This window comes from Scyliorhinus torazame, chromosome 4 (genome assembly GCF_047496885.1).
Source record: "Scyliorhinus torazame isolate Kashiwa2021f chromosome 4, sScyTor2.1, whole genome shotgun sequence".
Taxonomy (NCBI): domain Eukaryota; kingdom Metazoa; phylum Chordata; class Chondrichthyes; order Carcharhiniformes; family Scyliorhinidae; genus Scyliorhinus; species Scyliorhinus torazame.
The window spans coordinates 166,463,010-166,733,403 of record NC_092710.1 but is presented as its reverse complement, the minus strand read 5'-3'; the positions used below and the strand labels follow the sequence as shown (position 1 = coordinate 166,733,403).

Sequence of the window (270,394 nt, the reverse complement as noted above, 5' to 3'; positions counted from 1 at the left end):
TTTATTCTAGCATGCTCCATCTCAGTGAGGTGGCCATTTTCTGTAGGGTGAACCGGATAGGTGCAGTTCCGGGGCCTGTAACACATGTGCAGCAGCAGAGGAGAGTCCTCTTCTTCTGGGTCGTCCATGCATTAATGTCCGGCCTCTCGGGGTGGTGGGGGGGGGAATGGCGACTGGTCTATTCTAGGGAATGTCTTCCCCACGTGATCTCCAAGAGCCTCGCTCCAAGTCGGGGTGGAACATTAGGTCAGGGGAAACTCACGGTCGCTCCGGGGTGAGTCGCAGCGATGGCTGTGGAACCTGCGGTAGGTTCCTCCTTACAAAACCCCAGCTGATACCCGATAGTGAGGATCACTAGGCCCTGGAGTTTCTGGAGGCCGCTCATGGCACTCCCCCTGGAGAGTGCAATGTCTACTGCTCTCTGGAGGTCAGAGGAGTCTCCATCAGTAATTTGCATTGCTTCTGTAGATCCCATAGCCCACAGACAAAACGGCCCCCACAGGGATTCGGCCAAGGCGTCCCCAAATTTGCAGGGGGGCAGCGAGCGTCCACTGGCACGCCAAAATCGCCCCGTTGGATTTGTTCGTAGCCTGCGAGGCCATGTGGAAATGTTACCTTCGGACCATGATTAAGGTTGTGGGTTTAAGTGTCTTTTAACTAAGTCAACCAGCATTGCAAATGGCAGGGCATCCAGCCTGTCCGGGTTGGCGAGGCTTTTCATTAAAGCATAGGTTGGAGTGCCGATGGTGGTTAGCAGTGTGACGGTCTGCCTTTCATCACCTGCGATGAAATGAAAAATGAAGTGAAGTGAAATGAAATGGTACCCGCTCGACATGTTGGGCCCAATCGTCGGTGGTCAACGTCAAATGGTTCCAGCTTACCAAAGAGCACTATCGTTTTGCTCAGGGCAGTGCCTGTCCAAGCTTGGTGGGGCTGGTCAGTGGCGAAACGTCCGGTGGCTACGGCAGTTCCACATTATCTTCCGTCGCCAGTGTGATAGCCGAAGGTAAGACTTCATACGACACCAGGTGGGCAGGATAACAACTAGGTTTATTTACACTACTCACAATACTACAATTACACGACTCCTCACCCCGCAGGGTCACCCTCCCAGGTCGAGTTTTATATCCTGTGAGGTTCCCCCCCCCCCCCCCCCCCCCCCCCCCCCCCCCCCCCCCCCCCCCCCCCCCCCCCCCCCCCCCCCCCCCCCCCGCCACCCCCCACCGCAATCATCTGGGGAGTTCATACTCCAAGGTGTCAGAGGGGAACTATATAATATAGGGTTTGATCCCTGAGGGGGTCGCAACAATGAGCAATCATTACAAGCAGCTTCAGGGAAAATGCACAGCTTGGTGTGCAGGATGTCCTACGGTTAATGCCTCTGGGTGTGCGGGCTCTATATTGGGATTCAGAGGGTGTGGTGGTGATATGCAGCCTGTGGACAGGGAACACAGACTGCAGGGGAGGATATGTGAAGCTCTCATAGCTCGCTCATTCACACCATTGTACTCAGCACCCTTTATCCAATCTGATCATCAATATTTTGTTTCTGAGAGTACAAACGGATCCAGTGGTCAGGGAATATTTCTACAAATCTTCATTTGAGGCAGGAAACAAAGAAGGGAAAGGGATTCGTGCGCAGGAGGCACTGCGTGTAGGACAAGGCTGGGGGTACATGAGCATCAACAGGAGCTGAGGAGTAGAGACTCGACTGCGGAGATGGGTCTATTGTCCACAAGTCACCTTTCTACGAATGAGAGCGAGGCATTGCAGAGCAAGCTTGCAATTGTCCAGAAATCTGGTCTGCCATATATGCAGCTTACGTCATGAAGATCTAACACCACATGAATTTGGAGGTTTCACCCTGCCAATGGCCCTGAAGGTGATGGCAACACTCAAGTTCTTCACCTCTGGGTCTTTCCACGGAGCAATTGGGGACCTGCAAAGCATTTCACAGACAGCAACACATCGGTGCATTCGGGAGGTGACCAATGGCCATTACAAGAGGGAACATCTATATGCAAACTTTGTCGTGGACAGTGACAGCCAGGCTCAAAGATTCCGGAGTTTCTGAGCTATCTCCGGGTTCCCGAGGGTGCAGGGAGGAACCTATGGGCATACAGGCTCCCTGGTGGCAGCACCGGAGGGTCGTCAACTGCAAGGGCTTCCATTCTGTCAAAGTGAAGTTGGTGTGTGACCATCAAAAGCATATTTGTGGGAGTTGCCATCACTCCAACATCCTCAGTCACTCCCATGTGCCTAGCATCTTTGATGGTTCAGAGGGTCTCCAGGGTTGGATACTGGGGATAAGGGCTCCCCACTTAAATAGCGGCTCATGGTTTTGGTACGTCGCCCTCAGACTCCAGTCGTGGAAAGATACAATGCTGCTTATATCACCACACACTCCCTCATAGAGCAGACCACAGGGCTGCTGAAGATGCGATTCAGATGCTTGGACCGCTCATGTGGCTCTCTGCAATACACACCATGAGAGTTTGGTGCATCACTGCAGTTTGCTATGCCCGTCACAATCTGGCTATTAAGAGAGGTGAGGCCCTGCCAGAGGGTGAATCTGAGGGGGAGGAGCCCTCCTCAGAAGATGAAGAGGAGCAGGAAGCCCTGCAGTATGCTGAGGGACATCATATGCACCATGGTGTAATTGGAGGGAGACGCAAGAGGCGTGTCCATGATACCCTCACAGCTGAAAGGTTTCACCCTCACAGCTGAAAAGTTTCAAGAGGAGTAAACCTTTCAGCCCGGTCATCAGGAGACATCTCCTTCAGGCCATTTTGTGACTTCTGAAGAAATGCTGAACAATTGCTGAGAGGATGGATCCTGCCATTCATACTTGGGCCATAAATGCTCATGGCTCACGAGGGTCAGATGTTAGCTGTGGGCATCAGTGTCATGGCAATGTGCTCACTCTGTCAACTTAAAGTCCAGCAAGAAGGAACAGCAATATGTATTGAGGTTGGACGTTTCCCATGCCATGTAAGGATGTAAGGATACAAACACTACAGCAAACAAAGTGTGGACCAAGGTCAAGCTCTCATCCTAAACTGTTTATCATGGCTTGGGACACTATCAGTTAGGAAAAGCAGATGCTCTGAATCACACCTGATAAACCATCATCAGCCATTGCTATCCCTTGATGACTAATGATTAAGAATTCATCCACCATACACTCGGAATAAGGAATTACACACCATCTTCCAGACAACATACAAGCATACGGTACTAAGTGGCACTGAGTGTGACATTACTTAATGTTAATCTTAAAACGGGACACTGAGTGTGAGAAAGGTTGAACCTTAGAATGGGATTACAAAGATCCAAGTTAAAATGCTTTCATCTGACCATTACATTCACATAACCATCGAATAATTTATAAAAAGTGCAATTTATGCGCAGTGTTAGAGCACCTGTGATCCTGAGGTGGCATCGAAATGTTTTAAACTTTCCTAAGCCTACCACTACGTCTTGGTACAGCCCTGACATCAACAGCAGGGGCAGAGGTAGCCTGTTGACTGCTACATCCTGATGCCTGTTATAGACTTGGCAGATGTCCTCTGGTGGCTCGAGCCCTGGAGGGGCCCAGCCTCATAAGGATCGTCTGCTCAGGGGCAGAAGCATGCTCAGTGGCTTGTGCGGTTGGAGTTGATGCGGACACAGGCACAGGGTGCTGAGAGCAGCTGCACTTGGGATGTCCTCAGTGGAGGCCCCCGGGTTGTCTGTCCGACGCTCATCCTCCCTGTGGGTGTCAAGACGCCCCGGTATTTGGGGTGCTTGGGAAAGAGGTCAAAGTGCCTGGGTCCCATGTGGCCTGCATCCCGATAATGCCCACCAGGGTGTGTGGCCATAAAGTGCATGGTTGAGCACAAATCCAGCAGGACCTGCGGGACCAAAGGCTCAATGGTGGTTATCAACCTTTCCATGGTGACCTCTCAAGGTGATCACATGTAACAGCCACAACATCAGACAGAACACAGGGAATCCTTCATCGTGTGTATTTGGCATTTAATATTTATAGTAGAAATCTATCACCAGGGACCATATAGCTTTTTGTAACTTAGTAAGATTTTAATATTTATTTTCAATTAATTAATTAGCGGCGAGGTCTGCAGGAGTTTAGGGAGTTAGGTAGAAAGTTAAAAAACAGGACCTCTAGAATTGTAATCTCAGGAATACACCCTGTGCCACGTGTCAGTGAGACTAGGAATAAGAAGATAGATAGTAGAGCTAAACATGTGGCTACACAGCTGGTATAGGAGGAAAGGTTTCAGATATCTAGATCATTGGGATCTCTTCCAGGACAGATGGGGCCTGTACAAGGAGGACGGGGGGCACCTAAACTAGAGGCGCACCAATATCCTGGCCGGAGGTTTTGCGAGTGTCACATGGGAGGATTTAAATCAGTGAGTCAGGAGGGTGGGAGCCAGAACTGTAGGTCAATAGGTGAAGTAACTGAGGGGGAACAAGAGAATAAGGTCAGTAAGATTAAGAGGAAGAGCAGGCAGGGAGATGTTGCTGAACACAGCGGAACTGGTGGTCTGAAGTGCATTTGTTTCGATGCGAGAAGTATATCAGGTCAGACAGATGATCTTGGAGCTTGGATTAGTACTTGGAACTATGATGTTGTTGCTATTACAGAGACTTGGTTGAGGGAGGGACAGGATTGGCAGCTAAACGTTCCAGGATTTGATGCTTCAGGAGGGATAGAGGGGGATGCAAAAGGGGTGGGGGGGTTGTACTACTAGTTAAGGAGATTATCACAGCTGTACCAAGGGAGGTCACCTCAGAGGGCTCATGCAGCGAGGCAATATGGGTAGAGCTCAGGATTAGGAACGGTGCAGTCAGAATGTTGGGTGCAGTCACATTACAGGCCCCCCAACAGCCCGTGGGAGATAGAGGAGCAGATATGCAGACAGATTTTAGAAAGATGTAAAAGCAACAGGGCTGTTGTTGTGGATGATTTCAACTTCCCATATATTGACTGGGACTCACTTAGTGCTAGGGGCTCGGATAGGGCAGCATTTGTAAGGAGCATCCAGGAGGGTTTCTTGAAACAATATGTAAATAGTGCAACTGGGGAAGGGGCCGTACTGGACCTGGTATTGGAGAACGAGCTCAGCCAAGTGATCCAAGTTTCAGTAGGCGAGCACTTCGGCAACAATGACCAAAATTCCGTAAGTTTTAAGGTACTCGTGAATAAGGGTAGTTCTCGGGTGAAGGTGCTCAATTGGGGAAAGGCTAATTATAACAATATTTGGCAGGAACCGAAGAATCTAGATTGAGGGTGGATGTTTGAGGGTAAATTAACATCTGACATGTGGGAGTCTTTCAAATGTCAGTTGATTAGATTCAGGACCAGCATGTTCCTGTGAAGATGAAAGATACACATGCCAAGTTTTGGGAACCTTGAATAACGAGGGATATTGTACGTCTAGTCAAAAAGAAAAAGGAAGCATTTGTAAGGTCTAGAAGGCTGAGAACAGGCAAAGCCTTTGAAGAATATAAAGAAAGTAGGAAGGAATTTAAGCAAGGAGTTAGGAGGGCTAAAAGGGGTCATGAAAAGTTCTTGGCAAACAGGATTAAGGAGAATCCTAAGGCATTTTATACGTGTTGAAAGAGAAAGAGGGTAGCCAGGGAAAGGGTTGGCCCACTCAAGGACAGAGGAAGGAATCTATGCAGGGAGCCAGAGGAAATGGGCGAGGTACTAAATTAGTGTTCTGCATCAGTATTTGCCAAAGGACTTGGTAGATGATGAGTCCAGAGAAGGGTGTGTAGATAGTCTGGAGCATGTTGATATCGAAAAGGTGGTGGTGGGCGTCTTAAAAAGCATTAAGATAGATGAGTTCCCAGGGCCTGATAAGATCTATCCCAGAATACGGAGGGAGGCAAAGAAGGAAATTTCTGGGGGCCTGACGGAAATGTTTGCATTCTCATTGGCTACAACAATGAGTCATATTCCAGGAGGGAGATAGAGGACCTAGTGGAGTGGCGTAACAACAACAATATCTCCATCAATGTCAGCAAAACTAAAGAGCTGGTCATTGACTTCAGGAAGCAAAGTATCGCGCACAACGCTGTCTGCATCAATGGTGCTGAGGTGGAGATGGTTGACAGCTTCAAATTCCTAAATGTGCATATGACCAAATATCTGTCCTGGTCCACCCACATCGACGCTACAGCCAAGAAAACACAACAACGCCAATACATTCTCAGGCAACTAAGGAAATTTGGCATGTCCACACTGACTCTTACCAACTTTAACTGATGCACCATAGAAAGCATCCTATCTGGCCGCATCACAGCCTGGCAACTGCTCGGCCCAGGACCGCAAGAAACTACAGAGAGTCGTGAACACAGCGCAGCCCATCACACAAACCTGCCTCCCATCCATTGACTCCATCTACACCTCCCACTGCCTGGGGAAAGTGGGCAGCATATTCACCCTTCCCTATTCCAACTTTTTCCATTGGGCAGGAGATACAAAATTGAGTAAATGCAATAACAGATTCAAAACAGCTTCTTCCCCGCTGTTTCCGGACTCCTGAATAACCCTCTTATGGACTGATCTGATCTCTTCACACATCTTCACTACTGAGTAGTACTACACTCCTGTATGCTTCACCCAATGCTGGTGTCTAGGTATTTACATTGTGTACCTTGTGTTGCCCCATTTGTATTTTCTTTTCTTTTACTAAATGATCTGATTGAGCTGCACACAGAAAAATACGTTTCACTGTATCTTGCTACACGTGACAATAAACAAATCTAAATCTACGGAATGATCTGGACTGGATGCAGAACAATACTTTTCACTGTACCTCGGTACACGTGATAATAAACAAATCCAATACAATACGGGTGAGGTCCCAGAGGACTGGAGAATTGACAATGTTGTTCCTTTGTTGAAGAAGGGTAGCAGGGATAATCCAGGAAATTATAGACCAGTAAGCCTTACATCAGTGGTAGGGAAATTATTGGAGAAGATTCTTAGGGACAGGAGTAACGCACATTTAGAAACAAATGGACTTATTAGCGATAGGCAGCATGATTTTGTGAAGGGGAGGTTGTCTCAATGACTTGATCAAGTTTTTTGAGAAAGTGATGAAGAGGATTGATGAAGGAAGGGCAGTTGGGGAGGGTTTAAACTAATGTGGCAGAGGGATGGGAACCGATGCAGTAAGTCAGAGGGAAGTAAAATGGGGCCAGAAACAAAAAGCAGCAAGGGGGAAAGTGTAAGGCAGAGAAGCCACAGTCAGAAATCAAAAAGGGCCACAGTATAGGGTACAGTGACTGAGGAGAGTGTGAAAAGGGAGGTGGTCAATGCAGGATTGAGGGTGTTGTACCTAAATGCGCGCAGTATACAGAACAAGGTAAATGAGCTTGTTGCGCACATTGAAATTGGCCGGTACGATGTTGTGGAGACGTGGCTGCAAGGGGATCAGGGCTGGGATCTAAATATCCAAGGATATGTGTCCTATCGAAAGGACAGGCAGATGGGCAAAGGGGGTGGGGTGCATTGTTAGTAAGGAATGAAGTTAAATCAATAGCAAGGAGAGAGATAGGATCAGAAGGCATAGAATCTCTGTGGATAGAGTTGAGGAATCACAAAGGTAAAAAGTCCCTAATAGGAGTTATGTACAGGCCCCCGAGCAGTAGTCAGGAGGTGGGGCAGAAAATAAATCAGGAGATAGAAAAGGCATGTAAAAAAGGCAATTTTACAATAATCATGGGGGATTTCAATATGCAGGTGGACTGGGAAAATCAGGTTGATAGTGGATCCCAAGAAAAGGAATTTGTGGAATGTCTAAGAGATGTTCTTTTGGAGCAGCTTGTGACAGAGCCCACTAGGGAACAGGCAATTCTGGATTTGGTGATGTGTAATGAGGCAGACTTAATTCGGGAACTTAAGGTGAAGGAACCCTTAGGGAGCAGTGGCCACAATATGATAGAATTTAACCTGCAGTTTGAGAGGGAGAAGCTGCAATCAGATGTAACGGTATTACAATTAAATAAGGGTAACTACAAAGACATGAGGGAGGAGCTGGCCAGAGTTGATTGGAAAAGGAGCCTAGCAGGGAAGACAGTGGAACAGCAATGGCAGCCATTTTTGGGGAGGCACAACAGAAATTCATCCCAAGGAGAAGGAAACATGCTAAGGGGAGGACAAGGCATCCATGGCTGATGAGGGATGTCAAGGACAGCATAAGCTAAAGAAAAAGCATACAAAGTGGCGAGGGTTAGTGGGAAGTCAGAGGATTGGGAAGCCTTTAAAAGTGAGCAGAGGACAACTAAAAAAACAATAAGGGGAGAGAAGATGAAATATGAGTGCAAGCTAGCTAGTAATATAAAAGAAGATAGGAAGAGTTTCTTTCAATATATAAAAGGTAAGAGAGAAGCAAAAATAGATATTGGACCACTGGAAAATGTGGCTGGAGAAGTAATAATAGGAAAAAAAGAAATGGCAGACGAACTGAATAGTTACGTTGCATCAGTCTTCACGGTGGAAGACACCAGTGGGATACCATAGCTCCGGGAGAACCAGGGGGCAGAGATGAGTGCAGTAACCATTACTAAGGAGAAAGTTCTGGGGAAACTGAACGGTCTGAAGATGGATAAGTCACCTGGACCAGATGGACTACACCCCAGGGTCCTAAAAGAGATAGCTGAGGAAATTGTGGAGGCATTGGTGGTGATCTTTCAGGAGTCACTGGAGGCAGGAAGGGTCCCAGAGGACTGGAAAGTGGCAAATGTAACACACTGTATAGGAAGGCAGAAGATGGGAAATTATAGGCCGGTTAGCCTGACTTTGGTCATTGGTAAGATTTTAGAGTCTGTTATTAAAGATGAGATCACAAAGTACTTGGAAGTGCATGCTAAAATAGGACTGAGTCAGCACGGCTTTGTCAAAGGGAGGTCGTGTCTGACAAATCTGGTAGAGTTCTTAGAGGAGGTAACAAGGAAGTTAGACAACGGAGAACCAGTGGATGTGATTTATTTAGTTTTCCAGAAGGCCTTTGACAAGGTGCCGCATGGGAGACTGTTAAATAAGTTAAAAGCCCATGGGGTTAAGGGTAAGATCCTGGCATGGATAGAGGATTGGCTGACTGGCAGAGAGTGGGGATAAAGGGGTCTTTTTCAGGATGGCAGCCGGTGACTAGTGGTGTGCCTCAGGGGTCTGTGCTGCGACCACAACCTTTCACAATGTACATTAATGATCTGGAAGAAGGTACTGAAGGCACTGTTGCCAAGTTTGCAGATGATACAAAGATCTGTAGAGGAACGGGTAGTATTGAGGAAGCAAGGGGGCTGCAGAAGGATTTGGACAAGCCAGGAGAGTGGGCAATGAAGTGGCAAATGAAATGCAATGTGGAAAAGTATGAGGTTATGCACTTTGAAAGGAGGAAATTAGGCATAGACTATTTTCTAAATGGGGAAATGCTTCAGAAAGCAGAAGCACAAAGGGACTTGGGAATCCTTGATCACAAATCTCTTAAGGTTAATGTGCAGGTTCAGTCGGCAGTTCAGAAGGCAAATGCAATTTTAGCATTCATATCAAGAGGGCTAGAATACAAGACCAGGAGTGTACTTCTGAGGCTGTATAAGGCTCTGGTCAGACCCCATTTGGAGTATTGAGAGCAGTTTTGGGCCCCGTATCTGTGCTGGCCTTGGAAAGGGTCCACAGGAGGTTCACAAGAATGATCCCTGGCATGAAGAACTTGACGTATGAGAAATGGTTGAGAACTCTGGGTCTGTACTCATTGGAGTTTAGAAGGATGAGGGGGATCTTATTGAAACTTACAGGATACTGCGAGGCGTGGATAGAGTCGACGTGGAGAGGGTGTTTCCACTTGTAGGAAAAACTAGAACCAGAGGACATCATCTCAGACTAACGGGACAATCTTTTAAAACAGAGATGAGGAGGAATTTCTTCAGCAAGAGGGTGTGAATCTGTGGAACCTTTTGCCGCAGAAGGCTGTGGAGGTCAAATCATTAAGTGTCTTTAAGACAGAGATAGATAGGTTCTTGATGAATAAGGGGATCGGGGTTATGGGTTGAAGGCAGGAGAATGGGGATGAGAAAATATCAGCCAGGATTGATACATAGATACATAGAATTTACAGTGCAGAAGGAGGCCATTCGGCCCATCGAGTCTGCACCAGCTCTTGGAAAGAGCACCCTACCCAAGGTCAACACCTCCACCCTATCCCCATAACCCAGTAACCCCACCCAACACGAAGGGCAATTTTGGACACTAAGGGCAATCTATCATGGCCAATCCACCTAACCTGCACATCTTTGGTCTGTGGGAGGAAACCGGAGCACCCGGAGGAAACCCACGCACACACGGGGAGGATGTGCAGACTCCGCACACACAGTGACCCAAGCCGGAATCGAACCTGGGACCCTGGGGCTGTGAAGCAATTGTGCTATCCACAATGCTACCGTGCTGCCCCAAATGAATGGCGGAGCAGACTCGATGGGTGGCCTAATTCTGCTCCTATGTCTTATGGATGTTGCCCACATGGACTTCAGTAAAGCCTTTGACAAGGTCCCTCATGGCAGATTGATACAAAAGGTGAAGTCACATGGGATCAGTGCTGAGCTGACAAGATGGATACAGAATTGGCTTGGTCATAGAAGACAGAGGGTGGCAGTGGAAGGGTGCTTTTCTGAATGAAAGGCTGTGACTAGTGGTGTTCTGCAGGGATCAGTGCTGGGACCTTTGTTGCTCAAAGTGTATATAAATGATTTGGGAGAAAAATGTAAGCTGGTCTGATTAGTAAGTTTGCAGACGATGCAAAGATTGGTGAAGTTGCAGACAGCGAAGAGGATTGTCAGAGGACACAGCAGGGTATAGATTGGTTGGAGGCTTGGGCGGAGAAATGGCAGATGGAGTTTAATCAGGACAAAAGTGAGGTAATGCATTTTGGTAGGTCTAATACAGGTGGGTAGTCTACAATAAATGGCAGAACCCTTAGGAGTGTTGTCAAGCAGAGAGATCTGGGCATCGAGGACCACAGATCACCGAAAGTGGCAACGCAGGTGGATAAGGTAGTAAAGAAGGCATACGGCATGCTTGCCTTTATCAGCCGGCGCATTGAGTATAAAAATTGCCAAGTCATGCTGCAGCTGTATAGAACCTTAGTTAGGCCATACTTGTATAGTGTTCAATTCTGGTCGCCACACTACCAGAAGGATGTGGATGCTTTGGAGAGGTTACAGAAGAGGTTTACCAGGATGTTGCCTGGTATAGAGGGCATTAGCAATGAGGACAGGTTGGAGAAATTTGGGTTGTTTTCACTGTGATGATAGGGGTTGAGGGGCGGCCTGATAGAGGTTTACAACATTATGGGTGGCATGGACAGACTGGATAGTCGGAAGCTTTTTCCCAGGGTGGAAAAATCAGTTACTTGGGGACATGGGTTTAAGGTGCACGGGGGAAAGTTTAGAGGAGATGTGTGAGGCAAAGTTTTTACACAGTGTGGTGAGTGCCTGGAAGACGCTGCTGTGTGGTGGAAGCAGATAAGATAGCGATGTTTAAGTGGCATCTTGACAAATACTTGAATAAGATGGGAATAGAGGGATACGGATCCCGGAAGTGTAAAATGTTTTAGCTTAGACAGGCACCATGATCAGCATAGGCTTAGAGGACCAAAGGACCTGTTCCTGTGCTGTACTGTTCTTTGTCTGCTCTACTCTGAAAAGTGACTGCTGAAACTCTGCCCAATGTTCCACTGCCTTCCTCTGCACCTCCGCCAGTAAGCTGGAAGTGCTTCCAGAGGCTCATCATCTGCCTGGGACTGAACAGGTCTCCAGCAGCCCTCCGAGTGGCAGGAACCTGGGCTATCCCAATGTTCTGCTTGGATGTGTCTGTGAGGTGTTCTCCAGAAAATGACCGCGAATCTAACCTTGAACTACACCCCACCAAGGCGTGTATCTCTGCGCTGGTCGAGGGTGCTGCTAGGAGTTCTTCTTGAGCCCCTCATCCTCAGACATGCTTCAGGGGCTCAAAGAGGTGCTGGGCTGGCTAGTTCACTATGGTCTAGTGGTACCTGCAAAAGACAAAAAGGACAATGAAGCTAATTCAGTGTATATTGCACACACTTTGAATTGCAAGATTGGGTGAAGTGAGGTAATTGATCCATACGAGGTTGCTGCGAGAGGCTAAGCTCTGCATCACCACAGGAGAGATCCTGGTCCTCGCCAGCGAGCTCTGCAGTAGCCTCCTTGAACGCGGTGAGGCCAATGATCTCTGCCAACCCTCTGCCAGTCTGGTTTCACTGTCAGTTCTTATGCACAAGCTTGGCTTATATATGGACAAAAAGAGATGAGGATGGAGCAGAGGTTGCATGTTGGATGAAATACACGAGCCTTGTGTGGTGTGGTCTACCCATAAAGGACAGGGATTGGAATTGGAGCAACAAGACAGATGGGATGGTGGTGTTGTGAAGGTCCTGTTGAGAGTGAGTGTTAATATGTGAGAGATCCATGAAGAGTGTAGCTATTTGAATACATGATGTCATGCTGAGAGTTTGATAGTGGAGGGAGCTGAGAGAAGACTTACCCTGGTGGAGTGGATGGGATCAGTCATCCGCTTCCTACACTGGATTGCGCATCATGGGCGGGTGACAGCCAAGCTGATCTCCTGGGCAACAGCCTCCTAGGTTGGAGACATGAGGTTATTGTGCTTCTTTGAGCCATCCCTAGGGTAGAGATAGACCAATGGGCCTGTACTCCCCGAATAAGGGCCTTAAGGGCCCTAGCACTGAAAGCTCCCTTCTTCTTGACACTGCTAGCCTTTTGCCTTTGGGTTCCGGACATGTTGGACTCCAGAATGATGTCAATGGTTTGGTTACGTGGACAAAGAAGTGGAAAATGGAATTCAACACGGAAAGTGTGAGGTCATGCATTTGGGAGGGCAAACAAAGTAACGGAATACTCAATAAATGGGAACATATTGAGATGGTTTGAGAGGAAGTGACTGACCTTGGAGTGCATATCCACAGATACTTGAAGGTAGGTTAGGTGAGATGCTTTCCTTTATTGGGCAAGGCATTGAATACAAAAGCAGGGATGTAATTATGAACTATATAGAACGCTGGTTAAGCCACAGCTGGAGTCTTGTGTACGGTGCAAAATGAGCAACTAGTTTCTTTGTTGGCTGGCACAGACATGATGGGCTGAATGGCCTCTTTCTACACTGTAAATTTTCTGCAGTTCTGTGGAGGGTCTGGTGAAGACAGGAGGGCTGGAGAGGGTATGCTGGACTGGTATTTAAATATGGCCCAGGAGCTTTGAACCTTTTTGCTGAGGGCAGGCAGAATCGACTGCACAGCCCACCAGGAGAGTCAAACTTGCCTGTGCATAATTAGTGAAGTTTCAAGTGCTGAATCTGGTGTGGGATCCCACCATTCTGGCCAGGAGGTCAGGCACCGCTGCAGCTGCCCACAACACTTACTCAAAATGGCAGAATTATGCCCTTCGTTTCTCACAACACAGCATTCCTGTAAAATATCTCCAACTGCTTTGACTGCCCATTGTCTCACTAACAGAAGTTCAAACTGAAGCATTTATACTGTGGTTGACAATAAAATTATCGGATGCTACAGAACAACCGCAAAGCCTAAAAATTAGTAGAATTATCAAAATCTTACAAGTTCCACGTCTTAAATAGTCTTAGCTTTTAAGGCAAAGTGCCCTAAAGCGAAACAGTCACTTTCTTTCAAAGTATGTTACAGGCCCATAGGCCAAGCACTTCGCGTTCTGTGATCAACTTTGCAATTCTTGTGACTTTATTCCTTCTGAATACATTTCACGCTGTACCTTGTCTGCATATCTTCTTACCCCAGTTTTAACACACTGGTTGTTTCTGCACAGACCTTTATACAATACCTGGTATAGACTTCATACTGAAGTAGCTTTGTAATTGAGGCAGCATATCTCTTGTACTCTTCTGTCATTGTTAATTAATGTGATCCATGATGTGTTGGGTACTCTGGATCTGTGGAGACAGTGTTTACCTTAGCAGTAACATAGACAGGCTACGAACACTTGTAATAGTACAACTCTATTTTATGAAACTAAGAGCTGTTAAACATACTTGCACTGTGGGTCAACACTATGTTAGACTGACTGAAGACCTATGCCTAACCTGACCAGCCTATACTGCTAGCACATGGTGGATGTTTGTGCTGCTGACTGCGGGCTCTGTCTGTCTCAGAGGCTGCATCCCAATGAGCGGGAAAACTAGTGCCCTCTGTCTTTATAGTGACCGTGCCCTAACTGGTGATTGGCTGCTGTGTTGTGTGTCAGTCAGTGCGTGTCTCTGCACCATCATGATGCGTATATTATGACAATCCAGGCATCAGCAGTCACTAGGAGGTCACATAGGTATTTGAACTCTCCAGAACACCTAGATCTATCACTTAAATGTTTGGGATATGGAGGCCTAAACATTAGTCATTAGGGCATGACAGTACACATCCTCTGTTCTTAAATTACATTACGGTACCTCTTTATCTCAGTGGAAAGCTCCAAACAGGAAAAGCTGTAATGAGAAAGACTCACCCACAACTGATATCTGAAGGAACCAGTCAGGAATTCACAGGAAGTGGTGACCATCACCCTCAAGAGACCAATCAGACACTAATCATGCACCACTTTACCAATTAGGGACTGATTATGCATTGCCTGGGCCAGAGCTCAGGGAAATTATTAACTCAGTTCATAGCTAATGAGACTTTTGTTCTCCAGATCATGGAATAATATTGACCATGCACAGTGATGTGCAATCAATTGCACAAAGATGCAGATTGGGTACAACTGTGGCTTTATTACAGTCAGATGCGTGGCCTCCTGCTGCAGCTGGCGAAATGGCAGGGCACTGGAGGTCATGCATATTTATACAGTTCTCCGTGGGCAGAGCCAGCCGGCAGGAGCTACCGGCGAACCTGTAGTGCAGGTCCTACCTTACATCCCATAATACAGTGGTTCACCACATTCACCCCCTGTTAAAAATGAATCTGGCGGGGGTGATGTGAAACTATATACAAATAGTGCAATTATGTACAGTGTTAAGAAGAAAAAAAAGAAAAAGTCCATGTTGACGGTCCGGAGTCCTTCAAAGGTTCACCCGGTCCGGTGCTTTGGAGCCTTTGTTGGGAGCTGCATAACGGTGGAGGCGAAGTCGGTGCTGGCGGTGGTGGAGGTGGCACCGATGGCAGTGCCGATGGTGGCCAGTCATCGGGGAACTCCGGGAGCGTGCCGAAGTCCTCTTCGTCCTCTTGTACGGAAAGGGGAGCGGTGGCCTTGTGGAGTCGGACGTGCCTATGGAGAAGGACCGGACCTGGAGCTGCGATCCAAGTCGGGAGCAACACCCCGGATGCGGACTTCCTGGGGAAGTTAAAAACACGTTCATGGGGTGTGTTATTAGTGGCGGTGCACAATAGTGACCGGATGGAGTGTAGAGCGTCAGGGAGGAGCTCCTGCCAGCGAGAGGCTGGGAGGTTCCTGGACTGTAGGGCTAGCTGAACGGCCCTCCAAACCGTCCCATTTTCCGGTTCTACTTGCCCGTTTCCCCGGGGGTTGTAGCTGGTCGTCCTGCTGGAGGCTATACCCGTGCTGAGCAGGAACTGACGCAGCTCATCGCTCATGAATGAGGATCCCCTGTCACTGTGGATGTAAGCGGGGAAACCGAACAGAGCGAAGATGGTGTTGAGGGCCTTGATGACGGTGGCAGACATCATATCGGGGCATGGGATGGCGAAGGGGAATCTGGAGTACTCATCGACCACACTGAGAATGTACGTGTTACGGTCGGTGGAGGGGTGGGGCCCTTTGAAATCCACGCTGAGGCGTTCAAACGGGCGGGAAGCCTTCACCAGGCGCGCACGGTCTGGCCGGTAGAAGCGCGGCTTGCGCGCCGCACAGACCTGGCAGTCCCTGGTGACTGTCCTTGCTTCCTCGACGGAGTAGGGCAGATTGCGAGCTTTGACCAGATGGTACAATCGAGTGACCCCCGGGTGACAAAGGCTTTCGTGTAGGCCCGGAGTTGGTCCACTTGTGCGCTGGCACATGTACCTCGGGAGAGGGTGTCTGGGGGTTCGTTGAGTTTACCGGGGCGATACAAAATCTAGTAATTATAGGTGGAGAGCTCGATTCTCCACCGCAAGATTTTATCCCCCACTGTTGGTCAGTGAGGAGAGTGAATCTCTTACCGGCCAGGTAATGCCTCCAATGCCGCACAGCTTCAACGATAGCTTGAGCCTCCTTTTCGACGGATGAGTGTCGAATTTCAGAGGCATGAAGGGTACGGGAAAAGAATGCCACGGGTCTGCCTGCCTGGTTTAGGGTGGCGGCAAGGGCGACGTCTGAAGCGTCACTTTCTACTTGAAAAGACAGTGACTCGTCCACTGCGCGCATCCCGGACTTGGCGATGTCTGCTCTGATGCGGGTGAAAGCGTGTTGTGCCTCGGCCGCGAGGGGGAATTGGGTGGACTGAATGAGCGGGCGGGCCTTGTCCACATAGTTTGGGACCCACTGGGCGTAGTAGGAAAAGAACCCCAGGCAGTGTTTGAGGGCCTTGGGGCAGTGGGGGAGGGGAAGCTCCATGCGGTCGGGGTCGGGCCCGAGAAATCCGTTTTGGACTAGATAGCCGAGAATGGCTAACCGGGTCGTGCTGAACACACACTTCTCTTTGTTATAGGTCAGGTTGAGAAGAGTGGCAGTGCGGAGTAATTTATCGAGGTTGGCATCGTGGTCCTGCTGGTCATGGCCGCAGATGGTGACATTATCTAAGTACGGAAAGGTGGTCCGCAAAGCGTACTGGTCGACCATTCGGTCCATCTCCCTTTGGAAGACCGAGACCCCATTTGTGGCGCCGAATGGGACCCTCAGGAAGTTGTAGAGGCGACCGTCCGCCTCGAAGGCCATGTATGGATGGTCCGACTTCCGTATGGGGAGCTGGTGGTAGGCGGATTTCAGATCAATTGTTGAGACGACCCGGTACTGCGCAATCTGATTGACCGTATCAGATATGCGTGGGAGGGGGTACGCGTCGAGCTGCGTGTACCGATTGATGGTCTGGCTGTCGTCTACGACCATCCTGTGTTTCTCCCCAGTTTTAACCACTACCACTTGGGCTCTCCAGGGGCTGTTCCGGGCCTCGATAATACCCTCTTTAAGCAGTCGCTGGACTTCGGACCTGATGAAGGTCTTGTCCTGGGTGCTGTACCGTCTGTTCCTGGTGGCAACGGGCTTGCAATTTGCAGTTAGATTGGCAAAAAGGGAGGGGGGATCGACCTTGAGGGTCGCGAGGCCGCAAACGGTAAGGGGGGGTAAGGGCCCGCCGAATTTGAGGGTGAGGCTCTGGAGATTGCACTGGAAGTCCAGGCCCAACAGGAGTGCAGTGCAGAGATTAGGAAGGACATAGAGGCGGAAGTTACTAAATTCTACGCCCTGGACAGTGAGGGTGACTGTACAGAGGCTTCGGATCGGGACGGAGTGGGATCCGGAGGCTAGGGAGATCCTTTGATTGGCAGGGTGGACCGCGAGTGAGCAGCGCCTTATCGTATCTGGGTGTACAAAGCTTTCGCTGCTCCCAGAGTCCAGCAGGCACGAGGTCACGTGGTCGTTGATTTTCACCGTCGTCGACGCAGTGGCCAGCTTTGGCGGGCGAGATTGGTCCAGCGTCATCGAAGCGAGCTGCGGGTTGTTGTCGGATGCTTCGGGTGGCGAGCGTGTGCGGTTCCGATCTCGGGATGTCCGGAGACCCTGTGGGGGACAAGATGGCGGCGGCCATGGTGCGCACATTGCGGGGTCGGGACAAGATGGCGGTGCCCATGGTGCGCACATTGCGGGGTCGGGACAAGATGGCGGCGCCCATTGGGCGCACATGGCCCCGGGAGGAGAAGATGGCGGCTCCCATTGTGCGTTTGGCATGGGGGAGGGGGCGATAGCGGGCGCGATTGCAGCGACTGCGCGGGCCTGGCACACAGCCGCGAAGTGGCCCTTTTTACTGCAGGATTTACAAACGGCAGTGCGGGCTGGGCAGTTTTGGCAGGGCTGCTTCTGCTGACCGCAGAAGTAGCAGCGGGGACACCCAGGGTGCGCGGATCGGCGTGCAGCACAGGCGTATTGGGAAGGCAGGGCCCCAGCTGAGAAGGTCGTCGGCGGGGTCCAGGAGGGGTAGGAAGGAGTAGAAGGGTGGGCAGCGCGGCGGGAGGAGTAAGATTGTACATTACGGGATGCGACCGTCATGGAGAGCGCCAAGATTTTCGTCTCCGCCAGTTCGAGCGTGGCCCCTTCCAGTAATCATTCTCGGATGTGGTCCGGCGCAATTCCCGTCACGAAAACATCGCGCACGATGTTCTCGTATTCAGCGGCCGTAACGGCCTGACAGTCACAGTCCCGGACGAGTGGAATTAGGGCCCGCCAGAAGTCTTCGATGGACTCACCAGGTAGTTGCGAGCGGGTGGCGAGTACATGCCTGGCGAAGAGCATGTTCGCCTTCTGAGCATAGTATTCTTTAATGTGTTCCATTGCTTTTGTGTAATTCATGGCGTCTTGGATCAACGGGAATATGCTGGAGCTCAGTCTGGAGTACAGGACGCTTATCTTCTGAGCCTCCATTGGTGCGGGGTCCGCAGCGTTGATGTAGGCCTCAAAACATGCTAGCCAGTGAGTAAAGTCTTTTCTGGCGTCGGGCGAGTGAGGATCCAGCTGCAGGCGATCAGGTTTGATTCTGATATCCATTCTGCGGAAAAATCGGACTGTAATAAATTGATGCGCAATCAATTGCACAAAGACACAGATTGGGTACAACTGTGGCTTTATTACAGTCAGATGCGTGGCCTCCTGCTGCAGCTGGCGAAATGGCAGGGCACTGGAGGTCATGCATATTTATCCAGTTCTTAGTGGGTGGAGCCAGCCGGCAGGGGCTACCGGTGAACCTGTAGTGCAGGTCCTACCTTACATCCCCTAATACAGTGGTTCACCACACACAGAGAGTTAATAAGCAGCAACTTTTAGCAGCCAAGCACGCAACAAGAAAAGAAATATGATCGACTTCGATCAACAGAGCAAGAGACAGCGCCACAGTGGACCAGAGGTCATGAGCCGGTGTTCCAGAGTGAAGTGACTGCTTCCACTGCCTTGACTAACTGTTGCATGTTTGTTCTTATTGTAATTAACTTAATAAAGTCTGTGACGCTTGCGGTAGTACACTTGTACTCTGCAGCTTGTCAGAACTGCAAGTCCCTTTTAGATCAGCTCTCCCAACTTAATCCTAACAATTGTAATTGACTTAAGTCTTTCAATTAAAGTTAGAGTGAACCCCAGATCGTTACACCTGTCAGACTGCAAATGTTATTTCAGCACAAACAAAACCACATATGTAGCCATCTGGGATGGCCACTTGCAACTAGGGACAGAGAAACTCGCAAAGCCTGGCGGGTAAAATGGACAAGCCAAGACTCAGGCAGGCTCAGAGCCTGAAAATGTATATTTGCAAGCAAGAAGTCCAGACAGTATCGAAACTCCGTCCAATTAGCATTTTGATGGGCTGATTGAGATTTGATGGCCCATCTTCACCAGAACAAAGGACTGGTACTTGAGTGACCGGTACAGTCCCAGACATTTTGGCGCCACTCCCTGTTCCAGGGGACGCGTAAACGGGGTCAGTGACCGCTTAGGATACGCCCAGCCATCCAGATCCCCGCCCACTTATTGGTTAGGAATCGAACGGAGTGATCAGGATCACCCAATTAGTGGGGTCTGAACTGAAGGACTGCCCAAAAGAGCGCGAAAACCCATAAGTATAAGAAGAAGAGTTTGCCATATGTCCGTCCTCTCTTGGACCTGGTACCCCGGTCATGACCATCTCCAATTGCAGCAACACCAGAAGCAAGTCCAAGTTCACCGCTCGCTATCAGATGGATGAGCCCCGCTGAGCAACAGTTACTCCTTCGAACCCGATAGATCCAGAATCGAACAGCGGCCACTGTTTCTCTGACCTAAGCCGGGTGCCCGAAGTTAAGTACAGGTTGTCTTAGTCAATAGATGTAGTTAACTAGTAGTATTTATGTTGCATGACTAATTGTGTGTAAATAAAGTACCCTTGACCTTGAACTAACTAACTGGTGTTTGGCTTTGATCGATAGCCAGTTGAATCTTGTGGTGGTATCATTTGATACCTGGCGACTCTGAGCATTAGAACATAGATATCAAAAGAAAGGAGGGCAAACTCACTGATTGCCATAATTGGAACAGAGCCAGAGGAAAAGACAGAGAAAAAGAAACGCGCAACACACATCATGTTAATGTCCTTAAAGAGATGATGCCATATACAAAAAAAAGTCAAAGCTGCACCAAGTTTCTCAATGGACTTACCAATAGATTAAAATGACACTTTGCAACCATTATCTTCAGACATTTATAAATAATAATTTGGGCCAGCACCCTGGTGCAGTGGTTAGCATAGCTGCCTCATGGCGCCGAGGTCCCAGGTTCGATTCCAGCTCCGGGTCACTGTCCGAGTGGAATTAGTATATTCTCCCAGAGTCTGCGTGGATTTCACCCGCACAACCCAAAGATGTGCAAGGTAGTTGGATTGGCCATGCTAAATTGCCCCTTAATTGGAAAAAATGAATTGGGCACTCTAAATTTAAAAAACATAATAATTGATGGGATGTGGGTGGCAAGGCCGACATTTATTTCCCAAGCCTCAAGCCACTGGCCTGGATGGGGTATCCAGATGAGCACTCGGGTCTTGCGCGGAGCAGCTGGCGGAGGTATTCGCAGGAATCTTCAACCTCTCTTTACAACAATTTGAGGTCCCTATCTGCTTCAAGAAGACGACCATCATCTCTGTACCAAAGAAAAGCCAATCAGTGTGTCTTAATGACTATCGTCCAGTGGCTCTGACATCCATCATTATGAAATGCTTCAAGGGGTTAGTCATGGCACAAATCAACTCCAGCCTCCCAGATTGCCTTGATCTACTACAGTTCGCCTACCGCTGCAACAGATGCACAGCAGACACCATCTCCCTGGCCCTGCACTCAATACTGGAAAACCTAGATAACAAAGACACCTATGTCAGACTCCTATTTATTGACTATAGCTCAGCCTTGAACACCTTTATTCCTATGAAGCTCATCTCCAAACTCCGTGGCCTGGGCCTTGGCTCCTCCCTCTGCAACTGGATCCTGAACTTCCTAACCCACAGACCACAATCAGTAAGGATAGGCAACCCCTCCTCCATGATCATCCTCAACACTGGTGCCCCACAAGGCTGTGACCTCAGCCCCCTACTATACTTTTTACACATCTATGACTGTGTGGCTAAATTCCCCACCAACTCGATTTTCAAATTTGCTGATGACACCACCGTAGTGGGTCGGATTTCAAACAATGACGATACAGAGTACAGAAATGAGACAGAGAATCTGGTGAACTGGTGCGACGACAATAATCTCTCCCTCGATGTCAACGAAACAAAGGAGATTGACATTGACTTCAGGAAGCTCAGAGGAGAACATGCCCCTGTCTACATCAATGGGAAGGAAGGAGAAAGGATCGAGAGCTTCATGTTTTTAGGTGTCCAGATTACCAACAACCTGTCCTGGTCCTTCCCTTGCTGACACTATAGTTAAGAAAGCCCACAACGACTCTACTTTCTCAGAAGACTAATTTGGCATGTCAGCTACGACTCTCACCAACTTTTACAGATGCACCATAGAAAGCATTCTTTCTTGTTGTACCACAGCATGGTATGGTTCCTGCTCTGCCCAAGACCGCAGGAAACTACAAAAGGTTATGAATGTAGTCTAGTCCATCATGCAAACCAGCCTCCCATCTATTGACCGTCTACAATTCCCGCTGCCTCGGAAAGGTAACCAGCGTAATTAAGGGCCCTACGCACCCCGGACATATTCTCTTCCACCTTCTTCCGTCAGGAAAGATACAAAAGTTTGAAGTCACGTACCAACCGACTCAAGAACAGCTTCTTCCCTGCTGCCATAAAACTTTTGAATGGACCCACCTCGTATTAAGTTGATCTTTTCTCCACACCCTAGCTATGACTCACCAACATTGAGGGCATTTAAAAGTTTATTGGATAAACATATGGATGATAATGGCATAGTGTAGGTTAGATGGCTTTTGTTTCGGTGCAACATCGTGGGCCGAAGGGCCTGTACTGCGCTGTATTGTTCTATGTTCTATGACTGTAACATTACATTCTGTAGTCTCTCATTCCTTCCCTACGTACGGTATGTGTTGTCTGTATAGCATGCAAGAAACAATACTTTTCACTGTATACTAATACATGTGACAATAATAAATCAAATCAAATCAATTATCCTCAAAGTGATGATCGCTTTCTTGAATCACTGCATGGGGTAAAGGCAATTCTACAGTGCTGTTGGGGAAGGAATCTAGGATTTCCAGCAGCGATGAACAAATTTAGGTATATTTGACCTATTCAGATCATAGAATTTACAGTGCAGGAGGCCATTCGGCCCATCGAGTCTGCACTGGACCTTGGAAAGGGCACCCTACTCAACCCCACACCTCCACCCTATCCCCGTAACCCAACTTAACCTTTTTGGACACTAAGGGCAATTTAGCATGGCCAATCCATCTAACCGGCAGAGCACCCGGAAGAAACCCACGCAGACACGGGGGGAACGTGCAGACTCCGCACAGACAGTGACCCAAGCCGGGAATCGAACCTGGGACCCTGGAGCGGTGAAGCAACTGTGCTAACCACTGTGAGATCAGAGGCATGTTTGGAGCAATTCTATTGATGCCAATGACAAAGTGAAATCTCTTTTGATCTCTACTGAAGACTTGTTTCTGGACTTCCCTCAAAGCGCTCTGACAGCAGCAGAGGATATCAGGGAAATCACATATATCAAAAAGGCCAAAGGTTTCAAAAGAAAAAGATCATACTTCAATATAAATTTCCACATTCAATCACAACTTGCAGCTGAGCTAGAATGCAACTATTAGAACTTTCTTTTAACACAGATCCTTGAGAAACAGATTTTTCAGGTTCGGGCTAGGTACATCCCAACAAAATGGAAAGTTAGAAACCAAATCCAGTGTTCTTTGCTTGACGAGCAAGATAGTGAATATGATGAATGATGCATGTCGGATGAAGTGGGAACTAGATAGAAAAAGAGGCAAAGTGGAGAGGAAAAGAACACTGGCAAAGAGAAAATATTAGAATAGAATAGCAGTTAGCATAAAAGATAACCCAAAACATTCCACAGGCATATAAATAGTAAGCAGGTAGTAAAAGGCAGGTTGGGGTCTATTCAGGACAAAGAATAGTTGATACATGCTTAGATGTGCGGGGGAAGGCTTGAGTATTTAATGAGCACATTATATCAGTGTTAGATTTTTTTTATTCCTTTACCAGAATTACAAAGCCAAAGCTTAGAGTGGACAGGGCAAACCCCCAATCCAGCTCCCTGCCACTCCAAAAACAAACCCAAATTGAATCCAATTCATGGTCCCCACAAGAGAGACAAACAGATCCTGACATTACATCTGACCTCGCGCTCAATCTTCGCCAAAAGGTCAAGAAGCGATTATATCAGTGTTTACCAAAGGGGAGGATGCTGTAGAGGTAATGAACATTGATAGCTTGCTTATTCTTTCACAGAATGTGGGCATCACTGGCCATTCCAGCATTTGCCCACTTTCCTTCGAGGAGATAGTGAGCTGCCTTTTTTAGCTTTTGCAGTCCATGTGTTGTAGGCACATGCACAGTTGTTCGGGAGTTCCAAGATTTTGATTCAATGACAGCGAAGAAATGGTTATATAGTTCCAACCAAGTAAGGACAGCATGGGCTTTGAGGGGAACCTGCAGGTGGTAGTCTTCTGCTAGTTGATGGAGGTCTTGGGTTTGGAAGATTCTGTTGAGGAGCTTTGACCAATGTTAGGGCACTCCAACTAACTACAGACCAGATAGTTTAATATCAGTGGTGGTTAATGTTTTAGAAACAATAACCAAAGAAAAAAATTAACTGGCATTGAGATAATCTTGAGTTAATTACGGAGAGCCTGCACAGATTCATAAAAGGCAGATCATGTTTGATTATTCTAACTAAATCTTTTGAACAAGTAACAAAGGTCAATGAAGGGAATGCAATGGATGTTAAGAAAGCATTTGAAAGTACAATGTATGGTGGTGGGTAACAAAATTGAGACTCATGAAATAGAAAGGCCAGAGCTTTGTTGGATGAAAAATTGTCTGAAGGGCAGGAAGCAGCAAATCAAGACCAACTGTTGATTTTCAGAATGGAGGATGGCAAACAGTGGTGTTCCCTAATGGGTCAGTGCTCGGAGCACTGCTTCTATCGATAGAAATGACTTGAATATTGGAAAGCAGGATAACATTTTAAAATTTGTCAACTATTTGATGTGAATAATCTTATTATTCATATAAGATTAGATGAACTGACCATGATCAATGCGTGGGGTTACGGGATAGGGCAGTGGACTGGGACTAGATAGAGTGCTCTTTCGGAGGGTCGGTGCAGACTTGATGGCTTCCTTCTGCACAGTAGGGATTCTATGGAACAATACCACACTGGAGGTGTAGCAAACATGAGGATGATACCAATTAGATGCAACAAGATCTAGATAGGCTGGCAGAATGGGCAGACAAATGGTAAATGGAATTAATACCGAGAAGAGTGAACTGATGTATTTTGGCAGAAAAGATAGGGACAGCCTATATGGAGTTAATGGCACAGTTCTGAAGAGTGTGCATGGACCAAGGAATCTGGGAAAGCATGTGCACACATCTTTGAAGGTGGCAGCACACATTGAGAGTGTATTCAACAAAGCAAATGGGATCCTGGGCTTCATAAGAGATATTAGGCCTGAACCTCTGCACAGTGGTAATGAGAACTTCCGGGTGCTCCGGTTTCCTCCCACAAGTCCCGAAAGGCGTGCTGTTAGGTAATTTTGGACATTCTGAATTCTCCCTCTGTGGACCCAAACAGGCACCGGAATGTGGCAACTAGGGGCTTTTCACAGTAACTTCATTGCAGTGTGTTAATGTAACCCTACTTGTGACAATAAAGATTATTAAAGAGCCAGATTTCCACCCCGCTCCTACTTTTCTACCTTGAAATCTTTCTGATCCTTTCGCACCCAACGTTCGGAATCAGACTGGGCGAAAACAGTGCAGGTTAGTGCACTCTCGGGGCCATCTGTCAAGGGCTTCAGAGTAGGACGCAAGGAGGCCACGCTACATTTTATTTTTTATAAACTTTTTCAATAAACTTTATTTGTAACACATTTGTGGTAATACCTGTAAACCACGGTTACAATTCAGTTTAGCGGCACTGGTGTGACACATGCTTAAGGCACTTTTATAAAAATATGAGTGCGTGCGTGTCTGTTGCGGACTCGACCAGTTTCTATAGCAACCCTGACAGGAAGAAATAAATGGAGCAACTTCTCTTTGTGAAACTTAAATGTTGCAGCATAGAGGAAAATGAGACACCTTTTACTCTCTTAGCCCAATACTTCGGTGTTGTGCGTGTAAAACACATTGAACCAAGGTCCCAAACAATTCAGTGAATATGGGAACATGCATGTGGAATATCCTGATGCACCCAGTGCGCACTGCATCCCCTGCCAAACATGGCCGCGGAACTTAAAACTGTGCAGTTTACATTTTAGAACATTTTCCAGTTTTAATTTTTATTTAAATTGGAGACCAGTGCTCAGAAAAAAGGTCATAATTGGCCAGAGCAAATGGTTAATTATACGTATATATATATTTATATATATAAAAATGAGAAACCATTAACAAATTTTTCTTGATTATATTTTTCCTGTTTTAAATATATATTTGGTCCTTAAAAGAATCACAGGAAATTAAGTCATTTTACAAATCCAGTAAAGCCAACAGATTATCAAAAACCGTTTCCAATACAACCATGAAGCAATACTCATTTGGATAAAAATGAATATATATCTATGCATTTCCTTTCAACAGTCTTCTTGGACGTCATTGCACATTGAAAACATTTTCAGAGAAATCTTGGAAATGGCCAGGTTTGTTTTTTGTCTGCAGTGTTAGACGAGCATGTATCTCCTCTCCCAGTGTCGGTACTGTGGCCCTGTACAGTACCCACGCTACATTTTCTTACGGAACCAGACAGGCTTTCAAGTTGGGGAGAAAGTAGGTTTATCAGATAAGTAGGTAGAATTTTGGGGTGGACTGTTGGGCACTCATAGGGGTGTTGGGAGTTCCCCAGTCCATCTTTGGGGTTGTCCAGGAGCTCGGAGATAAAAGAGCACAAAAGCAGTGAAGCTCTGCTGAACTCTTATAAAGCCTTGATAAGGACACAAATCGAGTATTGTGTTTAGTTCTGGTCATCACACTTTAGGAAGAATGTGAAGGTTCTTGGGAAAGTACAGGGGCGATTTACCAGAATAGTTCCAGGAATTAGACAATTTTGATATAGGTTAGGTTGGAGAATATGGGGCTGTTCTCCTTTGAAGCAAAAGATTTTGAGGGCAAATTAAAGTGTATAAGACTTAAAATGGTAAAAAAAAGAGCACGGACTTGGGGGACACAATGTTTTGAGAAGAAATACAGAGAGTGCAAGGAAGAACTTTTTAAAAAAATGTACACAATGGGTGGAAATTAATGGAAACCCTGCCTACACGGGAAGCGGAGATGATCAATGATTTGAAAAGGCAATTAGATAATAATTTGAATGAAATAAACTTGCAGGGCTCCAGTGGGGGAATGGAAACAACTGGATTGCTCTACAGGGAGCTGGCATAGATACAATGAACCAAATTGCCTCCACCTGTGCCCTAATGACTCCACAACTTCTGTCTTGCATTGAGAGCAAAATGTTGCTTTCCATAAATCATGGAAAATCTTTGAGTCTATGGAAAAGCCAAAAACAAAGAATCTACAACTTATGAGGGAATGTTAAACATAAGAATATTGCTGTCATCCTAACAGTTCAGCCAAAGTATTAAGTTCAATACTTAATTGTTTGTTAACCTGCTTAACTTAATCATTCAAAATAGTGTTAGCCTTCAAGCGACTCTTGACTTAATTTCTGAAAGAGGCTGTTAGAGAACCAAGAAGATATTTCCCACTGTAATGTTAGCGTAAAGGTAATTTTTTCACAAAGACAATGAAGTTTCCTCAGAAATATAGCTAGGTGTTTCAAGTTTAAACCATATTTGAATCAAGTCAGGAAAAGGTATTCCTTATTTTGTCACTTTAGTATGTAACTTTGGTAACCAGAAATTTTAAGACCAGATAGAACATATCACTTGCGATATTATAGAACAGGTTAGTAATCATAGAAATTTATCTAATAACTACTCTAGTCCAAAGAGGCACTTTAGTGATCGATTTGCACAAATCATGCAAATAAAAGGAGCTTTTACTTTGCATAACAATTTAGAAGATGAAGTGAAACAAGGAAATACATTCCCATATTTAAATTAATGCATGTTGTTATTAATGTACAAATCAGTCACTAACTTTCAGCAAGATAAAAGATAAACATTGAATTGCGAATCGCCTCAAGATACTGGCTGATTTGTGACACTCCAACATTAACTTTATGAAAACAGCATCAGATCCTCAAACTCCATGATTTTCATGACATTGCTGCATGTTCATATTGAGCACCAAACTCACTACAGAAAGTCTATTAATCATTCACACAGGTACCCTTTTAATCACATCTTCATATCGTAAAGCCTTTCTACATTAATTGATTCAAAGCAGGAACAACAATACTCTTGCTTCTCACTTTTATTCAAGTATTTCACAGCAGTTGGCTTACAAATTACAGTAAAAGTATTCCAAATTCCAAAGTTTGAAAACAAAACATTTAAATAACTTATTATCTCACACTAACGTGAAATTCAAAAAATGGAAAGTCATTTTAATACAATGCTCAATAACTATAGAATTCAATATATAGCATAGTTAATGTTGCAAAGCTAAGCAATCAAACAAAAATAGACACACCTTTATATGAAACCAAAACAAGACACCAATGACTAGGAAAATAAATGTACAAATACAACAGCCAATGCTGCTTTTCAAAGGAATTCAAGCTTATATTATGACGAATCCCATGTTCATCTACATGACCTGGCATTCCCATATTCAGTGGAGGTGGGATTATGAAACACATGACATAAAACAAATGTGAAAGACAAAATACATCCTCTGTTGAAAGGAATCTGGATAAAACAAGTTGGCATGGGAGTTATCAGGTAAGGGAGGAGATTTAAGAGATTATTAAATTTGGTACAACACACGTAAAAATATTTGTAGGTTTTGTTTAATGCTACCAATGCTGCTACTGGCACAGGACGTTAAATTGCAAATGGAATAGAGAACAAACAATTCATTTCAAAAACAGTAAGGATGCAGCAGTTCCTGAGACCTATTTAACCCTTTTTAATCAGAAACTTGCTACAAAATTCAGCTATGTTTTTCAACAAATGTACAGTTTGTAATAACAATTTCCCAAATTTGCTCCATAAAAAATGCTGTTAGTTTAGTGTAGTTTAGATTGTAAAATACCCTCTTGCAGTTATACTTCTTCAATAAATAGGTAAGGAAAACATCACTGTGAAAACGTATGTCAATGAAATTCATGTGAGTTCCTATTAGTCTTATTAAATTTCTATAAATTTTTATTTCTCTACATTTTAAATAGATAGTCCCAAGCAGTCATTTTACTGAAATTTGTTCAAGTTGGGAGTTCAAGGTTCAGATGGGAACTCTGAAGAGCACTTTGGATTACTGCAGTTTCTTGAAGCCAAACATTTGCAAGTTATATGAGGAACTGCAAAAATGTCTTATAATCAAGTACCTTAGCTTTAGAAAGTAAACTGTAGCACGCACACACTACTTACAGTATTCAGTAAACACTGATGGTAACTGGTAAACTGTGTGACTGAAAAAGCTGAGGTAGCTCAACATATAGCTGCAGTAGTCCAAGATCACTGTTCTTTTGTAAGTGAGTACGTTTGCATATTTTGTTATAATGCACCTTATCTTGTGAAGAGGCTGTAGTGGATGTTTGGATAGTGGGCTTTGTAACACTGGACCTGCAATTGTGTTAATTCTCATATTGTGTGCTTTGAAAGAAAGAAAACAAAACACCAGCTTCAGGAATAAAGCCTACACTATGACAGCGGTCAGTGGCTTTAAAATTACTCAAAATTGCATCCAGTTACTCCAGCTATTATCATGACTCAAGCATCGACGGTTTAATCCACTACAAAATGAACATTCAAAACTCCAAAATCCATCAATATAAAAGCGAATCTTAAGCTAAATATCATCAAAAATTAATAAAATAGGCTGAATCACTCTATCCAGTTTCTTAAATTATGAAGTTCTGCTCCATTGCATTCAATGATGGCAAGTTAAGGTTGGGGAGAAAACCAATGAGAACCACCTTTATGTTTTATAGCACCAGACTGTGCAACAGTGATGGCAAGTGGTTTTGAGTGTGTAATCTCAATCATGTCCAGTTTGGTTCTGTAGGCTGGTCTGTTCCAGGTACCTGAGACAATAGCACCAATTCATGAAGAGAGATTAAGACCACGGCTCTGAATGTTGCTGAATGGCTCAGAAGGCTGCTTCCCTGCAAGCAGTTTATGTGATGAACCTGCTCCTCTTCAAAGGTTCACAGGAATGTCTGAAAGGTCTTTAATAGATTCTCCATTTCCTACATCAATCAAAATCGTAAAAATACATTAATAAGAAGCTTTCAAATTGCACCACACTATGCTCTAACAAAGAGATTGGCAGTGAAGTAAACACTGAAATGAAATCTAAATAATGAAGGTCAAGAGCATTATTTTAAATGAGTCCATTTTCAGTATTTAACTTTAAAAAAATTTTCATTCATATAAATTCACAATCATTCTAGCTGCAGAAAATTCAAAGATTAAACTAATTAACTGCTTCAGAGAAAAATAGACATGTGGTCAAATTATTAGTTTCAAACACAAGCTGGGAACCCATTTAGAAAATGGTTTAATGGTGTCAAAGATATTTTAAAGTTCAGAGGGTCAGCGTTCAAGGTAAGGTAGGTTTCATGGATTAGCAGACTGTAGATGATGATTGGGCAAAACTGGCACCAAAATTAAATTGTGGTCATCATTCTTATAACCAGAATTTTTTTTTTCAAGGTCTTTATATTACTCATAATAGGTATTCTATTGTTAACAGCTTCATAAATTAATGACCGGAATATAACCAATTGTTCTAACTTTCAATAGCTTAACAAATAACTAATTGCACAACAAAGTTGTAAAGTCAAAAGCAAAATACTGTGGACCCTGGGAATCTGATGCAAAAACACAAAATAATTGCAATGCTCAACAGGTCAGGCAGCATCCGAAGAAATGAAAGGGCTCTGCGCCGTACCCAAATCAGTGCCAGAGCCCGCAATGTGGAAGTCCCATACCCGTATCCAGCCCCATCATTTTCAGTGGCGGGGGAACCCAGCGTGATGTATTTCACACATCCACAGTTCATGGAGGCAACGGCACATCTTAAGTGGCACAGAAGCAATTTTTATCTCCCAGGTTTCTGAAACACAACTTGTGGGCTTTACAAATTTGAGGAAAAGGTCTAAACTTACTGGAGTTCTTTGGAGAGGTCAAGTACCCTTTTTGCGAGCCAAGTACTTTTGTGGGATTGTTAAGAGTATACATTAATATGCCCAAAAGATGGATAAAGAGCTAGGAAGTTGCAGGGTTATTCAAATCGCCTGCTTTTTAAATTTTGAAAAAAGAACAGCCTGCTGTATCTCAGTTGAAAAAGCAATGATGTTTGCAATTTCAAAGTTATTTGTTGACATAAGCCGGAGGGCTATCCTTATAGTATCAGTATTGTTTGAATGCTTTCCCATTCTATGATTATCACAGTATGCTGGCTGTAAATTGAAAGTTTGATTTGCAGCTCCATGTGGTTATAAAGAGATTAGCTAACTTTGTTGTCGGGCTGGGTTTTATAAGGAATTAAGTACTTAAAGGAATTTAAATGTATTGAGCACGCTTTTATCAATGAGAGTTTTCGCTTTTCCATAATGAAGTCTGTAATAAATACTTAGAACTTAATTTTATTTTATCACAGCACTGTTCCTGAGGTATGCCCATGATGGATACTAGGTGAGCCAATATGGATGCAGTAAGCACATAGTATAGTGGAACTGGGCGGGTGGGTTCATGAGCTAGCATAAGTTGACAATGGGACTATAAGTGATCGTGGGGTGACTGGGACTCATGGGTTGACACTAAATTTGCATCGGGCTAAAAGGGCCAAAGGTTGGCATGGAGGGTATGAGGGCCATAGACGGTAGGTAGTAGGCCTAAGGTAGTGTGATGTGGTATGGACTGTATGTGTGTGTGTGTGTGTGTGTGTGTGTGGGGGGGGGGGGGGGGGGGGGGGTGCAGTTGTGTCCCCCACACGTCTGGCCATAATATTTTGTTAGCACAACTGTAAATAGCTCCTATAGAGTGGACATCAAGCTGAACTTAAACTACTGCTTACCTCAAGCAAATGGGATTTGTCATATTCTTTGCGATGACGATAGATACATTGACTAAACAAAGAATAAAGCTTTTCGAGTTGATCAACCGTAAAATTATTGCTCTTCTTAATGGCCAACTGGAGAACGTGCTATAAAAGAAAATGTACGTAATCTCATTAGGCTATCTTGACCTGTTGTAAACTGCAGATGACTTCAGTACAGGAGTCATGATCCTCTAGAGTATTAGATCATCAATGGTTACACCTTTGACTTCAAAACCTTTCCGATAGATATTTATCAAACATCTAACAGAATTAAAATTTTAAAAAGCAAGTTAAATAAATGGTAAATATTGAAAAACTGATGCTCAGACCAAACAAATTATACAACCTGAATTCAGGTTGCATCTTGCAACATCAGTATAAAATATAAACATTTCTCATGGATAGCAGCTACTAGAAAGGGCCTAAACAGAGACATCTAACGGAAATGAAACAGAGTCCCGTGTCGAGCACGTTTTGCTGGGTGTTTACCAGCTATCTAACAGGACTCTTGTTTCAGAGCCTCAACGGTGAAAGCCCCACTAACACTGCACTTCGTCTCATTTCCAGGAAGGGAAAATTGGCACCTCGATCTCAAGACCACCCTCTCCCCCCTCCCCCAAACACGGCCCAACCCGGACCCCTCAGCTCACCTATAATGGGGTCATCAAGCACCCCACACCCGATCTGATAAGGGCAGGGCAACCCGGGCCGGATCCCCGGCGTGGGCAAAATGCCACTTGGGCACCTTAGCACTGGCAGTGCCAGGGTGCCTCGCTGTCATCGCAGGTTCCAGAGTACCACCCTTCCCAGAGACCAGCCACCCAGGGACCCTCGATCCCTTGGGGGACCTCACTGGTGACATTCCGCCTGGTTCCCATTTGTCGAGACTAGTGCTAAACAGCGCTCACTTGGGGTCTCCGAGAAGAAGGGATTAGGTCCAATGCTTTGGTAGATCCAGCGAGCGCATAAGAAAGTGAGACTAGTTGCTCACTTTAATATGCAAATTTGACAAATTCAAATCCGGATCATGACATCTCACAAGATCCCATTAGATTTTACGAGACGCGGTGAACCGGGTAAAGCTCGCTTTACCAGGCGCGGCATGGCCGTTAGTTCGCACATAGTTCTTGAAACAGTAAGTCATTAACCAATTTGAATGCAGCTAACATAAAGGCACAAATTAAATTTGAGGGATGTCATGCATCATTGTCAATAGCTTAAAATATTATAGTCACTTCCGGGTTGCGGCGATGCGGAGCTAAGCCGCGCGATTCGGCAGCTCCCGCGAAGACGGACTTTTGGGCCCGCTAACGGAGCCCCAACGGCACTTTTTTAAATAACCAACCCGTGGGGAAGGAAGGAGAAAGGTCCCCATCTAACCTGCATGGATCGGACCCGCAGCGAAACGGCGAAAAAAGCGGCCCTGGAGCAGCGGGAGAAGAAAGGAAAAAAAAAGCAAAATGGCGGTGCCCACGTACAAAGAGGAGATGCAAGAGTTCATCAAGTGCTGCTTCGAGGAGCTTCGCAAGGAGATGGTGGCGCCTATGCTGGCAATGATTGAAAGACTTGGGGCAACCCAGAAAGCCCAAGAGGTGAAGATCCAGGAGATCCAGGAAAAAGTGAGTGAGAACGACGACGAGCTCGTGGGCCTGGCGGAGAGAGTGGAGCGGCACGAGACGCTGCACAAGACGTGGGCGGGAAGACTCGAACACCTGGAGAACAGGTCAAGGAGAAACAATTTGAGGATCCTGGGTCTCCCAGAAGGAGTGGAGGGGGCCGATGCCACGGCATATGCGGGCACAATGATCGGGACGCTGATGGGTGCGGAGGCCCCCCCCGGGATTGCTGGAGCTGGAAGGGGCGCACCGGGTGCTGGCGAGGAAGCCCAAGGCAAATGAGCCGCCAAGGGCGATGGTGGTGAGATTTCACCGGTTTACGGACAGAGAGAGGGTCCTGAAATGGGCCAAGAAGGAACGGAGAAGCAAGTGGGACAATGCGGAGATCAGAATATACCCGGACTGGAGCACGGAGGTCGCTAAGCGGAGAGCGGGTTTCAACCGGGCCAAAGCGGTGCTGCATCGGAAAGGAGTGAAATTTGGAATGTTGCAGCCAGCGCGACTGTGGGTTACACATAATGGCCAACACCACTACTTCGAAACGCCCGAAGAGGCGTGGACCTTTATACTCGCAGAAAAATTGGACTCTAATTGAGGGTTTGTGTGGGAGGGGGGGTGTTTGAGGGTTGAAGTATGATGGTTGTTGTACATAGGGGGTCAACCACGCGCAGGAAATGCTATATGGGCTGGGGGAGAGGGACAAGGCCACGACAGGAGCTGCGCCATGGGGGGCGGAGCAGGCTTTGGAAAGCGCGGGGTTTTCTTACCCGCGCGCGGCAAGAAAGACAGGAAGGGGAACGAAGGAATGTACATTGATTGGGAGATTCCCACACGGGGGGGGTCAAAGAGATGGCAGGGGAAGCCGGGGTCAGCAGGTGTCAGCTGACTTACGGGTGGGATATGGGGGGAGCACAAAAGCTAGACGGGGAGCTAGGGGGGGTTGCTGCTGCACTGGCCGAAAGAGAACGGGACACAGAAGAGGTGGCTGGGACGGGGGTCCCCCGACTGGGGGACTGGAGAGTGAGGGAGACGCGGACAAGGGACTGACCCAGAAAAGGAGATGGCTAGTCGGCGGGGGAGGGGGTTAGAGTCCCTCCAATCCGGCTGATAACGTGGAACGGGAGGGGCCTGAATGGGCCGGTGAAGCGGGCTCGAGTGTTCGCGCACTTGAAGGGACTGAAGGCAGACGTGGCAATGCTCCAAGAGACACACCTGAAGGTGGCAGACCAGGTCAGGTTAAGAAAGGGATGGGTAGGACAGGTATTTCACTCTGGATTGGACGCGAAAAATAGAGGGGTGGCAATTCTGGTGGGAAAGCATGTGTCATTTGAGGCCAAGACTATCGTAGCGGATAATGGAGGGAGATATGTGATGGTGAGTGGTAGGTTGCAAGGGACGTGGGTGGTGTTGGTAAACGCATATGCCCCGAACTGGGATGATGCTGGATTTATGAAGCTCATGTTGGGGCGCATTCCGGACCTGGTGGTAGGAGGACTGATAATGGGAGGGGACTTCAATACGGTGCTGGACCCAGCACTGGACCGCTCCAGATCAAGGACGGGAGGAAGGCCGGCGGCGGCCAAGGTGCTCAGGGGCTTTATGGATCAGATGGGGGGAGTGGACCCATGGAAGTTTGCAAGACCGCAGGCCAGGGAATTTTCTTTTTTCTCCCATGTACATAAGGCTTAATCCCGAATAGATTTCTTTGTTCTGGGCAAGGCGCTCATCCCGAGAGTGGAGGGGACGGAGTATTCGGCCATAGCCGTTTCGGACCATGCCCCGCACTGGGTGGAACTGGAGCTGGGAGAGGAGAGGGACCAACGCCCGCTGTGGCGGCTGGATGTGGGACTGCTGGCTGATGAGGTGGTGTGTGGGAAGGTGAGGGGGTGTATTGAAAGGTACTTGGAGGCCAACGACAACGGGGAGGTGCGAGTGGGGGTGGTATGGGAGGCGTTGAAGGCGGTGATCAGGGGAGAGCTGATCTCCATCAGGGCTCATAGGGAGAAGACAGAAGGAATGGAAAGGGAGAGGTTAGTGGGGGAGATCTTGTGAGTGGACAGGAGATACGCAGAGGCCCCGGAGGAAAGATTACTTGGGGAAAGGCGACGGCTCCAGACGGAGTTTGACCTGCTGACCACGGGCAAGGTGGAGGCATAGTGGAGGAAGGCGCAGGGGTCGACCTACGAGTACGGGGAAAAGGCTAGTCGGATGCTGGCGCACCAGCTCCGTAAGAGGGCGGCAGCGAGGGAAATAGGGGGAATCAAAGATGGAAGGGGAGCCACGGTTCGAAGTGCAACGAAAATAAATAAGGTATTCAAGGCCTTCAATGAAGAGCTGTACAGATCCCAGCCCCCAGGGGGGGGGGGGGGGGGGGGGGGGGGGGAGGGGGGATGAGGCGATTCCTGGACCAGCTGGGGTTCCCGAGGGTTGAGGAGCAGGAGGCGGTTGGTTTGGGGGCACCAATTGGGTTGGAGGAGTTGAGTAAGGGGAGCATGCAGGCGGGGAAGCCCCGGGGCCGGACGGGTTCCTGGTGGAGTTCGATAGAAAATATGTGGACCTGCTGGCCCCGCTACTAGTGAGGACCTTTAACGAGGCAAGAGAGGAGGGAACCCTGCCCCAGACAATGTCGGAGGCGACAATCTCCTTGATTCTAAAGCGAGACAAGGATCCACTGCAGTGTGGATCGTACAGGCCGATTTCGCTCCTCAATGTGGATGCTAAGCTATTGGCGAAAGTACTGGCCACTAGGATTGAGGACTGTGTCCCGGGGGTGATTCACAAGGACCAAACGGGATTCGTAAAGGGCAGGCAGTTAAATACAATGTGCGGCGGCTCTTAAACATGATAATGATGACATCGGAGGAGGGAGAGGCGGAGATAGTGGCAGCTATGGACGCGGAAAAAGCCTTTGACCGAGTAGAGTGGGAGTACCTCTGGGAGGTATTGCGCAGGTTTGGGTTCGGGGGAGGGTTTATTGGATGGGTTAAGCTCCTTTACAGCGCCCCGGTGGCGAGTGTAGTGACGGACCGGCGGAGGTCGGAGTACTTTCAGCTGTACCGAGGGACGAGGCAGGGGTGCCCCCTGTCCCCCCTGTTGTTTGCATTGGCGATCGAACCCTTGGCCATATCACTCAGGGAGTCTAAGAAATGGAGGGCGATAGTCCGCGGGGGAGAGGAGCATCGGGTATCGCTATATGCTGATGACCTGCTGCTATACGTGGTGGACCCAATGGAGGGGATGGTGGAGGTCATGCAGACTTTGAAGGAGTTTGGAGAGTTCTCGGGCTACAAACTTAATGTAGGGAGGAGTGAGCTTTTTGTATTACAGGCAGGGGACCAAGAAAGAGGGATAGGGGACCTACCGCTGAGGAGGGCGGAGAGGAGTTCTCGGTATCTGGGGATCCAGATAGCCAGAAGTTGGGGGGCCCTACATAAACTGAATTTGACGAGGGTGGTGGAGCAAATGGAGGAGGATTTTAAAAGATGGGACATGCTCCCGCTCTCGCTGGCGGGTATGGTGCAGTCGGTCAAAATGGTGGTCCTTCCGAGGTTTTTGTTCGTGTTTCAGTGCCTCCCCATCGTGATCACCAAGGGCTTTTTCAAGAGAGTAGGTAGGAGTATTATGGGGTATGTGTGGGCAAATAAGACACCGAGGGTTAGGAGAGGGTTCTTGGAACGCAATAGGGACCGAGGAGGGTTGGCTTTGCCAAACCTAGGGAGTTACTACTGGGCAGCAAACGTGACGATAAGCCGCAAGTGGGTCATGGAGGGAGAGGGGGCGGCATGGAAGAGGATGGAGATGGCGTCCTGTAAAGGATCGAGCCTGGGGGCGTTGGTAACGGCACCGCTGCTGCTCTCGCTGACAAAATACACCACAAGCCCGGTGGTGGCGGCAACACTAAGGATCTGGGGCCAGTGGAGAAGGCACAGGGGTGCAATGGGAGCATCGGTGTGGTCCCCGATCAGGGGTAACCACCGGTTTGTCCCGGGGAAGATGGACGGGGGGTTCCAAGGCTGGCATCGGGCGGGGATAAGAAGAATGGGGGAGCTGTTCATTGACGGGACATTTGCGAGCCTAGGGGCACTGGAGGAGAAATCTGAGTTACCCCCGGGAAATGCATTTAGATATATGCAGGTGAGGGCTTTTGTGAGGCGACAGGTGAGGGAATTTCCGTTGCTCCCGGCACAAGAAGTTCAAGATAGGGTGATCACGGGGGTATGGGTCGGGGAGGGCAAGGTGTCGGAAATATACCAAGAGATGAAAGAAGAGGGGGAAGCGCTAGTAGAAGAATTGAAAGGTAAATGGGAGGAGGAGCTGGGGGAGGAGATTGGGGAAGGGCAATGGGCTGATGCCCTGGGTAGGGTTAATACCTCCTCCTCGTGTGCCAGGCTCAGTCTGATACAATTTATGGTGGTTCACAGAGCGCATTTGACGAGGGCGAGGCTGAGTAGGTTCTTTGGGGTAGAGGATAGATGTGAAAGATGTTCAGGGAGCCCGGCGAACCATGTCCATATGTTTTGGTCATGCTCAGCATTGGAGGGGTTCTGGAGAGGTGTGGCGGGAGTAATATCCCAGGTGGTGAAGGTCCGGGTCAAGCCAAGCTGGGGACTAGCAATATTTGGAGTAGTGGATGAGCCGGGAGTGCAGGAGGCGAAAGAGGCCGGAATTATTTTTTTTTTATTAAATATTTTATTGAAAATTTTTGGTCAACCAAAACAGTACATTGTGCATCCTTTACACAATATTATAACAACACAAATAACAATGACCTATTTTATAAACAAAAAATGAATAATAAATAACAAAAATGGAAACGAGCCCTAATTGGCAACTGCCTTGTCACAAGTAACACTCTCCAAAAATATAATTTAACAGTCCAATATATAATTATCTGTAGCAACGACCTATACATACTATACAGTATATATTAACAATCCTGAGAGTCCTTCTGGTTCCTCCTCCCCCACCCCTGGCCCTCCCCCCCACCCCTCCCCCTCCCCCCCTACCCCTCCCCCCCCCTCCCCACCCCCTCCCCCCCCCCACCCCCTCTCCCCCCCCCCCCCCTCCCCCCCTCCCTCCCCCCCCGATCCTGGGCTGCTGCTGCTGCCTTCTTTTTCCCATTCCGTCTATCTTTCTGCGAGGTATTCGACGAACGGTTGCCACCGCCTCGTGAACCCTTGAGCCGACCCCCTTAGGACGAACTTAATCCGCTCTAGCTTTATAAACCCCGCCATGTCATTTATCCAGGTCTCCACCCCTGGGGGCTTGGCTTCTTTCCACATTAGCAATATCCTGCGCCGGGCTACTAGGGACGCAAAGGCCAAAACATCGGCCTCTCTCGCCTCCTGCACTCCCGGCTCTTGTGCAACCCCAAATATAGCCAACCCCCAGCTTGGTTCGACCCGGACTCCTACTACTTTTGAAAGCACCTTTGTCACCCCCATCCAAAACCCCTGTAATGCCGGGCATGACCAAAACATATGGGTATGATTCGCTGGGCTTCTCGAGCACCTCGCACACCTATCCTCCACCCCAAAAAATTTACTGAGCCGTGCTCCAGTCATATGTGCCCTGTGTAATACCTTAAACTGAATCAGGCTTAGCCTGGCACACGAGGACGACGAGTTTACCCTGCTTAGGGCATCTGCCCACAGCCCCTCCTCGATCTACTCCCCCAGCTCTTCTTCCCATTTCCCTTTTAGTTCATCTACCATAGTCTCCCCTTCGTCCCTCATTTCCCTATATATATCTGACACCTTACCATCCCCCACCCATGTCTTTGAGATCACTCTGTCCTGCACCTCTTGTGTCGGGAGCTGCGGGAATTCCCTCACCTGTTGCCTCGCAAAAGCCCTCAGTTGCATATACCTGAATGCATTCCCTTGGGGCAACCCATATTTCTCGGTCAGCGCTCCCAGACTCGCGAACTTCCCATCCACAAACAGATCTTTCAGTTGCGTTATTCCTGCTCTTTGCCACATTCCATATCCCCCATCCATTCCCCCCGGGGCAAACCTATGGTTGTTTCTTATCGGGGACCCCCCCAAGGCTCCAGTCTTTCCCCTATGCCGTCTCCACTGTCCCCAAATCTTCAGTGTAGCCACCACCACCGGGCTTGTGGTGTAGTTCCTCGGTGAGAACGGCAATGGGGCTGTCACCATAGCCTGTAGGCTAGTCCCCCTACAGGACGCCCTCTCTAATCTCTTCCACGCCGCTCCCTCCTCCTCTCCCATCCACTTACTCACCATTGAAATATTAGCGGCCCAATAATACTCACTTAGGCTCGGTAGTGCCAGCGCCCCCCTATCCCTGCTACGCTGTAAGAATCCCTTCCTCACTCTCGGGGTCTTCCCGGCCCACACAAAACCCATGATGCTCTTTTCAATCCTTTTTAAAAAAGCCTTCGTGATCACCACCGGGAGGCACTGAAACACAAAGAGGAATCTCGGGAGGACCACCATCTTAACCGCCTGCACCCTCCCTGCCAGTGACAGGGATACCATATCCCATCTCTTGAAATCCTCCTCCATCTGTTCCACCAACCGCGGTAAATTTAACCTATGCAATGTGCCCCAATTCTTAGCTATCTGGATCCCCAGGTAACGAAAGTCCCTTGTTACCTTCCTCAACGGTAGGTCCTCTATTTCTCTACTCTGCTCCCCTGGATGCACCACAAACAACTCACTTTTCCCCATGTTCAATTTATACCCTGAAAAATCCCCAAACTCCCCAAGTATCCGCATTATTTCTGGCATCCCCTCCGCCGAGTCCACCACGTATAGTAGCAAATCGTCCGCATACAAAGATACCCGGTGTTCTTCTCCTCCCCTAAGTACTCCCCTCCACTTCTTGGAACCCCTCAACGCTATCGCCAGGGGCTCAATCGCCAGTGCAAACAATAATGGGGACAGAGGGCATCCCTGCCTTGTCCCTCTATGGAGCCGAAAATATGCAGATCCCCGTCCATTCGTGACCACGCTCGCCACTGGGGCCCTATACAACAGCTGCACCCAACTAACATACCCCTCTCCAAAACCAAATCTCCTCAACACCTCCCACAAATAATCCCACTCCACTCTATCAAATGCTTTCTCGGCATCCATCGCCACTATCTCCGTTTCTCCCTCTGGTGGGGCCATCATCATTACCCCTAACAGCCTCCGTATATTCGTATTCAGCTGTCTCCCCTTCACAAACCCAGTTTGGTCCTCGTGGACCACCCCCGGGACACATTCCTCTATTCTCATTGCCATTACCTTGGCCAGGACCTTGGCATCTACATTTAGGAGGGAAATAGGTCTATAGGACCCGCATTGTAGCGGGTCCTTTTCCTTCTTTAAGAGAAGCGATATTGTTGCTTCAGACATAGTCGGGGGCAGTTGTCCCCTTTCCTTTGCCTCATTAAAGGTCCTCGTCAGTACCGGGGCGAGCAAGTCCACATATTTTCTATAGAATTCGACTGGGAATCCATCCGGTCCCGGGGCCTTTCCCGCCTGCATGCTCCTAATTCCTTTCACCACTTCTTCTACCTCGATCTGTGCTCCCAGTCCCACCCTTTCCTGCTCTTCCACCTTGGGAAATTCCAGCCGATCCAAGAAGCCCATCATTCTCTCCCTCCCATCCAGGGGTTGAGCTTCATATAATTTTTTATAAAATGTCTTGAACACTCCATTCACTCTCTCCGCTCCCCGCTCCATCTCTCCTTCCTCATCCCTCACTCCCCCTATTTCCCTCGCTTCCTCTTTTCCTCAATTGGTGTGCCAGCAACCTGCTCGCCTTCTCCCCATATTCGTACTGTACACCCTGTGCCTTCCTCCATTGTGCCTCTGCAGTGCCTGTAGTCAGCAAGTCAAATTCTACATGTAGCCTTTGCCTTTCCCTGTACAGTCCCTCCTCCGGTACTTCCGCATATTGTCTGTCCACCCTCAAAAGTTCTTGCAGCAACCGCTCCCGTTCCTTACTCTCCTGCTTCCCTTTATGTGCCCTTATTGATATCAGCTCCCCTCTAACCACCACCTTCAACGCCTCCCAGACCACTCCCACCTGGACCTCCCCATTATCATTGAGTTCCAAGTACTTTACAATGTACCCCCTCACCCTTAGACACACCCCCTCATCTGCCATTAGTCCCATGTCCATTCTCCAGGGTGGGCGCCCTCCTGTTTCCTCCCCTATCTCCAAGTCCACCCAGTGTGGAGCGTGATCCGAAATGGCTATAGCCGTATACTCCGTTCCCCTCACCTTCGGGATCAATGCCCTACCCAGCACAAAAAAGTCTATTCGCGAGTAGACTTTATGGACATAGGAGAAAAACGAGAACTCCTTACTCCTAGGTCTGCTAAATCTCCACGGGTCTACACCTCCCATCTGCTCCATAAAATCTTTAAGTACCTTGGCTGCTGCCGGCCTCCTTCCAGTCCTGGACTTCGACCTATCCAGCCCTGGTTCCAACACCGTATTAAAATCTCCCCCCATTATCAGCTTTCCCATCTCTAGGTCCGGAATGCGTCCTAGCATCCGCCTCATAAAATTGGCATCATCCCAGTTCGGGGCATATACGTTTACCAAAACCACCGTCTCCCCCTGTAGTTTGCCACTCACCATCACGTATCTGCCCCCGTTATCCGCCACTATAGTCTTTGCCTCGAACATTACCCGCTTCCCCACTAATATAGCCACCCCCCTGTTTTTCGCATCTAGCCCCGAATGGAACACCTGCCCCACCCATCCTTTGCGTAGCCTAACCTGGTCTATCAGTTTCAGGTGCGTTTCCTGTAACATAACCACATCTGCCGTAAGTTTCTTAAGGTGTGCGAGTACCCGTGCCCTCTTTATCGGCCCGTTCAGCCCTCTCACGTTCCACGTGATGAGCCGAGTTGGGGGGCTTCCTACCCCCCCCCCCTTGTCGATTAGCCATCACCTTTTTCCAGCTCCTCACCCGGTTCCCACGCAGCTGTATCTCCCCCAGGCGGTGCCCCCCCGCCCATCCTCTCCCATACCAGCTCCCCCCTCTCCCCAGCAGCAGCAACCCAGTAATTCCCCCCTCCCACCCCCCCTACTAGATCCCCCGCTAGCGTAATTACTCCCCCCATGTTGCTCCCAGAAGTCAGCAAACTCTGGCCGACCTCGGCTTCCCCCCGTGACCTCGGCTCGCACCGTGCGACGCCCCCTCCTTCCTGCTTTTCTATTCCCGCCATGATTATCATAGCGCGGGAACCAAGCCCGTGCTTCTCCCTTGGCCCCGCCCCCAATGGCCAACGCCCCATCTCCTCCACCTCCCCTCCTCCCCCCATCACCACCTGTGGGAGAGAGAAAAGTTACCACATCGCAGGATTAGTACATAAAACCCCTCTTTGCCCCCCAGTCGCCCCACCACTTTGTTTGAACGTTCTTTTTAATAACCCGCTCATTCCAGTTTTTCTTCCACAATAAAAGTCCACGCTTCATCCGCCGTCTCAAAGTAGTGGTGCCTCCCTCGATATGTGACCCACAGTCTTGCCGGTTGCAGCATTCCAAATTTTATCTTCTTTTTATGAAGCACCGCCTTGGCCCGATTAAAGCTCGCCCTCCTTCTCGCCACGTCCGCACTCCAGTCTTGATAAACGCGGATCACCGCGTTCTCCCATTTACTGCTCCGAGTTTTCTTCGCCCATCTAAGGACCATTTCTCTATCCTTAAAACGGAGGAATCTCACCACTATGGCTCTGGGAATTTCTCCTGCTCTCGGTCCTCGCGCCATCACTCGGTATGCTCCCTCCACCTCCAACGGACCCGCCGGGGCCTCCGCTCCCATTAACGAGTGCAGCATCGTGCTCACATATGCCCCGACGTCCGCTCCCTCCACACCTTCAGGAAGACCAAGAATCCTCAGGTTGTTCCTCCTTGCGTTGTTTTCCAGTGCCTCCAACCTTTCCACACATCGTTTCTGATGTGCGTCCTGTGTCTCCGTCTTCACCACCAGGCCCTGTATGTCGTCCTCATTCTCGGCTGCCTTTGCCTTCACGACCCGAAGCTCCCGCTCCTGGGTCTTTTGTTCCTCCTTTAGCCCTTCGATCGCCTGTAGTATCGGGGCCAACAGCTCTTTCTTCATTTCCTTTTTGATCTCTTTCACACAGCATTTCAAGAACTCTTGTTGTTCAGGGCCCCATGTTAAACTGCCACCTTCCGACGCCATCTTGGTTTTTGCTTGCCTTCCTTGCCGCTGTTCTAAAGGATCCACTGCAATCTGGCCACTTTCTCCTCCTTTTTCCATCCGTATCCAGGGGGGATTCCCTTCTGGTTTACCGCACAGTGTTTTTAGCTGTCAAAATTGCCGTTGGGGCTCCTATCAAGAGCCCAAAAGTCAGTTTCACAGGGAGCTGCCGAAACGTGCGACTCAGCTGGTCATCGCCGCACCCGGAAGTCCAGAGGCCGGAATTCTGGCCTTTGTGTCCCTAGTAGCCCGGCGAAGGGTCTTGCTATTGTGGTAGGAGGCGAAGCTACCTCGCCTGGAGGCCTGGATTAACGCATAAAATTGGAGAGAATTAAGTTTGCTTTGAGAGGGTCTGCACAGGGGTTTTACAGGCGGTGGCAACCGTTCCTAGAATATCTCGCGGAGCGGTAGAAGAAGGTCAGTCAGCAGCAGCAGCAACCCTGGGGGGGGGGGGGGGGGGACGGACGAGAGATTGTTTGAGGGGATGGACGAGCGGGAGATGGCATGGAGGGTGGGGAGAAACGGTACGTGCGGCCAAGAGCCAGTGTATAAAGCTATGTAAATATACCATCTTGCCATGTATATATCTTGCTCAGGGAGATTTTGTGTTATTTTGTTATTGGGGGGGGGGGCTATTGTTTGTAAAGGGAAAAAATTGTGTTGTTAAAAAACCTTAATAAAAAATATTTATTTAAAAAAAAAAAAATTATAGTCAACAAAGCTTTGAAAATAGATTATTTGCAACATCTTCAGGCAGAAGTGCTTGTTGGATGATTTATCTCAGCCTCCTCCCGAGGTCGCCAACATCACAGATGTCAGTCTTCAGACGATTCAATTCACTCCACGCGACATCAAGAAATGGCTGAAGGCACTGGACATTACCCCCGATAACATTCCCGCAATACTGCTGAAGACTTGTGCTCCAGAACTAACTAGGCTCATAGCCAAGCTGACCCAGTACAACTGCAACAATGACTGTTACAAACCCGGAGGGCGGGGGTTAATTTAAACACAACTATTTTCTCCTCTCACCTCCGGTTTTGATTTGTTTCCCTTTTGATAAGCAGTGGCATTTTCCCCAGCCCATCAGTTTTCATGCAATCTAATTTTCTATTCATAAACCCACAGCAAACGTGAAATAGGATTAACTTAAAGGGTTAGTTTATTTGCACACACTCAATGTGAAAGGCGGTTCAGACGTTCCCCTTGCATTCAGATAGTAAAGAGGGATAAAGAAATATTTACAGTACAAACCACAAAGAAAAGAAATATTGCTTCACATGGGTTCCAGAGTCCAGAATCCAGTGAAGTATTCCTTCATGGAGATCGACGGGCTGAAAACTAATGTTGTAAAATTCATTTTTTCTGGTGGTGTGCACTTCACAAGATGAGATGAGCACTCACAGATGAATCACTCTTGTCGGCAACGATACGGAGCTTCCAGCAGAAGCAGAAAAAATGGGGTCAGGTGTTCAACCTGGGCAGTGGTGTGACCTGCTAGTCAGATGTTAAACAGCAGACCAAGCTATGCAGCTCAGCAAGGCATTAACTTGTTCATCAAGCCAGCAGCTTAGGTCGTGTGACATTACCTCACCATAGGCCTTCAACAAAGGACGTCCAGGATCTGGTCTTCAGTATTGCCATTATGGGGTAAAAGGAATATTTGAGAGGCTATTGTCTCAGACGTTCGACTGCATGCCTGGGTTATCAAATACAAAAAAGCCTTTGATATAGCTCCCTTTGATGTTGGGCTGTACAGTTCGCAGAGATAACGAGGTGCGAGATTTCCAAAAGTACGAAGTGACTTCTTTTGTTCTGGGGTCACAGACAGACATAGATTCAGCCATTTTAAGGATCTTTGTTCAGTTTTCAAAATTTTAGAAATAGCCATGAGGATATCAGATATATTTTAAGAAAATAAAGTATGAGGTCTTAATCCCTCACACTAACAATGTGGAAAATGATCCAAGGTATGTCCTGTCCACAAAAAAACCCAGCTAATTAGAGTCCCACCATGATACTCTCGATTATCAACAAACCGATGGAAGGTGGTGTTGACAGTGTGACCGAGCGGCAGTTACACCTCAATAACCTGCTGACTTACACTCAATAACCTGCTGATTGACAATCAGTTTTGGTTCCACCAGGGCCACTCAGCTCCTGACCTTGTTCCAGCTCTGATCCAAACATGGACAAAAGAGCTGAACTCAGGTTGCAGTGACGTAGTGGTATTGTCGCTGGACTAGTAATCCAGAGACCCAGGGTAATTCTCTGGGGACCCAAGTTCAAATCCCATGATGGCAGATGGTGAAATTTGAATTAATCAAAAATCTGGAATTAAAAGTCTAATGAGGACCAAAAAACAATTTTCAATTATTATATATACCTATCTGGTTCACTAAAGTGCTTTAGGGAAGGAAATCTACCATCTTTACCTGGTCTGACGTACATGTGACTCCAGATCCACAACAATGTGGATTAAATGCCCTCAGGGATGGGCAATAAATGCTGGCCCAGTTACTGATGACCACAACCCATGAACACATTTTTAAAAAGGTGAGCTGAGAGTGACTGTCCTTGACATCAAGGCAGCATTTGACCAAGTGTGGTATCAAGGAGTGTCAGCAAAAATGGAGTCAATTGAAATCGGGGGGCAAACCCCTCCACTGTTTGGAGTCATACCTAGATCAAAGGACCTGGTCGTGGTTGTTGGAGATCAATCATCTCAGTCCCAGGACATTTCTGCAGATGTTCTTCAGGGTGGGGAAGGGATGGTGTCATGGTATTGTCACTGGACTAGTAATTCTGAGACCCAGGGTAGTGTTCTGGGGATTGGGTTCAAATCCCATCATGGCAGATGTTGGAATTTGAATTCAATTATAAATCTAGAATTCAATTAAAAGTCTAATAATGACAATAAAACCATTGTCACTCAGTTCAAGGGCAATTAGGGATGGGCAACAAAGGCTGCTTCATTAATGACCTTCCCTCCATCATAAGGTCAGAAATGGCATGTTTGCTAATGAATGTACCATCTTTAACACCATTCATAATCCTTCAGATACAGAAGAAGTCCATGTCCACAAAGAGCAAGACCTGTCAATATCCAGGCTAAGTGGGAAGTACCATTCGCACCACGCATGTGGCAGGCAATGATCATCTCCCCATGACACTCAACAGTATTACCCATTGTTCAATCCCCCCATCAACATCCTGAGTATTACCATTGACCAGAAACTGAACAAGACCAGCTATATAGTGTAGCTAAGAGGTCAGAGGCTGAGCATTCTGCAGCAGGTAACTCACCAGCTGACTCCTGTCCACGATCTACTATGCAAAAGTTGGAAGTATGATGGAATACTTGTCTGGATGAGCCCAGCTCCAACAAGTCAAAAAGCTGTACACCATCCAAGACAAAGCAGCCCACTTGACTGATACTCCATCCACCACCTTAATCATTCACTCCCTCCACCACTGATGCCCAATGGCAGCAGCATGCTGAGGCATAAAGTTTAAGAGCAGGATGGTTGGGCAAAACATTGGTTAGGCCACAGCTAGAGTATTGTGTGCAGTTCTAGAATCCACATTATAGGAGGGATGTGATAGCACTCGAAACGGTGCAGAGGAGATTTACCAGGATGTTGGCTGGCTGGAGAGTTTTAGCCAAGAAGAGAGAATGGATAGACTTGGGTTGTTTTCCTAGGTGCAGAGGAGACTGAGGGGGTACATGATTGAGATGTATAAAATTATGAGGGGCATGGATAGAGAAAACAGGAAGAAACCTTTCACCTTGGTGGAGAGATCAATGACCAGGTGGCATTAATTTAAACTAAGGGACAGGAGGTTTAGCGGGGATGTAAAGAAATCTTTTTTCACCCATTGTGATGGGAATCTGGAACTCACTGCCTGAAAGGGTGGTGGAGGCAGAGACCCTCATAACATTTAAGGAGTATTTAGACGCGCACTTGTGATGCCAAGGCATTCCAAGTGCTGGAAAATGGGATTAGAAAAGTTTTGTGGTTGTTTTTGACTGGCACAAGCGCGATGGGCCTTTTCAGTGCTGTGGAACTCTATGACTCTGACCATCCACAAGATGCACTGCAACAACTTCCTTTGACAGTTCCTTCTAATCCATCTACCACCTAAAAGGACAAGAGCAGCAGATACCACCGATTGCTAGGTATCCTGACTTGGAAATATATCACCACTTCTTCATTGACGCTGGGTCAAAATCCTGGAACTTCCTTCAAAACAGCACTGTACCTAAACCACATAGCCGTCAACACTTCAAGGAGGCAGCTCACAACCAGCCTAGCCAGTTATGCACATGCCCCCATGAAAGAATAAAAAGTGTGCTGCAGTATTTATGCCAAATATAGTTTGAAGACCATTTGCCTTCATTTTCCCAAACACAAAATTAGCTCAGCAAATTTGTTACCGAACCACAGTCTTCTCCTATGTCAGACTGGCCTTACTCAGTAAAATACGGAAGTAGCCAAAAAGTTAAAACCTTCAGTCAAATGCATCGACCAAATTACAACGGTTCTTTCCTCTTCTCTCCTTGCGAGAGAGGAACTGACCAAATCTGGGTGGATGCAAAATTGCAAACTAGTCTCCCTTCTTGCTTAACAGGTGATATACAGATTGTAAACATTTCTATAGCATGTAAACAGAAAAAAATTAGTGAAAGTAATCATGGGCTCATTAGACGCAGAGACTGCTCAAATTATAATGCAGGATAAGAAGTGACAGATATTTAAATGAATCTGTCCACAAGGTCTGGAAATAATGGGGAACCACAGGTCCCGCAAGAATGAGGAGCTTAAAGAGTTCAGTATAAGTAAAGAAATAGTACTGGAGGAATTAATGGGATGAAGTGACAACAAATTCTTGGATCCAAAACCTGCATTTGCGGGTTTTAGAGGTAACTTCAGGGATGGCAGATGCATTAGTTTCGATCTACCAAAATTCTTTAGGTTCTAAAACAGTCCCCAAAAATTGGAAGGTAGCAAGCACAATCCCATTTAGTAAGAAAGGAAGAAAGAGAAAACAGGGAGCCAAAGACCAGCTAGCCTAATATCAGTAGTTGGTAAAATGCTAGAATCTATTTAAGGACACTTCAAAAAACATAACATGATTAAGCGGGGCTAACACTGATATATGAAAAGGTTTGACAAAACGGTTAGTTTTTTGCGGATGTAACAAGTAGGATATACTGGGGGTGGGGAGCAGGAAACCAGTGGATGTCATACACTTGGATTTTCAAAAAGCATGTGATAAGGTGTCTCACATGAGGTTATTACACAAAGTTGGGCTCATGAGATTGGAGATGTATTAACGACTGGTTAACATACAAAAATCGCAGTAGGAATAAAAAAGACAATTTCAGAGTGGCAGGCTGTAACTAACGAGAATCAGTAGTAAGGCCTGTTATTTACAATCTATCTTAATAAATTAGAAGCAGAAAGGAGTGTAAATTATCCAAGTTTGCAGACGATACAAAGTTAGATGGGAATGTAATGGTGAGAAGGGTACAAAGAAACTGCAGAGGTGTCCTAGATGTCAAGAAATACTGCCAGCTGCAGAAACTTGAGTTCCAGGTTTCAGAGCTTGAGCGGCAACTGGAGTCACAATGGACTTCCGTGAAGCTGAGAACCAAGTGGATAGCCAGAGTGGAGGTCACACCGTAGCTTAAAGGACTGGAGGCAGAGAGGGAGTGGGTGACTACCAGGCAGTCCGAGAGAACTAGGTTGGCAGTGCAGCAGTCTCACTCAGAAATTGATTTTGTTTTTGAAGCTGGCTCCTCAAGAGTTCAGTCAGAGCCAGGTTTGTGGCACCACAAGCACTGGACTGGAGGAGAGAAAAGCAGTCGTAATAGATTATTCATTAGTTAGGGGAACAGACAGATTTTTGTGGCTGTACACATGACTCAAGTTGATATGTTGCCTCCCTGGTGTCAGGATTAAGGATGTTACAGAGCTGCTCAAGACATTCTTCTGGGGGAGGGCGAACAGACAGAGGTTGTGGACCACACTGGTATCAATGACATAGGCAGGAAGGAGGATGGGTTCCTGCAATCATAATTTAGGGAGTTAGGTAGAAAATTAGCAAGCAGGATATCAAATGAAGTAGTCTTCGGATTACTCCGAATGTCACATGCAGGTAAGTATGGAAATAGGAGGATAAGCCAGATGAATGTGTGGCTGGAAAAATGGTACAGGAGGGAGGGCTTTAGATTCCTGGGACACTGGGACTAGCTCAGGGGATGACGGCATCTCTACAAGTCGGATGGATTGCACTTGAACAGAGCTGGGACTGAGTTCCTTGCGGTGCATTTTGCTAGTACATTTGGGAGGACTTAAAACTAACACAGCACGCGTGTGGGAACCAGGACGAAATATTAGCAAGGAATATTAGGATGCATAAAATGCTGGGAGAGACAGATAGCACAAGCATGGAGAATAGTAAGGTAATAGGTGAAGTTGGAGTATTGGAAAAAGCAAATAAGTCTAAATTAGGGTTACTTTGCATGCATGTGAATGCACGGAGTATAGTAAATAAGATGGGGAGTTGCAGTCACAGATTGGGTGTGATGATAACAGAAGAGCAGGACTGGGTGTTAAATATTCATGGGTACAAAGTGTTCAGGAAAGGAGGAAGGATGGCAGTATTAGTTAGCAAGAGCATTGCAGAGCTGGAGAAAAAGGGAGTCCCAGAGGGTTCAACGACAGAATCAATTAGGCTACAGCTAAGGAACAAAAAAGGGTGCAATTACATTGCTCGGTGTAGTCTATAGACTACCAACCAGTGAGAAGGATGAAGAAGAACAAATCTGCAGGGAAATTACATAGAGATGCAAGTATTAGAGTGGTTATAATGGGGGACTTTATTTACCCAAATGTAGACTGAGACAGTGGAGGGTGGAGAGGGGCAAATGTTCCTATAATAATAATATTTTATTGTCACAAGTAGGCTTAGCTTAACACTGCAATAAAGTTACTGTGAAAAGCCCCTAGTCGCCACATTCCGGCGCCTGTTTGGATACACGAAGGGTGAATTCGGAATGTCCAAATGAACTAACAGTGCGTCTTTTGGGACTTTTGGGAGGAAACCGGAGCACCCAGGGGAAACCCACGCAGACAAGGGGAGAATGTGCAGACTCCGCAGACTCTCAATTATGTTCAGGTAAATTTTAGCAGCAGTATGCGTCTAGTTCACCAAGAAAGGACAGTAAGAAGTCTTACAGCACCAGGTTAAAGTCCGACAGGTTTGTTTCAAATCACTAGCTTTTGGAGCGCTGCTCCTTCCTCAGCTAACTGGTTCACTTGAGGGAGGAGTTGTGCGCCGAAAGCTAGTGATTTGAAACAAACCTGTTGGGCTTTAACCTGGTGTTGTAAGACTTTTTACTGTGCTCACCCCAGTCCAACGCCGGCATCTCCACATCATGACCAAGAAAGGATGCAGTGTTGGACCTGGTTCTTGGAAATGAGGTGGGCCAAGCTGATCAACTGTTAGTGGGAGAACATTTAGGAGGCAATGATCATTATAGGAAGGAACTTAAGCAAGAGTCAGGAGGGCTAAAAGGGGTAACGAAAAATAATTGGCAAACAGGATTAAGGAAAATCCCAAGACTTTTTACATGTTATATAAAGAGCAAGAGGGTAGCCACGGAAAGGTTTGGCCCACTCAAGGACAGGGGAGGGAATCTATGTGTGGAACCAAAGGCGATATACTGAATGAGTGCTTTGCATCAGTATTCACCAAAGAGAAGGCCTTGGTAGATAATGGGCGGGTTTATACGGTCACCGACGCCGTAATCTCATTCGGCAAACGGCCGGAGAATCCAGTTTGCGCCGAAATCGGAGGCAGTGCCGCTTTTGCAGTGCTCCGCCCCCTCGAAAACGGTGTATGCCACACGCCGTCAGGGCGGCCTCAGGACGTCACCTGAAGCCCTCCCCCGATGCTCTGCCCGATGAGCTGAGTTCCCAACGGTATGGAACACTTGTCCTTTTTAATTTTGTGAACCCGGCGTGGCGGCTGCAGACTGAGTTTAGCGCCGCCACAAATGGGGGGAGTCGTTCCGCAGGCAAGGGGCACTTTGGCGGAGGCTGCGGGCACTGGTGGTGGGTGTTCCAGGGCTGATCATAGGAGGCAGTTTCTGGCAGGCCGGGTCCCCGCACAGCCAGCGCCATGTTGCACAGCCTGCCGCCATGCACATACACGACCACGGACCCAGCAATTCTACGGCCATATCGCAGGTAAAGCCGCGGCTTTACGCTGTGTGCCTGCTAGCCCCCCCCCCCCCCACCAGATGGAGGATCGGTGCAGTTTTTAAGCTGTTTTTTCAGGCATAAAATACCACTATTCCCATGTGTTAGCACTTGGTCTTCAAATCGGAGAATCAAGCCCAATAAGTCTTGGGACGGTTGTGTAGATAGTCTGGGTCACAGTGAGATCAAAAAGGAGGAGGTGTTGGTGTCTTGAAAAACATTACGATAGATAAGTCCCCAGGGCTTGATGGGATCTACCCCAGAAAATGGAGTGAGGCAAGGGAGGAAATTGCTGGGACCTTGACAGAAATCTTTGTATCCTCACTGGCTGCAGGTGAGGTCCCAGGACTAGAAAATAGCTTGTGTTGTTCCTTTGTTTAAGGGTAGCAAAGATAATCCAGAAAATTACATGCCGGTGGGCCTTATTGGAGAAGAGTCTTCAAGACAGGATTTACTGCGAGAGGCAGCATGGTTTGACAATGGGAGGTCATGTCTCACTACCTTGATTGAGATTTTTGAGGAGGTGACGAAGGTGATCGAGGAAGATAAGGCAGTGGATGTTGTCTGCATGTACTTCAGTAAGGCTTTTGACAAGGCCACTCATGGCAAACTGGTACAGGAGGTGAAGTCACACGGGATCAGGGTGAGCTGGCAATATGGATACAGAAGACAGAGGGTAGCAGTGGAAGGGTGCTTTTCTGAATGGAGGGCTGTAACTAGTAGGATCAGTGTTGGGACCTTTTCTGTTTGTACTACATATAAATGATTTGGAGTAAAATGTAATTGGTCTGATTAGTAGGTTTGCGAACAACACAAAGGTTGGTGGAACTGCGGATAGTGATGAAGAATGTTAGAGGATAAGCAGAATATAGTTGGAGACCTGGGCGGAGAGATGGTAGATGGAGTTTAATCCAGACAAATATGAAGTAATGCATTTTGGAATGTCTGAGGTGGGAAATATACAGTAAATGGCAGAACCCTTCAGGGTATGGGCAGGCAGAGGGACCTGGGTGTACAGGTTAGCAGGTCACTGAAAGTTGCAACGCAAGTGAAGAAGGTAGTCAAGAAGGCATATGGCATCGGCTGGGACATTGAGTACATAGAACATAGAACATAGAACAATACAGCGCAGTACAGGCCCTTCGGCCCACGATGTTGCACCGAAACAAAAGCCATCTAACCTACACTATGCCATTATCATCCATATGTTTATCCAATAAACTTTTAAATGCCCTCAATGTTGGCGAGTTCACTACTGTAGCAGGTAGGGCATTCCACGGCCTCACTACTCAGTACAAAAACTTGCAAGTCATGCTGCAACTTAGTTAGGCCATACTTGGAATATAGTGTTCAATTCTGGTCGCCACACCACCAGACGGATGTGGAGGCTTTGGAGAAGGTACAGAGGAGGTTTACCAGGATATTGCCTGGTATGGAGGGCATTATCTATGAGGAGAGGTTGGATAAACTCGGTTGGTTCTCACAGGAATGAAGGAGTTTAAGGGGCGACCTGATAGAAGTCTACAAAATTATGAGGGGCATGGCAAAGTGGATAGTCAGAAGGTTTTTCCATGGTGGAAGAGTGAATTACATGGGGACATAGGTTTAAGGTGCGAGATGCAAAGTTTAAAGGAGATGTGCGAGGGAAGTATTTTTTTACACATAGAGTAGTGGGTGCCTGGAACCCGCTGCCGGAGGTGGTGGTGGAAGCAGGTACGATCATGACGTTGAAGAAGCGTCTTGACAAATATATGAATAGGACACGGTGGCACAGTGGTTAGCACTGCTGCCTCACAGCGTCAGGCACCCAGGTTCAATTTCCACCTTGGCTGACTGTGTGGAGTTTGCACTTTCTCCCCGTGTCTGCATGGGTTTCCTCCGGGTACTCCGGTTTCCACCAGTCAAAAGATGTGCAGGTTAGGTGGATTGGACATGCCAAATTGCTCATAGAGTGAGGTTACAGGGCAGGGGATAGGGTATAGGTAGGGTGGTCTTTCAAAGGGTCGGTGCAGACTCGATTGGCCGAATCGCTCCTTTCTGTGCTGTAGGGATTCTATGAGGATGGGAATAGAGGGTTACGGACCCCGGAAGTGTAGAAGGTTTTACGTTAATTGGCAGCATGGTCGATGCAGGCTTGTAGGGCCGAAGGGCCTGTTCTTGTGCTGTACTTTTCTTTGTTCTTTATATCGTAAGGTTAGGATGAAGCTAGAAAAGAATAAAGGGCAACCTAGAGTAAAAATAATTAACTGGGGGAGTGCTGGCTTCAATGGGGCAAGAACAGAGCTGGGTCAGTTGGAATGGAATGAAAGGTTGGCGGGGAAAAACTTCAGTTGAAGAGTTTTAAAAAAATATTTTCATTAAGGTATTTGCAAAAAAACAATAACATTGACATGGTAAAATAAACATTTCCCCACCCGACCCAATCTTCATACACCTCTAACACCTATCCGCCCGCCCCCACCCCCTTCACAATGCTGCTTCTGCTGACATTATAATTTTCCCCGAGAAAGTCGACGAACGGCTGCCTCCTCCGAGAGAACCCCAACATTGACCCTCTTAAGGCAAACTTTATTTTCTCAAGACTGAGAAACCCAGTCATGTCACTAACCCAGGTCTCGACACTCGGGGGCTTCGAGTCCCTCCACATAGGATCCGTCTCCGGGCTACTAGGGAGGCAAAGGCCAGGACATCGGCCTCTTTCACACCTTGAACTCCCAGATCTTCTGACACTCCAAAGATCACTACCTCCGGACTCGGCACCACCCGAGTTCCTAGCACCGTGAACATTGCCTTCGCAAACCCTTGCCAAAACCCCTCTGAGCTTCGGGCATGCACAGAATATGTGGACATGGTTTGCTGGGGTTCCCGCGCACCTCACACATCTTTTTTCTTAATAAACGTTTCATTGAGTTATTTTCTTTGGCATTTTAACAGCAACAAAATCAACAATATAAATAACAAGAGAAATATATACATAGTGCAAATTCCGCCACCCTCTCCGCAGGTCCTGCCATTACTTACCCCCCTAACCTACACTAACCTAGCCCCCCACCCCACTCCCTTCTGCTGACGTTTAATTCTCTGCGAGGAAGTCGACGAATGGTTGCCACCTCCGGGCGAACCCTAACAGAGACCCTCTCATGGCGAACTTAATTTTTTCCAGGCAGAGGAAGCCTGCCATATCTGAAAGCCTTTGTCTCCTATTTCGGAGGCTTTGAATCCCTCCATGCCAGCAATATATGCCTCTGGGCTACCAGGGAAGCAAAGGCCAGAACATCCGCCTCTTTCTCCTCCTGGATTCCCGGGTCCTGCGATACCCCCAAAATCGCCACCTCTGGACTCATTGCCACCCTCGTATTCAACACCGTGGACATGGTGCCGGCAAATCTCTGCCAAAATCCCCTCAGTTTAGGACATGCCCAGACCATGTGGACATGGTTCGCTGCCCCCCCCCACACACTTCGCACACCTGTCCTCCACCCCAAAGAATCTGCTCATCCGGGCCACTGTCATGTGAGCCCGGTGAACGACCTTAAATTGGATCAGGCTGAGCTTGGCACATGTTGCAGTGGCACCTGCCCAAAGGCCCTCCCTCCATCTCTCCCCCCAGCTCCTCCTCCCACTTACGCTTCAGCTCCTCGGTCTGCGTCTCCTCTGAACCCATAAGCTCTTTATATATGTCCGTGACGCTCCTATCCCCTATCCATCCTCGAGAAATCACCCTGTTGTGAAACCCCCTTAACGGCAGGAGTGGGAAGGTTGGCACCTGCCTCCACAAAAAGTCCCGCACCTGTAAATATCGGAGATCATTCCCTCCAGCCAGCGCAAACTTCTCCTCCAGCACCCTCATACTCGTGAAACAACCTTCCAGGAACAAGTCCCCCATCCTCTCTCTCCCCGCTCTCCGCCAAATACGGAACCCCACATCCATCCTCCCCGGGGCAAACCTATGATTATCGCAGATTGGGGACCACACCGATGCCCCCAATGCCCCCACGTCTCCTCCACTGCCCCCAGACTCTCAGGGCCGCCACCACCACCGGACTGGTGGAGTAACGCGCCGGCGGGAACGGCAGGGGCGCCGTCACCAGTGCCCCTAAACTTGTGTCCTTACACGAGGCCACCTCCATGCGCACCCACGCCGGCTCCTCCCACCACCAGCCACCGCCTCACCATGGCTATGTTGGCTGCCCAGTAGTAATTATTGAAATTCGGCATCGTCAGTCCACCATCTCCCCGGTTCCATTCCAGCATTGCCCTCTTCACCCACGGGGTCTTCCTCCCCCCCACCCCCCCACGCACAAAGCCCACAATAATCTTATTAATACGCTTAAAAAAGGATCGCGGGATGAAGATGGGGAGGCACTGGAAAACAAAGAGAAACCTCGGGAGGACCGTCATTTTTACCGACTGCACCCTACCTGCCAGAGACAGCGGGAGCGAGTCCCATCTCCGGAAATCCTCCTTCATCTGGTCCACCAAACGGGTCAGATTCAATTTATGTAGCCTGTCCCAATCCCTCGCCACCTGAATACCCAAGTACCTAAAACTGTCCTCCACCACTCTGAACGGTAGTTCCTCTAGTTGCCTCTCCTGACCTCTCGCCTGCACCACAAACAACTCGCTCTTCCCCATATTGAGCTTGTAACCCGAAAACCGGCTGAATTTCCCTAGGAGTCCCATAATTTCCCCCATCCCCTCCATTGGGTCTCAGACATACAGCAGCAAGTCACACATGTATCTTCTACCCCGAAAAACTTGCTCATCCTCGCCGCCGTCATGTGTGCCCGGTGGACGACATTAAATTGTATTAGGCTAAGCCTGGCACATGAAGGAGGAGGAATTGACCCTGCTTAGGGCATCCGCCCATAGACCTGTCTCTAACTCTCCACCTAGCTCGTCCTCCCACTTGCCCTTTAGCTCCTCCACTGGAGTTTCCTCTGCCTCCAACAGCTCCTGGTCGATATCCGACTTTCCCCTCCCCCATCCAGGTACCGGACACTACTCTATCCTGTATCCCCTGTGGCGGCAGCAGCGAAAAGACCGGTATCTGCTTTCTCAGGAAGTCTCGCACTTGCAAATATCTAAAACTATTCCCTGGCGGCAGTTTAAATTTGTCCTCCAGTGCCTTCAAGCTGGGAAAGCTCCCGTCTATAAACAGATCCTCCATCCGTCTAATTCCTGCCCTCTGCCAGCTCTGGAACCCGCCATCCAGCCTGCCTGGTGCAAACCAGTGGTTGTTACAAATCAGGGTCCAGACCGACGCACCCTCCACCTTCTTGTACCTCCTCCATTGCCCCCAGATCCTCAGTGCCGCCACTAGTACCGGACTTGTGGAGTATCGGGCTGGCGAGAACGGCAGAGATGCCGTTACCAATGCTCCCAGACTGGTGCCTTTACATGACGCCGCCTCCAACCGCTCCCATGCCGACCCCTCCCCATTACCCACTTCCTAATCATGGCAATGTTAGCCGCCCAGTAGTATTTGCAGAAGTTCGGCAGCGCCAACCCACCCTCCCCCAGACTACACTCCATCCACATTTTCTTGCGGGGTTTTATTCGCCCATACAAAGCCAGAGATGATCTTGTTCACCCGCTTGGAAAAGGCCTTAGGGATGAAGATGGGGAGGCACTGAAAGACAAACAGAAATCTGGGGAGGACCGTCATTTTCACGGTCTGCACCCTCCCCGCCAGTGACAACGGGAGCATGTCCCATCTCTTAAAGTCCCCTTCCATTTGCTCTACCAACCGGGATAGATTAAGCTTATGCAGTGCCTCCCATTTCCGAGCCACCTGGATTCCCAGATAGCGAAAGCTCTTCCCTACCATTCTAAGCGGCAGCTCTCCCAGTCTCTCCTCCTGCCCTCTAGCCTGAATCACGAACATCTCACTCCTCCCCATGTTCAATTTATACCCTGAAAAACTGCCAAATTCCCCCAAGATCCGCATAACCTTCCCCAACCCCTCCAAAGAGTCCGAAATGTACAAAAGTAAATCGTCTGCGAAGAGCGAGACCTGGAGCTCCACCACCCCCCCCCCGAACCAGCCCCTGCCAGTTCCTCGAAGCTCTTAGCGCCATGGCCAGTGGCTCTATAGCTAGAGCAAACAATACCAGGGAGAGGGGGCACCCTTGCCTCGTCCCCTGATGTAATTTAAAATACCCCGACCCCAGCCGGTTCGTATGCACGCTCGCTACAGGTGCCTTGTAGAGCAACCGCACCCAGCCAATAAAGCCCTCACCAAACCCAAATCTTCACAGCGCCTCCCACAGGTACTCCCAACTTCACCTGATCAAAAGCCTTCTCCGCATCCATCGCTACCACTACCTCCGCCTCTCCTTTTTCTGAGGGCATCATAATAACATTTAAAACCCTCCGAACGTTGGCCTGGAGTTGCTTGCCCTTAACGAATCCCGTCTGGTCTTCCACTATCACCTCCGGAACACAGTCTTCTATCCTTGCGGCCAATATCTTAGCCAACAACTTGGCATCCACATTCAAAAGCGAGATTGGCCTATATGACCCACACTGCTCAGAATCTTCTCCCGTTTAAGAATAAGTGAAATCGAGGCCTGCTACATTGTCGGGGGGAGGATTCCCTTCTCTCTAGCCTTGTTAAATGTCCTCACCAGCAGTGGGATCAATATCTCTGAGAACTTCTTACAAAATTCCAACGGGTAGCCGTCCGGCCCCGGAGCTTTGCCCGACTGCATGCCCTCCAGTCCCTTGATAATTTCCTCAATCTCAATTGGGGCTCCCAGTCCCTCCACCAGGTCCTTTTCCATCCTCAGAAACCTCAAATGATCCAGAAATTGTTTCATCCCCTCCACTCCAGCCGGGGGTTCCGACTCATATAACTTACTGTAGAATTCTTTAAAAACTTTGTTCACCCCCCCTGTGTCCAAGACCATGTTACCATCCCTATTCTTCACTTGCCAATCTCCCTGGCCGCCTCTCTCTTCCTAAGCTGTTGCGCCAACACCCTACTCGCCTTTTCCCCGTACTCATAAACTGTCCACTTTACCTTCCTCAACTGTTCCACTGCTTTCCCTATGGTCAACAACTCAAACTCCACCTGCAACGTCCGCCGCACCCTCAGGAGCCCCGCATCTGGGGCCTCAGTGTATCTTCTGTCCACCCGGAATATCTCCTCCGCTAATCTCTCCCTCTCCGCCCATTCCCCCTTTTCCCTGTGGGACCGAATCGAAATTAGCTCCCCTCTAAAACCGCCTTCAGAGCTTCCCACACCGTCACTGCAGATACCTCTCCCGTGTCATTTGTTTCCAAGTAGTTCTGGATGGACTTATTCACCCGCCCGCAGACCGCTTCATCCGGTAGCAACCTCACATCCAATCTCCATAACGGACGTTGTCCTCTCTCCTCGCTAACCTGCAAATCCACCCAATGCGGGGCATGATCCGACACTGCAATTGCCGAGTATTCCGTCCCCACCACCTTCGGTATTAGCGCCCTGCTCAGAACAAAAAAGTCAATACAAGAGTAAACCTTATGGACGTGAGAAAAAAAGAACACCTTCGCCCTCGGCCGTGTAAACCTCCATGGGTCTACACCCCCCATCTGTACCATAAAGCCCATCAATTCCGTCGTCCCAGTTCGGAGCATATATGTTCACGAGCACCACTTGTACACCCTCCAACCTTCCACTCACCATTATGTACCTACCCCCCTTATCTGACACGATTCTCCTAGCCTCAAATGCCACTCGCTTACTGATCAAAATTGCTACCCCCCCTGGTCTTTGAGTCCAGCCCGGAGTGGAACACCTGGCTAACCCATCCCTTCCTCAATCTCGTCTGGTCTATGACCTCAAGATGTGTCTCTTGTAGCATTGCCACGTCTGCCTTCAGTTCCCTAAGATGCGCGAACATGCGAGCCCTCTTGACCAGCCCATTCAGTCCTCTCACGTTCCATGTAATCAGCCTGGACCCCCCCCCCCCCACCCACCCACCCTCTCCAGCCGACTAGCCATTACCCTTTTAGGCCAGCCCCGGGCCCGTGCCCCCACTTCTCCGAGTACCCCCATGAGCAGCAGCCGTTCCCGACCTCCCATTTATTCCCCGACAATAGATCCTCCACTGTCAGCAAAGCAGCCTCCCCCCCCTCCCCAACAGCACCAGAAACCTCATCCCCCAGGTCAAGTACCAGTTTAACACTTGCTCACCCCCACTGCGCTTCCGAGAGTCAGCTGAACCATGCTGACCCCGATAACCCCCGCCCCTGGCGCCAAACAGTCTGTCTCCATATTGTTCGAACCTCTTCCCCCCCACATGAATAAACCTTTTAACAGCATCACATTCCGCTGTAAGTACACAGCAGCAAAAAAAAACCCAAAAGACAAAATTAACATAAACCAGTGAAGAGAAAGTCACTTAAAACAAAACCCAGTCTCCCGAAGAATAGCTCTAACTTCAAGACCCCTTCCCCCCCCCACATCAAATCCCTCAAAGGCAAAGCACCCTACAACCATCACCGTAGCCCATAATTTCACCCAGAATGACATAAAATCTCTTTTCTTTTAAAAAACCAGTACAGTATTACGAACCACCGCTACAAAATTTCTCCGCAGCTTAAGTGTCCTTTAAATCATCTCCAGCTTCTGTTCGTTAATGAATGTCCATACATCGTCTGGCGGCTCAAAATAAAAGTCCCGTTCCTCGTGCATAACCCACCGCCGCGCTGGGTACAGCATCCCGAACTTCACCCCCTTCTTGAAGAGGGTCACATTTGCCTGATGAACCCAGCCCGTCTCTTGGCCAACTCCGCTCCCATGTCCTGATAAATACGCAACTCACAGTTCTCCCACTTGCTGCTTCGTTCTTTCTTGGCCCACCGCAAGACGTGTTCTTTATCCATAAAACAGTGAGAACGTACCACCATGGCCCTCGGCGGGTCATTCGCCCTGGGCTTCCTCGCAAGGGCTCTGTGCACTCTATACACCTCAAGGGCTGAGGAAACACCCCAGCATCCATCAACTTTTCCAGCATGTCCGTTACATATGCCCTTGCACCCGATCCCTCACTGCCTTCAGGGAGGCCAACGATTCTGAGGTTCTGCCTCCTGGACCTATTCTCTAGGTTCTCCAGCTTATCCTGCATCCTCTTCTGGCGGTCGTCCAACACCTCCACCTTGTTCTCCAGCACGGTTATATAGTCCTCCTGGTCAGATAACTTTTGTTCGATCTCCTGTATGGCTTTCACCTGGGTCTCCTGATTCAAGACTACTTGATCAATCAAAGCCTTGATCGGGTTCAGCGTATCCTTATAAGCTTGGCGAAGCAATCCTCAAAAAACTTCACCAGCTGCTCCATCGACCACTGTGCCATCTCCCCGCGGCCCTTACCCTCCGCCATGCTGTCCCACGGTACCAGCTCCACTTGCTTCTCACTACCAGGACTGAGTCGTTTCACACGGCCACTTCTGGTCCAATTCTCCATACACCAGAGAGGGAATCCTCCTTACTGTAGCAGTTCACCGATTTATCCCATAAAATCCGAGAAAAGTCGGGGGAAAAAGGTCCGAAAGTCCGTTACAGGCGGGAGCTATCAAATGTGCGACCTATTCCTCCATGGCCGCCAATGGAAGTCCCTTCAGTTGAACAGTTGACTACCTCTAAAACAAAGGTCCGGACACTGTATGGGTTTATTCCCTCAATAGGGAAAGGTAGTGCAAACAAACCCAGAGCTTTCCAGATGAAAAAGGAGATCAATGTGGATACAGAATTGCTGAAATAGGAAGCTAGGAATAATGGTCAATGGATTGGGACTCTTGCTTTGCCTGATAAATATTAATGATCTAGATCTTTGTGTGCAGGGGATAGTTTCAAAGTTTGTGGATGATACAACACTTGGAAGTATTGTAACTCAAGAGGACAGTGTAGAACTTCAAAAGGATATAGACAAGCTGGTGGAAGACAGGAAAATGTTTGCATTTGGAGCTACTAGGGTGTCTTTGTATATGAATCAGCAGGTTAACACAAAGATACAGCAATCAGGAAGACAAATAATATGTTAGCTTTTGTTACAAAGGGATTGGGGTACAAGAATAAAGCAAATTAGATTCATGTGCTAATGTGGAGTCACGGTGGTAGTGGCCTCCAGTGTTCGCCATGTTTCCTCACAGTACCAACGACCCATGTTCAATTTTGGTCTTGGGCGACTGTCTGTGTGGAGTTTGCACTTTCGTCTGAGTCGGTTTCTTCCAGGTACTCCAGCAGTCTAAAGATGTGCAAGTCAGGTGGACTGGCTATGCTAAATTGTCCCTTAGTGTCCAAAGAAGATGTGTAGGTTAGGGTAAGGGGGTATTGGGATAGGGTGGGAGAAGGCTTGGGCGGAGTACTCTTTCAGAAGGTTGGTGCAGACCCGATGGGACGAATGGCCTTCTTTTGCACGGCAAGGATTCTATGAATACTTCCTACAATTATACATGACATTGGTGAGGCCACACCTGGAGTAGTGTGTGCAGTTTTGGTCTCCTTCCCTAAGGAAGGACATTTGATTGAGCAGACTAGACCTCAAAAGAATGAGAGATGATCCAATTTAAACATATAAAATTCTTAAGTGGCTTTTCAGGTTAGATGCTGCAAATATGTTTCCGCTAGCTGAAGAAACAAGAACACAGGATCAGTCTTAGATTAAGATACACACCTTTTCAAATGGAGATGAGGAAAAATAAGGGCGGCAAGATGGTGCAGTGGTTAGCACTGTTGCCTCACGGAGCCGAGGACCCGGGTTCAATCATGGTCCCGGGTCACTATCCATATGGAGTTTGCACATTCTCCCCATGTCTGCATGGGTCTTACCCCCACAACCCAAAGATGTGCAGGATAGGTGGGTTGGCCACGCTTAATTGCCCCTTAATTGGAAAAAAATAATTGGGTACTCTAAATTTATTAACAAAAAAAAATTAGGAAAAATGTCTTCACTCAAAAGGCAGTGAATCTTTGGAATTATCTATCCCAAAGAGAAGTGAATACTCAGTTGTTGAGAATTTTCAAGACAGGTTGGTTTCATAAGTACTAAGGAAATTAAGCAATATATGAATAGTGCAGGAAGGTGGAATAGAAGTTGAAAATCAGTCAAGATCTTGCTGAATAGTGGAGCGAAATGACCTATTCCAGCTTCTATTTTTTATATTCTTATACAACCATTTTAACAGCTAAAGGATAGGTTATTATGTGATAAGGGGAGGAAGCATGCAAAGGCAGAAAATATAAACACAGAAACTTGGATGACAATGTAAATACATTTGTATTAAAAATATTGTAGACAGGTATTGATCCTATGGCTCTATTCATTTGATGTCTAGGGTCCCTCCGGAATGCATGGAAAATAAAAATCTTGATTAACATTGCCTCTCCAATTGTATTCTTAAGAATTCATGAAAGTTTAACAAAACATGAGACCTAGAATACTTTTGCAAACTGACAATACCTCCAGAGATTTTTTTAGATGTCAATCAACTACTCGTTACCTTTAGTCGCACATGGTCCAAAATGATCGGGGGTGTAGGTTCTGAAGAGTCTTCCAACACCTGTTCCATGTGCACTGTCTTCTGTTCTCCATGTACTGAACGATCTGGTTTCATCCTGCCCAAAACTAAAGTATGTTTTTAGTAAATACATTGAAATTCTTTTAATCTCAAGTGCCAGAGATAACATATTAAGTAACCATTAAGTTTAATGTACTCAAAGAAAATCCTCTCTTTCAAGGAACATGTCGGCAATAGACCAAACTATTTTAACTTTTCAATAGATACTACAAAGGTCATTGCAAAATCTTGATCTTTTAAACTCTGGCCAAACTCAGTCTTAGGAGACTGTGTCTGAGCCTGAAGCTCCATGTTCCAGTTCTACCCCAGAACATCAAGGCTGAGGAAAGTAGATTCCCGAGGGTGGAGGAGCAAGAGGTGGCTGGTTTGGGGGCACCAATTGGGTTGGAGGAGCTGAGCAAGGGTTTGGGGAGCATGCAGGCGGGGAAGGCCCCAGGACCGGACGGATTCCCGGTGGAGTTCTACAGGAAGTACGCAGACCTGTTGGCCCCGCTACTGGTGAGGACCTTTAATGAGGCAAGAGAGGAGGGGACCCTGCCCCCGACAATGTCGGAAGCGACAATTTCTTTGATCCTAAAGCGGGACAAGGACCCACTGCAATGTGGATCGTACAGGCCGATCTTGCTCCTCAATGTGGATGCAAAGTTGCTGGCAAAAGTGCTGGCCACGAGGATCGAGGACTGTGTCCCGGGGGTAATCCACGAGGACCAGACGGGATTTTCAAAGGGCAGGCAACTAAACACCAATGTGCGGCGGCTCTTAAACGTGATAATGATGCCATCGGAGGAGGGAGAGGCGGAGATAGTGGCAGCTATGGACGCGGAGAAGGCCTTCGACCGAGTAGAGTGGGAGTACCTCTGGGAGGTGCTGCGTAGGTTTGGGTTCGGGGTAGGGTTTATCAATTGGGTTAAGCTCCTTTACAGAACCCCGATGGCGAGTGTAGTGACGAACCAGCGGAGGTCAGAGTACTTTCAACTGTACCGAGGGACGAGGCAGGGGTGCCCCCTGTCCCCCCTGTTGTTCGCATTGGCGATCAAACCATTGGCCATGTCATTGAGGGAGTCTAATAAATGGAGGGGGGTGGTCCGAGGGGGAGCAGAGCATCGAGTGTCGCTATATGCGGATGACCTGTTGCTGTACGTGGCGGATCCAATGGAGGGGATGGCGGAGGTCATGCAGACTCTAAGGGAGTTTGGGGAGTTTTCGGGCTATAAGCTCAATGTAGGGAAGAGTGAGCTCTTTGTATTACAGGCGGGGGACCAAGAAAGAGGGATAGGGGACCTACCGCTGAGGAGGGCGGAGGGGAGCATTCGGTATCTGGGGATCCAGATAGCCAGGAGTTGGGGGACCCTACATAAACTGAATCTGACGAGGTTGGTGGAGCAAATGGAGGAGGATTTCAAAAGATGGGACATGTTACCGCTCTCGCTGGCGGGTAGAGTGCAGTCGGTCAAAATGGTGGTCCTTCCGAGGTTTCTGTTTTGTGTTTCAGAGCCTTCCCATCGTGATCACCAAGACCTTTTTAAAGAGAGTAGGCAGGAGTATTATGGGGTTTGTGTGGGCGAATAAGACCCCGAGAGTAAGGAGAGGGTTCCTGGAACGCAGTAGGGACCGAGGAGGGTTGGCGCTGCCAAACCTGGGGAGCTACTACTGGGCAGCAAATGTGGCGATGATCCGCAAGTGGGTTATGGAGGGAGAGGGGGCGGCATGGAAGAGGATGGAGATGGCGTCCTGTAAAGGAACGAGCCTGGGGGCGTTGGTGACGGCACCGCTGCCGCTCTCGCCGACAAAGAATACCACGAGCCCGGTGGTGGCGGCAACGCTAAGGATCTGGGGCCAGTGGAGACGGCACAGGGGTGCAATGGGAGCATCGGTGTGGTCCCCGATCAGGGGTAACCACCGGTTTGTCCCGGGGAAGATGGACGGGGGGTTCCAGAGCTGGCATCGGGCCGGGATTGGAAGAATGCGGACCTGTTCATCGACGGGACGTTTGCGAGCCTAGGGGCACTGGAGGAGAAGTTCGAGTTACCCCCAGGAAATGCCTTTAGATATATGCAGGTGAGGGCTTTTGTGAGGCGACAGGTGAGGGAATTCCCGTTGCTCCCAGCACAAGAAGTTCAAGATAGGGTGATCTTGGGTGTATGGGTTGGGGAGGGCAAGGTGTCGGAAATACACCAGGAGTTGAAAGAAGAGGGGGAAGCGCTGGTAGAAGAGTTGAAGGGTAAATGGGAGGAGGAGCTGGGGGAGGAGATCGAGGAAGGTCTGTGGGCTGATGCCCTAGGTAGGGTTAATTCCGCCTCCTCGTGTGCCAGGCTCAGCCTGATACAATTTAAGGTGGTCCACAGAGCGCACTTGACGGGGGCGAGGTTGAGTAGGTTCTTTGGGGTGGAGGACAGATGTGGAAGGTGCTCAGGGAGCCCGGCGAACCATGTCCATATGTTTTGGTCATGCCCGGCACTGGAGGGGTTCTGGAGAGGAGTGGCGGGAGCAATATCTCAGGTGGTGAAAGTCCGGGTCAAGCCAGGCTGGGGGCTAGCAATATTTGGAATAGTGGACGAACCGGGAGTGCAGGAGGCGAAAGAGGCTGGCATTCTGGCCTTTGCGTCCCTAGTAGCCCGGCGAAGGATCTTGCTAATGTGGAAGGAGGCGAAGCCCCCCAGCCTGGATAAATGATATGGCTGGGTTCATAAAGTTGGAGAGGTTCGCCTTGAGAGGGTCTGCGCAGGGGTTCTACAGGCGGTGGCAACCGTTCCTAGACTATCTCGCGGAGCGTTCAAGGAAGGTCGGTCAGCAGCAACCTTGGGGGGGGGGGGATGGTGGGGACTGCCTGGGAGGGTGGATGAGCAAGAAATAACATGAAGGGTTGAGGAAACTGGCACGTACGGGTGAGGGCCAGTGTACAAAGCTGTGTAAATATATCATTTTGCCATGTATATATCTTGCTCTGCGCGATTTCTCGTTTTTTTTTGGTATGAGGGGGGCGGGGGGTTATTGTTTGTAAGGGAGAAAAGTTGTGTTAAAAAACTTTAATAAATATATATATTTTTTTAAAAAGGCTGAGGAAAGTGCATTCATAATGCAGCCAAACAGGTTGAGTTTCAACCTGCAAAATCCTTTCAACATGCCAATGGCAGGTAGTTAGAGCAGGAGAGACTCCAACCATGCTGGATTGCAGAGCGAGACCTCCAGTGACCTCTTCCGGGAAAATCCTCGGGATGGGAACAGACAAAAGTCTGCCTTGTGCACCATTAGGAGCCGGAAGAAAAACAACTCAGAATCAGCCTGTGGATTCAAAATACTACAATGAGCCCTCAATTCATTATGATCCCCATAGAGACCAATAACTTGTTTTTAAAAAAAAATCAAACTTCCACTTAATAGCTGAACGGACGACAGGACAATATTTCTCATTTTAAGAGGCTTACTGTAACAGACTAAAGTGCTATTAACTAAACAGTATTTTTGTCGGCAACTTATAGTTTAAACTACAGTTTCTTATAGTTTAAAGAACTTTTTAACAACTGAGAAAAGTACTCTCAGGTATATGTTACAATGTCCTTTAAGTAGACATTCAATTATCCCAAAATCAGTCTAAAATGATTCTTATCTCCAGAAAATCTACTTCTATTCTTTTTATTTCTCAGCTTGGTAACTTTTAACCCCAAAACAATGCTTCATGGTGACAGTATTACAGGAAATCCTTCCTCTAGTGCAAGCTGGGGGAATGTTCCAGCCTGGTTTTAACTCCTCATGAATTTGGCCTTTTCGATCCATGTGCACATTCCATTCTGATGAACCATGGAGACTTTTGGCCTCCAGCTGTTCTCTCTCTCTCCTGGATCTGGGCAGACTAATCTGTCTGTGATATTCAGTGATATTTTCAGAAAGCTTGTAACCCGATATGACAATGTTTCCTCTGTACCTTTTCCATCATCTCAAAGTTCATCACCATGGCAAACGTGAATCACATGGGCCTTAGAGTCAGATAGATATGCTAATTAGTTATCATTGCAAGCCCAACTCTCTTTCATGTTGGAACTAAATAGACAGTTTAAAGCACAACTATTTACAACCCAACATTTTCATCATTTTTCTGAGACTTTGGAGACTCGAATTCTACCACTGTTAGCACGCAAGCTACTTCCATCATTTTTAAACTGAAACACTATGTATCTTCTTCTCAGTAAAATGGGCCTCCTTTAGGCTCCAACACACAAACAGTATTTAAAACAGATCACATGATCCCCCTTCATTTTACTTTAAAGACAAATCTTAAAAGACAATCTAATAAAACTCATGACTATAAAACTTTAAGAATGATGAAATATTTCCTTAACTATATGCCATGGCTTATCTACCATTTTACGTTTAAGTTTATTTTCCTTTATTTAAGTTTAAGACAATAATTTCAGACCCAGGTTTCTCACCCTCCAGTTTAATGTGAAATTCTATATTTTATGAGCATTCTTTATGAGAGGATCCTTGACAAAGAGATCAGTAGTTAATCCTGTCTCATTACTATTACCAGATTTAAATAGCCTGTTTCTTGTTTGGTTTCATAACGTATTGCCCCAATTCAAGGCTACCTTAATCAACTTGATTTGTTTAAACGATATGAGATTTAACCCATGATTATTACAGTACCTTTCTTAGAGGCTCTCATTATTTCTTGATTTATGCTCGGTCCTACAGTGTAGCTACTCTCATTGACTTATTTTCCTCATTATATCTTATCTTTACCCAAGCGGATACTACATCTTTGTCTTCTGAAGCTAGATCATTTCTCACTACCACTCTCATTCTTTATTAACAGAGCTACTCCGATTTAGAATCCAGAGACTTATTTTCCTTTCTACCCATCTTTCCAAAACATCTTGGGTGGAATTCTGCGGGAATCGGCGGGGCGGGCAACTCCAGCGCGAAGGAGTGGCGTGAACCACTCCGGCGTCGGGCCGCCCCGAAGGTGTGGAATCCTCCGCACCTTCAGGGGCTAGGCTGGCACTGGAGTGGTTTGCGCTGTGCCGGCCGGCGCGGAAGGGGCTTGGCGCCACGACAACCGGTGCCGAAGGGCCACCGCCGGCAGGCGCGAGTTGGCGCATGCGCGGGAGCGCCAGCGTGTACTGGTGTCATCCCAGCGCATGCGCAGGGGGGGTTCATCTCACCGTCGACCATCGTGGAGGTCCACAGCAGCCGACGCGGAGGAATAGAGTGCCCCCACGGCACAGGCCCGCCTGCGGATCGGTGGGCCCCGATTGCGGACCAGGCCACCGTGGGGGCACCTCCCGGGGCCAGATCCCCCCCCCCCCCCCCCCGAGGCCGCCCGCGCAGCCAGATCCCGCCGGTAAGTACCTGTTGTAATTTACACCGTTGAGACCAGCCTAAAACGGGCGACCACTCGGCCCGGCGGGGGTCTGAGAATCCCGCCCCAGGTACTTCTGAATGTTCAGCTCCCAGCCTTGGTCACCTTGCAATGTCTATCAGATCATACCCATTTATTTTATGCCATCAAATCGTATATCTTGTTCGAATGCTGTGTGCATTCAAATAATGAGCCCTTAATGACATAGACTAACTGATGCAACAGTGACAGATTAAATTTAATACAGAGAAGTGTGAAGTGATGCATTTTGGAAGGAACAATAAGGAAAGTCAATAAAAAATAAATAATACTTCAGGTGCACAAATTGTTGTAGGTGACAGTGCAGGTTGAGAAAGCAGTTAATAGACACACAGGCTCCTGGGCTTTATAATTAGACATTGAGAATTAAAAAATACATTATGGTCAAACATTTAGAAAACAGTGACTAGACCTCAGTTGTTATTACACCCTGTTCTGAACACCACAATTTTTTTGTGAGGCATGAACAATTTGGAGCAAGTGAGAGACATCCGTCACTTGGAGAGACTGGCAAAGCTGAGCCTGTTCTTCTTGAAGAGAAGGCCGAGAGATTTTATAGAAGTATTCAAAATCATGAGGTGACTGGAGAGTAGAAAGGGAGAAACTGTTCCCTTTGGTGGAAGGGTCACAAACTGCAGAATACGGATTTGAGGTGTTGCTAAAGGAATGAGGGATGCCATCAGGAAAAACCTTTTTACTCAGCAAGTGGCTAGGATCAGAAATGTGCTGCCTGACAATATGATGGCAGCTATAATCATGCTTTTCAAATGAGAATTGGATAATTACCTGAACAGGAAAATAAAATGCGGGCAGCACGGTGGCACAGTGTTTAGCACTGCTGCCTCACGGCACTGAGGTCTCAGGTTCGATCTCGGCCCTGGGTCACTGTCCGTGTGGAGTTTCCACATTCTCCCCATGTTTGGGTGGGTCTCACCCCCACAACCCAAAGATGTATAGGCTAGGTGGATTGGCCACACTAAAAAATTGCCCCTTAACTGGAAAAAAAATAATTGGGTACTCAAACAAAAATGCAGTGTTACATGTAAGAGGGACCAGCTGAGTTGCTTTTACAGAGCCAGCATAGGCTCAACAGTTTAAATGACCTCTTTCTGTGTTGTAAACATTCTACGCTTCTAATTTTTTCTTTCAAATCATCTTTCCCTATTCTGCCCTATTTAATGGTGCGCTCTTAGGTTTATATACTCTGTCCCTTCCTTTCACAATCAAATTATCATTACCCCATCACTGCTCTACACAATTGGATTGTCCTTTCTCTTTAACTTCCTAGATTTCCCCTCAAGTCCATTGCACCATCCTCCACTATTTAGTTTAAAGCAGAAAGAGATTGACCTAAGATCAACTATGAATCAGACAGGTTATATGAGGATTGCCTTTATCTGTTAGATGTAAGGATGCAATAATCAAATTCCATCCCAATTCCCAGCAAGCATGAGTTAATAGGAAATAAAATCGCCAGTAATTTGGCATTAATGAACAAGTGTGCACAGAGCAGTTTCAAAGGCACCGAGCTTGCAAAATGAAAAATTCAAACTATTACAACTGCAGTTTAAGCAAATTGCCAGGCAGATGAGAAGTAACTCTAACCCACAGATCACTGGTACTGGAACTACACGCATTTAATAGAAAATATGCTATCCCTTGAGCCCAATCTTAAGCCAAAAAAGCAAACTTATTTGATTTTAATTGACATTAATAATGTTCAGCAAGGCTTGATTATATTTTTGCAATAAACAATTAGCCCAATATCAAATCAGCAATTTGTTTCCTTGTCACCTTACTTTTGATGCAGGCACATTTTTTTACTTCCAAAAAGGTAAACAAAAGTTAGCACCAATGAACAAAAACGTCCTTTCTCTCAACATCTAGATAGTACTTCCTTGTCGGGTGGATCGTAGATGAGTGTAAAGTTTACCGACCCTGCTCCAATGATTTAAAGGTATCCTCTACACTGCCTCAATTCCAACCTCAAAAGCAGTGACAATATCGTGACACTTCCACTTTTTTCACCAGCGAGATTGAAAATCCAGAGAGGCAGAGTCATTTATCAGGAGCTAGCCTACAATCATCTAAAATTGTCATACATAGTTGTTTCAACTCTCATCAGGAAAATGCACATCTCAATGGTGTGGGTTGGATTTAAATTCTGAACTTTGAAATAGTAGTTCCAAGTCATTCACCTTGTCATCTATAAACCTATTTTACATCAAGTACTGCATGTTAATGGTGTACTATATGATAATGTGTTAAAAGTTATCAGCTTTATATATGTTACAGCACAGGAAAAAAATGGTCTAGTACAAATTTGTCTTACCGGAGTGATGACTTTAAAATTAAATTAATTTACAACTGATAAAAATATAAATTATATATTACAACAACTTTAGATATTCAAACTAGTGCATTACATATAACGTGCGTATTAGTAAATAAAAAAGATTACCATCTTTTTCAGATCCTAGTGATTTTAGATCAACATCTTCATTTTGTGAACACTTTGTTGCAATGGCTGCCTGTGCTGCACCAGTGACAGTGTGAGAACTATCTTCAACCAGCTGTTTTTTGCCTTTTTCCATTACAAGTAACTTTGAGTTTGGCACAAGCTGAGTCATGGACTCCTTGATAGGTTCACGTTCCCTTCCAGGTTCATGTTTTGCATCAGACAAATCATTACCAGGTGCAGGATTACCAGATGTGCACGTCCTGCCAGCCAAACATTCTTGAACAGATTCACTTTCAGCACTTGCCATAGATTCATCACTCCACGTACACTCATTAGGTACCAACCCCTTGCCAGGAGTGCATGCATCATTAGGTACACACTGTTCTCCTGGGGCAGCGTTTGTTTTTCTTTTGGAAAACTCATTATTCCCATCTAATTGATAGCCTGCACAGTCCTTTTTTCCTGTGGATTTGAGATCACCACTCCCTTTTTCCATTGTACCATTTTCAAGTTTATTTCCCACCTGGGCAACATCCATGATATCACACGATGATTCATCATTCGTCAGGGAGAGATCACCATTTTCGTGATAATCTGTACTCACTTCCAGTTCTCCATTCTCTGCTAGTTCACTTTCTTCACCTTGGTCACCATCATGTTCATTATTTTTAATATAATCGTCTTCTTTCTTAAGGTGTATAACCTTCCTTGGTTTCTTAATAATACCTCGGCCCCATTTGGAACGCCGACGTGGTTTCCTTTTAATGTGAACTGTTGAATAACATGAAACAGAAATTAATGCAAAATATGAAAGCGGAACTATTATTTGACATTACTACGAAATTCCTATAAAAAGCAATTACTTCACTTCTTTAATTGCTTTCAGTGTTTTTTTTTCTTTTTCTTTGGGGACTATTGGGTATGTTTTATAGGGCCCAATAAACGAATTAGAACTACCAGTAGTATGCCTCACAGTGTAGCAGAACAGCTAGGAATTTTCTCAGCTGGGCAATTTCAACATTAATGGATAATAGCTTTGAATGAAACAATGACCTTTTAACATTATCTTCTTTTTTAAACTCCAGCCTAGGTCCATGTCTTGAACAGTAACATGTGCCAAATACTGTTCTATGAAATACTCGTCGTTATAAAAGCTAGAAGTGGTTGATTAATCCATAGAACCCTCACAGTGCAGAAGGCCATTCAGCCCATCAAGTCTGCACAGACCCTCCGAAAGAATAGTCTGCCTTAACCCCCTCCCCCCCACCCCGCATACTGATTAAAACCATTCCACCTAATCTGCACATCTTTGGATACTATGGGGCAATTTAGCATGGCCAATGCACCCCAGCTTGCACATCTTTGGGAGAAAACCAGAGCACAGGGAGAACGGGGAGAATGTGCAAACTCCACACAGACAGTCACCCAAGGCTAGAATTGAACCCGGGCAGCAGTGCTAAGCCATTTGTGTTTTCTTCTTATTGCTCTTTTAAAAAGTGACCAGCTAATTCATCTGATCTCTTGGGAACTTAATTGAAGGGAACCAGCTATTTCTGATAGGTAAAAGGGTCATTGATTTAGCCATTTTAATGTAAATACTAAAGCCCAGTTTGAAATCCATTTTAAAATGGATTTCATCATAAGACTTCAAGCATAACCTTAGATTACAAAAACACACAGCTTGCAATAACAAAAGCACAGAATTTGAAACATCCACAGGCTAGCTAGAAGCAAATGCAACATTTTTTCTGAAAAGTTAAATTGACATTATTCTCCCTGTATTTCCTCCTCTATTCCTCCCCCCTTCCCCTTAGATTTGTGTGTCTCTGTCTGCTTTCTCCCATTTCTCGCTTTTTCCCTAGTCACCGTTGGCTTTGAACAGGTCTTGGAACAGGCCGACGAAATGCCCCCATGCTTTATGGAAATGCGGTTAGGGAAGTGAAAGCTAGGGCTTTGGCTGTCTTCCCTATGTGTAGCTCTGGCTGTTCTGATACCCCGAAGATTGCCACTCTCAGGGCGTGGATGGCCAGGCCTCGCTGGCAGCGTTCACATTTATCCTCCACTTCCGGTAAGAACCGGTTCATTTGGGTTCTGGTTAGTGGCACTCTGTGTATCACTTTGAACTGCATGAGGCTGAGCCTTCCACTGGAGGAGGTGGATTTGGCCCTGCTCAGTACTTCGCTCCAGAGTCCCCAGCCCACCTCTGTCCCCAGTTCGTCTCTCCACTTTCGTCTGACTTTGTCCAGTGGCAGTCTCGCCATGTCAAGTAGCTGTCCATAGATTTACCCGCAAATTCCCGCTTCCTTACTGTCCACTAATGGGTTCCCGGGGACCTGGGGTATCCTACTGTCACCTTGCCGGGAAAGTGCTTGACCTGGAGGTGTCAAAGTTCCGTCTGTCGGTAGTTCCGTGTCCTCCGTCAGTTTGCTCAGTGTTGCTAGTCTGTCCCCCAAGTAAAAGTCCCTGACTGTTAGCATCCCCCCTGTCCTGTCTCCATTTTTTGAAAGCGGTGTCGAGCATGGCTGGTGGAAACTTATGGGGCGCGATTCTCCACTCCCACGCCGGTTGGGAGAATCGTCTGGGCCGCCGAAATTTCCGGGGACGCCAGTCCGACGCCCTCCCGCGATTCTCCCAAGCGGCGGGAACGGACCGGTCGAGTTTCGCGGGCCGCAGGCCGGAGAATCGCCGGAGACACCCAAAATGGCGATTCTCCGGCACCCCCGCTATTCTGAGGCCCAGATGGGCCGAGCGGCCAGGCCAAAACAGCGGGTTCCCCCCCAGTGCCGTCCACACCTGGTCGCTACAGTCGTGGGCGGTGCGTGAACGCTGGGGGGGCGGCCTGTGGGGGGGCGAGGGGGGATCCTGCACCGGGCTTCACCTTGAATGTGGGGTGGCCCGCGATCGGTGCCCACCGATCGTCGGGCCATCCTCTCTGAAGGAGGACCTCCTTCCTTCCGCAGCCCCGCAAGATCCGTCCCCCATCTTCTTGCGGGGCAGAGTTGGACAGGACGGCAACCACGCATGCGCGGATGATGTCCGTTATGCGGCGCTGGCCGCGTCATCTATTCGGCGCCGCTTTTACGCGGGCGACAAGGCCTGGCGCGGGTAGATGACGCGGCTCCGATACTGGCCCATTGTCAGGGCCTGAATCGGTCGGGACCGGGGCCGTTCCGCGCCGTCGTGAACCTCGACGGCGCGGCCACTTCGGCGTGGGGGTGGAGATTCCCGCCTATGGTTTCCGCAGATGGGGGCCAAATTGGTCAAACCAAAATGTTGCCTCATCTGGTTCCATGTCCTTCGTGAAGCTACCACCATTGGGCAGGATGTGTATTTCGTCAGGGGTGAGTGGGAGTGCTGCCGTGGGAGGGCCCGGAGGGTCGTTCCCTTGCAGGAAGACACCTCCATCCGCACCGCTTCCGTGTTGGGTTCACGTATCCACCCCCTGCCCCCCCGGCCTCTCTCGGCCGTTCCTGCCTACTGGCAGTATTGTAAATTCGGTAGTGCCAGGCCGCCCATGACTTTTGTCCTCTGCAGTGTTGGTTTGGGGATTCTTAACCTCCTACACAAACACAATGACAATTTTGTCTATGTTGTGGAAGAAGGCCTTGGGGATGAAGATCGGTATAGGTGGCAGTACGTTTAAATTGATCGTCTGCACCCTCTCTGCCAGGGAGAGCGGGAGTGTGTCCCATCTCTGTAGGTCCTTTTTGACTTCCTCCGCCAGGCTTGTCAGATTCCACTTATGAATCTGTGTCCAGTCCTGGGCTATTTGGATCCCTCAGGTAATGGAATTTGTTTTGGGCTAGTTTGAATGGCAGTCCCTCCAACTCAGTCCCTCCCCATTTGGGTTCACCGGGAATGCCCCACTCTTGCCCAGGTTAAGTTTATAATCTGAGAAGGTTCCAAACTCTTTCCGGAGCTGCATGATTGCTCTCAAGCCTTCCTGCGGTTCCGAGGCGTAGAGGAGCATGTCATCCGCATAGAGTGAGTCTCTGTGCTCTCTGCCTCCCCTTTGGATGCCGTTTCAGCTTTTCGCATCCCGCAGAGCGATCGCCAGGGGTTCAATTGCCAGGGCAAACAGGAGCGGGGACAGTGGGCATTCCTCTGTGCAAATGGAAGTATTCAGAGCTGGCAGTACGAACACTCACCTTGGGGGCTTTTTCAGGATTTTCATCCAGCATGTGAACTCTGCTTCTAGCCCAAACCGCTCCAGTACCTCGAGGAGGTATTTCCATTTAATTCTGTCGAAGGCCTTTTCTGCATCCAGGGAGACGATCACCTCTGGTGTTTTCTCCCTGGGTGGGGTCATTATTACAGTCATCAGCTGCCTGATGTTCGCAGTAAGCTGCCTACCCTTGCCAAACGCCGCCTGGTCCTCTGTGACCATCTCTGGTACGCTGTTTTCCAGCCATTTGGCCAGAACTTTCACGAGTATCTTTGCGTCTACATTTAGCAGCGAAATGGATCTGTACAATCCGCATTCTGTCAGGTCTGTGTTTTTTGGGTATCAGCGATATCGTGGTCTGCGTTAGCGTAGGAGGCAGGGTGCCCCTCGCCAAAGTCTGCGAACATGTGGGGCCAGGGCCGGTGAAATGTTTTTATAGAAGTCCATCGGGTCCCGGCGCCTTCCCCGCCTGCATGGAGCTGATGCTCTCCATGATTTCTCCCAGATCTATTGGTGCTTCCAGCTCCCCTGCCTGTTCTCCCCCATAACTGGCATATTCAGTCCATCGAGGATCTGTTTGATCCCCGCGTCCCCGCCGGGGGGGGGGGGGCTCGGAGGTGTACAACCCTCAATAGAAGTTTCAAATGCCCGATTGACCTCTTCTGGTTCAGTTACCAGTCTGCCTCTGCTGTCTTTTATCTGCGCTGTTTCCCTCGTGGCTGCCTGCTTTCTCAGCCGGTGAGCCAGTAAGCGACCTTTTCTCCGTGCTCGTAGAAGGTTCCCCGTGTCTGGCAGAGTTGATGTACTGCTTTCCTAGTGGATAGCAGGTTAAAGTCCATTTGTAGTTTTTTCCTCTCCGCCAGAAGCTCTACGGTCAGGGCCTCGGAGTACTTTCTGTTGACATCCAGGATGGAGACAAACAACTGTCACCTTGCCACCCTCTCTTCCCTGCCTCTGCGAACCTTGTAGGCTATAATTTCCCCCGTGATAACAACCTTCAGTGCCTCCCAGAACGTGGAAGGTGAGACCTCCCTGTTCCGGTTGTTAGTAATGTAGTTGCCTATGGCCTATGATGTTTCCTGGCAGAAGACCTCGTCGGCCAAGAGGTACTTGTCCAACCTCCATATGGGGCGCTGGGCACAGCCCGTCTCCAACCTCATATTCATGTTATGTGGAGTCTGGTCGGAGATGACTATCGCAGAGTATTCCGCCCTTGTTATTCCTGGAAGCACCGATTTTCTCACTGCAAACAAGTTGCTCTGGGTGTATACTTTGTCGGTCGGTGAGAAGAACGAGAATTCCCTCTCGCCAGGGTGCAGGAACCTCCATGGGTCTACTGCCCCCATCTGATCCATGATTGTTCCCAGTTCCCTAGCCAAGCCTGTCTTTTTCCCTGTCTGGGTTTTGATCGGTCAGTCAGCGGGTCCTGCACGCAGTTAAAGTCACCCCCCCATAATCAGTCGATGTGAGTCAATGTTGGGGATTTCCGCCATAGTCTTCATTATAAAGTCTGTGTCATCCCAGTTAGGCATGTACACATTTACCAGTAGTACCGTTGCCCCATCTAGGATACCGCTGACCATGACGTACCGTCCTCCTTGGTCCGTAACCATCCTAGTCTCTGTAAACCTAGTCCCTTGCTAATCAGTATGGCTACTCCCTTAGCCTTTGTCCCATAAATGGTACATCTGTCTCATCCAGCTATTTCTTACCAGCAGTCGGTCCTTCTCCCTAAGATGCTTCTCCTGCAGGAGGATTATGTCGGCCTTCAGGCTTAAGTGGGCGAAGACTCTGGATTTTTTCACTGGGTCGTTAAGTCCACTTACATTCCAGATGACTATCCTGATGGGGGGGGGGGGGGCTTACCTAGTGGACGTGTCATAGATCATAGAATTTACAGTGCAGAAGGAGGCCATTCGGCCCATCGAGTCTGCACCGCTCTTGGAAAGAGCACCCTACCCAAGGTCAACGCCTCCACCCTATCCCCATAACCCAGTAACCCCACCCAACACTAAGGGCAACTTTGGACACTAAGGGCAATTATCATGGCCAATCCACCTAACCTGCACATCTTTGGACTGTGGGAGGAAACCGGAGCACCCGGAGGAAACCCACGCACACATGGGGAGGATGTGCAGACTCCGCACAGACAGTGACCCAAGCCGGAATCGAACCTGGGACCCTGGAGCTGTGAAGCAATTGTGCTATCCACAATGCTACCACTGTGTCCCTGTACTCCGGGGCTTCCCTTTGTTAGGGGGCCGTCAAAAATGGCCGCGGTCACTGTTCTCAGCATGAGGTCGGGTCCCTGCCCTCCGAGGTTTCCCTTATGGCCGCCAACTGTGTGTATGCCATGTGGGTGCGCCCCTGTCCGGGGTTTTCCTTTGTTTAGGGACCCTCCAAAGTGGCTGCTTGCGGTGCCATCTTGTTTCCTCGGCCTGCTTCCTGCCTGCCACAGCCAATCAGATTGTCAACTCTATTTCTCCGTTCTATTCCCTACGTGTTCTGTGCTTCCCCCCCCCGCCCCACCCCGTGTCTCCTCCTCCCTGTTCCCCAAATGCGCTCCCCCTCCCTACCGCTGCGTCTCGCCCCCCCCCGGCCAGGCGCTCCCTCTCTGCTGAGACGCACGCCGCGACCCCCCTTACTGTCTGTCTTCCCGTGCTAGCTCTCCCTGCTAGTACGGTAGCTCCCCTCCCAGGGCTGGTCTAGCCCTTTGTTGGTGACCCCTGACTGCCTGTTTTTCCTCTTCGCCCCCTTTTCTTGTCCTCGCTCTCTCCTGTGCCAGTCTTTCTGGTCAGAAAGAGGCAGTACAGTCTCACACAAACACACAACCCAGACTATAAGTCTCTGATTTTGTTTCTGTCTTTCAGCGATCCTCTCCCGACATGCCTTCATCGTGCCGTGCCTGTTCTCTGTCCAGGCTGTTAGTTCTTACAAAGTCATTTGCTTCTGTCGGGGTATTGAAGTAATATTCTTTGCTCTGGTACGTGACTCAAGAGTTTGGCCGAGAATAACATACCGAACTGCACCCAACTCTTGTCGAGCGGCGACTTTGCCTTGTTAAACTCGGCCCTTTTTTTGCCAGGTCTGCCCCAAAGACCCGGATTCTATGACCTTCCCATGTGCTCGCCTTCATGTGTCTGGCCCACCGCAGGATCCTTTCCTGATCCTGGTATCGGTGCAACTTCGCTATGATTGCACTCTGCTGCTCCCTCGCCTTGGGCATTGGTCTGAGCGACATGTGTGCTCGGTCGAGTTCTGGGGGGTCGGGGACACTGTCTCTCCCAACGAGGTTGCCCAGCATTTGGGCGATATAGTCTGTCAGGTCTCTGCCCTCGATGCCTTCCAGCAGGCCCACAATCTGTATATTCCGCTGTCGGAACCTGTTCTCCTGGTCCTCGACCTTTCTTTTCAAGCTCCCCTGGACTGCCACCAACCTTTTCACCTCTGCATCCAGAGCTGGACAATACTGATATAAACAGAGAAACCATTTACCTAGGTTCCATCCCCAATCTGGTACACCCAAATGTGTTCAATCCTTTTTCTCACCCTGTGTCTCACTATTATTCCTCTCCCTCTTATCAAGCATTATCACCTCCCCTCTCCCTACCATTCATCTCACCTCTAATATTCTGCTGGCATCTCCAGCACCAGCTTACTCCTTCCATCTGATTATCATCAATGTGATTATCTCGAAGTGCTCTTTTTCTATGGTCTTTCACCCTCCTTTCTCTCTCTACCATGCCTACAAACTCAAGGTGATCAAGCAGTGCATAAAGAAAAAACAGTGAATGTGTGGGTGCATTAAAGTGATGGATGTTATGTTATTGTCATGAATGATGCTGGCAATCAACAGTCCAATTTTCTAATCAAAGTTCACTGTCATCTGTCTGAGCTTATCTTGAATGAGTTTGGACGACAGGTGTTAGTTGCATATTTAACCTCAAGAACCATCATAAAAATGTTTATACATGTGTATAATTTGGCATACACAACTCAAGAGTTAGAGCCAACAATAAATTGACGCACATTTAGATCCATTTGAGAACAAATCCAGTAATGATACCAAACTGAAAAGGTATTAATAGAAATCAGACGGTGAAGAAAGGAACACTAAACTTCAAAAGAATAATTTCATTTTTGGATGAAATACTACTTATTTGGGTTGGTTTTGGCAGAGGTTCTGTGAATTTTAAATTACACAAAAGGCAATATCTAGCAATGCGTTGTTCGTTTGGAGACAAACGGGGAGTGATTTTTGCCAGCTGCTTCAGGAGCTAAACAGCCTCAGGAAGTGGCCAGATGTGTCTTGAGTTGCAGTGCTGGTTTAGCAGAAGAAACCATTTTGATAAAAGAAATGAAAGTATGCTCGGAATGGCCCCTTTTAGGGGTTGATCACCAATTTACTATCTGTTAGCAATTACTAACATTTTGATGGATAATGAGGGTCGCCTTGTGCCATCAATCGCCTCCATGGTTAGAGGATTGTGTTTGGGCTTGTCCTACAGATGGGGGTGAGCGAGAGAAGTGTGTCTGCCAGGAGCATAGCTGCAGTATGATGTTGGTCTTGGGTGTGACAAACAGGCTGTGACAATCTGTTCGGGAGCAGGAGCCTGGTGGACAGGCAGGATTTGGAGAAAGTTGGTGGTCCTGTGGGGTGAATTAGCTGATAGTGTCACTGGTGAGGCCTCTGCCAGGGAGGGTGCCAAAGTGCATGTGTCCTTTCTTTGGAGCGAGCTCTGCTATTCTCCTGCTTCCCTTGTAGTGGCGCAGCACTTCTGATGAGTGGGCTACCGATTGTGTTTAGCCACACCCATCCTGTTGATGTTACCACTGGGGTCTGAGGGTTTCCAGAGGGCTGGCCTGGGTGGGCTCCCAAATGACCAAAGTCTCTGTGAATATTTACAGGACATAGTGAGCAGTCGGCATAGTGAGCAGACAGGACCCTGCAAGTTGTACCAAATGGGTGCATTTAAAACAAATGCTGCTGCAATGGCAGCCTAGGCCAGGCCGTCCCCATCCTGAGGGGGCCACCCCAAATCCATGGAACTGTCACCAAGTCATTCCGTTCCCTAACCCCCCCCCCCCCCCCCGACTCTGGCAGCCATCCCTCATCAAGCGGTACAATTTTTAACAGTTTTTCAAACTTCACATACCTTCCCTCGCCCCCTCAGCAGCCATGGCACCCACTCACCATTTGTAAATACCTGTAGTAAACCACACCTGGGGGACTTCCGCATGATAGAGGCAGAGTATCGCGGAAGCCCGAAGCATACTGGGTCAAACATGTTAAATCTAAATCAATGTAAATGCTGGATTTGCATGCCCCCGCCGGTGAAGGGTCAAAGCTCGGTTTTGCCACCAGGGAGTGACGAAGCATGGCGTCGCAGACCTCGATTTTGGCCAGACGCCCTATTCTCTGCCCAATCATGGTTCTCTTTTCAGGCGCCGCAAAGCAGAGATTTAGCCTATGAACTAGAGTATGCCATTTTGTTCTTCAAGCTTGCCCTGCCATTCAATACGATCAAATTTGACCTGCTATCTCACTTGCGTCCCACAATATTCCCATATCACTTATTATTCAAAATTGAAATATCTATGAATCCCGACCTTAAATATACTAACTAAATGACTGAGCTTCCACGGCTTTCTGGATAGGGAATTCCAAAGATTCAAAACCTTTTTAAGGAATACAATTCTCACTGTGATTCCTAGTTCTAGGACCGTTGGTTCCTGGACACATCCACCCCGCATCAATCAAGCCCCTTAAGAAATGTATATGTTTCAATTAGAACACTTCTCACTCTTCTAAACTGCAGTGTATAGGCCCAGTCTGCTCAATATTGCTTCATAGGACAATCCCCTCTTCTAGGAATCAGTCTGGTGAGCCTCCGTTGCTCTCCATCAAGTCTGTGCTGTACTTAAGCATGGAGAGCAAGACTGTACTGTACCCAGTGTAGTCTCACCAAGGCTCCGTATAATCTTAGTATGACTTCTATACTCTTACATGCCAATCTCTTTGAAATAAAGGTGAACATACCATTTGCTTTCGATTGTTTTCTGAACTTGCATGTTAGATTTCTGTGATTCATGTAAAAAGACACGCAATCCCTCAGAAGGCAAACATTTCCCTCATCAGTCGCTCATCAGTAATAAACCCTTTTTTTTGTTGCAAATACCATTTTCGACATTATATTTCAAATGCCACATCACTTGACTTGTAAAGGTCAATAGTAATACAATGACACGACAATCAATTGTCAAGGCAGACAGCACTGAGTAAACTTTACATTATTGTGGGTATGAGAGAAATTTTACAGACAGCGTGGAATATTTACACTCATGGCACACAAATTATGGTAGAATGTTCAAAATCTCAATGGAACATACACCTTCAAAATGTTAGCATAATTTTTAAAAATGAAAAAGTTAACAGTGAGTCTTTTGCAACCATTATACTCTGTCTCAGCACTTACTTGTATGTTTACATTCCCCATTTGTGGTACTTGCTTCCAAATTCCGAGATGAGTCTTGAGCCAGGTCTCTTTTTGTTTCTATACTGCGACTTGTTTGCTCTGCTACTGATTGCAAGTCTGAACAGAGTAAATAAGTATGATCTTACAAACAATCTTCAACGTAGTATCTTACCATATATATGTATATACATATTACAAGAAATAAACATTTTAAGGCATTAAACAGCATTTTGAATCACATTGATTTATTCAGCAACTTTTACTTTTTATTATTCATTCACAGATTGTGGACATCGTTGGCAAGCCAGGATTTATTGCCCATCCTTACTTACTCTTGAGAAGGTGGTAGCAAGTTGCACAATGGCTTGCTTAGGCTACTTCATCCACATTAATGTGGATCTGGAATCACATGTAGGCTGGACAGGGCAAAGGCAGCAGGTTTCCTTTCCAAAAGGAAATTAATGAACCAGTTGGATTTTAACCAAAAAACCATTAGTTTCATGGTCACTATTACTACTAGTTTTTTTTATTCCAGATTTATTTATTTAACTAAGTCCAATTCACAAACTGCTATGGTGGGATTTGAAGTCACACCTTCAAATTATTAGTTCAGTATCATAAACTCATATCGTGCTTGTCAGGATCTTCTTTTAAATCCTTGTCTAATCCTGGTGTCTTTTTTAATCCTGGTCTTGCTGGCTGTTTTTTGCTAGCTACTGTTTTAACTGCAGACTTTTGAATCCCCCCTGCTGCAAGCTGCTAGTTGGACTGGCCCAAGGGATTCCCTTCCGTGCAGCGTGCTGTGTGTATAGTCCCATGATGTAATTCTGATGAACTTGGCGAGCAGCCAATCAACTCTTCTGGGATTATGGGACATACTCTATTCTCGATTGTGATTCGTGGAGTAACCAAGAGGTTTCTGGGGAGAAGCAGCACCGGCTTCATTTTAATTTAGCACTGCTTACACCTTGGAAAGAACAGGTCCTGCTTATATATCGTGAGCAGCCAGAGGTAGGTTTGAAACACTCTCTCTATCCAGCCAGGTCTGTGAAGGTTTAACTCATGTTTTAAATGTTATAAGCATTCTTACCAGACAGGCCTGTACAAGTTAAACCTCTGTGAGAAAGGCTGGGCTGGGAACAGCTCAGGCTGATATCTCTTCTGAGAATCCAAAAAGGATCCTGAAGTCCAGGCCTTTTTAATCTCTCTCTCTCTCTCCATACCACAGCCAGAACCATGCCCAGAGAAATGGCAGACAAACGTTTGAGGGGTAGATTGGACAGAAGACCCACTTTTAAACTCTCAGGCAGGAGATTCTAAGATTGTCTCAATGAGATTGAGAGTCAAGCTGGTGGAGGTAAGACAAGTGAAAATGACTCTCCAGAAGAGTTCCTGCGCCCACGAGGTCTAACTGATGACAGATTCCAGAACATCCAAATCAACCATTTCTTGTCCAAAGAATATAGAATATAGACAAATACAGCACAGAACAGGCCCTTCGGCCCACGATGTTGTGCCGAACCTTTGTCCTAGATTAATCATAGATTAGCATAGAATTTACAGTGCAGAAGGAGGCCATTCGGCCCATTGAGTCTGCACCGGCTCTTGGAAAGAGCACCCCACCCAAGGTCAACACCTCCACCCAACACTAAGGGCAATTTTGGACACTAAGGGCAATTTATCATGGCCAATCCACCTAACCTGCGCATCTTTGGACTGTGGGAGGAAACCGGAGCACCCGGAGGAAACCCACGCACACATGGGGAGGATGTGCAGACTCCGCACAGACAGTGACCTAAGCCGGAATCGAACCTGGGAACCTGGAGCTGTGAAGCAATTGTGCTATCCACAATGCTACCGTGCTGCCCTTAAGAACAAATCAATCTACACTATATCATTCTACCGTAATCCATGCACCTATCCAATAGCTGCTTGAAGGTCCCTAATGTTTCCGACTCAACTACTTCCACAGGCAGTGCATTCCATGCCCCCACTACTCTCTGCGTAAAGAACCTACCTCTGACATCCCCCCTATATCTTCCACCATTCACCTTAAATTTATGTCCCCTTGTAATAGTTTGTTCCACCTGGGGAAAAAGTCTCTGACTGTCTACTCTATCTATTCCCCTGATCATCTTATAAACCTCTATCAAGTCAAAGAACAAAGAAATGTACAGCACAGGAACAGGCCCTTCGGCCCTCCAAGCCCGTGCCGACCATGCTGCCCGACTAAACTACAATCTTCTACACTTCCTGGGTCCGTATCCCTCTATTCCCATCCTATTCATGTATTTGTCAAGATGCCCCTTAAATGTCACTATCGTCCCTGCTTCCACCACCTCCTCCGGTAGCGAGTTCCAGGCACCCACTACCCTCTGTGTAAAAAAACTTGCCTCATACATCTACTCTAAACCTATGCCCCCTAGTAATTGACCCCTCTACCCTGGGGAAAAGCCTCTGACTATCCACTCTGTCTATGCCCCTCATAATTTTGTAGACCTCTATCAGATCGCCCCTCAACCTCCGTCGTTCACGTGAGAACAAACCGAGTTTATTCAACCGCTCCTCATAGCTAATGCCCTCCATACCAGGCAACATTCTTGTAAATCTCTTCTGCACCCTCTCTAAAGCCTCCACATCCTTCTGGTAGTGTGGCGACCAGAATTGAACACTATACTCCAAGTGTGGCCTAACTAAGGTTCTATACAGCTGCAACATGACCTGTGCTGCCCTTTTCAGTGACCTGTGGACCTGTACACCTAGATCTCTCTGACTTTCAATACTCTTGAGGGTTCTACCATTCACTGTATATTCCTTACCTGCATTAGACCTTCCAAAATGCATTACCTCACATTTGTCCGGATTAAACTCCATCTGCCATCTCTCCCCCCAAGTCTCCAAACAATCTAAATCCTGCTGTATCCTCTGACACTCCTCATCGCTATCCGCAATTCCTCTAACCTTTGTGTCGTCTGCAAACTTACTCATCAGACCAGTTACATTTTCCTCCAAATCATTTATATACACTACAAACAGCAAAGGTCCCAGCACTGATGTCTGCGGAACACCACTGGTCACAGCCCTCCAATTAGAAAAGCATCCTTCCATTGCTACTCTCTGCCTTCTATGACCTAGCCAGTTCTGTATCCACCGTGCCAGCTCACCCCTGAACCCATGTGACTTCACCTTTTGTACTAGTCTACCATGAGGGACCTTGTCAAAGGCCTTACATTAGTCCATATAGACAACATCCACTGCCCTACCTGTATCAATCATCTTTGTGACCTCCTCAAAAAACTCTATCAAGTTAGTGAGACACGACCTCCCCTTCACAAAACCATGCTGCCTCTCACTAATACGTCCATTTGCTTCCAAATGGAAGTAGATCCTGTCTCGAAGAATTCTCACCAGTAATTTCCCTACCATTGAAGTAAGGCTCACCGGCCTGTAGTTCCCTCGATTATCCTTTCTACCTTTCTTAAACAGAGGAACAACATTGGCTATTCTCCCGTCCTCCGGGACATCACTTGAAGTCGCCCCTATTCCTTCTCCGTTCTAATGAGAAAAAGCCTAGCACCCTCAACCTTTCCTCGTAAGACCTACTCTCCATTCCACGCAACATCCTGGTAAATCTCCTTTGCACCTTTTCCAAAGCTTCCACATCCTTTCGAAAATGAGGCGACCAGAACTGTACACAGTACTCTAAATGTGGCCTTACCAAAGTTTTGTACAGCTGCATCATCACCTCACGGTTCTTAAATTCAATCTCTCCGTTAATGAACGCTAGCACACCATAGGCCTTCTTCACAGCTTTATCCACTTGAGTGGCAACTTTCAAAGATGTATGAACATAGACCCCAAGATCTCGCTGCTCCTCCACATTGCCCAAGAACTCTACCGTTAACCCTGTATTCCGCATTCATATTTGTCCTTCCAAAATGGACAACCTCACACTTTTCAGGGTTAAACTCCATCTGCCACTTCTCAGACAGCTCTGCATCCTATCTACGTCTCTTTGCAGCCGACAACAGCCCTCCTCACTATCCACAACTTCACCAATCTTCGTATCGTTTGCAAATTTACTAACCCACCCTTCAACTCCCTCATCCAAGTCATTAATGAAAATCACAAACAGCAGAGGACCCAGAACTGATCCCTGTGGTACACCACTGGTAACTGGGCTCCAGGCTGAATATTTGCCATCCACCACCACTCTCTGACTTCTATCGGTTAGCCAGTTCGTTATCTAACTGGCCAAATTTCCCACTATCCCATGCTTCCTTACTTTCTGCATAAGCTTACAATGGGGAACCGTATCAAATGCCTTACTAAAATCCATGTACACTACATCCACTGCTTTACCTTCATCCACATGCTTGGTCACCTCCTCAAAGAATTCAATAAGACTTGTAAGGCAAGACCTACCCCTCACAAATCCGTGCTGACTATCCCTAATCAAGCAGTGTCTTTCCAGATGCTGAGAAATCCTATCCTTCAGTACCCTTTCCATGACTTTGCCTACCACCGAAGTAAGACTAACTGGCCTGTAATTCCCAGGGTTATCCCTGGTCCCTTTTTTGAACAGGGGCACGACATTCGCCACTCTCCAATCCCCTGGTACCACCCCTGTTGACAGTGCGGACGAAAATGTAATTGCCAACAGCTCTGCAATTTTATCTCTTACTTCCCATAGAATCCTTGGATATATCCTGTCAGGCCCGGGCGACTGGTCTATCCTCAAGTTTTTTAAAATGCCCAACACATCTTCCTTCCTAACAAGTATTTCCTCGAGCTTACCAGTCTGTTTCACACTGTCCTCTCCAACAATATGGCCCCTCTCATTTGTAAATACAGAAGAAAAGTACTCGTTCAAGACCTCTCCTATCTCTTCTGACTCAATACACAATCTCCCGCTACTGTCCTTGATCGGACCTACCCTCGCTCTAGTCATTCTCATATTTCTCACATATGTGTAAAAGGCCTTGGGGTTTTCCTTGATCCTACCCGCCAAAGATTGTTCATGCCCTCTCTTAGCTCTCCTAATCCCTTTTTTCAGTTCCCTCCTGGCTATCTTGTATCCCTCCAGCGCCCTGTCTGAACCGTGTTTCCTCAGCCTTGCATAAGTCTCCTTTTTCCTCTTAACAAGACATTCAACCTCTCTTGTCAACCATGGTTCCCTCACTCGACTATCTCTTCCCTGCCTGACAGGGACATACATATCAAGGACACTTAGTACCTGTTCCTTGAACAAGTTCCACATTTCACTTGTGTCCTTCCCTGACAGCCTATGTTCCCAACTTATGCACTTCAATTCTTGTCTGACAACACCATATTTACCCTTCCCCAATTGTAAACCTTGCCCTATTGCACACACCTATCCCTCTCCATTACTAAAGTGAAAGTCACAGAATTGTGGTCACTATCTCCAAAATGCTCCCCCACTAACAAATCTATCACTTGCCCTGGTTCATTACCAAGTACCAAATCCAATATTACCTCCCCTCTGGTCGGACAATCTACATACTGTGTTAGAAAAGCTTCCTGGACACACTACACAAACATCACCCCATCCAAACTATTTGATCTAAAGAGTTTCCACTCAATGTTTGGGAAGTTGAAGTCACCCATGACTACTACCCTGTGACTTCTGCACCTTTCCTATATCTGTTTCCCAATCTGTTCCTCCACATCTCTGCTACTATTGGGGGGCCTATAGAAAACTCCTAACAAGGTGACTGCTCCTTTCCTATTTCTGACTTCAACCCATACTACCTCAGTAGGCAGATACTCCTCGAACTGCCTTTCTGCAGCTGTTATACTATCTCTAATTAACAATGCCACCCCCCCACCTATTTTACCACCCTCCCTAATCTTATTGAAACATCTATAACCAGGGACCCCCAACAACCATTTCTGCCCCTCTTCTATCCAAGTTTCCGTGATGGCCACCACATCGTAGTCCCAAGTACTGATCCATGCCTTAAGTTCACCCACCTTATTCCTGATGCTTCTTGTGTTGAAGTATACACACTTCAACCCATCTCCGTGCGTGCAAGTACTCTCCTTTGTCAGTGTTCCCTTCCCCACTGCCTCACTACACGCTTTGGCGTCCTGAATATCGGCTACCTTAGTTGCTGGACTACAAATCCGGTTCCCATTCCCCTGCCAAATTAGTTTAAACCCTCCCGAAGAGTACTAGAAAACCTCCCTCCCAGGATATTGGTGCCTCTCTGGTTCAGATGCAACCCGTCCTGCTTGTACAGGTCCCACCTTTCCCAGAATGCGCTCCAATTATCCAAATACCTGAAGCCCTCCCTCCTACACCATTCCTGCAGCCACGTGTTCAGCTGAACTCTCTCCCTATTCCTAGCCTCGCTATCACGTGGCACCGGCAACAAACCACAGATGACAACTCTGTCTGTCCTGGCTTTTAACTTCCAGCCTAACTCCCTAAACTCGTTTATTACCTCCACACCCCTTTTCCTACCTACGTCGTTGGTACCAATGTGCACCACGACTTCTGGCTGCTCACCCTCCCCCTTAACGATCCTGAAGACACGATCCGAGACATCCCTGGCTCTGGCACCCAGGAGGCAACATACCTTCCGGGAGTCTCGCTTGCGACCACAGAATCTCCTATCTATTCCCCTAACCATTGAATCTCCTACTACTATTGCTTTTCTATTCTCCCCCCTTCCCTTCTGAACCCCAGAGCCAGATTCAGTGCCAGAGACCTGGCTGCTAGGGCCTTCCCCCAGTAGGTCATCCCCCACCCCCCCCCCCCCAACAGCATCCAAAAATTGTTTTGAAGGGGAACGGCCACGAGGGATCCCTGCACTGTCTGCCTGTTTGTTTTCTTTCCCCTGACTGTAACCCAGCTACTCTTGTCCTGTACCTTGGGTGTGGTTACTTCCCTGTAACTCTTCTCTATCACCCCCTCTGCCTCCCGGATGATCCGAAGTTCATCCAGCTTCAGCTCCAGTTCCCTAACACGGTCTTTGAGGAGCTGGAGTTGGGTGCACTTCCCGCAGGTATAGTCAGCCTATATGGGGCCTAGCCTCCATACCCTCTTACCTTACAGAATATAGCTGCCCTGTGGACCAACTGGACCTCCGCCCTCCGACTCTGCTCCCAGTCAGCTGCACTCTCTGTAAACTCCTGGCTCCCTTCTCGCTCTTTGCGGAAATGTAGGAAACAAAATGAAAGGACCATCTTACTCCCTCCTCACCTAACTCCAAACTCTCACTATAGCACTCAAATGCACCAAATTCAGCACTCCCTCAGTCACCAAACTCTCACTATAGCACTCAAATGCACCAAATTCAGCACTCAATGCAAACAAAGTCTGCACTGTAGGGGATCACTTTTATACTGTGAATCTAGTCTCTGAAAACTGGCCTAATCCAATTAACTAATTAACAAGCTCCAGCTGCAAGTACCTACAAGTAGAACCTTTGTTTAAAGCTGATTGAAAATTCACCTTCTTCTAAACCAAACAGCAACTTTTAAGTTAATTAACTAAATAAAAGAAAGACTAGACTTTAGATAAAAATGAAACCTTATGCTCCCTCAGTCACCAAACTCTCACTATAGCACTCAAATGCACCAAATTCAGCACTCAGTGCTCATTATATCATCACCTACAAAGACCCACAACCTCAGCAGCTAAGATACGCGTCCCTTACCCACAGTTTTAATTCCTATTATTTTTTAACCTTTCCTACCACTTCACCCTGTGTCTGTCTTGTGTGTCTGGGTGGTGGGTGAGACGAGGTTTGGGGAAATAGCTAGGTTACTGGACCATTGTTCTATTATTTTTATTACCTGTTTATCTCTTCTCCTGCTATAAATAAAGTTTTTAAAAAATATTTTACTTACAAATCTGGTGCCTTGAGTTGAGGGACAAAGATCTCAGGAAAACATATGAATTATTGGTTAATTCACTTATGTTGGGACTCCGAGGTCTGTGGGGCAGGAATTGACCCTGAACTAGCCCAGGGTGTCATAAGCCCATTTAATGGAGATTTATATTCCCCAGATAACTAACTGAGTAACAGCTACTGGGAAAAGAAAACTAGCCATATATGTTCTTAGGATGGTGTAGACCTGTTTCATTACATCTTGTGCTGATCAGTCAAATGAGTCAGAGGCTACTCTAGCCCACATATCGAGAAATTAGTCAGATATTAGATATTAAATTGGAACTGGGAGGCAAGAAAGATCTGGTGATAAACTCAATCAGATCTGAAATGGACACGAGGATGTGTAGATAGTGCAATGACACTTGAGACATCGAACATATAAAATTCAGACACTAAAGGAAAATAAAAATGAAAATTGATGAGAATACAAATGTATGAGAAGCCTAGTGAATAAATGGTAAATCTCAAAACGAAAAAGGAGACGTTGCAGTTGAAATTCATCTGAATAAAGTTAAAAGCATAAAGAGAAATAAGGTTTAGTCAGGAACGGGTAACATATTCAAAATACATAACAAAATGACATGGGAAATAACTTGTAGATTTATATAATAATTTAAAATGAAATATGGTCAAAAGATATTTTAATAAAAAATATTTCACAAATATTGATGCAATAGACATAGTGTGAAGACATTTTGACCCATATAAATGTAAGTGGCTATCTTAAACTGGAGACAAAGAAATAGGAACTGATGAACAGTTACTCTGTATTCACCTATACAAGAGGTTGGAGATCAGAGTTTTAGTAACAATCAGATAAAAAGTTGTGAAGAAGAGGTTATATAAGATTCAATGCTCTGAAAACAGGAGTGTTGATAAGGCACAAAATTTGCTATCATCATAGGAAAGTCATCAATCTGCAATCTAAAATGAGAATCAACACAACCAGATTCAGAAGGATTTCAGTCCCAGAAGAAAATGGGTCAACAGGTATAAATGCAATACAAGCAGCTAAAAATAAACATTCTTAAAGCAAGGAAATACAGAGATGTTTTGAATGGGTCAGTCATGTAATGCAAAATAAAAAGAGAAAATGTTGGAAACACTCAGCAAGTCTGGCAGCATCCCTGAAGAGAGAAACAGTTAACTTATCAGATAAATAACCTTTTATCAGAACTGGTTGTTCAAGTTTTCACTCTGTTTCAATGAACAGTTATTGACCTGAAACAATAACTAGGTTTCTCTTTCCACAGGTGCTGCCTGCTGAATGTTTTCCAGCAGTTTCTGTAAATTGTATTAGGATTTATCAAGATAATGTGACTTACTCCTGTTGAAAATGGCACTTCATACCTTAAAAACTCAAAACCCTGGAGGGTGTAATTTTTAAAAAAACATATAGGAGTTAATAAAGAACTGAGGTTTAAGTAAGTTATCCAGGAAGACAAATGAACCAAACAAATTACAATTATTTTCCTTGTATCAGTTTATAGTTATATAGGATCTTTAAGTAAAATATGTCCCAAGGCCCTTCCATAATTGAAAAGAAAATTAAACCAAAGAGAGAAGATATCAATAGAGGTGACCAAAAGTTTAGTCGAAGGGGCAGATTTTAAGCATGATCTTGAAGGAGGGATGTTTTAGGAGTGACTTACAGAGTGTTAGACCTAAATGGCACCATTGGTGATATATAAAGAGAAGAATGCAGAGATGAAGAAACACTGAGCTCCGAAGAGGATGGTTTTGCTGGACGCTTCAAAAGCTAGCACAGGAACAGGCCGTTCAGTCCTCCAAGCCTGTACCGGTCATGATACCATCCTTGGCCAAAACCCTCAGCACTTCCTAGTGAGGTATCCGTCTATACCCATCCTATCCATGTATTTGTCAAGATGCCTTTTGAACGCCATTCATGTATCTGCTCCCACAACAGGCGGCACATTCCAGGCACTCACCAGCCCTCTGTGTAAAAAAAGTCTGCCTCGCACATCTCCTCTAAACTTTGCCCCAAGTACCTTAAACCTATGCCCCCTAGTGACTGACCCCTACACCCTGGGAAAGAGTGCCTGCCCATCCACTCTATCCATGCCTCTCAATCTTTCAGACCTCTCAACCTGCGCCCCTCAACCTGCGTTGTTCTAATGAAAACAGTCTGAGTCTATTCAACATATCCGCAAAGCTAACAACCCTCCAGACCAGGCAACATCCTGGTAAACCTACTCTGCACCCTCTCCAAAGCCTCCACATCTTTCTGGTAGTGTGGCAACCAGAATTGTGCGCAATATTCAAAGTGTGGCCTTACCAACATTTTATACAACTGTAGCATGACTTGCCAGTTTTTATACTCAAAGCCCCATGCAACGAAGAGAGCATTCCATATGCTTTCTTGTCTACCTTGTCCACTTATGTTGCAACTTTCAAAGATCTGTGGACTAGTACGCCCAGATGTTTCTGACTTTCTATATTCCTAAGAGTTTTAACATTTACTGTATATTTCCCCTCTATGTTAGACCTACCAAATGTCCGGATTAAACTCCATTTGCCATTTCTCTGCCCAAGTCTCCAACCTATCTACGTCCTGCTGTATCCTTTGACAATCCTCAACACTATCTGCCACTCCACCAACCTTGGGTGTCATTCGCAAACATACTAATCAGACCAGCTACATTTTCCTCCAAAGCGTTTATGTATAACAAACAACAGAGGCCCCAGCATCGATCCCTGTGGAACACCACTAGTCACAACCTTCCATTCAAAAAAACACCCTTCTACTGCTTCTGTGACCGAGCCAGTTCTGTATCCATCTTGCCACCTCACCTCTGATCCCGTGTGACTTCACCTTTTGTACCCGTCTGCCATTTCTCAACTGTGCATAATTAGTGAGCTTCCAAACGCAGACTTAGGCGCAAGTTCCCACTATTCTGGCCAGTGGGAATGTTTTACGATCCTTGCGCCATATTTAAACGCCAGTTCAACACATGCATGTCACTCTCTCCAGCCCAACTGTCGTCATGAGGCCATGCAGGATGTTAGAAAGCCAGAAGCTAGCAGTCTCAAGAAGAAGACAGTACTCTGATTCAGCCGCCAGGCCCTTGAGTATTTGATCCACTGAGTCCAGGCGAACAGACATGTCCTCTACCCAAGGGATGCCACAGGTGGCAAAGCAACCTCAACTGGGAGTCACTCATGGTGTAGGAGTCATGGCAACTCCCAGTGTACTGTGAACAGATGTGCATGATTAGCTTTCAATGGTCACACATCAGTTGCACTTTTGAAATGGTAGGGAACATTAGTGACTGGTGCCAAGGAGCCCATGGGTGCAATCTATTTCACCATGCACTCTTAAGAAGCCTGAGTTGGGTGGGGAGCCAGTGACTGTTGCAACCTGGCTAACTTTCTCCAGAGCAAACCTGACCTGACGATGAACCTTCACTGTAAAGCGCATCAGTGACCTCCTTTATGCATCAATGTTTTGGACTGAACAATGCCGCAGGTCCCTGTTCATCCCTGAAAAGACCCAGAGACAAATAGCTTGAACACTGCCGTCACCTTGAAAGCAAGGAGAAGCCGCCAACTCCATGTGGCTTGAAGTCTTGATGAAAAATGTTGCATATGTGATGATCACGGTCTCTACACAATTGCATATCTGGCACTGCCTCGCACTCATTTGTACGTAGGCTACTCTTTGATGATAAACCGTCAGTTTGGCGAGTCGCATCTATTGGTTTGGTCTATCCTCCTCACCCTCTTGTTCATCCTCTGACCTCCCCTGATCAAGTCCCCTAGGCGGTGGCTCCTGCTGGAGCTGCACTCAGTGTTGCTTTTCCATTCTTCGCCTACTCCATTGAATTAGGACTCTGAGCCCTGGATCCATTCGTTCTTTGGCCTTCTTTTTGAAATGAACATTGAACTAAAGAATGATTAAAGGGTCCAGAAAGAGAAGCTGCAATTTAGAAACCAGTTACTGCGAGGATGGCACAGTGACCCAATAGTTAGCACTGCTGCCTCACAGCACCAGGGACCTGGGCTCAATTATGGCTGTACGTTTGTAGATTCTCCTCGTATCTGTGTGGGTTTCCCCCAGTTTCCTCCCACAGTCCAAAAGATGTGGTTAGGTAGATTGGCCATTTTAAATTGTCCCTTTGTGTCCAAAGGTTAGGTGGGGCTATGGGGTTACAGGGGTAGGGCGGGGAAGTGGTCCTAGGTAGGGTGCTCTTTCAGAGGGTCAGAGACTCTGCACTTCTGGGATTTGTATTCTATGGCATGTTGGGCTCCACAGTTTTGGCTGCCTTCGCTTGCATTGATGCAGCCTTGCCCCAGAGATGCTGATGCTTACAATGAGGTGATCAAGACGGCATTCCAAAAATGTGGCATCTGGAGGGTGATAAGCTGCAAATGAAATGATTTAACCAAACTAGCTCTGCTCTCCATTCTTTATCAGTTGCTCATGGTCGAAGAGTGAAAGCCATTTAACCAGTTATGAATGGCACTTCTGTTGAACTTGTGACTGGCCTTTATAGGTGGGATGCCATATATTATGCAGTTGAACCCCCCTTCACTATAGCCTACATTCATCAAGTCTGCATTCCTGCTACATTGTCGGTAATGCAACTGTGATGTGCTGCCACTGAGTAATGTCTATCGCTTTAACAGCGCTAAAGGATCGGCTCTCAGTTGGTTTCTGGGTAACAAGGTTTCCCTCCTTTGAAACTAACCTGGATACGTCCCAAGAAGGTGCCCCATTACCCAGCATGGTGGTCATCCCACAGACTCAAACGTCTCTTGGATAAAATTGCTTTTGCTTTTACTTTTGCTGAACGCCATTACTCTGGCATCACAAAATGGTGCTGCTACAAGCTGTATTTCAAGACCTTGTTCGATGTTCCTTCCCTCGCTGTCCACGTGATGTTAGGGCGAACTCGTGTTATTTTCCAGCCTTCCCCAATAATACTGATCCCATCATCATGGACTTGCCACCCCTCCACCTGTGGAGTACTCATGCCGCCATGCTCCAAGTGGACCTCTACACACCCCACCTGGAGGCTGTATGCACAGCCACTACACAGTTCACACCAGCCTGTCATCATTTTATTATGTTTTCCCTAGCACCAGGCTGCAGATGCCCCCAGTCATTATCAACATACCCTCTACAGCACAGTACCTAGCCCATCAAGCCCAGGACATCGGAATAATGGCAGCCCTACACAATGTGCCGTGCTTTTTTCCTTTGAAGCACACAGCCCTTGCCCCTTCCACCAGCTGGAGTACACCATGCTCCCATAGACTGCTCCTGCTGTGTGCCCGTTGCACTCCTGCACTGTCTCTGATCTCTGACTTCTGACTATGAAGGCACTTATCTGTCATCTGTGACTCCTTTTAATTTTGTACTGGAGTGTCTGCATTCTGAGACTCCTGTCTGCAAGCCCCTGAACAAAAACTTTAACTTTCACATGATTCCCCATTACAATGAGCACTAAGAACAACAGTGTCCCTCCTAGGTCACAGCATCCCCAACTTCTGAGTCTTCTTGTGAACTATTCCTTATGTGCCACACTAATAACATCGCCCCACTCCAGAGTCTGTGTGTAAACCCTTCCAGTAAAATATGTAATATCCATTTGCCACCTTTGTTTTTCAGCGTTTAATGAACCTGTCGGCTCCAGCTTCCTTCCCCTGAGTCTTCCCTCTGCCATTTATTGTTTGTCATCCTCCTCCACCTCCTTGTCTCTCTGCCTTCAATCATGTTCCTTGCCAACATCCCCCACCCCTCACCTGCACTGCCTTTGCACAGCCTTCCTTCCCCATTGGCCCCTTGTATTTCTCTGCCCCACCCTCACTTCATACCTCATTCCCGGTCGAACTTCTAGTGGCTAAAAGTGGAAGTTGCATGAGTCCCACAGCACAGCGGTGTCTCTGCAGACAATGTTGTCAGGCACCGGAAGCAGAAGACCCCTGCCTGAAAGTGGAGACTGTATGAGTTCTGCAGTACAGTGCTACCCTGATAGAAACGTCGGCATAAAGCAGGAAAGGACCAACTACAGACCCTCAGCAGTGTAGCGTTGAGTGCAACAAGAGTGGCACAGAGTTATGGCAGGTAGAATATGTTTTTTACACTCACCTTGATTTCACGAACGAACTGAGGTCCGGCTTGTGCATGCCACTTATTTTCAAATGGGTTTGAGACCAACATAAATTTGCACTGACATCATGCAAGATTGGACAGCGTGAGTAAATTCTGGTGAGCAGCTGTTTTAATGAGCGTTCAAGGGATGCAAATGAATGCATGTTCACGCCACCAGGCAGCGGGATAACCAAGCCGCCATTAATCCCCCATTGGGAGAATTGATACCTGTTTTCCCGCCAGTGGGTTTCCTACTTTGTGCCTGCCACTAGATTCTCCGCTCCTGCCCATGACAGGTTTCATGGTGGGTGGGATGGAAAGATTTCGCTTATAGAAATGGTGGGATCAATTTAGATTCAGTAACATGGAATCAGTATCCTAATGCATTGCAATAAAAATCTATGCACTACAAATGTAATTAATGGATTTGAGTAACAGCCTTCACTAAAACCAAATTTGTGATATATTACGTCAACCCTCCTCAGAAAATGGGTTCCTCAGAAAACGGGTTCTCGATAACTGGAATTGTGGGATCTCCCTCAGCACCGTCTCTTTAATTTCAGAGTATGATACATTAGCAGAAGTAAGCAGTCCTAGAGCTGCACCTTAAACTACAGTTCGAGGAGAAGACGGGAACATAGATGTAAAGATTTACAACTGAAAGGACAAGAGACGTTTAAAGAAGTTTGAAAATAAAGGATCCTTAAATCAGGAAAGCTGAGGATCTTTAGTATGTCATAAGTGCAGGTTCCAATCTCTTCTTCAACGACCTCTGGTCTATTACGGCTATTACTTGCTTCAGTATTTACTCACTTCGTTTCCTCCTGGATTCTTTGATATCTTCACAGAGTTTGTTAAACTCAGGATCTAGTTCAGCGGCGACTATTGCATGTGCAGTATCCTTAAGTGTACAGGCTCTGTGACGAATTATGCGATCTGCAGTACAAACAGCAAGCAGTTACCTTTGCACCAAACAAACATTCTGAAATTCCTGTCTGAAATTAAAAGTTCTCTCACACTTGCTAAGCGAATTAATTGCACAAATTAGACTCAACGAAGAGATTTTCTGATGAATTTAAATAAAATGATCATGCGGAATACAATTGTGCCATCAAAACATGGTAAATAGTGTTATTTAATTTGAACATAATCAAGGGCATGCATAATACTCCGCATGATTTCTCACTATTCGTGTAATTTTTGTTGGGTAACCCATTCCTGAGGAAAAAAAAAGAGTACGTGGAAGAGAGAGTGGGTGGGGGGATGGCCGTGAAAGAGAGAGCGGGTGGGGGGGGGGGGGGGGGAGAGGGCCAAGGAAGAGAGAAGTAGCCGAGGAAGTGAGCAAGCGGGGGGCTGCAGAGAACGGGCAAGCGTGGAAGAAAGAGCGTGGTGGCAGAAGAGTGCGTGTGGGCTAGGGGGGTGAGAGTGAGAGTACGTGCAGGAAGGGGGGCTGGAGTGTGCACAGGAGGGGTGGGGGGGGGGAAAGAGTGCACACGGGCAGGGGAGGGGGAAAGAGTGTACACGGGCGGGGGAGTGGGAAGACTGCACACGGGCGGGGGAGTGGGAAGAGTGCACACGGGCGGGGGAGTGGGAAGAGTGCACACGGGCGGGGGAGTGGGAAGAGTGCACACGGGCGGGGGAGTGGGAAGAGTGCACACGGGCGGGGGAGTGGGAAGAGTGCACACGGGCGGGGGAGGGGAAAGTGCACACGAGCCGGGAGGTGGGTGGGGAAGAGTGAAGAATACACACCAGCACCTCGAAAAAGGGCAGGAGACACATGGGAACACTACCACCCAAGTTTCCCTCCAAGCCACTCACCATCCTGATTTGAACTATATCGCTGTTTCCTCACTATCGCTGGAAACTCCTGGAACTCCCTCCCTAACAGCACTGTGGGTGTACCTGCACCACATGAACTGCAGTGTTCCAGAAGGCAGTTCACTGCCACCTTCTAAAGGGCAATTAGGGATGGGCAATAGATGCTGGCCTAGCCAGTGGCATTCACATCCCATGAACAAACAAAAAAAACTCAGCTCGCACTACTTTAAACAATTAAATTCATTAAATTGGAGATAACTATATTGTGAATCACGTCTTTAATTAATCCATACAAAATGAAACTGCCACTTTTATGACACATTTCTCTGATGTGAACAGAGATGTTTCTGTGGAATCTCATAAGGAAGCAATTCTGGCTTCAAATCAACTATCTCATTCAACATGGAACAAGCCACATTCACCATTCCGCTCCAAATTACTTTCCAGCAGATGACCTCTCCTTTTCTAGTAACTGAATGAATTAATTCATCACTAAATATTATTTGCTATTGGTCATTAGCAACATAAAACGTATTTATTGAGTCCACGGCAAGAGCTGCCAAGAGCAATGTCTCAGTGAAATCAAAAAAAGTGTTTCACGCTAAAGTTTATTGTGTTACATTGACCGAAATTTGGCAAAATATATATTAGTCTCAATATTCTTCAATAAAAGAAAATATTACTTAAAATTATTATTTTTAAAAAAACTTTCCTTTCAATTCTACTCTGAATTTAGTTCAAAGCAAATTTTTGTTTTCAAATGTTGGGAAAAGAATACTTTCCATTTTGGCTACTCTAATATAAAACACTCCCAGGTCATCTAATGACCCCAGAACTCCTCCTACTTTTCATTTTTAAACAACAATGCATCTAAATCCTAAACTGAATAGTACGCAATTCCAAATGTAATATCTTTCTACTTCCCTCCAGCAGCCAGCTTAAACTTTGGGTACTCTGCTAATTTTCTTGTTGCCAAATTACTACTGTTGTGATTGTGGATCTTCAATTAAAACAAATTAAGCTATTCAAAACCAATGTCATGCAAAACACATACAATCCGGAGACTGGAAACAAATCCTATTAGTAAATTGGACTTGAATCTCGATCAGAGAGATTAGTTTCTTTTCATACGCTTTTAGTTAATTAATATTTTGCTCAGCAACTACACAATAGCATAAGCACATAACGTTTGTTCCCCGATAATTGGGTTGATAAGACTGTCAAATATGACCCTAGTAGGAACTGTATTCATTTCTTGCAATCAAAAGTTTGCTTGTTCATTTGTGACTCTCACTCAAGTATCTGTTTTAAATCCTATTTTACCTCCAGGAACTGTATCAGGATTATACTCAAGAGCATTGCTACAGATGAGGTTAATATCTATCAGGAAGTCTTTCACGGTTTCATATTTGTGGTTGTCAATTTTCATCATCATTGTTGATAAATCCATTGGTTGTATGATTACTTCCAAATAGTCAGAAACCTAAAAATATTTTGCAAAAATAAACGGTAATTAAAGAAATCGAACTAGTAAAAGAAACAAATACATGCAAAGTTTAAACAGAAGGAAAATTATAAATGTGTTTGTGCAACATTAGTAGAATATCAACTGAAAAGTCTATCTGAGAGCCAGCACTGCCACTTGTGGATTCTTTGGCACAATGAATCCTACATTTACCAGCTGATTCCAAATAGCTTGGCTGTTTGCAATTTTGAAATTACTTATTCAAATATCTCTTCTGTTCTCACATATTCTACTCTCTCTCTAAATATGCATAAAACAAGCCCTTCCAACTTATGCTGATAGGTAGTCTTCAAGAAAGTCCTTGCGTCAACTTTGTTTTTCTTTACATTGGAGATGTCTAACCATTATGTCACTGTCCACCTCCCACAGGACTGACTTAATTTACTTCCCACAAGTAACCCCATCTACTTTTCTGAACACTCTTTAAACAATATATATTCATTGCCATCTTCAGTTTTCTGTGTACACATAAATTATCATAGCAGCTTCCAATTCCAACACATCAATTTCTAATAGTTCTAGCAATTACTTTTGCATTCTATTAACTGTCAATCTTAAATAGCGTCTGACTTTTCCCAGTCTCAGGGAAAATCAATTTTCAGAAACAGCACCTATGTTCCAAACTGGGAAAGAGCCCCTTCCCTATACCTCCAATTCCCAAACCACCATATAGTTTAAATAATTTAATAACTGCCTCAATTTGCTCAAGTTCTCACCGTTGTTAATTGGTTTAGGTGCAGTTCATCTCTCCTGTATCAGTGATTGTTTCTGAAGTATTTCTAGTTACTTATGACCGTCATGATATTTTCACACCAGGTTGCCAGGCATTCATTCACAATCTCAATTTTCTACTCAACACCTCTATTTTACCAAATGCCAAGGACAGAATTAAATGTCCTCCCCAAGGTAGTTTTGGTAATGGAGAGGGCATTTAATAGGATGGGAAATGGTGGGTGTTGACCCTGCCACCTTCCTGCCTCTGACCCGATTACGTCTGTAATGGGAAGGCACAAGGACAGCTTTCCTCCCTCCGCAGCAAATTAAGATCTTAAGTTACACTTCAGAAACCTCTTACACTTTTATCCACCTTCCTGTTAAGTCATAACTTTTACAATAAAATTTTTGATTTAACAAATAAATTTTGCATCATTTCACACATCAAGCATAACTCACAGCTCCCAGCTTAGCTGTTCTCTGACTAATTTTACTCCTGCCATTTACTCACTTTTAGTTTTACTTCTCAAATGCCTCCGATTAGATTATACATTGCTGGTTTGTGTTCAGTTTTCAGTTTAAATTTTCATTCAGGTGGTCCTTCTTAACTTATGCTTCTCTTGGTTGCACCATTATCACTTTAACTTAACTCAGATGATTCCTTTCAAGTTGCACTTGTGTTTTAATTAAGCATCTGTCAATTATAAGTAATCCGATGTGGGTATGCAACCAAGCTCGTTCCTGTCTATACTTGACTTTCACACAAGTGTTACCTGCCACGAGTGATTACCAGATGGTGATTAGGGCCCTAGAATCCTGATGGTTTTTTATGCCCCACCGTCTTACTACAAGCTGCAGGACGACTCAGATTCAGTAGCTTAAAGATCAGGAATCAAAACTGGCCCATCAACACATCATACTGCATTCACACTTTGTTACATTGGAGAGTCATAGTGTAACAAACTATTGTTAGGCTCCCCTGGGAGAAAACTCTCCTTATTCCAGCTGTAAATGAAGAATTTTAAATGCTTCCTAGCTTACCTCTTCAATATCCACAGGCTTACTAAAGATACTAAAACGTTTGTCAGTGGCAAGTCTTTTGGTAATATCCCTGAGAAATAGTCGAAGTTCCCGAAAGGTATTTTCCTCCTGTTCTTCTATCCTTTTTATTTCTTCCTCTGATAGTTGCCGTGGTGTAGGAGGCAGTGCTGGTGGAAGGACTTCCAAGGCAAGTAAAGCTAAGAAATAGGGTGTAATAATGGTAAAAAGTGATTGTTTAAAATGTAAATTTAAATATTTTTAGTTCATCTTCTGAAACTTTATAGTATTCTCTAATAAATAGCAAACATATACTAAATATTACATTTATAAATAGTATGTGAAAGCGTTTTTGTGCTGCATTCAGCAACACTAGGAACCCAAGGTGAAACCAATTATATTCACACAGATGCACAAGAGAAAAAAGTCCTGGGCTTTATCAAGCACTGTATAATGCAATGTACCTATCTATGAGCCATTGTAATGCAATCTGCGACAACCATTAATCTGTAAAATTATTTTAGACAAAAATTTCAGTCTGTACACTATATCAGTATTTTTCAAACTATTTTTCCCCGAGACCCACTTTTACCAACTGGCTAACCTTTGTGGCCCTCGCCGGCCAACCGTCGCAACACATTATCTTTGCTTACATTTAACCCGATAGGTGAGCTTGCTTGGTCCCCACGATTTCACTGCAATTAGGTTTACAGGAGGAGAGGGCAATGCGCATATTAGGTGTTCAGCTGGTTCCTGTGCTGTCTTCATCTTTGTGAGGACAGAATTCCACCCTCGCACACATAGATTGTTGTGAAGGGCAATAGCAACAAAATGCTTATTTTATTCTGCATTGCATACTCCTCAGAGATGCTACTCCAGAATGCTGACAGCCTCATGGACTTGTGGTGTGTTTTTAATGTGCTGTCACAGGTGAGGCGCAGAAGTTCAGTCTCTTCCTTTGGAGTCAGCTGTAAGTTTATAATTCGACTCTGCAATGTCAGTCTCAAAAGGATTTTTCACCCACTCTTCTCTTCCAAAATCTGAAACTTCTCTGGAAAGTAGCGACAAAAACTATTGATCAGCACAGCCAGATGCGACTGAGTAAGTCTATTGGCAGTTCCCTGACTTACATTGTTTTCTTCGATATGTCGTAGCAGTGTGGGAAACATGCAGTACTTTTGGCTTTGAACTCACACTTGCCAAACTTTCAATGACTTTTGGAAAGCATCTGTTTCTTCACAAGTGCCAAAAGCAATCATCATTCTTCCCTTGCAATTTGAGGTTCAGTTAGTTTAGAATTGAAAAGATGTTTGCAAGGTAAGATATAGTTAGCATCCAACTCTTATTTGCCAGTACTTCCCTGCATATAACACAAATAGGCTTTGCATCCTGATTTGCATTGGCACAATTAACAAAGCCATACCTCAAGAGATCATCTTTATGCTGCTTTGTTCCTGATTCCAGTTTCTTCTTAATAGGTTGTTCACCGGAGGCCCTGCAGCTCTGTATACTGCTCACACTGCCTTGTCCTGTCCTCTGTATTCTGCTCACACTGCCTTGTCCTGTCGTTGACTCTCCTGTGAAGCTCTCTCCAGCAGATTCAGTTGTGAGATCCTGGACTGGTTGCTTCTCTGGCCCTCTCTTCCTTATTACAAAATGCCCCATCTTCACAGTCCTGTTGATTTCTTGCTGGCAGTTAGGAATCCCTCCTCTGTGATTTTGCACCCAAAGCACTGACATACAAGGCAAGTGACATCAATGTACATTCCGGGCGCGTGACCTGATCTCTACCGCCACTTTGCATTTAAAGACTTGTTGCAGCCAGCAACATAAATGCCGGTCGCGGCCGGCACTTGGAAGCCGGTCGGGGCCATTGGACAATTCTCCCGAGTGATTGGAAACGCCGCCACAGATCGTTCTGCGTCCCTCCCGGCACCCACCCACGGGTCGTAAACCCCAGTTTGAAAAACCCTGCAGTACATGTTAGGGTGCATTAAAGTATCGAATTATTCGACACAAAAAAAACCATGCCCTCCACGGTAGTTAAAAAGTTGACATATCTGCTCGACTGGGCCTGAAGCAAGTGGTGAGCGAATCAACATGAAGGGAAAAACCTACTTGATCGCATTCTCATCCAATCTACCTGTTACAGATGCATCGGCCTGTGACAGTTTTTTTTTGGGGTGGGGGGGGGGGGGGCGCTGATCATTGTAAATCTTTGTGGATACCCTCCATTGTGTTGTGTGGCACTAAAGGTAAAGTCGCCATAGTTCCAGCTGACCAAAGGCTGCTTTCTCCTTTGAGGGGGAGAGCTGACTGGTGGTGGTTTAACCTGTGGATCACCACACTTCGAGGTGAGAAGGCAGACCTTCATAAATAACTGGCCTTCAATCGGTATGGAAATTGAACCTGTGCTGCTGGCATTGTTTTGCATCACAAACCAGCTGTCTAGCCCACTGAGCTAAACCGGCCCCCCAGTGTGGCACTACCACAGTGCCAAATGATTCAGAACAGATATAGTAGCTCAAAACTGGGCATCCATGGTGATACAATGGGTCATCAGCAGCAGCAAAATTTTATTCAACCACAATCTACAACTGTTTGGTCTGACATATTCCGCATTCTACCTTTACCACTAAGCCAGATCAACCCTGGTCCAATAATAATAATCATCTGTATTAGTGTCACAAGTAGGCTTACATTATCACTGCAATGAAGGTACTGTGAAAATCCCCTAGTCGCCACACTCCGGCGCCCGTTCGGATTCACAGAGGGAGAATTCAGAATGTCCAATTTACCTAACAGGCACGTCTTTCGGGACTTGTGGGAGGAAGCCGGAACACCTGGAGGAAACCCATACAGCCACGGGGAGAACGTGCAGGCTCCATACAGACGATGAACCAAGCCGGGAATCGAACCCGGGTCGCTGGCGCTGTGAAGCAACAGTGCTAACCACCGTGCTACCATGCCGATCATATGAGGAGTGCAGAACAGCATGCTGCGAACAGCACCAAGCACACCAAAAAATGAGGTGCAAACCCTAGTGAAGCTACAACATAGGAACAAATGCATGCTGAACAGGAGGCAATGGTATGAGATAGACCAAGCAATTTCCCCCTCAAAGGAGAAAGCAGCCTTTGGTCAGCTGGAACTATGGCGACTTTACCTTTAGTGCCACACAACACAATGGAGGGTATCCACAAAGATTTACAATGATCAGCGCCCCCCTCCCCCCCATCATCTGGTCAAAGCTCTGCTGTCCTGCCACAGTCATGAATGGCGATAGACAATTCAAACCAAACAGAGGAGGCGACTCCACAAATATCCCAGCCTCAATAATTGGAAAGCCCAGCACATTAATGGAAAAGACAAGCTTGCAATATTTGCAACCATATTCAGCCAGCCAGAAGCTCTGATTGGATGATCTACCTCTGTATCCTCCTGAGATCCAAACATTAAAGATGCCAACCTTCAGAAAATTTAATTCACTCCTGCTGATATAAAAAATTAGCTGGAGGCACTGGATACTGCAAAGAACAACATTGTGAAGAATTGTACTCCAGATGTAGCTGCTTCCTTTGTCAAACTACTCTAGGAAAACTACAACACTTGCATCTACCTGACAATGTGAAACATTGCCCAGGGATTGTCCTGTTCACAAGACAATCCAACCAAGCCAATTCTCTATCCATCAGTCTCGTCTTTATCACCAAAGAGGTGGATGGACATTTGACAGTACTATCAAATGAAACTTACACAGAAATAACCTGCTCACTGCCGGGACCATTCAGCTCCAGATCTCATTACTGCCTTGAGCTGAACTCAAAAGAGGATGGGTGAGAATGACTGCCCTTGACATCAAGACATCCAAGTATTTAACAAAATGTGGCATCAAAGATCCTACCAAAACTGAAGTCAACAGAAATTTGGAGGAAAATTCTCCACTGATTGGAGTCATATCTAACACAAAGGAAGATGGTTGTGGTTGTTAAGAGGTCAAACATCTCAGCCCCACGGCATCGGTTCAGAGTTCTTCATGGTGGTGTCTTGGACCCAAGCATTTTTAGTGGCTTCATCATGGCTTCCTCTTCACTATCAAGTCAGAATTGGAGATGTTCATTGGTGATTGCAATATTCAGTACCATTAACCATTTTCCGGATATTGAAGCAGTACCTGCCAGCATGCAGCAAAACCTGGACATTGTTCAGGCTTGGGCTATTCAGTGGCAACATTTGCACCACAAATGTGCCAGGCAACAAACTTCATCAAAAAGAGAGAATTATGCATTGGTGTGGTGGTGGTGATGGTGGGTGGGGGGGAAGAGAGAGAGAGAGAGAGAGAAGGTTACCACTGACGAGAAACGTAACTAGACATAGCTGTCGCTACAGGATCAGAGGATGGGAATTATGCAGCTTCTGTATCTCCAAAGTCTATCCATCACCTGGATGAGTGCAGCTCCAAGAATGCTCAAAATGCTTGACACAATCAAGGGTAAAGATACCCACTTAATCAATACCCCATTCACCACCTGAAACATTCACTCCCTCCACCATCAGTGCACAATGACAGCAGTGTTGACAAGATGCACTGCATCCTTTGACAACACCTTCCAAACCCTCAACCTCTACTACCTAGGAGGGCAAGGGCAGCAGATGCACGAGACACCACACCTGCAAATACCCCCTCCCATACACACATCATCCTAACTAGGAACTATAATTGCTATTCCTTCACTGTCACGATATTTATACCAGGAGCCCCTTGCCTGTTAGCATTGTGGATATACCTACATCAGATGCAGCACTCAAAAAGGCAGCTCACCATCATCTTCTCGAGGGACAATTAGGGATGGGCAACAAACGGTGTCTTGTGAGCGATATTCATGAAATAATAAAAATGAATTCACTGCCATCCCAAGTTAGCCTGAGAAGGTGGTGGTAGGTCTTTTAGAACTATTGCAGTTTTGTTGATGATGCTCCATAATGCTGTTATGCAAGAAGTTTCAGGATTCTAACCCAATGACGATGAAGGAATGCTGACACCCATCTATGTCAGGATACTGTGGAATATGTAGGTAATGTTCCCATACACTCATTTTATTAGTCTGTCTAGTATACATTGCAGCGAGGGTATGGCAGTGGTCAACAGGGTGAATAATTAGGCTAGTGAATAAGGTGCTGCTGCATCCTGGATGGTGTCAAGCATCTTGAATGTTGTTGCAGCTGCATCCATCCAGGCCAATAGAAAGCATTCAATTACATTCCAGACGTGTATCTGGAAAGGCTTTTGAAAGCCAAGTGGCAAGTCCCTTGCCATTGAATACCAGCTCTGACCTGCTCTAATAGCCATCCTTTATGCGGCTAGACCAGTTGGGTTGCTGCTCAGTGGCAACCCCCAAGACCTTGAGGGTGGCCGAATCAATGGTAACAATGCCACTGACTGTCAATGGGGCTCTTTAGCCTCTATTTTGTTGGACAGTCATTGCCCAACATTGTGTATTCTCCAAACCAAACCATCTCAAATCCAAACAGACCACTTCGAATTTTGTGCTGGTGATGTGCCAAAGAGGCCTACAATAGGCTATATGCTTTGACTCACTCATCCTATAACTGAGTAATCTGGGGCGAAATTCTCCGTTATCGGCGGAAAGTCCGCCGATCGACGCAAAAAACGGCGCAAATCAGACTTGCGTCACGTCGGAAAAATGGGTCGAAAGTCTCCGGCCCGAAATGGGCTAGCAGCGACGTAACGGGATCCGCGCTTGCAAACGTGGTTCACGCCGTGCAGCGTCATACGCGCCGCACGGCGTGACGGCTCATAAGGCCGCGCTGCTCCCCCCCACCCGACCGGAACACCCGACCGGAACACCCGACTAGATGGCTGGCCGCCGCTCAGCCCCGAGGTTCGAGTCACGGGATGTGGAGGCGCTCCTGGACGCGGTGGAGCAGAGGAGGGACGCCCTGTATCCTGGGCACGGCCGCAGAGTTGCCCCACGCCACAGCCGGCGCCTGTGGAGAGAAGTGGCAGGGGCCGTCACCGCTGCGGCCCTGACACCACGGACAGGCACCCAGTGCCACAAGAAGGTGAACAACCTCGTCAGAGCAGGCAGGCAGGGTGAGCCTCCCCCATATCCCCCCCACCCCCATATCCCCCCTCCCCCAAATCCCTCCCTCCCCCATATCCCCCCCTCCCCCATATCCCCCCCTCCCCCATATCCCCCCCTCCCCCATATCCCCCCTCCCCCATATCCCCCCCTCCCCCATATCCCCCCCTCCCCCATATCCCCCCCTCCCCCATATCCCCCCTCCCCCATATCCCCAAGTGAATCCAGCTCTAACCTTAACCTCTGCAATGCACGCGCAACCGATGGCGTGCATTCATGTACCTGCCTAACAGTGTTGCCTTTTACCCCTGCCACCACCCCCCCCCCCCACAGGAGAAGCGCGCACACAACAATAGGGAGCATGTGAGGACTGGAGGAGGCCCCGCTGATGAGAGGCCACTGATCGAACACGAGGAAAGGGCCCTGGATCTGGCTGGCGGACCTGAGGACCGGGAGGTTGCTGATGCAGAGGTCGGGGGCGAACTAGCAAGTGAGCCACCGACAGCCCGTCCCCATATCCCCCCTCCCCTATATCCCCCTCCCCCGTATCACCTGATCACTGCCTGATGTCTAACCATGCATGCTTCATTGTGTATCGCAGGACCAAACGTCCAGGCACCCATCCACGCAGATGCAGACCGCCCGCAGGATGCCCCTCGGAGGCCACGGGAGACAGAGAGACCCGGACCCTCCAGCATGCGACACCCGCAGGATGCCCCTCAGAGGCCACGGGAGACAGAGAGACCCGGATCCCCCAGCATGCGACGCCCGCAGGATGCCCCTCGCAGGCCACGGGAGACAGAGAGACCCGGACCCTCCAGCATGCGACGCCCGCAGGATGCCCCTCGCACACCACGGGAGACGGAGAGACCTGGAGCAACAGGGAGACGACACCCCCGTCACGTGCGGGAGTGACCACCCAGCGACGAGGGGGGGGAGCCACACGTCCCCGTCCCATCCGAGCCGGGACACCACTACCCGGGACAGCACTACCCGGGACAGCACTACCCGGGACAGCACTACCCGGGACACCACTACCCGGGACAGCACTACCCGGGACAGCACTACCCGGGACAGCACTACCCGGGACAGCACTACCCGGGACACCACTACCCGGGACACCACTACCCGGGACACCACTACCCGGGACACCACTACCCGGGACACCACTACCCGGGACACCACTACCCGGGACACCACTACCCGGGACACCACTACCCGGGACACCACTACCCGGGACAGCACTGCCCAGGACACCCCTACCCGGGACAGCACTACCCAGGAAGACGAAATACCGGACAGTGACTCAGAGTGGACGGGTGGAGACGAACCCCCACCCCAAAGTGCCATGGACTCAGAGTGGGACGAAGAGCACGACACAACGCCACTGCTGTCACCAACACCCTCCACCATCGCAGAAACACTCACCTCGGTTGGGCACTTTAGTGATGAGGCGTCTGCTACACTCACTGGTGCACACAACACAGACGTCCCGGTACAGCAGGTGGAGGTAGGAGCAGCAGAGGGGCCGGGCGGTCGGAGGGCAGCCCAGCCCAAGCGAACATCTGCCGCCCAGATGGATCCCGGGTTCCTGGAGTTACCACACCCACACATAGATCCGATGCAACCACCGACCCGGAGACGAACGAAGAGGGTGACGGCCGGCTTGCGGCGGCTGCAGTCGCAGGTGGAGGAGTCCACCCGCGTCCAGGAGCTGGGAGTGGTGCCGGTCATGCGTGCCACCCAGGCCGACACCGCACGGGTGGCGTCCGCGGTGGAGGCAATGGGTGCGACGGTGTCAGACATGGGGAACGGTTTGCGAGGCCTGGGGCTTTCCGTGCAGGCGGCGTCTGTGGCCCAGGACATGGCTGCCCTCTCACAGGAGGCCATGAGCCAGTGCCAACGCCAGGTGGCAGAGGCGCTCAACACCATAGCCCAGTCTCTGCAGGCCATCGCAGAGGGCATCGGCGCCAGTGGCCATGTGCGAGCCGGCGTCGCACTGTCACAGACAGGGTTTGCCAACCCCCTGGGCTCCATGGCTGCAAACCTGCAGACCCCTGTCGATACCAGCACGGGCCTCCAGGACTGGCAGCGCCAGATGTCGGGGGGGCGTCGGATGGCCAGTCCGTTCGCATCCCCCACCCATGTAGAGGCCTGGGGGCCATCGGGCACCCCGAAGGAGGAGGAGGTGGTGTGGTCCGTCCCAGCTCCCCCTGTAGGGGAGGTCCTGGAACACCGCGACACCTCGGACTCCCCCCCTTCCGTCCCAGGTGCATCGGGTGGGCAACGGGCAGGACAGGCTGGCAGCTCACCATCCCAGTCGCCCGGGCCGCAGCCTGGCCCATCTAGGTCAGGACGCCCCAGGAAACGGCCGCCAAAGGGATCCAGTGTCAGAGGGCAGGAATCACAGGAGTCCACCTCCAGTTCTGCTGTACCGTCTGGGGAACCACGTAGACGTAGTCAAAGGGCCGGTAAGGCCAAACAATTAGACACTGAGTAGGTTGGCACGGGTGCAGGGCACAGATGAGTTTTAGGGGCTAGGGCACGTGCATGAACTCCTTTGGTTAAGTCAATGTTACACCAACAGAAGCTGCCTTTGTGCTCTGTCCAAAGCGTGCGGGGGTGTCAAGTACGTTGAGCGCAAGTGTGTGTGTGAGGGGTGGTGTTACCTCAGCCCCAGGTGAGTCTGCCCCGTTCCCCCTGGGCCGCCATCAACATCCCCCCGGGCAGAGGACGGGACCGTGCTCTGCAGTGTCACAGCCGCATGCAGGGATGGTCCGGGTGGATGGTGGTACTGTGGCCATGGGTCAGACATAGTCCAACGATGTGGAGCCAGGAGTTCACCGCAGGGCGGGTTGTCATCATCCTCCATGGCCTGCAAAAGACACGCGTCCACCCGCAACTGTGTGAGCCCGGCCCGTTGTGCCGCAGGTGGATCGGCAATGGGGGGGGGGGGTTGCATGCGGGTGGGGTGGGTGGGGTTGGGGAGGGGGGTGAGGGTGCTGGGTGGGTGGATGCGTGGTCGGCTGTTGCCATGGTGTGCTGTCTGTGACCATACTACCCGATTCCCACGCCCATCTAGTCAGTGAAGCGGGCGGCTATCAGTCTGTCCCATGCCCGCTGGGCCAGCCGGTAACGGTGGACAGCCACCCACCTGTGTCTACCCAGTCTGCCCTGACCATTACCCCCATCCCCCTCATCTGGGGAGGACTGCGCCTCTTCCTGCTGCTCCTCCACTCCGCCCTCCTCTGCCTGCGGCACATCGCCCCTCTGCTGGGCTATGTTGTGCAGGACGCAGCACACCACAATGATACGGCCGACCCTATCTGACCGATACTGGAGGGCGCCCCCAGAGAGGTCCAGGCACCTGAAACGCATCTTCAGCACGCCAAAGCACCTCTCTATCACTCCCCTTGTCGCTACATGGGCATCATTGTAGCGGTTCTCCGCCTCATTGCGTGGCCTCCGTATAGGCGTCATCAGCCACGATCGCAATGGGTAGCCCCTGTCGCCCAGCAACCAGCCCCTCAGCCGGGGATGGCGTCCCTCGTACATGCCGGGGATGTAAGACCGCGATAACACGTATGAGTCATGTACACTGCCTGGGTAACGGGCGCAGACATGCAGGATCATCATGCGGTGGTCGCAGACCACCTGTATGTTCATCGAATAGGTCCCCTTCCTATTGGTGAACACGGCCCTGTTATCTGCAGGTGGCCGCACGGCGACGTGCATCCCATCAATTGCGCCCTGGACCATGGGGAACCCGGCCACGGCAGAGAAGCCCACGGCCCGGGCATCTTGGCTGGCCCGGTCCACAGGGAAGCGGATGTAGCGGTGCGCCATGGCATATAGGGCATCTGTCACTGCCCGGATGCACCGATGTCTGTGATATGCCGGACAGGTCCCCACTCGGTGCCTGGAATGACCCCGTTGCATAAAAGTTCAGGGCCACCGTAACCTTGACGGACACGGGGAGAGGGTGTCCCCCGCCAGTGCCACGCGGTGACAGGTGTGCCAGCAGGTGGCAGATGTGTGCCACGGTTTCCCGCCTCATCCGGAGTCTCCTCCTGCATTCCTGGTCCGTGAGGTCCTGGTATAACTGCCGAGGCCGGTACACACGGGGCGCCCTCGGGTGCCTCCGTTGCCGTGGGGCCGCGACGTCCTCCTCCCCCTCCTCGTCCTGTCGGTCAGGTGTCCCTCCAGCCTGGGCGGCTGCCGCCTGTCCCTCTGCGGCAGCCTGCGCCGCCTCTCTGGCACGCTCCTCCTCCTCCTCATCCAGGGCAACATAGACATTAGCGGCTGCCGCCACGGCGGCCAACATCGCTGGATGATCGGAAAACATGACGGCCTGGTTTGGGGGGGGGGGGGACGACGACATGTCAACATTGCCCATATCCCCTCCTCCCCCCAGCCAGGTGGCATGGACCGCATGGGTCCAACTGTTGGAGGCTGGCACCTGGCCAGGTGGACCAACTCACTTGCCCTCGCATCCCCCTCCCCGGCACGGACCCCCACAACCTCCTCCCCGGCACGGACCCCAACCTCCTCCCCGGCACGGACCCCCCCCCAACCTCCTCCCCGGCACGGACCCCCCATCCCCCTCCCCAGGACGGACCCCCCCCAACCTCCTCCCCGGCACGGACCCCAACCTCCTCCCCGGCACGGACCCCCCATTCCCCTCCCCGGCACGGACCCCCCCAACCTCCTCCCCGGCACGGACCCCCCCCAAACCTCCTCCCCGGCACGGACCCCCCATCCCCCTCCCCAGGACGGACCCCCCCCAACCTCCTCCCCGGCACGGACCCCAACCTCCTCCCCGGCACGGACCCCCCATTCCCCTCCGCGGCACGGACAGCCCCCAACCTCCTCCACGGCACGGACCCCCCCCCCCCCCAACCTCCTCCCCGGCACGGAACCCCCATCCCCCATCCCCCTCCCCGGCACGGACCACCCACAACCTCCTCCACGACACGGACCACCCCCAACCTCCTCCCCGGCACGGACCCCAACCTCCTCCCCGGCACGGACCCCCCATCCCCCTCCCCGGCACGGACCCCCATCCCCCTCCCCGGCACGGACCCCACCTAACCTCCTCCCCGGCACGGACCCCAACCTCCTCCCCGGCACGGACCCCCCATCCCCCTCCCCGGCACGGACCCCCCCCCCACCTCCTCCACGGCACTGACCCCCCATCCCCCTCCCCGGCACGGACCCCCCCCAAACCTCCTCCACGGCACGGACCCCCCACCCAACCTCCTCCCCGGCACGGACCCCAACCTCCTTCCCGGCACGGACCCCCCATCCCCCTCCCCGGCACGGACCCCCCCCCCAACCTCCTCCCCGGCACAGACCCCCCCCCCAACCTCAACCTCCTCCCCGGCACGGACCCCCCATCCCCCTCCCCGGCACGGACCCCCCCAACCTCCTCCCTGGCACGGACACCCCCCAACCTCCTCCCCGGCACGGACCCCCCCCAACCTCCTCCCCGGCACGGACCCCCCATCCCCCTCCCCGGCACGGACCCCCCTCCTGGCACTCCCCCGGAGCCCAGCCCACTCTAACCACCACCACCCCCCCCCGCCGCACACACACACACACACAACCCGAGACACACCTCTCCTCACACATTCAGGCTGCGGCCACGCCATCGCCTGCCCAGAGCCTACCCCCCAGGCCGTCACTCACCTCCACGCTGGTCGGCGTGAACCTGGAGCACAGGGTCACGCCGATGAAAAGGAGGTTTAATTTACGTCGACGTGAACGGTCATCACGTCGACGGGACTTCGGCCCATCCGAAAGGGAGAATATCGGCAGGCCGAAAATCGGCTGCCTTGTGCAGACCCGTGCCATTCTCCGACGGCAGCGGCGCCATTAACGCCCCGCCGACTTTTCTCCCTTCGGAGACTTCGGCAACCGGCGGGGCCGGGATTCACGACGGCCAACGGCCATTCTCCAACCCTCTGGGGGGTCGGAGAATGACGCCCCTTGTGTCTAGCAAAATGCTCTGAAGGACACTATTCCAAGGACCAGTATCTCAGATCCAGAACAAAGTACTTAAACTAGCGGGATTAAAGATGGCCTGTAGAAGACCAAGCATGATGTGCATTCAGCTCTAGTGATCCAACAAACAATTCAGCATGTGGAAATGATGAAGATGGCTGAGGCACAGAGAAAACATACCATTGTTAAAACCTGTGAGGAAGAGAATCCAATCTAGATGGCTAAAAAATCAGCATTGTGCAAACTGACATGGCTACTTGAAGCAAAATCTTTATTAATGGTATGTCCTACCATGGCTCAACATAAAAATGTGGTAGGTTGACCAAGTTGCAATGCCAAACTGTGATAAGTATCTGTTGGATGCAAAATAAGCTTATGAGCCAACTTCCTATTTGCAGATGGCACTGTACGAAATTCACTACAATGACTGAAGGCCATTTTGTGAATGCCCAGGGAACAAAGACCAACCGAATGGAACATACAATGTTAACATCTGTAACAACAAAAACTGTTCAGCAAAATGAAACTGTGTGTCTTTCAAGTCTCCAAGACACGATGCCGGATATTCTGCAATAGTCTTGACCTGTTGTTCAGAGCTGGACAATGAAGAATTGAACAGCATCTTTTCTATTTTTTTGAATCTATCAAGTATATTTGATGGAAATAACCCCATTGTGATCTGGATTATTTCACCTAATTTCTGGTGATAAAACTATTTTGACTACCAGTATAACCACATTCAAGGTTCCTCAAGTAATTTGATCTAGCAATGCAAAAACCAAGATTTCCAGACACAGAATGTATACAAGTTCAAGGTCTCCAAGACCGAGGTTTCTATCACACTAAAGCTCAGTCATATTGGATGGAGGCATAGAACATTACAGCGCAGTACAGGCCCTTCGGCCCTCGATGTTGCGCCGACCTGTGAAACCACTCTAAAGCCCATCTACACTATTCCCTTATCGTCCATATGTCTATCCAATGACCATTTAAATGCCCTTAGTGTTGGCGAGTCCACTAATGTTGCAGGCAGGGCATTCCATGCCCTTACTACTCTCTGAGTAAAGAACCGACCTCTGACATCTGTCCTATATCTATCTCCCCTCAATTTAAAGCTATATCCCCTCGTGCTAGACATCACCATCTGAGGACAAAGGCTCTCACTGTCCACCCTATCCAATCCTCTGATCATCTTGTATGCCTCAATTAAGTCACCTCTTAATCTTCTTCTCTCTAACGAAAACAGCCTCAAGTCCCTCAGCCTTTCCTCATAAGATCTTCCCTCCATACCAGGCAACATTCTGGTTAATCTCCTCTGCACCCTTTCCAATGCTTCCACATCCTTCCTATAATGCGGCGACCAGAATTGCACGCAATACTCCAAATGCGGCCGCACCAGAGTTATGTACAGCTGCAACATGACCTCATGGCTCCGAAACTCAACCCCTCTACCAATAAAAGCTAACACACCGTACGCCTTCTTAACAACCCTCTCAACCTGGGTGGCAACTTTCAGGGATCTATGTACATGGACACCGAGATCTCTCTGCTCATCCACACTGCCAAGAATCTTACCATTAGCCCAGTACTCTGCCTTCCTGTTATTCCTTCCAAAATGAATCACCTCACACTTTTCTGCATTAAACTCCATTTGCCACCTCTCAGCCCAGCGCTGCAGCTTATCTATGTCCCTCTGTAACTTGTAACATCCTTTTGCACTGTCCACAACTCCACCGACTTTAGTGTCATCTGCAAATTTACTCACCCATCCTTCTACACCCTCCTGCAGGTCATTTATAAAAATGACAAACAGCAGTGGCCCCAAAACAGATCCTTGTGGTACACCAATAGTAACTGGACTCCAGTCTGAACATTTCGCCTCAACCACCACCCTTTGTCTTCTTCCAGCTAGCCAATTTCTGATCCAAACTGCTAAATCACCCTGAATCCCATGCCTCCGTATTTTCTGCAGTAGCTTACCGTGCGGAACATTATCAAACGCTTTACTGAAATCCATATACACCACATCAACTGCTTTACCCTCATCCACCTGTTTGGTCACCTTCTCAAAGAACTTAATAAGGTTTGTGAGGCACGACCTACACTTCACAAAACCATGTTGACTATCTCTAATCAAATTATTCCTTTCCAGATGATTATACATCCTATCTCTTATAAACCTTTCCAAGATTTTGCCCACAACAGAAGTAAGGCTCACTGGTCTATAGTTAGCGGGAAGTTGTGCGTGGAGTCCGAGGAAATAGGAGAGGTGCTAAATGAATATTTTTCGTCAGTATTCACACAGGAAAAAGACAATGTTGTCGAGGAGAATACTGAGATTCAGGCTACTAGACTAGAAGGGCTTGAGGTTCATAAGGAGGAGGTGATAGCAATTCTGGAAAGTGTGAAAATAGATGTCTATCCAATGACCATTTAAATGCCCTTAGTGTTTATTCCTGACATATCTATAGAAAGCTTTAGGGTTATCCTTGATCCTACCTGCCAAAGACTTCTCATGTCCCCTCCTGGCTCTTCTTAGCTCTCTCTTTAGATCCTTCCTAGCTAACTTGTAACTCTCGAGTGCCCTAACGGAACCTTCATGTCTCATCTTTACATAAGCCTCCTTCTTCCTCTTGACAAGTGTTTTGACTGCTTTAGTAAACCACGGTTCCCTTGCTCGACCACTTCCTCCCTGCCTGACAGGTACATACTTATCAAGGACAAGCAGTAGCTGTTCCTTGAACAAGCTCCACATTTCCATTGTGCCCAACCCCTGCAGTTTTCCTCTCTATCCGATGCATCCTAAGTCTTGCCTCATCGCATCATAATTGCCTTTCCCCCAGATATAACGCTTGCCCTGCGGTATATACCTAACCCTTTCCATCACTAAAGTAAACTTAATCGAATTGTGGTCATTATCACCAAAGTGCTCACCTACCTCCAATTCTAACACCTGTCCTGGTTCATTACCCAGTACTCGCCTCTCGTTGGCCTGTCTACATACTGTCAGGAAACCCTCCTGCACATTGGACAAAAACAGACCCATCTAAAGTACTCGAACTATCGCATTTCCAGTCAATATTTGGGAAGTTAAAGTCCCCCATAACAACTACCCTGTTGCTTTCGCTCCTATCCAGAATCATCTTTGCAACCCTTTCCTCTACATCCCTGGAACTTTTCAGAGGCCTATAGAAAACCCCTAACAGGGTAACCTCTCCTTTCCTGTTTCTAACCTCAGCCCATACTACCTCAGTGGACGAGTCCTCATCAAACGTCCTTTCTGCCACCGTAATACTGTCCTTGACTAACAATGCCACCCCTCCCCCTCTTTTACCACCTTCCCGGAGCTTACTGAAATATCTAAACCCCGGCACCTGCAACAACCATTCCTGTCCCTGCTCTATACATGTCTCCGAAATGGCCACAACATCGAAGTCCCAGGTACCAACCCATGCCGCAAGTTCACCCACCTTGGGCGAAATTCTCCCCAAAGGGCGCGATGTCCGCCAACTGGCGCCCAAAATGGCGCCAATCAGACGGGCAGAGCCCCAACATTGAGGGGCTAGGCAGGCGCCGGAGGGATTTCCGCCCTGCCAGCTGGCAGAAACGGCCTTTGTTGCCCCGCCAGCTGGCGCGGAAATGACAGGTCGGGGCGGCGCATGCGCGGGAGCGTCAGCGGCCGCTGACAGTTTCCCACGCATGCGCAGTGGAGGGAGTCTCTTCCGCCTCCGCCATGGTGGAGACCGTGGCGGAGGCGGAAGGGAAAGAGTGCCCCCACGGCACAGGCCCGCCCGCGGATCGGTGGGCCCCGATCATGGGCCAGGCCACCGTGGGGGCACCCCCCGGGGCCAGATCGCCCCGCGCCCCCCCCAGGACCCCAGAGCCCGCCCACACCGCCTTGTCCCGCCGGTAGGAAAGGTACTTTAATTTACGCCGGCGGGACAGGCAATTTATCGGAGGGACTTCGACCCATCCGGGCCGGAGAATCGAGCGGGGGGGCCCGCCAACCGGCGCGGCGCGATTCCCGACCCCGGTGCCGGAGACTTCGGCAACCGGCGGGGGCGGGATTCACGGCAGCCCCCGGCGATTCTCCGACCCGGCGGGGGGTCGGAGAATGACGCCCCTTATTCCAGACGCTCCTGGCATTGAAGAAGACACACTTTAAACCACCTTCCTGCCTGCCGGTACACTCCTGCAACTTTGAAACCTTACTCATGACCTCACTACTCTCAACCTCCTGTATACTGGAGCTACAATTCAGGTTCCCTGAAACATGTAAAACACCTGTTGTGGCTTTCTGCTAACCTAAACCCCCAATAATAATTGGTGGACTAGGTGAAACTGATATTAGCTGTGATCATATTGAAATATTTTTAAAAATATATTAGTACCAATCTTATTTGAAAAATACTGGAAGAGATGAAGAATGAAAATTAAGAAAAAAGCTTTAATTTACATAATAAATGTCATGACTTCCAAACTTCGAAAGGACAGGGTATACAATGAATTATTGCAGCAATTAACGCAAAGCCATTTTGTGCCAAGTCCCCAAAAAATTCCAATAAGGTAAATGACTATTTTTGGTCCTGATGCTAATGAGCATTTAATGTCCCAAATTTTCCAATATGCGGAGCAGGGAACGACTCAACTTAAATCGCTGATGTATCTCAGAACCCTGAGGAAGTCCTGACACGTGCACGTGTGCGGCACCTGTGTGGGAAGTTTCAACTTATGATTGCTGATTTTTCCCTGTCTGGATTCATCACAGAGGAGGCCATTTGGCCCATTGAGTCTGCACCGACCCTCCAAAACAGCACCTTACCAGCAGCACGGTAGCATAGTGGTTAGCATAATTGCTTCACAACTCCAGGGTCCCAGGTTCGATTCCCGGCTTGGGTCACTGTCTGTGCGGAGTCTGCACGTTCTCCCCGTGTGTGCGTGGGTTTCCTCCGGGTGCTCCGGTTTCCTCCCACAGTCCAAAGATGTGCAGGTTAGATGGACTGGCCATGCTAAATTGTCCTTGGTGTCCAAGATTGCCCTTGGTGTTGGGTGGGGTTATGGGGATGGGGTGGAGGTGTGGATTTGGGTGGGGTGCCCTTTCAAAGAGCCGGTGCAGACTCGATGGGCCGAATGGCCTCCTTCTGCACTGTAAATTCAATGAAAACACTATGAATTACTCAGACCCGCCCCCTAAGCCTTTGGACACTAAGGGGAAATTTAGCACAGATTGTTGCACAATTGCCCATGACAGCGGGATCAGCTGCGTGTATCATTGAAATCTTGCGCTGTCTGTCCAATACTTACTCTGGCTTTACGAAGTTTACTTAGAAATATTCCTAGCATGTGCAAGCCTGCTGAGGATTAAATCAGATAGAGCAGTGATGGGAAACCTAGAGCAGTGATGGGAAACCTAAACTAGTGATTAGGCTGCACGAGTGGTCCTCCTTTATCTTGATGGGGCACAAGACTGAAATCATGCTTGTTCACTAAATGTGACCTGATGGATAAGATCAAATACATTTGATACAGGCCGAATATTTCACAACTAGTTATAGGAAATGTTTACTCATTTATATATTATTATTCGCTCATCAATTACAAATGATAAAAGCAAAATAAATATTTACACTTTGGGCGCAAAGGGAGTGCACGGTTCTCAGTCAATGTTGTGTGCAATCAACATGCACCTCATTTCACTTGCCCTTGTTCCATGTGCAAAACACTTCAATCGTACCAGTAGGAAAACAACTACTCGGACGGAATCCAGCAGAATGTGGCAATCATGCGCATGGGCAAGTCAATTAAATGTGTTTTATCCCCACACAAACTACAGCCCTCATCTCTGCAAACCAGACTCCCAGCAATGCTCATTCCACATCAGCTCCCCCAGTAATGCTCATCGTCACCTTCCTACAATGCTGAGCCTTCGAACAACTGCCCCAACCCTCACCCCACCATCCCAGCAATGACAATCCCAACACCCTGGTAATATTCATCCCATTTCAGAGCAATGTTCACCCCCTCCCCCAACCCAGAAGACATAGGAGCAGAATTAGGCCACACGGCCCATCGAGTCTGCTCTGCCATTCAATCATGGCTGATATTTTCTTATCCCCATTCTCCTGCCTTCTCCCCATAATCCCTGAACCCCAAACCATGCCAGTAAACCTCACTCTACTAACAATGTTCATCTCTCTTCCGGTCTTATTGCCGGGGGGGGGGCGGGGGGGGTGAACATTACCAGCGGGCATGGGGGGTGGCGGACAGTTTTCGAGATTGACATGTCTATTTAATGACACTGTAAGTCAATCACATAATTTACATTGCAGAAGGAGGCCATTCGGCCCATCGAGTATGAACCGGCCCTTGGAAAGAGCACCCTATGCAAGCCCACACCTCCACCCTATCCCTGTAACCCCACTGAACTGAGGGCAGATTTATGTGAGTTTTCTTCCATTCTTGAGGAAAAAGGGTGTGACTCTGCGAGAATTATGCTCACCGCATGGACTTCCAACTCTGCTCATCGCTGGATTTAAACTGGATTCAGAACCTGAAAGTTCAAAGGCTCCAGCATAAAATAGTAAATAAGCAAATGAATGGTTTAAGTCAGCTCTGCGGCTGATCGGAAGATCTAGGCCTTTATAATAATGTGCAAACAAATGCTAAAATCATTCCATTTAAAGGAAAAACTGATGCTTCAACGAGATTAGCTGCTTCATGCTGTGCAACAGTGGGATTGGTCAAAAGGATGTTGTATCAAAATACCTTGAGGCAAACTCATTCTTCCTTAAGATCTAAATCCTGTAAAATGTGGCCCATTACCAACTATCAAGTGATGCATGGAGAGTGCAATACAAAGACTGATAGTGTAATCTACACATTATTTATAAATAAATGTATCATACTTAGCTTGGTTATTGTGGTATTGCATCTTATCTAATTTGTTTCTTTATTTTTCCAATTAAAGGGCATTTTAGTGTGGCCAATCCACCTACCCTGCACATCTTTGGATTGTGGGGGTGAGACATGGGGAGAATGTGCAAACGCCACACAGACAGTGACCCGGGGCCGGGGTCGAACCCGGGTCCTTGGCACCGTGAGGCAGCAGTGCTAAATCATATCTAATCTGAATAACATTTTTTCCGTCATTAACTCTTACCAGCTTTCTTCTTCCTTGGTGGAGGCTTTGCTGCTTGGTTTAATATCAAATCTTCAAAGAAACTTGTTCTTTCATCTTCATTAGGTGTCTGTAAATCTATAACTTCCCCATAATGGATTTCAAAAATGCATTTAACCTTAAATTTAAATAGAAAATTCATTACAAATAATGTGTCCCTATGGTAAACTGATAGTTCAAATAAATAATTGTATCACTAAATGAAACATATGGGGAGGGATTCTCCTTTCCGGGGACTAAGTCCCCACCTTGGCGGGAAAATCGGATTCTCCGCACTTCTGGGGGCTAGGTGGACGCCAGAGGGGTTGGCCCAGTGCCAACCAGAGGCGAAGGGACTGCGCGAGTTAGCACATGCGGTGAAGGGCCGGCATGATCCCGCGCATGCGCAGGGGGTTGTCTTCTCTGCGCCAGCCATGTCGGGGCCCTACTGGGGCCGGCGCGAAAGGAAGGAGTGCCCCCACGGCACAGGCCCGCCCGCAGATCGGTGGGCCCCGATCGCGGGCCAGGCCACCGTGGGGGCCCCCCTGTGGTCGGATCCCCCCAGCGACCCCCCCCCCCCCCCCCCCCCCCCCCCCCGAGGACCCAGCCGACTTACCTGCCAGGTCCTGCCGTGTGGGACCATGTCTAATCCACACAGGCGAGACTGGCCAGAAACGGACGGCCGCTCGGCCCATCGGGGCCCAGAGAATTGCCGGGGGGGGCCGACCGGCGTGGCGGGAACCCCGCCCCCACCGAAAACCGTCGCCAGAGAATACGGCAGCTGGCGTCGGGGCGGGATTCTCCCCGCCCCCCCGGAGATTCTCCAACCCAGCGGGGGGTCGGTGAATCCCCCTGAGTATGTTAAATTACAAAAGAATGTGCAGATTAATATTAACAGATCAGCCTTGCAAATTAAATTTACATTTTAATAATCAGAATAAGAAACAATGGCCGCAATTCAGCAGACATATGTTAAAGTGCACTTTTGGGCGCATTTAGTGGGGTGTTTCTTGGCGGCTGCAGTGTTTTTTTGGCCCACCCAGGCCACACTTTCGATGGCTTCCTGCTGGCGAGCTGATTTCACCAGCAGGAACGCTTGTTCGCAGATCGGGGCACCATTTTGAACGGCAGTCCCAATCTTCTCCTCCCTTTTTAAGGTCACACCCTTCACCATCATCACCCCCAAATTTGGAACCCTCCCCTCACACCCCCTGGCCTCAACACCTGGCAATACCAACCTGGTACCTAGGCACCCTGTCCCTGTCAGCCTGGCACCCCAGCAGTGCCCCTGGAACACTGGGCCAGCGGCAATGGAAAGGTTCCCAGGTGCCAGGAGGAGTGCCAGGCTACCACCCTGCCCTGTCCCGACCACTTGGGGTCTCTAATGGCCTGTGAGAAAGAAGCCCCCGACCCTGAGGCGTGTCGGCCAGCCTAAAAAATGCACTGGCAAGGTCTCACAGGTGTGTTGTGTCCTGGGCACAGGGTGAATCCGACGTTCGGGTATTTAAATGAGCCATTAGGCTGGGTGAGTTGGATGACTTGTGATCGGTCTGGCGCAGAGCCCAATTTTGGGCTCTCGCGCAATTCACCCATTGCGCCTGGCACCAGGCGCAACAGGGTCACTGAATCATGCCCAATATATTTATGCACATATTTTGTACATCACTGCTAGGACATGCATTTTTTACTCTGACATTCAAAACAGTGCTGAAAACCTGAAGAAATAATAAAAGTTAATATTTTAAAACTTAGGCTTGTAATTTTATGTACTGGAAATCAGTGAATAAGGCCATTTGTGACAGCAGTCAATATTACTGGCAGAAACTTTACACAAATACAAAGTTGTTCTAAGTACTTTTAACTGAACACATCAGCTGTAAATAATTTAGCATCATGGAATTTTACAATTAGTGCACACTAAATTTTACAATTAGTGCACACTAAATTTTAATGCTCAGCCATACATCAGAGCTTCAGATGTACTTTTATTTTTAAATGGACCTCTAATGCCATGTTTCTATTTAAAGCTATATTTTGGATGAAAGTACTGCCGTTACTTTTAGGTTGCACCACAATATAGACAACCTCCTGGAGTCAAACTGTTAGTATTGTACAGAGCACCCAAACAATCTGATGGAGTTTAGTAAAATTGATAACCTACCTCATCTGGCAGCTCAATATATTCTGTTTCAGAGGTAGCCAATATTAAAATAGGGGAAAAGGGTGGTACGTCCTGAAGCAGAGTCAAGAAAGTAGCTCTCACTGTATCACTAACTGCATCCCACCATTCTTTAATGTGAGGCACATAAATTATACTTGGTACTGTCCGACGTGCTTCACGGAAAACCTAGGAAGGAGTGAAAGGGTGAGAGAAAAATAAATAGTTTACCTGGTTTAAAAGTTGTCCATATAAATCATATCTACACAAATTTCCTCACTTCCTTTATCCTCACCTGTGCACATGACTCCTCTGGTGTTTTGGCACTAACTGAGTACACTGCTGGCAGATCTAACCTATGTACGGAGAACTTCTCAAGTGAATGAAGCACTGCAGGAGCAAGATGTGAACTCTGACCAGACCCTTTGCTTCCACAAAGAAGGAACCGTGGGCGATGGGATGTTGGCTGGTGATGGGCTGACCTGTAAAAAGAAATCTTCAACTGAGTGTTTCCAATTCAAAGATATGCATGTATTGATAAAATTGTAAGTCTAATTTTTCAGATGAACAAGGGAGCATTTCACTTTCAGAGATGCGAAATAGAGGCTCTGTTTACCCACTCAAGTGGATGTCAAAGATGCAATGACACTATTTCAAAGGAGAGCAGAGGCCCATGTCCTGGCCAATATTTATGTTGGATGGTTCCCAGCGCAGCACAATTGTCCAGGGGAAGTTAACACTTCTGGACAATTGTCACGTAAACCCTTACCTGGGAACTTCAAGAGGGATTTCCTAGCGGATCTTTGGTATACATCTCTAAATCTGACACTGGGGAGTCAGGAAGTTACGGGCCGCTATGTTTTTTTCAATGGTGAATATAGTTTGCAAAACTGAAACCTTCCAGAAGATGGCAACATATGGCAAGATTTTTAGGAAAATCAGTTGCACAATCCAATAATTCATAGATAATTAATTGTATTTGTTCTGAACAGTTAAATAAACCATTAGAGACAATACACATCGGCTTAGCTTAGATGAACATTTCAACGGGTACAACCTCTGATTAGCTCCAAGAATCAGTTTTGACTCACTGTAAAACTACTATATGTTTTACATCCGTCATAGGGATTCTTTTGTCAAAGATGGTGTAGCAGGGCACTTAGAAAATTTCAAGGCAATGAGGCAGAGCCAACAGGGTTTGGTGAGTTAAAAATCATGTTTAACCAACATATTGGAGTTCTTTGAAGAAGTAACATGTGCTTGGTTAAAGGAGAACATGTGGGTGCACTGTTCTTAGATTTCCAGAAGGCATTTGATGAGGTATTACATCAAGGTTTAAATGCTGGCCACACACCAAATATATTCACCCCTCTTTGACTGATACTATGGGATTTTAAAAAAAATCTATCCCCTCAGATGGATAAAGAGCCATGGGTCGTTTGCAAATAATAAGGAACATAGCAATCAAAACATTTTACGAAGATGAGATCAATTCATCTACTATCTCCTTCCTTGGAAATTATGGTACCCTTATGGCGCCACAGTAGCACAGTGGTTAGCACAGTTGCTTCACAGCTCCAAGGTCCCAGGTTCGATTTGTGGCTTGGGTCACTGTCTGTGTGGAGTCTGCACATTCTCCCCGTGTCTGCGTGGGTTTCCTCTGCATGTTCCAGTTTCCTCCCACAGTCCAAAGATGTTCAGGTTAGGTTGATTGGCCATGCTAAATTGTCCTTACTGTCCAATAAGGTTAGGTGGGGCTTCTGGGCTATGGGGATGGAGGTGTGAGTGTAAGTGGGGTGCTCTTACCAAGGGCCGGTGCAGACCCAATGGGTCGAATGGCCTCCTTCTGCACTGTAAATTCTATGATTCTATCACAACATCTAACCAACCCTTGAATAATTTAACTTTTGTTCATATAACTTTACCCAGAAGACCATTATCCACATTGGTTCCTAACATTTTTCTTGAACTTATTTTTCATCCATCTACACCCATATTCCCTTCTCGTGTAATTTTGGTTTATGTTTTAAGTTAGATATTCATCAAGCCTCCTTAGGCAGCACCTTTCAAATCCACGACCACTACCATCTCGAAGGACAACGGCAGCAGACACATGGAAACACCACCATCTGGAACTTCCCCTCCAAGCCACTCATCACCCTAACTAGGAAATATATCGATGTTTCTTCACTGTCATTGGGTCAAAATCCTGAAATTCCGTCCCCAACAGCACTGTGGGTCTACATACACCACATGGACTGCAGCAGTTCAAGAAGGCAGCTCACCACCACCTTCCTTGAGGGTAATTAGGGATGGGGAGCAAATGCTGAGCTAGCCAATGACATCATATATCCCGCAAATGAATAAACCAGTCAATGCTTCTGATCCAGGCAGTTTACATGAGTTTCAAAAGGAATGGGGCATTAATATTAATGATATTTCAACTTTTGGTACAGTTTAATACATTTACTAAATTTGCAAGCGATTTCTGCATCTTAGTGTCAAGAGGTAAGTATTATTCACTGGTACATTTGCTTCATGATGTGGAGATGGCAGCGTTGGACTTTAACCTGGTTACATTTGCTTCAGGAACAGAAAGGCTGGATTTGAGAATGATTGTCTTAATATGGCTCTTGCAGGAACATATATAACTGATGTGATACACTCAAATCTTTAACAGAGAAAAATATACCAAGGCACTTCATAGGGGCATGATCATAAATAAACAGATTATAAAGGCGTGCGGCACGGTGACAGTGGTTAGCACTGCTGCCTAACGGCGCCGCGGACCTGGGTTCGATCTCGGCCCCTGGTCACTGTCCGTGTGGAGTTTGTCCATTCTCCCCGTGTCTGCGTGGGTCTCTCCCCCACAACCAAAAGATGTGCAGGGTAGGTGGATTGGCCACACTAAATTGCCCCTTAATTGGGAAAACAAATGAATTGGGGACTTTAAATTTATGACAAAAAACTGATATAAAGGCAGAAGTAGTTGCAAGGGAGTATCTGTCTAGTAAGGGGAGTGGTTGGGTGAGAGACAATATACAAGTATTGAAATGTGGCCCCACAAATGTGATAACACAGCAGCACTTAACTGAGTGCGGCGAAGACTCTAATCAGAATCAGGTGGAAAACTCTCCATTGGTTCGTGTGTCACCAAGTACCAAGGAAGAAGGTTGTGGTTGCGTCAATTATCTCAGTCTCAGGACATTGTTCCAGGTGTTTCTCAAGGTTGTGACCTTGGTCATAAACATCTTCAGCTACTTTCTCTAATAACCTATCTTCCATCATAAGGTTAGAAGTGGGGATGTTTGTTGATGATTGCACATTTCAATACCATGTGCTACTCCTTGATACAAAAGCACCGCATGCTCACATGCAGCAAGACCTGGACAACATTCAGACTTCGGCTGACAAATGGCAAGTAAGATTCACGCCAGAGTGCAAAGCAATAATAATTTCCAACCAGAGAGAATCTACCCATCCATCTACTGTTCCCATTCAGTAGCATTACCAATGTTAAATATTTTATCATGAACATCCTGGGAGTTGACCATGAACTTTACTGGTCCAGCTATGTAAACACTGTGGCTAGAAGAGCAAGTCAGAAGCTAGGAATTCTGCAGCATGTAATGTACCTCCTGACTCCCCAAAGCCAATCCATCATCTACAAAGAACAAGTCAGGACTGTGATGGATTACTCCCCACTACTCTCCCTGGATGAGTGCAGCTCCAACAGCATTCCAGAAGTTCGACACCATCCAGGACAAAACAGCTCACTTTATCAGCAACCCATCCACTAACATTCATGCTCTCCACCTCTTGCATATAATTGCAGCAGTGTACATCATCTACAAGACATATTGCAGCAACACACCAAGCATCCTTCGACAACGCCTTACAAACCCATTACCTCTCCTGCCCAGAAGGGTAAGAACAGCAAAAATATGGGAGTACCAGTACATGCCCTTTTCCTTCAAAGCCATACGCTGTCCTGACTTAGAACTATATCGGCATTCTTACACTCCCGTTGCATCAAAAACATTTAAGTCCCTTCCTAACAGCTGAGTGGGTGTACTTACAGCACATAGACTGCAGAAGTTCAAGGCAGATGCTCTTCAGCACCTTCTCAAAGGCAATTAGAGATGGGCAACAAAACACTGGCCTTGCCAACGATGTTCACATTCCATGAACAAACATACAAATAACTAAGATTAAAATATCTTTGGTAAATTAGCACACAATTCACAGAACAGTTTGGGAGAATTAAAACGACTGTTACAATCAACACGCATGGTACAAATACCAATTCTTTGCTCTCCCACACTTGTTGGATTTGCTTTAAATGTAATAAATATCCAACGAACAATCAGAACAATGACCTTCAATATGTTATTATATGCAATTACTTACATGGAGAAGTGCATAAAGGGCTTATGTTTAGTAGCTGGTGGTTGTTTCTTTGGTGATCCCAATGAAGAATTACTGTCAAAAATTGCTGGTTCAACCTCATCATCACTGGGGATGTAATCTCCCAGAATGTGGTTCACACCATCTGACAAAAAAAATCAAACATAACGCAATGGAGATTGAACTCTATTTTAAGATCATTTAATAAAATATAATAGATAAAAACTGTTTGAAGTATATGAATATCTCAAAATGTTTACTCTTAAATAATCCTTTAGCCTCCTAAACCAAGTTTTCAAAGTGTTAATTTCTTCCTGGTGTAAATGCCAACATTGCAATCATTGTTAAAGCCTTGCAAACCTCCTTTGTATGATCACAATTAGACTATAAATAGTGCTATTGTTTCCATTCAGTGCTGTTCTCACTATTGGACTTCAAAATCTTTCACTGCCCAAAAAGTGTTACCTTCAAAGTTTTAATCTATATTTTTGACAAGTTGTTAGCAAAATCGATGCTATTACCATTACACCAGTTAAATACAGGTTGGGTAAATGGCGCACGTATGTTCCGAAATTAAACCTTTAAAAATATTTTCAATAATGAATATGTTAACTAAGTTTTAGAACAAAGAACAAATATTAACATAATCCAGAAATTACAGCTAGGAAATAATAGCACAAAAATCATTATTTTAACATTTTAAATTTATTTTGGGGCTGCTACTTTTATTTTATCTTTTTACAAAATGCGTCATGTAAAAAAGCTTGCTTTAAATTTTCCAGCATAAAAATTACATTTCAAGAAACTTTAGTCATTTGTGATATTCCTGCAGAGGCATTTATTGCAATGTAACTAACAATTACTCAGGCTCATAATCTCAAGTAGTCTTCTCTTTGAATTCCAATGCTCTGCATCATATAGATCCAAACATGTAATTCTATAATTATAAATGTATAACTATGGGCAGATATTCCCCTCAGGCAGCATTGGAGAAGATACAAAAGCACCAACTGTTCCATGAACATTATAGGTCAAATGATTTTGGCATTTCTTTCAGTTGCATGGAGGTTGAAATAGAAAGGTTGCCAGTGGAAATAAACCAGGCCCTGATAATTATTCCACAGCACTTTAACATAAGAATATACATCTGTTGGATATTTCTTTATTAATAAGAAATACATATTCTGTTGGATGATATGAACAGATCAAGACTGTCAAATATTTTTATTTACATACTGAAATAATTTGAAGAATTCAACCCAAGTGTAATAACTGGAATAATAAAATGACTATAGTGAAAATACAAATACAAAACACCACAATATGGACTTCTGGTGATGGCGGGCGGGAGGCAGCCGCACACTGGAGGGCTCCCGCTCAGGAATAGGAATTTTGAAGTTTTAACACCCGGTCCCGGGGGCAACGGAGGCTGAAAAGGCTGTAAGAAGGCACAGGGAGGAGAAATGTCCAAGTTTGGGAGAAAAGCGGCCGTGAAAAAGGGGGTTAACGGAAGTCCGCCGGGGGAGTGAAAAGGTCAGCGCAGGAACAGTAAGAAGAGCAGAGGATGGAGCACCAGGGAAGGCCGCATCGCTCACAGCAGAAGAAATGACCACGGTGACGGCTGTGGAACTTGAAAAACAGTTCACAAAACACATGGAAGCGATGAAGAAAGAGATGGGTGGGTTATTGAAAGTGCTGGTGGAGGAGGCGATTACCGCGGTGAGGGTGGCAGTATCAAGCGCAGCGGCGGAGGTGCAGGAGCAAGGTGAGACACTGAAGGAAGTGGAAGAAGCATTATCGCAGCACAGTAATCAACTCACCTCAATGGGGAAGGAGTTGCGAAGGGTGATAGAGACCGACAAGGGTCTGCGAGCCAAAATGGTAGACCTGGAAAAGAAATCTAGGCTACAGAATCTGAGGATTGTGGGTCTGCCCGAAGGGGTGGAAGGCCCGAGGCCGACAGAGTATTTTGCCACGATGTTGAAGCTATTGGGGAAGGGGGACGATCCCTCCTGAAATGAACTGGATCGGGCTCATCGGTCATGGAGGCCTGTACCAAAGGCGAGTGAGCCGCCAAGAGTAGTAACTCTGTTTCCGTAGGTATAGCGTGAAGGAGAAAGTCCAGTGCAGGGCAAAGCAGAAGCGGGTGGTGCAGTGGGCTGGAGCTGGTATACCCATATACCAGGACTTTACAGTGGAGCTGGCGAGGAGGCGGGCTGCCTTCAGTTGGGTGAAGAAGACACTGTACATCAGCAAGGTGCAGTGCGGCATAGTATATCCAGCTAAGTTGAGGGTGACCTACAAATCCAAGGACTTTTATTTTGGGACGGCGGAAGCAGCAGAGGAGTTTGCGAAGGCAGAAGGACTGTGGCAGAACTGAGAAATGGTCGTGTACCGATGTAGCCTCATGTAACTCTATTTTTTCACTGTGTGTTGGCGTATGTCTTAAATGAGTCAACGCTATATATTTGGACAAGGGAAGAGATGGGACTTTCATTTGCAATGATGGTTCTTTGGGGCTTGGGTGTGTATGCGGGGGTTGTGTGCTAAAGGGGATTTCTTGGTTTTCCTGGGACTGGGCAAAGGGGAAGGAGACCCGGGCGGGTCCTCCACACTGGTCGGTTTAAGCCGGCCAGTAAACGGGAGAGGTGGGGGGAGGGGTTGCGGCCATCGGAACCTGGTAGAACAGGTTTCGGTGAGTCTAGCCGGCGTGAAAAGTTGGGGGAAGGAACCGAGGTTCAGGGGAGGAGTTTACAAGAGGAAGTGGAGGGGAGGAGTCTGGAGAGCAGGGGGTGTCTACAATTCATGGGTGTCATTCACGGTACTCTTTTGGGGATTAGATGGCATTGAATATTGGGGGGGGGGGGTTGGGGGGTGGACTGTATATGTCAATGGTGACCATAGGCGATTCGGGATTCCTTTTTTTTCCCACCTTGGGAGGGTTTGTTTTATTTAGCTATTCTGTTTAGCTAGCCAATTTCTTTTCTCACATTCTGGTGCACACCATTTCATCGATGCTAAGATTTTCCAATACATTTAAAGATGAAAGTCTGAGTTACCTTAACCTCCACAGGTTATTTAGAAATGAAAATATGTCAGGTATACTCAGTTCAATTAATTGCATAATTAATCTTACAATGCAGGGCTTAGGTCTGGAGGTTATGACATGGGAAATAGGCTTTGGCCACGAGTGCTTAAGTAGTATACCTTAGGGTAGAATTCACCCAATCCGCACATGGCAGGTTTGGTGGTGGTCAGGAGCAGTGAATCTGGCAGGAGCCGCCCCAAGAAGACAAAAAAAAAATCAGAAAACCCGCCGGCATAAAACCCTGTTGCAATGCTCCTAATGGTGACTTAATGGCAGGTCACTCCTCCCACTCCTGGTGGCACGAAGAACATTTGAATTCATTTGTATCACATGAATACTCATTAAAACAGGTTGCCGCATTGGTGTCAAACCTGATTAATAAATGCTGCTATGCACAGAATGGCCTTCAGTTCACCAGAGGCTTCCAGGTGAGTGCAATAGGCAAGGCCTATCTGTCATAGTGCTGCAATGCTCCTGATGTATTGTTCGCCAGTGTGGTCTGTCTCCATCTCCATGCTGAGCTTCAAGGACAACACTGTGCTGATGGACCAGGACACCCCACCCCCCCATTCTACACATCAGTGTCTATCTGTACAGCACTGTGCTGCGAGACTCATGTAGCAAAGTTCGACTGGGGGACGGTTGTGATGTGACGGTGGACAGACAAAGACAGTGGGGTTGGTTATGTGGAAGGAGGGTTGTTCAAGGAATGGGGTGGAGGAAGGGAAAGGGCTCACAATGGCAAACAGAAGGGCAAAGTGGGTGATGAAGAGATTGAACAATGGAAGGCAGTAGGAAGACAGGGGAAGGAAGCCAAATTCCAAAATGCATCAATGTCCACCACCACAATGACAGGATCCAGTATTCAAGAAACATGGAAACATAGAAAATAGCAGGACTAGGCCGTTCAATCCTTCACGACTGTTCTGCCATTCAACATGATCATGGATGTTCTTCTATCTCAATGCCATATTCCTGAGCTCTCCCAATACCACTTGACACCTTTAGAGTTTAGAAATCTATTTCCTTCTTAAATATATTCAGTGATTTGGCCTCCACAGCCTTCTGTGGTACAATTCCACAGGTTCCCACCCTTCAGAGTGAAGAAATTTCTCCTCATCTCAGTCCAAAACGGCCTACCATTTCTTGGGACGTGACCCCTTGTTCTAGGTCCCCCCAGCCAGAGGAAACAGCATGCCTGCATCCTGTCTGTTCAACCACATCAGAATTTTATACGTTTCAATAAGATTCCCACCCTAATTCTAGGTTCCAGCTAATGCACTTGCAGTTGACATCATCTCTCCTCATGTAACAATCCTGCCTTCCCAAGAATCAATCTGGTGAACCTTCACAGCACTCCGTCTATGACAAGGAGGCCAAAACTTCACACAATACTCCATGTGCGGTCTAACAAAAGCGCTGCACAACTGCAGTAAGATATTCCTGCTCCTGAACAAGTCCTCTTGCAAAGAAGGTCATCATACCATTTGCCTTGCTAACTGCTTGCTGTACCCGCATGTTTGCTTTCAGCGACTGGTATACTAGGACACCCAGGTCCCTTTGTAGATCAATATTTCCCAACTTATCACTATTTAAATAATACTCTGCCATTGCGTTTCTCCGTCTGTTGGATAACTTCACATTGATCCACATTATACTGCATCTGCCATGTATTTGCCCATTTACTCAACTTGTTGAAATCACCTTAAAGCCTCTTAACGTCATCCTCATGACTCACATTCCCACCAAGTTTTGTGTCATTTGCAAACTTGAAAATATTACTTTTGATTCCGTAATCCAAATCATTGATGTATATCGTGAACAGTTGGGGCTCCAAACACTGATCCCAGCGGGACCCCACTAGTCACTGCCTGCCAGTTCACAAAAAGGCCCATTTATTTGTACTCTGTTTCCTGTGTACTAACTAATTCTCAATCCAAGCCAAGATATTACCCCAATCCCATGTGCCTTCGTTTTGCACAATAACCTCTCATGTGGGACTTGATCAAAAGCTTTCCGAAAATCCAAATAGACCACATCCACTGAATCACCCTCATCTATTCCACTAGTTCCATCCTACCAGTCCAGTAGGTTTGTCAAACATAATTCACTTTCATAAATCCATTAGTATTAGTGGGGGAAGCTAGAGAATAACAGGTAGCATCGGCACCTGCACATCGTGAGGCTCAAGGTAAATCGGTGGCATGTAGACAGTGAGAGAACTTGCAAAGGCTCTTCATTTTCTTTATAGTGTTGGTTGCTTGAGTTTGATGTTCTTCGTGTATTGGTGTATCATCCTCCTTGTATTTGTTTTGTTTGTTCTTCAGACGTTTTAGGACTGTTGCATGCTTCTTCTGGTGGTTGCATTACAAACGTCTTGAGGCGTTTCGTAGACTCATTGGCAAACCTCTTTGTGGATTTAGCTTGAAACCTCTCCCTTGCCTCCATTTTTTTTTGACAAGAGTGGTTGCCTTTCTACTTCTGGATGAGCCGATTTCTCAAACAATTGGAACTAAAGCAGATTGCACCGTGTACCTTTTGTTTGCTTCCTGTGTGCAGACGTTCACTCTCCTGCACTGTGTGCAGTTTTGAACCATTGTGTTGATAGCCCAGAGGATGCCCGGCCAATAGATTGTGTCTTCAGCTCTCTTTCTGCACTTTTTTGCCCCATTGTGCTCTGCACAGAGTTTGCTCAGAACCACCGATCTTAAAGATGTCGGAATTACTATTCTATTTTTTCACAGCAAAACTCCATCTGCAACACTCCGCTCTGCTCTCAGGTTGTAGAAACCGGAGCAGGATTCTCTGGGCCACCCTTCGCGAAGATATCTTCTCACCTTCTGCAACATTGGGTCCTTATTAGTTTCTTCTCTTAGTTTGACACCATCAATACAGGTCATCCATTGTGGAGGTTCTTTGTTGCGCTTCTTTACATATATCATTGAATTAACCCAGTCTGTGGGTACTTCAGTATGCTGAAGTATACCCAAGCGAGTCATTCTCTCTAGCTCTGCCTTTAGTTTATCCCTAAATGGCGCTGGCACACGTCCCGACACAAGAATCACAGGCTTCGCATCTTCCTTTAATTGAATTTCGTAGGTGTATGGTAATGTAGCAAAACCGTGGAAACTTTCAGGGAAATCATTCAGTATGGAATCTCCTGAAGGATGAGGGCCTGATGCAGCACTGTCTGCACTGTAGACTCGTCGCACTAGCTGCAGCTCCTCACATGCCTCAACTCCAATTAAAGACTCGCTGTCTGTTGCCACCACAGAAAATTTCAACTTGTTCTTTACATCGACCACAGGTTGATGAGTTTAGCTCTCGCACCAGTGTCGAGCACGACGAATACACTGCGCCATTTATCTTTAATAGCATTGTCCATTTATCCTTATGATTATCTGCCTAATTCACGATTGCTGCAGATTGGTACAAATACATTGTTATTTGGTGAGACTTAAGTCTCCCTATCTTTGCTGGAGATCGTGTCGACAAAGACTTTGCTACCCAGTGAGCAGCAAAGACTGTGTCTTTGTCTAGGCACAAATTTAGTGTACCCAATTATTTTTCTCCAATTTAGCGTGGCCAATCCACCTAGCCTGCACATCTTTGGGTTGTGGGGGCGAAACCCACGCAAACACAGGGAGAACGAGCAAACTCCACACGGACAGTGACCCAGAGCCGGGATCGAACCTGGGACCTCGGCGCTGTGAGGCTGCAGGGCTAACCCACTACACCACCATGCTGCCCCCCTCTATGCACACTTCAATAGCACTGATACTCTGTTCAGGCCTTCTCCGTGAATAACATTGGGCTGCAAAATTATTTCTGCCATTACAGATGGCACGTGTTTCCACATTCAGGGCATTGTCGTGGCAAATGCCGTTTGTCACATTGTGGACATAAGATGGATAATCGGGCCAGCCGCTCAAAATGGCCAACCGCACTGGGAAGAAGTTTCTTATTCAGCTGCGTCATCACACTAAAAGCGTTTGCCATCTCTTCTGCCTTTGCACCAAAATGCCGGAGATTCAATCTGATTCCTGCAGGAGACGATCCAGTACTTTATCACTGGAGATGCCAAAAACTATCTGATTGCGTATCATTGACAACTGGAGTGTGCTGAAGTTGCACGACTGTGCCTTCAATCGCAAGTCAGCGAGGAAGCTATTGAATGCCTCTCCCGCATTCTGGGTGCGCGTACGGAATATATAATGCTCAAGGGTTTCCTTTTTTTTAGGTGAGCAATGGCGATCGAATTGTTTAAGAACTTTGTCGAAGCTATTGCTGTCAGCCTCGTTTTCAAAGACAAAAGTGTTGAAGATTTCAATTGCTTGGGGACCTGCTACAGTGAGCAGCAATGCGATATGCCTCTCATTGGAGTGCAACATAAGAGTTTAAACTGTTGTTTAAACTCTTCCAATTCTCGTCTACGTTACTGGTAATCCAAAGCTGTTGAGGTGCCTTGAAGCCTTCCATTCCATACTTCGAAGTTTAACCGCGCATTGAGCACCAGATGCCAGTAGCTAGCAAGGGTAGTTGCAAAGATGTGTTTTCTTCCTTTTCCTTCAAAGTTATCTTTAGTGGTTTGGATTTTTTCGTACTGAATCTTCAAGTTCTTTAGTAAATCATCAATCCTGGTATGTCATGTTCTGTAGACTGGCCAAAGTAAATGATGAACTACAGAACATCTAGATTAAATAATTTATGAAATAACTGCGTGTTAAAGATAACTAAGATAAAGAAAATAATAAACACTAATTAACTATTGGAAAGCTGCTACAAAATACGTCTATCCACTAGCACAACTTACGCCCAACTCTCCAGCCATAGGTTCACATGGTGGGTTAACACTGCCACGGAGGTCGTGCATAACATTATGTACAAACTTGCTTTATACGTATAATCACAGATCATTGGGTTAACAGTTAATCTATTCATCAGTGGCCAAATGGATTCCATTCATTCACCACGAGCAACCAAACATTCATAGTTATGCCAAGTGAATGAGTGGAGTTCACAGCCACATTGATTGAATGAGATTATTCACAAGTTCTCATCCCACCTGGCTCAAGATGCAACACTTGAGAAATGGAATACTGCTCACCTCCATGTATGTTCGAGAGTCCCTGGGAGCATGAGAAACAATGCAATCTAAGTTGCCAAAGCTTAGCTGCCCAACTTCCCCCATAGCTCTCTCACTCACACCATTGTACTCAGCACCCTTTACCCATTCTGGTCTTCAATAACTCTTTTTCAAGAGAATCCAAAATTGATTCTGGATCCAGTGGCCCAGTAAGTCTTTCTACGAATCCTCATTCGAGGCAGATGGGAAAGGCGTCTGCACATATAGCTTCAGTAGGAAGCACTGCATGTGGGACAAGGCCAGGGGGAGAGTGAGGAGCAGAGATCCAAAGGTTTCTTGTCCAAGAGTCGCCTTTCTGCAGATGATTGAAAGGCAGTGCAGGGCATTGTGATTGTCCAGAGATCTGGTCCGTCAGGTATGCCACTTGTTCCGAGAAGGATTGACACCACGTGGGTTTGGAGGTTTCACTCTGCTAGTGGCCCTGAACACTCAATTTCTTTGCCTCTTGGAGCAACTGGGGAGCTGCAAAGCATTTCACAGTCAGCAACTCATCGGTGCATTTGGGAGGTGACCAAACGCCTTTACAGGAGAGACCATTATTATGTAAATTTTGCCTTGGACAGTGACAGCCAGGCTCAGAGATTCAAGAGTTTCTCAGCTATCTCTGGGTTTCCGAGGGTGCAGGGAGCAACAGATTGTGCCTTATGGATATACGGGCTCCAAGGCAGCAGCACCTGAGGGTCGTCAACTGCAAGGGCTTCCATTTCGTCAAAGTGAAGTTGGTGTGTGACCATCAAAAGCATATTTGTGGGAGTTGCCATGACTCCAACATCCTCAGTCACTCCCATGTGCCTAGCATCTTTCAGGGCCAGAGAATCTACAGGGATGGTTGCTAGTGGGTAAGGACTACCCACTTAAATAGTGGCTCATGGCTCAAGTGCATCGCCCTCAACCCTCCAGTCAAGGAAAGATACAATGCTGCTCATATTATAGAGCAGACCACAGGGCCGTTGAAGATGCGATTCAGATGCTTGGACCGCTCATGTGGCTCTCTGCAATACACACCATGAGAGTTTGGTGCATCACTGCAGTTTGCTATGCCCGTCACAATCTGGCTATTAAGAGAGGTGAGGCCCTGCCAGAGGGTGAATCTGAGGGGGAGGAGCCCTCCTCAGATGAAGAGGAGCAGGAAGCCCTGCAGTATGCTGAGGGACATCATATGCACCATGGTGTAATTGGAGGGAGACGCAAGAGGCGTGCCCATGATACCCTCACAGCTGAAAGGTTTCACCCTCACAGCTGAAAAGTTTCAAGAGGAGTAAACCTTTCAGCCCGGTCATCAGGAGACATCTCCTTCAGCCCATTTCGTGACTTCTGAATGAAATGCTGAACAATTGCTGAGAGGATGGATCCTGCCATTCATACTTGGGCCATAAATGCTCATGACTCACGAGGGTCAGATGTTAGCTGTGGGCATCAGTGTCATGGCAATGTGCTCACTCTGTCAACTTAAAGTCCAGCAAGAAGGAACAGCAATATGTATTGAGGTTGGACGTTTCCCATGCCATGTAAGGATGTAAGGATACAAACACTGCAACGAAGGAAGTGCAAACCAGGATTGGGCTCTCATCCTAAAGTGTTTATCATGGCTTCGGACACTAAGAGTGCGATCGAACAGCCATGCCTGGTAGCACTGCCAGCAGGCAGGGGCACTCACTGCCAAGATGCCACACTGGCATTTTTTGTGCGGTGGCGATCATCATCCTGGGTCTGAGTGGGCGACTGGTCTCCAGCAGCCCTGTGAGTGCCGGAGACCTGGGCTCTCCCAGCCTCCAGCTGTTGCGGGGACATGTCTGTGAGGTGTTCTCCAGAAAGTGACCCCCAGTTTAGCCTTGAACTACACCCCTTCGAGGGGCATGTCTCTGCACTGGTAGAGGGTGCAGGTGAGTACTATGCCGGTTCGTCCCGAGCTCCTCATTCTCAGATGTACTCTAGGGGCTCGGAGAGCTGTTGAGGGGGCTACCTGGCCACAGAAGCTGGCACCTGCAAAAGACAATAGGACAGTTTAGTGGATTGCAGGGTTAGGTGAGTTGAAGCCGAGATCTGTACTAGCTCTGCATCGTCACTGGAGCGATCCCAGTCCTCGCTGGTGAACTGTGCAGTAGCCTCCTCGACCAGAGAGGTCAATTATATCTGCCATCCCTCCCCCAATCTGGGCTCACGCTCACTTGTTGTGCGCATATTTGGCCTGTATGGGGACAAAAGAAAGAGATGTGATGAGAGGGAATGGAGCAGAGGTTGGTTGAAATACATGAGCTCTGTAGTGCCAGAAGGGAGAGAGATTGGACTTGAAACAAGACAGATGGGATGATGGTGTTGTGAAGGTTTTGTTGAGAGACTAAGGGCGCGATTCTCCGATTCTCCCAGTGTGTGGTGCGACAGGTGAATCTCCGGAGAGCCCATATGCAAGCTTCCCGACAGTCTTTGCACCTCGCAGGATTCACCCAAGTCCCGCAAGATGTTGGAATATGAAACATGCCCACAAGGGGCGCGACCAAACGGCGCACACAAAAGTCGGTTTAAAGTCAGTTTAAAACCGGCTTAGGCGAATTTACCCAGTATCCGCTGACAACGCGGGATGCACCGGCCTCCCCAGCTAAGCCACAGCCGGGCGCCATTCAGTACTGGTCCACACAAACATGGACGAGGCAGAACGGCACACGGGGTGACTACCGAGCCATCGGAGACCCATGGGTGGACAGGGTAAGTGCAGGGTGGTCCCCGGCCCTCCCCCTGCAATGTGGGCACCTTGGTACTGCCAAAATGCCTGGGAGGCATTGTCAAGCCAGCAGGAGCACTGCCTGGGTGCCAGGGTGGCAGTGCAAGGGTGCCCAAGTGGCTGGGTGGCCCTGCCAAGGAGGGTGGATTTGACGGATGGGAGAGTGCAGGGCAGGTAATTGGGACCTCCGGGAAGTTTGGGGGGGGGGGGGGGGGGGGGGGGGTGACGGGTGGTGGTCCTGGAAGGGAGGAGGTGCTGTAAGGGAGATTGGGGGTGCCTGAAGAGGGGGAACCCCCAGGAAACCAATAGTGGGGTGTCCCCACTTAGGGGGGGTGTGGGGTAGTGTCCATGTGTGTGGGGGGTGACATTGCCCATGGGTGGAGGGTGTGGGGGACCCACAAACTCACTTAGAGATCGGGGTACACTCAAAATTGTGGCCGCTCTCGGGGTTCAGCTCCCAGTGCTAAAAAAAAATTCTAAGTGCGGGCTAAACCGGAGAGAAACTCCCCAGGGCCCAAAAAAGTGACCAAGTGTCACTGAACAGCGGTGGGGAACTCGCCGGCGGGAAACTCCCTGAAAAACCCACCACAAATTGAAATTTTGGGGGGAGAATCGCGACCTAAGTATTGATATGTGCCCCCCCGCTAATGGATGTGAGATCCATGAGGATGTAGCCATTTAAGTACATGATGCCATGCTGAGAGTTTGATGGTGGAGGGAGCTGAGAGAGGACTTACCCTGGCAGAGCCCCTGCACTGGATGGCACTTTGTGAGCACGTGATGCCGCTGGCCTCTTAGGAAACTGCCTCCCAGGCTGGAGAGATGTGATGAAGTTGGTGTGTTTCTTTGAATCATCCCTGGAGTAGAGGATATGGTGGTGGGCCTGCACACCCTGGATAGGCGCTGAAAGCCGGTGCTGCCTTCTTCCTGGACCTGCTAGCTTTTTCCCCTCTGGGTATGTTGGCAGGTCTAGTGAAGACAGGTGGGCTGGAGAGAGTGAAAGAGTGCACTGGACTGGTACTTAAATATCACTGTGGGACCTTCCAACCTGTCAGCTGATGGTGGGAGGGCGAATCAGCTGCCAGGTTCAGAGGGAAATTCAACTGTGCATAATTAATGAGGTTCCAAGCACTGAATCTGGCATGGGATCGCACTATTCTGGTCGACAGACAAGTGCAACCGGAGCCACCCGCCACTGCACTTAATCTCAAAATGGGAGAATTCTGCCCTTGACTTTTTTCCAATAAATAGATGAACCTATACCAACCTTTCCAGTGCTCCAAATCATTTTGTACAGCAGTCTACAATTTAAAGTATGAAAGTATTTATATTGTACAATCATTTTGTGGAAGATCAAATGGCTGTCATCAAAAAATATACTAATTATTTGATTAATATAGCAATTATACGACACTAGATATAAAATACAAAAGTATAATATATACAGACCATCTTTGTTGTCATTCGGTGTCTGTTCCGCATGAGGAAAAACCTTGTACAAAGCAATTAGAATTCTTGTAAAGACATTTTTCAACAGAGGCCTAATGATGTGCGATAGTGCTTCTCCTGATGAGGTCACAGCTCGTTGTGAAGCAGGCACAATGTTCTGCATGGCAAGGTAGAAGTCCTGTGCACTTAAAACAATGGAGGAGACATCCAGCTGCAGCTTCTGACTAGTTGCATAAATCTGAGGATAGCGTCGGCGAAGGGCAAACAAGGCTGCCTCAGTGCAAAGTGCTTTAATATCAGCCCCACAGTAGCCTTAAAAAAACAAAGTTATTTTTATAATATCAAAGCAATTAATCCATGTGCCAACAATTCAATTAAAAAAGCATCACTACTAAAATGCAAAAGATTTACTTCATTTAGATTGCGAACTAAATCTGTTAATTATTATTGAACTTTCAAATGGTTAAAGCAGAGATGGTTACCATTTGACCCATCATATCAATATCAGCTCTCTGCAAGTGATTCTAGCTCCATTACCCCACCCTTATTCTCAAGTGCTTACCCAAATCCACTTGAAAGCCTCATTGAACCTGCCCCCAACACACTCTTTTAAGGCAATGCATATCAAGTCCTAACTACTCATTGCATAAAATTGTTTTTCCATATGTTGCATTTGGTTCTTTTGCCATTCACCATAAATTGGTATATTATGGTTCTTGACCCTTCTGCCAGTGGAGAGAGGTTTTCTCGATTACATTACCTAGACCCCTTATGATTTTGAGTGCCCATATTAAATTTACCCTTGACCTTAGTGTTTCTAAGGAAAGCAACTTCAACTTTGCCAATCTATCCATGTAACTAAAGTCCTCCATCCCGGAACCATTCTTGTGTATCCTCTACAAAGCTGTCACATCCTTCCTAAAGTGCAGTCCCCAGAATTGGGTATAGCTTCCCAGTTGAAACCAAACCAGTGTTTTGCAAATGCTCATCATAACTTCTTTACTTTTATACTCTCTACCCTTATGTCAAAGACCGAGAATTCCCCATGCTTTTAAAATCACTTTCTCAACCTACCCTGCCAACTTCAATGATTTGTACATCCCCATGTCTTTCTAATCATTCACCCCCTTTAGATTGTACTCTATTTTATATTGCGTCTCCTCATTCTTCCACTCAAAATATATCCCTTCACATTTCTCTGCATTACATTTCACCTGCCCATTTCACCAGCCTATGTCCTCTTGAAATCAATTACTATTCTTCTTACAGTTCACAATACGTCTCTAGTTTGAAATTGTTCCATTTATACCCATAATAACTTAGATAATTAACATATATAAATAAAAGCAGTGGTCCGAGAATCAACTCCGAAGGAACACCTTCCGCCAAATCAAAAAATAGCTGTTCACCAAGACTCTTTCTTTTTACTTAGCCAATTCTGTATCCATGCTGCCAGTCCCTTTTATTCCAGGGGATTTAGCTTTACTAGCGAGTCCATTATATTGTATTTTATCAATAGCCTTTTACCTTAAATTGGTATATTTTGACATACACAACATCAACTATATTATCCTCATCAGTCCTCGAGTCAAGTTAAAAACAATTTGCCTTTAACAAATCCATGCTGGTTTTCCTTTAATCAAACCACACTTTTCGGAGTGACTATTAATTTTGGCAAGGATCATCTTTTTAAAAAGCTTTTCTTGCAGCAAAATTATACTGACTGACCTATAGTTGCTGAGTTTATCTTGACACCTCTTTTTGAGAAAGGGAGTAACATTTGCAATTCTCCAGTCCTCTGACATGACCCCCATGTCTAAGGAGGGTTGGAAGAACATGATTTGGACCCCTAAAATTTCTACCCTTACTTTTAACAGCAACCGTGGATAGTATCCAGTTCAATCCTGGTGACTTATTATCTTTAAGTACAGCTAGCCTTCATATTACTTCCTCTTTAATACTCAGTCACGTTGCTTAATATTTTGCAGTATACACCTAATGCAGCCTTTGAACAAAAATACTTCCGACAATAAAACAAATTGAATCAGAGTGGGTGGGGTGTGCAGGGAATTGAGGGTTTCAAATTAACTTCAGCATTTCAAAATTAACTTCTGTTCTTAATCAAGTTTCTCTTGGAACCTGAGCACAAAATCAGCATGGCATAAGGCAGGAAGAATTTCTTCGACACTCAGTTTTTAAAAAAAAAAGTCAATGTAGGAAATTTAATCAGAACATGAAATACACAGTTGGATTTTCTGTCCTGAAGTATCTCCATCCAAACTACTAAACCAGCAGTTCTGTTTCGATGTTCAAGGTCTTACTGTACATGTCTCACATTTGCTTTATTCCTTATCTGTTAGTAAACTTCTTTTAATTAACTTAAGATTTTGATAGGATCCCTGAGTGGTTGACATGATCATTAAACCATAGCTTTCCAATGTTTACTAGTTTATAATCCAAAACACATTGATCGCCCAGTGTAGCACCATCAACCAAGACAACATTATCTACTTGAGCAAAAATATTCCAGGGCACACTTCTCAATATTCCTCCACTATGGTGGATTGAACAGGTTGGACCTAAACTCATTGGAGTTTAGAATGAGAGGTGATCTTACTGAACCATAAGAGTCTGAGGGGGCTTGACAGGATTGATGCTGAAAGGATGTTTCTCCTTGTGAGGGAACCGAGAACTGCTGAGTACAGTTGAAAAATAAGGTTTCCCATCTAAGACAAAGAGATCAGTGGAGGCTAGGTCATTGAATAGATTTTATAAATCGCCAGGGAGTCAAAGGTTATGGGGGAATAGGCAGGATAGTGGGGTTAAGATCGCAATCAGATCACTCACGATCCTATTGAAAGGCAGAGCAAGCTCGAGGGGCCAAATAACCTACTCCTGCTCCTATTTCATAAGGTAGCAAATGGCTGATAAAACATAGATAATGTACACGCATGGCATAAGCTATAGAAAGAAAGTTCGACTCTATAAGCCTATATTTGAATTCGGACAGGTTGCATATAGGCGGCACAGTAGTTAGCACTGCTGCCTCACAGCTCCAGGGATCAAGGTTCAATTCCGGCCTCGGGTGACTGTCTGTATGGAGTTTGCACTTTCTCCCCGTATCTGCGAGGGTTTCCTCTGGGTGCTCTGGTTTCCTCCCACAGTCCAAAGATGTGCAGATTAGGTGCATTGCCATGCTAAATTGCCCCCTAGTGTCCAAAAGGTTAGGTGGGGTTAGTGGGTTATGGGGATAGGGTGTTAGGGTTAGGGTTAGAGGTGTGGGCTTAAGTAGGGTGCTCTTTCCAAGGGCCGGTACAGATTCGATGGGCCAAATGGTTTCCTTCTGCACTGTAAATTCTATGATTCTATATTTAAGCATATGGAGCAGCAAACATATATGTATGGGATTCAGCAGTAACATTAAGCGCAACTGACCAAGACCAGAGCTTTGAAAGATTGTACTATGGACAAAATGAATCTGAGATCACATATAGAAACAGGGAGCACACCATTGGGTCCCTCAAACCTGCTTCACTATTCAGCAAGATCATAGCTGATTTGACTGTGGTCTCAGCTCCGCATTCTGCTTACATCCGATAACATTTGACTCCATTGTCAATCAATCAATCATTGTTAGTTAAGAATCTATCATCCTCTGCCTTAAAAATATTCATTGCTTCCACCGTTCTAAGAGTTCCAAAGATTAACGACCCTTGATTAAAAAAAAAATGTAATCTCCATTTTAAATGGGAGACCCCTCATTTTTAAATTGTGCACCCCAGTTCTTCTCTCTCCCAAGGGAAAACATCCTAGAGTCAATTAACTGACAGCTTCCCCCGTTTTGTTACACTTCCGTTATGTGGTTTCCCCTTATGCAGCTGCAGGTTCCAATTGCCTGGGTCCCGTGTAGCCAAACAGATTGTATGAGGTCAAAGGCCATGAAGATCTGTTTTTTACTGGGTCTGAGCACTTGCTAGGAGTTGAACAGTGGTCACCAAATACACTGTTTTAGCAACTGCAAAGCCTGCTGCTGACATCTTTGCGGATCACTCCGGCGTCGGGCCCCCCCAAACAGCAGACATTCTCCGGCCCCGAATGGGCTAGCAGCGGTGTGACACCATTCGCCATGGCGTCACCCGATGTGGACGGTAACGTTGTGTGGCGTCACTGACGCCGCATGACGCGACGGCTCAAAAGACGCGTCCCCCACCCCGGAAGACCCAACAGGATGGCCACCCGCCGCGCAGACCCGAGGTTCCAGGACCGCGACATCGAGGCGCTCCTGGACGCAGTGGAGCAGAAGAGGGAGTCCCTGTACCCCGGACACGGCTGCAGGGTCGCCCCACGCCTCAGCCGGCGTCTGTGGAGGGAGGTGGCAGAGGCCGTCAGCGCTGTGGCTCTGACACCACGGACAGGCACCCAGTGCCACAAGTAGGTGAACGACCTCGTCAGAGCAGCCAGGATGAATCTCCCCCCCCCCCCCGCCCGATGTGCGGCACATCTCCAGGTGAAACCAACCCTAACCCTAACCTCTGCACTATACGCGCAACCGATGGCGTGCATTCATATACCTGTCTAACACCGTTGCCCTTTAGCCCTGCCACCCACCTGATCCCCACAGGAGAAACGCGCACACAACAATAGGGAGCATGAGAGGACTGGAGGGGACCCAGCTGATGAGAGGCCACTCACCGTACATGAGGATAGGGCCCTGAGCCACCGACAGCCCGTCCCCATATCACCCCTCCCCCACATTCTCCCCCTCCTCCACATTCTCTCCTTCCCCCACATTCTCCCCTTCCCCCCACATTCCCCCACATCCCCCTTCCCCCATATCTCACCTCATCCCCCTCCCTATATCCCCCCTCCCCATATCCGCCTTCCCCCACATCCCCCATATCCATGCTCCCCATATCCCCTTCCCCCTCCCCATATCACCCTTCCCCCACATCCCCCTCCCCCACATCTCCCATATCCGCCTTCCCCCATATCCCCCTCATCCACTCCCCCATATCCCCCACATCCCGCTTCCCCCATATCCCCCCTCCCCCATATCCCCTGATCACCACCTGCGTGTCTAACCATGCATGCGTCATTGTGTATCGCAGGAGCAAACGTCGAGGCATCCATCCCCGCAGATGCCGATCGCCTGCAGGATGCCCCAGGGCAACCACGGGAGACGGAGAGACCTGAAGCAATAGGGAGACGACGCCAACGTCTCGTGCGGTTGCGGCGACGCAGGCGTGTGCCACCCAGTGACGAACGGGGCAGCCACAGGCCCCTGTCGCAGCCGAGCCACGACACCCCTACCCACGACACCCCTACCCACGACACCCCTACCCACGACACCCCAACCCACGACACCCCTACCCACGACACCCCTACCCACGACACCCCTACCCACGACACCCCTACCCAGGAAACTGAAATACAGGACAGTGACACAGAGTGGATGGGTAGAGACGAAACCGCCACCCCAAAGTACCATGGACTCAGAGTCGGACGATGCGCACCACACAACGCCACTGCTGTCTCCAAAAGCCTCCACCATCGCAGAGATACTCACCTCGGTTGGGCACTTTAGTGATGAGGCGTCAGGTACACTCACTGGTGTGCACAACACAGCCGTCCCGGTACAGCAGGTGGCGGTAGGAGCAGCAGAGGGGCCGGGAGGTCGGAGGGCATCCTGGCGCAAGCGAACATCTGCCGCCCAGATGGATCCCGGGTTCCTGGAGTTACCACACCCGCACATAGATCCGATGCAACCACCGACCCGGAGACGAGCGAAGAGGGTGGCGGCCGGCTTGCGTGCCACCCAGGCCGACACCGCACGGGTGGCGTCCGCGGTGGAGGCAATGGGTGCGACGGTGTCAGACATGGGGAGCGGTTTGCGAGGCCTGGGGCTTTCCGTGCAGGCGGCGTCTGTGGCCCAGGACATGGCTGCCCTCTCACAGGAGGCCATGAGCCAGAGCCAGCGCCAGCGGTAGATGTCAGAGGCGCTAAACGCCATGGCCCTGTCTCACCAGGCAATGGCCCAATCCCTGCAGGCCATGGCCCAGTCTCAGCAGGCCATCGCTGAGGGCATCGCCGCCATTGCCCATGTGCTAGCTGGCGTCGCACAGTCACAGACAGGGATGGCCAACTCCCTGAGCTCCATGGCTGCAAACCTGCAGACCCTTGTCGATACCAGCACGTGCCTCCAGGACTGGCAGCGCCAGGGGTCGGAGGGGCGTCGGATGGCCGGTCTGTTCGCACCCCCGACCCATGTAGAGGCCTGGGGGGCCATTGGGCACCCCGAGGGAGGAAGAGTAGCTGGCGCCCGTCCCTGGTCCCCCTGTAGGGGAGGTCCAGGAGCACTGCAGCACCTCGGACTCCCCCTCTTCCGTCCCAGGTGCATCGGGTGGGTAACGGGCAGGACAGGCTGGCAGCTCACCAGCCAAGTTGCCTGGGCCGCAGCCTGGCCCATCTAGGCCAGGACGCACCAGGAAACGGCCGCCAGAGGGATCCTGAGTCAGAGGGCAGTAATCGCAGGAGTCCACCTCCAGTTCTGCTGTACCGTCTGGGGAACCACCTAGGCGTAGTCAAAGGGCCCGTAAGGCCAAACAATTAGACACTGAGTAAGTTGGCACGGGTGCAGGGCACAGATTAGTTATAGGGGCTAGGGCACGTGTATGCACTGTTTGTTATTAAAATCACTTTAACACCTACAGAAGCTGCCTTTGTGCTCTGTCCTAAGCGTGCGGGGGTGTCACGTACGTTGAGCGGCAGTTTGTGTGAGGGGTGGTCTTACGTCAGCCTCAGGTGAGTCTGCCCCCTTCCCCCTGGGCCGCCCTCACCATCCCCCCGGGCAGAGGATGGGACCGTGCGCTGCAGTGTCACAGCCGCATGCAGGGATGGTCCGGGTGGATGGTGGTACTGTGGCCATGGGTCAAATATCGTCCAACGATGTGGAGCCAGGAGCTCATTGCAGAGCGGGTTGTCATCATCCTCCATGGCCTGCAATAGACACGCTTCCACCGGCGCCCGTGCGAGCCCGGCCGTCGTGCCGCAGGTGGATCTGCAATGGATGGGTGGTGTGCATGCGGGTGGGCTGGGGGGGGTTGAAGGTTCTGGGTGGGTGGGGGGGGGTGAGGGTGTTCGGGTGTTGCCATGGTGTGCGCTATGTGGCCATACTCGCCGATTCCCTAGTCAGTGAAGCGGGCGGCTATCAGCCTGTCCCCTGCCCGCTGGCCCAACCGGTAACGGTGGACAGCCACCCGCCCATGTCTAGCCCATCTGCCCTGACCATCGCCCCCATCTCCCTCATCTGGGGAGGACTGCGCCTCTTCCTGCTGCTCCTCCACTCCGCCCTCCTCTGCCTGCGGAAAATCGCCCCTCTGCTGGGCTATGTTGTGCAGGACGCAGCACACCACAATGATGCGGCCGACCCTATCTGACGGATACTGGAGGGCGCCCCCAGAGAGGTCCAGGCACCTGAAACGTATTTTAAGCACGCCAAAGTACCTCTCTATCACACCCCTTGTCGCTGCATGGGCATCATTGTAGCTGTTCTCCGCGTCATTCTGTGGCCTCCGTATAGGCGTCATCAGCCATGACTGCAACGGGTAACCCCTGTCGCCCAGCAACCAGCCCCTCAGCCGGGGGTGGCGTCCCTCGTACATGCTGGGGATGTAAGACCACGACAACACGTATGAGTCATGTACACTTCCTGGGTACCGGGCGCAGACGTGCAGGATAATCATGCGGTTATCGCAGACCACCTGGATGTTCATGGAATAGGTCCCTTTCCTATTGGTGAACACGGCCCTGTTATCCGCAGATGGCCGCACGTCGACGTGCATCCCATCGATCGCGCCCTGGACCATGGGAAACCCGGCCAAGGCAGAGAAGCCCACGGCCTGGGCATCCTGGCTGTTCCGGTCCACAGGGAAGCGGATGTAGCAGTCCGCAATGGCATATAGGGCGTCTGTCACTGCCCGGGATGCACCGGTGCACCGATGTCTGCGAGATGCCGGACAGGTCCCCACCTGGTGTCTGGAATGACCCCGTGACATAAACGTTCAGGGCCACCGTAACCTTGACGGACACGGGGAGAGGGTGGTCCCCCCCCCCCCCAGTGCCACGCTGTGCCAGCATGTGGCAGATGTGTGCCACGGTTTCCCGTCCCATCCGGAGTCTCCTCCTGCATTCCCGGTCCGTGAGGTCCTGGTACGACAGCCGGGGCCGGTACACACGGGGCCTCGTGTGCCTCCGTTGCCGTGGCGCTGCAACGTCCTCCTCCCCCTCCTCGTGTTCCTCCTCGACTACGTGTTCCCCCGGCTCCTCCTCCTCGTCCTGTCGGGCGGGTGTCCCTCCAGCCTGGGCGGTTGCCGCCTGCACCTCTGGGCAGCCTGCTCCTCTGGGCAGCCTGCGCCGCCTCTCTGGCACGCTCCTCCTCCTCCTCCAGGGCAACATGGAGAATAGCGGCTGCCGCCACGGCGGCCAACATCGTTGGCTGATCAGAAAACATGACGGCCTGCGAGGCTGTACCCGGCACTCACCCCCTCCCCCCGTACCCGGCACTCACCCCCCCCCCCCCCCCCGTACCCGGCACTCGCCGCCCCCCCCCGTACCCGGCACTCACCCCCTCATACCCGGCACTCATCCCCCCGTACCCGGCATTCAACCCCCCCGTACCCGGCACTCCCCAGAACCCCCCCCGCGCGCACACCCACACACACCTCTCCCCCACACACACCGACTGCGGCCACCCCCCAGACCGTGACCTACCTCCACGCTGGACGGCCTCAACCATCAGCACTGGTTGACACCGTTAAAAAGGTGTTTTGATTTACACCGACGTGACCCATCGGCAAGACTTCGGTCCATCCGGCCGGGAGAATAAGGGCAGCCCCGGAGTCCATTGTCTCCCGCCCGCCCCTGCCATTCTCCGAGGCGGGTGGCGTGATTGACGCCCCGCCGACTTTTCACCCTTCAGAGAATTCGGCGGGCAGCGGTGGCGGGATTCACGCCAGCCCCCGGCGATTCTCCGGCCCGGCGTGGGGTCGGAGAATCCCGCCCCTGGTTTGTTGTTCATGTGCAATTCACAATCACGAGCTGAGTGGGAGGCCAGCAAAGCAAGTGCAGTATAAGTACAGGAGAGCATTCTCTAGACTACTAAAACAAGACCAATCTTGCAGAATAAATATGTCTTTGGTGTCAGCAAGTTGCCATTTCTTCTGCATCAAGAGTCAAAATCCACAAACTCCCGACTTAACTGATAACTTTGTGGTAACATCTTCACCAAACAGACTAGCAAGCTCAAGAGGGCAACACACCACCACCACAGGTAAACTAAGGATGGACAATAAATGTCTGTCTTGCCAGCAACATTCATATTGAAAGTTTTTAAATGTTGACATTTTATTAATGCTGGGAAAATAAAAAAGCTCATCTCTGAAAATTAAAAAGGCATAGGGAACAAAATTCCACATGTACCTTAACACACTTACTGACATGTAATAGTCTCAAAATTTGGTTTACGGTCTTATAGCTAAAGTGTAGGCACTTGCATGTTTGGTATAAGCTATCTGTTGAATGAGACTCAACCATACTTCAACTCATCTCGCTTCAATATACTTAATACCACAATGAAGCTGCTCAAGCAATTGTCATTCAAAGTAATCATAAAATTCAACATACAATAATAATGTAAATGCATTTTAAAAGCATTTTAAGTTAAATACTCACCTACACATTTTTCAGCTAATTCGTCAAGGAAACCCTGCAACAGTTTTGGATTCCAGTCTCTGGTATGGATCTGAAATATGTGCTTTCGTGCCTAAATGGTTAACAAAAATAACCAGATGCAGCCTTAGTATTTTTGCTTCCACAACACTGCAAAATGGAACAAATTTGAAATCATAATTTTAAAAGAACATTCATTCAAAAATCAGAATACTAAAAATGTTTTCAGCCATCATTTTACTTTTTTGGTAAAAGGATGATGCACACTAATAAAAAGAAAGTGTTTAATAAAACATATCTTCAATAATCCAGAACTTGTCTGCACAAAATGAATAATTTAGTTTAGAAGGACTTCCCCTAGAGAGATGCCCCTCGCTCCAGCTCCTGGGAATTGAGTTCTACCATAGTCCTAGTGTTGGTAATTTCACATGAATATTAATTGTTAGAATCTCCAGTTTGTGTGTGAGAGATACAGCATTGTCACTCCTGTCCTGTACAACCAAGCATGCACTATTATAATCTGAATAACGTAACTAGGTAAAATTGAAAAACACTAATGATGAAGCAAGCCCAGCAGGAATTAAACAAAATATATTATTCATCATCCCTCTACCCACATCATAATATACAACATAAGCAATTACATTTAAAAGTCAGGGTCAATTGGCATTGCTTAGGATTTTCTTTAGAGTTTGGGGAAAGGGACTGAGAGGGGAAATTCCACTGAGGCGGCATCGGATATTTATTAGCCACTTTTGATCCTGAGATTTTGATGCTGTCAGGCTAAGACGGATTACCTCTGTTCAAGGTTCGCATTACTGGAGTCTTGAGTATAGGCTACATAAGAAATAGCATTAATAAAAAATTCTAATCGAGTGTGAAGAAACACATGAAACCAAATGTATATTTTATATTAGGAAAATAAATGATTTAGTCAAAGGTTAATGAAAAAATTCCATCTTAAGCGATCAGTTTATAGTGGTGCATTTTGGTAGGAGAAATATAGAAGCCACAAAATCTGTAAGGACTCAATCAACTGAATAATCTCACCCAGTGCCAAAATCACTCGCTGGCACTTTGCTGAACAAGAATCCAAATGGGTTAGAGGAGTAAAGGCATGCTGGGGTACTGATAGGAGTAGAGGTGTCCAAGACTATAAAAATGCAACAAAAACAAGGGGTTCATTTCTAGAAAGAACTGAAAGGCAGAGGGATGAAGTTAAACATCCAGAATACCTTAAGTTAACAATAAAAGAGAAAAGGATATAGAGGCACTGGAAAAGGTGCAAAGATGATTTACAAGGATTGGATCAGAACTGGGAAGTTCGAACTCTCCAGGCAGCTTGAGCAGGCTGGAACTCTTTTCTCTAGAAAAATTAAAGCTGAGGTGACCTGATAAAAGGTCCTTAAAATTATAGAACAATTTGATAGGGTGTACATAGAGAACAGCTTTTCACTTGTGAGCACTCCAGAACAAAGATTCATAAATATAAGATTGCCACTAATAAATCAAAATCCAATACAACATTGTGTACTTATCTAGTGCTTTTAATGTACAGAAATATCCCACGGTGCTTATGGGAAATTTAGGAAAAATACCTTTTAACTCAGAATTGTGGAACTTGCTCGACCAGATGGAGTAACTGAGGTGAATAGCGCAGATGCATTCAAGCCAAAGGTACATGAAGAAGAAAGGAATGGAAGAGGTTGGCAGGGTAATTGGTGTGCACAGGAAGGGAGGCATAGACTTTTGGTCCATATTACCTATTTATGTGATGTATGCTCTATGTAAAAATACTGCAAGTTGGAGCAGTAATGTTAAAATATATATAAGTTATATAAAATTTAACAAAAAAAGTGTTTGGAACAGAAAATCAAAGTTCTTTTGATTTTATTACTCATGTCTTTGTGCACTTCCTGCCAACATTTACCATTATAAATTCCTGTGCAGATACTGAAAGAACACAGAAAACCAAGTAGCGTTAAAAATGAGGTGTATATACTTCATTATCAATAATGTCCATTAATATTTTACCTTACATCATTTATGTGATATTGCATCATTAAACATGCTGTATGCTGTATTACGCTTCCGGGTGCGGCGATGACCAGCTGAGTCGCACGTTTCGGCAGCTCCCGGTGAAACAGACTTTTGGGCTCTTGATAGGAGCCCCAACGGCAATTTTGACGGCTAAAAACACTGTGCGGTAAACCAGAAGGGAATCCCCCTGGATACGGATGAAAAAAGGAGGAGAAAGTGGCCGGATTGCAGTGGATCCTTTAGAACAGTGGCAAGGAAGGTAAGCAAAAACCAAGATGGCGTCGGAAGGTGGCAGTTTAACATGGGGCCCTGAACAACAAGAGTTCTTGAAATGCTGTGTGGAAGAGCTCAAAAAGGAAATGAAGAAAGAGCTGTTGGCCCTGATACTACAGGCGATCGAAGGGCTAAAGGAGGAACAAAAGACCCAGGAGCGGGAGCTTCGGGTCGTGAAGGCAAAGGCAGCCGAGAATGAGGACGACATACAGGGCCTGGTGGTGAAGACGGAGATGCATAAGGCACATCAGAAACGATGTGTGGAAAGGTTGGAGGCACTGGAGAACAACGCAAGGAGGAACAACCTGAGGATTCTTGGTCTTCCTGAAGGTGCGGAGGGAGCGGACGTCGGGGCATATGTGAGCACGATGCTGCACTCGTTAATGGGAGCGGAGGCCCCGGCGGGTCCGTTGGAAGTGGAGGGAGCATACCGAGTGATGGCGCGAGGACCGAGAGCAGGAGAAATTCCCAGAGCCATAGTGGTGAGATTCCTCCGTTTTAAGGATAGAGAAATGGTCCTTAGATGGGCAAAGAAAACTCGGAGCAGTAAATGGGAGAACGCGGTGATCCGCGTTTATCAAGACTGGAGTGCGGAGGTGGCGAGAAGAAGGGCGAGCTTTAATCGGGCCAAGGCGGTGCTTCATAAAAAGAAGATAAAATTTGGAATGCTGCAACCGGCAAGACTGTGGGTCACATATCGAGGGAGGCACCACTACTTTGAGACGGCGGATGAAGCGTGGACTTTTATTGTGGAAGAAAAACTGGAATGAGCGGGTTATTAAAAAGAACGTTTGAACAAAGTGGTGGGGCGAATGTGGGGGGCGAAGAGGGGGGTTAAAAAGGGGGGAAAAGAGGAGTTTTATGTACTAATCCTGCGATGTGGTAACTTTTCTCTCTTCCACAGGTGGTGATGGGGGGAGGAGTGGAGGTGGAGGAGGTGGGGCGTTGGCCATTGGGGGCGGGGCCAAGGTAGAAGCGCGGGCTTGGTTCCCGCGCTATGATAATCATGGCGGGAATAGAGAAGCAGGAAGGAGGGGGCGTCGCACGGTGCGAGCCGAGGTCACGGGGGGAAGCCGAGGTCGGCCAGAGTTTGCTGACTTCTGGGAGCAACATGGGGGGAGTAATTACGCTAGCGGGGGATCTAGCGGGGGGGGTGGGAGGGGGGAATTACTGGGTTGCTGCTGCTGGGGAGAGGGGGGAGCTGGTATGGGAGGGGATGGGCGGGGGGGCACCGCCTAGGGGAGATACAGCTGCGTGGGAACCGGGTGAGGAGCTGGAAAAAGGGGATGGCTAATCGACAAGGGGGGGGGGGGGGGGGGGGTAGGAAGCCCCCCAACCCGGCTGATCACGTGGAACGTGAGAGGGCTGAACGGGCCGATAAAGAGGGCACGGGTACTCGCACACCTTAAGAAACTTAAGGCAGATGTGGTTATGTTACAGGAAACGCACCTGAAACTGATAGACCAGGTTAGGCTACGCAAAGGATGGGTGGGGCAGGTGTTCCATTCGGGGCTAGATGCGAAAAACAGGGGGGTGGCTATATTAGTGGGGAAGCGGGTAATGTTCGAGGCAAAGGCTATAGTGGCGGATAACGGGGGCAGATACGTGATGGTGAGTGGCAAACTACAGGGGGAGACGGTGGTTTTGGTAAACGTATATGCCCCAAACTGGGATGATGCCAATTTTATGAGGCGGATGCTAGGACGCATTCCGGACCTAGAGATGGGAAAGCTGATAATGGGGGGAGATTTTAATACGGTGTTGGAACCAGGGCTGGATAGGTCGAAGTCCAGGACTGGAAGGAGGCCGGCAGCAGCCAAGGTACTTAAAGATTTTATGGAGCAGATGGGAGGTGTAGACCCGTGGAGATTTAGCAGACCTAGGAGTAAGGAGTTCTCGTTTTTCTCCTATGTCCATAAAGTCTACTCGCGAATAGACTTTTTTGTGCTGGGAAGGGCAATGATCCCGAAGGTGAGGGGAACGGAGTATACGGCTATAGCCATTTCGGATCACGCTCCACACTGGGTAGACTTGGAGATAGGGGAGGAAACAGGAGGGCGCCCACCCTGGAGAATGGACATGGGACTAATGGCAGATGAGGGGGTGTGTCTAAGGGTGAGGGGGTGCATTGAAAAGTACTTGGAACTCAATGATAATGGGGAGGTCCAGGTGGGAGTGGTCTGGGAGGCGCCGAAGGCGGTGGTTAGAGGGGAGCTGATATCAATAAGGGCACATAAAGGGAAGCAGGAGAGTAAGGAACGGGAGCGGTTGCTGCAAGAACTTTTGAGGGTGGACAGACAATATGCGGAAGCACCGGAGGAGGGACTGTACAGGGAAAGGCAAAGGCTACATGTAGAATTTGACTTGCTGACTACGGGCACTGCAGAGGCACAATGGAGGAAGGCACAGGGTGTAAAGTACGAATATGGGGAGAAGGCGAGCAGCTTGCTGGCACACCAATTGAGGAAAAGGGGAGCAGCGAGGGAAATAGGGGGAGTGAGGGATGAGGAAGGAGAGATGGAGCGGGGAGCGGAGAGAGTGAATGGAGTGTTCAAGACATTTTATAAAAAATTATATGAAGCTCAACCCCCGGATGGGAGGGAGAGAATGATGGGCTTTTTGGATCGGCTGGAATTTCCCAAGGTGGAAGAGCAGGAAAGGGTGGGACTGGGAGCACAGATCGAGGTAGAAGAAGTGGTGAAAGGAATTAGGAGCATGCAAGCGGGAAAGGCCCCGGGACCGGATGGATTCCCAGTCGAATTCTATAGAAAATATGTGGACTTGCTCGCCCCGGTATTGACGAGGACCTTTAATGAGGCAAAGGAAAGGGGACAACTGCCCCCGACTATGTCTGAAGCAACAATATCGCTTCTCTTAAAGAAGGAAAAGGACCCGCTACAATGCGGGTCCTATAGACCCATTTCCCTCCTAAATGTAGATGCCAAGATCCTGGCCAAGGTAATGGCAATGAGAATAGAGGAATGTGTCCCGGGGGTGGTCCACGAGGACCAAACTGGGTTTGTGAAGGGGAGACAGCTGAACACGAATATACGGAGGCTGTTAGGGGTAATGATGATGCCCCCACCAGAGGGGGAAACGGAGATAGTAGTGGCGATGGATGCCGAGAAAGCATTTGATAGAGTGGAGTGGGATTATTTGTGGGAGGTGTTGAGGAGATTTGGTTTTGGAGAGGGGTATGTTAGATGGGTGCAGCTGTTGTATAGGGCCCCGATGGCGAGCGTGGTCACGAATGGACGGGGATCTGCATATTTTCGGCTCCATAGAGGGACAAGGCAGGGATGCCCTCTGTCCCCATTATTGTTTGCACTGGCGATTGAGCCCCTGGCGATAGCGTTGAGGGGTTCCAAGAAGTGGAGGGGAGTACTTAGAGGAGGAGAAGAACACCGGGTATCTTTGTATGTGGACGATTTGTTACTATATGTGGCAGACCCGGCGGAGGGGATGCCAGAAATAATGCGGATACTTGGGGAGTTTCGCGATTTTTCAGGGTATAAATTGAACATGGGGAAAAGTGAGTTGTTTGTGGTGCATCCAGGGGAGCAGAGTAGAGAAATAGAGGACCTACCGTTGAGGAAGGTAACAAGGGACTTTCGTTACCTGGGGATCCAGATAGCCAAGAATTGGGGCACATTGCATAGGTTAAATTTAACGCGGTTGGTGGAACAAATGGAGGAGGATTTCAAGAGATGGGATATGGTATCCCTGTCACTGGCAGGGAGGGTGCAGGCGGTTAAGATGGTGGTCCTCCCGAGATTCCTCTTTGTGTTTCAGTGCCTCCCGGTGGTGATCACGAAGGTTTTTTTAAGAGGATTGAAAAGAGCATCATGGGTTTTGTGTGGGCCGGGAAGACCCCGAGAGTGAGGAAGGGATTCTTACAGCGTTATTTCAATGGTGAGTAAGTGGATGGGAGAGGAGGAGGGAGCGGCGTGGAAGAGATTAGAGAGGGCGTCCTGTAGGGGGACTAGCCTACAGGCTATGGTGACAGCCCCATTGCCGTTCTCACCGAGGAACTACACCACAAGCCCGGTGGTGGTGGCTACACTGAAGATTTGGGGACAGTGGAGACGGTATAGGGGAAAGACTGGAGCCTTGGGGGGGGTCCCCGATAAGAAACAACCATAGGTTTGCACGGGGGGAATGGATGGGGGATATGGAATGTGGCAAAGAGCAGGAATAACGCAACTGAAAGATCTGTTTGTGGATGGGAAGTTCGCGAGTCTGGGAGCGCTGACCGAGAAATATGGGTTGCCCCAAGGGAATGCATTCAAGTATATGCAAATGAGGGCTTTTGCGAGGCAACAGGTGAGGGAATTCCCGCAGCTCCCGACACAAGAGGTGCAGGACAGAGTGATCTCAAAGACATGGGTGGGGGATGGTAAGGTGTCAGATATATATAGGAAAATGAGGGACGAAGGGGAGACTATGGTAGATGAACTAAAAGGGAAATGGGAAGAAGAGCTGGGGGAGGAGATCGAGGAGGGGCTGTGGGCAGAGGCCCTAAGCAGGGTAAACTCGTCGTCCTCGTGTGCCAGGCTAAGCCTGATTCAGTTTAAGGTATTACACAGGGCGCATATGACTGGAGCACGGCTCAGTAAATTTTTTGGAGTGGAGGATAGGTGTGCGAGGTGCTCGAGAAGCCCAGCGAATCATACCCATATGTTTTGGTCATGCCCGGCACTACAGGGGTTTTGGATGGGGGTGACAAAGGTGCTTTCAAAAGTAGTGGGGGTCCGGGTCGAACCAAGCTGGGGGTTGGCTATATTTGGGGTTGCACAAGAGCCGGGAGTGCAGGAGGCGAGAGAGGCCGATGTTTTGGCATTTGCGTCCCTAGTAGCCCGGCGCAGGATATTGCTAATGTGGAAAGAAGCCAAGCCCCCGGGGGTGGAGACCTGGATAAATGACATGGCAGGGTTTATAAAGCTAGAGCGGATTAAGTTCGTTCTAAGGGGGTCGGCTCAAGGGTTCACCAGGCGGTGGCAACCGTTCGTCGAATACCTCGCAGAAAGATAGATGGAATGGAAAAAAGAAGGCAGCAGCAGCAGCCCAGGATCGGGGGGTGGGGAGGAGGAACCAGAAGGACTCTCAGGGTTGTTAATATATACTGTATAATATGTATAGGTCGTTGCTACAGATAATTATATATTGGACTGTTAAATTATATTTTTGGAGAGTGTTACTTGTGATAAGGCAGTTGCCAATTAGGGTTAGTTTTCATTTTTGTTATTTATTATTTATTCATTTTCTGTTTATAAAATAGGTCATTGTTATTTGTGTTGTTATAATATTGTGTAAAGGTTGCACAATGTACGCAATGTGTTGGTTGACCAAAATTTTTCAATAAAATATTTTTTTTTTAAAAACATGCTGTATTACAAGAACAACAATCAATGTTTTACTGAAACTGCTGAGGGACCACCAGAAGCATCAAAAATCACAAACCAGCTCCAATATTACCCGTAAGCCATAGGAAATCTGCAATATAAAGTTTCAGGAAGGAACTAGGATGTTAAAAACTTTCCAATATACCTTTTTATCAGGCAGGCTAAAAAGGAATTCCCTGTCAAAACGACCAGGTCTCCTGAGCGCAGGGTCAATGGAATCAAGTCTATTTGTAGCACCAATTATAACCACTTCCCCTCTATTGTCCAGTCCATCCATCAGTGCCAGCAACGTAGAGACTATCGAGCTGATAAAGAAATATTAGAACATTTTTTCATTGATGCACTGCAAGTATAAATAACCAGAACACATTATGATGGACTTTAATATCACATATATGTACATTGTGAAATCAAACGTTAGATACAAATCTGCAACTTTTTGAACCATTCTTGTCTATATCATGGGTCCTCAAGCGTACGGTGATTTGGTTGCAGGATTTGGACAGGCTGAGTGAATGGGCATATGCATGGCAGACGCCCATAATGTGGATAAATGTGAGGTTATCTGCTTTGGTAGCAAAAAAGGAAGGCAGATTATTATTTGAATAGCTGTAAATTGAGAGAGGTGGATACTCAACAAGACCTTGGTGTCCTCGTGCATCAGTTGCTGAAAGTATATGTGCAGGTACAGCAGGCAGTAAAGAAGGCAAATGGTATGTTTGCCTTCATTGCGAGAGAATTTGAGTATAGGAATATGATGTTTTACTGCAATTGTATAGGTGTTGGGTGAGGCCTCACCTGGGGTATTGTGTGCAGTTTTGGTGTCCTTATCTGAGGAAGGATGTTCTTGCTATGGTGGGAGTGCAGCAAAGTTTTACCAGGCTGACTCCTGGGATGGTGTGGCTGTCATATGAGGAGAGACTAAGTCGGTTAGGATTCTATTCATTGGAGTTTAGAAGATTGAGAGGGGATCTCATAGGAACTTTTAAAATTCTAACAGGATTAGACAGGGTAGATTCAGAAAGAAGGTTCCCGATTGTGGGGAAGTCCAGAACTAGGGGTCATAGTTTGAGGATAAGGGGTAAATCTTTTAGGAACTGAGGTGATGAGAATTTCTTCACCCAGAGAGTGGTAAATCTATGGAATTCACTACCACAGAAAGTAGCTGAGGCCAAAAAATGGCATAATTTCAAGAAGGAATTAGATATAGCTCTTAGGGCTAAAGGGATATGGGGGGGGGGGGGCGGCGGGATCAGGGTACTGAACTTGATTGACCATAATTGTGATGGATGGCAGGGTGTGCTCGAAGGGCTGACTGGCCTCCTCCTGCTTCTATTTTCTATGTATGTTTCTATGCCTAATATGGAAAATATAAAGTAGAAATAGTTTCTCATTAAATTTAGTGTACAAATACGGCATCTAGTTTAGCAACAAAGGAGCAGTCAAATAAAATAGACAAAATCTTCAGATTTCTAATGCATCAAATTTTAAAATGAATCCAAAAGAGGAAATTAATAAATAATTTAATCAGATTTTATGGAAGAGTTTACAAGGCAATATCTCTTCCTATAAAGGCAATAATTCCAATTACATTTATATTCCACATCTGACCATGGAGAACACACTTGGGACAAACAGTTTTAAGCTTGGCATGAACCTGGGAGGAATTGAAAAGGGCTCTATCTTGAGTCAAATATTTTGTCTGAAAAGTGGCTGTCATACCAGTTCTTAATGAAGTAGCTTAATTTTATCATCAGTATAGAAATAAGAATACTTTGTAGTACTGGCAAAAGATTTGTAAATGCTTAATTTGTTAAAATATTAAGTGAACAAACAAAAATAATACACAAGGTATGGTATATTTGGGCTTTCAAAAAGAACTTGCTAAGCTCTACAAGAGATTGGTTTTAAAGATCAAAGGTGCAATATTACCAAGGACTGCATGGACAAATTGCTAAAGGACAGAAAATGGACAGGGTGAACCAGATGTTCCTCAGCTTGACAATGCTAATTAATTCATAAAGAAACATGTTGGAAACAAATTCACAAATACACTCCCTATACAACATATTCCAAGAATCCTTTGCTTTAATTGATTTGACAACAATCTATGCAGACTGTGATCAACACTTTATTCAATCAGAAAACTAACATATTTAATGTAATCAAGTGACTGACTTGATAATGCTATCTCCACCCAACAACAACTGGACTAGATGGTTAATATTCCCAAATAACTTGATGTTAAGTTTAACATTCAATTTGAATTATCAACTCTCTCGTACACATGAGATTCCAACTTGCAATATGTTAAGTGAGCACTGAACTATTAGATAAAGTCAAATGACATAATTTCATGATGGCTGAGCAATGAGTAGTTAGAAAAATTCTATTAGATAACGTGAATAGCAGACACGGAAAAAAGATAAAACTGAGATATGTTCAACAATTAGTTTTTTTGACCTTTCCATCAACACCAGAGGAAGAATTGCTCTGTGTGCTCTGTAGCAACGTTGTAAATGCAAGGAAAAATAAATCAGCTTTCAAGATGATCCTGCACATAGAAAACACTACAATTCTTCCCCTCACAATTGTGGCTTTTCTTTCTCCTCTGATGCAATTCTAAATGTTTAATTAGTTACAGCAGAATTCATAAAATCATACCTATGAATTTGATCTTGTCTACTTGAACGCACTGGCGCTAGACCATCAATCTCATCAAAAAAAATAATGGAGGGACGCATTAAGTAAGCCTGCAAAGCAAAAATCAAATATTGTAAATTATACATACAAATTATACTTATGAATTATAATTGTGCATTCAAAGAAAATGGGAAATACTTGTTTTCTTTACCTGATCAAACAGGAGCCTAAGTTGTCGCTCAGACTCCCCTACCCATTTGCTTAGACAATCTGCACCTTTTCGCATGAAGAATGAAACTTTCTTATCTCCTAGACTGCATTCATTAGCCAGGGCTCTAGCTACCAAGGTTTTGCCAGTTCCAGGTGGTCCGTAGAATAAACAACCCCTGTGTCAGGCAATAATAAATAAAATAATTCACATTTAACTGTTTATTTCTGTTTTTAAAATTCATGATTCCAAAGTAGTTCTGGGCTACATTGTTCATTTCCCCCTCTCCCCTCCATGTGGTCTATTTCAAACCCCAGAAAAGTCAGCCACAAACTTGGTTTAATGTTTTATCTGAAAGACAGTGCATTGACGTGTTGACCTAGATTCTATGCTCAGATCTCTGAAGTGTAGCTTGAATTCAGGTCCCTCTGCCAAGATAACAGTGTAACCATTTAACCAAGGCTGAGACTCAGCAAAGGAGATATGATTTTACACATGAATTAGGAGTAGTCCATCTGTTGCCTCGAGCCTGCCCCATATGGTTGATATGATTAAGGCCTCAACTCCACTTTCCTGTCTGCCCCACATAGCTTCGACTCCCTTGTCAATTAAAAAAAGTATTTAACTAGCCGTGAAACCCAGTCGCCACCGTGTTTTAGGAAAAAGTGAATTCCAGAGACAATAACCATTAGGGGAAAGAAAATTCTCATTTCTGTCTTAAATGGGAGATCCCTTAGGCGGGATTCTCCATCCAGCGACGCCGGAATCGCGATAGGGTGGACAACTGCGTGTCAGCCAAAATAGAGGTCAGCGCCGGACATCCAAAGGAACGGCATGCCGGATCCGGCACCTCGATAGCGGCATGAATGCATTCCACACCTCGCGCCTGTCTGAGCATGCAAATTGTATAGTAACGGCCGTTAGCATCTTATTAACGGTCCTCCCCCGATGCTCAGACTCTATCAGACGGAAGGAATGTTGGCGCGTTTCACTTGTGATATTTAAAAATGGGAACCCGGCGCCGTGGCTGCTGAAGGTGAGAGAGGAGGTCAAACATGTTTCCAAGCCGCAAACGTGGGCTGCTAGTTGGGAAGCCGACTGCGGCACGTAGCACAGTGGTTAGCCCTGTTGCTTCACAGCACCAGGATCCCAGGTTTGATTCCCGGTTTAGGTCACTGTCTGTGCGGAGTCTGCCCGTTCTTCCCTTGCCTGCGTGGGTTTGCTCCGGGTGCTCCGGTTTCCTCCCACAAGTCCCGAAAAACGTGCTTGTTAGGTGAATTGGACAGTCTGAATTCTCCCTCAGTGTACGCGAACAGGTGCCAGAGTGTGGCGACTAGGGGATTTCCATGGTAACTTCATTGCAGTATTAATGTAAACCTATTTGTGATAATAATAAAGATTATTATTAACTGCCTCCTAGTTCTGAACTCCCCTGAGAGGAAACATCTTCTCAACATTCACCCAGTCAGGATCTGAAATATTTCAATAAAATCACCTCTCATTCTTCTAAACTCCAATGGGTGTAGACCCAACCCACTCAACCTTTCCTCATAAGCTAATCCCACCATCCCATAAATTAGCTAAGTGAACCTTCTCAGAGTTGCTGCGAATGCAATTATATCCTTTCTTGAGTAATGAGACCAAAACTATACACAGTACTCCATATGCAGTTAACTAAGGCCCTGTAGAGTTGGAGCATCACTCCCCTATTTTTACACTCGGTTCCCCTTGCAATAAACATCAACATTCTATCTGCATTCCTAATCACTTGCTGTACCTGCATATAACATTTTGTGATTCATGTAGCATAACACCTTAATGCTTTATGCCATAGAGTTCTGCAATCTCTCACCATTAAATATACCACATTACCATTCTTCCTGCCAAAGTGGGAAAGTTGAGATTTTCTCACAACTTGACAACTTACTTTTTCACCTATCTTTGTGTCATCAGCAAATTTAGCTATATAAGAGTAATTTTGTATTCTTTCATGGGAAGTAGGTGTTGCTGTCCAGGCTAGCGTTCGTTGTCCATTCCTCATTGCCCTTGAATTGAGTGGCTTGCTAGGCCAGTTGAGAAGAGGTGAATAGTCAGTTACATTACTGTGGACCTGGAGTCACATAGAACCCCAAACAGGTATGGGTGGCAGATTTTGTGTCCTAAAGGACACTTGCGAACTCGGTGGATTTTTACAACAATCGATGGTAGTTTCATGGTCACCATTACTGAGACTAGCTTTCAATTCCAGATTTTATTAAGTTCCATGGTGAGATCTGAACCCATGTCACTCGAGCATTAACCTAGATCTTGCATTACTGGTCTCGTGACATTACCACTTCACCATCATCTCCCCAAAATTCAGTCCCTTAATCCAAGTCATTGTAAACAATTAAGGCTGCAACACTGATCCTTATGGCATATGACTAGTAACAGTTTGCAAACCCAAAAATGACCCATTTACCCCTACTCTCTGCTAGCTAACCTGTCCTTTGTCAATGCTAATATGTTAACCCCTACACCATCGGTATATATGTACAGAAGTCACTGAAGACAGCAGGACAGGCTGAGAGCGCTCACTACTGGGGTGTCCAATCAGAGGCAGAGACTCATTGGAGCCTATCAGCAGCAAATATGGGAGAGTACGGTCTGTGATGAGAGGAGCAGCCCCTTGCAAAATCTTCAACTTTACTTACCTGCCCTACCAGAATTTTGAACAATGGCTCTGGGGACAACACAGAATGGCTTAGTGGGCCACAATCCGCCCATTGGTCGCAGGTTGAATCATAGAGCCCCTACAATGCTGAAGGAGCTTATTCGGCTCATTGAGTCTGCACCGACCCCCTGAAAGAGGCACCCCATCTAAGCCCATTCCTCCCTCTATCTCACACATCTTTTGACACTAAGGGGCAATTTTAGCATGACCAATCTACCTACCTGCATGCACATCTTTGGACTGTGAGATGTTATAGAATAAGTGGCCTGGGTTATTTTAATTATCCGCTCATTCCATTTCTGGCAGAAGGACATATTTAAAATCATCATTTTAGTTTTAAAATATTTTGTTTTGGTAATTGTAAGACAGTAAAGTTAACAGAAAGTAGGAATATTAGGCAACAAATAATGCAGGGATATTTTGGATTCACAATTAAAATAAGACATTTACAACAGTTTAACCATGATCAATAGTCAGAGATAGATGGTCAAATACACAATGAGCACTCTCAAATTATGGCATTAAAGGTCTAACAAAATATTGGAAATGAACAATTAATTTAATCACAGAAACAATAAATGGAAAACTGGAGAGTGGAGACTGCACGGACGTTTACAGCAATAAGATGAGTAGCACATGGCTTTCATGGGGACCACAACCTCAGCAGTCTGCACAAAATATGTTAGAAATGATTCATCTTCCAAAATTTTTTGAAAAAGCATTTGCACAGCAAGAAGGAATGTCTCAGAAAATGCAAAAATATATTTGATTACAGTGGAAGAACAGTATTCAAATGAAGTGCTAACAGCTGATTAGCAGAAAAACATAACTGGGGTTTGATTGCCTCCTCAATGCAGAAGAAATTCCTAATGTGCTTTTGAGGTTTAATTAAGAAAAAAAAAAAAGAACTTTGAAACAAAGGAGAAATACGCATTACAATTGGTATTCAACGCAGATCTTTAAACAAGACCAGTAGGAATCCAATATAAACATTTATAGTTAGTACGGTAATATCAGACAACCAATCAGGATATCCACATAATTCCCAGCAGACCCACACTGAAAAGGCCCCCACGTGGGGAGAGATGGTTATTACAATGTTTTGTGTAAGCATGATGCAAGTTACTTCTGCAAACTTCAACATAAACCTAGGGCTGGGATCTCCGCTGTCAGGATTCTCTGTTGCGCCGGGATTTCCCAACGGCGTGGAGCTGCCCACAATGGGAAACCCCATTGGCTGACTGGCGGAACAAAGAATTCCGCCACCGGCAGGGGAGCGCCGTACCAGAAAACTGGTGCAGCGGGGCAGAGAATCCCGCCCTGGTCTATGGACATAGGAACTTGTCAAATGTATTAATTCCTAGCTCCTTTACAAGTGCATACCTTGGTGGCTGAATCTTGAATCGTTCAAATACTTCAGGATACAGAAGAGGAAAAACGACCATTTCTTTGAGAGCTTGAATATGCTGGCTAAGCCCTCCCACACTATCAAACCGCACCTAATAAAACCAAATCCACAGAAGTTAAATTGCAGCTCAGAGATTTAGATTTGTACTATTTTGCTGAAAGGTAAACAATAGTATAGGAGTAATAATGGCGCATAAAGTCAGCAATAACATGACTGCTGTTGGCTATTAATGTGTTAATCTGGTAACAAGAGTTTTACGATAAAATTGCATTTAATTAAACCAACACACAACGTACACAAATGATCAAGAACAAATTGTTTATGTAGAAATAGTTTGCCCCATCACGATATTACTCTGAAACAGTGAAACGGTTCAGTAAACAGTGGAAAGACTTGGGGCGTGATTTTTCCACCGCGACACGCCCGGTCCAAATCGGGCACGACACGGTGAATCGCGGGAGAGCTCCCAATCGGGTTTTGCGCCAGGGGTGCGATCTGGATCATATCCTTGCTCCTAAGCTTGGACTGCCAGGCTGCTGGGTAACTACCAGGGTGCCAGGGCCAATGTGCCCAAGTGCCAGATGACATTTAAATAAGCTATTCGGCTAATTTGAATATCTTGACGCCATATTCACCCAGCGCCCGAGAATCAACGGCCGCACTTGCGAGGTCTCAACCGGGTGCTATTTAGTATTGGTTCCACAATCATGGACCAAACGTGATGGCACCTCAGGGGGGCTCACAGGCCATTAGAGCCCCTTCGGTGGTCGGGGACAGGGAAGGATAGTACCCTGGCAATCCCCCTGGCACCTGAGCACTGCCAGCCTGGCAATGCTACCCAGGCAACCTGGCAGTGTTATCCTGGGATTGCCAGGATGCCCAGATGCCAGGTTTGCACTGCCAAGGGTTGGGGGGCGCAGGATGGGGAGGGGGGGTCCTGAAAGCAGGGGGCATTTAGATATATGGCAGCCTTTCAAAATGGCACCCGATCTGCAAGGAGCCGGTCTCGCCGGAGCGCTCAGCTGGATGTTATGGGGGGAACAATCCCTGAGTAATGCTGATGGTTGGGGGGTGGGGGGTTTCATGGTGGCATCATGTTGGAGTTGACAGAAATGACAGGATGTTCCTTTGAATGCAGAGAATGCCGAAGCATGTGGGGTGGGAAGTGAGAACAGACATGATCTTACACAGGTTCTGGGAGGGAGGAGAACGCATGAGGCACAAGTGGGGAAAAGGATCGGATCCGGTTGAGTGCCTTATCAACCATCGGGGTGAGGTAAGAACCTTTGTTAAAAGGCAGACATGTCAGAAGCACCGTTTCAAATGTGGCATATTCAGATGCGAAGGTGGCGGAGAAACTGGGAGAATACGACGGGAGTCCTGACAAGAAGCAGGGTACAAGCAGCTGTAGTCAAGGTAGCTATGGGGGTCAGTGGGCTTGTAATGAATATTGGAGGTCAGCCTCTCACCAGAAATAGAGCAAAGGTCAAGGAGTGGAAGGGAAGTGTCAGAGATGGACCATGTGAGGGTGAGAAAGGGCGGACATTGGAAGCAAAATAGATCAATTTCTCCAGGTCCAGTGAAGTGTTGAAGCAGCACCGACATAATCATCAATGTAATGGAAAAAAAAAGTTATGGGACAGGCCTAAGTAGGACTGTAAGAGGAGTGTTCCACATAACCAACAAAAAAAGACAGGCATGACTGTGGGACATGTGGGTATCCATGATCACACCTTTAATTTGCAGGAAGTAAGACAAGTTAAAGAGAAATTGTTGAGCGATAGAACAAATTCACCCTGACGGAGAGAGTGATGGTGGTGGATCGGGATTGTTCAGGCCTCCACTTAAGGAAGCAGCGGAGAGCCCTTAGCCCGTCTGATGGAGCTGTAGAGGGACAGTACATCCATAGTGAAAAGGAGGTGATTCGGGCCAGGGAGCTTGAAATTGTTAATATGATGTAGGATCCAAGAGGATTGATGAATGTAGATGAGAAGAGACTGGACAAAAGTAGAGAAGATGGAGTCAAGATGGGAAGAAATGAGTTCTGTGGGAGAAGCAACATGCTGATTACCAGGGCAGCCCTGTTTGTGGATTTTGGGAATCAGGTCAAAAGAGTTGTGCGGGGTTGGGGGTACTATGAGGTTGGAAGCTATGGAGGGAAGATTTCCAGAGTTGATGAGGTCAGTGACAGACCTGGGGCGAAATTCTCCCCAAACGGCGCGATGTCCGCCAACTGGCGCCCAAAATGGCGCCAGACGGGCATCGCGCCGCCCCAAAGGTGCGGAATGCTCCGCATCTTTGGGGGCCGAGCCCCAACATTGAGGGGCTAGGCAGGCGCCGGAGGGATTTCCGCCCCGCCAGCTGGCGGAAACAGCCTTTGTTGCCCCGTCAGCTGGCGCGGAAATGACATGTCGGGGCGGCGCATGCGCGGGAGTGACAGCGGCCGCTGACAGTTTCCCGCGCATGTGCAGTGGGGAGAGTCTCTTCCGCCTCCGCCATGGTGGAGACCGTTGCGGAGGTGGAAGGGAAAGAGTGCCCCCACGGCACAGGCCCGCCCGCGGATCGGTGGGCCCCGATCGCGGGCCAGGCCACCGTGGGGGCACCCCCGGGGTCGGAGCCCGCCCACGCCGCCTTGTCCCGCCGGTAAATAGGTACTCTGATTTACGCCGGCGGGACAGGCAATTTATCGGCGGGACTTCGGCCCATCCGGGCCGGAGAATCCAGCGGGGGGGGCCCGCCAACCGGAGCGGCCCAATTCCCGCCCCCGCCGAATATCGGGTACCGGAGACTTCGGCAACCGGTGGGGGCGGGATTCACGGCGGCCAACGGCCATTCTCCGACCCACTGGGGGGTCGGAGAATGACGCCCCTGATGCTTGGTGGTGGGTCATGGTCCAGGAGGAAGTGTCTGACAGTTGATGATCAGCCTCTGTGAGGTAGAGGTCAGTACGCCAGACAACAATGGCAGCACCCTTGCCAGCACTTTTGATCCCACGGTCAAGGTTAGACTCAGGGGAACAGAGTGCAGCAGGATCTGAGGGAGACGGGCTGGAGTGGGTGAGAGGGGCAGAGAAATTGAGATGGCTGATGTCACACCGATCGTTCTCAATGAAAAGATCAAGAGCGGAGAGGAGGCCAATGAGTGGGGTCCAGGTAGAGGGAGAATATCGGAGACGGGTGAAAGGATCTGTTGAATGGGATGAGGACGCCTGTTAAAGCCAAGAAAAGCTAATTGACTTTGATACAAATAAGCCAGAGAAAGTGTACAACAGCACCTTACATTTATGCAATATCTTTAAAATAGTAAAACACAATACTTCATACAATGATAATGAATCACAAACACAATAACAACATCCAAGTACAAGAGGCATTGAAGAAAATGGCAGTCAAATGGATAACTAGGTCAATGCATCTGAGGAGTTTAGAACCTGATATTGTTTAGTCTGACGAGTAGGCTCAAGAGAGATTGAACCCAATAATGACTGGAATTCTCCAGCCATTGGAATTCTCTGTTCCCACCCTCAGCATACCTTGCCCGGGTGACTTTAATGGGAAATCTCATTGACAAGCAGTGGGAGTAGAGAATCCCACTGCCAGCGAACAGCACGCTGCTAAGAAACGCGCAGCTGAGGACCGGAGAATCCCGCCCAATATGTTGGAAATGGTCACAAACCCCATAACCAGGAGTCTGCACAAGCTTAAAAGGCTACTTTATATGAAGTGTGCGATGCATGCGTGGGATAGACTGTCCATGAAAGGAGTAGAGAAAGATAATGCTAAAGATACAAGGGAAAATGGCTGAAAATATAAACACTGGACAATTGAGTTAGATTTTGTTTCGCTCTGGAGATTTTTCTGCCTTGTAGTTGTTTGTTTTAATACTGTATTTGGTGTTCACCGACCATTTTGGAACCATGAGACCAATTACGTTACTGGGCTATGATGCAAAACACTGCCCAAAATTCTGAATTCACATTGAAACAAAGTATTTGAAACAACTTAATACAAGAACAATTTTTCTTTAAAAGAATACTTACTGACGCATCCAAGTGCATTGGATCTACATCAGCCAAACTGGCACCAACTTTGACTCGTTCCCTAAGGATTTCACTTGTTAAATCTTCTGTTCTAATGTTCATCGGAAGGCATCTGTTAGTAAATACATTGTCAAACTGTTTATAGTTTTTCTTAAAATGTTCTAAACCAACTTAGTTTCTTTATGGGTTCTTTCTGAATTTTACTTTATGCTGTTTGCTGATCAAGATGAGACAGACTGCTGCTGGGAATTTTGTTTTTATTTGTAAATGGATGCGAGCATCGCTGGCAAGGACAGCATTTACTGCCCATCTCCAAATTCCCTTAAGGAGTTTGTGAGCAGTCTTCCTGAACTGTTGCATTCCATGTGTCGGCTGAGAGAGGTAGAATTCGAACCCAGCAAATATGGCAGAATTGTGATAGATTTCCATGTCAGAATAGTGTGTATGACTTAATAGGAAAACGTGCAGGCAGTGGTGAGCACTTGCTGCCCTTGTCCTTGTAGGTGGTAGATTTTGAAGGTTTGCAAGGCACTGTCGAAGATTTCTAAAGGTATTGCAGTGCATCTTGTAGAGGGAACACATTTTAACTAAAATGGTGGTGAAGGGAATGAATGTTTTAAGGTGGTGAATGGGATGCCAATCAAGTGGGGTGCTTTGACTGTTGTTAGAGCTGCACTCAGCCTGATATTCCATCACACTCCTGGCTTGTGCCTTGTGGATTCAGAAAGGCTTTGGAAAATAAAGCAGTACTCACCAAAGAACTTAGTCACTGACCTACTTTTGTAACCACAATATAGGTGTGGTTGGGACAGTTCTGGCCAAAGGTGACCCCCCACCCCCCATGCTATGGTAGCAGGGTTTCAGCCATGACAAGCCTTTTTTTACATAAAGAGGTGACTAAATGCATTCTTATTAGAGATGGTCATTGCTTGGTACTTGTTTGATGTGAATATTACTTGCCACTTATCAGCCCAAGCCTGAATGTTGACTATGTGCGGAATTCTCCCAAAAAATGACTAAGTGGGAAAATCAATTGAATCGCATTGGCTGTTCCGGCACAATTCCTATCACAATTCACCCACACTTAATCATTTTTTTTGGAGCCAAGGATAAAACCCGGCACAAAGTGGAAATGTGGGACACGAAAACGCCAGCAAGCCTGCCTGCGTTGAATTTGATATTGGATCCAAAAATCCAGTGCAGTTGCAAGGATAAGAAAATGAAAGACCTTGTTACCTGGCTTTCAATCAAAGATTCCTTTATACTTATAGAAAAAATGCTAACACCTGGGGATTGTTGCTACACTAACTGAGGGAGGGGAGAGGGGCTGTTGGGAAGAGAACTGATTTTGAACACTGCATTTGAGCTGCAGCTACAGCTGGAGTCTGGTAGTCGCGGAGAGAAACACTTGGGGCTTGTGGCTTGATGCAAGCGCGCATACAGGAGTGCCGACGGCCACAGGGCACTTCCATCCTTCAGTGGTGTTACCTCGGAGTTTCGTTTTGAGTTGATGGTTTGTTAAATTCTTGTTTTTACAAGGGAACAGCTTTTCCCTATTCTCCCTACAGAATTGTTACCAGCCGCAAGCAGGATTGTTACCACGATACATGGGCCTCGACACACATTTTGAAAAACCCTACATTAAGATCTCTGCTGATATGCTTCACCTGTTTCTGGCTCGTGCCATGCTTTTAGATTTTCTTCTTTCAAAACGTTCTTCATCAGATGATGATGTGGTGTCACTGCTGTGGATTGCATGCTTCTTTCTCCTTTTAAAATAAAAAAGAATTAAAAACATCTAGATATCAAGTCGAAAATACATTTGTGGGGCAAGCTTGATGGACCAGATTCGTTTCTCGTCTGTCTTTTTTGTAAAAACAAAACATAACGGATGCTGGAAATCTGAAACAAAACTAGAAAATGCCTGAAAAACACAGCAGGTCAGGCAGCATCTATGGAGTAAGAAACAGAGTTAATATTTTTAGTCTGTAACCTCTTCTTCAGATTCCTTTCATTTATATTCATATGGTCCCTGAAAAAGCTCGCACTGATCTGCTATCTGTGCTGCCAAACACAAAATGGAGAAAAAATCCCCACAGAATTCTATAACCCACTTCAACTTACTTAATAACTTTAAATTGGTAGCTTCAATTGTTAAAAGTACAATTTATTTGATATTTTTGATTGATTTTACCTGATGTGAGTCCTCCTCGCAGGAGATCGGAGTGTATCAAATAGTGTGCTTTGTCTTTGTCTCCGATGAACAGGCTCTAAAAATGCAAATTAATTCCTACAGTTAAGGAACTGTTAGGTTAGGTACTTTGCCTCATAATGCTGATATCAGGCATATACTGATATCAGGCATACAAAATAGAAGAAATTTATGTGGTGCTATATATAACGAGTGCACTATTTTCTATTTTTGCTCACTATTTAAAAACATTATAAAAATATGCTTTTTTTTAAAAGCTCATTTTCTTGATTGTCATTTTAACTAGAAAATTTAATGAATTTACATCATTTTTCACGACTAGAAACAAACAACTCTTTTTTTTTTTAAATCAGTTTCAAAGTAATTTGATTAAAATCTGGTCAGTGTACAATGAAATTAGAGTATGTCAGATATGCAGGATGTTGAAAATAAACAACAATTAATGTAAAACTATGCCAGTGAGCGTTATTCGTATTTCACAAAACAAAAACAATTTTGCTACTTTTACCTATTGGAGGGGCTTGGTATCTTTGTACAGCCTTCCGTTGCCTCAGGTTGTATGGTCTGTCATTTTCTTCAGCCTCTTCAACTTCATCTCCATCCTCCTCCTCTTCCTGAGATTCTATTAAAACACATAGCAAGATCAACATCTATTTTGATTGTAACTGGGGTGGCATGGTGGTGCAGTGGTTAGCCCTGCTGCCTCACGGCGCTGAGGGCCCGAGTTCGATCCTGGCCACGGGTTACTGTCTGTGTGGAGTTTGCACATTCTCCCTGTGTTTGCGTGGGTTTCGCCCCCACAACCCAAAGATAGGAATTGGTTTTATAATTATTAGTTTTTAACCAAACAGTTGTTTCTTTAAATAAAAGGTGCATGCAAATTATCCCTTAAGTTACACAACAGGAAAGGATTCATGAAAGCTACTGCTTGAAGTTTTATTATTAATTATTTTCTGATGCTGCTTCAAATAATTTGACAGACTAAAAATTATTTTCTACTTTTCAGTGATAGATTTAGAGAGTAGCTTGTCATCTTCAAATCTGGATTTATGCGCTTTGAACACAGACTATCCTATGGTCAAAGAATACAAAGAACAAAGAAAAGTACAGCACAGGAACAGACCCTTCCGCCCTCCAAGCCCGTTCAGACCATGCTGCCCGACTAAACTACAATCTTCTACACTTCCTGGGTCCGTATCCCTCTATTCCCATCCTATTCATGTATTTGTCAAGATGCCCCTTAAATGTCACTATCGTCCCTGCTTCCACCACCTCCTCCGGTAGTGAGTTCCAGGCACCCACTACCCTCTGTGTAAATAACTTGCCTCGTACATCTACTCTAAACCTTGCCCCTCGCACCTTAAACCTATGCCCCCAAGTAATTGACCCCTCTACCCCGGGGAAAAGCCTCTGACTATCCACTCTGTCTATGCCCCTCATAATTTTGTAGACCTCTATCAGGTCGCCCCTCAACCTCTGTCGTTCCAGTGAGAACAAACCGAGTTTATTCAACCGCTCCTCATAGCTAATGCCCTCCAACCAGGCAACATTCTGGTAAATCTCTTCTGCACCCTCTCTAAAGCCTCCACATCCTTCTGGTAGTGTGGCGACCAGAATTGAACACTATACTCCAAGTGTGGCCTAAATAAGGTTCTATACAGCTGCAACATGACTTGCCAATTCTTATACTCAATGCCCCGGCCAATGAAGGCAAGCACGCCGTATGCCTTCTTGACTACCTTCTCCACCTGCGTTGCCCCTTTCAGTGACCTGTGGACCTGTGCTCCTAGATCTCTCTGACTTTCAATACTCTTGAGGGTTCTACCATTCACTGTATATTCCCTACTTGCATTAGACCTTCCAAAATGCATTACCTCACATTTGTCCGGATTAAACTCCATCTGCCGTCTCTCCGCCCAAGTCTCCAAACAATCTAAATCCTGCTGTATCCTCTGACAGTCCTCATCGCTATCTGCAATTCCACCAACCTTTGTGTCGTCTGCAAACTTACTAATCAGACCAGTTACATTTTCCTCCAAATCATTTATATATACTAAAAACAGCAAAGGTCCCAGCACTGATCCCTGCGGAACACCACTAGTCAAAGCCCTCCAATTAGAAAAGCATCCTTCCATTGCTACTCTCTGCCTTCTATGACCTAGACAGTTCTGTATCCACCTTGCCAGCTCACCCCTGATCCCGTGTGACTTCACCTTTTGTACTAGTCTACCATGAGGGACCTTGTCAAAGGCCTTTCTGAAGTCCATATAGACAACATCCACTGCCCTACCTGCATCAAGCATCTTTGTGACCTCCTCGAAAAACTCTATCAAGTTGGTGAGACACGACCTCCCCTTCACAAAACCATGCTGCCTCTTACTAATACGTCCATTTGCTTCCAATGGGAGTAGATCCTGTCTCAAAGAATTCTCTCCAGTAATTTCCCTACCACTGACGTAAGGCTCACCCGGCCTGTAGTTCCATAGATTATCCTTGCTACCCTTCTTAAACAGAGGAACAACATTGGCTATTCTCCAGTCCTCTGGGACATCACCTGAAGACAGTGAGGATCCAAGGATTTCTGTCAAGGCCTCAGCAATTTCCTCTCTAGCCTCCTTCAGTATTCTGGGGTAGATCCCATCAGGCCCTGGGGACTTATCTACCTTAATATTTTTCAAGACGCCCAACACCTCGTCTTTTTGGATCTCAATGTGACCCAGGCTATCTACACACCCTTCTCCAGACTCAACATCCACCATTTCCTTCTCTTTGGTGAATACTGATGCAAAGTATGCATTTAGTACCTCGCCCATTTCCTCTGGCTCCACACATAGAATCCCTTGCCTATCCTTCAGTGAGCCAACCCTTTCCCTGGCTCCCCTCTTGCTTTTTATGTATGTGTAAAAAGCCTTGGGATTTTCCTTAACCCTATTTGCCAATGACTTTTCGTGACCCCTTCTAGCCCTCCTGACTCCTTGTTTAAGTTCCTCCCTACTTTCTTTATATTCCACACAGGCTTCGTCTGTTCCCAGCCTTTTAGCCCTGACAAATGCCTCCTTTTTCTTTTTGACGAGGCCTACAATATCTCTCGTTATCCAAGGTTCCCGAAAATTGCCGTATTTATCCTTCTTCCTCACAGGACCATGCCGGTCCTGAATTCCTTTCAACTGACACTTGAAAGCCTCCCACATGTCAGATGTTTATTTACCCTCAAACATCTGCCCCCAATTCAGGTTCTTCAATTCCTGCCTAATATTGTTATAATTAGCCTTCCCCCAATTTAGCACATTCACCCTAGGACCACTCTTATCCTTGCCCACCAGCACTTTAAAACTTACTGAATTGTGGTCACTGTTCCCGAAATGCTCCCCTACTGAAACTTCTACCACCTGACCTGGCTCATTCCCCAATACCAGATCCAGTACAGCCCCTTCCCTAGTTGGACTGTCTACATATTGTTTTAAGAAGCCCTCCTGGATGCTCCTTACAAACTCTGCCCCGTCTAAGCCCCTGGCACTAAGTGAGTCCCAGCCAATATTGGGGAAGTTGAAGTCTCCCATCACCACAACCCTGTTGTTTTTACTCTTTTCCAAAATCTGTCTAACTCTCTGCTCCTCTATCTCCCGCTGGCTGTTGGGAGGCCTGTAGTAAACCCCCAACATTGTGACTGCACCCTTCTTATTCCTGATCTCTACCCATATAGCCTCACTGCCCTCGGAGGTGTCCTCCTGTAGTACAGCTGTGATATTCGCGAATACAAAAAGTGTTTAGAATTAAATATGTCATATACTGGTGTCTATCCCCTTCTTGATTTAAAAAATGGATTTAAATAAATTGATTTAAAATAATGGAAATGAAAAACTGTAGCTGGACTATTGTGCTTTCTAATGTATTAAATACTCTTAAGAATTTAAGTGGCAGAAACTGCAATGAAGTCTCATACAATGGACTTTATTGGTTATAGGGAGTGCAGAAGGTTCCGTTTGTGCTGGGCTGCTGAAAGCAACTTTTTAATTAATCAAACAATTCTGCTGAGATGATTTCTATGCACAATAAATTGATGCAGTATAGAGACCTGACCAGGACATTACACAGATCAATCACAACTTCATTTGACACATTCTACTGCTTTGGATATATATTTAGCATTTAATTAACCAACTTAAGTTCTGAACTGACTGTCCATGTTGAGCACCAAAGTCTATTATATCTTTTGTCTCAGCTTCATGCTTGGCTTTTTCAACACTCCATACACTCTACATGCATGTCCCTATTTTTTTTTAAACCTAAATTGGCTGTATAAAATTTAATCTACAATTGTTCCAATCGTTGTGCACAATGCATTGTAATTTCTAAGCAGCCTTCTCCAATTTCACTGATTCGTCTCGATTATCTGCTGCAAATCTGGCCTCATCACACATTACATGGTGAGCGAGTAAGTGGTGAGTTAACTCATGTGTGTTTTGTGACGACTCTTCAGCATAATGCCATCAGCGCATTACCAGCACCATGTTACTTACTTAAGTTCTTCTGAAAGAGTATGGTTGATTGAGAGCAGTGATTTGTTTTTCGCAATATATGAACAGAAAAAGGCTTCACCTTTCGGGGTCGGGCCAAGGACTCGAGATTGGGACACCATTATGTCTCGCTGCACTGAGGAGTTCCGGCGAGCAGAACTCCTCAATGCAGAAAATGGGGCTAAGTGTGGCATCAACGGAGAGTTTCCCGCTGAGGGCCCCGATCTACCCAGATGGGTGTTAGATAGCGGGGTGTTTCTTGGTGTTCCGAGCGCCGGGAAACACCCAACTAATCTTGCACGCTACATGACCCTGTCCCCATATGGGTAGATTGCACCCAATAATTAATGATGCCAAGGGAGGGTTAGGCCAAAATATGTAGAACATAAAAGTTACAGAATTTCAAAAAGTCTATTCAATAAGTCAGATCATAAAACAGAACTTTACCACATTTAACGTAACAAATAGTAAAGAAAGTAGCATATAGGTGGGAACTTTCAGATGTGTATGCTACCTTCCACAAGTAAAGAATGTTTCTGCAGCATTTTTTGGAAAATTTTAGTAATTAACTTGCACATATTTGGAGCACAGATATAAGCAACCAAATAAAGGTGAAAACCAAGGGAAGCATTAAGTTTTGATGGAGCTTGTACCCTATCTGTACACTATCACTTGCGAAAGCCACATTCATGAGTGACATTTACACTAACTTAAGATGTATTATTATCCCATTCCAGACAAACGGCATAGAACTGTTCACAGCACCATGATCTAGTAACAAATGTACCATGGGAACATATATTCCAAATATTGTGCCACAAACAAGTAGATAGAAGCCGATGATATATTTGAGCACAGAATGCTTTTGCTTCAATATGGTCAAATACAGGTTTGATGTCCACACTCCATTCCAGATCTCAGCAGCATCATTTGAATGTGAATTTAAGAGGAGGAGCAATTTCATTTTTCCTACTGGAAAATCAGTGCATCATATCCTCTAGCCACTTTTAAACACCTGAATTAAATCTCACTAGGGCACAAAATAGGAGAGAGAATGGAGTAATGTTCCCAATAGTGAAAATAAATTCCTTCTGCTCATCACGGAGGATTGAGATGACAGGTACAACAAATTAAACAAAGAAAACTTCAGTCAAATAAAATATATATACTGTACCTTCACTTCCTTCTTCTTCCTCCTCTTCCTCTCCTTCACTAGCTTCTTCAACATGGATCGGCATTCCATACATGTTTCTTCTTAAAGGTTTCCTTTTCCTCTTCACACGGGAATACATATCCATATTTTCCTATGATTAAGATATGGATATCTTTTCAAATTACAATCTTACAAAAGAACATACAACGGAACTGTTTACATGTTAAAATGTTCACTATTATTTAAAGTACTTTAGAATTCAAATACCAGGGTTAAGTGGAAATACTTATTTGTTGGGATAAACGGGTATGGTTATTAAATAGTTTGTTTTAACCTAAATTAAGGTTAAATAAAGGGAGTTCTTACTCATGAGTTCTCGCCAGCACTCCCAGATCAACCTCAGAAGAACCAGTGTGATGCAAGTCCATACTCCCAAAATCTACAGCATTGTGGGAAAGATCCTTACTGACCAATAGTACAAGCTTATGAATTGGGGAATTTTAAAAGTTTGAGGCTCCAGGTCATATTTAAGGTCAAACAACACAAGTAAATGGTTTAAGAAAAGGACATATTAAATTAATACATGAAACGAAAGGTCAACTACTTATGAGATATATGACTTTTTTCAGAATGAAACAAGGCCAATGACAGGAATTTTCTTTTAATCTTTCCATGGTATTGCAGCTTTTGAGCACACGTGACCACATATCACAACAAAATAATGTCGGAGTATCAGCAAGCAGAAAATTAGACTTCAATTAAAGATGTTAAAACAGATCAACAGCTAAATAATCAAACAATGTTACTTTTATTTAATCTTAGAAATCTTCAGTCCTTTTTGAAAACAGCTACTCTGCAGCGCCTTGAAAATCCAAACATGAAAATTGAAGGCATTCAAACGTTTCTCTAAACTAATACTTTTAAATCTTCTTACTGAAAACAAATCTAACCTGTGAAAACTGCTTATAATTATATAGATTGGGGGGGCGGGGAGTGCAAGGAGAAGAGGTAGTTAGGGAGACAACGGGGCTTTTCTCTGATAATTATGGTGAGAGCTGAAGGTTAGAGAATAGAACATTCCTGCCTGTGTACCGGAACAGGTGCTGGAATGTGGTGACTAGGGGCTTTTCACAGTAACTTCATTGCAATGTTAATGTAAGCCTACATGTGACAATAAAGATTATTATTATAAATATATTGACACCATTCTATTTGCAATTCTAAAGTCAAATCTGTTCTCCCCTGTAGCACATGATCAACATTATTTTAATTAATTTACAGGATGTGGGTGTCGCTGGCTAAGCTAGCATTTATTGCTCATTCTTAATTGCCCTTCACAAAGTGATGCCTTCTTGAACCACTGCAGTCCAAGGTGTAGGTACATCCACTGTGCTTTTAGGGAGGGGATTTGACCCAGCGACTGTGAAGGAACAACGATATATTTCCAAGCCAGGATGGGGAGTTACTTGGAGGGAATCCTCCAGGTGGTGCTGTTCCCATGTGTCTGCTGTTCTTGTCCTTCCAGGTGGTAGTGATTGTGGGTTTGGATGGTGCAGCCTAAGGAACCTTGGTGAGCTCCTGCAGAGCATCTTGTAGATGATACACACGGCTGCTACAGTTTGTTGGTGGTGGAAGGATTGGGGGCACGATTCTCCAGAAAGATTTTTAAGTGTGGAAGTGAGCAGGAACTACCGCGAGCTTCGCGGTGCTCGGCCTGGCGAGGCCAGCAACGCTATTCGATGTTACTTGGTCCACTTAACGAGGCCCCACGGGCTTCACACCACAAGTGAAGGCTCGCCAGCCGATTCGCCAGGACAGTGCTGGCTGCCCCCCAAACAAGGACCAGCAGCATTTAAACAGCACTTGCCAACCGCACTCAGCTCGCAGCCATGGTGCCGTGACGACTGGCCCCACAAATCGGGGATGCAGACTTGGGAAGGCTCCTAGATGTGACGGAAGCCAGGAAGGATGTCCTGTTCCCCTCCCTCCATGAGGGTCCCGAAGGGTAAGCCAAAGGGCAGCTACTGCCGCCTGGGGTGACAGCAGTGAGCTCCGCCAGCATGACTAGGAGGACTGGCCTCCAGTGCCGCAAGAAGATCAAAGGGGAAGCACGTGTGAGTTGACCCCCCCACCCGCCCAACCCTCCATCTGCCTCCCTAACCCATCCTCCACACCCCCCTCCCTTCATCCCAACCCTCCCAGCACTGTGACCCACACATTTGGCAAGCAATGTCCTCTCTGTGCTCCACATGAGATGCTCTCCCACAATTGCCGGGAGAGGGCCCAGACTGGAGGAAGGCGTGTTGGACATAAGAAACCTCACGATATTCCAGAAACGGGCCCTGGAGGTGACAGGGGCGCACGCCGTAGAGGTAAGGATCCATCAGGCTCCACACAGATGAGCTGTCACAAGTGAGTTGCCAATGCCATACAGACTGACCTATCACTCTAACTGACCACGGGTTCATTCTCCTGTAGGTCCTCCAGCCAACGGCGCCGGCGCATCCGGAGTGGTCCCCTTCCCTGCCCACCAAGGGACCACCTCGGAGGAGAGCACCGAGGATGCCACAGTCAATGCGTTATAATTGTCATCCCCACCCTCCACCAGCGCAGCAACACGCAACTCAGTGGGAAACGATAGTGGACAAGCTTCTGGTGCACAATCTGGTGAGTCCCACAGTTGCTGATGTACATTAGATGGAGGCAGGATCCCCCAGGTGAGACAGCAGTCGGATGGCTGCTGGATCCCAGGATCCAGCCGGGTCCCAGTCAGATGCTGAGCCTCTGGAACAGGTTTACTCAGAGCTGATGCAGCAACAGGGCCATTCAGAGGGAGATGTCAGCGACACTCCAGCAGGTCCATAGCCGATTGGAGGACTCCCAGAGGCTACGGGTGCAGAAGATGTCACCGGCAAAGCTTTGCCCCCAAGCCCCGGGAAGGGTGGCGACTTCAGTGGAGAGCCTGATGCACATTGTCGGCAAGGTAGCCAAGGTATGGCGCATTCAGTAACAGCCATGGCTGAGGGCCTCGGCAGAATGTTTGACTCATTGGGTGACGTGACTCAGTACAAGGATGACCTTGATGAGGTGCGGCGGGACGCGTCCCGCCCTCAGACGGGAATGGCTGAGGGGCTGAGGAGCTTGTCCCAGTCGCAGGTGGGCATTGCTGAGTCACTGCAGAGCATGTTCCAGTCACTGAGGACTATTGCCGAGGGTGTTGACACCATGGTCCAAACATTGGGGAGCCACCAGGGCTGACAGAGCCACATGACGCAGGGGCAACTGGGGCTCGACGAGCCACCCCACTGTTCCAAGGTGAACCCCAGGGCTCAATGCGCACCGACCAAGAGGAGGGGGCGTGGGTGGCATCGCGGACCCATCCTATGGACTGGCGACAGTGGCCCCAGAGTTCCACCCATGATAAGGTCGCGTCTCGCAGCCAGCACCCGAAACAGGGTAGCACGGCTGTGCACATGCCGCAGACAAGTGCGCCGGGGCACTCCGGCCCCAGAGCACACCCGCCAAGGGCACAGAAGGCCAAGGGATGTGGAAAACAGCTGGCTGCCTCCAACTCTGATATGCATCCTGGGGATACACCTAGACATAGTGGCAGAGCAAGGAAGGCCATGCACGTCGAGGATCAGAGGGCACTGGGGGGGTGGAGTGTGCGCTGGGGGGAGGGAGGGTGGGATAGTGGGGTGGCACCATCGGGATAGTGGGGCACTGGTGTCCACTTGGAAAAGGAACATTAAAATACCCTCAACACAACCAGTATGACACCTCTGGTTCTTTGTTCCGTGATGCTGGCAGACCACTAATTCCATGCACCCCCCACCCAACACGCCTGCCCACGCACACCCGGCCACGGACATGTGCCCAGGGCTGGGGCCATCCTCTGGATGATCGAACGTTGGTTGTTGCTTCTGTAATGCTGCTTCCCGTAGTGTTCACGCAGTGTCCATGCATCAAGGTGTGATTGGGATGGTAAGCCATGAGCACCACATGCTACATGGTCCACCCACCCACATGGATCCACTTGCGATGCGTGAAGTGCTCAACTTAACTACGATTGTCAATTCCCTATTAGCAATAGCCTTCAGCCACAAGGCCAAAAGCCTCCACGGTCAGTGGGAATTATCGGTGGTTGGTGACGCAGACAGGCAGGGGCTAGGGTTGCCCCAGATATGGAAACACATGGTACAGAGGCTGGCATGGCAGACCCACGCTTATCTGCTCACCGTGTCCCCCCCGCCACCCTCACCCCCATGACGGCCCACCCCCAACCGGGGCTGCACCCCGCCGAGCAGAGGGGGTAGCATGCCCAGTGTCCCCAGGCTCATTGCCTGTGAACGAAGATGGCCGCTCACTTAGAACATAACAGCGCAGTACAGGCCTTTCGGCACTCGATGTTGCGCCGACCTGTGAAACCACTTCTTCGGCTTCCCACAGCAGCCCATCTGCCATTTATCAAAAGGACTCCTAATCAGCGCCAGCCTGACCACTTACTGGGAAGGCCGCTGAATCACAGGAGGTTGTTAGATATGGGGTGGCGGGCAGCACGGTGGCACAGTAGTTAGCACTGGGACTGCGGCGCTGAGGACCCTGGGTCACTGTCCGTGTGGAGTTTGCACATTCTCCCCATGCCTGCTGGGTTTCACCCCCACAACCCAAAAGATGTGCAGGTTAGGTGGATTGGCCACGCTAAATTGCCCCTTAATTGGAAAAAAAAATTGTGTACTCTAAATTCATGAAAAAAGATATGGGGTGGCTCCCGTTAATTGTATGGAAATGGGCTTAAGTGGTGATAATTGGTTTCTCACCACACTACGGCAAGATCCCAATTTCGCCTACAGGAGCGGACCGGTTGCATCGCAAACGGTTTGGTGCCCTGCGCAGTTCTCATTTTCTGCCTCTCCCGCTATTCACCGGCCTTGTCTCGCTCGAGCGAGAGCGCAATTGGGCTAGAGAATCGAGCCCTGAATGTTTGTGAAATAGCTTGCAGTCAAGTGAGCTGCTTTAAGCTTCTTGACCATTGTTGGAGTTGTATTCATCCAGGCAAGTGAAGAATATTGCATTAAACTCTTGACTTGTGCCAAGTAGGTGATGGGCAGACTTTGGCGGGGTCAGGAGATGAGTTACTAAATGCAAGATTCCTAGCCTTTGACCTGCTCTAATAGTTATAGTATTTATATGGCTAGTCAAGTTTCTGGTCAATGTAGCCTACAGGATACCGATAGTGGTGGAATCACCGGTGGTAATGACATTGAACGTCAAGGGCAATTGTTGTTAGAGATGGTCATTGCTTGGCATTTGTGTGCCGCAAATTTTACTTGCCACTTGTCAGCCAAAGCCTGGATAATATCCTGGTCTTGCTATATTTGTCATGAACTGCTTCAGTATCGGAGGAGTCGCGAATGGTGCTGAACATTGTGCAGTCAAAAGATCCTCATTTCTCACCTTATGTTAGAAGGATGGTCATTGATGAGCAGCTGAAGATGGTTGGGCCTAGGACACCACCCTAACGAACTCCTGCAGTGAAGTCCTAGAGCAGTGACGATTGACCTCCAACGCCACAATCATCTTCCTTTGTGCCAGGTATGACTCCATCCAGCAGAGGGTTTCCACCCTGATTGCAATTGACTCCAGTTTTGCTGTGCTCCTTGATGCCTTGCTCAGCCAAATGCTGCGAGATGTCATGGGCTGTCATTCTCACCTCACATTTGGCATTCAGCTCTTTTGTTCAGGTTTGAACCAAAGCTGTAATGACATCAGGAGCTGAGTGACACTGGCAGAACCCAAACTGAGCATCCATGAGCAGATTATTGCTAAGCAAATGCCACTTGACAGCATTGCTGATGACCTCTTTCATCACTTTCATCTCTTTCATCAGTGAAAGTAAAATAGACTGATGGGACGGTAATTGGTCGTGGCCTATTTTTCTTGTGTTAAGGACATACCTGGGCAATTTTCCACATTGCCGGGTGAATGTCAGTGTTTTAGCTGTACTGGAACAGCTTGGCTAAAGTTGTGGCAAGTTCTGGAGCAAGTCTTCAGCACTATTGCCGGAATATTTTCAGGGCCCACTTCTTGATATTACGTGGAGTGAATTGAACTGGAGGAGGCAGAGATGGATCACCTACTCAGTATTTATGGCTGAAGATTTTTGCAACTGCTTCAGCCTTATATTTTGCGCTGATGCCAGGCTCCTCCATCTTTGAGGATGAGGATATTTGTGGAGCCTCCTCCTCCCAGTGAGTTGTTATTGTCCACCACCATTCAGAGCTGGACTGCAGAGCTTAGATCTGATCTGTTGGTTGTGGAATTGCTTAGCTGTCTATTACTTGCTGCATATGCTGTTTGGCACGCAAGTCCTGTGTTGTAGCTTCAGTAGGGTTGATCCCATAGCTTGATGGCAATGGTAGAGTGAGGGATACGCCAGGCCACGACATTACAAACTGTGGTGGAGTACAATTCTGCTGCTGCAGATGGCCCACAGCACCTCATGGATGCCCAGTCTTGAGTTGCTAGACCTATTTGATGTCTAGCCCATTTAGCACGGTGGTAGTGCCATACAACACGATGGAGGGTGTGTCCTCAATGTGAAGACAGGACTTTGTCTCGTCAAGGAATGCGCGATGGTGATGCATCAGTGGTAGGCAGGTTAGAGGATGTGGTCAATTACATTTTTCCCTCTTGTTAGTTCCCACATCACCTGCTGTAGTTCCAGTCTAGCAGCTCTGTCCTTTAGGATCTGGCCAGCTCGGTCGGTGTTGATACTACCAAGCCACTCTTAGTGATGGACATTGAAGTCCATTGAGGAATTTTTCAGGCTGGTGCTTGACTAGTCTGAGAGACAATTTTGGCACAAGACCCCACATGTTAGCAAGAAGGACTTTGCAGTGTCGACGGGGCAACTTCTTCCCTTCTCATTTCTGCTGCCTAGGTCGATTAATACAACTGAGTGGCTTGCTAGACCATTTTAATGGGCACTTACGAGTCAACTGTAATCCTTGTGTTCCTGGTGGAAATCAGCTAACTCTGTAGCAACAAAGGATCAACCTCTCATTCCTGTTTTACATGACTTCATATCACATCAATATGTACATTTAACCACTGAAGGATGAGGAGAAATACTGAAAAAACATTTTGAATATGTTCAATGATAATATTGTAGCTTGTCATCAAACCAGTAATGTGATACTCAATCAGAGCTGGAGTAAACAATTGCGTTGAAAATGCATGAAGTAGCAATACTGAACCAAGAAGAAAGCAGACATAACAAAATGTTTTAGAACATCATCAGTTGTTTAATAAATGGTGTGCAATTAATTTGCAAATTGCACAATTATTTTCAAAGAAAACTTTTCCAATACTCGTCAAAAACAAAGGTTCCCAAATGGTAAATCTACTTCAAGACCTGGAACCCTTAAATTGATCTTCAAGTTTGAGTAAAGTCAGATACATAGAAATTAGACATATTATAGTTCATTAGCTGAATGTAGATTAGTTAAATGTGGCTGGGGTGGTTTTAGTGAAGAAAAGAAAAGCGGTAGCTGTCAACAGTTCCAGGTAAGTTCCCATCACCCTTGCTACCCACCATCTTTAAAAACCATCTTTCAGCCAGTCAAGTACCTTGATGTAAACGCTCGAGTATGGTTGCAACATAATAATAATAATAATAATAATAATAATAATAATCGCTTATTGTCACAAGTAGGCTTCAATGAAGTTGAATGAAATGAAATGAAAATCGCTTATTGTCACGAGTAGACTTCAATGAAGTTACTGTGAAAAGCTCCTAGTCGCCACATTCCGCCGCCTGTTCGGGAGGCTGGTACTTGACTTACTTGCAAGATAAACAAGGAGCCCTGTAATTAATTTCAGCAGCCTGCAGAATCCATCCAAGTTAGATGACTAAACCAGTTCTGAGACACCCAAAAGCATAGCAACAGACTTTTCATTTAAAAGTAAATACTGCAGATGCTTGAAATCGGAAATAAATACAGAAAATGCTGGATGAACTCAGATAGCCTGGCAGCATCTGTGGAGAGAAACAGAGTTAATGTTTCGAGTCCAAACCTGTTTTGTAGACGGATCATATGGACTCAATACTTTAACTGTGTTTCACTCTCCACAGATGTTACCAAACCTGCTGAGTTTATCCAGCACTTTCTGTTTTGATTACTTTTCAATTATTTGCTTATTCTGTTTAAATAGGATTGGTAGAAAATCTCAGGCACAGGTATTGGAAACTGGAGACAGGGCTGGAAGGATCATAACGAAAGCGAATAGCAATGAAACCTGTAAATTTGGTGTTAGTAGTTCATAGTGGGAAGTAGTTACCAATGGAATTAGCTGGTTGTTTTAACTCAAAAACAGTGCAAAACAGTTTACAGAAACTGCAGGTCAGTGGCAGTATGCAGACAATCAGCTGTAAGTAGCTACTTGATTAAGTGGTAAACGGTGAGAGCTAGAAACCATACTTGTAACCTATGTGACTCTCAAAATCTTTGAGAGGGAAATTAGGCAGGAGCTATCCAGCACAGATATAAAGGGGATGAACACATTGCAACTGAAATAGCAGATAATAATGTGGAAGCCATCAGTATTAAATAAAAGCTTCAGCCTAAGCTTTTGATCTGGTCCATGTGGCCGAGTGAAACCTACTACAGAGGACAATGCAAGCAACTGGAAATAAGTTTTAACATTCAATTATTTTGGGAAATACTTAATGCTACATCAGTCAAACAAAAATTGTAGGACAGTACAATCATAAAAAAATTATACAATACAAATAATGCTGAACTGCCAGAGTACTTTTTTGAAACTGGACTATGCAGGAAAATGCATTCACACTCTAAAAATTCAAAAATGCAGTTCTTTAGGATTAACTTTTCCCAAGATATCACCTCACAACTGCATAAATATCGCTCTTGTAAAAGAAAAATCAAAAAAAAACATGTTCTATTTATTATACATTCTATATATACCTACAGTACTGCCCCAATTATTGCACAAAATGGAGATCAATGCTTAAAGCAGATAATGGAGAACAATTGAGAATATTTTAAGTATTTTCCTCCAGACCAAAAAACTCCTTAAATTTAAATGTAATTTCTCCTTCACTTCATCAGAACTGCATACAACACGCAGAGCTACTGATGTGAGTTAAGTATATTACATTTGAAGTCACCTCCTGTGATGTACATTTCACGTCATCATGAAGAACCAAGTCCTAAAATACCATGTTGCATAGGGAAAGGTTATTAACTTTTTGAAGGATAGCAATTGTTTATTAAGGCATCTTCCGTGGCATGATTGTGTCACTAGACAAGTAATAGACTTTGTAGCCCTGGCCCGATTCAAAGTTGTTGTTTCCATCAATTGACTGGTGCAAGGGTCCCGGTCAACAACGCTCAGGATAATGCTCAAGGGTCATGACTTCAAATCCCACCACGGCAGCTGGTGGAATTTAAAGTCAATAAATAAATAAACCTGGAATATAAAGGTGGGCTTACAAGTATCATTAATTGTGACAAAAACCCACCTGGTTCACTAATGTCCTTTTTGGGAAGGATATCTGCCACCCTTATCTGGTCTGGTCTAGATTTGATGCCAGGTCCAGAGCAATGTGCTTGACTCTTAACTGCCCTCTGAAATGGCCTAGCAAGTCTCGCAGTTGAAGTGCAATTCAGGATGGGATTTGCAGTATCGCCCTGATACCATGAAATAAAGAAAAAAATCCTTGCAAAGTGGAGAATTTATAGATTTAATTCTCCAATTTGCATTTACTATCTGCTTTAAGTATTCAAAACCTACACTAACCTGGCAATAACTTTAAAATTGCATTTGTGAGTTTTAGCGAAGAGCTACATCTTCAGTATTATGTGCCTGCTGACATATCAAAAAGAAAAGATACGACTTCCGGTTGCGGCGATGCGGAGCTAAGCCGCACATTTCGGCAGCTCCTGCGATGACGGACTTTTGGGCTCTCCAGAGGAGCCCCAACGGAACTTTTTTGATTGATCCCGTGTGGGAATCTGTAGTAAGGTCCCCCCTTACGTTATATGGCCGAGATTAGCGGTGGAGCGGTGAGAAAAGAGGCTCTGGAGCAGCGGCAAAAACGAGGGGGAAAAAGCAAGACGGCGGAGGGCGGAGATCGAGCAGCATGGGGGCCGGACCAGCAGGAGTTCCTTAAGCGCTGTGTGGAGGAGACCCAGAAGGCCCAGGCGGTGGAGCTTCGTGAGGAGAGAGATAAAACGAATGATAACGAGGACGAGATCCTGGGCCTGGTGGTAGAAATGAAGGCGCACGAGGCGGTGCACAGGAGGTGGGCCGAGAGAATCGAGGTCCTGGAGAACAGGTAGAGGAGGAAGAATCTCCGGATTCTGGGTCTCCCCGAAGGAGTGGAGGGAGCTGATGCCAGGGCGTATGTGAGTACGATGCTCCATTCGCTGATGGGTGCGGAGGCCTCTCCGACCCCCCTGGAGCTGGAAGGGGCTCCTGGCGGGTCCTGGCGAGGAGACCCAAAGCTGATGAGCCGCCAAGGGCGATAGTGGCAAGGTTCCATCGCTTCGCGGACAAAGAAAGTGTGCTGAGATGGGCCAAGAAGGTGCGGAGCAGTAGATGGGAGAATGCGGTGATCCGAGTTTACCAGGATTGGAGCGCGGAGGTGGCAAGGAGGAGAGCTGGCTTCAACTGGGCCAAGGCGGTGCTGCATAAAAAAAGAGTCAGGTTCGGCATGCTGCAGCCTGCGTGACTGTGGGTCACTTATCTGGACCGACACCATTATTTTGAAACGCCAGAAGAGGCTTGGACCTTTATTCAGATGGAAAAACTGGACTCGGAACTGAGGGGATGTGGTTGTGGGGGAAGATGTTGGTTGTATATGGGGTTGTAAATATGGGTAAAGAATACTTCATGGGTGGGATGATGGATGGGGATGTGGCTAGAGTTCTGGTTAAAATTCCTTTTTTCTTTTCTGTAGACGAGATGATGGGGAATGTGGGCGTCGGTGCTGGAGGGAGGTGAGACTCGGGGATGAGGGAACTGGGATAATGGCCGCAACAGGAGCTGCGCCACAGGGGGCGGGACTGGTTCAGGAAAGCGCAGGCTTTTTCCCGCGCCAAAGGGGGGGGGATGGAGGAAGGTAAGGAGGAGGAGAGACTCCCACACGGGGGAGATCAACGGGAAGGCGGGGGAAGCCGGGGTCAGCATAAGTCAGCTGACTCACGGAAGTAATATGGGGGGAGCAAAAGAGCTAGATGTGGATCTAGCGGAGGGGGGGGGGGGGGGACATTAGGGTTGCTGCTGCACTGTCCGAGGGGGAACTGAAAATGGAAGAGGTGGTCGGGGCGGGGGTTCCCCGCCTGGGGGACTGGAAGGTGCGGGAGGCGCGAGCACGGGACTGGCCTAAGGGTGGGGGTGGGGGGGTAAGCCCCCCCAAGGCGGTGGTCAGGGGAGAGTTAATCTCCATCAGGGCTCATAGGGTGAAGAGAGAGGGCAGGGAAAGGGAGAGGCTAGTGGGGGAGATTTTAAGGGTGGACAGGAGCTATATGGAGGCTCCTGATGAGGGACTACTCAGGGAGAGACGAAGTCTCCAGACGAAGTACGACCTGTTGACCACAGGGAAGGCAGAGGCACAGTGGAGGAAGGCACAGGGGGCGATATATGAATATGGGGAGAAGGCGAGTCAGATGCTGGCACATCAGCTCCGTAAGAGGATGGCAGCGAGGGAAATAGGCGGAGTCAAGGATGGCAGGGGAACTACGGTGCGGAGTGCGGGGAAAGTGAATGAGGCTTTTAAGGCCTTTTACGAGGAGCTGTAGGTCCCAGCCCCCAGGGGGAAAAGAGGGTGCGGCGATTTTTGGACCAATTGAGGTTCCCAAGGGTGGAGGAGCAGGTGGCTGGTTTGGGGGTGTCAATTGGGGTGGAGGAGCTGGTTAAATGGGGAGCATGCAGGCAGGGAAGGCCCCGGGGCCGGATGGGTTCCCGGTGGAGTTTTACAGGAAGTATGTAGACCTGTAAGCCCCGTGCTGGTAAGGACCTTCAATGAAGCAAGGGAGGGGGGGGCCCTGCCCCCGACAATGTCGGAGGCGACGATCTCTTTGATCTTGAAGCGGGATAAGGACCCACTGCAATGTGGGTCGTATAGACCGATCTCGCTCCTTAACGTCGATGCTAAGTTGCTGGCAAAAATGTTGGCTACGAGGATTGAGGACTGTGTCCCGGGGGTGATTCACGAGGACCAGACGGGATTCGTAAAGGGTAGGCAGTTAAATACTAATGTGCGAAGGCTCCTAAATGTGATAATGATGCCATCGGTGGAGGGAGAAGCGGAGATATTGGCAGCCATGGACGCCAATGGAGAAGGCCTTTGACCGGGTAGAGTGGGAGTATCTCTGGGAAGTGTTGAGGAGGTTTGGGTTCGGGGGAGGGTTCATTAGATGGGTTAAGCTCCTGTATAGAGCCCCGGTGGCGAGTGTGGTCACGAACCGGCGGAGGTCGGAGTATTTCCGGCTGTATCGAGGGGCGAGGCAGGGGTGCCCCCTGTCCCCTCTGCTGTTTGCATTAGCAATTGAACCTTTGGCCATGGCGTTAAGGGAGTCGGGGAAATGGAAAGGGGTGGTTCGAGGGGGAGAGGAACATCGAGTGTCGCTGTACGCAGACGACCTGTTGCTGTATGTGGCGGATCCAGTGGAGGGGATGGTTGAGGTCATGCAGATCCTAAGGGAGTTTGGAGACTTTTCGGGCTATAAGCTCAATGTGGGAAAGAGTGAGCTCTTTGTGATACATCCGGGGGACCAGGGAAGAGGGATAGACGACCTACCGTTGAGGAGGGTGGAAAGGAGCTTTCGATACTTAGGGATTCAGGTAGCCAGGAGCTGGGGGGCACTGCACAAACTTAATTTGACGCGGCTGGTGGAACAGATGGAGGAGGATTTTAAAAGGTGGGACATGTTGCCACTCTTGCTGGCGGGCAGGGTACAGTCCTTCTGCACTGTAAATTCTATGATTCTATGAAAATAGTGGTCCTCCCGAGGTTTCTTTTTGAATTCCAATGCCTCCCAATTGTGATTACTAAGGCCTTCTTTAAGAGGGTAAGCAGGAGCATTATGGGATTTGTGTGGGCGAGCAAGACCCCGAGGGTAAGGAGGGGGTTCCTGGAGCGTAGCAGAGATAGAGGAGGGTTGGCGTTGCCAAATTTGGGTGGTTACTACTGGGCAGCCAACGTGGCGATGATCCGTAAGTGGGTGATGGAGGGAGAGGGGGCGGCGTGGAATAGGTTGGCGATGGCGTATTGCAAAGGAAAGAGCCTGGGGGCGCTGGTGACGGCGCCGCTGCCGTTCTCTCCGACAAGGTACACCACGAGCCCAGTGGTGGCGGCAACGCTAAAGATCTGGGGCAGTGGAGACGGCACAGGGGTGCAACGGGAGCCTCGGTGTGGTCCCCGATCAGAGACAACCATCGGTTTGTCCCAGGAAGGATGGACGGGGGGTTTCAGAGCTGGCATCGGGCAGGGATTAGAAGAATGGGGGACCTGTTCATTGACGGGACGTTTGCGAGCTTAGGGGCGCTGGAGGAGAAGTTTGGGCTACCCCCGGGAAACGCTTTCAGGTACATGTAAGTGAGGGCGTTTGTGAGGCGGCAGGTGAGGGAATTCCCGCTGCTCCCGGCACAGGGGATTCAAGATAGGGTGATTTCGGGCGTATGGTTGGAGAGGGCAAGGTGTCGGCGATATACCAGGAGACGAAAGAAGAGGGGGAGGCTCTGGTAGAGGAGCTGAAGGGTAAATGGGAAGAGGAGTTGGGGGAGGAGATTGAGGAGGGGCTATGGGCTGATGCCCTAAGTAGGGTTAATTCCTCTTCCTCACGTGCCAGGCTTAGCCTGATACAATTTAAGGTGGTTCATAAAGCGCATATGACGGGGGCGAGGCTGAGTAGGTTCTTTGGGGTGGAGGACAGATGTGGGAGGTGCTCAGTAAGTCCGGCGAACCATGTCCATATGTTTTGGTCATGCCCGGCACTGGAGGGGTTCTGGAGGAGAGTTGCGGAAACAGTATCTAAGGTGGTGAAAGTCCGGGTCAGGCCAAGCTGGGGGCTAGCACTATTTGGAGTGGGGGACGAGCCGGGTGTGCAGGAGGCGAAAGAGGCCGGTATTCTGGCCTTTGCGTCCCTGGTAGCCCGGCGGAGGATTTTGCTATTATGGAAAGATGCGAAGCCCCGTAGTGTGGAAACTTGGATCAGTGACATGGCAGGTTTCATCAAACTGGAGAGGATAAAGTTTGCCTTGCAAGGGTCTGTGCAAGGGTTCATCAGGCGGTGGCAACCGTTCCTAGACTATCTCGCGGAGCGTTAGGAGGAGGTCAGCAGCAGCAGCAGCCCAGGGGTGGGGAGGTTCTTTTGGGGGGGGCATTTGGGTGGGTAGGGGCGGCTTCCCTATTGGTGCTTTCAAATGTCGGTTCTTTGGGGTGGAGGACAGATGTGGGAGGTGCTCAGTAAGTCCGGCGAACCATGTCCATATGTTTTGGTCATGCCCAGCACTGGAGGGGTTCTGGAGGAGAGTTGCGGGAACAGTATCTAAGGTGGTGAAAGTCCGGGTCAGGCCAAGCTGGGGGCTAGCACTATTTGGAGTAGTGGACGAGCCGGGAGTGCAGGAGGCGAAAGAGGCCGGCATTCTGGTCTTTGCATCCCTAGTAGCCCGGCGAAGGATCTTGTTAATGTGGAAAGAGGCGAAGCCCCCCCAGCGTGGAAACCTGGATAAATGACATGGCAGGGTTTATCAAGTTGGAAAGGATAAAGTTTGCCTTGAGAGGGTCTGCGCAGGGGTTTTACAGGCGGTGGCAACCGTTCGTAGACCATCTCGCGGAGCGTTAGATGAAGGTCGGACAGCAGCAACAGCAACCCGGGGAGGGGGGGGTTCTCTGGGGGGCATTTGAGCAAGAAAACACATCAATGATCTGGAAACTGACATGTACGGGAAGGATCCAATGTACAAAGCTCTGTATCTTATTGACTTGCCATGTTCATGTCTTGCCACGCGAGCTTTCTTTCTTTTCTTTGTTACGGGGGGGGGGGTTGTTTGTATGGTGGAAAATATTGTTGGTAAATTCTTAATAGAAACATATTTTTAAAAAAAAAGAAAAGATACTCACAAACTCTGTATCTGTCCACATTCTGAGACGTTCCACCTCTCCTGGTCTTCTGTTTTGTCTAATGTTACTTGTAATGTGATCCATTTCTTGCAGAACAGCTTCTGCAGTACTGGATTAATATAATACAAAGTTAAACAATAGTTACTTATTGCAAAATGTATTATTTTCTATTCCACACAGACACAAAAAACATAGGCTAAGGAAGAGGTTTGGTCGTGTGAAAGGACGGCAAGTGTGGGGGTGATAGGTCTAGGTGGTCTCCAGTGTCAAAGCTTATATGAGGGTGGGTATATGGTTGAGGCTTGGAGTCTGTAAGTTGGATGTTGGAATCACAAATTGATTTATGGAAAAAAAATAGCTTTTTAAAAAGGGGACAGGCAGGTGATGCAGCCCTGGAAACGCCACCATCTGTATACAAATGTGCTAAAAGTGGAATTCAAAGTTATGTAATAATCTCTCAGCACATTTATTCCTAAAAGCATACATGTTTTGTGGTTATGATGTTGGGCAAGCAATCCAAAACACAAGAGCTGAAATCATACCATGGCAAGTTGTGAAAGTGATTTCAACAAAACATGATACTTTGTGAACGGGTAAATTATGTAAGTCACTGGATGGACAGTAATAAAAACTAACTGGTTTACTGGTGTCTTTTAGCAAAAAAATTAAGACACTCATACATTTGATTCCAGTCCTACAAGTACATAGTTGCCTCTTGATGCCCCTTGAAATGGATGAAATCTGCTCAAATACTATTATGAAACTATTGATAGTAATAGAAAGCTGTTACAGTGATGTCTGTAATGCATGGAAACATTAGTGTTAAGATATAGTAACTAAATGCAAATTTGAGGTATTTTAGTACAAAACTATTTTAAAGATATATGTGCAGCTAGATGACTTAACAATGTCACCTTTCCATTTGTTACAAGGTACAAAAAAAACAGCCCTTGATTTCTAATTTTTGATTCCTGCATGACACCTTCTGACACCTTTGATTGACACCAACTTGACTGAGCTTTTTGAAGACGTGACAAAGAAAATTGATGAGGGAATGGCTGTGGATGTAGTTTGTATGAACTTTAGTAAGGCGTTTGACAAGGTCCCAAATGTCAGATTGGTACTGTCATGAGAATGTTGCTTTAAGAAATGGTTAGCTGCTCATGTTCCTACAGTGATGTTAGAATGTGGGTGGAGCTGAGCTCTGGTTCTGCTTTTTAGTTTCACTTTGAGAAAAGCTTGGGTGTGTCTGTGTTTTCCAGTAAGCTGCAGCTGAAGTTAAACAAAGAGCTGTCCTGTTGATCTCTGCCATGAAGGACTATCTGTTGATCACTTGGTGAATTCAGAAGAATTATAAATGTTTTCAGTAGTGAATGTAAACTCTGATGTGCTTATGTTTAAAGGTTTGTTAAGTCTTCTGGGTGTTAAAAGAACAGCATACAGATTACTTAGTGTTGCATTCTTTGGGGGTTATCTTTGAATTAATGGTTGCTACGATATTCGCTGTTTGTTTTAAAAAGGTTAACTTGAGTTCATAGAATAAACATGGTTTTGTTTTAAAAAATACTGGTCCATTTCTGCTGTACCATATCTGTACCATATCTGTAGAGTGAGCAGTGTGCTCCCCATACCACAATCTATTAAAAGTTGTGGGTCAGGTGAACTCCATGGTACATTTTGGGGTTCTCTAAACCCTGACCCATAACAGTACAAAAACTAAAATCACATGGGATTCGGGGTGGGCTGGCTAGATGGATACAGAACTGGCTTGGTTATAGAAGACAGAGAGTAGCGGTGGACGGGTGTTTTTCTGAATGGAGATCTGTAGTAGTGGTGTTCTGCAGGGATTAGTGCTAGACTTCTGGGGCGAAATTCTCCCCCAACAGCGCGATGTCCTCCGACTGGCGCCAAAAACGGCGCCAATCAGACGGGCATTGCACCGGCCCAAAGGTGCGGAATGACATCTTTGGCGGCCTAGCCCCAACATTGAGCGGCTAGGCCGACGCCGGAGGGATTTCCGCCCCGCCAGCTGGCGGAAATGGCGTTTGTTGCCCCGCCAGCTGGCGCGGAAATGCAGCGCATGCGCGGGAGCGTCAGCGGCCGCTGTCAGTTTCCCGGCGCATGCGCGGGAGCGTCAGCGGCCGCTGTCAGTTTCCCGCGCATGCGCAGTGGGGAGAGTCTCTTCCGCCTCCGCCATGGTGGAGGCCGTGGCGGAGGCGGAAGGGAAAGAGTGCCCCCACGGCACAGGCCCGCCAGTGGATCGGTGGGCCCCGATCGCGGGCCAGGCCACCGTGGGGGCACCCCCCGGGGTCAGATCGCCCCGCCGCCCCCCCAGGACCCCGGAGCCCGCCCACACCGCCTGGTCCCGCCGGTAAATACCAGGTTTGATTTACGCCAGCGGGACAGGCAAATTCTGGGCGGGACTTCGGCCCATCCGGGCTGGAGAATCCAGCGGGGGGTCCCGCCAACCGGCGCGGCCCGATTCCCGCCCAATCTCCGGTACCGGAGACTTCGGCGGGGGCGGGATTCACGGCGACCAACGGCCATTCTCCGACCCGGCGGGGGGTCGGAGAATGACACCCTTGTTGTTTGTAGTATATATAAATGATCTGGAGGAAATTGTGGGTGGTCTGATGAGTAAGTTTCCAGATGATATGAAGATTGGTGTAGTTTCTGACAGTGCCAAGGATTGTCAGAGGATACACAGGATAAAGATAGAATGGAGACTTGGGCACAAAAATGGCAGTTGGAGTTTAATCCGCACAAATGCGAGGTGGTGCATTTTGGAGGATCAAATCTCGGTATGAATTATACTGTAACAGGCAGAACCCTTAGGAACATTAACATACAGAGGGATATGGGCATGCAGGTCCACAGTTCCCTAAACATGGCAACACAGGTGGCCAAGGTGACTAAGAAGGCATATGACATGCTTAGATTCATCAGCCGGGGCATTGAGTACAAGAGTTGGGAAATCGTTTTGCAACTATATAAAACCTTGATTCAGCCACATTTGGAGTATTGCGTGCAGTTCTGGTCACCACATTACCAGAAGGACGTGGAAGCTTTGGAGAGAGTCCAAAGAAGGTTCACCAGGATGTTGCCTGGTCTTGAGGGTGTTGGCTATGAGGAGAGGCTGAATAAACAAGGATTGTTTTCACTGAAAAGACCATCACTGAGGGGAAACCTGATAGAGGTCTACAAAACTATGAGAGGCATAGTCACGGTGGACAGTCAGAGGCTTTTTCCAAGGGTGGAAATGTCAATTACAATGGGGCACAGGTTCAAGGTGAGAGGGGGAAAGTTTAAGGGAGATGTGCATGTTAAATTTTTAACGCAGAGAGTGGTGGGTACCTGAAATGCACTGCCAGAGTATGTGTTAAAAGCAGGCACATTAGCAACATTTAAGAGGCATCTGGATGTATACATGAATAGGGAGGAAATAAAAGGGTACTGGCCGAGTAAGGGCAGAAAGTTGTTTATCTTTAGTTAGGGCATCATGATCGGCACAGGCTTGGAGGGCTGAAGGACCTGTTCCTGTGCTGAACTTTTCTTTGTTATTTCTTTCTTCTTTGGGGTGTCACGGTGGCTCAGTGGTTAGCACTGCTGTCTCACGGTGCCAGGGACCTGGGTTTAATAAGAGAACTACAGTACAAGTACTATACCTGTTTACCAGCTGATCGAATAGGAGGCTTTGGTTGAGGGTTTCAAATTTGTTTCTTCGTGCTCGACCACTTCTTCTAACTTCTGAATCTCCATTCATGTGAGAATGGTTCCCATCCTCTTGACTTTCACGTCGACTTCCAGGATTTCTGAGAACTTTTTAGGACAGCAAAGGATTACCATCAATTATAATTTTGATGTATATATTTTAGAAGCAGATCTACTTAGATACACATAGGTATGCGATGCTCCTCACAGGCAGTCTGGTGTCTGCCGTGAATGTATGCTATAAATGGAATTGCAAGTTGCGTAGTAATCTTTCAATGCATTTATTCCTAAAAGCATGCATGATTATGGTGCTGGACAAGCAATCCCGAGTTCAGGAATTCAAATCATTCCATGATAAGCTGTGAAAGTAAATTTAACAACGTCTGATAATGTATAAGCTGGCATCAGAAAAAATTGTGAGAGTCATAAAAAACTATGTTCTTCAGCAAACACTCATACCACTTGATTCCAGTCCCAAAGCATATGATTGACTCTCACTGTCCCTTGAAATGGATAATAACCTGATGTGTTCCTCTTTAAGGCTACTGCTCAAGAATTTTCTGTTAGGAAATTGTCTGAATAAGTCCAAAGGACAAACATAGGCTAGACATAAACTACAGAGAGTCGTGAACACAGCCCAGTCCATCACACGAAACTGCCTCACATCCACTGACTCTGTCTACACCTCCCACTGTCTTGGGAAAGCAGGCAGAATAATCAAAGACCCCTCCCACCCAGGTTATTCTCTCTTCCAACCTCTTCCATCGGGCAGGAGATACAGAGGTCTGAGAACACGCACTAATGGGTTCAAAAACAGCTTCTTCCCCACTGTTGCCAGACTCCTGAATGACCCTCTTATGGACTGAACTGATCTTGTCACACATCTTCTCTACTGAGTAGTACCACACTCTGTATGCCGATGGCTGTGTATTTATGTTTTTTCCATGTATGGAACGATCTGTCTGGACTGTACACAGAACAGTACTTTTCACTATACCTCGGTACACGTGGCAATAAATCAAATCCAAAATACTGTTAGAATTTTCTAAGGATTTGAGACTACTGGTTTTTCCTCCTTTTTTCAACAACAAAAAGTAACACGAAGAAAAATAAGCTATTTGGGTATAAAAACAGAAAATGCTGGAAATACTCAGCAGGTGATGCAGCATCTGAGAAGAATGAGTATCAGAGAGAGAAAAACAGTGTTCATGTTTCAGATTGATGATCTTTCATCACTCAACATAAGCCACTTTGTTCCTTTATGTTTTACTTTCATATAAAATGTGTCATGTGGAAGGTGTTGGTGCACCAAAATGTATCTACAAAACACCAACAGCAGGACAAGGGTAAGGGGAAAAAGTTCAGCGTTATAAAATACATAATTTCTAACATTGTGAGCTTCATCAACTGCAAATGAAAAACTATTTTTTTTTTAATACTATGGACAGGAGCTTCCTCACTGGATACTACATTTATCAGCATAACTCCCATGCGGTTATGCTTGATCCTTGAAGAAAGCAATCTTTCCTTGACCAGTCTTCCTTCCAGCTCAAGCAGCCCAGCTTAAACTGGAAAATTACCTTACTCCATTGTGAGATAGCTTTATACAACTTTCTTCAATGCCAATTACTGTAAAATATGCAACTTACCCAAACTACTGTGACCATTTTGCATTGAAGCACCTGCATGAGTAGTTAACCTGGAATAGTCAAAAAATTATAAAAACTGTTATTGTGATGTGAAAGGAGGATTTCTTGTAAATTTGGCAATAGTATGCCCAGTGTAACACTGAAATACATTTCAGGATGTTATCTATTACCTTGAAATAGTTATAAAAACTGCATACATTTTAATTCAGTTTCCAGTAAGGTATCAAGGGCAATGACAATTTTGGTGAATTCTTGGAGATACTTTCTAGCAAAGGTCAGTCTTAGTATCTCTTTTGCTTCGTTAATGGCTTCAGCAACCATTTATCTTACTTACAAACAAGGGATAAGACACCAAAATTTGAGTTTGCATTAATGCACATTTCCCTTACACTTGACAAGGTAGTAGAGCTGCTGTGCATTTAATTCTAAAGTGATGGGGATAATGAGAGTGCAGTCAGTATAAAAAAAGGGGACTGATTTAGCACAGTGGGCTGAATAGCTGGCTTGTAATGCAGAACACCACCAGCAGCGCAGATTCAATTCTCATACCGGCCTCCCTGAACAGGTGCCGGAATGTGGCGACGCGGGGCTTTTCACAGTAACTTCATTGAAGCCTACTTGTGACAATAAGCGATTATTATTATTTTATAGTAATAGAATTTACACTTGGGCTTCAAGAATAGGGATGAGCTTTTTTAAAAAAAAAACATGTTAGCCGTGTAGTGCAAATACAATTTGTTTGTGATACTAACACAGAAACCTCAGCTGTAGTTGCTATGGTTATAACTGGTACAGCTGTGTTTCCTTTTGACTGAAGCCACTTGTGAGCAGATTAGTGAAGTGGATGTTTCAGGTTTACAAAATAAATTTCAAGTATATATATTCTTGAAGTAGCAATCATTTATTGTTACTGGCAGCTTAAATAGAATAAAATATTTGTTAAAAATGTATACTGCAGTTTGGTACTTCCATATATGTTGAAGCAGTGGGGAGGTGCAGAGGATTTTTTTGCTCCTGTTTTTCAGGGTCACGAATGGCAGCAGGGACAGAAAATCCCACTGGAGTCCCAAAACAGCGTTTAACCCTGGCGGGATTTCCCCAATCAATTGTCCCTGCCAATGATCTATCGGGAATCCTCATTTGCATAGATTTAAATACTATGGCGTTTATGTCTGACCCCCACCCACCCACACCGGATTGTGCATTCATGTCGTAAAAGGATATGGAAGTCATGAAAAGGTCCATGACATCTATAGATTCATTAGAGTAATATAAGGGATAAAAGCTATGATATTAGATAAACAAATGCACAGGGCTCCATGTGGTAGAGGAAAGATATTTAAGGGCATCTGATCAACTCTACATGTTTAAGCTTTTAAAGAAAGCAAAAAATGGGAAGTCTTCTGCCCCGCCTGCTGTAAGATCTCCACGGGCGGGACGCCGATCATGTAAAGGTCCATTGACCTCGGCTGGGAATTTTCGGTCGCCGGGGGGCGGGGGTCTGGGGAATCCCGCCCAATTAAATGGTATTCCCACTGGTCCATGGACAAGGAATGTACCATTTAAAATGAGTACATAAAAGCATAAAAAGGCTCTGTCAATATTTTCCGAACAAAAATTATTTGTCTCAATTAATTATTGAAGCAGAGGATAAATTATCAATGTAAAGGTATGGAGATAAAAAATAATGAAGGAATTAGTGTTCAATTTTATGGGGGAACCTGCCCTAATGCATGCACTATGTATGCATGCTCTACCATGATGATCACCTTGAAGGGCCTGTACTGCGCTGTAATGTTCTATGTTCTGTGCTGGAGTGTCAAATTCCAAGTTAAAAGGATCTTTCCATACCAATTTCCAAAATTATATAAATAACCAGAAAATCTTAAAATGACTGTAATACAGCGTTACTGGTCACTCAATGTATTCCCATAACCACTTAGTAAACATGCTGTAAATTCATCCTACCTGGATTGCCTTGTTGAGCCACACCATTCTTCTGCTGGACCACTGTTATGTGGACCACGCTCAGTTGAAAGATCACTAGAAACTGGATCAGCATTTCTTCGCCTCAGTTTTGCAGGTGGTTCCGCCTGACTATCACTCAAACTTGCTTCATCGTTACCAGCATTCTGCTGTAAAGAAAATAATGTTTTCCTTAAATAAAAGTTCGGGAATGCTTGTCAAACTTTAATGGAAGGGGGAAATAATTATTATGAAATTAGTCTACTCCCGACTATTGAACAAGTAGTTTTCTGCTCACAGCCAACATGTTGAAAGGAATTGTTAAAATTTCCTTCCAAATCCTGTCCCTTTTAGCGTTTTGCCAGTAGATGGCAAATGCAATTCACTGTGGACAAGCATAAAGTTATATGGCAACAAAAAACCAAAATGGGAAATCTATGTTGTATGGAATAATCATAAGACATACAAGTTAGGAGCAGAAGTAGACCACTCGGCCCTTCAAGCCTGCTCCACCACTCAATAAGATAATGGCTGATCTGACTGTAACCTCGATCCCACATTCCTGCCCACCCCAATAACCTTTCACCTAATTGTTAATCAAGATTCTATCTAGCTCCACATGAAAAAAATTCCACTTCCTTCTGAGGAAGCGAGTTCATGATTCTCAAAGAAAACAAATCTTCTAATCTCTGACTTCAGAGCACTTCAGAGCTCTGCAATTTCACACATTTCAATAATAAGCTTCTTTTTATTTAATTATTCCTGCCAAAATGGATAATTTCACAATTTCAAAATGATCAATTATGAAAAATTATTGAAATCAAGTGCACAATAAAGTACAGAAGCAATATGTATTCTGTTTCTATTTGTATGCTTGCCTTTTTTTTTTAAAGAGGTTGAACCTCAAATAAAGAACTGTGTTGGTAACATGAAAAGCAATGAGACCCTCACTGCTCCTGTTCCACTTCTCATGTTTTGAGACCTTCCTTTTTGTTCTTTCTCCTTCTCTCTTTTCCCAGTCTCTGTTCTTACTTAAAACAGTTACATCTCCAACTTTATCCAGTTCTGATGAAAGGTCATTGCCTGAAAAGTTAGCTGTTTCGCTCTTTAAAGATGGCAGCATCAGCTTTTGCTTTTGTATATGAAACAAATGACTGCATTTGAGTGGCCACAACCTGGGGCAGTTAAGGTGGAATCCAATCCAACTAAAGTAAATTACAAGAAAAGATCAGAAAGATGGTTTTATCAGTTAATAGATTTGAAAAATTAAGAAATTTTATATTGCAAAGAGGATAAAGTTAACAGAGACAAACTTTCCGAGATTCTAAACTTTTCCTAGTATACGATCTTAACCTAGCATTGAAAAACAGAAAAACAAAATCACAAATTTGAAACCAAGGCAGAGAATCCTCAAAGCAAAATACAAGGGCAGACTTCCCTCTCCATTACCTGTAAATAATGTCCAAAATATGGGTGTAGAGAGGAAATGTGCATCAAACTGACTCTCCGAATACAAAATAGTTTTGTCAGCATTCTGAACATTTCACTCAATGCAACCAGTCATGTACACTCAGATGAAGGCAGTTTTCAGTACGCTATTACCTCCTTCTTGCACTGCAACTTATTTAAAGGTCGATAATGTGAAACAATCATAAGCCACTTAAATTTGTCTGCAAGCAACTTATTCACTACAACAAAGAATAAATCTCTCCTCCCCACAACTACTCTATGTCACTTAGAATAAAGAAAGCAGCCTCAATCTCGTGACCCTTTCCTTTTGTCATACTGTCATTCTTCACACCTGCACGTGTTATCCCTGTTCCTCTGCCAGATGTTTGTCATAACCATGTTGCCCTATTGTAAACTCCTTCCCAATCAATGGCAAGACAGAGAATAGAAATTTAAACAAACCAATGAAGCCATATAATTGCAAATACTGGCCAGCTAAAATAGATTTTGACACATTCATCAACTGCTGATAGTTGTAAAAGTCACTGCACAAATCTATTTATTTTTGATGAGGCTTAGCTTTCAAGGTGGTTGTGGTATTTACAATCCAGGCTTAAAAAGTAACTTGTGTTGATAAATCGCCTTTAATGTAGTAAAATATCCCAAGGTTCAGCCAAGAAGCTGACTTCGGGCAGAGCAGTCACTGAATAGAATTAAATGGCTAACTGTTCCTTTTTGAAGGAGCTGGTTTAGCACAGGGCTAAATAGCTGGCTTTTAAAGCAGACCCAGGCAGGCCGGCAGCGCGGGTTCAATTCCCGTACCAGCCTCCCCGAACAGGCGTCGGAATGTGGCAACTTGGGGCTTTTCACAGTAACTTCATTTGAAGCCTACTTAATAATAATAATCGCTTATTGTCACAAGTAGGCTTCAATGAAGTTACTGCGAAAAGCCCCTAGTCACCACATTCCAGAGCCTGTTCAGGGAGGCTGGAACGGGAATTGAACCCACGCTACTGGTCTTGTTCTGCATTACAAGCCAGCTGTCTTAGCCCACTGTGCTAAACCAGCCCGTTGCAACCAATACTTGCAGCAATTGGATGAAGAAGAAGTTGCGGCTCTGACAGGTCTCTGTCGAGCGGAGGAGTGGGACCGGATGGCATGTACCTTGCCAGCTAATGGGTTTATGATTAGAATGCCTGGGCTGATCATCGGTCGAAGGCAGCAGAGACACGATGTCGGCGTTGGAGATTCCAGATGTTTGGGTCTCCATGTAGTAGCATGTGGACAGGACCTCAGTCGTGTCTACATTACGGGATAATGCAGGTGTCACAGCAGCATGTACCAGCATTGGAGCTTGAGGATCATTAGGTCATCGTTCTCAATGTTGCCTGTCGGATCTTGCACGCAGCAAATCAGCTGCAGCCTGAGTAAACTTCCAGTACACCTCTCAAATTGCTCTTGGACAGTACTAGCATACAAAAATTGAGCAATTCTTTTCAGCTGTGACTTCAAATGCCCAGTTCTTTCCTTCAGCCTCAACACAATCTGACCCTATTTACAAAACAGGAGTAAAGAGGACATTTAGGGAGGCAATGGCATAGTGGTATGTCATTGGACTGATAATCCAGAGACATGGCAGGTGGTGGAATTTGAATTCAATAAAAATCTGCAATTAAAAATCTTATGATGATCATTGTCGATTGTTGAGAAAACCCATGTGACACACTAATGTCCTTTAAGAAAGGAAATCTGCCATCCTCACCCGGTCTGGCGTACATGTGCCTCCAGACCCACAGCAATATGGGTGACTCTTAACTGTCCTCCGAAATGGTCCAGCAAGCCACTCAGTTTAAGGGTAATAAGAGATGGACAATAAACGCTGGCCCAGCCCATGAATGAATTCTTAAAAAGTTTGATAAAAAATAACTCTAAACTCTGAATTTGCTATATGATCCAAACAAATAATCTGAATGTGTGTCAAATAGAAATATAAGCAGCAGCCATAATTTTCTTTGATATTCATTCACCTTGGGTTCTCAATGAGATTCAAAGTTGAAAAGAGAAATAAAATTATGTAAACCAGCAAGTGGCAATTAAGTAGCATCAAGGTTGGGTTTTAAAATCTAACGGTTATAGAAACAATAGGTTGGGGGGGGGGGGGGAACAAATTTATATCATCCAAAATAACTACTCAGAAAGAAGACCCTGCTGCAAAGAATGGGTTAACATCTGCACCCGAACTATCATTTAGAAGCAGCCAGTTTGCATAAAACAAGCCCAACAAACAGCAAAGTTGAGAGACAAACGTTCACTAGAAAACTCCCCTGCTTTTTCCTTAGTGGGTAGAACAAAATGCTTTCAGAGACCAATTTTCTTTCTTGCCCTGTTGGTTGGAATCAAGTTTGAGGAGTTTTAATCCGAGCTGACAGTTTTAGCTTCACATCTGCAGATGTGTTTATTTTGTGTTTATCCTCAAGTTGTGCTTGAAAATCTAACATGCATAATAGGCCACACGGGAGTGTTCTGGTACAACCTGCTGGATTTGCATTCCATAGTTTGACTGACAATCTCAAGACCAGTTGCAGTGGTTATTTTGAGATAAGGAACATGTTTCTTGTGTGAATGCATTAGCTGGCTTTGTTGAACATTCCTGCCACGTTGTTGGTAGAAATATGAAAATTTGAAGAGGGGGGGAAGCCTTATCTTAAAAAAAATTACCCCAAGATTCAGATATTTAGGATATTACAAGTGTACTGCTGTGCTGAGTGACGCTGACTGTCAGCCTGTGACTAACAAAACTCTTTTAATTTAAAAAGCAAAATGATAGTTAGCTCCAAAATACTGATGGCAATGTTGGAAATGTGAAAAATCTAATTTTCATGGAAGAGAGAACTTATTGGGGCATCACGGTGGCACAGTGGTTCGCACTGCTGCCTCAATGCCAGGGACCCGGGTTAAATCCGGCCTTGGGTCACTGTCAGTGTGGAATTTGCACGTTCTCCCGGTGTCAGCGTGGGTTTTCCCCGGGTGCTCCGGTTTCCTCCCACAGTCCAAAGATGTGCAGGTTACGTGGATTGGCCATGCTAAAATTGCCCCCGAATGTCATGGGATGTGCAGGTTAAGTTAAGAGGCTATTGGGATAGGGCAGGGGAGTGGGCTTGGGTGGAGTGCTCTTTCAGAGGTTTGGTGCAGACTAGATGGGCGGAATGGCTTCCTTCTGCGCTGTAGGGATTCTAAGAAATTCCTTTGAAAATAAATCTGCAATTCTTCAGAACTTGCTTTAGTACCACTGCCCCAAACTGCACTTCTGTGCAATTTTTTACCCCACAGCAAAAGCAATCACTTTTTGGATATATCTGCAGCTTCAGTGATGACTGCCCATCTCACAGTCATTTTAATGCCACCCCATGTCTTTATATATAGAGCTTCAGTAATATTTGCATGGGCTGTGCCAACCTTTGTGAAGCTGTTGGGCAACTTTTGTTTATTTTCTCGGCTGATATGTAAACAGCCAAATTAGTTCAAGGTCTGTCGTTCTATACAATCAGGTAATGTAATCTTCTCAAACTAGTTTGAGAAGATACTAGGGAGATCAGAATCTGGTGGGATTGCTGTGTATTCATATAACAAATAATGGATATGGCAGTTTAGACAGCATGCCTAAAGTTTGTGCAAAACAAGACTGTCCCAGACTGCCACATATGCACACTGGCTCAGAGTTACAGTCATACACAAGGAAAGCGGAAGAGGAATTACTGGATAATTTCCTCCAGAGTAATGCATAACCAAGGAAAACACTAGTGGAAGAAAGGGGGAGTGTGACTGACAAGCAGCCAGGCAAGGGGAACACTGCTCCAGCAGACAAGACTCAAGTCCAACAAATACAAAGTATTTGATACCTGTGAGGATAAGGAAAAAGACTAAGAAATATAGCCAGAATGCAAGCCAAAGCAGGAGCCAGTCCAAGAGGGCAAGGTGCAGAGGCGAAATGTTGTAATTAAAGGTTGCAGTTATAACTAAAGGAATAGATTTTTTAAAATCTTTGCAGTCAGGATCGAGAATCCCAAATGTCATGATGCCTACTGGTGTCATATGCAGGTTCAAAATGTAATAAGAAAGGCAAATGGAATGTTAGCGTTTATTGCAAAAGGACTGGAGTATAAAAGTAGAGACGTATTGTTGCAATTGTATAGGGTGTTGGTGAGGCCACATCTGGAATATTGTGTCCAGTTTTGGTCTCCTTATTTGAGGAAGGATGTGGTGGCATAGGAAGCAGTTCAGAGGAGATTCACCAGATTGATTCCGGGGATGAAGGGGTTGACGCATGAGGAGAAATTAAACAGCTTGGGCTTATACTCGCTGGAGTTTAGAAGGATAAGTGGGGATCAGATCGAGGTATATAAAATACTAAAAGGGATTGAGAAAGTGAATGTAGAACAAATGTTCCCCCTTGTGGAGCAATCAAGAACAAGAGATCACAAATATAGGTTGAGAGGCACTAAATTTAAAACTGAGATGAGGAGGCACTACTTCTCGCAGAGGGTGGTGAATTTGTAAAACTCGCAGCCCCATAGTGTGGTGGAGTCCAAATTATTAAATGGTTTCAAGAAGGAGATAGGTATATTTCTGATTTTTAAAATGGGTTAAAGGGATATGGAGAACATGTAGGGAGTTGGCTTTGAGGCCAGGAAGAGATCAGCCATGATCTGACTGAAAGGCAGAGTTGGCTCGAAGGGCAAAATTGCCTACATCTGCTCCTAATTCCTATGTTCTTATAAGGGATATCTAGAAATGGATGGAGAAGAATTTAAGGCAACATTGATTGGGGAGGGGGTTGCTAAAATTTACATAAATCTGACAATAAAAAAGCATAAAGGACAAACTAAAGGAGGGAATAAGAATAACATGAATGAGCAGAAAGAGAGAGAAATCAAATAAAGTCAAATAATATCAAGGTAAAATAACTTGCAAAAACAAAGGGGGCAGTAAATTAAAACAAGCTAAACTGCTGGTTTAAGATGAATTGGGTGAACTAAGTGCAATAACTTGTAGAGATAATCTGGTTATAGAAACCTGGAATAGGAGTAGGCCATTCAGCCCCGAGAGCCTATCCCGCCATTCAATGAGATCAAGGCTAATCTGTGACCCAACTCCATACTCCTGCCTTTGGCGCATATTTCTCAATACCTTTGTTAAACAAATTCTGTCTATCTCAGATGTAGAATTAACAACTGATCTAGCTTCAACTGCTGCTTGTGGGAGGGAGTTCCAAACCTCTACCACCCTTTGAGTGAAGAAGTGCTTCCTGATGCTCTCCTGGATGGTCTAGCTCTCTAACAAATGGAAGTAGCTTATCATTATCCCTTAGCCATCTAAATGCAAGCAAAAACATGTCTAATTTGAGTGTTCTCTCCTCGTAACTCAACCCCTATGTAACCCAGGTATGGGCGGGATTCTGCCGTAATCGGCGGGGCGGGCAACTCCGACGGGAAGGTGTGGAAGGTGTGGCGTGAACCACTCCGGCGTCGGGCTGCCCCTAAAGGTGCGGAATCCTCCGCACCTTCAGGGGCTAGGCCGGCCCCGGAGTGATTTGTGCCGCGCCAACCGGCGGGGAAGGGGCTTGGCGCCAGGCCAACGGGTTCCGAAGGGCCTCAGCCAGCCAGAGCGAGTTGACGCATGCGCGGGAGCACCAGCGTGTGCTAGCGTCAACCCAGCGCATGCGCAGAGGGCTTAGTCTCCACACCGGCCATGGCGGACCGCTACAGCCGCCGGTGCGGAAGAATAGAGTGCCCCCACGGCACAGGCCCGCCCGCGGATCGGTGGGCCCCGATCGCGGGCCAGGCCACTGTGGGGGCACCTCCCGGGGCCAGATCCCCCTGCGCCCCACCGAGAACCGCGGTCCCACCGGTAAGGACCTACTCTAATTTACACCAGCGGGACCGGCAAAAGACGGGCGGCCACTTGGCCCATCCCGGGTCGGAGAATCACCGGGGCGGCGAGAATCCCGCCCCCGCCGGCTGCCGAATTCTCCGGTGCCGGGGATTTGGCGGGGACGGGATTCTCGCCGCCCCGGTGATTCTCCAACCCCCCGCCCACGATTTTTGTAAATCTACATTGCACTCCGTCCAATGCCAAAATATCATTCGTGAGGTGTGGTGCCCAGAACTGCTCACAGTACTCCAAATGAGGTCTAACCAAGGTTTTGTATAGCTGCAGCATAACCCTTGTGCCTTTATATTCCAATCCTCTAAATATAAAGGCTAGCATTCCATTAGCCTTTTTGATTATTTTCTGCACTTGTTCCTGCCACTTTAAGGACCTATGCACCTAAACCCCCAAGTCTCTTTGGACATCCACTGTAGCTAACCTCTTACAATTTAGAAATTACTCTACCCCATCCTTTTATGGTCCAAAATGGATTACCTCACACTTTATTTACACTGAATGCCATCTGCCACAATTTTGCCCATTCATCTACTCTGCAATATCTCCTTGCAATTTTATGTTCAGCTAGGCTATCATCTAGGCTGTCTACAATGCTGCTTAACTTTGTATCATGCGCAAATTTGGATATATGACTTTCTATGCCATCATCCAAGTCATTAATGAATAGTGTGAATAATTGAGGCCCCAGCACAGATCCCAGTGGTAAATCACTAGTCACCACCTGCTAATTTGAGTAATTACCCATTGTCCCCACTGCCTTCGCCAGCCACTCAACCAGTTTCCTGACTATGTCAATAATTTGCCCTCAATTCCGTGGGCTTCCACTTTGGTTTACAGTCTCTTTGTGTGGGATTTTATCAAATGCCTTTTGGAAATCCATATAAATGACACCCATAGACATTGCCTGTCCACTACCTTAGCCACTTCCTCAAAGGTTATGGTAGAGATGACTAATTAGAAAAGATGGGCAGGAATCTCCGGTCCTGTCGGCAGCACTTCTCAATGGCGTAGGGTGATTCTGAGGGGAAATTCCATTGACAAGCCAAGGGAGTAGAGAATCCCGCGCCAGCGACCGGTGCAGCAGAGGGCAGTAGAGCGGAGCTGCTGATTGGCTGTTGCGGGGAAAATTTGCATACGTCCGGTGCGGTCACTCTAACTTGAGGGTGTACCTGTGCAAGAGACCCTAGCTGTTCAAGTGAAGACAAGCATCCAGCAGAGGGCAGTAGAGCGGAGCTGCTGATTGGCTGTTGCGGGGAAAATTTGCATACATCCGGTGCGGTCATTCTAACTTGAAGGTGTACCTGTGCAAGAGACCCTAGCTGTTCAAGTGAAGACAAGCATCCAGCAGAGGGCAGTAGAGCGGAGCTGCTGATTGACTGTTGCGGGGAAAATCTGCACACGTTTGGTGCGGTCACTCTAACTTGAAGGTGGTTTGTGGAGATGCTGTCAAGTGACACTTAAACGCGAAACACTTCTTCAGTGTTTCCCTCCCTACCCCCTCCTCTAACCAAAAAAAAAATAACTGCTGTAAAGATCAAGAGGAAGGCTCGAGGGCAGGCAGAAGTAGAAACAAGTTGAACCGTGACGTCATAGCCTGCAGGTAAGGGTTGGCTGGTGACTGGCAAGTCGTTTTTATTTTATTTTCCCTCAGGTGTTAACGTGCGGGGCGCCGAGGTTGCTGAGTGAGTGTTTGCTGAGAAGGGGAGTGAATAACAGGTAAGCTCTTTCTTTCTTTATCTTTTTTTATCTAGAGGGGATGGCAGGGAAGGTAGTGCAATGTTCCTCCTGCAGAATGTTTGAGGCGAGGGACACAGTCAGTGTCCCTGTTGATTTCATCTGTGGGAAGTGCACCCATCTCCAGCTCCTCAGAAACCACATTAGGGAACTGGAGCTGGAGCAACTTCGGATCATTCGGGAGGCAGAGGTGGTCATAGATAGAAGCTTCAGGGATGTAGTTACTCCGAAGAATAAAGATAGATGGGTGACGGTGAGAGGGGCTGGGAGGAAGCAGTCAGTACAGGGATCCCCTGTGGTCATTCCCCTTAGTAACAAGTATACCGCTTAGGATACTGTTGGGGGGGGGGGGGGGGGGACTTACCAGGGGTAAGCCATGGGGTACAGGTCTCTGGCACAGAGTCTGTCCCTGTTGCTCAGAAGGGCAGGGGGAGAGGAGCAGAGCATTAGTCATTGGAGACTCCATAGTTAGGGGGATAGATAGGAAATTCTGTGGGAACGAGAGAGATTCGCAGTTGGTGTGTTGCCTCCCAGGTGCCAGGGTCCGTGATGTCTCGGATCGTGTTTTCGGGACCCTTAAGGAGGAGGGGGAGCAGCCCCAAGTCGTGGTCCACATAGGTACCAACGACATCGGTAGGAAAAGGGATAGGGATGTAAGGCAGGAATTCAGGGAGCTAGGGTGGAAACTTAGATCTAGGACAAACAGAGTTATTATCTCTGGGTTGTTACCCGTGCCACGTGATAGCGAGACGAGGAATAGGGAGAGAGAGGAGTTGAACACGTGGCTATAGGGATGATGCAGGAGGGAGGGTTTCAGATTTCTGGATAATTGGGGCTCATTCTGGGGTCGGTGGGACCTCTACAAACGGGATGGTCTACACCTGGACCAGAGGGGTACCAATATCCTGGGGGGGAAATTTGCTCATGCTCTTCAGGAGGGTTTAAACTAGTTCAGCAGGGGCTTGGGAACCTGAATTATAGCTCCAGTATACAGGGAGGTTGAGAAAAGTGAGGTCATGAGTAAGGTTTCAAAGTTGCAGGAGTGTACCGGCAGACAGGAAGGTGGTTTAAAGTGTGTCTTCTTCAATGCCAGGAGCATCCGGAATAAGGTGGGTGAACTTGCGGCATGGGTTGGTACATGGGACTTCGATGTTGTGGCCATTTCGGAGACATGGATAGAGCAGGGACAGGAATGGTTGTTGCATGTGCCGGGGTTTAGATATTTAGTAAGCTCAGGGAAGGTGGTAAAAGAGGGGGAGGGGTGGCATCGTTAGTCAAGGACAGTATTACGGTGGCAGAAAGGATGTTTGATGAGGACGCGTCTACTGAGGTAGTATGGGCTGAAGTTAGAAACAGGAAAGGAGAGGTCACCCTGTTAGGGGTTTTCTATAGGCCTCCGAAAAGTTCCAGAGATGTAGAGGAAAGGATTGCAAAGATGCTTCTGGATAGGAGCGAAAGCAACAGGGTAGTTGTTATGATCGGTGGGCCCCGATCGCGGGCCAGGCCACCGTGCGCCTACCCCTGGGGCTGGATCCACCACCCCCCCCGCCCGAGGGCTCCGCTAGCCGCCCTCGAAGCCAGGTCCCGCCGGTATGGACCATGTCTAATCCATGCCGGAGGGACTGGCCAAAAACGGGCGGCCGCTCGGCCCATCGGGGCCCGGAGAATTGCCGGGGGGGCCGCTGCCAATGGCCCCCGACCGGCGCGGCGCAATCCCTGCCCAATAACCACCGCCGGAGAATTCGGCAGCCAGCGTCGGAGCGGCGGGGTGGGATTCATGCCGCCCCCCGGCGATTCTCTGACCCAGCAGGGAGTCGGAGAATCCTGCCCCTTGTGTTTAGAAAATTGAGTAGCATTCCAATTGGAATGATTAGTTAAGAGTAGATCTAGAAAGATTATTCCCTGTGAAGGAATTCAGAACAAGAGAGCACAATCTTAAAATTACAATAAGGTCAGCAAAACCTTTTACTGCAATGAGTAGTGGAGATATGGAATTCTCTCCATTAAAAGGCTTTGAATGATTCATTATTGTAAATTTTCAAGACAGTTCAACACATTTTTAATTCAAAAAAGAATCAAAGAATGGTAAGTGAAGCCATGCTCAAATTGAAGGGATAAACAGCCTATTCTTATAGCAGGAATTTTGTAAAATATTTAGAAAACTTAAATTGCAGTTCAGGACTTGAGCATAACTGTAGGCTTTGGTTTATATATGCATAAGTTTCGCCATGGGTAAAATACCCAAGATTCAATAATACAAAATTAACAAGATTCTTAAATATATACATCATAATCCTCTTTCTTAATCAGTTTTGTTTCCTTTACATTCCATCACCCCGCATCGCTGCCCTCCTCCTGCCCCCCAACCTTCACTTTTTCCAGGTTGCACTGTGCCTCCCAATCAAAGGAGCAGTGGAAAACTTGCTCCTGCTGCAATGTAACTTTGCAATCAGTTCTAGAACACACAACTATGACTCAACTGGCTTGCCCATTGGCTTGGTTTTCCCAAGAGCAGAAAATTTACAGCCACTAAATATCTAACATCCACTGGAATTCAGAAGTTACAGGCACAAGTCAGGGGCTGGTTTAGCACAGGGCTAAATCGCTGGCTTTGAAACAGACCAAGGCAGGCTAGCAGCACAACTCAATTCCCGTTCCAGCCTCCCCGACGAAGCGGCGGAATGTGGTGACTAGGGTCCTTTCACAGTAACTTCATTTGAAGCCTACTTGTGACAATAAATGATTTTTATTCATTTTCATTTCATCACACTATTTTCTTCTATCACATCCCATGAGTATTTGAATGCCAAAGAAGGGCCTACCATCCTTATCGTTTGGGGGTAAAGGTATTTGCAAATTACCAGAAAGTGACACTAACCATGAAGTAGAAAGGGCTCAGACTACATAAAAAGTACAAGGTTAAGATTACTGATTTCAACAAGAGCAATTTATATAGGAAAGAGCATATGCTTTACAAAGCAAATATATTTATCTTCCTTTTTCAAGACTGCTTGTTAACATTCAGTACTGGTAGAGCATAGATTTCCTCCAATATTGGAAAAACTGAAGCCACTGTTTTTGCTCACTTCCACGCCCCAAACCTTAGCCGGGATTCTCGGAAAATGGGGCAATGTCCCCACAGCCGCCGGAAAACAGGCGCGAATCACTCCAGACTTTTCCGTCCGGGATGATTCTCCGGTTCTAAGGGGGCTAGGGGGGGCCCCGACGTGCGCCCCGCAGCTCCTGTTGCCGATCCGGGGCTCTGCACTTCCGGCCGCGGGTCCCCGCGCAACATGGCGGAGCCACACAGTTGGCCGGCGCGGAAGATAGGCACTCCCCGGATCACGCGCGTCCGCCGATCATGGGTCTGGACCCCCCCCCCCCCCCCCCCCGAGTCCGATCCCCCGCCCCCCCCTCCCCCCCCCACCAGGACGGGTCCGAGCTCCCGCTGGGTGAAACATACGGCAACCACGCCGGCGGAACCTAGCCGGTCAATCGCAGAGAATCGCCGCAGGGGCCTCTTTCAACTGCCCTCGACCACCGCCGATTCTCCGGAGAATCGCGTTCCGGCGTTGGAGCCGATCGGCGCGGAGGCTGGCCCCGGTTTTCTGGCTACCAACTCCATCACTCTCCTTGGCAGCAGTCTGAGACTAACCAGCCTGTTCACAACCTTGGTCTCATACTTGACCCCAAAATGAATGCGGCTTCAATAACACTCAAGAGGATGCACATCTTCGAAGACAAAGCAGACACATCGTTTAAGGCTGAACAGACAGATTTTTGGTCTGTCAAGAAATTGAGAGATATGGGGGGGCGAGTAAGGGAGTGGAGTAGAAACCCAAAATCAATCATGATCGTATTGAATGGCATAGCAGACTCGACAGTCAAATGATCTACTCCTGCTCAGTTTTTTACATTTCATTTACGGGATGTGGGGTATCACTGGCTGGGCGAGCATTTATTGCTCATCCATAGTTGCAGTTCAGAAGGTGGCAGTCAACTGCATTCTTGAACTGCTGCAGTTCTGGAGGTATAGGTACACCCACACTGCAGCTAGGGAGGGAGTTCTTGGATTTCGACCCAGCAACAGTGAAGGAACGGCGAACAATTTTCAAGTCGGGATGGTGAGTGATTTGGAGTAGCCTCCAGGTGGTGCTGTTCCCAGGTATCTGCTGCTCTTGTTCTTCTAGATGGTAGCAGTCGTTGGTTTGGAAGTCACTGCCTAAGGAACCTTGGTGAGTTCCTGCAGTGCATCACTGCTGTCACTGTTCGTCGGTGGTGGTGGAGGCATTGAATGTTTGTGGAAGGGGTAGCTATCAAGTGGGCTGCTTTATCCTGGACGTTGTTAAGCTTCTTGAGTGCTGTGGGAGCTGCACTCATCCAGGAAAGTCGACAGTATTGCATTACACTCTTGATTTGGATTTGTGCTTTGTAGGTGATGGACAGTCGGGGGGGGGGGGAGATCAGGAGGGGAGTTCCTCACCAAAGGATTCCTAGCCTTTGACCTGCTCCGGTTGTTGAGACATTTAGCTGCTGTTGTATAAAGAGTCAAAAGTACGGCTCCTTTTTACAAACACCTTTATTTCACTTCAACAGACTCTGCACAAAATATCTTCACATCACCTGACATAAAGGCCACCTGAAGCCCCTTTACATATCAGTGTCAATTATTGGATACTTAACATAAATGAGACAACTAATTGGAATGTCTCTTAACCCATTATTTAACAGTCTCCCCTTCCTTGGAGAAAAAAAATTATTAGGTGAAAACAAAATTACAAGAAACTCAAAAATACACAAGCAATTTCCCCCCTTCTTTTTTTTCACTTTTTTTGTAATAAAAAGTCACAAAAACAGGTGCCCTTCATTAACAATATCCAAAAGTTTCTGTGAACTCGCCCCTCTTTTTGTAAAACAGTCTGACAATTGATAGCTACTGTCGACCCATTTAATTTTTGCTATTTCCCCTCTGTCCAACATCTGCTTCAAACTTGAGATGTCTATCCTTAACCTTTTTTCATTGACACTTTTTGTAGAGTGCACATTTTCCCACTGGGATTTATTGTCAATGTGACAATCAATAGGTATATTACCCAAATCCCCTAAATCCCAAAATTTCTGTCAATATTTGAGATATATAAAAGGCCATATCCACCGCCTCTACAAGGCTTAACGTCTCAGCAGCCAAAGTGCTTTTGACCACTCTCCTTATTTTCTTTGTTTCCCACACAGGAGGGCAACATTTACCATTGTTCCCCAAAAGGAAAATTATAAAACCTCCTGCGCTTGAAACCCCATCACATAAATTTGCATAGGAAGCATCATGATAAACTATGAGTTTCAAGTGCCTACAGTCACCTAAAACCGGGAACCTCAAAACACACTCCTGCATTTTTAGTTTGGCCAACACTTTATTTGCTCTTATTATGTCTTCCACTTTGGGATCATTCATTTTTGTACTCAATTCGAAGACATCAGACGTCCGGTCTAGTCTGTCGATCTAACCAATTCAGTTGCCCAATTAAACTTCGCAGTTGCTCTTTTTCCATCTTTGAAACCATTGCGTCTTTTTGCGAACCTGGCCACGACTAATTACTATTGGGCTGATGCTTTCCAAATAAGTTTGCTGCCATAAAGTTGCCCCTAACTTAGTCGGTCTGATTTCCAGTCCAATATATTTAAATGCACCGGAAGCATGACTTCCAATCCTGAATTCTTTCCTCAAACGAGAGATTACAATAGCTTCGAAATCACGAGTCCCACCCCACAAAAAATCATCGACATGCATCATAAAGATGCCAGAAAGATTTCCTTTATAGTGCCAGTAAAACATTGCCGGATCTGCTTTCAACTGGCAACAGCCTAACTTTAACAAAACTGACCTTACCGAAAAATACCAGACTCTAGACACATCATTTAATCCATATACACATTTGTTCAACTTCCAGAGTACCCCTTCTGTGTTAGCTGCCTCTTTAGGAGGATGGAGAAAAATGTCTCTCTGGAGCTGATGCCCCTGCAAAAAGGCAGCTTTTATATCTATAGATTTGCATTCCCATGCCTTTGTGGCTAATAGAGCCAAGAAGATCTTGAAAATAACCTTTCCTGCCGTAGGTGAATCTACTGTTAAATCCTGATCTTCTAAGTTTTCTTCAAATCCCCTTGCCACAAGACTGGCCTTTGCCTTACAAGTTCCACCCAGAAGAACCTTTTCCGTGCAAATCCATCTGTGGGATAGAGCTCTTTGTCCCCCATGCGGTACTTCCGTGTATATCCCAAATTCACTCCAACTATGCAGTTCTTGCTGTTTGGCATTTTTGATAACTTTTTCATCTAATTTATTGGAAGCCACCAAAATCTCACGTGCATGTGAGCTTCTACTCCTAACAGTATTCGTAGTCTTACTGATGTTCCGAGATCTTGATAAACTACGTCCCCTCTCCCGCCTGGTATCTCGTTCTGTACTGCTACTGCTTGATCTTTCCCTTCTGCTGTGGGATGTCCATTCAATAGTTCTCGACTTTTTTCTGCGGACCTGTTCACTATCCGATGTACCATCTGAACTGGCACTGCGTTTCTGTACCCTCCATTTTTGAACTTTATGTTCCCAATCCACTGTCTTGACTCCTTCCCCTGAATGCTGTACATTCAACCAATGTTTATACATTCCAGTGGCCTTCCCTGCTCTACTAATAACAGTTGCATCCTTCCATTGACTAGAGCCTTCAGGCAAGTATGTCACTTTTGTACCAACTTTTGGCAGTTGTCCTTTTGGAAAAATGGCTTGTTCTAATTCATCAGAAGTGTGGTGTTCCTCTACAGAAACCGTGTCTATATCAGTTAAGTGGTCCTCATAGTTCTGTAACACATGCGTACCAGATGACTCTGGTTCCTCGTCAAGTCTGTCTGCTCTGTCTAAATTTGAAAATTTGTAATCTGTACCCATTATCCTTGATGAGTGTACCCTAACAGTTTGATTGCCATGGTGCAAAATAATTGTTTTGCCATCTATGCCTATGATCTTCACTGGGCCTTTCCATTCATTACAATTGTCTCTCTTATAGTATACTATGACTCCTTGCTGAAAAACGGTATTTGATGGCCGTACATTATGTCTTAAAGGTTGCGAATTCTTTCAGAGACTTCTGCTTCCAAAAAAGATGTTCTACTGCTATGTAATGGATTTAAATGCTCAGCAAAGGCAGAGTTAATTGCAGTCCCTTCCCAAGCTGGAGGCTGGTCATCTAAAATGGACGGAACTTTAGGATTTCTACCAAACACTACTTGATAGGGACTATAGCCCCCAACCATCTGCAATGAATTCTTTGCATGTACCGCCCATGCTAAAGCTGAATATAGCTTGCAGTTTGGTTCATCTGCCAAAATTTTCCGGAGCATGTCATCGATTACGGCATGGTAACTTTCAAATTCCTTAACCTTGTTACGATTTTCAGCATTCAAGGAGTCCAGGTAACATTTTAACCAGTCAATTCCACACACAGTAGATGTGCAGCCACTTTCCAATACAGCACAATTGAAGGATTCTGCAACCAACAACCTCATTATTGGCGTAAAACTGCTTGTTAATAGGACAATGCCTTCTTTCTGGTCACTATCTTCTGTGTCATGTGTCGCTTCAAACACTATTATAACGTATTGGACAGTTGAAAGTATAATGGTATTGAGTCACATCGAAAACATCGATTTATCATACCCCGGGCATTTCTGGGGTTCATCTTCCTATTGTAGGTTCTAACTGGGTGTCTGTCTTCATAATTTCCGGGTCCCGATCTCCTTCTATAGTCTTGGAACCCGTTTGTAGTCGTGCGATTTCGCCATCCTGTTAGTAGTGTATCTTCCATATTCTGCTTTATTGCAGACTGACCTATTTGGGTCATCAGAGCCATCGGAATCAAATGTTTCCCCAGAAGCCTTTTTAAAGTTTCTGTCATCTGATCGAATAAGGTATCCTTATCCGCAAACTGAACTCCTGTCAAAACCAGGAGCCTATCCATGTTGCTCAGTCTAGCACAGTCAAGTAATTTAAAGGCCAACACAGACTGTGGAAATTCCAGGTTGTGTTTCTGCAGCCTTTTATATAGTCTGCCAAATTCCATTATATAGTCTTCCATGGAGAAATCCTCTATTTTCCGGAACCTATCAAAATCCGACCATGCTTCATATCCACTTAACAAGTCATTGTTTTAATAAATCTTATCCATATAATGTAATAGAGTCTCCAGACCTTCTTCTGAGTCTAACACTTCCAATTCCAGCTCAGAAAATACATTGCTTCGGATTTTACTGTCATAAGGTAGAGAAAGAGCCAATGCCATACCTTGTTTTCTCTTTCCCAAGGCAGTTACCTTAGTCCACATAACTACTGCACTTCTCCATTGGTCATACGATCCCCTTTCAGAAAATAAGGGGGGGGATAGTCATATCCGGCCACCTTTATCCTAGGTTCAGCCATATATCTTCTTTTTTTTCTTCTCACTCACTCCTTGGTTTAATCTGGAAAAGTTGTATCTTTCAACCCTTCACATTTGCACAGCAACCATCCTCTGCTACCATTTGTTAGACATTTAGCTGATGTTGTATAAAGAGCCAAAGGTACTGCTCCTTTTTACAAACACCTTTATTTCACTTTAACAGACTCTGCACAAAACTCTATCTTCACATCAACTGACATAAAGGCCACCTCAAGCCCCTTTACATATCAGTGTCAATTAGTGGATACTTAACATAAATGAGACAACTGATTGGAATGTCTCTTAACCCATTACTTAACACTGATAGTGGGGGATTCAGTGATGGTAATGCCATTAAATGTCAATAGGCAACGGTTAAATCCTCTCTTGTTGGGGATGGGTAATGCCTGGGACTTGTGTTACGCGAATGTGACTTGCCACTTGTCAGTCCAAGTCATGAATGGTTCTGAGCATTGTGTAATCATCAACACTCCACTTCTGACCTTATGATGTAAGGAAGGTCATTGATAAAGCAGCTGAAGATGGTTGGGGCGAGGACACAACACTGAGGAACTTCTGCAATGATATCCTGGAGCTGAGATGATTGACCTCCAACCTTCACAACAATCTTCCTTTGTGCGAGGTATGACTGCAACCAGCAGAGAGCTTTCCCCGGATTCCAATCGACTTGTTTTGCTAGTGCTCCCCGTTGTCATATTTGATCAAGCTGCCCTGGTGTCAAAGACAGTCACTCTCACCTCTGGCATTCAGTTTTGTCCATGTTTGAAGGCTGTAATGAAGTCAGGAGTTGAGTGATCCTGGTGGAATCCAAACTGAACATCCGTGAATAGGTTATTGCTGAGTTAAGTACTGCTCGATAGCACTGTTGATGACGTCTTCTATCATTTTACTCATGATTGAGAGTAGACTGATGCGGCGATAATTGGCAAGGTTGGATTTGTCCTGTTTCGTGCACACATAAAGTATCCACATTGCCGGGTTGATACCAGTGTTGTAGCTGTAATGGAACAGCTTGGTTATGGGTGCAGCAAGTTCTAGACTGCAAGTCTTCAGTACTATTGCTGGAATATTGTCAGAACCGTTGCAAAATCTAGTGCCTTCAGCCTTTCTTGATATCAGGTTGAGTGAATTGAATTGGCTGAAGACTTACATCTGCAATGCTGGGGATTTCCGAAGGAGGCAGAGATGGATCACCCACTCGACACTTCTGGCTGAAGATTATTGCAAGTGCTTCAGCCTTGTCTTTTGCATTGATGTTAAGGGCTCCTCCATCATTGGGGATGGTGATGTTCGTGGAGCCTCCTCCTCCAGTGAGTTGTTTAATTGTCCACTACAACTTACGGCTGCATATGACAAGGCTCCAGAGCTTAGACCTAATCAGTTGGTTGTGGAATTGCTCATCTCTATCACTTGCTATTTATGCTGTTTGGCACACAAGTAGTCTTCTGCTGTAGCTTCACCAGGTTGACACTTCATTTTAGCTATGCCTGACATTGCTCCTGGCATGCACTCCTGCATTCTTCATTGAAAAGGGGATGTTCCCCTGGCTTGTTGGTAATCGCAGAGTGGGGGATATGCCAGGCCATGAGGTTACAGATTGTGGTTGAGCACAATTCTGCTGCTGCTGATGGCCCACATCGCCTCATGGATGCCCAGTCTTGGATTGCTTTCGCTGTTCAAAGTCTATCGCATTTAGCAGTGGTAGTGCCACACAACATGATGGCGGGTATCCTAAATGTGAAGGCGAAACTTTATCTCCATAAGGGCTGCGTGGTGGTCACTCCTGCTAACACTGTCATGGACTGTTGCATCTGTAGCAGCCAGGTTGGTGAGGAAGAGGCATGTTTTCTCCTCTTGTCAGTTCCCTCACCACCTGCCGCAGTCCCAGTCTAGCAGCTATGACCTTGAAGAACTGGTCAGTTCGATCTGTGGTGGTACTACCTAGCCACTCTTGGTGATTAACATTGAAGCATTGAAGTCCCCCTGCACAGTACATTCTGTTCTGCATTACATTGCAGGGGGGAGGGTTACATGGCAGCAGCAGGAACTTTCCTTGCCAAGTGGCGTCCAGCGTCGAAGTTTAGCACTCCCAGGGCAACTCCCTCCTGACTATACACCACTGGGTCGCTACCTCTGTCGGTGGGACAGGACATACCCAGGAATGGTGAGGGTGGTGTCTGGGACATTATCCATAAGGTATGATTCTATGAGTATGATTATGTCAGACTGTTGCTTGACTAGCTTGTGAGTCAGCTCTCCCAGTTTTTGCGTAAGAAGGGCTTTGCAGGGTCGACATGCAAGGATGGCACAATGGCACAGTGCCTAGCACTGCTGCCTCACAGTGCCAGGGACCTGGATTTAATTCCAAACTTGGGTGACTGTCAGTGTGGAGTTTACACGTGCTTCGCGTATCTACCTGGTTTCTGTGGTTTCCTCCCACAGTCCAAAGGTATGCAGGTTAGGTGGATTGGCCATGTTAAATTGTCCCCGAGTGTCCAAAGGTTAGGTGGTTTAAGGGGATAGGGCAGGGGATTGGGCTTGGGTGGGGCGCTCTTTCGGAGGTTTGGTGCTGACTCAATGGGCCGAATGGCCTCTTTCTGCACTGTAGCGATTCTATGACAGCAGATTTTCTTCATGAGTGATACAGGTAGGTTTTTAATGACAATGGTCAGTAGACTTTTAATTAACCAGGTTTCCCACAGTATTACCCTCGTTCTTTGAATTTCTAGTCCAGCAACAATACCACTGTGCCACCACTTCCCCTTCTATTTCTTGTGGTCATTGTATGAGCATTCAAACACATATTTGCATCATCACAAAGACCATCTATGTCTACCTTTGCAACGTCGGCTGACTTCGTCAGTTTCAGCTCATCTGCTAATTAAACCCTCACCCAAGTATTTGTTACCTCTAGATGTGGATATTTCAAACTATTCCTGTCTTGTCACCCACATTCTATCCTCCAAAATCTTGAGTTATTCTAAAACTCCCTGACCATGTCTTAACTTGAGACAAGTCCCATTTTTTCTCACCAAACTACATTGGCTTCCAGTCAAGCAACGTACAGATCATAAAATTATAATCCTTGTTTTCAAAACTTTTCACAGCCTTGCCCCTCCCTACTGCTGTAAAATCATCCAGACCCACAACTCAGATATCTGTACCAATCCAATTCTGTTTTTTTGAGCATCCCCAATTTTAATCACTCCACCACTTGTGGCCATTCCTTCAGTTGCCTGGGCCCTAAGCACTGGGATATCTTCCCTACGCCACTCTGCCTTGCTAACTCACTTGCCTTCTTTAAGATACCTTTGTAAGATCCATATATGACCAAGCATTTAGTCATCTGACCTAATGGGCGGGATTCTCCAACTCCCCGGAGAATCCACCGGGGGGGGGGGGGGGGGGGTCCCGCGCCGACGCCCCATTCTCCGGCGCCGTTTTTCGGGCAGGGGCGGGATTCACGCCACGCTGGCGCAATTCTCGGGGCCCCATGGTGGCCTGGCCCACCATCGGGGCCCACTGATCTGCGGGCAGGCCGGTTCCGTGGGGGCACTTCTTCCTTCCGCGCCGGCCCCTGTAGGGCTCCACCATGGCCGGCGCGGAGAAGAGAACCCCCCCACGCATGCGCAAGATCAGCCATGGTCTCATTGAATGGCGGAGCAGGCTCGAGGGGCCATATGGCCTACTCCTGCTCCTAGTTCTTATGCGCCAAAATATGCCGGCCGGTCTGCACAAGCGCGGAACCACGCCGGCAGTTCCGCGCATGCACGAGATCACGCCGGCCCTTCGGGGGCTCTTGACGCCGGAGTGGTTGGCACCGGTTCTCCCGCCTGCATGGGGACTTAGTCCCCCAGAAGGGAGAATCCCGCTGAATATTTCCCATGTGGCATGGTGCATATTTTATTTTATGATGCTCCCATGAAGCACTTGGGATGTTTTATTATGTTAAAGGCAGTATATAAATAAAAGCTGTTAACTTCTAGTCCTATATTTTAAAATGAACAAAAATTGACATAAATTAAATCAGGCAGACTAAACACCAGCATGTTACTTGTCTTCCTAATCCCACAGTAGACAATAAATTGTCTAAGGAGAGCTTGGAAAGACTGACAGACTTGGGAGTGGATGTCCAGATGGCTGAAAGCATGGGTGGAAATGGCAAGGTGAAAAAGGTGCATGGTTGTTGGGGCTGGTGGAGGTTACAGGGATATGGAGGGTTGTCAGGGCTGGAGGAGGCTACAGATAGTGAGGGTTTTAGGGGCTGGAGGAGATTACAGAGATAGGGAGGGTTATAGCGCCTTGTGGGGTTTTCACGGCTGGTGGAGGTTACGGAGGGAGGGAGGGTTGTAGGGGATGGTGGTTACAGACATAGGGAGGGTTGTAGGGACTGGAGGAGGTTATAGAGATAGGGAGGGTTGCAGGGGTGTGGAGATTAATGTGATAGGGAGGGTTACAGGAACTGGAGATTACAGCGATAGGGAGGGCTTGAGGGGATAAGAGTTGAGGGGGTTAAATAGTCTGGAGGCGGTTACAGACATGAGAGAGGGAGTGCTGAGTTGTGCCGAGTTTTGAGATCTTGGGATCAAATGTGACACTGAAGTTGCGAGTAGTCCGGCTGGATCCCAGACTGCAGCCAGAGCGGGGTTTGGCGCTTGTGAACGAAACGCACTCTTTCTCTGGATGAATATTGTTCAGTAGGCCTCCAGTTCAGAATATTTCCACGAGCATTAATTACTTCCAACATGACGGCGCTGAAGACCCGGGTTCAAATCCCAGCCTTGGGTCACTGTCCATGTGGAGTTTGCACATTCTCCCCGTGCCTGTGTGGGTTTCACCCTCACAACCCAAAAGATGTGCAGGGTAGGTGGATTGGCCATGTTAAATTGTCCCTTAATTGGAAAAAATAATAATTGGGTGCTCTAAAAAAATTTTTTTTAAATTACTTCCAACATTGTTATCGAACCAGGCCCCAATTTTCTGAGGAAACTGGACGAGACCCCAACAATTTTTCCAATTGCTAAAACTGTGAGGAAAGGATACTTCGCCCCAGAGGTGGATTCCATTGTCAAATGGGAATCTTTTCAATTTAAACAAACTTTATTATTTGTTAACATTTTATTGAGGTATTTATGGTTTTATGATAACAGAAGAAACAGTGTACACACAAATATAAACATAGTGCAAAAGCCGTCTTCCTCCCTCGCAGGTCCCACCTTTTCTGACACCCTACTTGAAACTAAACTAAACCATACCCCAACCCCCCCCCCTTCTGCTGACGGTTAATTTTCCCCAAAGAAGTCGCTGAACGGCTGCCACCTCCGGACGAACCCTAACAGTGACCCTGTCAGGGCGAACTTGATTTTCTCCAGACAGAGAAAGCCAGCCATGTCAGCGAGCCAGGCCTCTGACTTTGGGGGTTTTGAGTCCCTCCAAGCTAATAATATCCGTCTCCGGGCTACCTTGAGAGGCAAAGGCCAGAACGTCTGTCTCTTTCTCCTCCTAGATTCCCAGGTCTTCCGACATTCCGAAAATCGCCACCTCTGGACTCGGTGCCACCCCTGTTTCGACACCTTGGATATGATGTCCGCAAACTCCTGCCAGAATCCCTTAAGCTTCGGGCATGCCCAGAACATGTGAACATGGTTCGCAGGTCCTCCCACACACCTTGCGCACCTATCTTCTACCCCAAAGAACCTGTTCATCGAGGCCACTGTCATGTGAGCCCGGTGAACGACCTGAAACTGTATCAGGCTGAGCCTGGCACAAGATGTGGACGCGTTGACTCTGCTCAACGCGTCTGCCCAGGGACCATCCTCTATCTCTCCTCCTAACTCCTCTTCCCATTTGTGTTACAGCTCCTCGGTTTGCGTTTCCTCTGACCCCATGAGTTCCTTATAAATGTCCGAAACCTCCCTTCTCCCACCCACATTCTGGAAACTACCCTGTCCTGGATCCCCCTTGGTGGTAGCAGGAAAGTTGAGACCTGCCTGCGTAGGAAGTCCCGCGCCTGCAGGTACCTAAACTCGTTCTCTCCCCTCAATTCAAATTTCTCCTCCAAATCCCTCAGGCTGGGAAAGCACCCCTCTATAAATATATCTCCCATCCTCTCGATCCCTGCTCTCTGTCATCTCCGGAACCCTCCATCTAACCTCCCCGGGGCAAACCGGTGATTTTTGCAGATTGGAGACCAGACCGATGCTCCCTCTGCTCCCACATGTCTCCACCATTGCCCCCAGACTCTCAGGGCCACTACCACCACGGGGCTGGTGGAGTACCGTGCCGGCGGTAATGGCAGAGGCGCCGTTACCAACGCCCCCAAACTAGTGCCCTTCCATGATGCCGCCTCTACATGTTCCCACATCGACCCCCCCCCCCCCAACCATCAATTTCCTAATCATGACTATATTCACCGCCCAATAATAATTACTAAAGTTCGGGAGTGCCAGCCCGCCCTCCCCCGGCTGCGCTCCAGCATCCCCTTTTTAACTCGCGGGGTCTTACCCGTCCATACAAAACCAGAGATCACCTTATTGACCCATTTAAAGAAGGACCATGGAATAAAGATGGGGAGACACTGAAACACAAACAGGAATCTCGGGAGGACCGTCATTTTCACTGTCTGTACCCTCCCAGCCAGTGATAACGGGAGCACTTCCCACCTTCAGAAATCTTCCTTCATTTGGTCTACTAGTCGGGCCAGATTTAGCTTGTGCAGCGGTTCCCATTCCCGTGCCACCTGGATGCCTAGGTACTGAAAACTTCCCCCTACCACTCTAAATGGCAGCTCCCACAATCGCCTCTCTTGCCCCCTTACCTGGATCGCGAACATCTCCATGTTCAATTTATAACCCGAAATCCGGCCCAAATCCCCCAGAATCCTCATAATTTCTTCCACCCCTTCTAGTGGGTCCGAAACATACAAGAGCAGGTCGTCTGCGTATAGCGAAATTCTGTGTTCCACCCTGCCTCGGAACAGTCCCTTGAGGCTCTCAACGCAATTGCCAGCTGTTCTATGGCCAACGCAAACAGCAGTGGGAAGGGTGGGCATCCCTGCCTCGTCCCCCAGTGCAGCCTAAAATAGCCCGATGTCAACCTGTTCGTCCGAACACTCGCCACGGGCGCCTGATACAGCAGTCTAACCCAGTCGATGAAGCCCCGTCCAAATCCAAACCGCCCCAGTACTTCCCAGAGATAATCTCATTTCACCCAATCAAATGCCTTCTCTGCGTCCATTGCGACCACTACCTCCACGTCCCTACCCTCTGGGGGCATCATAATTACATTCAGCAGCCTTCTTACGTTGGCCGCCAATTGCCTACCCTTAACAAATCCCGTCTGGTCCTCCCCAATCACGTACGGAACACAGTCTTCAATCCTAGAGGACAAGATTTTGGCCAACAGTTTGGCGTCTACATTTAGTAGGGAGCTCCGGGTCCTTATCCCGTTTCAGGATCAATGAGATAGTGGCCTGTAACAGACCCACTCTTCCTTGCCTCATTAAATGTCCTCATCAGCAGTGACCCCAGTATCCCAGAGAACTTTTTATAAAACTCCACTGGGTACCCATCCGGTCCCGGGGCTCTACCCGACAGCATGGCCTTCAGCCCTTCTGCAATTTCTTCCAACCCAATTAGGGCCCCATGGCTTCTGCCAACCCTTCGTCAACCTTCGGGAACCTAAGCCCCCCTAAGAATTGCCCCATCCCCTCCGGCCCACCTGGGGGTTCCGACTCCTACAGCCTGCTGTAGAACTCCTTAAACGGCTTATTAACCCATGCTGAATCTCCGTCCAGGTTCCCATCCCTGTCCCTTACTTTCCAAATCTCCCTGGCTGCCTCCCTCTTTCGAAGCTGCTGCGCAAGCATTCTGCTGGCCTTCTCCCATATTCATACATCGCCCCCCTCGCCTTCCTCAGTTGCGCCACCGCCTTCCCTGTAGTTAACAAGCCAAACCCGCCGGTAGCGTCCGTCGTTCCGTTAGAAGCCCTGCCTCTGGGGCCTCCGCATAACTCATGCCGACCTGTAGTGTTTCCCTTATCAGTCGGTCTGCCTCTGCTCTGTCTACCTTCTCCCTGTGGGCCCGTATCGAGATCAGTTCCCCTCTAACCACCGTCTTCAGCGCCTACCAGACCATTGCAGCCGAGACTTCCCCTGTGTCGTTAACTTCTAGATAGTTCTGGATACATTTCCTCAGCCGCCCATACACCTCCTCATCCGCTAAAAGTCCAACATCCAGCCTCCAGTGCGGGCGTTGGCCACCCTCCTTGCTCACCTGTAGGTCAACCCAGTGCGGGGCATGGTCCGAGATTGTGATCGCTGAGTACTGAGTGTCCACTACCCTTGTCAGCAAAGCCCTGTTCAGGATAAAAAAAGTCAATCCAGGTGTACATGTTATGCACGTGCGAGTAGAAGTAATCTCCTTCACTCTCGGCCGCCCAAATCGCCATGGGTCCACCCCACCCCCCCATCTGCTCCATAAACCCCTTTGCCTTTGCTGACACCTTGCCTGTCCTTGCGCTAGACCGGTCTAGCCCTGGGTCAAAGATGTGCAGGTTAGGTGAATTGGCCATGCTAAATTGCCCTTAGTGTCCAAAATTGCCCTTAGTGTTGGGTGAGGTCACTGGGTTATGGGGACAAGGTGGAGGTGTGGACCTTGGTAGGGTGCTCTTTCCAAGAGCCGGTGCAGATTCGATGGGCCGAATGGCCTCCTTCTACACTGTAAATTCTATGAACTCTATGAACCAAAAAGTCATCGTTCCCCACCCCCCCATGACCAACTTATGCGAATCCTGGTCCGGGATCTTCCCCAACATCCTCCTTATGAACTCCACATCATCCTAATTTGGCGCGTACACATTCACGAGCACCACCGGCAGCCCTTCCAGCTTCCCACTAACCATGATGTACCGACCTCCCTCATCCGCAACTATTCTTCCCGCCTTGAATGACACTCGCTTGTTGATCAGGATCGCGACCACTCTAGTTTTAGAGTCCAGCCCCGAGTGGAAAACCTGTCCCATCCATCCCTTCCTTAATCTGACCTGGTCAGATACTCTAAGGTTCGTCTCCTGCAACATTGCCACGTCCGCCTTCAGTCCCCTCAAATGTGCGAACACGCATGCCCTCTTAACCGGCCCATTTAGCCCTCTTACGTTCCATGTGATAAACCTGGTTGGGGGGCGTCTCGTCACGCCTCGCCTCGTGCCCCCCCCCCCCACTGATCAGGCATTACATTTCTTGGGCCAGTCATCAGCTCGCGCCCCACGCATCCGCAGGCCCGTCCCTAGGCAGCCTCCGTCCCTGACCTCCCTATTGTCCCACAGCAAAAGTCCCTCCCCCGTCAGCAGAACATTCCCCCCCTCCCAGTAACAGCACTATGCAAACCACTTCCTTCAACAAGCATAACATCCGCTCACCCCCCACTGTGCTTCTGTGAGCTATCCCGCCCAGCTAGTTTGGTGGCCCATGCCCTTGGCGCCAGATATTTTCCCACCTATTGTTCCCTCCCCCTGCTCAGAATCACATATGCAACCCCAACCCAATTGCGCAGAAGAAACAAAAAGAAAATCAAAAAGATCCAACATCTAAAATTCACACCTCCATCCCGCATCAGTGCAAATGACGAATGTGATCTAAAATAGTTAGTTCAAATATTAGTTACAGTAATGTAGATGTGGGCCAGTCTAATAGTTGTGAGTTCACAAAGGACAAAGGAATTCAGAAAGCATGGCAAGGAGGATGGGGAAAAGGATGCTGGGTAACAAGAGGCCCAGGGTAAAGGAATGCGAAGTGAGCCAATCAGGATGTATGGCCAGGTCAGGAGGGGTAATAGGATGACCTATGGGAATCTTGTATGTGAAACCTGATGCCATTTGAATGTATTTGCAGAGATCTCTTTGTCTCCGACCTCACTCGGCTCCAGGAGGGTTCCAGGAGACAGCTTCTGTGTTCTGAATCTCTGTGGAGCGAGTCAGCCTTGGAAGTTGGTTAAAATAAATAATACTATACCTACAAATCCATCTCGAGTTTTATTGAGGCCAGACTGATGGGTAAAGAATTCAATATTGTAACAAATGCAAACTTTAACTCACACAGCTCAGCCGCAGGCCCCAAATCAATACAGAAGGCATTACAGATAACGTCCAAAAACAAAAACTTTTTTAACATGAACGCTGCAGCAAAGTTCAGTTCAAACATCTCAGTCCGCTACCAGCCCTTTCCTTCTAGCAAAGTCCATCGCTTCCTCAGGCGACTCGAAGTAGAAATGTTTCTCGTCATGAGTGACCCAACGACGGGCCGGATACAGCAGCCCAAACTTGACCTTCTTCTTGACTTTATTTGGTTGAACCCTGCTCTTCTTCTGGCCACGTCCGCGCTCAAATCCTGGTATATATGCAGGATGCTGTTCTCCCATTTACAACTCAGTGTCTGCCTGGCCCACCGTAAGATACACTCATTGTCCAGGTACCTGTAGAATCTCACCACCATTGCCCTCGTTTTGGGGGGGGGGGGGGGGGGGGGGTCCCCCACAAGCAGATTCCTCGCGAGCGCTCTGTGCGCCCTGTCCACCTCCAAGGGTCGGGTGAACGTCCCCTCCCCAGTAACTTCTCAAACATGCCCGCTATGTATGCCCCTGCTTCCGTTCCTTCGGATCCATCCGGGAGACTCACGATTCTCAAGTTCTGCCGGTGGGACCTGTTCTCTAGATCCTCCACCTTCTCCTGGAGACTTTCCTGTTTGTCTCTCAACATCCCCATCTCCAACTCCACTGCAGCTTGGTGTTCCTCCTGCTCAGTCAGTGCCTTCTCCATTTTCTGGATCGCCCGATCTTGAGCATCCAGTCTGAGTTCCAGCCGCGCAATCGATTCCTTAACGGGTCCAAGCCCTCCTGTATGAACTGCATCAGTTGCTCCGTCGACCGCTGGGTCGTCGAGCCAGGACTCCGGTCATCCGCCATGCTTTCTCCCGCTGCAGCCTCAGCCCATGCTTTCTCTGTTCGCCTATTTCTTCCTTTGCGAGCATTCCTGGTCCGCTTCTCCATGCACTGATGTAGGATTCCTCTTCACAATTACATCCACCATCAACTTTCTGAATCAAATCCGACAAAAAAAATCAGGGAAAAAGGTCCAAAGGTGCCACCCGAGCATGAGCCACCAAATGTGCGACCTACTCCTTCATAGCCGCCACAGGAAGTCACAACAAACTTTATTATTAACACAGTATTAACCACCTTAACAACACCAAATAATAGCTCTACAATTAACAGTTAAATAAGTCTTAAAATAATCAGAAACACTTTAACTACTAACCTACACCACCTTATCTCCAATTAAACAAAGCCCAGTACAGGTCAAAAGCCACTTGTAAAATAAAGTGAGCAAACAACAGGGATACTTGCTGTACTCGTGTAGAGATTTCCTTTCAGCAAAGGATAGACCCCCTTTCAGGCACAACCTGGGAATCCTGCCATCCCTGTCAGACTAAAAGCTTCTACAGCTAAACTGCTTGTGACATACCTGGCTCCTCCCATTAATTACAAAATCTCTACCCCACTCAGGTGCCCCATAACAGGCTTACCCAAGTCTATAAACAATGTCTCAAAGCAGATACTTTCCAGGAACTCTCAAGCAATCATAACAAAGTTCCATTAGGCATCTCTTTGTAAATCAGCAAATGGTTAAAATTAATAATTAGCTCACCATTTACGACCTCTTAATTGCAGCTTTAGCAGAAACACAGTCTGGACCTTAAACCGGTTCTTTAATAATATTACTGCAACAAATACATGCCTGAACTCAGGCGTTTTAGAAACCTTGCTGCAGGCGGCATAAAGTACAATATATATCAATTTCTTATATTCAATATCTACATCAATTTCTTACATCCATCACTGTGAGCACTCAGCAAAGGCAAAATGGCAGAGGGGAGGTGGAGGGAAGGGAAGACAAAGTTTCAGTCTATTATCTTTCCCGCAGAACTCAAAGGTCTGAGATGTCTTGGTATTGAACTCCTGTTAAGTTCTCTGCCATTTCCCTCCAGGGGAAAACTTGACGAACTCCTGCTCTTTTCTCCATCAGGATTTCTACTTTTGTCTCGTTTGCCTTCCTCTGCATTTGACCTGCAAGATTAACTTGTTTCTGTCTCCCCAGGCGCTGCCGGACTGCCTGAGTATTTCCAATGTTTAGTGCCCGCGATTCACGATCCATTCTGACCTTGCATGCAGCTACGATAACTAGTACAGAAAAACTGTCCTGACTCACACCAAACTCTCCCTCCTCTTGTTCCAATTCGTCCATGACCCTTTCCCTCTCCCTCTATCTCCACCTATTTTTTTTAGCATGCTTTCCTGGGATGTGAATTTTGCATGTCAATCCCTAATTGCCCCTTGAGAAGGTGGTGGTGAGCTGCCGCCTTGAACTGCTGCAGTCCCTGAGGTGTAGATATACCCGCTGTGTTCTGGAGGGAGTTCCAGGGTTTTGACCCGGCGACACTGAAGGAACGGCCAATATATTTCCAAGTCAGGATGATCAGTAGTGGGGTTCCCAGGTATCTGCTGCTCTTGCCCTTCTAGATGGTAGTAGTCGTGGATTTGGGTGCTGCTTTCAGAATAGGATAGGAATAGGACTAGGCCATTCAGCCAGTCAAGCCTTCTCTGCTATTCAATATGATCACGGCTGATCGGACACTTCACTGCCTTTTACACTCACTATCCCCATAACCTGTTACGTTAGGGTTAATCTGGAGTCTATCAATCTCTGCCTTAAAAGTTCTCACTGACTAGGCTTCCACAGCCCTCTGGGGTGGAGAATTCCAAAGATTCACAACCCTCTGTGTAAAGAAATTTCTCTCCATCTCAGCCTTCAGTGGCTTTCCCTTTATTTTGAAATGGTGTCCCCTGGTTCTAGACTCTCCAACCAAGGGGAACATCTTACCTGCATCTACCAATCAGATCACCTCTCATTCTTTGAAACACTAGAGAATACAAGCCCAGTTTGCCCAATCTCTCTTCGTAAGACAGTCTCGCCCTCCCCAGAACAAGTCTGGTGAACCTTTGTTGCACTCCCTCGATTGCAATAATATATTTTCTGAGGTAAAGGGACCACAACCATACACTGTTCTCCAGGTGCGTTCTAACCAAGTTCCTATACAATCAAAGCAAGGCCTTGTTACTCCGTTACCCAAATCCTCTTGGGATAAAGGCGAAGACTCCATTAGCCTTCCTAATAACTTGCTGCACCTGCATGCTAGCCTTCAGTGACTTATGGACAAGGACACCCAGATCCATTTGTACATCAACACTTTCTAATTTCTTACCGTTTAGGAAATACTCTGCACATCTGTTCCTCACATTTTTCCACATTATAATTCATCTACCATGTTCTTTCCAAATGACAGTCTGATCAATTCGTCCTGTAGTTGCTCGGGCAACACGGTGGCATAGTGGATAGCACTGCTGCCTCACCGCGCCTGGGACCCGGGTACAATTCTGACCTCTGTGACTGTCAGTGTGGAGTTTGCACATTCTCCCCGTGTCTGCATGGGTTTCCTTTGGGTGCTCCGGTTTCCGCCCACAGTCCAAACATGTACAGGCTAGGTGGATTGGCCATGCTAAATTTCCCCATCTGTCCAAAGATTATGTGGGTTACGAGGATAAGGCAGGGGAGTGGGACTTGATAGGGTGCTCTTTCGGTGGGTCGGTGCAAACTCAATGTGCCGAATAGCTTCCTTCTGCACTGTCTGGATTCTATGATTCTATGAAAAGTCCACAGGTTCAACTTTGACAAAGGGGCATCTGGACTCGAAACGTTAGCTTGTTTCTCTCCCTACAAATGCTGCCAGATCTGCTGAGATTTTCCAGCATTTTCTCTTCCAAAGTTCAGTTGATTGTTGGGCTGGAGAAGGCTGCAGAGGAAAGGATTATCAGAGCCGCAAGGATTTAACACGGTGAGAATTTTAAATGTGAGGCATGTCGGATCAGAATAGGGGTAATGGGTCAGCAGACTGAAACATTGAGAGACCAGCCTATAGAGCATAGAGATAGTTAAGTCTGGAAGTGACAAAGGTATGGGAATGAGGGATTAAGCAACACGCAGATGAATGAGAAGAGGGAAAGAACAGATCCTCAGGGTTCTCTAACATTACAGGTGTAGGATAGAGAAGACACAGGCAGAAACACACAGGGCGGGATTCTGTGATCCTGAGGCTAAGTGTTGACGCTGTCGGAAACGCCATCGTGTTTCTCGACGGCGTCAACATGGCCTCAGGATCAGTAATTCTGGCCCCTGCAGAGGGCCAGCACGGCACTGGAGCTGTTCACGCCACTCCAGCTGCTGATCCCGGCGTGAACTGGGCACCACGGGATCCGCACATGCGCAGTGGCACCGGCGCCAACGCACGCATGCGCAGTGGCACCAACGCGCGCATGCGCAGTGGCTCCCTCCAACGCGCCGGCCCCGACGCAACATGGCGCAGGACTACAGGGGCCGGCGCGGAAGAAAGGAGGCCGCCAGCCAGACAGGCCGACCGGTGGGCCTCGATCACGGGCCAGGCCACATTGGAGTCCCCCCCCCCCCCCCTCCGGCCGCCCTAGACCCTTCCACGCCGAGTTCCCACCAGCTGAGAGCAGGAATGGACGCCACCGGCGGAACTCGCCGATTTACGACGGCCGCTCGGCCCATCCCGAGCCGAGAATCGGAGTGTCGGCCACGTAGAGCGGCTCCCGACCGGCGGCGCGCCAACCACGCCGGCACCAATCGGAGAATCTGCGGAGAATCGTGTGCTGGCGGCATGGCGCGATTCACGCCGGTCGCAGGGATTCTCCGGCCCGGCCCCGGGCTGAGAGAATCCCGCCCACAATATTTTCCATGTGATACTCTGTTGGAATCTTACATTTGCGTGGATTTTTCATCAGAATTGTATGAACTGGTCTTTAAAGTGCTGCACTTTAAAGACCAGCTCTTTATTATATTTCAAGTTTGTAGCATTCACTGTTTACAATTCTTTAATCCTCCACTCAATGTAAACTAGTTTATACATCTGATTAAAAGGCTCAGCATTTTATTATATATTTTAATCTCAGCAGCATACATGATTACATTTATAATCTGAGTACTTATCTGTCACATTGGCTTAAAGCAGGAGTTCTCAACCTGTGGTATGCGTTCTCTCCATAAATTGTCTATTGTTGGATTTTATTTATTTGTTATTTATTGCATATCGTTAATAGGTTTTTCAAACTAAGTTTTAAAATTCTGGGAATTTGTGCATAAAATAATTTACTTCAATATATAACAATGACACACAACCTATACAGCCCTCACCTCGAATCACCGTGCACTAGTTGATTTCAGCTGTTCAGCAACTGTCCTGTCATAACAGACCTCAGAACTCAAGACTTTTTTGTGGTTATATACAGCACTTAGTAAATATCAGCCAGAATGCAAGTGAAAAATCAGCGATGGCAAAAGACAGGTAGTCCAATACGAACACACAAAGTATCAGTGTTGAGAAGTTAAATAATGAAATTTGTCTCACCAGTATCAACGCACTTTCTGAAACTAGCAGCGAGATAATGACTGTTAACTCAACCTTTGAAGAAAAATGTTGAGACCAGGCATGTAACAGGATCGATATCAAAGGTGTAAAATATGATTTTTTAATAGTGAAATTGTGTTTACTTAAACTGGAGCTGAAAGAACCTCAGCTATAGTGTGTTATGTGAATTCTTGTTAAATAATAGCCTAAAACCATCTCTTCTATGCAGAGACTTGGAAATAAAACATGTACTGTAAGTAAGACTAATGCCAAAACTTTTCAAGTGAACACGAGCACAGCTAATCGTGAGCAAGACGGTTTTGCACAGACCTGAAAGAAAATTAAGGCCTTTAAAGCCTCACATTTGGTTATCAAGTCAAGAAATTCTCACACCATAGTAAACGAACAAGTACTACCTGTGGCTGGAAACATAGAAAGCATTAGGCTGGGAAAAGCAGCCAAATAATTAATTCAGTTAATGCTCTTATCAAACAACCATGTCACGCCAAATTAAGGACGCAGCCAATGATATTCTAATTCAATTAAGAATCCGTGTCATTGGCAGCCAGTACTTTGCTCTGCAGCTGGAGAAGTGCACAGACATAGCAAATTTAGCTTTGTTTCTGGTACATTTATGAAGATGCAATTTTGAAAGACATTTTGTTTTTCCCAGTTGCTGTCTAGCAGAGGAACAGTTGAGGAGATTTTACAGTTGTTTGACAGCTTCATAAATCACAATAATACCTGGTCACAATGTATTAATGGAACAATATCAATTTAGCACAGTGGGCTAAGACAACTGGCTTGTAATGTAGAACAAGACCAGCAGCGTGGGTTCAATTCCCATTCCAGCCTCCCCAAACAGGTGCCGGAATGTGGCGACTAGGGGCTTTTCACAGTAACTTCATTGAAGCCTACTTGTGACAATAAGCGATTATTATGACTATATGTACTGTGGAGTTACGACACACAACTAAGTATGAGATCTAAAGTGATGTGGGTGCACTGTAGTACAAATAAGGAAAGCGTTTGCTGCCAAAAAGATGTCTACCAACTTGAAGGAGGTCCTGGACAATACTGTGAAGATAGTGAGCTCCATAAAAGCAAACATACATATAAACATTTATAGAAATTAGAAGCAGGAGGGCCCTTCGAGCCTGCTAGACCATTCATTACAATCACGGCTGATCATCAAATTCAATAACTGATCCAACCCTCCCCCATATCCCTTGATCCCTTCAGCCCCAAGAGCTGCATCTAATTCATTCTTGAAATTACATACAATGTTTTCGCCTCAACTACATTGTCGTAGTGAATTCCATAGATTCTCCATTCTCTAGGTGAAGAAATTTCTCCTCACCTCAGTCCTAAAAGGTTTACCCCTTATCCTCAAACTATGACCCCTAGTTAAGAACTCCCCCACCATCGAGAACATTCTTTCTGAATCTACCCTGTCTAATGCTGTTAGAATTTTATAAGTTTCTATGAGATCCCCGCTCACTCTTGTAAACGCCAATGAATATAATCTAACTGATTTATAGTCTCTCCTCCTATGATAGTCCCATCATCCCAGAATCAGCCTGGGAAATCTTTGTTGCACTCCCTCCATAGCAAGAACATCCTTCCTCAGATAAGGACACCAAAACTGCACACAATACTCCAGGTGTGGCCTTACCAATGCCATATACAATTGCAGTAAAACATTCCTATTTCTATAGTCAAATCGTCTCACCATTAAGGCCAACATACCATTTGGCCTTCTTTACTGCCTGCTGTACCTGCGCGCTTACTTTCAGCGACTGATGCACATGGACACCAAGGTCTCGCTGAGTATCCATTTATCTCAATTTACACCCATTCAAATAATAATCTGCCTTCCTATTTTTGCTACCAAAGTGGATAACCTCACATTATATTGCATCTGCCATGCATATGCCCACTCACTCAACCTGTCCAAATCGTACTGAAGTATCTTTGCATCCTCCTAACACTAACAGATTCAACACAGCTTCTTCCCCGCTGTTACGAGACTCCTGAATGGACTGATTTTATGGACTGAACTGATCTCTCCACGCTTCTTCTCTACTGAGTAGCACTAACTCCGTATGCTTCACCCAATGTCTATCTATTTACATTGTGTACTTATCATATGTCCTATGTTTTCCATGTATGGAACGATCTGTCTGGACTGTATGCAGAACAATACTTTACACTATATCTCGATACACGTGACAATAAATCTAAATCAAATCACAGTTCCCCCTCCCACCCAACTTTGTATCATCTGCAAATTTGGAGATACTACATTTAGTTCCCTCACCCAAATCATTAATATACAATGTGAACATTGGGGTCCTAGCACAGATCCCTGCGGTACCCCACTAGCCACTGCCAGCCAATCAGAAAAAGACCCATTTATTCCAACTTATTGCTTCCTGTCTGCTAACCAGCTTTCTATCCATTTCAAGACACTACATGCACTTTAACTGCTATGCGAGACCACCTGCTATGTGAGACCTTGTTGAAAACCTTCTGAAAATCTAAATAAACCACATCCACTGGGTCTCCATGGTCAACTAGTTACAGCTTCAAAGAATTCCAGTATATTTGTCAAGCATGATTTCCCTTTCATAAATCCATGCTGACTTTGTCTGATTATAACACTACTTTCTAAATGCTGTGCTATGAAATCTTTGATAATGGATTCTAGCAGCTTCCCTACTACCGATGATAGGCTCATTGGTCTATAGTTCCCTGGTTTCTCTCTGCCCCTCTTTTTGAATAGCGGGTTATACACCCTTTGAATTCCAAAATATTTTCCACTGCATGTAATGAGGTGCAAAACAAGAAATCAGCCACAAGGTTTTTCAACCATCCGTGGCAAGGTCTCAGCACATTTCTTTGAAATTCTCACAGCGTCAAATTATTCTTCACAGACCACCTACTCCCACTCTCTCACCGATTATAGCTTGGTACATAAGGGCTACTTCTTGAATATACTATGTATCAAGCTGCCTGAATTAGATAATTCTAAGATGTTTGGGGTAGGAAAGGTAAGATACCTAAAGGAGACAATCAAAAATAATTTAGAAACTGAAAATGTAATGAATAGTCATCAAGGCTTTCAAAAGAGATCATCTCAGACCAATTTTATTGAATTACTTGAATTAACAGCTGTTACTGCTGTTTGTGGTTTCTAAATGATTTAGACTTCAATGTGGGAGGGTTGATCAGTAAGCTTGCAGATGATAAAAAAATTGGTGGGGTGGTAAATAGCAAAGAGAATAACCTTTATCCCTGGAAGATATACAGGGGCTGGTCAAATGGGCTGATCAGTGGCAAATGGAATTCAATCCGGATAAATGTACAGTGATGTACTTGGGCAGGACAAACAAGACAAGGTAATACATGATGAATGGCAGAACCCTGGGAAGCATCGAGGATCAGAGGAACCACCTTGAGTGGGCATATGCATGTACACCGGTCTCTTAAGGTGGACATAGTGGTTAAGAAGGTATATAGTATACTTGCCTTTATTAACCGAGGGACACATTTAAGAGTTTGAGAGCATGGAGGTTATGTTACAACTGTATAAAACGTTGGTTCAGCCACAGCTAGAGTATTGTGTGCAGTTCTGCAATCCACGTTATAGGAGGGAGGCGATTGCACTGGAAAGGATGCAGAGATTTACCAGGATGTTGCCTGGGCTAGAGAGTTTTAGTTATGAAGAGGGATTGGATAGACTGGGGTTGTTTTCCTAGGAGACACAGGGAGAACATGATTGAGATGTATAAAATTATGAGGCGCACAGATACAGTAGACTGGAAGAAACTTTTCCCCTTGGTGGAGGGATCAATGACCAAGAGGCATAGATTTAAGATAAGGGGTTAGGAGATTTAGAAGGAATGTGAGGAAAAGTCTGGAACTCACTGTCTGGAATGGTGGTGGAGGCAGAGACCCTCATCACATTTAAGAAGTATTTAGATGTACACTTGCAATGCCACGGCATACAAGTGCTAGAAAATGGGATTATAATAGTTAGGTGGTTGTTTTTGACCGGCATAGATGTGATGGGCCGAAGGGCCTTTTCTCTCCTGTAGACCTCTATGACTCTATAACAGAAGGAACAGACAGGGTATGCCAGCGACATAATATATTTGGATTTTCAAAAGATCTTTGCGAATGCACCACACAATGGGCTCCCGGCTAAAGTCAGAATGTGCAGGTCACAAGACAATTAGCAGAACGAACAATAAGTTTACCACAAAACAGATCACAGGTAATATTATTACACATAGTTACACAGACTAGCGAAAGTTGTCAAATAGTACTGGGACCATGGTGGCTCACAATTTACATAAATAATTTGGACAGTTTCAATTTAAGTGTATCAGATTGAGTGGATATTAAGGCAATTTTGAGGTACTCCATTTTAAAAATATCAGAAAACAAGAAAACCACAGATACAAAACACAAGCCAAACGAGGCAACTGATAGCAAGCCCATAACTCACCCCACCCCTAAATTTTTCCCCCTTTTCTCCCCACTCTCCCAAAGCAAAGAAAAACCATAAAACCCCTTATCCGCCATCGCTGACGCCTTAATTCACTTTAAAGAAGTCGACAAAAGGCTTCCACCTCCGGGTGAACCCCTCCTCCGCTCCCCAAAAGGCGAACTTAATCTTTTCCAAGTGCAGGAATTCTGCCAGGTCGCTCACCCACACTTCCGCCTTTGGCTGCTCCGAGTCCTGCCAGCTCAACAGAATCCCATCTCCAGACTATCAGCGAGGCAAAGACCAAGACATTGGCCTCTCCACCTGGATTCCCAGCTCTTCTGGCACTCTGAATATCACCACCTCCAGACTCGGGGCCACCCCTACACCGAGAACCCCTGCCAAAACCCCCTGAGCTTTGGACACGTCCATAACATGTGGACGTGATTGGTACTACATTTTGGTAGTAAGACTAAGAAGGCCACATACTCTTTGGAAAATAAAGGATGCTATCTAACGAGAAAATTTCAAAATGTCATTTCTGGGGGTTTGGCTGGGAGTTTCGCCCCAATTCTGTTGGCATGTTCCCCACCACTATCTAACCACGCTTAAGTCATTGTTTTGGGTCCTGGTGGTTTCTCATCGGGCTAGCCCACACTTAGAATTATTTTCATCACTGGGGAGTTGAACTCTCTAGCCAGACTGGCTCCTCAGAGATCGGCCACCATGTTGAAAGGGTGCCCCGATCTCCAAGTGAGCTGCAGGATCCCCCACCAACCAAGTGAGCACACCCAGCTATGGAGTCGCTGGGTGCCCACCTTTTCAGGCCTTCCTATGCCCCCTTTCAGTCCCCACCGTTTCAGGACCCCCAACTTTCACCCTCCCCAAACTTCTGAAGACCCCTCAATTCCCATCCTTCACCTCACTCCCCACCCTCCCTATCACTCCTCTATTCATGGGCATGGCCCCCTCAGGTCCTGACCTACCACGTTTGCCTGGACCAGGACTGATCGGCGCCCGGCTAAAGTTACTCCGGGGGGGCCGAGAGATACTGGGAGCCGATTCTTAAACTCACTTAGCCATGCGAAACTGGATTCCGCCGACATAGCTACCCCTCTCGAGATCTGGTTAGATTTCACGAGGTGCGGCAGCCATCGGGCAGCCCAGGGAGGCCACTCCCGGCAGCGTCATTACCCCGCTCAGGCGGGACGCAGCCAATAGATCGTGCCTAAGAATTTGAAAATCAGTAGAACAGCAGAGTACAGATCCACAAATCATTAAAAGCAGACTTCCGGTGGCGGCCATGGAGGAGTAGGTCGCACATTTGATAGCTCCTGTCTGTAACGGACTTTTGGACCTTTTCCCCCCCCGGTTTTTTCCGGATTTTATGGGATAAATCAGTGAAGAATGAGACAATAAGGAGAAATCCCCCTCCGGTGTATGGAGAATTGGGCCAGAAGTGGCCGTGTGAGAAGACAAAGTCCTATAAGGGAGACGCAAGCAGAACTGGTAACACGGGACAGCATGGCGGAGAGCAAGGTCCGCGGGAGACAGCACAGTGGTCAACAGAGCAGCTGGTGAAGTTTTTCGAGGATTGCTTCGCCAAGATGAAGAAGGACACGCTGGACCCGATTAAGGCTTCGATTGATCAAGTGGTTCAGAATCGGGAAACCCACGGGAGAGCGATCCAGGAGGTCGAACAAAAGTTGTCCGAGCACGAGGAGTATATAACCGTGCTGGAAAGCAAGGTGGGGATGATGAACGACCGCCAGAAAAGAATGCAGGAGAAGCTGGAGGACCTTGGAGAATAGGTCCAGGACGCAGAATCTCAGAATTGTTCGCCTCCCTGAAGGCAGTGAGGGATCAGATGCGAGGGCCTATGTGACGGACATGTTGGAGAAGTTGATGGGGGCTGGGGCGTTCCCTCGGCCCCTGGAACTGGACAGAGCGCACAGAGCCCTCGCGAGGAAGCCCAGAGCGAACGAGCTGCTGAGGGCCATGGTGGTATGTTTTCACCATTTCATGGACAAGGAAGACGTTTTGCGGTGGGTCAAGAAAGAACAGAGCAGCAAGTGGGAGAACTGTGAATTGCGCATCTATCAGGACCTGGGAGCAGATTTGGCCAATCGGGCAAAAACTACCCTCTTTAAGAAGGGGGTGAAGACTCGCATCGACTTTTTTGTTCTGAGCAGGGTGCTAATATCGAAGGTGGTGGATACTGAGTATTCGGCAATTGCAGTGTCGGATCATGCCCCGCACTGGGTGGATCTACGGGTTAGTGTGGAGAGAGGGCAACGCCCGCTGTGGAGACTGGATGTCAGGTTGCTAGCGGACAAAGCAATCTGTGGGCAGGTTAACAAGTCCATCCAGAACTACCTGGAAACAAATGATACGGGGGAGATCTCTGCAGCGACGGTCTGGGAAGCTTTGAAGGCAGTAGTCAGAGGGGAATTAATCTCGATACGGGCCCACAGAGAAATGGTGGAACTGGCTGAGAGGGACAGATTCGTGGAGGAGATACTCCAAGTGAACAGGAGATACTCGGAGGCCCCGGACGCGGGGCTACTGAGGGAGCGGCCGAGGTTACAGGTGGAGTTTGGGCTGTTGACCACAGGGAAAGCAGTGGAACAGTTGAGGAAGGCAAAGGGGGGGGGGGGGGGAGGGGCGATCTATGAGTACGGGAAAAAGGCAAGCAGAATGTTGGCGCACCAGCTCAGGAAAAAGAGAGGCGGCCAGGGAGATAGGTAAAGTAAAGAGTAGAGACGGGAATACTGTCCTGGACCCAGCGGAGGTGAACGAGGTGTTTAAGGACTTTTACAGTAAATTATATGAGTCGGAGCCCCCGGCTGGGGTGGAGGTGATGAGGTAATTTCTGGATCAGTTGAGGTTCCCGAGGGTGGAGGAGGATCTGGTGGAGGGGCTGGGTGCCTCAATTGAGATTGAGGAAATAATCAAGGGGCTGGAGGGCATGCAGTCGGGCAAGGCCCCTGGGCCTGATGGCTACCCGGTGGAATTCTATAAGTTTTCAGAGATATTGTGCCCACTGCTGGTGAGGACATTTAACGAAGCGAGAGAAGGGAGTCCTCCCCCCCAACAATGTCGCAGGCCACGATTCCATTGATCCTGAAACGGGAGGAGCACCGGGTCTCGCTCTACGCAGATGATCTGCTCTTGTACATTTCGGACCCGTTGGAGGGGAAGGGGGAAATAATGTGAATCTTGGGGGAATTTGGCAAATTTTTGGGGTATAAATTGAACATGGGGAAAAGCGAGATGTTTGTGATCCAGGCAAGAGGACAGGAGAAGAGACTGGGTGAGCTGCCGCTTAGAATGGTAGGGAAAAGCTTTCGCTATCTGGGAATCCAGGTGGCCCAGAAATAGGAGATACTACACAAGTTAAACCTATCCTGGTTGGTAGAACAAATGGAAGGGGACTTTAAGAGATGGGACACGCTCCCACTATTAGTGGCGGGGAGGGTACAGACCGTGAAAATGACGGACCTCCCCAGATTTCTGTTTGTCTTTCAGTGCCTCCCCATCTTCATCCCTTCGGCCTCTTCAAGTGGGTGATTAAGATTATTTCGGGCTTTGTGTGGGCGAGTAAAACCCCGCGAGTGAACACCCCAGAAAGTGTTGCTGGAGCGCAGTCGGGGGGAGGGTGGGTTGGTGCTGCCGAACCTCTGCAATTACTACGGGGCGGCTAATATAGCCATGATTAGGAAGTGGGTAGTGGTTGGGGGGGGGGGGGTCGGCATGGGAGCGGATGGAGGCGGCGTCATGTAAAGACACCAGTTTGGGAGCATTGGTAATGGCACCTCTGCTGTTCTTGCCGGCCCGATACTCCACAAGTCTGGTGGTAGTGACGGCTCTGAGGATCTGGGGCAATGGAGGAGATATAAGAGAGTACAGGGAGCATCGATTTGGACCCCGATTTATAATAATCACAGGTTTGTACCGGGTAGGCTAGATGGCGGGTTCCGGAGTTGGCAGAGGGCAGGAATTAGAAGGATGGGGGATCTATTTATAGACGGGAGCTTTCCCAGCTTGAAAGCTTTGGAGGATAAATTTAAATTGCCAGCAGGGAATGGTTTTAGGTATTTGCAGGTGCGAGACTTCCTGAGAAAACAGTTGCCGTCCTTTCCGCTGCTTCCGCCACAGGGGATACAGGATAGTATTTTCCAGTACCTGGGTGGGAGAGGGGAAGGTATCGGATATTTATCAGGAGCTTTCGGAGGCGGAGGAAACTCCAGTGGTGGAGCTTAAGGGCAAGTGGGAGGACGAGCTAGGAGGAGAGATAGAGGCAGGGCTATGGGCAGATGCCCCAAGCAGGGTTCATACCTCCTCATCATGCGCCAGGCTTAGCCTGATACAATTTAAGGTAGTCCACTGGGCACATATGACAGCGGCTAGGATGAGTAAGTTCTTCGGGGTTGAGGATAGGTGTGCGAGGTGCACGGGAAGCCCAGCAAATCATGTCCACATGGTTTGGGCATGCCCGAAGCTTAGAGGGTTTTGGCAGGATTTTGCTTAGGCAATATCCACAGTGCTAAAAACACGGGTGGTGCCGAGTCCGGAGGTAGCGATCTTTGGAGTGTCGGAAAATTCGGGAGTTCAGGGGGCGAAAGAGGCCGACGTCTTGGCCTTTGCTTCCCTGGTAGCCCGGAGACGGATCTTGTTAAAGTGGAGGGACTGAAGCCGCTGAGTGTAGAGACCTGGATTAGTGACATGGCTGGGTTTCTCAGTCTAGAGAAAATAAAGTTTGCTTTAAGAGGGTCAATATTAGGGTTCTCCCAGAGGTGGCAGCCGTTCGTCGACTTTCTAGGGGAAAATTAAAATGCAGACGCAGGATTCCAAAGGGGTGAGGGGCGGGCGGATTGTTGTTGTATGGTTGAGGTGTGTGAAGATTGGGGGGGGGGGGGGGGGGGGGAAGGGGAATGTTTATTTTACCATGTTGGTGTCATTGTTTATGTTACTGTTATAAAAATTTTCAAATACCTTGATAAAATATATACTTTTTTTTTAAAAATCATTACAAGCAGGTGCACTGCTTTTGGGGTGCGCTTGTTAACCCAAGAACTGAGGTTCACATTTCTAGCGTGTAGCATTGAAAAACAGCGAAGCTATAACTAAAACCTTGACTCGATCACACCTCATATAATGATAGAAAAATCAGCTGTTTGGTCAATAGTGAAGAGGATAGCTGTGGATGCCAGAATAACATCAGTAGTTTGGTTGATTGGGTGGGAAAATGGCAAATGGAATTCAGTCTGGAGAAGTGTGAAGTTACATATCTTGAGAGAGCAAACAAAGCAAGGGGATACTCAATAAACCGAAAGGTATTGAGAGGGATTGATGAAGTGAGAGACCTTGGTGTGCATATCCACAGATCCCTGAAGGTGGTAAGACAGGTAGAGGAGTTGGTAAGGAAGGTTTTCCAGGGATGTAATGTTGGAACTGTAAAGAAAAAGCTGGTTAGACGACTGCTGGGCTTTGCATACTGGTCACCACATTTCAGGGAAGACATAAATGTTCTGGAGGCAATACAGAAGAGATTTACAAGAACGTTGCCAGGGCTGAAAAATTGGATAGAACTATTAAAAGGTTACAGCACAGAAGGAGGCCAGTTGGCCCAGTTTGTCCATTCCAGCCCGAGGTGCCTTCCTGTTCCCGACCCAGAGCCCTGTAGTTTACAGCACTTAAGGGGCAAATCCAGGTACTTTTTAGAAGAGTTTAGGGTCTGTGCCTCCATTTAGGAGGAAAGATTAGGTAGGCTAGAGTTATTCTCCTTGGAACAGAGAGGGGTGAGGGTGACGTGATTGAGGTGTATAAAATTATAAAGGGGCTAGGTAGAGTAGATATGGAAGACATGTTTCGCCTAGCAAAGAGATGAATTGCCGGGGGCACAGATTGAAAGTGATTAGAAGGATTAGAGGGTACATTAGAAAAGCTTCCTTCACATGGGGAGGGTGAAGTGGGTTTGTCATTTTTTCAGACTCTGGGGGTTTCTCACCGGGCTTGCCCACACTTACAATTATTTTCATCTGGAATTGGTCATTAAGGCAGAAAATCTCAATTCATTTATAAGGTACCTGGGTCTACATCTAAAATGCTGTAATCTACATGGCTACACCCCAGGTGCTGGAAGGTCGGATTAGGCTGGACAGCTATTTGTTTATTTTCAGTCGGCACAGACACATTGGGCAGGATTTCCCCGAATCCCCCGATGCCCAACGCCGGTGTAAAAACGGCGCGAACCACTCCGACGTCGGGCCGACCGGAAGTTGCCGAATCCTCCGCACTTCCGGGGGGCTAGGCCAGCATCGGAGGGGTTGGCGCCACGCCAGCCAGCGCCGACGCGACTTAGTGCATGCGCAGAACCACCAGCGTGGTTCCACGCATGCGCAGACCGGCCGGCGTATTCTAGCACATGCGCGGGGGGGGGGGGGGGGGGGGGGGGGGGGTCTTCTCTACGCCGGCTATGGCGGAGCCCTAGGAACCGGCACGGAAGGAAGGAGTGCCCCCATGGCACAGGCCCACCTGCAGATCGGTGGGCCCCGATCGCGGGCCAGGCCACTGTGCCCCCCCCCCCCCCAAGGACTGCACCAGCTGGCCTACCAGCCAGGTCCCACCGTGTGGCACCATGTCAAATTCGCGGCGGCGGGACTGGCCAGAAACCAACGTCCGCTCGGCCCATCGGGTCCACCGGCCCCCGACTGACGTGCCGTGATCCCCGCCCGAAAACCGGCGCCGGAGAATGCGGCAGCCGGCGGCGGGGCGGGATTCATGCATTCCCCCGAGGATTCTCCGACCCGGCAGGGGGGTCGGAGAATCCCGCCCATTGGGCTTAATGGCCTCTTTCTGTGCCATAACCTTTCTATGGTTCTGTATTTTGAACAGTTCTGATCTCCGTATTATGAAAAGGACTGGAAGAGGTACAAAAATAAAAGTTACTCGAATGAGAGGTCATTTCAATCAAAAAAGATTGAACAGGCTAAGGCTCCATTTCCCAGAGAAAAATTAAGAAGATTGGGGGAGTAGGTGTGTGACTTGATAGAGATCGTTAAGATTAAGTTAGGGTAAACATCAAAATATTTCCACTTGGAGGAAGACCAGAACGAAGGGCCATAGATATAAGGGAGTTATTGCTGACTTTTATAGGGAATGTAGTTGAGCCAACTAGTATAGATGAATGAAGAGAAAGCTGGATGAAGAGGAGGGAGAAAAGAATAAAATCCATTGATGGGGTTAGATGATGGGAGCTGGTGGAGTGTAAGCACCAACACGGACAGTGAAAACTGTTTCTACGCTGTAAATACTGTGTAGCTGTGTACAGAAATCCATTTCAAGTTTTTGATTTCTATATGAATCAGATATTAATTTAAGTTAACTGTACTGAATGCGTAATGGACAGGCAGCATTCATATGGAGGAGGCAATGCATTACAGATTACATGCTTATATTCCACCCACATCAATGAAGCCATGTAAACGTTCACCAAACAACTATGAAGTCAGTTGCTTTTCATATAGACCCACTCTCCCTCCATAACCCCTCCAAAACAGTGTTTTTAATTTACGAATTTGGAAAGTAAATTGTGGCACAAAGCAATCCCATCTTGAATGTTAGTAAAAGGAACTGAAAATTAGTTGACTTAAATTAGTGTTTTTCTAGATACCATATGACGCTTCCATAATTATATTAGAGCCAGGCAACTGAATAATTGTTCTAACTATTCTTATACAGAAGACTGATTACCATTTGTAATATTTAATTAATCCCCAGATTCAGAGAAACGTGGGGAGAGAAACACACCACTTCATATTGCCATTACTTTTTCAAATTTCAACCTAAATCAACAAATAGTCACTTCTGATAAGATATTATCTTTATAAAATTGAGTTTAAATGTGCTTGTTTTGTAGTCTAGATTTCAAAATATCTGGTTAATAATACACTTAGAAAAGTGATGCACTCCCAGAGTCAATGTTGGGTCCACTTTTGTTCTCTGTATATTTAGATGATTGCACTTAGGTATAGAAATTGTTGACAACTTAAAATTAAGAGGTTATGCAAATACTGAGAGGGCTTTAAAATGTTTCAAGAAAACAGGCACGGATTAGGCTGGCAAGTGGATTATTGCACTGTAATATACTTTAGGAGAAAATAAGGAATCAGAGTGTACATTTATTGAAGAGTGTACATTGAAGGATATAGGTGAACAGGGAGCCATACAAAATTCCTAAAACGAGTACCGATTGATAAAACCTTAAAAAAGCCAAAAGAATTTTGAGTTTTATGGATAGAGTATAAGAATAAATAGATGAAGATGATTTTCTGCAAGATACTGATTAAGCCACAACCACATATGGAGGTCGTCACAACCACATATGGAGGTCGTAGGAACCCAACTGTGACCAGAGAAAACTCACAGTACTGATATACCAAGATGATATTAGGGATGGAAAGTTACTTCTATTGGAAAAGTTGCACAATATTAGGACTATTTTCATTAAAACAGAGAGTTGATAGAAAAAAAGAATGTTTCAATAGACTAAATAAGAAAAGAGTGATTTCTTCTGCCTGGGGAGTAAGATAGTGATAGTTACTAGGATCATATGCAAAATTAGCCAGGTTTGCTAGAAATTGCTCCTTTGCCTCTTGACTATCAGTATCTTCAAACTCAACAAGGGCTTGTAGGTAATCAAACCGGTCTAGGGATTAATGTTCCCTCAATCGGCACTCATCAATTTAAAATTATCAACAAAGTGAAAGCAAATTTCTTTACACAAAAAGTTTTTGGAACTTGTGTCAAATCTTGGTTAGACCGCACTAGGTACTGTATATCGTCCTGGTCAACACATTAGAAAAAGGATGCAAGGACACTGAAGAAGGTGCTAAAATATTGCCACAGGATGATACCAGAAATATGATGGTACCAGGAAAAAGAAATTTGAGGGGCAATCTACTAGAAGTCTTCAAAATAATGACAGCTATAACAGAGTAGAACAGAAAGTGTTAATTTATAAAGAGCAAAACTAGAGGCTATCAATGTAAGAGAGTCACCATGGAATCAAATACTGAATTTAGAAGAAAGTTCTTTACTCAGAGGAAGTAAGAATGGGGAACATGCCACCGGGGTAGTTGAGGTGACTATGCATTTCTATGCATTGATGGGGAAGTTAATTTAGAAATATGAGGAAGATGGGAATTGAGGATAATGTTGATAAAAGTTAAATGAGAAATTGAAAAATTGGAGAAGACTCCATTAGAGCATAAATGTCAACATGGTCTGTTTTTGTACTGTATATTTCACATAATTATAGGGAACATGAAACGATTTGCCACCGGGAGTGGTCGAGACAACAGTTGTTACTTTTAAGAAAATTTGGATAAATACTTGAAGCAGAAAGCACTGGCAAAGACCTAGGAAGAAGAGAACAAAGGGCCGATTGGAACATGGAAGAGCAAAGAGAAGTTCTGCTAAAAGTAGAAAAAGATTTATTGCTCAGCTTTTGCTACATATTTATTGTTGTACTGTGAAATATTTGTACATATTGTGTATTAATAGGAACCATGTTTAGACATTTGGGTTTTGCATTTGTCTTTGCCAAGGCAACACCATTTGGACGGCACGATGGCACAATGGTTAGCACTTCTGCCTCACAACACCAGGGACGCGGGTTCCAATCCAGCCTGGCTGACTGTCTAAGTGGAGTTTGCACATTCTCCCCCTATCTGCGTGGATTTCCTCCGGTGCTCTGATTTCCTCCCACAGCCCAAAGATGTGTAGGTTGAGTGGATTAGCCATGATCAATACACGGGGTTACAGGGATAGGGCGGAGGAGTGGGCCGAGACAGTGCTCTTTCACAGGGTCGGTGCAGACTCAATGGATCAAATGGCCTTATTCTGCACTGTAGGGATTCCATGGATTCATTTAGTAAACATATAATTTAAATGTTTTTTTATAGCTAACATCCCAAACCCTTAATTTATTTATGTTGTATTCATAACATGTAAAATATTTAACAAACTCAAGTATATGTTTTAAAACATTTCAACTTTCCACCAGTGAGAGTGAAATAGCTTCAGTTGTCTTTCCAAAATTAACTTAATGTATCAGTTTAGGATTTAATACTCATAAATCAATTTTGTTTAGGTTTCCAACTAAATTGCACTTAAAACCATTGCAACGTTAGAAATATACTTTATCTAAAGATACCAAATTGAAATACCATTCTGAAATGCAGTTTCCAAGTGTCTACATGTCCCAGGTTCGATTCCCGGCTTGGGTAACTGTCTGTGCGTGGGTTTCCTCAGGGTGCTCCGGTTTCCTCCCACAGTCCAAAGATGTGCAGGTTAGGTGGATTGGCCATGCTAAAATTGCCCTTCGTGTCGCCCAACGCCGGCATCTCCACATCATGGCCCTTAGTGTTGGAAGGGGTTACTGGGTTATGTTACTAGTTTATGGGGATAGGGTGGAGGTGTGGGCTTGGGTAGGGTGCTCTTTGAAAGAGCCTGGGCAGACTCGATGGGCCGAATGGCCTCCTTCTGCATTGTAAATTCTATGGTCTAAAAACCTCGATAACCCGACAAGTATCTGTCATTTTCCTGCCGACTAAGGCGTTTCAAAGTCCTTCAGGGCATTTAACTCCCAATAGCTTTCTTGCTCATTGCGTGTCAAAATCAACACCTCTACAATATTTCAAAAGGTAACAAAAACATGTAGACGCAAGCATAATAATGTGATCACAGGGCTTTTTAGAACAGAGACAATATATTTCCACCATACGATCATCTGAAAGCCGGTGAAACCACATTATTTCGATAGCTAACCCCACAGCAGAGCTGGCAGGAAACAAGAGAAACCCCTTTATGTTTATTTTCTCATCGCGCTCTGTAATTAATAACAAGTTGGAGGAGATTCGGTTTTAAAGCTGATTTGAAGTTTTATTATTATTTGTAATTCTGCAGCTGGCCGCTGATGGCGCCTCCCAGTCCCTTCCCCCCGCAGACATTGGAAAACACACAAAGACTTCTCCCCACAAGAGACAGAAAAGCCTCCGGATAACAGCCGCCAGACAGGCTGGCATTTGGCACCGTAACCCGGGACTGTCACAGCCCCAGCTCGCCTAGTTTGAGGGGGAACTAAAAGGCGAAACAAAAGAGCGGCTGCCCCGGCCCGAGCCTAGCTTCACATCCCCGGACTCTCCTGAATTACCGGCCGGCTTGGACAAGCGGGCGAATGAGAATCGGAACCGGGCCCGCACTCACCCGCTTGCTGTCGTCGTGTTTGGCGGAGGAGCGAGACGAGCGGGTCCTGGACGAGATGCGGCCGCTGATCAGCTCCGACTCCAGCGCCGAGTTCCGCCGAGTCCGCACCATTTTCCTCTCCCGGCCGCTCCGGCTCTACGGATCGTTGGGCGCCATTTCTTCTCTTGTATCACTCAACAGAACGGCGATCGGGAGTCCTCGGCTCGGACTGAGGGGGGAGGTTCGGCTCCGATCGGGAGTCCTCGGCTCGGGCTGACGGAGGGGGAGGTTCGGCTCCGATCGGAATCCTCCGCTCGGGCTGACGGAGGGGGAGGTTCGGCTCCGATCGGAATCCTCCGCTCGGGCTGACGGAGGGGGAGGTTGGGCTCCGATCGGGAGTCCTCGGCTCGGGCAGAGGGAAGGGGGGGGGGAGGGGGAGGGGGAGGTTGGGCTCCGATCGGAATCCTCGGCTCGGACGGGGGGGGGGGGGGGGGAGGAGGTGGTGGTCGGGCTGAGGTACTTCGGCTCCAGTCGGGACCTCTCGGAGTTCGTCTCTCAGTCATTGGGCAATGTCCAGTGATTGACGGGTGAGAGGAGCCACTGGCAGTTAAAAGCAGTGACAATTTGCTGTCAGACGGTGAGGCGTCCTTGGGTTCACCGCAACCTTTTCATTTTAGGTTTTCCCCCAAGCTCAAAGCCATTTAGAAGATGTTTTTAAAGTACTCCCACACTCCATAACTATTTGCATTTTTGTAATAAACACAGAAAGCGTTGGCAGTTGGACATGACTACTTTTCATTTATGTAGCGCCTTTAACATAGAAAAGCATTATCAGATAAACTCGCTGTCGTTTTGGCAAATACACTGGGCAGGCCAGGATTTATTAGAACTAAGGGTCACTGTTTAAACAAAATAAGAGGTTATTCATTTTTTTAACCTTAGAGGGTCATGAGTCTTTGGAACGCTCTTCCCCAAACCGCAACATATGCTGTGGGATTCTCCATCGGCAGGATCCTCCCCCCTGCCAACAGCGCACCCACGACCGCGCGTTTCCCGACGGTGTGGGGTGGCCCACAGTGAGAAACCCCATTCGCTGGCTGCGGGAACAGAGAATCCCGCTGCCGGTGGGAGTTCGCCACACGAGAAAACGAGGCTGGCGGAATGGAGAAACCTTCCCATGTTATGGATAAAGAGGAGCCAGTATATGTACTGTACTTGAATTTCTAGAAGGCATATGATAAGGTGCCACATCTAAGGTTATTGCAGAAAATAAAAACTCATGGGGCAATGGCTAACATGTGAGCATGGACAGAAGATTAGCTGGCTGGCAGACAATAGAGAGTATGCATAAATGGGTCTTCTTCTGATTAGCAGGATATGACGAGTGGAGTTTGCTGAGACCTCAGCTTTTTACAAATTACCACAACGATATAGATAAGAGAAGCAAAGGCATGGTAGCTAAATTTGCAGGTGACACAAGACAGGTAGTAAAGTATTTTATGAAGAAGACAAGGAATTTGCAGGTGGATAGCGATGGATTGAGTGAGTTGGTAAAAATCTGGCAAATGGAATTTAATGTGGAAAAATATGAATTTGTTCACTTTGGCAGGAAGAATAAAAAAGTAGAGTATTACTTAAAGGTGTGCAGTCCAAAGATGTGCAGGTTAAATGGATTGGCCATGTTAAAATTTCCCCTTAGTATCCAAAGGTTATGTGGGGTTACGGGGATAGGGCGAGGGAGTGGGCCTCGGTAGGGTACTCTTTCAGAAGGTCATGCCAAATGGCCTCCTGCACTATAGGGATGCTATGAAAGAAGAATTGCAGACTTCCAAGGTGCAGAGGGATCTAGGTGTTCTAGTGCATGAGTCACACAAGGTTAGTTTGAAGGTACAGAACATCAAGGAGACAAATGGAATGCTGTAATTTATTACAAGAAGAATTGAACATAAAAGTAAGGATGGTGAGCTTCAGTTGTACAGACATTTGTGACACCACATCTCAAATGCAACAAGCAGTTTTAGTCTTATTTAAGGAAGGGCGGAAATGAGTTGGTGATGGTTCAGAGGAGGTTTACTAGATTGATAACTGGCATGAGCAGGTTGTCTCATGAGGATAGATTGGACACTGGAGTTTAGAAGGGTGAAGTATACAAGGTACTGAATGGTCTTGGCAAGATGGACATGGTACAGATGTTTCCTCACTGCGGCTCCTCGCCCCGCTGCTGCTCTCATCCACTGCTGCTCCTCTCGCCCCGCTGCTGCTCTTCTCGCCCACTGCTGCTCCTCACTTTCTGAATCCTGATGTTGTCTCAGGAGCTCTGCCTCTGGATTCTTTTGAAGTTTCCCGTGCTCTAGCAGCTGTTTCTTCCCTTGGTCCACTCTCTCTCCAGTCTGTGGTGTTGTGTCTTTCTGACTCTCGCTGTGCTGCTCTTTTTGAAGTTTCCTGTGCTCTAGCAGCTGTTTCTTCCCCAGGCCCGCCCTCTCTCCAGTCTATGTTGTTGCGTCTGCGAATCCAACTCCTTTAGACTGGATTTGTTCTGCAGGTTTTAAAGGCCCCCAACCTGTTGGAATAGTGTCTGCACAGGGCATCCACTAACCCGTTTGACGAAGTGTGGGACAGTACTGATTTTATGTGCCTGATCTCATTGTAAGACCTAAACCGTTGGAATTCCATACTGGTAAATACGGTACCATTGTCTGAAATGAGGACCTCGGGTACACCATGGACAGAAAAACACTAGCATAACCGCTCCACGGTCGCGGAGAATGTAGTGGCCTTCATCTGGCACACATCCATCTATGTCGAGTGGGCATCTACCAACTAAAAGAACATGGTCCCAATGAAAAGCCCCACAAAGTTGGCTAACCCTCACCCAAGGCCTACCAGGTAATTCCCAGGGGTGCAGAAGGGCGGAAGATAAGCAGCGGGCAAATTCTAATATTCTTGACACTGGTCGCAATGCTCGACCATGCTAATAATATCACCCGTCGAGACTTCCGGGTGCGGCGATGACCAGCTGAGTCGCACGTTTCGGCAGCTCCCTGTGAAACGGACTTTTGGGCTCTTGATAGGAGCCCCAACTGCAATTTTGACGGCTAAAAACACTGTGCGGTAAACCAGAAGGGAATCCCCCCTGGATACGGATGGAAAAAGGAGGAGAGAGTGGCCAGATTGCAGTGGATCCTTTAGAACAGCGGCAAGGAAGGCAAGCAAAAACCAAGATGGCGTCGGAAGGTGGCAGTTTAACATGGGGCCCTGAACAACAAGAGTTCTTGAAATGCTGTGTGGAAGAGATCAAAAAGGAAATGAAGAAAGAGCTGTTGGCCCCGATACTACAGGCGATCGAAGGGCTAAAGGAGGAACAAAAGACCCAGGAGCGGGAGCTTCGGGTCGTGAAGGCAAAGGCAGCCGAGAATGAGGACGATATACAGGGCCTGGTGGTGAAGACGGAAACGCAGGAGGCACATCAGAAACGATGTGTGGAAAGGTTGGAGGCACTGGAAAACAACGCAAGGAGGAACAACCTGAGGATTCTTGGTCTTCCTGAAGGTGTGGAGGGAGCGGACGTCGGGGCATATGTGAGCACGATGCTGCACTCGTTAATGGGAGCATTAAAGGCCCCCAACCTGGCGGGTCCGTTGGAGGTGGAGGGAGCATACCGAGTGATGGCGCGAGGACCGAGAGCAGGAGAAATTCCCAGAGCCATAGTGGTGAGATTCCTCCGTTTTAAGGATAGAGAAATGGTCCTTAGATGGGCGAAGAAAACTCGGAGCAGTAAATGGGAGAACGCGGTGATCCGCGTTTATCAAGACTGGAGTGCGGAGGTGGCGAGAAGGAGGGCGAGCTTTAATCGGGCCAAGGCGGTGCTTCATAAAAAGAAGATAAAATTTGGAATGCTGCAACCGGCAAGACTGTGGGTCACATATCGAGGGAGGCACCATTACTTTGAGACGGCGGATGAAGCGTGGACTTTTATTGTGGAAGAAAAACTGGAATGAGCGGGTTATTAAAAAGAACGTTCGAACAAAGTGGTGGGGCGAATGTGGGGGGCAAAGAGGGGTTTTATGTACTAATCCTGCGATGTGGTAACTTTTCTCTCTCCCACAGGTGGTGATGGGGGGAGGAGGGGAGGTGGAGGAGATGGGGCGTTGGCCATTGGGGGCGGGGCCAAGGGAGAAGCGCGGGCTTGGTTCCCGCGCTATGATAATCATGGCGGGAATAGAGAAGCAGGAAGGAGAGGGCGTCGCACGGTGCGAGCCGAGGTCACGGGGGGAAGCCGAGGTCAGCCAGAGTTTGCTGACTTCTGGGAGCAACATGGGGGGAGTAATTACGCTAGCGGGGGATCTAGCGGGGGGGGGTGGGAGGGGGGAATTACTGGGTTGCTGCTGCTGGGGAGAGGGGGGAGCTGGTATGGGAGAGGATGGGCGGGGGGGCACCGCCTGGGGGAGATACAGCTGCGTGGGAACCGGGTGAGGAGCTGGAAAAAGGTGATGGCTAATCGACAAGGGGGGGGGGGTAGGAAGCCCCCCAACTCGGCTGATCACGTGGAACGTGAGAGGGCTGAACGGGCCGATAAAGAGGGCACGGGTACTCGCACACCTTAAGAAACTTAAGGCAGATGTGGTTATGTTACAGGAAACGCACCTGAAACTGATAGACCAGGTTAGGCTACGCAAAGGATGGGTGGGGCAGGTGTTCCATTCGGGGCTAGATGCGAAAAACAGGGGGGTGGCTATATTAGTGGGGAAGCGGGTAATGTTCGAGGCAAAGACTATAGTGGCGGATAACGGGGGCAGATACGTGATGGTGAGTGGCAAACTACAGGGGGAGACGGTGGTTTTGGTAAACGTATATGCCCCGAACTGGGATGATGCCAATTTTATGAGGCGGATGCTAGGACGCATTCCGGACCTAGAGATGGGAAAGCTGATAATGGGGGGAGATTTTAATACGGTGTTGGAACCAGGGCTGGATAGGTCGAAGTCCAGGACTGGAAGGAGGCCGGCAGCAGCCAAGGTACTTAAAGATTTTATGGAGCAGATGGGAGGTGTAGACCCGTGGAGATTTAGCAGACCTAGGAGTAAGGAGTTCTCGTTTTTCTCCTATGTCCATAAAGTCTACTCGCGAATAGACTTTTTTGTGCTGGGTAGGGCATTGATCCCGAAGGTGAGGGGAACGGAGTATACGGCTATAGCTATTTCGGATCACGCTCCACACTGGGTGGACTTGGAGATAGGGGAGGAAACAGGAGGGCGCCCACCCTGGAGAATGGACATGGGACTAATGGCAGATGAGGGGGTGTGTCTAAGGGTGAGGGGGTACATTGTAAAGTACTTGGAACTCAATGATAATGGGGAGGTCCAGGTGGGAGTGGTCTGGGAGGCGTTGAAGGTGGTGGTTAGAGGGGAGCTGATATCAATAAGGGCACATAAAGGGAAGCAGGAGAGTAAGGAACGGGAGCCGTTGCTGCAAGAACTTTTGAGGGTGGACAGACAATATGCGGAAGCACCGGAGGAGGGACTGTACAGGGAAAGGCAAAGGCTACATGTAGAATTTGACTTGCTGACTACAGGCACTGCAGAGGCACAATGGAGGAAGGCACAGGGTGTACAGTACGAATATGGGGAGAAGGCGAGCAGGTTGCTGGCACACCAATTGAGGAAAAGGGGAGCAGCGAGGGAAATAGGGGGAGAGAGGGATGATTGCAGTCAAGGGTCAATAATCCGTCAAAAGAATAAAATGATGCCCATAAAGGTAATGGTGAACTTTCTTACACCGAAAATGATGCTCATTTTTCTAGATGAGCATAATTCATTTATGTGCTAGGAATAATAATAATAATAATCTTTATTATTGTCACACGTAGGCTTACATTAACACTGCAATGAAGTTACTGTGAAAATCCCCTAGTCGCCACATTCCGGTGCCTGTTCGGCTACACAGGGAGAATTCAGAATGTCCAATTCGCCGAACAAGCACGTCTTTCGGGAGTCATGGGAGGAAACCGGAGCACCCGGAGGAAACCCATGCAGACACGGGGAGAAAGTGCAAACTCCGCACAGGCAGTAACCCAAGCGGGAATTGAACCTGGGACCCTGGCGCTGTGAAGCAACAGTGCTAACCACTGTGCTACCATGCCACCGATGTCATGCTGATGCCTTGAGCCATCTCCTGTTACCCTTATGCTCCACATCCCCACTGGTGCCTAAGGAAGTTGTGATGATTTTAAACTTCCTGGAGATGTTACCAGTGACCACAAGACAAATCAGGTCGTGGACACAAAAAGATGTTGGGCAGGATTCTCCGTTCGCCGAAGTCGAAATCGCATTCGGCGATCGGCCGGAGAATCCCCATTTACGGCGGAATCGGGGGAAACGCCATTTTTGCAATGCTCCGCCCCTCAGAAACAGCGTGCTCGAAGAGTACCATTGAAAACTGTTGGGTTTTCTGGGAGATGGATGCCCAGGCCGGAGGCAGTAGCAGTTAGTGTCTTGGTGCCAAGTCTGTGGACTTGGGATGACCCCCTTGGGATCGGGGTGGCCTGGCTCAGACTGCCATTGCTGCAGCCTGTCTTTTAAATGCACCCTTTTGATGCTACTTACAGGCTCCTGGCTGCTCACACTCACACTGCTGAGTGCTGCCTGTGTCCTTTAAATGCTTAGAAGGCCTCTGGTCATCTGGGAGCCCACTCAGGCCGCCCCTCTGGACACCCTCATACATAGAATCATAGAATTTACAGAAGGAGGCCATTCAGCCCATCAAGTCTGCACGGCCCTTACAAAGAGCACCCTATTCAAGCCCACGTATCTACCCTAGCCCCATAACCCAGTAACCCCCACTTAACCTTTTTTTGGACACTAAGCACAATTTAGCATGGCCAATCCACCTAACCCGCACATCTTTGGACTGGGAGAAAACCGGAGCACCCGGAGGAAACCCACGCAGACACGGGAGAATGTGCAAACTCCGCACAGACATTGACCCAGCCGGGAATCAAACCTGGGACCCTGGAGCTGTTAAGCAACTGTGCTAACCACTATGCTACCATGCTGCCCGCAAAGTACCTCTGCATACTTCAGCTGTATCATCAAGGGGTTGGGCGTGGCTAAGCTCAATCAGGGGCCCATCAAGTGATGGCACTCAGAGGTGCTGCCCCATTGCAGATGAAGCAGGGGAGCAGCAGAGCTCACCCCAACCAGAAGACACCTGCACCGCGGCCTTTGGAACCTTCCATGGTTCTCTGCCCCTCTCAGGGCAGAGGCCTCACCAGTGCCTCCCAACCCCTCTGGATCACCAGCTGTCTCCTCCTGGTGAGACTGGCAGCACTGACTGCCTCTGGCACCACCTCCCAGGCAGTGTTCAGGAGGGCAGTCTTGAGTCTGCAGCCCAAGCTGGGGAAGACGGTGTCTCTCCGCCCCTCACTTGCATGGAGCTGTGAGTCTACCTCAGACTCCCAGCCTCCGGGATAGGATTCTCTGAGCCATATTGGTGTCTGTGGTAAGTGTAGTGCTTAGAAACAGCCCCAGCTGTCAGGCTCTTTGGCACTAACTCCGGCCCCAGCGGTTAGAACGCCTGCTGGGACGGGAATTGTTCGGAATTCACAGCAGCAGAGTGCTGTCCCATTAGCAAGTCCTGAATTGCTGCACAAATAGCGCCCCCAATGGGAACACGAACTGCACACAATTCAGTCCCTATGTCAACACTTAGTTTCCAAAATGGAGAATCTTGGCCCATGTCTTCAGATGTGGTTGCTGAGGGACAAAATTGAATGAGTAGGAGAAGATCAAGGAGATATCCTGGAGGACTCCAGATGTAAAACATTATATGAGATTATCAGGCTAAGACAGCATAAATAAGAATGAAAGCAGGAAAGAGTAAGTTCAACAATGACTGCAAGAGGATAGTGTAATAAACCATGTCAAAGACTGCAGAAAGGCTGAGCAGGATGAGGAGCACCATGGTTACAGTCATAGTCACAGAGAATGTTATTTGAGATTTTGAAATGAAATGAAAATTGCTTATTGTCACAAGTCGGCTTCAAATGAAGTTACTGTGAAAAGCCCCTAGTCGCCACATTCCGGCGCCTGTTCGGGGGGGCTGTTACGGGAATTGAACCGTGCTGCTGGCCTGCCTTGGTCTGCTTTCAAAGCCAGCGATTTAGCCCTGTGCTAAACAGCCCCTAATTTTGATTAAAGCTGTGACAGGACAGAAACATAATTGGAGGGACTCACATAAAAGGTTGTGGGATAGATGGCACGGATTTTTCGGCACTTGCTCAAGAGCTTTGGAAAGTAATGCGAGTTTGAAGGTAGTGTGCAGTTTACAAGTACAAGGTGCAGTTTGCTGTTTTGAGGAGATTCGGCGAATCTGGCAAATGGAAAGGGCAGGGGACAGTACCTGAGGAGAGGGAGCTGTCAACAATACCAGCCCCTGAATAGTAGGATGGGGAGTTAGGTGGTCAGCAGTTTATATGGACTAGGGTCAAGAGAGCAGGAGGTGGGTCTCATGACAAGAGGAGACAGAACAAAAGAAAGGGTTCCGTTTATATAGCGCTTGTCACAACTAGCAGATATCTGAAAGTGCTTCACAGATAATGAAGCGCTGTTAAAATTTAGTCACTATTATACTGTAGGAAATGTGGGCCACGAGTTTCCACAAACAAAAATGTGACAGTGATCAAACCTGTTTTTGTGATTTTGATTGAGGGATTAATCTTGGCCAGAGTGCTCTCTTATGCTCTTCTTCTAAATACTGCCATGAGGTATTTTACATCCACCCCAGACCACGGGAAATGTGAATTGTGATAATAGTAATCATCAAAATATAATAAATTACAGGCCCGGACTTGAGGCGGTTGGCTAGATCAACTGGAAACACAGCATTCAGCTGTGTAAGATTACCAGCCCAGAGGAGATTTCTTTTTGCTCTCAGGAAAGCAGCAAGAATTCCAAAATGAAAATGATTAATTTAACAGCTCAGCTATCCCCTACATGGAAACAGCAGGCTAAAGAAACATTACATACTTTTCACTCGCTGTTTTAGACAAATCTGATTCTGCGCAACAAACGATAAAGGCAACCATTCCAATCCTAGTATCATTGCACTTCCACAGTCCTATGTCACAGTAAACAGAAATCAATTTCTTTTTGGAGTACTGGGCTGGATCCATGTCTTACAGCTAGTGAGCATAATGCATACTAATAAATAAGCTATGATTCAAAGAAATTCATTTTTAATGTTATGACCTGGATGGTAGGAGTACGCAGTTGATCGAGCCCCACTACTCCACAGGTCACACCATTAATGAAAATGTGCAACTCACTCACCAAAATGGCCAATTATTTACTTCGCTATTGATAGACCAACAATAAAAGAGACTTTAACCAGGCTTCTTTCAGTAAACTCAAAATAATTGATTTATTATAAAAGAAAACATTTCTGAAAAACAAGTGGCAAGAACTGGTTTGTAATCTGTACATAATTTATAATCTTGATATAACTATTTATCACTTTTAAAGTACCCCCGCATACACACACACACACGCAAACAAAACACATTGGTCTTTGCAGAGATTGGCAGTTAAAGAAGACTATGGAAAGAATTGGAAGAAAAATTGTGTAATAATAGTAGAGGATTTCAACTTCCCCAATATTAACTGGGATAGTCAATGTTTGTAAAGCTCAGAGGGGGCGGAATTCTTAAAATGCATCTAGGAGAGCTTTTTATGTACTTACGTAGGATATCCTACAAAGGAGGGGGTGGTGATGGATCTAGTTTTAGGGAATGAAGCCAGGTAAGTGGGTGAAGTTTCAGTGAGGGAGCATTTTGGAAACAGTGACCATAACTCAGTAGAATTTAAGATAGTTATGGAAAGGGACACAGATAGACTGGAAATTAAGGTTTTTAATTGGGGGAGGGCCAATTTTAATAAAATAAGACAGGATCTGTCCAAAGTTAACTGAGAACAGCTACTTGCAGGAAAATCTACATCAGAACACTGGGATTCATTCAAAAAGGAAATAGAGAGAGTACAGGGCCAACATGTTCCCATGGTAGTTAAGGGTGGGAGCAATATGTCCAGAAAACCCTGATGTCAAGGGATAGCCAGTGTTGGATAAGGGAAAACAATGGAGGCTTATGACAGATGCCCTAAAGGAAAATATAAAGTATAGGGGGTTACTTAAGAAATGAATTAACAGTACGAAGAGGGGGCATGAAAAAGCACTGGCGGGTAAAATAAAGGAAAATCTAAAGGTGTTTCATAAGTATGTTAAGGGCAGGAGGTTGACCAGGGTAAGAGAAGGGCCCATTAGGCACCAACATGGCAATTTGTATGTGGAACTGGAAGATATAGATGAGGTTTTAAATGAGTACTTTGCATCTGTGTACACTATGTAGGGAAAGAAATCAGGGAGGCGCATTGTGATTTACTTGAACGACAACATTGAGAGGGAGGAGGTATTAACAATTTTAATGGGCTTAAAAGTGGATAAATCTCTGAGTCAGATGAGATACATTGGTTGCTGTGGGAGGCAAGGGAGGAGATTGCAGCGACTCTTGACAACAATGTTCAAATTGTCTCTGGCCACAGGAAAGGTGCCAAAGGACTGGAGGACAGCTAATATGGTGCCATTTTTCAAGAAGGGAAGTAGGGACGAACCAAGAAATTACAGGCCGGTGAGTCTAACTTCAGTGGTAGGAAACTACTGAAAAAAAGTTTGAGGGAGAGAATTAATCTGTACTTGGGGAGATGAGGATTAATCAGCATGGTTTTGACAAAGAGAGATCATGGACATGATTCTCCCAAAATATTTCTAACTTCATTTGTGGCGGGTTTTTCAGGGAATTTCAGCCCGGCTCTGTCAGCAACTTCCCCACCACTATTCAATCACACTTCGGGCAAGGTGTTCCGGAAACATTTCCAGGTGTTGTAGCGAGCGGGAATTGCAGCGAGTTTCCCGGCACTCGGCCCAGTGAAACTGCCAACGCAATTCAATGTTAATTGGTCCACTTAACGAGGCCTCACAGGCTTCTCACAGCAAATAACACCTTGTCAGCCAATTCACCGGGACCGTGCTTGCCAGCCCCCTGCTAACAAAGTTGAACAGCACTTAAACTGCACTTGCTCAGCCAACGCAGTTAGCGTCACTCCAGTAGATCCATAGCTGATTTGAGGAGTCCCAGGGGCTATGGACGCAGGAGATGACACCGACAATGAGTGGCACCGAGGCCAACACTGCTAGGGTGGCGACCACAGTGGAGAGCCTGGTACACAACATCGGCATCATGAGTGAATGTGATAAAAGGCTTCGCACAGTCGGTGATGGCTGTGGGTCTCGGCAGCATTTCTGCCTCGCTGGGGGATGTTACCAGTGACCGATGGGCATTGCCGAGGCACTGCAGAGCATGGCTCAGTAACTGAGGAGCATCGGTGAGGGGGTCGACACAATGGTGCAGACCATGGGGAACCGCCAGGGTTGGTAGAGCCAGACGATGTAGGGGCAGTTGGGCCTCGAACCAGTTACCCCTCCGTCCCAAGGTGAACCCCAGGGCCCTGTGGGCATTGATCAGGAGAAGGGGGCTCTGATGAGGCCACATCTCGGGGTTAGCACACGGGCCAGAGCGGCATGGCTGTGCATGTGCCTGCTGACAAGTGAGCCAGGGCACTTGGGCCCCACAGCCCCCAGAGGATTCCCACCAGGGGCATTGATTGCTATGGGACGAGGTAGGTAGCTGGCTGCCTCTACCTCAGATATGCATCCTGGCAAAACACCAAGATGTAGTTTTAGAGCTAGGAGGGCCAGGCATGTTGGGCTTCACTGAGAGCACCAGGGTAGGGAAAGGGGGGGGAGATGGGAGGTGTTAGGTAGGGGGTCAGGAGGGGGTAGGGTTGAGGGGGGGGGGGGGGGGGTAACACTTTCGGGATGGTGTATTGTACAGCATATTAAACAACTTTTTGAACAACCATTATGATGCCTCTGTCACTTTCTTCCGCAATGTGGGCTAACCCCCCAGATCCTTTGCCCATCTCTCTCGACATCCCCACCCCAACCCCTCCTATGGCACTCACCTACCCTCTAGCCGTGGGCATGTCCCCGGAGCTGAGTCCCATCCACTTGGTGTTCGGATGCTGCTTGTGTGGTTTTGCCTCCTGTAGTGTTCAGGCACAGTGTCCAAGCATCAAAATGTGATTGGGATGCTAGGCAATGATTCCCACATGCAGCATAGCCCGCCCACCCACGGGAATCCACATGGCACTCACTTAATCACGATTGCCAATTCCCTATTAGCAATAGCCTTCAGCCGCACACCAAAGCCCTCAGCAGTCAGTGGGAATTATGGGTGATCGGTGGGACAGACGGGCAAGGCCAAGGGTTGCCCCCGGAATGGGGTTGGGATCCAGGGATTGGCATGGTGGTGCTGTGAGCAATTGCCCCCCCCAGTCGACCCCCAGAACCTCCCCCCACCCAACCCACTCATGGCAGCCCACTCCTGCAGAGGGTTCCCCACCCTCCGCCGAGCACTGGGGTGGCAAGCCCAGCACACCCGGGCTCTTTGCCTGTGAACAAAGATGGCGACTCACCTCCTCGGCTCCCCACGGACGCCCATCCGCAAGGTTCAAGTTTTTTGGCACCAGCGTGAGCACTTGCTGGGGAGGCCGATGAATGACAGGAGGCCGTTGGATATGGGGTCGCTCTCGTTAATTGTATGGAAATGGGGTGTGGTGAACCACTGTTATTGTAGTTCCACTATTGTTCCACTGTTACTTACAGCGCTGTATATATTCTCTGTTGCTGTTTGTTCCATTGTTACTCACTGTGTTATATATTGTTGTTCTTCTGTGGCTCCACCCCACTGGGTGTTGTATATAGTTGACTGATTGTAGCCCTGTCTCCAGTCTGGGTTCAGCAGCAGGCAGGCTACATCTTAAGTATTAAAACCATTACTTCGTTTTCTACAACTTGCCTCGTGTGTAATTGATGGTGCATTGATGTAATCCTCTAAGATAGTACGATGGATAAGTCACTCAAGCCTGAGCAATTGGACCTGGACCCAGAGGCAGCCGACGCCACCGCGACCTTCCAGCATTGGCTAAGCTGTTTCAAGGCCTGCCTCGACTCTTCCATTGACGCCGTCTCAGGGGAACACAATTTTCGGGTCCTCAACGCCCAGGTGAGCCACTGAATATTTACCCTCATCAGAGAAGCGACCATGTACGATGAGGCGCTTACACTCCTCAAAGGGCAGTACATGAGGGCGGTAAACGAGGTGTACGCCCGGCACCTCCTCGCCATGAGGCGTCAGTGCCCAGGAGAATCATTGGCCGAGTTCCTGCGTGACCTGCGGGTACTCGCCCGGAATTGTAGCTGCCAGGCAGTAACGGCAGTTCAACATACCGAGCTCCTGATCCGGGACGCCTATGTGCCCGGTGTTAGGTCTGACTACATCCGTCAGCGCCTGCTCGAAGGGGGTACCCTTGACCTAAACGACACGGTGCGGCTCACAAACTCCCTGGAAGTGGGCTTCCAGAATATGGATGTCGTCACGCCCGATCACGCGGCATCCTCGTGGGCGTCCTGGGCGCAGCCATCACCCGATCCGGTGGTGTCACAAGCCTGTGCCGTGCAGCAGTCCGCCAACTCCAGGGGACCGTCCTGCTACTTCTGCGGCCATTGTCAGCACTCCAGACAATGCTGCCCAGCTCGGAACGCGACCTGCAGCGAGTGCGATAAGAAGGGCCACTTTGCAAAAGTCTGCCAGGCCCGGCCTAAAATGTCCAAATCATGCCGCATGGTTTCTTGCCTGTTGGGACCGCCCCCTCCTAACGCGTCATCCACCTCGTGTGACCCGTGGAGTCCACCACCTTGTTAGCCATCTCCGACGTGACCCGCCACGTGCGACTCGTGGGGGCCGCCATCTTGGTCGCCATCTTTGATGCCACCACTGACCAGACCAGCCACCATCCGCAGCTCGCCTCCGTCACCCTCGACCAGTCCCGTCATCTCAAGAACTCCATGATGACCGTCCGGATCAACGGGCACGAGACGACCTTCTTATTCAACTCCGGGAGCATGGACAGCTTCGTCCATCCGGATACAGTAAGGCGCTGCTCCCTCCGAATTTTTCCTGCTTCCTAGACAGTCTCCCTGGCTTCCGGATCATACTCTGTTGAGGTCCGGGGGTATTGTGTCGCAGCTCTTGCGATACGTGGCGTAGAGTACGTTAACTTTAAATTCTACGTCCTCCCCTATCTCTGCGCTCCTCTTTTATTAGGCCTAGACTTCCAATGCCATCTCCGAAGCCTGACCTTAATGTTCGGTGGACCCCTGCCCCCTCTCACCGTCTGTAGCCTCGCGACCCTTAAGGTCGCCCCACCCCCGCTCTTCGCTATCCTCACCCCGGACTGTAAGCCCGTCGCCACCAGGAGCAGACGATACAGTGCTCGGGACAAGGCCTTTATCAGGTCAGAGCTCCGGCGACTCCTGCGGGAAGGGATCATAGAGGCCAGTACCAGCTCCTGGAGAGCCCAAGTGGCGGTCGTCAAGACTGGGGAGAAGCTCCGGATGGTCGTCGACTACAGTCAGACGATCAACCGGTACACGCAGCTCGATGCGTACCCCCTTCCCCGCATATCTGACATGGTCAACCAGATTGCGCAGTACCGAGTCTTCTCCACGGTAAACTTGAAGTCTGCGTAGCACCAGCTCCCTATCCACCCGGAGGACCGCCAATACACTGCCATCGAGGCAGATGGGCGCCTCTACCACTTCCTCAGGGTCCTCTTCGGCGTCACCAATGGGGTCTCGGTCTTCCAATGGGAGATGGACCAAATGGTTGACCAGTACGGGCTGCGGGCCACGTTCCAGTATCTGGATAATGTCACTATGTGTGGCCATGGCCAGCAGGACCATGATGCTAACCTCCAGCGTTTCCTTCACACCGCCAAGCTCCTTAATCTTACATATAATAAGGAGAAGTGTGTTTTCCGCACAACCCGTCTAGCCATCCTCGGCTACGTTGTGGAAAACGGAGTCCTAGGGCCCGATCCCAACCGCATGCACCCCCTCCTGCAACTTCCCCTTCCCCACTGCCCCAAGGTCCTGAAGAGATGCCTGGGGTTCTTCTCATACTGTGCCCAGTGGGTCCCCAACTATGCGGACAAGGCCCGCCCACTCATCAAATCCACCCTTTTTGCCATGTTGGCTGAGGCCCGCCTAACCTTCAACCGCATCAAGGCAGACATTGCCAAGGCCACGACGCATGCTGTGGACGAGTCCATCCCGTTCCAGGTGGAGAGCGATGCGTCTGATTTTGTCCTTGCCGCTACCCTCATTCAGGCAGGCAGACCCGTGGCCTTCTTTTCCGTACCACCCAGGGCTCCGAAATTCGACAGTCCTCCATCGAGAAAGAAGCCCAAGCCATTGTGGAAGCTGTGCGACATTGGAGGCATTACCTGGCCGGCAGGCGATTCACTCTCCTCACTGACCAACAGTCGGTTGCCTTCATGTTCAATAATACACAGCGGGGCAAGTTGAAGAATGACAAGATTCTGAGGTGGAGGATCGAACTCTCCACCTATAATTACGACATCTTGTATCGTCCAGGGAAGCTCAATGAGCCCTCAGATGCCCTATCCCGCGGTACATGTGCCAGCGCACAAGTAGACCGACTTTGGGCCCTCCACAATGACCTCTGTCACCCGGGGGTCACCCGTTTAAAAAATTTTGTCAAGGCCCACAACCTACCTTACTCCATCGAGGAGGTCAGGACCATGACCAGGGACTGCCAGGTCTGCGTGGAGTGCAAACCGCACTTCTATCGGCCAGACAGAGCGCACCTGGTGAAGGCTTCCTGCCCCTTTGAGCGCCTTAGCATCGACTTCAAAGGGCCCCTCCCCTCCACCGACCGTAACGTGTACTTCCTCAACGTTGTTGACGAGTACTCACGTTTTCCCTTCGCCATCCCATGCCCTGACATGACCTCGGCCACTGTCATCAAGGCCCTGCACAGCCTCTTCACCTTGTTCGGTTTCCCCACCTACATCCACAGTGATCAGGGCTCCTCGTTCATGAGTGATGGGCTGCGTCAGTTCCTGCTCAAGCAGGACTACCAGCTACAACCCCCGGGGAAACGGACAGATGGAGAGGGAGAACGCGATGGTCTGGAAGGCCGTCCTCCTGGCCCTACAGTCTAGAAGTCTCCCAGTCTGCCACTGGCAGGATGTCCTTCCCGATGCGCTCCACTCTATCCGGTCGCTTCTGTGTACTGCCACCAACGAGACCCCTCACGGACTTATGTTTGTCTTCCCTAGGGAGTCCACCTCAGGGGTCTCGCTCCCGTCCTGGCTGACAGCCACAGGGCCTGTCCTCCTTCGGAAGCATGTGAGGAACCACAAAACCGATCCCCTTGTCGAGCGGGTTATGCTTCTCCACATTAACCCACATTATGCACACGTGGCACATCAGGATGAGTGGCAGGACACAGTCTCCCTCCGGGACCTGGCACCCGCTGGTTCCCTACCCGACCCTCCACCGTCTACCTCCATTACCATTGCCCCCGTGCCTACACCGTCTCCCTCTCTGTCGACGCTTCCGGAATAAGAAGAAGAGGACGACACGCTCCCGGAGTCGCAGGTCTCAACACCAGTGCCCACACCACAGCCAGGACTGAGGAGATCACAGCGGACGGTTAAAGCTCCTGATAGACTTAATCTATAAGTTTGCTTCACCCCTGCTAGAATTATTTTTTAAACAGGGGGTGAATGTGGTGAACCACTGTTATTGTAGTTCCACTATTGTTCCACTGTTACTTACAGCGCTGTATATATTCTCTGTTACTGTTTGTTCCATTATTACTCACTGTGTTATATATTGTTGTTCTTCCGTGGCTCCGCCCCACTGGGTGTTGTATATAGTTGACTGATCTGTAGCCCTGTCTCCAGTCTGGGTTCAGCAGCAGACAGGCTACATCTTAGAGTATTAAAACCATTACTTTGTTTTCTACAACTTGCCTCGTGTGTAATTGATGGTGCATCATGGGGCTCAAGTGGTGATAATTGATTCCTCACCAGGCTACGGCAAGATCCCAATTTCGCCTACGGGAGCGGACCGGTTGCATCCAAACTGTTGGCGCCTGGTGTGGTTCTCGTTTTTGGCCTTTCTCGCTATTGACCGGCCTCATTACGTTTGAGCCCGAGAATAAGGAGGCCGGAAGATTGTGCCCTTAGTCACTTTTTTTGACCCTGGGGAGTTTGTCACTGATTTAGCCCACACTTAGGGCGGGATACTCCGGCCACATTCGCCTGGGAACCGGAGAAGCCCGCCGGAGGTCAATGGATTTTTCCATTGTCGTCGTCTCGTCCGTGGCATTCTTGCGGCGGTTGGGGTGGAAGAATCGTGCCCTTTTTTTTTCAGCACTGGGGAGCTGAACTCAGAGATCGGGCCGCCATTTTGAAAGGGTGCCTCAGTCTGTAAGTGAGCTTATGAGTCCCCCCCCACACACCCCACCCATGGGCAATGTCACCCCACACACACATGGGCACTACCCCACACCCCTAAGTGAGGACATCCCGCTATGGGGTCCCTGGGGCCCTTCTTCTTCAGGCCTACGAAGCCCCCTACCAGCATCCCCTCCCTTCCAGGACCCCACCCCAGCAACCCCCCCCACCCTTACTTACCTGCCCTGCACACCCCCACCCTTATAACCCCTGCTCCACCCTCCTTCCATGGGCCCTTCGGGCCTTTACCCTTGGCAGTGCCACCCTGGCACTCGGGCTCCCGGTGCACTGTCACCCTGGCAGTGCTCCAGCCAACTTGGCAGTGCCATCCGGGCACCTTGGCTGTGCCAAGTTCCAGCTGGGCAGTGCCAAGATGCCCATGTTCCAGGAGCTGGAACAGGCATCAACTGGAACCACCCAGGCGTCTCCGATGGCCCTGGAGACCCCTCACCCCCCGGTGCTGTTCCACCTGGTCCACATTCTTGTGGTCCAATGCTGATCAGCACCCTGCTGCAGCCTCCCTGAGGAGGCCAGAAAATCAAGGGAGGCAGGTAAAAATTTGGTAGGGACGTCTTAAGTAGGTTAAAGACCTACTTCCATGAGCGTTGTTTGGTCCCGCCCCTTTTGAGCGGAGTTCCGAATCTGATGCTTCGCGGGACTTGAGTGAATTCCACAAGGCGCGGAGGCTGCCAAGAAGCTTGTGGGAAGGACTCTATTGGGACTCACCGGCCGCATTGTGCTCTTGCTCGAGTGCAACACATCCAGAGAATTGCACCCCATGATTACACATTCCATTGAGGAGGTGACTAGATGTGTAGATGAGGGTAGTGCGGTGGATGTAGTCTACATGGACTTTAGTAAGTCTTTTGTCAAGGTCCCATATGGGAGGCTGATGAAGAAAGTAAGAGTCCATGAGATCCTGGGCAATTTGGCGAACTTGATCAAAAACTGGCTTAGTAGTAGGAGGCAGATGGTTGAAGGTTGTTTTTGTGACTGGAAGTCTGTGTCCAGTGTTGTTCTGCATGAATCGGTCCTGGGACCCTTGTTGTTTGATCTGGATGTGAATGTAGGAGGTATGATAAGTAAGTTTGCAGATGACACAAAAATTGGTGGTGTGGTAAATAGTGAGGAGCAAGGCCTTAGATTACAGAACGATGTAGATGGGCTGGTTAAATGGGCAGAAGGGTGGAAAATGGAGTTTAACCATGAAAAGTGTGAGGTATTGCATTTTGGAAGGACTAACAAGGCTAGGGAATATATATTGAATGTTGGACCCTAGGAGGTACAGAGGATCAAAGAAGCCTTGGTGTACTGGTTCATAGATCTCTGAAGATAACAGGACAGATAGATAAGGTGGTTGAGAAGGCCAATGGAATTCTTGTCTTTATTAATCGAGGCAGTGAATATAAGAGCGGGGAGGTTATGCTGGAGCTGTATAAAATGCTGGTTAGGCCCCAGCTGGAGTACTGTGTGCAGTTCTGGTCACCACTCTATAGAAAGGATGTGATTGCACTGGAGAGGGTTCAGAGGAGATTAAGCAGGTTGTTGCCTGGGCTGGATCATTTCAACTGTCAAGAGAGACAGGATAAGCTGGGGTTGTTTTCCCTGGAGCAGAGAAAGCTGAGGGGGGACCTGATTTAGGTGTATAAAAGTATGAGTGACATAGATAGGGGAGACAGGAAGGTACTTTTCCCCTAATGGGGCGGTCAATAACTGGGGGTACAGATTTAAAGTGATGGGAAGGAGGTTTAGAGGAGATGTGAGGAAAAATGCTTTCACCCAGAGGGTGGTTGGAATCTGGAACTCACTGCCTGAAAGGATGGTAGAGGCGAAAACCCTCACAACTACTAAGAAGTATTTAGATGAGCATTTGAAATATCATTGCATACAAGCTATGAACCAAGTGCTGGAAAATGGGATTAGAATAGTTAGCTGCTTGATGGTCAGTATGGACGCGATGGGCCGAAGGGCCTCTTTCCAAACTCTGTGAATAAAGTTTGCAGGGTTTTGATGCCATCAATCTGGTACTCCCTCGTGCAAAGGCGGATCACTAGTTCCAGTCGAGGTTTTAACCATCAGAAGTTCAGCGTGAAGGAGAATAGAGCTGATGCAGTCCTTCATGTCTCAGACCTTTGAGTTTCCAAATACAGACAAGTTCCACTACGGTGAGGATTCCTAACTGCATGCTGATAGCCACACTGACTCAGGGCCGTAAGGAGAGTGCGAGTTGGGCATCTTTTCCATTTTCAGTTCATTCCCAACTGAGTTCTGAAAAAACAACTTCAAAACATGAATATAAGAACTAGGAGCAGGAGTAGGCCATCTGGCCCCTCGAGCCTGCTCCGCCATTCAATGAGATCATGGCTGATCTTTTGTGGACTCAGCTCCACTTTCCAGCCTGAACACCATAACCCTTAATCCCTTTATTCTTCAAAAAACTATCTATCTTTATCTTAAAAACATTTAATGAAGGAGCCTCTACTGCTTCACTGGGCAAGGAATTCCATAGATTCACAACCCTTTGGGTGAAGAAGTTCCTCCTAAACTCAGTCCTAAATCTACTTACCCTTATTTTGAGGCTATGCCCCCTAGTTCTGCTTTCACCCACCACTGGAAACAACCTGCCTGCATCTATCCTATCTATTCCCTTCATAATTTTATATGTTTCTATAAGATCCCCCCTCATCCTTCTAAATTCCAAGGAGTACAGTCCCAGTCTACTCAATCTCTCCTTGTAATCCAACCCCTTCAGCTCTGGGATTAACCTAGTGAATCTCCTCTGCACACCCTCCAGTGCCAGTACGTCCTTTCTCGAGTAAGGAGACCAAAACTGAACACAATACTCCAGGTGTGGCCTCACTAACACCTTATACAATTGCAGCATAAAGCTTGTCTTCATCACGTGACTTTCAGTAACTTTCCTTTAAATCAGTTTTTCCCAGCCATCAAAGGAATTACTGTACAAATAAGCAATTAGGCCTCCTCCTCCAGTGCCATGGTGGTCAGTTGATTTCTGGGACCAGGCATGCTTGCTCTCTGTCCAAGGTGAACTTCTGACTTTGCGTCAATAAAAAAAATCCATGTAGCTCCCAAGTGTCCAAATAATGTAAGGACCTCCCAGGCTTTAAAAGGGAATTACAGCCCTGGAAGATATGGCTTCCCAACATTAACTATATCCAATTCACAATTTACTGAGTAATTTTGGAGTTCTTAGATCTTGTCAACTCCTTTACCTGGCTGAATTCAATAATTAATCTCTCTCTCTACTTCTTGATCTTTTCTTGTTGATCCCTTTGATAACTGGCGGGCTTTTTACTCTTTCATATCTTTGTTGGCTCACTTTGCCAGAGATCTTCAAGCGTCATAATAACAGCTGTCCAGATGGCCTAAAAGCTTTTTCTTGCCATTTTCTCCTTCCATTGTGTTTGGTTTGATTACAAGCTCCTCTCTTTCAATTAAGCTTTTGAAAATTAAAAGTGGAAAGTTGCCTATATTGAGTGTATTCTATAACCAAAAAGTAAGCACAAAGCATGCACACATGGAGTGGTGGCCTTCTTGACTCCATTTCCTGTAACCTGTTTCCATTCATTCTATATATCTCAGGCTACTGATACTAACAGATTCTGGTATTTTGAAAAATATATTTCTACAGCACCTTTCATGACCACCAGACATCTCAAAGCGCTCTACAGCCAATGAAACACGTTTGGAGTGTTGTCGCTGTTGTAATGTAGGAAACACAGCAACCAATAGGCACACATCAAGCTACCACAAACAGCAGTGTGATAATGACCGGATAATTTGTTTTTCTAATTTAGGGTTTATCCACCAATGAAGAAACAGCACCATGAATTTGCAAACGATCAACAAAATTAAACCAGACAACTAACAAATGAGAAATATAAACACAAATATAATTGAGTTGCTTGTCCTTCTAAGAATGAATCTGTGGGACTCGGGGACACATTATAGAGACACAGATTTACAGGAATTGATGCTTACCATATAATTTCAATCTAGGGTGGATTCTCTGCTGCACACCGAGCCCTACTAATTCAGGAAGTGCTTCCTGCTGTGAAAAAGAGGGAGTCAAAGCACTTAGCTGCCTTTGATGTGGTGAGGACCTGGAAGATCTGCATTTCAAAGACTGTCAAGCCTTTTGACCTGTACTGGGCTTGGAGGAAGCCTCTAACACATGTAACAGCAGGTGCTTTGAACACTTCTGTCTGAAGCAGCAGATGTTAGAAAAGGGTCAGTGAAAATGCAGTGATTTTGCCACCTATTACCTGGACTGTTCTGACGTGGGCCTCTGTTGAGGGGGGGGACTGATGGGGGTCTCTGTTGGAGCATCTGATGGAGGGGCAGTAGGGGTGGTGGTGGAAGGGGATTAGATCATGCGTGCGTGCTGTGGGGCTGGTGACCCGTAATTCCCATGGTAGGGGGGGGGGGGGGGGAAGTTGCCCCTACCTGTCAATGGGAGGGGGAGCAGAATTTGTATTGTGAGGGAGGGGGGCCAGCCTCGGTGTTTGACCACCCGCTCAAAATGGTGGCCTTTACCCGTGGATCCCTACAAAATCCCGCAAACTCCCTCCGTGCATCTATTTTCATGGAAAAAGGGAGTGAATCACTCCTGGGCGTTGGTCGTTGCGCCAGCGGAGACCAGGAGCGATTCTACTCTGGCAACACTTAGTCTCCACAATGCCTGATCCAGTCCCTGATCATTGACAGAATATAAATGCCCAATTGCACTTCGGGATGAAGAGGTCCTCAACATTCAAGACACTGATGTAATTTATTCCTGGCTAGAGATGAGGGGTTGTATTCTGACATTTTCATGCAACATTGCTATGGTTAATCAAACTGCATGTTTAGCTCTGTATATCTCCGTTACCCACCGAGCGCAATTGCAGTTTTAAAATTTCATGGGATGTCGACAACAGTGGCTCACCATACATTTATTGTCATCCCAGATTTCCCTTGAGTAGGTAGTGGTGGGCTGCAATTTTGAACCGTTGCAGTCCGTGTGTTGTAGGAACATTTACAGTACTTTTAGGAAGAGGGTTCCTAATTGAGGATTTTGACCCAGCCACAGTGAAGGGACAGCAATATAGTTCCAATTTGGAGTGGTGTGTTTCTTACAGGGTGACTTGCAGATGGTGGTATCCTTTGTCCTTCTGGATGGTAGAGGTTGTCGCTTTGGAAAACGTTGCTGAAGAAGCATTGGTATGTTTCTCCTGTGCATCTTATTGATGGTACACACTGCTGCCACTGTGCGTTGTTAGTGGAGAGAATAAATCTTGATCACAAAATTGTTAAAGTACAGAATGAGGCCATTCAGCCCATCGTGCCTGCACTGGCTCACCAAAATAAGCACTATTACTTTGTGCTATTCTCCTGCCTTTTTCCTGTAATCCTGCACATTATTTCTAATAAAATAATTATCAAATGCTCTCTTAAAGGCCTTGATTGAACCTGCCTCCACCATACTCCCAGACAGTGCATTCCAGACCTACATAAGAACTAGGAACAGGAGTAGGCCATCTGGCCGCTCAAGCCTGCTCCGCCATTTAATGAGATCATGGCTGATCTTTGTGGACTCAGCTCCACTCTCCGGCCCGTACACCATATCCCTGAATCCCTTTATTCTTTAGAAAGGTATCTATCTTTTTCTTAAAAACGTTTAAAGAAGGAGCCTCAACTGCTTCACTGGGGCAAGGAATTCCAGAGATTCACAACCCTTTGGGTGAAGAAGTTCCTCCTAAACTCGGTCTTAAATCTACTTCCCCTTATTTTGAGGCTATGCCCCCTAGTTCTGCTTTCCCGACCAGTGGAAACAACCTGCCCGCATCTATCCTATCTATTCCCTTCATAATTTTATATGTTCAATAAGATCCCCCCGCATCCTTCTAAACTCCAATGAATACAGTCCCAGTCTACTCAACCTCTCGTCACAATCTAATCCCCTCAACTCTGGGATCAACCTAGTGAATCTCCTCTGCACTCCCTCCAGTGCCAATATGTCCTTTCTCAGGTAAGGAGACCAAAACTGAACAC

At 47.4% G+C, this 270,394-nt stretch overlaps 1 protein-coding gene across 2 annotated transcripts; it reads right to left on the bottom strand.

Annotated features, from left to right (window-relative positions):
• Positions 1-27,811: 27,811 nt before the first annotated feature.
• On the bottom strand, positions 27,812-247,120 carry atad2b (ATPase family AAA domain containing 2B). 2 transcript variants are annotated; one of them, XM_072498861.1, is made up of 28 exons: positions 246,864-247,120; positions 197,948-198,111; positions 195,980-196,029; positions 194,285-194,438; positions 190,620-190,728; positions 175,487-175,616; positions 170,304-170,417; positions 169,778-169,853; positions 169,251-169,352; positions 167,584-167,695; positions 163,520-163,635; positions 159,427-159,601; positions 159,237-159,325; positions 156,718-156,877; positions 148,861-148,951; positions 139,132-139,443; positions 126,733-126,874; positions 122,618-122,804; positions 122,326-122,511; positions 120,168-120,303; positions 100,905-101,101; positions 98,948-99,107; positions 96,620-96,742; positions 81,770-81,886; positions 71,129-71,899; positions 63,192-63,316; positions 31,601-31,729; positions 27,812-29,768 (listed from the first exon to the last, which is right to left on the bottom strand). In XM_072498861.1, the coding sequence occupies exons 1-28, from the start codon at positions 246,972-246,974 to the stop codon at positions 29,727-29,729; spliced, it is 4,380 nt and encodes a 1,459-aa protein (XP_072354962.1). In that variant the 5' UTR covers positions 246,975-247,120; the 3' UTR covers positions 27,812-29,726. The 2 variants fall into 2 exon arrangements, with proteins under 2 accessions (XP_072354962.1, XP_072354961.1); XM_072498860.1 differs by having other exon boundaries at positions 197,948-198,114; positions 246,864-247,119.
• Positions 247,121-270,394: the final 23,274 nt, after the last annotated feature.

Bases quoted from the DNA above. Each gene is read 5' to 3' on its own strand.
- atad2b (XM_072498860.1), bottom strand. From the start codon at position 246,974: ATGGTGCGGACTCGGCGGAACTCGGCGCTGGAGTCGGAGCTGATCAGC. The intron at 159,326-159,426 runs GTAAAGAAAACA...TTTGCTTTGCAG, and splicing joins TTAGGCTCCTGTTTGATCAG to GCTTACTTAATGCGTCCCTC. The intron at 99,108-100,904 runs GTAAGCTAGGAA...AAATATTTTTAG, and splicing joins AGCCTGTGGATATTGAAGAG to GTTTCTGACTATTTGGAAGT.